The sequence below is a fragment of the Aedes albopictus genome, chromosome 1, assembly GCF_035046485.1.
Source record: "Aedes albopictus strain Foshan chromosome 1, AalbF5, whole genome shotgun sequence".
Classification (NCBI taxonomy): Eukaryota; Metazoa; Arthropoda; class Insecta; order Diptera; family Culicidae; genus Aedes; species Aedes albopictus.
The window spans coordinates 298299769-298588126 of NC_085136.1; the positions used below are offsets into that span (position 1 = coordinate 298299769).

The 288358-nt window shown below is 40.6% G+C and overlaps 5 protein-coding genes across 8 annotated transcripts; 3 read left to right on the plus strand and 2 right to left on the minus strand.

Annotated features, from left to right (window-relative positions):
* Window positions 1-24442: 24442 nt before the first annotated feature.
* On the plus strand, window positions 24443-209845 carry LOC109409083 (uncharacterized). Of its 3 annotated transcripts, none has more exons than XM_062847037.1 (9): window positions 24443-25439; window positions 71230-72239; window positions 119742-119984; window positions 137523-137776; window positions 145830-145984; window positions 155837-156067; window positions 157582-157753; window positions 186714-186994; window positions 208928-209845. In XM_062847037.1, exons 2-9 carry the CDS (start codon window positions 71603-71605, stop codon window positions 209076-209078), a joined length of 2124 nt encoding a protein of 707 aa, XP_062703021.1. In that variant the 5' UTR covers window positions 24443-25439; window positions 71230-71602; the 3' UTR covers window positions 209079-209845. The 3 variants fall into 3 exon arrangements, with proteins under 3 accessions (XP_062703021.1, XP_062703023.1, XP_062703022.1); XM_062847038.1 differs by lacking the exon at window positions 24443-25439 and adding an exon at window positions 70858-71143; XM_062847039.1 differs by lacking the exon at window positions 155837-156067 and having other exon boundaries at window positions 24445-25439.
* Window positions 62140-65355, minus strand: LOC134291997 (uncharacterized protein K02A2.6-like). Its single transcript, XM_062860593.1, has one exon. The coding sequence runs from the start codon at window positions 65080-65082 to the stop codon at window positions 62140-62142; it is 2943 nt and encodes a 980-aa protein (XP_062716577.1). The 5' UTR covers window positions 65083-65355.
* Window positions 209846-227017: 17172 nt separating the features above from the next.
* LOC109623022 (uncharacterized) lies at window positions 227018-228156 on the minus strand. The gene is made up of 2 exons (XM_020077483.3): window positions 227537-228156; window positions 227018-227467 (listed from the first exon to the last, which is right to left on the minus strand). Exons 1-2 carry the CDS (start codon window positions 227985-227987, stop codon window positions 227115-227117), a joined length of 804 nt encoding a protein of 267 aa, XP_019933042.3. The 5' UTR covers window positions 227988-228156; the 3' UTR covers window positions 227018-227114.
* An 18038-nt stretch (window positions 228157-246194) lies between these two features.
* On the plus strand, window positions 246195-247417 carry LOC109409089 (uncharacterized). Its single transcript, XM_019682495.4, has 3 exons — window positions 246195-246516; window positions 246579-246986; window positions 247054-247417. Exons 1-3 carry the CDS (start codon window positions 246304-246306, stop codon window positions 247180-247182), a joined length of 750 nt encoding a protein of 249 aa, XP_019538040.3. The 5' UTR covers window positions 246195-246303; the 3' UTR covers window positions 247183-247417.
* Window positions 247418-273589: 26172 nt separating this feature from the next.
* Window positions 273590-282231, plus strand: LOC109623017 (uncharacterized). Of its 2 annotated transcripts, none has more exons than XM_029857619.2 (2): window positions 273590-274422; window positions 281352-282231. In XM_029857619.2, the coding sequence occupies exons 1-2, from the start codon at window positions 274020-274022 to the stop codon at window positions 281831-281833; spliced, it is 885 nt and encodes a 294-aa protein (XP_029713479.2). In that variant the 5' UTR covers window positions 273590-274019; the 3' UTR covers window positions 281834-282231. The 2 variants fall into 2 exon arrangements, with proteins under 2 accessions (XP_029713479.2, XP_029713478.2); XM_029857618.2 differs by having other exon boundaries at window positions 273598-274422; window positions 281310-282231.
* The last annotated feature ends 6127 nt before the right edge of the window (window positions 282232-288358 follow it).

Here is a 288358-nt window from a genome sequence, read left to right on the forward strand (position 1 = left end):
CATCCACGCCTCCACAACCTTGATCGAGTGGTCGGTAGTCAACTTCACCTCCTCGATCGTTTCACCGTAGACTTCGTGTAGGATCGTAGTAGTCATAGATTTAAGTAGGTACTGATGTTTGTATAATAAAGAATCATTCCTATTCAAACCACCAATCTGGAAGGACGTTCTTACAACTGGCGACGACGGAGAAATTTCGGAAGGAAGAAAGAAGAAAGGAATCAATAGAAGTGCACGCGGCCTGAAGAGAGAATCGGAAGCGAAAATCTGGCGGAATTAGGAAGTGGCCTGGACCGGAAGCCTGAATCAGAAGTTGGAAACAATCTGAACAAAACCGAATATGGCTTGGTCGACGGTATGTAAATATTTCCATGGTTACAAAATAAAAAAAAAATCTTGAATTTCGGAAAATGTGATTTCACATATTTTGGCACCCGTTGGCAATTCTCGGGTTGGAAAATGATACATAGGAATCAAGGGCGATCCCTAGGATTCTGGCAGAACTCGAATTCTGAATGAGAGTTTGCTATACCACCCGGAGGCGATCCTCGGGTGTAAATAAAACCTAGAGGCGATCCTCAGGTTGAGAAAGAACACCTAGAGGCGATCCTCAGGTTGTAAATAATCTAGAGGCGATCCTCAGATTATATTGAAAAACCTAGAGGCGATCCTCAGGTTATAAAATAAATCTGTAGGCGATCCTCAGATTTTGAAGGAAACCTGGAGGCGATCCTCAGGTTATAGAATTGAATCTGGAGGCGATCCTCAGGTTGTATAACTAATCTGGAGGCGATCCTCAGATTATATAATTAAATCTAGAGGCGATCCTCAGATTACATATAAAGGAAAACCTCAGGTTGTCAAATTTTATGTAGAAAAGATCCTCAGATTATTGAAAATCTGGAGGTGATTTTCAGATTACATGTGTTTTGGAATGATTGGGTTTTTTATTCTCCAGGTCAATCAACTCATACCACCATTCGTCGAAAATGAGGAAGGCCCGGTGGGCGTACGATGGGAGAAATGGAGAGAGCAGTTCGACGCCTACCTGTCGTGGAAAGACATCGATAGTCACGAAGACAAGTTTATAACGCTGATGATGTTCGGAGGTCCTGATATACGGAGAATCGTTTCAAACGTTGCTGAAGTCGGAAGTGGAACAATCGACAATCGGTATCGTATAGCCGTGAACCTGCTGGACGAGTATTTTGTACCCCGAGTCTCCAAGACCTTCGAACGCCAAAAGTTCAGGCAAATGGTGCCAACATCGCAAGAGAAGCTGGACGCTTTCGTCGTACGTTTGAAACATCAAGCAATCAATTGTGACTTTGGGAATCAATCAGAAAACATGATAGTGGACCAAGTTGTAAGTACGACAAAGGATTTAAAGCTTAAACGGAGATGCCTGGAGAAAGACCTATCGTTGAAGGAAGTCCTCGATATAGCACGATCGCACGAATCTGTTGAATTGCAACTGCATAATTGGGAGGAGAAGAATACAACCAAGCTGGACCTAAATGCTGTTGAATCGAAACCAGCTGCTACCGAAACAAATGAAATATTGAAGATCACAAATTTCGCTGGAAAGAAATGTACCAGGTGTGACGGAAAACATGACGGTCGTGATCCCTCGTGCCCAGCTAAGACTCGTAAGTGCAACAACTGCGGCCAAACTGGACATTTCGCTCGATGCTGTTTCCGGAAGAGAAAACCTGAGGCCGAGTTCAGTACAATGAACAAATCCACTCGGCCTAAGTTCAAACGGTTCATTCGAGAGATCGAGGATGTCAAAAATGATGATGAAGGAACAGTGTTCAAATTATTCCACCTTGGATCTGGCAAACGGTCTGTCACCGTAGGCGTCGGCGGACACCCTCTGCAGCTAATGGTAGATACGGGCGCAGATGAAAATGTACTCACTGAGCGTGACTGGGAGCAGCTCAAACGAACTGGCTTCGAAGCATATGGAATCAGGAAAGGTAGCAAGAAGGTTTTCAACGCTTATGGATCAAACACTCCACTTGGTGTACTAGGAGAGGTTGATGTGGAAGTAAAGTTCAACGGGAAATCCATGGACACGACGTTCTATGTAATTGCCGGAGGTAAATGCTCATTACTTTCGGGTGATGCAGCAATCAATTTGGGAATCATCCAATTCACTTATGCTGTTGGCAAGCAAACATTTCCATCAATCAAAGGTAAGAAATAATTTTGATTTGCTAATGAATTAAAGAAACTTATCGATTGAAAAGTAAACAAATATGAACTTTAATACATTTTTACAAAATTAGGGATCGTTGCAAACGTTAAAATCGATAAAAATGTACCTCCTGTACGACAAAGTTTGCGTAGGATTCCCTTTCCTCTTGAAGAGTTAGCAATAGCTAAACTTAAAGAATTAGAGGAACAGGATATTATTGAGCGAGTTTTCGAAGCTTCTGAATGGGTTTCACCAATGATAGTTAAAAGGAAAAGTCAAACTGAAGTACGTATAATTGTTGATCTACGAGAAGCCAATAAAGCCGTTATTCGCGAAGTACATCCTCTACCAATGCTAGAACAAATGACTAGGAAAATAGGTGGGAATTTGATGAAAATTTTAAAATAATAGTTAACTTAAGGCTTAATCAATGATATAAATTTTAGGTGGAAATTCAATTTTTACCAAGCTTGATATCCGCCAAGCTTTTCATCAGGTTGTACTAAGCAAGAAATGCAGATATATAACAACTTTCATTTCCCCTCTTGGGTTAATGCGGTACAAAAGACTCATGTTTGGCCTCTCAGCGGCACCTGAGCTTTTCCAAAAAGTAATGGAAACAATATTCAATATTCGATTTTCCGTGGCTGATAATCTTCATAGACGATATTTTGATACCAGCCAAAAACAGCGAGGAGTTGCGATACAGAACAAATTTGGTACATCAACGGCTACAGCAATACAACATCTTGATCAACACAGACAAAACAGAATACGGAGTAACCGAGCTTGATTTCATTGGGTACCGTATAACCGCAAATGGTATATCAGTTGCAAGGAACAAATTAGAAGCGATAGAACTTCTCAACCCGCCCACATCCACGGAAGAAGTTCGTAGTTTCCTCGGATTACTGAATTTCGTAAACCGTTACATTCCGCACATGGCTACGATAACAAATCCTCTAAATCAACTTACGCACAAAGGGACAAAATTTCAATGGAATTCTGTTCATCAGCAGGCATTTGACGAAATCAAAAAGATTTTGAAGAGAGACGAAACTCTTGGATTTTACAATCCAGATTTCGAAACATATGTAATTGCTGACGGTAGTCCGGTAGGACTTGGTGCAGTTTTGGTTCAGAAGAACGAAGCAGGTCAATTCAAAATTATTCACTATGCTTCGAAGACTCTCACAGCCACTGAGAAGAAATATGCTCAGACGGAAAGAGAAGCATTAGCTCTGGTGTGGGGATGTGAAAAGTTTTATCATTATTTGTATGGTAAATCTTTTTACTTGATAACAGACCATAAACCACTCGTGGTGATTTTCGGAGATCGTATCAAACCATCTTCCCGCATAGAACGGTGGAAACTACGATTAATGTCATTCGACTATAAAATTATGTACAGACCAGGAAAAGGGAACATAGCTGACCCACTATCCCGACTATGTCAAACTGTACCTAATAACGGACCAAGTTTTGATGAGGAAACGGAGAGAATAATCAGATCAGAGGATACTTGTCCCATTGCTCTATCGTTACAAGAGATAGAACAAGCCACTTGTAATGATGAAGAACTCCAAGAACTCATAAAGTGGTTACCCTATCCTTCTAGAAGGTGGCCTAAAACATTATTAAGATATAAAAAACTTGCAAGTTGCCTAACCACTGACCAAAAGGTGATAATGAAAGATCAAAAGTTGGTTATTCCCAGGACATTACAAAAGCGAACATTGAGTCTGGGACATGATCCTCATCTCGGCATTTCATCAATGAAACGACGACTGCGAACAAAAGTTTGGTGGAGCGGAATGGACGCTATGATTGAAAGGTTTGTTACAAGTTGCTCAGGATGCGTTTTAGTCTCTATCCCAGATGCACAACCACTCACACGAACTGAACTACCCGAGAGACCATGGATAAAACTAGCTATGGATTTCATGGAAATTCCAGGAGGACACCACTTACTGGTTGTGACCGATTATTTTTCAAGATACTTCGAAGTTGTTATTCAAAATTCTATGACGGCTAAATTGACAACTACGAAACTAAGGGAAGTTTTCGCACGATTTGGATATCCTGAAGAGATAGTGTGCGACAATGGTCAACCGTTCTCCTCAGATGAATTTTCTTCGTTTTGTAAAACAAATGGAATCAAAATAAATCATTCAGTTCCTTATGCTGCATTCCAAAATGGTCAAGTGGAAAGACAAAACCGGACCTTGTTAAGATCGATCAAAATCAGCGTTGCATTGGGTCGCGATTGGAAATGCGACTTACAGGATTTTCTACACGCATATCGAGCAACACCTCATTCAGTAACCAATTTCTCTCCTGCTGAACTCATGTTCGGATGGAATTTGCGGGATAAGTTACCACGATCTACACGTGAAGTAAATATCGAGAAAGCCAAACAAAATGATGCTCGTTGCAAAGAAAAAGGAAAAACGTACATTGATGGAAAAAGGAAAGCTAAAGATTCCACTATTGATGTCGGAGATTTCGTAGTTGTGAAAAACTTCATCCGGAAGAACAAATTAACACCAAATTTCAATCCTCAACAACACAAGGTGGTTAAAAGAGATGGAACACGGCTACAATTGGAAAATGTTGAAACAGGTGTTATGTCCAGTCGACATGTAAACCATACCAAGAGAATTGTAAATAGAAATCCGTTTTTGTGCCCAGATGAAGGGGAAATAGGTATAATCCAATAGATACAGACTATTACTAATAAAATATCTCGATTTGAAAATGAAATGAATACTATATATATATAATTTTCAGAAACAACTTCAAGCATTCCTCAATCCAATAATGACGAGATGACATTGATGGTTCCAGAAACCGAAGAACGAAAGAAACGACAAACTGAATCCGAATCAAGTTTGATTGGAAGAAAACGACAAAAACGGCTCCCTAAGCATCTCCAAGATTTCAAACTATATAAACTAGAATAATATTGATTAATAGTCTATTAAATACTACATTAAATATTTCCTAGAATAAAATGTTACAATCAATGGAAAAGGGGAGGGATGTAGGATCGTAGTAGTCATAGATTTAAGTAGGTACTGACGTTTGTATAATAAAGAATCATTCCTATTCAAACCACCAATCTGGAAGGACGTTCTTACACTTCGAGCGTAATATCGTCGGCAAATCCGACAATCACCACTCCCACTGGGTACTCTAACCTCAACACCTCGTCATACATGACATTCCATAACACCGGACCCAGGATGGAACCTTGCGGGACTCCTGAGGTTATGTGAAAGCACTTCCGACCCAACTGGCGCTATTAGATGCATTCCTTACATCCAGAGTCACTCTAGAGATGGTCGGGTTTCGGGTTTTGAAACCCGAAACCCGACCCGAACCCGAACCCGACGGGTACGGGTCGGGTTCGGGCTTGGAAATTTTGAAAAACTCGGGTTCGGGTCGGGTCCGGGTTTTAACATTTTCAAAATTTTCGGGTACGGGTCGGGTCTGGGTTTGAATAACGTCGGGTTGAAGTCGGGTTTGGTACCAGTGTAAATAAATCAGTATTAGAAAATATGCTTTTTTTGTTATAACCGATACATTTAACAATTATTTTTGAACTCGTGTTTTGGTCGGGTTTATTGACAAATATTTACTCGGGTTCGGGTCGGGTTCGGGTTTGGTCATCGAAAAATTTTCGGGTTCGGGTCGGGTCCGGGTTTGACGGAAAAAAAAATTCTCGGGTTCGGGTCGGGTCCGGGTTTTGAAATTGAAAATTGTTCGGGTACGGGTCGGGTTCGGGTCTGTAAAATCTGAAACCCGACCATCTCTAGTCACCACCCCGCAGAAGCGAATATCCCTCCTCTTAGGCTCGAGTGCTTTCTCGGCGGTTTTTGTAACCGACAAGATAGCGTCTACGGTGGACCTCCCCTTCCGGAAGCCATACTGGTTGCTCGAGAGACCATTTACGCCCTCAGTGAACCTCAACATTCTATTGAGGATGATCTTTTCGAGCACCTTCCCCGCCGTGTCAATCAAGCATATTGGTCTATATGCCGACGGGTCTCCGGGTGGTTTCCTCGCCTTTGGCAATAGTACCAGGCTCTGCCTCTTCCAAGCTTCTGGGAAAACCCCCTCGTCCAGGCATTTCTGCATAGCAGACCTGAACATCTCGGGAGCTTCTGCAATAGCTACTTTTAAGGCCAGGTTCGGAACTCCGTCCGGACCTGGGGCCTTACCTACGCTAAGGGACTTAGCTATCCCCGCAAGTTCCACATCGGTGACCCTTTCCTCATCGCCAGCCCCAGTCCCCGGCTGTCCTACGAAAGGAGGCCAAGGACTAGGATCATGACGCGGAAAAAGTCCTCCAATGATCCCCTCCAACATCTCTGGAGATTGCTCTGTAGGAGCCATCACACCTCTCGTCTTGGCCATAACGATCCTGTAGGCGTCACCCCACGGGTTCGTATTGGCACTCTGACAGAGACTCTCAAAGCAGGCCTTTTTGCTTGCTCTTATCTCGGTCTTGAGCGCGGCTTTTTCAGCGGCGAACACCACCCGCCGTTCGTTTCGCTCTTCCTCTGATCGTGCTCGCTGCATCCGCCGCCTAGCCCGTAGGCAGGCGCGGCGCAGGGCCGCAATCGCGTCGGTCCACCAGTAAGCCGGTGGCCTCCCATTTCTAGGGTGGACTCGCCTAGGCATGGTCGCATCACACGCACGTGAGAGCACCGCTACCAGCTCGTCGCCGTCTAAACCGATTAAGTTTCGCTCACGGCGGAGCGCTTCCCTAAATACCTCTTCGTAAAAGTATGATGTCTTCCACCTACGAGGGCTTGGCCTTGGCCTAGCCGCCTCTTCTTCTATCCGCTGTCTGCTGTTGTTGTAGTCAATACTGTAGCGAACCGCCAGGTGGTCGCTGTGAGTGTAGCCATCATCTACTCTCCAGTTCGAACTACTTGTTAAGCCAGGACTACAAAAGGTCACGTCAATAATTGACTCCGCTCCGTTTCGACTATAGGTACTCTTGGTACCGACGTTAGCCAAGTCGACATCTAAGATGGCCAGTGTTTCTAGCAGGATCTGACCCCGCTGGTTCGTGAAACGGCTTCCCCATTCCACAGCCCAGGCATTAAAGTCACCCGCTATTACCACCGGCCTTCACCCTGTTAGCACGGTCGTTAAGCGGTCCAGCATTTGCGTGAACCGCTCGATCGGCCACCGCGGAGGCGCATAACAGCTACAGAAGAAGACCCCGTTTACTTTGGCGACCACGAAGCCCTCATAGGTAGTAGACACCAACTCCTGAACGGGGTATTTACTCGTCGTCCATATCGCCGCCATTTTCCTGGTCCCATCCGAGGCCCAGTTGCCGTTGCCGGCGGGTACTCGGTATGGGTCCGAAATGATGGCGATATCCGTCTCCCACTCAGAAACCGCCTGACAAAGCAGTTGCTGAGCCGCATCACAGTGGTTCAGGTTCAGCTGCGTTACCTGCACTGTGATTTGTTGTTCACTGCGGCTTTCTTAAAGGCCGGGCACCCTGGACCACCCATCGTATGTCTGTTTTTCGAGGTTTTCCCGGTCGAGGTTTTCGAGGTTTGAGGTGATGTCTGTGTGTGTGTATGTGTGTATGTGTGTGTGTATGTGTGTGTACAAAATAAACTCACATCACTTTTTGGTAGTAAACCTTAACCGATTTTAATGACCAACGGTTCATTCGACGCGGAATCTGGTCCCATTGTTTCCTATTGAAAATGGTCCGGACCGGTACCCCAGGAAGGGGCCAGATATGAAAATGCAACAAACCCATGCATGCGACCCATCAAACCACAGCTTTATCGATTATCTGATGAACGGGAAGAAGGAAAATATTCTCAGACTATATCTGAACCGGTAGTGTTGCGGAACCGGTTCCGGGTGTCCCGCCGGAACTGGCCAAATATAAAAGTGTACCAAACCAATGCATGCGACACATCAAATCGCGGCATTTTCGGTAATCTAATGAACGGTAGGCAGGAAAATAATCTCAGACCATATTTCAACCGGTAGTGTTCTGGATCCGGTTCCGGGTGTCCCAATGGAAGTGACCAAATATAAAAGTGTTCCAAACCCAAGCACGCGACACATCAAACTGCGTCATTTTCGATAACCTGATGAACGGTAAACAGGAAAATATTCTCAGTCTATATCTGAACCGGTAATGTTCCGGAACAGGTTCCGGATGTCCGGCCGGAACTGGTCAAATATGAAAGTGTACCAAACATATGCATGCGACACATCAAATCGCGGCATTTTCGGTAACCTGATGAACGGTAGGCAGGAAAATAGTCTTAGACCATATTCGAACCGGTAGTGTTCTGGAACCAGTTCCGGTTGTCCCTATGGAAGTGGCCAGATATAAAAGTGAGCCAAACACATGCATGCGACACATCAAATAGCGGCTGTTTTGATAACCTGATTAATGGTAATCAGAAAAATAGTCTCACACCATATCTGAACCGGTAGTGTTCCGGAACCGGTTCCGGGTGTTTCGCCGGAAGAGATCAAATATAAAAGTGAACCAAACCCATGCATGTAACACATCAAATCGCGGCTATTTATGTATGAAAAAGCCTCAGACCATATTTGGGAGAACTGGTATTGTTCCGGAACCGGTTTTGGTGTCTCGTCACAAGTAATTAATTGTAGAAGGAAACCATACCATGTGGCACTTTAAATAGCGGCTTTTTTTGATAATCTTATGAACGGTTAGCAAGAAAATAGTCTCAGGAAGTGGCCAAATCTAAAAGTGAAGCAAACTTATGCATTCGACCCAACAAATAGCGTTTTTTCAAAACCTGCCGAACGGTTTGCAAGAAAATAGCCTTAGATCCTAATTCGGAATAACCGGTAGTGATCCGGAACTAGTTCCAAATGTTAGAACACAGCATTTCACGGCTTTTTAGGTAACCTGATGAACAAAGAACAAGTAAATAAATAGTCTCCGATCATATTTAGGATAACCGGTAGTTTCATGGAATCGATTCCGGATGTCCCGCCGAAAGTGATCAAACGGAAAAAGAACAAAACCCATGCATGCGGCATATCAATAGCGGCTGATAACCTATTGATCGAAACGAAAGAAAATTGTTTCAGGCCACATTTAAGACTACCGATAGTGTTCGAGAATCGGTTCTTTGTATTCCGCCGGAAGTGTTAAAAAAAGTGAACCAAACCCATGGATACGACACATAAAACTGCAGCTTGTTGATAACCTGATGAACGACCAGCGAGAAAATAGGCTCAGGCCACATTGTAGACAAAATGAAAAATTTCCCTTTTTTGCATGTTTCTCATATAGAGGTCAAATTTTACATGAATCGTGTGACCAAGGAAAATAAAATATGTGATCCCATGATCTATGGGAATCCCTTTTAACATGGAACAACTATGCTGCACACGGCAGTAAAGTGTGCAGAAAAAACTGTCGAAATCCGCAAAGTGATCTGTGATTGAGAATAAGGTTATATCCTAGCATGTAATTACTGTCTTGATATTTGGACGGCCTCCAGTGCGTGATAGTGAAGGTGCTCAAGCAGTCAGTGATATTTTTCAGCTCTTTCTGAACGTTCAACATAACGTCGTAGTATGTGCTATCAATAAATTTCCCGATTCGATGATGGCTTTGTTGAATTTGTTACTTTTCTAAATTAAGTATTCTCAAGATTCAGGAACACTTCGCGTAACGTCGACGAAAAGATCATGAGTACATACGACGAGAAAGGCATTATCACCACTAGGTGGATTTATCTGGTTTTTTATTACTGTTCGGGTCTGCCACTACTACCAGTTTTAGATTCATTTTGTGACATTACCCGTATGACTATCATGACGCTTTACTTCATTGCGGTTCGAGAAAAATGCGTTAAAAAAACGTTTATACATAATTCAGAGTAATATTCCTCTTGAGATTCTCGCAGGATTTTCTTTTGGTATTCCTACAGGAGTACCTCTTGGTTCAGCTTCAGGCATTTTTCTCGTGATTTCATGCGGAATTTCTGCAGAGGTTGTTCTTAAATTCTTGCTGAAAATTCTCCTAGAATTCACGGTATGCCCTCACATACTCAATGAGTAATCAGTTCTTGAGGTCGAACAAAAAAGGATAACTACCAGTATGAGCGCCCTCGCAAAGAGGAATAACCAATATTTGTTTGTGCTTCTATGGATGCAAGAAAATAGCTTCTCAGTGAAATTCGGAATTGTTTCCGCCCTACTGGATATACGAAAATCGCCTAGATGACTTTTTCGATATTTTTGCACCCTCCAGGCCCGTACACAGAAAAGGCGACAGGGTTTTTTTTTTTGTAAATGGCGGAGGCGCGCTTACTTTGTGGAACTTGGGGATTTTTTCTCTGTTCGGGACATAACCACTGCGACCAATATTTGATCTATTGTGGTAAACCCCGTGTCCTTTGTAAAGTGCATGTCGTATTAGTTGGGTATTGGGAAAGATTTAACTTCTAAGACCCAGGCCCGTGCACAGAAGTGGCGCCAAGGGAGGGATTTCCCCAATTTTGGCAAAAGGCGGAGGGGTGCCTAGTGTATGAAGCGTCGGTAATGGGGGTGGGTTATCACCTCCAATCCCCTTGTGCAAGGGTTTGCTAAGACCCCTCTCTTGGGAGCTTGGCGCCCTCATATATGTACAAAAAATAAGATTTCCAATTGTTTTGCTCTCACATCCCTTTATTTATTTGTTTTTGTGATATTTCAAGTTTTACCTTGTATCAGATATAGAAAAACCGCCTATGTGATTTCAAGTTATGGTAGGGTGCGTGTACCAATTATGGCTCTACCTAAGGAAAGCTATTTATACAAAAATAACGAGAAGACCAACGAATGTCATCAATAAGTTAAAATACAGCTTAGTTTCCATACTTTACAGGAAAAAAATAGAAACGGAGCCAAAACTACTTTAAGTATTGATTACAGCCTGTGCCAATGATAGGAACCCTGTACCAGTTATGGTTACATTTTTTAACTTCGATTCCTTTTCGCACTATTTGCATGCATTCCTTATAGGGTTAGAAATAACTGGTACACTATGGCGAAAAAGGGTGCAAAAAAAGGGAAGCCGAAATTCTAAGGAAAATGATTTACTTCTACCATGATTTGAGGAAAATGTGGAAAATTAAATGAATGCGACTATCTTTTGTGAATGTGATATGTTGTTCACAATCTTTTTCGTGTTGATTTACTTCGTTAACCCTTAACCGCCCGGGACGATTCTTTCTGACTTCAAATGGCTCGTTCTCCGAAACTAGGGCACCAAATTGCATTCGGTTTGAAGCATCATCAAGGGGAAGAGTGTAGCTTTACAATGGTTTGGCGGGGATCCCCCTATGACCCTCCCCCCTTTTCTGCGGGGCGGATCTAGGTGTGGCATGATCCGTAATATTACCATATGATCATAATTTCGACTGGAAAACAGCATGTTATTGTCGTTGTTAGTGACAGATTATTCTAAACATGTAATTTCGGACCTGATTAGGTCAACCGGTCATCCGGTGACTTCGGAACAGGTTCTGGGGACCTTGGAATCTCCGGTAGAAATGGCCATTTTTCGATTCTAAGAGAATCCCATCATGTGACACTTCAAATTTCGCAGAATGCCGCGCGTAATCCAGTAAAACAAAGAAAAACTTTATTGATCGGTTCTGGTCACCCGGTGACCTCGGAACAGGTTCTGGGGACCTTGGAATCTCCAGTATAAATGGCCAATTTTCGATTGTAATAAAATCCCATCATGCGACACCTCATATTTCGCAGAATGCCGCGCGTAATCCAGTAAAACAAATAAAAACTTCATTGATCGATTCTGGTCACCCGGTGACGTCGGAACAGGTTCTGGGGACCTTGGAATCTCCAGTATAAATGGCCAATTTTCGATTCTAATAAAATCCCATCATGCGACACCTCATATTTCGCAGAATGCCGCGCGTAATCCAGTAAAACAAAGAAAAATAATTTTGATCGACTCTGGTCACCCGGTGACCTCGGCACAGGTTCTGGGGACCTTGGAATCTTCGATAGAAATGACCATTTTTCGAGTCTAAAAGAATCCCATCTGGATGAATTTCTGGATGAATTGATGAGGAATTTCTGAAGATGTTCATGGATGAATCCATGCAGGAATTCCTGAAGAAATTCCTGAAAAATAAATCCTGGAGAAATTCCTGGAGAAATGCCTAGAGCAATTTCTCGAGAAATTCCAAGAGAATTTCCTAGAAGACTTCCGGGATTTTTTAGGATTTTCTGGAGTAATCCATAGTCGAAATCTTGGAGGTTTTTTGGCCAAAACTACTATAGGATTTTTTATGGAGAATTATCTGGAGGAATTCCTGGAAGTATTTCTAGAGGAATTCCTGAAGGATTTTCAGGAGGAATATTTGGAGGAATTCCTTGATCAATTTCTGGAGGAATTACTGGAGAAATTTCTAGAGGCATTCTTTGAGGAATTTCTGGAGAAATATTTGAGGTTTCCTTGAGGAACTCCTTGAGGAATTTCTGAAGGAATTCCTAAAATAATATTTGTACGATTTTTTTTTGAGGAATCCTGAAGATATTCTTGAATGAGTTTCGGGAGAAAAGTCTTTAGAGTTTTCTGGAGGAATCCGTGGAGGAATTCCTGGAGGAATCCTCAAAGGAATCTGGGAGGAATTCTTGCAGAAATTTCTAGTGGATTTTCTGGAGAAATACCTGAAAAAAACCCTGGAGGAATTTATTGAGGAATTTCTAGAATAATATTGGAGGCTTTTTGAAGGAGTTTTTGGAGAAAACTCCAAAAAAGAAATTCCTGGAGAAATTTGTGGTGGAATTGCTGAAGAAATTCATGGATGAATCCCTGGAGGAATTCCTTTAGAAATTCCTGGAAAAAATCCTGGAGAAACTCTTGGAGGAATTTATAGAGGAATTCCTGTCAGAGTTCCGGGAGAAGCTCCTTCAGGATTTTCTGTAGGAATCCGTGGAGGGGTGGAAATCTTAGAAAAACTCTGGCTGGCAGAAATTTTTAGAAAATTTTCTGGATGAATCCCTGAAGGAATTCCTTTAGGTAATTCTGGAGGAATTTATCAAGGAATTTCTCCTGTAACCCTTCCTGAGGATTTATCTGGAGGAATTCGTGGAAGTATTTCTAGAGGAATTCCTGAAGGATCTTCAGTAGGAATTATCGGAGGAGTTCCTTGAACAATTTCTGGAGAAATTACTAGAGAAATTTCTAGAGGCATTCTTTGAGGAATTTCTGGAGAAATATTTTAGGTTTCCTTGAGGAATTTCTGAAGAAATTCCTAGAAGAATAGATAAACATTTTTTTGAGGAATCCTGAAGATATTCTTGAATGAGTTTCGGGAGAAAAGTCTTTGGGGTTTTCTGGGGGAATCCGTGGAGGAATTCCTGGAGGAATCCCTAGAGGGAATCTGGGAGGAATTCTTGCAGAAATTTCTAGTGGATTTTCTGGAGAAATACCTGAAAAAATCCCTGGAGAAATTCCTGGAGGTATTACGGGAGGAACTCCTTGAGGAATTTATTGAGAAATTTCCGGAATAATATTTGAGGCTTCTTGAAGGAGTTTTTGGAGAAAACTCCAAAAAAGAAATTCCTGGAGAAATTTGTGGTGGAATTTCTGAAGAAATTCATGGATAAATCCCTGGAGGAATTCCTTCAGAAATTCCTGGAAAAAATCCTGGAGAAATTCCTGGAGGAATTTATGGAGGAATTCCTGTCAGAGTTCCGGGAGAAGCTCCTTCAGGATTTTCTGTAGGAATCCGTGGAAGGGTGGAAATCTTGAAGGAACTCTTGCTCGCAGAAATTTCTAGAAAATTTTCTGGATGAATCCCTGGAGGAATTCCTGGAGGTAATTCCGGAGGAACTTATCAAGGAATTTCTCCTGTAACCCTTCCTGGATTTTTTTTTAGGAATTGCTCCAGGAATTCCTCGAGGAATTCCCCCAGAAATACCTCCAGTAATTCCTCGAAAACCTCCTACAGGAATTTATCAAGGAATTTCTCTATAAACTACTCCACAGGAATTCCTGCAGAAATACAACCAGGAACTCCTCCAGGGATTCCTCCAGAAAATTTTCTAAAAAAATCGTCTAGTAATTCGGGACCCTCCATAAACCGCTCCGAATGTTCCTTCAGAAACTCCTCCAGAAATTTTTCCAGGAATTCCTCCAGGTATTCCTCCAAAAAATCCTTCTACAATTTCTGCCAGAATTTCTCCAGAAAGCCTCTGAAGGATTTTTTGGAGGGGTTTATGGAGGGTCCCGAAGAAATTATTTAACAAAATTTTCTGGAGGAATCCCTGGAACCAACCCAGTTTTCTTTGTTTTATTAGAGGTATTCCTGGTATTTCTGCATCCATCATGGTATTTCATCATGCGACACCGCAAATTTCGCAAAATTACGAGAGTAATTCAGTAGAACCAATAGCTATACCACATGTGTCACATAAACACCTAGTCTAGTATACGAGATATTCAAATTTTGATTACTCTGGTCGTCCGGTGGCCAGTTTTTCTTTGTTTTACTGGATCACGCGCGGCATTCTGCGAAATTTGAGGTGTCGCATGATGGGATACTTTTAGAATCGAAAAATGGCCATTTCTGCCAGAGATTCCAAGGTCCCCAGAACCTGTTGCGAGGTCACCGGGTGACCAGAATCGATCAATAAAGTTTTTCTTTGTTTTACTGGATTACGCGCGGCATTCTGCGAAATTTGAGGTGTCGCATGATGGGATTCTTTTAGAATCGAAAAATGGCCATTTCTACCGGAGATTCCAAGGTCCCCAGAACCTGTTCCGAGGTCACCGGGTGACCAGAATCGATCAATAAAGTTTTTCTTTGTTTTACTGGATTACGCGCGGCATTCTACGAAATTTGAGGTGTCGCATGATGGGATTCTATTAGAATCGAAAAATGGCCATTTCAACCGGAGATTCCAAGGTCCCCAGAACCTGTTCCGAGGTCACCGGGTGACCAGAATCGATCAATAAAGTTTTTCTTTGTTTTACTGGATTACGCGCGGCATTCTGCGAAATTTGAGGTGTCGCATGATGGGATTCTATTAGAATCAAAAAATGGCCATTTCTACCGGAGATTCCAAGGTCCCCAGAACCTGTTCCGAGGTCACCGGGTGACCAGAATCGATCAATAAAGTTTTTCTTTGTTTTACTGGATTACGCGCGGCATTCTGCGAAATTTGAGGTGTCGCATGATGGGATTCTTTTAGAATCGAAAAATGGCCATTTCTACCGGAGATTCCAAGGTCCCCAGAACCTGTTCCGAGGTCACCGGGTGACCAGAATCGATCAATAAAGTTCTTCTTTGTTTTACTGGATTACGCGCGGCATTCTGCGAAATTTGAAGTGTCGCATGATGGGATTCTATTAGAATCGAAAAATGGCCATTTCTACCGGAGATTCCAAGGTCCCCAGAACCTGTTCCGAGGTCACCGGGTGACCAGAATCGATCAATAAAGTTTTTCTTTGTTTTACTGGATTACGCGTGGCATTCTGCGAAATTTGAAGTGTCACATGATGGGATTCTATTAGAATCGAAAAATGGCCATTTCTACCAGAGATTCCAAGGTCTCCAGAACCTGTTCCGAAGTCACCGGATGACCGGTTGACCTAATCAGGTCCGAAATTACATATTTAGAATAATCTGTCACTAACAACGACAATAACATGCTGTTTTCCAGTCGAAATTATGATCATATGGTAATATTACGGATCATGCCACACCTAGATCCGCCCCGCAGAAAAGGGGGGAGGGTCATAGGGGGATCCCCGCCAAACCATTGTAAAGCTACACTCTTCCCCTTGATGATGCTTCAAACCGAATGCAATTTGGTGCCCTAGTTTCGGAGAACGAGCCATTTGAAGTCAGAAAGAATCGTCCCGGGCGGTTAAGGGTTAAAGGGTGAAAATTAGCTATGGCGAATAATTGGTACTATAGCCGTAATTGGTACTCTTACCCTAGTTTTTCATATGCTTGCGGATGTTTGATTTTCAGAAAAAAAAATCTTTTGAATATTCCAAGCTCCCGTAGGTGTAAAATAACTCATATGTTAAATTGGGGATTTCTTACAATTTTCAAGGTACAAGAACTTCTTTAACCTTCTTCGTGCATTAGCTTGCGCTCACCTCGCTGACCTAGTACATGTTTAGGGGTCATAATGACCCCAATGCAAGAATAGGGTTAATTGTTTCGATATTGTTGCGCCCAGGAAAAAAAAAAGGATTTTCTAGTTTCTCCTCCTAAATATAAGAAATCGTGTACGAATCTTTTGTGGTCTGTCAAGCTACCTTTGTGGTATTTCCATCCAGGTTTTTACCTTTGTGATAGGTATTATATTTAAGAAATCACTACAAGTTAAAGATACATTTCGGGGGTTCTTTCACAAAATCTTCAATGGATTTCCAGAAATTCTTCTACGGGCACTTTAAAAACCTATCAAAATTTCATTCTATAATTTCTCCAGGGTTTCTTTTTGTAATATCTCATGATAATCTTCAAAAATTCTTCCGAAAATCATTAATTAAAAAGGAAAAAAATCGGGTATTTTCTAAGAAACTTCATCACGATTGCCTTCAGGGATTTCTCTTAGAAATCCTTCAGAAATTCTTCCATTAATTTCTTTAGGAAATTCTTAGTTTTCTTTTGAAATTTTCTCCAAAGTTATCAAGAGATTACCCTAGAAATTCATTTAGGAACTCTTTCTTAAAACCTTCCCAGAATATCATCCAATATTGCCCCATGAATTCTATTACAAACTCTCCCATGGATCGCTTCAGAATTTCGTCTAGAACTTCCTCCGCAATTTTCGTAAGAGGATCCCCCAGAAATTTCGTTAAAAATTCCCCTTGAAAAGCTTTCATGGGTTTCAAAAATGCACACGCGAATTTTTTTCAGGACATCATCCACGGATTCCTTCCTAAATTCTCTCAGCGAATCTTTAAGAAAATCAAATGTGTCAAGGATTTTTTCCAAGAAAATTTTCCAAGGATATCTTCAGAAAATCTTCCACAGACTCCTTCAGAAATTATTGCAAAGATTCTTTTAGAGATTCCAGGGATTCTTTTATATTTTTTCTAGGCATTTCTTTAAACAATCCTTATGAGATCCCTCCATAAATTTGTCCATGAAATTTTCTTTGGATTTCTTCCAAAGTTAATCCACTAGTTCTCCACTAGTAAATCACCCCAGGAATTACATTCCATCAAGGTTTGTTACAGAAACTCCTCTGTTTTTTTTTTCTAATAAATTATCCACAGGGATTATTTAACAAATTTCTAAAGGAAATCATTTAGATATTCCCTCATGAGTTTCTCTATGAATTCTTTTAGGTAGATTTCTGTGGGTTCCTTTTGAAATTCCACCAATTACTGTACAAGTTTTTCTAGTGATTCGTCTGAGAAATTTATTGAAAATTTCTCCAGGGATTCCTTCAAAATTTTCTACGGGGATTTCTTTTGAAGTTTTTTCAGATTCTTTTATGAATGCCTGCAGTGGTTTCTGCAGTAAATTTTCCAGATATTTCTACAGAAATTCGTACAGACTCCAGGAAGTTCACCAGAGATTTGTTCAGGGATTGCACTGGAAATCTCTTCATAATTGTGTCCAGATATTGCACCAGGGATGCAGAAAATTATGCTGGAATTCCTCCAGAGATTTAAGTGATTCAGGCAGGAATATCTCCGGAGATTCCAGCAAGAGTTCATACAGAGATTCCTCAAGGATTTGCTTCATATATTCTTCCATGTATCACCCCAGAAATATATCCAATATTTCCTTTAAGGATAATTTCACTCATTTCTCCACGGATTCTTTAAGAAATTTATTAAAAAATATCTCAAGAGTTTTTTTTTCTAGGGATTTTGCAGACGATTTTGTATGCGTTTCTCCAGATATTAGGATTTTTTTCAGAAATTCGTCCACAGATTTCTTCAAGAATATTTTCAAACAAGCCTACAAGAATTATATTAATAGATTTTTCCAGGACATTTCTTCTAAATGTCTCAATATTTTTTTTGTCTCTAAATTCTACCAAGGGTTTTCGGAGAAGTTACTCCAGGTATTTCTCCAGGAAGTTTTTAAGAAATTCCTACTAGGATTCCTTCAAGAATTTCTCCTGGATTTCTTTGAATGTTTCTCCAGAGATGCATTCAAAAGTACTTCCTAAGATTTTTACAAGAATTCTACTGAATATTGCTTTGTAAATTGCTTCAGGGTTTTTTAGCGGTTTCGACTGGGGATGCTTTTGAAATATCATTGAGGAGATATGTTTATCTCTACTTCAGAATTTCAGGGGTTGCTTCAGCCTGAGATTTCTTCAAAAGTAATTTCCCGATTGTTTTAGTCTTTACAAAGCAGCTAAAACGCCTTTTGCTTCAACCGATTTACGTTTCGGTGTATATTTCATTTTTTTTTTTGGAAGGTGAAATATATTAAAAACGAAACAAAAGGCATTTTGGCTGCTCTATAAAGGCTGAAAAAGTTGGAAAATAAGCGAAATATATGTTAATTGCAGTCGTAAGCAGCCAAGCAAAAACTCCTCCATGAAGTTTTTCAGAAATTCTTCTAAAAATGTCTTCAACACTACTTCGGAAATTCTATCAAAGGATTCTCAAAGATTTTTTTGAAAAATTTCCTTAGTGTTTTCTGCTCAAATTTTTACAATGATTTTTTTTAGACATTAGAGATCCCTGTAGAGTAATTGCACAAAAATTACCAAAGAATTCTGTCAGGAACTCCTGAAGGAATGAGGGCTGTCTCAATAAATCCCTTAAGATCTCCTGGCGATACCATTGAAAACTCGTAGAAGAAATTCATATTTTTTTTTTTTTGAAACACTGGACAAAAATTCTTCAAGCAATTTCTGAAGTTTTCTTATCTAAGCTATCAGAACATTTCCTGGATGAATGCCAAAGATAATACCTAGGAAAATACCTAAAGAAACACAAATAATTCATGAAAGACTTATGGAGGAACGCTGCAAGAATTTCCATGGAATAAAAAAGCTTGAGAAACATTTATAAGGGATTCCTAGTAAATCCTTAGAGGAATTTCTGAAGCATTCTTTTAAAAAATATCTAAAGAAATCACAGATAAAAGTACTTGTGGAATTTTTGAAAAAAAAAACCCAATACCCCCTAGAGTAATCTCTGCAAAAGTTTTTTAATGCATTATAATTAAAAGATTTGTTTCTGACATTATCGCTTGTAGGATGTTGGGGGTCAATATGACCCAGACAGGCTGGGTGAACGTATACCACGCCATCGTGATGCACTTAGTTAACATCTTTGAAGGGTAAAATGAGTATTGCAAGAATTATTCATAGAATTTCTAGGAAATTATCCAGGATTACCTCCAGGGACACCGGTAGAAGTTCCTTTGGGGATTTTTGAGAATTAAAAAAAAATCTGTAAGGAATGAATTTAGCAAGAATTTCTCTAAAGATGCCTCTTAATATCCCTTTCAAATGCATTTCTGTTCATAGATGTCTTTAATATTTCTCCAGGAATTTCTTCAGAGATTCTTTAAGAACTTCCCCTAGGAATTTTCCTTGGTACTTCTTCAGCAGTTTCTCAAGTAATTTATCAGATTCAGCTTGAAACTGGTCCACGGATTTCCTCAGAAATTTCTTCCGAAATTCCTCCTACCCAAGTAACCACTAAGCCGTAAAAATTGGCACCAAGTTGGTTCTATATCCACATGAAGAGCAATGTTAACAGAGCTCATTAGAACTACATCCTATAATAGATCTGCTTAAAAGCTAATTTTGGCGAAATATTCGGCTGATATACGGCCAGCTTCAATCTGCGTACCGAGTCTCTGGTGAAAGAGTTGTCAAAAATGGGTCAAGAAAAAAGAAAAAAAAAGTTATTTACTTTCTTTTTTTCTCTGAATGTTTTCCATCGAAGTCTATTTTTCTTCGATTTTTACAGCCTGATCCAGATTCGATCTGATGTCCTCGGGGTTGTTAGTCTTAAGTGGATGTCGTCACGTTTCCCATCTGCACCATCGATGCACCAAGAGATTGGTTTGCTCAGCACCGTATTTAAGGAAAAGAAGGCAACAAGTTGGGACAGCATTGATGTTCCGATCCGAATGTTCCGGATGATCCGATGTTCGGATCTGAAATCGGGCACAATGTGGCCGCATTGGAAATGTATAAAATGGTTTTATGGAGGGTGGAGAGAGATCTGCAGGAGATGCAGCTAGGGAAGTTTGGGAGGTTGACGAGGTTCCGTAACAAGAGGAATCAAAATGGGGCCCATCGATTAGTTTTGGTGTTCGTCTGTAGAACGATTGAAACTCCACAGATAAACATCCGATGCAATTAAATCATAATCGAGGAAGCAGGTATACATTTTCTGTTTAAATTTAATGCTTGAAGTTTCCAACGACAAGCTTCCACCGCCCTATCGATTGTACGAAATTTCCGAGGAGATTCTATCGCCTTGCTTCGGTTCAGTTTTGTTTTGCTTGAAATCAGCTTTGATTGATATAAACGTCATGCACGCCAAGCCTTTTAACAGCTCTGTCAGGCTTCTTATTTGGCTGATAGACACTGGGTTTACAAGCACTATAGCATAGCGTCATATACCAATATACGGCTTATTTCAGTGCTTAATGCCTGAGAGCATTTGAAAATTTCCTACTGAGCCTATTGACACGAAAAAGCTGCTGTATGACCTTTGGACCGCTTACGTTAGTGCTTAGTGGTTACTTGGGTTTCATAAAAAATGCAAGATTAGGTCAAACAGTTGGCTTATTTCATTCAATCTGAAGAATATATTATAAATGAGTCTGAGTTTTGAACCACATTCATATTTAACCTTATTTATTTGAAAAGAACGTCTAAATTATGAAACAAGTAGTTCATGCTAGAAATTTGAATACTTTCGGTGCCATTTCTCGAAATGTGAGCCGTCCAATGTATGTTATTTCAGCCAGAATACAGCCTAGAAGATATTGGGAGCTATTAGATGACGTAATAGTAGTAAACGCTGCGATTTATGCAAGTGAAATCATCATATTTCATCAAAATAATACTTTAATACGTGACTTTTCGATGGTTTGCGTTATTTTTTTCTGTTAAAAACATTGTTTTTCGTAATTTTCCAACCAGCACTCGCCATTAAACTATCATTAGATTCTTTTGAAACACTTTCGATAAAAATAACTACATCAAATCTCAATTTGGAATCATTTACAATATTATGAAATATTTATATGAGATGCATGTAAAATTAATATGGCAACACTTCCAAAAACAATCAAATTCAGTATTTACAAGTCGATCTATAATGCAGGTCACCATACAAAACGATTGTGTTAGACATTTTTTGAAATTTGATAGTTTTTATTATGGAATTCTAAAAATTGTACAATTCGGCTTAACGAATGTCTAGGTAAATTTTCAATTTTTCTTGTATTTTTCGACCAAAACAAAAATAATATATTGTTTCATCCCATTGAGTAATGCAAATTACCTAGAAGATCCTCCAAAAATTTAAAAAAGAACATGAAATTATTACAAGTGCGAAAAAAATAGAAAAAATATGCCTCGGCTAAACGAATGTCTACCACTGTACTAGGGTATGTGTACCATTCCTTGGCCTAATATGCCAGCCGCTTTGAAAATTTTGACTATAACTCGTGAATTAATAGCACTAGAAATGATGTGTTGACCCTATCAAGCACTCTAGGCAGTGCATTTTCCTCCAATTGGAAGTAAACTAGCATAAATATTCAAGAATTTACTTAATTACGTTGAAAAGATTCGATGCGATGGTATGCAACGTTGGTCTACGGTACAAAACTTGGCCTATTAGTGGATACAACGTTGGCCTATTGCTTTCCAAGCGCTAAAACCACTTTTCCTCTCATTTTTTAATATTTCTGCTGAAGAATTATCGCTGTTTGTTCGCCAATCTTTCTTTAAAATTACATTTTTGGAGCCAAATTTTCAAAAAAACTATAAATAAATCACTCAAACTAAAGTTCTTTCTTAATTTAGTAACGAAAACAACGCAACCCTATTGTTGTGTTATATTTTTACAATCTCCGCACACAAAATCTTTATTCCTGTTCGTTCTTTCTGGTTCATTCGCAAGCAATGTTGTTGACGTCTCTTTTTCGGTGTTGTTGACGTCACTTTGCTGATGGGCCAAGATTTGGGTAAATAGTGAAAAAATGTCCTCAATATTCGGCCCACATTTAATTTGTAAAATAGTTATTTTTCGTTGGAAACAAATATACAAGTTCAAAATAGTGTCTTTGACCGTCGCATAAAATGTTCAGTTATCGAAAAGTCAATTCGAAATGTTCCAGAATCATGCCATTTATGATCATGGGTATAGACTACCCACTAAGCCGAAGAATCATGGCGTCTACAAAAGCAATACAAAGTGACATTTTCATTCAATTTTGATGCTCCAAAGTGTTAAAATTGAAACGAAATGTTACAGTTGTTTGGCGCATAGCTTTTCCGATCTCCAGTTATGCGTGTTTGTTTGAGTTTTTGGTTACCGATAAGATAGGCCGAACGAGGGGACCATGCCAACGAAGCATCCCGATACCCTACTTGTATGAATGTATGTACAAGAATGTTTGCGGAATATAATCTACGCTACTCTCAGAGCGTCAGAGTGGAACTCTTGTAACGTAGCAACATTGACTTGGTAATCTAGATCATTCAAACTATTCTGGAGTTAAGACTTTCAAGCTCTGCAAGCTTTACTCTGATTCTTTGAAAATCTCTGGGGGAATTCCTGGAAAAAAATTACGAGAAATTTATGAAGAAGTTCCTTTAGGAATTCTTGAAGTATTTTCTGAAAGAATTGCTAGGAAAATTTCTTGTCGCATTCCTGGAGAAATATCTGGAAGAAATATCAGAGCCCTGAAGAAATTTTTAGAAGAGGGATTCTTGGAGTCATTTCGAGAGACTCTCAGGAACCCCGATAAGTGTGGAGCGGACCTGGGTCGATGGTTAGAACACGTGACTATCACGCCGAGGACCTGGGATCGAATCCCACTCCCGACAAACTCACAAAATGTGAGTTCTTCCTTCGGAAGGGAAGTAAAGCGTGGGTCCCGAGATGAACTAGCCCAGGGCGAGATAAAATGTCTCCAAAATCACACTGAAACAACCTGAAACGCTCCTGAGACCTGCTGAAACATCTTTGGAACCCCATGACACCCCTTAAAGCGCCTTTGAGGCCCTCGAGAACTCCCCTGAGACCCACTTAAGCGTACCTGAAACCTCCTGGAACCCCCTAAAGGCCCTGAGAGGATCCTGAAACCCCCTAAATGCTCCTTAGACCTCAAGGTACCACCTGAAATCTGCTGATGGGACTCCCTTGGAAAGGTCGTGAGATCTCCTGAAACGCTAAAACCTCTTGGAATCCTCGAAAAGGCCCCTGCAATTTATTTTTTCTTTCCCTTATAATCGCCCCCTGTTCGCCGTTGCCATAGTTACCTTCATATAATATATTTTCTTATGCACAATATTGGTTCTGAGGAGCTCTCCCTCTTTTTATGCAGGGCAAGAAAAAAGCTACATAAAGCAAGACTTCCATAAAAATAACCTGCATAAAAAGAGGTGTTTTGTATTAAAAGGAATCTTTAGAGAAATTATTGCTAAAATCATTGTAAGAAATCCTGCGACACTCTTCTTTGTGTAAACATTCCATAAAATGTTTGATAAATCCTCAAAGAATCCACAAAGAAATTTCTGGCAATCCCGATGATTTTTTTTTAATTTTAGGAGAATTTTTCAAAACTTATAAAAGGAGTTCCAGCAAGAATGTCCCTTCCATGGTAATAACAGAAAAAATATGAAATAATAATACACAGATGGGTTTTACCGGAATAACCGGAAATATATATTTTTTTTGCAGTAATTATCGTGACATTCTTGCTGAAATTCTTCCTATGTGTTTTGCAAAACTTCTTCCTCAATATCTCAAAAAAATATCCAGCATTACCTCCAGGGACACCGCAAGAAATTCCTCAAGAATTATTCTTAATGAGGCCTATTTGTCAAGTCATTTCATTGGGAGTGTCACAGTATAGGGGACGCTAAAATTTGATAACCTTGAGTAAACTGCTCTTATTTTACCGTAACAGCACTTTTTTTTATCCATTTTCATATAAATTTGTTACATTTTTTGGGTAAAACTCTCAAAAGACTTCAATGCATCCCAAGCAACGAACCTCCAAAAGCCCCAATGTCCCACTGGCGCCAAAACCCGTACTCACGTAGGCCATAATCTCACCAAAACATTGCCTACATCTCACCGCTTATCTTCTCACCAAAGACCTTCATCTGCTATCTCCGACGCAAGAAGGTCCTCGCACTTCTCACGTTCTCTCGCACGTGTGCATCTCACCTTTTACTCGGCGCAGTGCACATCGCACTCACTTGAGTCGGATCGAATCGGAACCTCCGTCAGTAAGTGCCAAAAATTGATAAAACCCCCAGCCACCAACCGGATCCGTTTCAGTCTAGTCGCAACAGCTTACCCCAACGGTAGGTAGGTAGTAGGACCACACGCATTTCTCCCCCGTACGCGAACATCTCCCCCACACACCACCACACAACACACGTGTGGTTTGGCTGTCAGTTAGCGAAGGCGACGGCGACGGCAACGGCTTCGGCGCGCGAGTGCTTTTGCGTGAAGCAGCAAGCAGTGTGATCGGAGCAAAAAACTTTCACTACTTTCTCGATCGGTGACGAGGCGAAGACGAATTCGGTCGGCCGAACGAACGTCGAACGGATTCGGCTAGTAGCAGAAGCAGCATCAGCGCGCGATCGAGCCGAGCGACCGACCGACCGGTTTGGCTTTGGGCTTGTGCAATTCGTGGCGGACGATCGAGGTGGACTTTTCGCTGCTTCCTTTAGCGGTAGTGTGGCGCTGATAGGCAACCGGACAGTAGTGTTGTTTAGAGCTGAGTGAGCGATCGTGAAGCGTGGACAAATTAAGTGGTTGTGAAATTTTGGTGAGAGATTAATGAAATTAGAGGTTTAATAGCGGTGCATTAGTTCCCTGTGTGTGTGACATTGAAGGGCAAATCTTATCGCGGGCGAACAATCGGTCGTATAGTCACAAAGTTCGTGAGTGGATGATAGCAGCGTGAGCTGAACGGAAGGGCGCTGAACCTGACGGAGCCGAGGGGCACACCGCCGCCATCAATCGCTGGACACTAAGGTGAATATTGCACGGGGTTATGCCGTTTCCGACGAGGTGAAAACGGAATTTATGAATATTTATTGAGTAGCAGTGTTTTCTTTTTTCGGGGATTGAGCGGTGATAACGAACGCTGGACGTCAGCAGGAGGCATAGCGGATCTTCTCGGCTGCGCTTGGCGTTTTCCGTTGTATGTTGTATGTTTTTTCGTTTAAAGCGGGGAGAATCGCTTTGGGTTTGGAGTGGAATGCCGCGAGCTCCGGCTGTGTTGTATGGCCATTCGATATTTGTTTTCGGAACGGTCACATAGATCTGAATGGAAGGCGGGGAGGGGGCGAATTGGGTGGTGTTGAACAAGTGTGTGTGATAATGACTGACCACCACAAGTGGGTAATGATAATGCACCTAATGGTGAGTTTGCGTGATAGGTCGGGAATTGAGAGCGGTTTGGGAGGGAGTGATCGTTCAGAATGGTGATGTCAATGCCAGGCTGATGGCTTTAATTTTTGGAATTCTGTGTCGCTGTTGGGAAGCCGGCCGATCGAGAAATTAATTCAATCTCATGATTGTTTGATGATGATATTTTATATTAAATGGATGCTTTCTCTGCCAAATAGGTCACCATAATGTTAATTCCTTCCAAATGTGACATCCCGTGAGAGTCAAGACGAACACCATACCTACTGATCCTTCTTATTATTGGATGGGTGTAAGAACATAGTCGGCACCGTTCATTATTCTTTAAAAAATCAGAATCTTTGAAAATTCCCATTTAGTTTAGTAAACCACCCTTTCATTGAACAATTTCGTTTGATCAATCACGTATAGTATTCAACATCGAATTGTACGGTGCATTGCTTAATCTCAGGTTTATGAATTAGGCAGTAAGCTAAGTGAAAGAGAAGTCAATGAATTATCTAACCATACCATTCGAGTATTCGGGCTCAATCGAACACCTTTACCATTTGTTTTTATATCTTCATGTGTATCAAAGAAAACTTTGGTTCTCTCTTGTTTTTGTTTCTTCCAGTTCCAGGAAAATTATCGAAAGCGTGTGTCAGCAACAAACTGTTTTTACATTAGAAAGGTCATCGAACCTTCGTTGCCACATACCTTCGAAGAACACTTTTTACTGCTATGGAATAGTAGACAAGTTTTTGCAACCTAGAACCATAAAACATGCAAACGATTAACTACCTATGGCGTGGTATCTGTTTGCTCTTTTACTTTTTTACGCAGTACGTATTAACATTTGCGTGAGATTTAATCGAAGCATCGTCTTCTGTTGTTTGACTTATGAATTCGTTCGTCATAAACAGAGTGTGTTTCTGCACCGCTGTAGATTGGAGGAAGCATCTAGTCTAAAGAAATCAATAAAATCCGCAACACAAGATCGGTATGATACGTCAGAATTGTTTCCAGCATTTCCTTCAGTACATCTTCCAGAGATTTTTTATAAATACAGCCAGGAATTTCTTCTGGGATTCCTCTCTGAGAAGTCCTTCAGGAATTCTTTCAGGGAATTATTTAAAAAAAAAATCCATAAATTTATTTTGGAAATTTTTCCGGGGTTTGGTAGAATTGGTCCATGGATTCTTTCAAAAAATTCTCCAGAAATTCCTTTAAGGAAATCTTCCACGAATTACTTCAACCATTTCTTTAAGAAACTCCCTGATATGACTTTTCAGCAACTTTCTTAAGAACTGCTCCTCCATGAATTCTTTAAGAAATTTATACAAGACTTCCATCAGATATTCATTAAAGAATTCAGATGTTTTATTCAAAGCTCTGAGATTTTTTCCATGAACTGCTTCTGATCCCGCGAAGAATTCTATCAGAAATTTCTTTAAAGATTTCTTCACATTTTCTCCAAAGATTCCTTCAGAAGTTCAGTCAGATTTTCTTTCAAAAGCTCCTCATTTTTTTTCAGGAGTTCTTTGGAGTGTTCCACTTTGGATTTTCTCAGAAATTACAGATTGCCACCAAGGATGGATGTCTATAGGAATTTTCCCCACGTATTAAAAAAAAAAATTCGGAAAGTCTTCCTAAAATGTTTTTTGGATTTTTACAGGAATTTCTTTGGAAATTACTCCAAAAAGCTTCCGATGGACCTTTGCAGAAGTGTATCCAGGTGTTTATCTTTCCTGCAGGGATTCCTCCATGAATATTTTCATAAAATCCTCCATTGTTTTTTTAATGTTTTCCCCAGGATTTCTTTTAAACATTAAAATTTACAATAACTTCTTCCAGAAATTTCACCAATGGTTTTGCAAGGAGTTTCTGCAGCTGTTTCTCTCGGAAATTCTTCAGAAAATTTTCCTGGGTTTTGTTTATACGTTTGTTTGGGATTTCTTTGGGAATTTCCCTGAGATTCCTTCAGAATCCTGGTGGAAGAATACCTGAAAAGATTTCTACGGTAATTTAACTGAAGATTTCTCAATGTTTTTCAGAAATTTCTGCACAGATATCTTCAGAGACGCCTTAACGATTTTTTTAGCAAGAGCTTTCTTAAAAAAAATGTTCCATACATGTCTCTAGGAATTCTTTGTAAAATCCTTAAGCGGTTTCTTCGGAATAATTTCCATGGATTCTTTCAAGATTGATTGATTGATTTGTCTTTATTTAAGAGAGTTTCAGCCCTTGGCTGGTTCGTCTCTCTCTCTCTTCCATTTTTTTTTAATTCATCAGGAATTTGCAGAAATTTCTCCAGCTATTCTTTAAGATATTCCTCCACGGATTTATCAGAATTTCAAAATTTCGAAAATTTCACGAAAATAACTAGAGGAATGAACGAAGATAAAATAATTCATGGAGGGTTTTGTAACGAAATCCCTAGAAAAAAAAATTTTCGAGTAAGCTCTGGAGAAAGTGATGGAAATTTTTTAGTAGGATTTCTGGGCTAAAATCCTTGACGAAATTTAAAAAGTAATTTGTGTAGGGAATGGTGGAGAAATGCCTTGGAAAACACCTAAAGGGTACCTCTGGAGTAATTGCTTGAAACATTTCATATCACATGTCTGAAGGAACTCTAGAAGTTATTCCAAGGAAAATTGCTGAAGGAATATCCAGAGGAATAGCTGGATAAATCCCTACAAGAAGGACTACGGTGGTCTTAGTCAGGAGAGAGAGAATGCTACTGCTGGTTGTTCGAATAGAATCGACATGATGGTAGGATAGTCTTCATTCATCAGCAGCAACGTTGACAATATTTTTGTTCCGGTTAAGGAACAATACCTAGATCGAACGTTGCATGTTGAACTCCCAGCACAACACAATACAATTCACTGTAGAGAAGGAAGTAGACGGAAGACTAAGATAGTTTGTTGAAATTCAGGATCTACCACAAGCCTACCTCTTAAGATAAGATACATTACCTCGGACTCCAATCACTTCGGTGCTCAGAAGCAAGCCACCTTCCACTCTATGGCACACCGGTTGTTCAACGTACCTATGGCGAATGAAGAGTATGAAGAACAGAGAGACCGTATTTATTCAACAGCCGAAGTGATTGGGTACGGCAGGTCTTTTGTGGATAAAATCATCTGAAAACACAAGCGCAAAATACATCGCGACGTCATACCTGTATAACTACCCTACAGCCGGACACCAGAGAAGTCAAAACAGTCAGCCTGAAAATAACGAACCCCATAAAAACCTCACTCCATCGACAAGGGTTACAAGTTGTTCACAAAATGGAGAACACTCTGCGTGACCTGCTTTGCAACCTCAAAGACAAGGTTCCACCTGACGAGCAGTCTGGCATATACCAGATTCCTTGCCTTGTGGCGGCTCATACGGTAGAAACATACCACGAAATAGATTGGGAAAGTGTGAAGCTCGTTAACATTATGAGGATAGCTCCCTCCCCACTTAAACCCACGGGAGTCAATGCCTAAGGATCGCGGATAAATGAAGAAGATCCTCCCATCATGTCGAGTCTATTCGTTCGCGTCGACACGAACCACCAGCAGTAGCATTCTCTCTCTCTCATGACTTGAACCATTGCAATCAGTTGGACATTGTCCCGTATGGGCTGCATCAAGCCGGAAACCGGTCGGCAATCAGGTATTTTTTAATTAACTTGACGATTCTAGGAGTGTTGTATCTTATCTCACGTCACGTTTCGTGATTGCGCTTTAGGATCTTCTGAAAGAATTTCATGAGGTACTGCTTACTTGCACTACAAAACGGTGAGTCGATAAGGAGAGCATTCAACATAGCTCTGATCCTCACAAGTCAGGGTTCAAACAGCGCCCCGAAAAGGGCACTTTTATAACGCATAAAGCGTAAAGAGAGCCTTTTACTTTTGACCACTGCGGGCTAGACTGCGGGTCAAGAACAACAGAACGTCCTGAAGATTCAGATTTCTGAAGTCAGTTTCACTTAACGAGTATTTACCGAGTACTCGGAAACGCAGTTGCGCAAAAACTGGACAGTTACATATCAAAGTTCCATAATCGGATTCACAGCTGTCACATACAAATGAATCAGTTTGCTCAATATTCACCAAGTGATAGCTGAGTCGGCAATAGCTAGTCAATGCTTTGATCACCATTCTGTGATTCCGCTTTGACAGATTTGTAAGATACCCCTAGAGAAGGCTCAGTACAATACAATTTGGTTTGACGACATGGCTCCAAACTATTCCAGTATTGTTTGTGCTGAGTGGCCGGCCAGGTATCAATCTGAAGCTTTATCCAACACTTGGATATCGGAATAGCTGGCTCAGGGCCAACGAAGTCATGTGATGCTCCAGTGCGAGCTAACTCATCAGCCAATTAATTTCCAGCGATGTTAGAATGACCAGGTACCCATACAAGGTGAACAGCGTTTGCTGAATTCAGCTCGCTCATCGATTTGAGTTCGACAAACGGTAACTAACTTCGACCTAGAGTTGGCGGAAGCAAGTGTTTTAATAGAAGCCTGGCTATCTGAACAGAAGTATATTACTTTGCCCATTACGTGCTGCTGAAGTGTCGATTGCACTCCGCACATTAGAGCAAAGATTTCGGCCTGAAAAACGGTGCAGTGTCTATCAAGTGAGTAAGACTGATACAGCCTTAGCTCACGAGAATAAACACCTGCCTGCTCGACCTTCGAGAAGGGAGCCATCAGTGTAGCATACGATGCCGTCTGAAATACTTCTTTCTAGATATTCAGATGTCCACTCTTCCCGGGAAGGGAATTTCGTGGAAAACGTCCTATATGGGAAAATACAAGCAATTATAAGATCACTTGGAGCAAGGACAATTTTGTCCCAATTCGCCAAAAGTGGAAACAACAAGGTGTGTGTAGATGTGCGGTATACATGAGTTTCCTCTAGTAGATCGCGTACCCGTAGACGGTAAGTGCAAGTAAGTGCTTCTTGTTTGAGAGGAATGAGTAGTGGGTCAACGTCAAAGAGAACTTTGAGCGCTGCCGTGGGAGTTGAAGAGAACGCTCCAGACACCGCCATTAAGCACAACCTTTGGAGATGGCCTTTTTGATTGGACCATTCTAACTTCACCCTTTTGCCACCACACAAGACATCCATAAGCCAATATTGGCCGAACCACAGTTGTGTAAATCCATTTGATATACTTGGGTTTTAGACCCCAAGTTGTACTAAAGGTTCGCCGGCATTGCACGAAGGCCATACAAGCTTTCTTGATTCTGAACTCAATATGAGGTGTCCAGGAAAGCTTGGAATCAAGAATGACTCCAACTTTCAGTCACATCAATTTCAGAATCAAAGAGACGCAAAGGTCGAACGCCATTATGGTTTCGGCTTTCCGTAAAAAGAACAATAGATGTTTTACTCGGATTAACCGAAAGGCCATATTGGCGACACCAACCCTCAACCACCTGAAAGGTGCTTTGCATCAGGTCGAAAAGGGTGGTGATACACATACCATCTAACAATGCTGGGTAGTCGTCGCAAAACAATAAGTAGGAAAACCGCTATTATCGAGTTGCCTCAATAGCGTATCTGCTACGAGATTCCACAAAAGTGGTGACAAGACTCCCCTTTGGGGGCATCCACAAACACTCAATTTCCTAATCGCCGCTTGACGCAATGTCGAGAAGATATATCGGTTTTTGAGCATATGATGAATCCAATTGGAAATCATTGGAGATATACCATGACTCCGTGCGGCTTACAATATGGCATCGAATGGCACATTGTCAAAGGCATCCTCGATATCTAAGAAAACACCTAAACAAGATTGGTTTTGAACGAAAACTTTCTCGATATCGTGAACAACCTTGTGTAAAAGAGTCATAGTGGACTTACCAGATTGGTGGGCATGTTGGTTTACATGAAGAGGCACGTTGGCCAGATGAACATCACGAATGTGATGATCGGCAATGCGTTCTAAGCATTTCAGAAGAAAAGAGGTCAAACTGATAGGTCTGAAACTCTTTGCTTCTTCATTCGACGCACTTTCGGAATAAAAATCGAAGTAATATCTCGTCAAGATTTGGGAATATACCCTGTAGCAAAGCAGCAAACAAGTATTTTTTTTCAAGACATGTTTGGAATAATCAAATTTCTTCTGAAGCAAAATAGGATAAATCCCATCTGCCCTAGGAGATTTGAAAGGAGTAAAGCTATTAAGTGCCCACTCAATCGATTCTATAGTTACAATATTCCAAGCCGAGACCAGGGAATCATAACTACAAGAAAAGACATCAGGTTCATCCGAAGATGTAATATCCACACATCCAGGAAAGTGTGTGCTGAATAAGCATTCCAGAACTTCCTCATCAGAGGAAGTCAGATCGTCATTTGGCAAACGAAATTCGTTCACTTCACCGACTGGCTTCACTCAGACTGGAAATATTTGTACAAAGGTTTTTTCAGCCGGATCGTTCAGCAAACCGAAGAGCTTTCTGGTAGGCCTTGCGAGCCGACCTGAAAGCCTCCGAACCAGCCGAACGTCGTCTGTTCCAACTCTTTCCATATACAGGGTGCGGCAGGAAAAAATGCGAAAAGTTCAAGGCACTATTACACGCTAAATATGGGATATATATGACTATTTTTTCATGACAGTGTATCAGTCAATGTCTATATTCTAGCACTGAAAAATAAAAATGAACATATTTGATGTTTAACATATGATAATGTAGGCCTAATAAGCGGATATCAATAAACTGCGCGCCCAATGGTCATTAAACAAAATAACTATAACAGTAACAAAATTAGCTCAAATTCGATGAACAACCAGACCACACTGATCCAGAGCCATGTAGTTTCACATACCAGATGAAATAAGTACATATATTTGATGATATTGTAGAGAAAATCAAATATTTTATTTTATCAGATGCTTAATTTAGCGACCTGTGTGATTTTCTGCGGTTTGAAAATTTTGGTTGTCTTCATCTTCAGGCGCCGCCCTGTAAAGGTTAGTGAACAAAATGGGAAATTTTTTAATTAACTTTTCAGAAAACTAGCCTATTATAGATCATGGAACGTTGAAACATAGATTGGTTATTGTCAAATGGACGAAAATGAGGGTTGAAGTTGAAAAACACTTTCGCATTTTTTCCTGCCGCATACTGTAGTTTCGCCAGATCAGAGTTCCACCAAGGGGTTCCTCTTGTGGTCTTCACATATGGCAGAGGGCAAGCTTCTTGGAAAGCTTCCATGATGACGGCCGTTTTAGTATCAACGGCATTATCTAATTCACTTGGAATGTCAATGATCCCAGGTTGAAGGTTTCCTGAAACGCAAAGCTTGCGAAGTATGTTCAAAAAAGATGTAGCGATGGTCAGATAAAGATTCTTCATCTGACACATGCCAATTGGTCAGCTCGTGACAAATTTCACTAACGTTATGTCTAACACTTCTGCTCTAGCAGATGCCATGAAGGTTGGAAGGTTGCCTCTGCTAAATAATCCAAGATCTGCACTACTTAAATATTCCATCAAACAGGAGCCTCTCAAACAAATCTCTGAGCTGCTCCAGATGATATGGTGGGCGTTCGCATCCACTACCAACAATCAGCGGAAGGCCTTTCGAAGTGCAGTGCACGAAGACTTCCTTGAAAGCATCTGTAGGGGATTGTTCATCACCCGACAAATAAACCAAACAATTATTGACATATTTCCTGTTGAAGTTTCCTACAGATACATCAATAATTATTACAGTAAAACCATAATTATGATTGCATATATATCTCTGGTGGTAAGTTCATAGAGGAGTGTAGCAACGATTGCGTTGTTGGTAAGCATACAGGCTCGAGGCATGGCACGCGAGCTTTCCATTACAATTTTACTTAAAATAGCAAACACTGGGTTCACAATGTTTCCTAGATAGATATTCCCCTTACAAAAGTGAGCTTCTTGGACTAAAGCCACTTGGACTGTATTATTTTGCGTAAGTTGATAAAGATTGATCGTTGCAGTTCTTTTATGCTGAAGTTTGATCTGAGCTATCCTAACCGTAGCAACTATCCAAACTAGGCAAGATTAAACTCTTTACAATCTCTTTTTGAATCATACAGCACAAAAAAGAACAGCAGCGATGAAATTAGATCGTTGTCGATTTGAAAACGCCAAAGGCACACTTAGAACACACTTTGTAAATCGCATTATGCAAAACCATAGGTGAAAATTCAAACTAATCAATGACATCTTTTAAATCCCGCCTTTATATAGCCTCAAGTTTGTGACTAAAGCTGATTGTCTCGGAGTAACACAAGGTCCACTGTGCTTTTTCTCCGGCTAGTACGGTAGGACAGCATACTGTGGAGGATGACTACGTTTGCGATTCAGTTTTTATTAGACCCCCTCTAACCATTCATTCTTAGCTACGGTAAGCATAAAGCTGCATAACACCATGAGTTAGGGGTCACCTGACTAGTGGACTTCTACGACTGGAACAGGCGGTCCGTCTGAATCAGTTGAGCCAACCGTTACCGACACTACACAGCTATGTAGGCTGATCTAGAAAACAAGTTAAAATTGATGATCAAGAAATTTAAAATTGTTCAAGAAATTAGGTTTCTGCTAGATTTCTCTCTTTGAACTATTACATACAAACCGAGCGCGTTTTTGTTTCCGTAAACAGAACAGCATGGCAGCAGGAACACAGTAATACGTTCTTATTACTGTAATTTACGCTCCAGTTTCTATGAACCTGATATCCATTTGCCGTGAATCGTTATTATTAGAGCTTGGTACACGTTTCGTGATAGTTGTTCCTTAAAGGCTTCCGCTTTTAGAGGTTACATGCATATTCCATATTCCATAACATAGCCCACGATTCTGAATGATACAAGGGAATTTCGACTATTCCGGAATATGTAGAATTGGATGTTGAAGATTCGGTTTTTGTTGCGTGTGGAAAAAAAAAAGTTATTGATGACACGAAAAACCAAGCTTTGGCAATCAATCTTTTCAATGCGAATTTGTTCAACTCTGATTTGGACGTCAAGCCCCGTCGAAGTAATTCCATTCGCAAAACGTTTTCGTCTTTATACAGCCAATTACTGTCTTGGCAAATCTGTAGGGAAAACCTTTTGTTTGTGCAATTACTTACGTCTTCAATTGGCGTTTATGAAGCTGGAAGTTTGAAATTAATGCAGAAGCATCATCGTAAACGATAACTTCCCAGTAGATAATCACAGTAAGACAGTTCAACAACCTATTTCGCGTACTTCAAATCGTTTTGCAATTGATTTCCTGGATTGTTGTTCGATGAAAAGCGTATTTGATGTTCTAGAGGTATACGTGCAGTGCTTATCTGAGGCATTTTTTTTTCTTACAAAACACAATTGATGATCTGCGTTCAATACTACGGAAGTATACTAAAATTATTTCAGGGAATCACACGCTAATACCGCTCAGCACCTAGAATGTGTAAGACCTACTCATAAGTGTATATTTTCCAGACTACACCAAAAATGTGTAACAGTAACACATTCACAAAAACAGCTCGTACACTCTTCTGAATGCGAAATGTGGATATTTTTTTGTTTACCAAGGTTACTAGTAAACATAGCTAGATCACCGTATAAATTCGTTTGCGAATTCCACGATTTTGTGGACGCAGGAGCTAATTTTGTGAATGTGCAAGGGTTACACAGTTTTGGTGTAGTTTGGAAATTATGCACTTTAGTGCTGATCGGTTTTAGGGTGCAGAAACTTTCAAGTATTCTATAGGCACTTTAATAGCAGCTTCGTATATAATCCAGCAGGCCAGCAAAACGGTACTGGATACCAGACAAAATCAATCGAGATATTGATCCCGACACCCTCAACATGATCTTTCTAAATACCGACCCGTTTACCAATTTCAATTTATAAATGGGTCATTATGTCATTATGTGTCTTAGCTCTTTGAATATCAATGGTCCAACATTCTAACGGTCTTGGTTATCCAATGGGTATTGCTATCATTTGTTCATATCACCAAAGTGTGCCTGACCATTACCAATCCGAACACCAAAGTGATCCCGACAGCCAATATCCGTACGGTACAGATGCAGTAAGATTTCAGAGTCTGACGTGGGCGAGTGAATGCTTTTATTGTCTTTATTTATGAGATTTTTAGCCAGGGGCTAGTTCATCACGGGACCCACGCTTTACTTCACTTCCGATGAAAGAAGTAACATTTTGTGAGTTTGTTGGGAGTGGGATCAGATCCCAGGTCCTCGTCGTGATAGTCACGTGTTTTAAACATCACATCAGGTTCACTCCAAAGAACGCATCCACAATTGCTGAACTTCCTAAACACATTTTAACTTTTTGTAATCAATTTTTAAGAGTTGATCACTTTGAATACAGTCAATATTGCATTTCTGAAATTATCATACTGAGAATCTCATAACCTTTCAGAGTGAAAACACCACAAATTTGAAAACGAAAATCGCAAACCTGTTTCCCAACAATGATTTGCACCAAACGAACATCAATGAAGGCAGCCACACGCAATACTCAGTCGAGTCAAGTTTGATCCGAAACATCACAAACAAAAATTTCACCTGTGCGTTCCTCGAATAGGGTGCGTGTACCAATTATGGCACTACCTAAGGAAAGCTATTTATACAAAAATAACGAGAAGACCAACGAATGTCATCAATAAGTTTAAAGACATCTTAGTTTTCATACTTTACAGGAAAAATATAGAAACGGAGCCATAACTACTTTTGGTATTGATTGCAGCGTGTGCCAATGAGAGGAACCCTGTACCAGTTATGGTTACATTTTCTAACTTCGGTTCCTTTTCGCACTATTTGCATGCATTCCTTATGGGGTTAGCCATAACTGGTACACTATGGCGAAAAAGGGTGCAAGGAAGCCGAAATTTTAAGGTAAATGATTTCTACCATGATTTGAGGAAAATGTGGAGTTTAAATGAGTGCGACTATCTTTTGTTTACGTGATCTGTTGTTCACAATTTTTTCTTGTTGATTTACATCGTAAAAGGGTGAAAATTAACTATGGCGAATAAATGGTACTACAGCCATAATTGGTACACTTACCCTAGCATCGTTTTGTTATGTCGACAAAAAGAAGCTCTCAAAAGACATGCATATTCCTTGGTTCAATTTCCCCTCTCCATCTGCTCGTTCCCTCTCTAGCGTGACGCCTATTTATCACAATATTGTGCGTTTTTTACCACCCATCGATATTGGTGTGCGTTTGCATATGGATGAACGCAGTTTTTACACAATCACCATTCCTTGAATGCAACCTGAATACCTCCGATGATGGCGGTGCGAGCCGCACTGTGCGGCCCGAGCGTTGGCGCAGTCGCAATGTCACCGAACGTCTTTCGTCGCCGTTGATGTCTTTCGAATCATCATCATCTTCTTGCTGCTTTTCTGTCGGTGCGATGCGATGGTAGTGGGATGCTCGACACGCAAAACTGTCACCAGCACCCGCCCGGCACCGGGCCCCGTGCAGGAGTGGATAGATATCGAAGATGCTAATTTTATGTCGCCTCTTGGGCGCGGTGGTTTCACTTTCTTTCATCCGGCCACCACAAGAAAATGAGCAAATACCTACCAAGGCGAAGATAGTGTCATTGCAAGTGCAGCGTCTCTTCTGCTCATTTGCATGCGAAAATTTCTTTTCTTTCTTTTTAATCGGATGGCAATTCTTAATGACTTGAATCATAGCACTATTGAATATATCGTTAATTAATCACAACTTTTCTTGGTATTTCTAAGAATGACTTATAATGAGTACGCCTAGAAAGCATCCAAACACTTTCAAGATGCAGACAACAGGAACCAAAACCGTTGAATCTACGCCAAATGATACAGTAGACACGCTCTTAAGTCCTCTTCAACCGCAAACAGCCATCTTGTGCGCGACCGCACACGGAGTCGCTGGCCACTCCGTGGTTCTTTACTGATTGTTGCCATCGCCTTTCGTTCTTTCAGCATCCTTCCGACATGACCAGGATAACTCAGCCAGCCGTGTTTTTTAGCTCTTGGTCCAATTCAGAGCTCCGTAGGGGAACAAATCGGCCACGGGAAATCATCGGCCAAGTGTTTCCAAGGAGATTGAGAAAGTTATGGAGACGCATGGTTGTTAATGCCTACTCACTCCCAGTGAATCAAAATTCAACCTTCACGCAACAATAATGACAATGTCGCAACCTGTATTTGTTGCGACAAACAAACCCATGCGACACAAGTTTGTCCCAACTTGAAAATAATGGGATTAACATTGTACGCCACGAGTATAGAGATTTTTAAGCCTTGCATTACGATTTTCGAACGGTAACTTCGAGTCGGTAAACACTGCAACTCTGGTGAAGCTCTATCATCAAACAGTTTCGACTTTGGGTTAGTAATAATTGATTATTCACGAGTTGAAAAGTACGCAACAAATTCAGCTTCCGTTTTGTCTGCAACAAAAAATTTCGAGATCATGTCATTATCTGTTACCAGTAGGGATAAAGAGTAATTGTCGCACCTTCTTTGTTGCTTGTTTTGTGCCTCTTTTGTCTGACAATTCTCTTCACTGCTCACTCCATTTTAGGGGTCTGTCACTATCGGCTTTTGAGGACATCGACGATGTCCTATATAGCAGGCGATGTATATAGCAGGCATCTATTGATGAAGACCTGCGGCCGTTAACTGTTCTTCACTGATACACACCAAGTTTCATTGGCGTACAGCAGCACAGATTTCACGTTAAAGTTGAAAATTCGGATTTTGCTGCGTCGACTAATCTGATTGTTTTTCCATACATTTCTAAAACTCGAGAGACAGCCCCTTCCTTGATCCGTGCACCTAGGTCGATCTTAGTACCGCCATCGACCGCCATTTGGCTACCAAGATATTGGATGCTTTTAACATTCTCCACTGCTTGCCCAGCTATCGTAAAGCTGGAAGAGTTGACCGTGTTTACATTTAACGATTTGGTTTTGTTGACGTTGATGGTAAGACCTGCCGCCAAGCAGCGATTGGCAAGATCATCGAGCTTGCTTTGCATATAAGAGCACAGTTGAGCTTACTTCTTACCGGTCAGGCTAAGGCCGGGGTGGCCTCTGCTGTACATAGTAGCCGCCTCCATTCCACTCGGTCCGTGGCTGTTTGCCTCCAGTTCCGCACTCTGCGTAGGGTCCGCAGATCGTCCTCCACTTGGTCGACCCACCTAGCTCGCTGCGCTCCACGTCTTCTTGTACCGGTCGGATGACTCTCGAGAACCATTTTAGTCGGGTTGTTATCCGACATCCTGATGACGTGACCCGCCCACCGTAGCCTCCCGATTTTCGCGGTATGGACGATGGTTGGTTCTCTCAGCAGCTGATGCAGCTCGTGGTTCATTCGCCTTCTCCAAGTCCCGTCTTCCATCTGCACTCCGCCGTAGATGGTACACAACACCTTCCGTTCGAAAACTCCAAGGGCGCGTTGGTCCTCTGCACGTAGGGTCCATGTTTCGTGCCCATAGAGGACGACCGGTCTAATCAACGTTTTGTAGATGGTTAACTTCGTGTTACGGCGAACTTTATTCGATCGTAGAGTTCTGCGGAGTCCAAAGTAGGCACGATTTCCTGCCACAATGCGCCTCTGAATTTCTCTGCTGGTGTCGTTGTCGTCGGTCACCAGTGAGCCCAAGTACACGAATTCTTCAACCGCCTCGATTTCATCACCGTCGATATGAATTCGGGGTGGCGGGCGCGGTGATTCCTCCCTGGAGCCCTTTGCCATCATGTACTTTGTCTTCGACACATTAATGACTAATCCGATTCGCCTGGCTTCACTCTTTAGTCGGATGTACGTTTCCGCCATCGTCTCAAATTTACGAGCAATAATATCAATATCATCGGCGAAACCAAGCAGCTGAACGGACTTCGTGAAAATCGTCCCACTCGTGTTTATCCCCGCTCTTCTTATTACACCCTCCAAAGCAATGTTCAACAGCAAGCACGAAAGACCATCACCTTGCCGTAACCCTCTGCGAGATTCGAAGGGACTCGAGAGTGTCCCTGATACTCGAACTACGCACATCACTCGATCCATCGTCGCCTTGATCAACCGTATCAGTTTATCCGGGAATCCGTATTCGTGCATAATCTGCCATAGCTGTTCTCGATCGATTGTATCATACGCCGATTTGAAATCGATGAACAAGTGATGTGTGGGCACGTTGTATTCGCGGCATTTCTGCAACACCTGGCGGATGGCGAACATCTGGTCCGTTGTAGCGCGTTCACCCATAAATCCAGCCTGATATTGCCCCACGAACTCTCTTGCAATCGGTGATAGACGGCGGCATAAAATTTGAGAGAGTATCTTGTAGGCAGCGCTCAGTAGTGTGATCGCGCGGTAGTTCCCGCAATCCAACTTGTCGCCCTTTTTGTAGATGGGACACACGATACCTGCCATCCATTCCTCCGGTAATACTTCCTCCTCCCAAATCTTGGTAATGACCCAGTGTAGTGCTCTCACCAGTGCTTCTCCACCGTATTTTAGAAGCTCGCTTGGTAGTTGATCTGCTCCAGCGGCTTTGTTGTTTTTCAACCGGCCAACCTCCTCCTCAATCTCTTGAAGGTCAGGGGCCGGAAGTCTTTCGTCCTGTGCACGCACATACTCCTAGATCTGTTACCACGCCACCTTCGGTACTTGCAACGTCGCCATTGAGGTGCTCCTCGTAATGCTGCCGCCACCTCTCGATCACCTCACGCTCGCTCGTGAGAATATTCCCGTGATTATCTCGGCACATGTCGGCTTGTGGCACAAAGCCTCTGCGCGAGCGGTTCAGCTTCTCGTAGAACTTTCGTGTGTCCTTAGCGCGGTACAGCTCTTCCATCGCTTCGCGATCTCGTTCTTCCTGCTGGCGCTTCTTCATCCGGAAGACTGAGTTCTGTCTGTTCCGCGCCTGTTTGTAACGTGCCTCATTCGCTCTCGTACGGTGTTGCAGCATTCTCGCCCATGCTGCATTCTTCTCGTTTTTCTACTGTTCACATTCGCCGTCGTACCAGTCGTTTCTGTGATTCGGAGTCGCGAAGCCTAGTGCTGTAGCCGAGGTACTACCTATGGCGGATCGGATGTCCCTCCAGCCATCTTCAAGTGTAGCTGCGCCAAGCTGCTCTTCCGTTGGTAGGGCCACTGCTAACTGCTGCGCGTAGTCTTGTGCCACTTCTACGTTACGAAGTTGCTCGATGTTGAGCCGCGGCGTTCGACTTCGACGCGTGGTGATAACTGTCGAAAGTTGAGCACAGTTGAGCTATCACTCTTAAAAAAATAGGAATTTACACGTGACGTAAACCATCAACGTACGTAAACATTTCATGATTGAATGGAAAATTTGCCTCAATTTTACATCCACCATGTAAGTTCGAGTTGGTTGCACAAGATATCAACAAACCTATCTGACCAGATTGGTAGAATCAGCTTTACATTTATTGTTTGTATCACAACTCGGTGATACAGCCGAGAGGTATAGTACGCGCCTCTCAATCAGCGGACCAGAGTTCGAATCCAGTTCATTATTTTACTTACATATGTTTTGTCTCTCGCTTCGGCTCTAGCGATTGCTAGCTCGACTTTATTTTTGATAGAAGATGTAAACTTGTGTCGAACGGGCCGCTCCTTTTATGTGCATCCAAGTGAACTTAAATTTACATGATTTTTTCTAAGAGTGTAGGAGAGCAACGTCATCGGTCAATTCGAAGTCATCCAGGTGCTCCATGGTAATGGACTGCCACAGCAATCCACGACTTGGTTAACGATCGATTGCACCAACCAGGATCTCGTCAATTACGATGTGGAACAGTAGTGGTAGTAATATACATCCTTGCCTCACTTCAGCAACGACCCGATTGAGATCGGACAAGACACCGTTGTGCAGTACTCTGCACGAAACTGCCCTGTTCTGTGCTTCAATAAGGCTGATAATTTTCTCAGGGACACTCTTGCGCCTGAGGGATTCCCACATGTTTTCGTGATTTAGACGATCGAAAGCTTTTCCGTAATCAGCGAACATCAGGTATAGAGACTCTTATATTTCATTGATTTGCTCCAGGATCATAAGGAGCGTGACAATATTGTCCACACAGGATCGTCCGGCACGGAATCCTGCTTGCTGCCGTCGGAGAGTTATGTCAATCTTTTCCTGTATCCGGTTCAAGATCACTTTGCAGAGGATTTCGTGATGATGCACAGCAACGTGGTGCCCCACCAATTATCGCAATAGTCACGGCATTCTTTTTGGGCACCTTTGCTAAGATGCATTGCATCAAGTCGGCCGGAAATGTCGCGGTTTCCCATATGTTGTCGGTTTTTCTGGTAGTTGTCGAAATGCTGCTTCTACCTTGCAATCACCGCACGTCCATCCGTCAAGAGGCTCCAATATTTATCTCTGCACATTTCGGCTCGGGGTACGAAGCCATCGCGGGATGCGTTGAGCGTCGAGCTTTTGATAGAACTTTCTTCAATCAGAACATTGTTGAATTGCGATTGCTTCTGCTGTGGTGATTTCAAGGTGTTACTATAAGCGAGGGACTACTAATGATTATGCTCACACCCACTACATAGTCTAGCTGAAAGTCGTTAAATCTTGAAACTTTTCCGTAATCCAAAGATATTACGGATAAGGATGAAATTTACTTTGTCATTATGCGCTAGTTCCCGTCATATCAGACGGAAAATAGTCAATAAATACAGTTATTCCAACTCAATGAGGTACAGATACAGATGGCGCAGATAAACATCACGTGCCACTAGTTGTCCCTTTTGTTCTACCGCTTATCTTATCCAACTCACATAGTGACGTCACTATTTGAGTTGCATAAGATCAGCGGTAGAGCAAGACAACTAGTTGCACGCAATGTTTGTTTGCGCCACCTGTACATGTACCTCATTGATTTCAACCTACCTTTGCGCCAATAATGGCCCATCAGATCGAAGCAAAAAGATGTACATAAACTATCAATAACCAGCCCCTCCATAGCACTGGGAAATTGATAAATTACGCAAAATCATCACTTCACTTACGAGTTGACATTTTTTCTCGTATTGCGTACGACGAAGCCAACTGCACTAAAGCAGCATCTAGCCGAATTATTCTTCATCACCGTTAAATTTTCTCTATGCCAGATTCATTTGTTGAACCAACCTTCAATTCACACCCCACGAAAGCTCCGCGGCACTTTAAAACCGTCGGTAAAATGTCGTCTAAGGAGGATGAAAGCAAACGTGGGCATAGATGTTGTGCATACAAAAAATCGTGTTTTACTACCACAGAGATTATTATCATTATCTTTATTAACAAGATTTTCAGCCCAGGGCTGGTTCATTTCGACCCACAGAGAAAGATTTCTTTGTCACACTAATAATGGCATATTGTGATCTGGTGGTCAAAAATATTAGTTAAAATATTTTGATCGTTATTTTAAAGCTAAATCAATATTCTGCCAATTCGCAGTTTGAACACATGATTTAATGCGGATTGCGGAGAATTTGAGCGACATTTCAAATAAACAAATGGCTTCTTTAACGGTGTTGAGATAATTCCGTATTCTGAATCTGTACGCTAAACTGAGCCTAAATCCAAATTGTCATGACTTTTGGTGCCCAGGAACCTATTTAAAAAACAATTTGAAGTGTGTATGGGAGCAATTTGTTGAATAACCCCTCGTCGGATTTTGCACTGGGAGGAACTGTCAAGCAGTTACCCAGCTGTCAAAAGATGATTTCGAAAAAAATGTCTTTGAAATTATTGTTAGGTACCTAAATGAAGTTCTAAAAATCTGACAAAAACATAGTGGCTCAGTAAAAGGTGCTCTTTCGCGTAAAGTTAAAAATTTAATAAATTTTACAAAATTTCAAAACCCAATTATGGTAAAATCCTAATTTTTGACCGTTTTAAGTAATATAATGTCACGTAGAAGGTAGGCCGGGAAATGAAATCAGGTAGTGCCTGAAATAGACGTGGACTAGACGGAAACAGGGATATTAGATTATTTAATTTTATTATTTTATGGAAATTGTAGTTCTTTTGAAATATATAGAAATTGTAAGGAAGCTAATTTATAAATAAGTAATTTATATCAAATTGGCCATGAGGCATTGGTCGGTGCTTAGATAGACGGGAATTAGATAAAAAAAACTATGTACATTATAATATCTTTTCTGCTGATAGCGTACAATCACGAAAGCGAAAGAACTGGATAGACTTTATGATAATCGTTATCTGGCTATTTAACTCTGATAACATTTAAAAGCATAAGAAAGTTATGCCCCATTCCTTACCCGTCTACAAATTTTCCATTTCCTATGTAATCAATAAGCATACAACAAAGCCATTGCATCACTTTCATTGGTTGTTCACCTATTACTTCGCTAGAAATCTTTCTGATTGCATGCTTCACGTGTATCCATAATTACTAGGAACTCGAAAATAAACCAACAAACTCTCCTCTGATTATGCATGTAAATCAATCTGTAAACATGAACTAGAAAAAAAAAGTGCATCAACCAGTATGGTCCTCTCTCTCCGGCTGGCGAAAAGTGCATTCAACTCAGCAAACCCAACACGTCAGTCTATCGCACTAGGAAAGTGGGCTAAACGACACCTCGCTATCAATCCTCGCGCTTGATTTAATCGATCTAAATCCATACAAATAAAAACAAAATCAGCGAAACCTGCCTTATCAGCCCGCGGAACAGTAGTTGTGTCCAGTTTCTAAAATCGCCGCCGCATGTGGCGGTAGGAATAATTTCTCCACCGATCGATCGATCATTGCACGCACCTGCCAGCCATGTTCGAAGCCATTTAAATACAAACACACGCCTCCTACATACAACAAGAGCCTTCGGCGCCAGCGAGGAAATGACGACGTCGTTGGCGCGAACTAGGAACATGCTCGTTGGAGAGTAGTGCACTCACTCGCTTGCTGCTATCAAATGCGCACTGGACCGTGGCAGTACTGGCGATCGACGCACCACTCCGACGCTGCGCAGTTTTGTTTGTGGATTAATCGAATTCCAAAATAGTTGGAGCTTTTGTTGACTCACACGCACGGATGTTTCCATCGAATGCGTGGTGGTATCACCCGGTGGTGCTGCTGCAGCTACATAGTTCGGCTAGGAGTCGTTAATCTTGGCGCTGACGGGCGCTGCCCGGTCTGGTAAGGTTGTTAAACGATCGAACGAAGGTAGGTACGTTCATCCTGAGGATGATAGGAGGATGCTTTCTAGTCGTAAAAATGATTCAATGAATGTGGAAACCTAACTAGGAAGTGGCGTCATCCGTAATCGTAGACTTTTGGTGCTGGATGATTTCGATACAACACGAAGCTTTTCGCGTGATTTGATGATATCTTCTTGACGTAATTTCTTCTTCTTCTTCACGTTGGTGATGCATCCCAATTAGAACAAAGCCTGCTTCTCAGTTTAGTGTTCTGGCACGAATCACTTGTTTTTATTCTTCAACCACTTCACTTAATTTACTGCTCTTTTGTCCACTGCGTGAGCGATTCCAATTGGCACACAGCAGCACTTACACTTTGTACAGCTCCTAAATGTATTCTTTTCTATTTCTACTATATCGAGCTGGTTGCCTTAGCGCTGCTGTCAATTTTCTACCCTATCTACGGTAAAATATTGAGCACGAGGATTTTGATGTGTGGCTCTTGTTCCTTTTCCAGTCCGATTGGGGGTCCATTATGAGTTGCCATTAGCCGATATCCAAGTTATGGGGTCCGTTAGAGCATATGCTCAGAAAAGGATCAAGTGTCAGCCGCTCTCCGTGAGGCTGGAGGCTGGGATCGAACCCATGACATCCACTCTAGAAGTAAACCCCCTCGGACCCCATGTCACGTACCTGTGACACTCTGAAACCCCCGAAAACTCTCCGTAACGCCTCTGAATCTCACCGGAAATGCTCTGAACCTTCCTGAAATGCCTCCAAAATCCCCCTTAATCCCCCTCGGACACCATGTAACGTATCTGAGACGCTTCGAAACCCCCGAAAACGCCCCCGTAAGGCCTCCCGTAAGGCCTTCCAAAAATGCCTCCAAAATCCCTCTAAAATCCCCTAGAACCCTATGTAGCGCATCTGAAACCCCAAAAACGCCTGCCTAACGCCCCCGAATTCCTCTAAGTCCCACTTCGGACCCTATGTAAGGTACGTGAGACTCTCGGAAACACCTGTAACCCCCCCAAACCCTGTCGAAAATCGTCTGAAACTCTCTGCAATACTTTCGAAAACTCCTTTCAGACCCCAGAAAACCCTCCTGAGCTTTCCTGGTACCCCGCTCCTTGGGACCCCCTGTAACTCCCTTGTGACTTACATTTGCTCATCTCTATGAACATCCCCTAGGGTCTCCAGTTAGCCTAATGGGTTAGGCTATGGATCGTCAGTCTTGTAAAGTGTTTTGTACGAGTAGGTTGCATCATTTGCATCCTTCCTCGTTAATGAAGAATTTCGGCCGGCGGAATCGATTGACCCGGATTGCCACGGTGTCCGTCCGGACACGACATGGAGATTTAGCATAATTCTGTGCCTAGTGAAGCAGGGATAGGCCGGCGGCGTCTACATGGTAGTCCACACATGAGATGGCTGTTTGCGGTTCAAGAGGACCTAAGAGCACTAAAAGTCAAGAAGGAATAGATAGAAGCGATTGGCCCACGACCGAGACCTGGAGTGGATAAGGATGCTTCATTCGGCGTAGATTCAACGTAGCAAATTATAGCCCAACTAAGTAATGACTATGCTTACAAATCACCCTGTTACGTTCAGTTACGGACTCTCCTTCCTCGTCTTTCTGTTTGATGAAAGTGAGAGAAGTCCGTCTGTAAGCATCGCGTGACGTAATATTTATCAGAGTATTTCGTCCCCTTAATGCTAGAACTAGGAAACACGAAAGTTCTACGAGAAGCTGAACCGTTCGCGCAGAGGCTTTGTGCCACAAGCCGACATGTGCCGAGATAATCACGGGAATATTCTCACGAGCGAGCGTGAGGTGGTCGATACGTAGCGGCAGCATTACGATGAACACCTCAATGGCGACGTTACAAGTACCGAAGGTGGCGTGGTAACAGATCTAGGAGTATGTGCACAGGACAACAGACTTCCGGCCCCTGACCTCCAAGAGATTGAGGAGGAGGTTGGCCGGTTGAAAAACAACAAAGCCGCTGGAGCAGATCAACTACCAAGCGAGCTTCTAAAATACGGTGGAGAAGCACTGGTGAGAGCACTACACTGGGTCATTACCAAGATTTGGGAGGAGGAAGTATTACCGGAGGAATGGATGGAAGGTATCGTGTGTCCCATCTACAAAAAGGGCGACAAGTTGGATTGCGGGAACTACCGCGCGATCACACTACTGAGCGCTGCCTACAAAATACTCTCTCAAATTTTATGCCGCCGTCTATCACCGATTGCAAGAGAGTTCGTGGGGCAATATCAGGCTGGATTTATGGGTGAACGCGCTACAACGGACCAGATGTTCGCCATCCGCCAGGTGTTGCAGAAATGTCGTGAATACAACGTGCCCACACATCACTTGTTCATCGATTTCAAATCGGCGTATGATACAATCGATCGAGAACAGCTATGGCAGATTATGCACGAGTACGGATTCCCGGATAAACTGATACGGTTGATCAAGGCGACGATGGATCGAGTGATGTGCGTAGTTCGAGTATCAGGGACACTCTCGAGTCCCTTCGAATCTCGCAGAGGGTTACGGCAAGGTGATGGTCTTTCGTGCTTGCTGTTCCACATTGCTTTGGAGGGTGTAATAAGAAGAGCGGGGATAAACACGAGTGGGACGATTTTCACAAAGTCCGTTCAGCTGCTTGGTTTCGCTGATGATATTGATATTATTGCTCGTAAATTTGAGACGATGGCGGAAACGTACATCCGACTAAAGAGTGAAGCCAGGCGAATCGGATTAGTCATTAATGTGTCGAAGACAAAGTACATGATGGCAAAGGGCTCCAGGGAGGAATCACCGCGCCCGCCACCCCGAATTCATATCGACGGTGATGAAATCGAGGCGGTTGAAGAATTCGTGTACTTGGGCTCACTGGTGACCGACGACAACGACACCAGCAGAGAAATTCAGAGGCGCATTGTGGCAGGAAATCGTGCCTACTTTGGACTCCGCAGAACTCTACGATCGAATAAAGTTCGCCGTAACACGAAGTTAACCATCTACAAAACGTTGATTAGACCGGTCGTCTTCTATGGGCACGAAACATGGACCCTACGTGCAGAGGACCAACGCGCCCTTGGAGTTTTCGAACGGAAGGTGTTGCGTACCATCTACGGCGGAGTGCAGATGGAAGACGGGACTTGGAGAAGGCGAATGAACCACGAGCTGCATCAGCTGCAGGGAGAACCAACCATCGTCCATACCGCGAAAATCTGGAGGCTACGGTGGGCGGGTCACGTCATCAGGATGTCGGATAGCAACCCGACTAAAATGGTTCTCGAGAGTCATCCGACCGGTACAAGAAGACGTGGAGCGCAGCGAGCTAGGTGGGTCGACCAAGTGGAGGACGATCTGCGGACCCTACTCAGAGTGCGGAACTGGAGACAAACAGCCATGGACCGAGTGGAATGGAGGCGGCTACTATGTACAGCAGAGGCCACCCCGGCCTTAACCTGACCGGTTAGGTAAGTACAGTCACTACAGTTCACCATGTTAATTAAATGGAAATGGTCCATTGGGTGACCCTTGATTGTGCTATAACTGTATATGAGCGAATACTGCACATTGCAGAATAAAAATCAATGTGATCGACGCGTCGAGTAATTATTGTTTCTTTAGAATACTCTGGAATAACAACGTAGTTGTAGGGAAGTGGAACCATCTCGGCAGGGGTCCTGTTTTGGGCACTTTTCTTTTATAACTCAACCAATTCTGAACCAATTGACACAATTTTTGGAACGCGATGAGATACGTATAGTATCTAGCCGTGAATTTCAGGTCAATTGGTTTGGAATTGACTGAGTTATAGCGAAGAGTACCCAAAATACCGGCCGCTGCCCAAGTGGTTGCCTACCCTACGTGTTGGTGTGGCGGTTCAACTGAATACCAAGGATCCTAATTGGAGATACCAGCGAATCAAATGCGAGAGTGATAACTGAGAAGTTGGACACGTTTTTTCCTAGACTAAAACCAGCTAACTGCAGTAGTTCCTGAAGTTCTGTTAAGCTCTTCTTCGTTCTCTTAGTCGTGTAGTTCACGTAAAAACGTCTAGACAGAAACGAGATTGCCGTGGAGCTAGCCAGGAATAGTTCCTCTGACAGATTCATTGGCCCTGAGCCTTTTTGCGGAAACTCAGACTGTTCTGCAAAAATGCAACTGAACAAATATATGGTCAGTCAAATCACATCAACCTGAAATGCACTTCCCCATACGAGCCAATCCAAAAGGCTTGTCATGGTGAACCTCAAGAAAATCCAACAACTATTAAGTCTCAACAAAAAGGATCTTAATATCTACATCGGTCTAATAATTGAAACTGCCCCTATAGATACCATTTGCAAAAGATTGGAGTAATACAAACCTCAAATTATCGCATCTTGACGAGGAGAAAGAATCATCAGAACACATCCTCTGTTGTTGCCGTTCACTCACCCATCGTAAGTTCAAAGTTCTCGGCAAGCCCTTATTATGGCCTGCTGACATATGAATCTTATCTCCCAGGGGCGTGGGCTTAATAATGCTAGTCTCTCCAGAATGGATGATTCACGAACTGTAACTCAGGATCTCTATTCATCAATAATAGGTGGTCTTGGTTTCAGTCAATACTAAGGTATCTCAGTGATACATGTTACTGATATACTTTGCGTTCTTCACAGCAAAATGGTATACACATCACAAAAGTCCTAAAATCCAGAAGCAGTGATCTTCACCCGACAAACGAGAGATGGCGAAGGGTCGTCCTGGAGTACAACACTCACCATCATCAATTCATCGCCAAAAACGACCCGCAATTTTATGGTTTCGCTGTAAGCTTTCTCGACTGCGCAGTGAGCTAAATAGTTCAATGGTGCTGCAAGTGAAGAAGTTGGAGAGCAGTCTACTTCCTTTATGCTACTCAGCTGGTAGTTTTTTTCGATGAAGGCGGTGTAGGCTTCTTTTGGGACTGTGATACCGAGGGTTAATTGGGCAAGAATGGACGGCTGCTTGGAAGAGTGACCACAAAAGTTTGATCAGCGGAATGATCTCCACTAGCAGTTTTCCCAATGGATTGTGTGCTAGTAGACCAGCTGCACTCGATTTTCCAAAAAACGTGAGATTGGTTCGTCGAGTGGTTGTTTACTGCATACAGGGGCTATCTTTGGAGTTCTACCAGGTACTTCAGAACCGAACTTTTCCCAGGCAGGATCGGCTTCTGAAGATCCAGGTAGGTGAGACCTTTGAGTAGCAAATCATAGTACTATTCCATACCAAGTAGTAAGATCAATAGGACCCGGCTCATGGAGCTTATGATCTGCTATGATAATATTCGATGGTAATATCTAGGCTAAAGTCTCCTCGGTAATCTGCCTTATTGTGTGACAACGTTGCTCAACAGAAAAATCCATGCAGTTAGATCCCATCTGGATGAGAACAGCATAAGATAACACGATTCGAGAGTTACCTACGCCACCGATTTCCTGGTGACGCTGAGCGATGTAACTTCAACCTTTGTACAAGACTCTCGGTGATGAGATTCAACTGCGACACTGGATGCAACAAGGCTCGTTAAAAAGAATTTGGTGATTGCCGTTTGCAGCAACACGATGGCAGGAGTGCTTCTTAAGGCTTCAATGACGGTGACGGTGGACACGAGACTGGTGCCAGAGTATGATGGCCTTGGGTTTCCAGACGAGGACGACGACGAGGTTGGATGCGATTGGTCATAACAATGTATCTAGAGAATGGTCCAACCTGGAAGAGGACTTTTGCTCGAGTGGCATAAACTGAGAACGGTCTGTGTCGGTGTTGGAAGGATACAGTGAACATGTAATATTGCAAGAAATACAGATAGTAACCCTACAAAGCTATTTGCTTCTTGTATGCTCAGCCAACACGAAGTCGCATATGGTGTAGAATAGGATGCTAAAGTGGAGGCCATATGCGTACATTAGGGTGGCTACTGAACGCTCATAGCGCCACCTAGCGGCAAAATTCGAAAACCTTAAATTTCTGCATACATTTGGCCAAGTTTTTCCATACAAATTTCAAGCGTTTTGAGCGCCCCCTTAGGCTTAATTGATTTTGCTCAAATTTTGAACGTAGCTTCTGGGAGTCCAAAACAACTGATTTAGGAGGTAAGATTTGGCATTTTTCGATTTTTTTGTTTTTCATATAAGTGTGGGCCACCTTAGCGTACATGCTTCCATTTAACCGCGTGTAAAGTGTGCGTATATCGCCTCCTATTTTGCATCCTATTCTACATATATCATATGCGATCGTGTGTTGGCTGGGTGATATGCACTAGAAGGCATGGAGCCAAGCATGGAGCACTTAGAGCACGGTGGACATAGCAAATTGAGAGGGATATTATGAGAAGTGGAATTGTTTAGAGTTTAACCTATGGAGGAGAATAGTACCCGCAAACCGGTCACATCGCTGACCTTGTTTTGTCAGAATTGGTTGTACATAGTATAAAATAACTGAAACTAAGGAAGGCTGCGTACATTTTTGCATTTTGCACGAATAAAAATATTCCGTAACGAACAAGGTAAGAACAGAAAAATATAATATATAAATAAGTAATGAGCAAATTCTAGAAAAAAAAATCTATACCTTAAATAAGCAAAATGGGGGTCAGCGGATCCCGTGAATTAGTGTCCGTTATCAGCACAAAAATCCAAAATACTCTTCGGAAAAAAAAATCGGAAGGAACAAAGCAAACAGAACAATCAACATCACTTACCGGCAGAAATCGCTTCCACCGACCATTGCCTAAAAGCATAACAAGAAAAATGCAAAAAAGAACATCTCACTCTTCAATTTGTTCCAAACTCCGCTCCTTTCTCTCCCCCAAAAGATAAACAGTGCGTGCAATCACTTGGGTGAAAATTATCTCACACCGACGATGCCGCGCGCGCATCACTATCAGCGAGTGGCCAATGCAATGTAATACCCCACCGACCGACGACCACAACCGCGCAGTCGACCATTATCACACTTGGAACCACGAGGTAGCTCCTATATAATTTCGAACCACTCATCCCAGCCCTCTCCCCCGCTCGCGCACCACGAAACCGCGAACGTTCCTAATCGCTTTCCAACTCTGACTAGAGCACACTGGCTGGGCATATTCCCATGATGGAACATCGCACACCAGTTGCTTGTATCTGTTGAGTTGAGTTGAGCCGGCTGGCGTTCGTCGCGCAACCTAATGGACAACAAACTCAACAATGAAAGCAGATCAACAACACCCCCTACACACGGCGAGGCGGCGATATGGTGATGTATCTAGCAGACTTGTGTCCAACAGTTCCGGAAAAAAGTGGAATAGCATCATCTGCACAAGGAAAAGTTGGGATCTGGATCAAGCAGATTCGGCAAGAGACGGGCAACAAAATTGGACAACGTGATGATGGAATTTAAAGCCCCCAAAGAAATTGGGTTTGGATAGGAAAATTTAAACACGGGAAGCTGGGTTAATATTTACGTAATCAGATGGATTGAGTGTGGGATGCTCCATTGATGGAAATGTGTTTTGGATTTCGACTTACTTTGAATCTGAGCACCCGACCAGAATTTATAATAAGCATTTCTACACAGTAATAAATACAACTGCTAGGGAAAGTCCATAGATTGCGTAGAGCTCTGTAGGGAGAGGGAGTTTTGGCAGTGTAGTTTGGCGACCCATACACAAATTGCACTCAAAAAGTGTGACATAAGGAAAATGACGGTTGAAAATTGATCATTTTTGCATGACGAAATAAATCGACGACCATTTCCACAGTTATTAGGTCAAGGGCATTATTTACCTTTCATTACATGAAGTTGTACACAGTCAAACCTCGATGAGTCTGATAAGATATCGTATAAGACTACAAATCAACTTTTATGATGTATGATCAAATCGTAGTAAACGATATTCTGATGCTTAACCGTCATAAACTTAACTTTTTCGCAAAAACGTGCCAGCGAACTCACAAAGTGTCAAATGAATTCGCATAATTGCGTACCGAGATGGATATACGACTTCACTTGGTACTTCTCATATTATGAAAGTTTAACTCGCATTGGTGTATGGATGAAATCGAATGTAAAAATAAACTCGCATAAGTTTGAATCGTTTGCGTTTTTAACTCCAGATAGTTTGCCAAACACTGAAGTGAGTTAGAATGTCATGCTAATTAATCAGCCATAACATGATATATTACGTCGCAATAGTGCATATCGTACATCGCATAAGGTATCGCTACAAGTCGTATGGCGTTTTTATTTTACCTATGCACGTGCAAACTGGTTATCTTGTAAGTTGGTAGCTTGTAGAGTAAGAGAAACGTTTGCTCGCAGTCATGCAGCTATAAATCTCCCGAGTCTACCAATAAGAGCTAGCTCAAAGAAAACCTTTTTGGCTCCCACTTTAGAACTTTAGATGGTTTATTCCAGTTGTCGGCATGCAAAAGTTAAATATGGTTTCTTGCGATAGGGCATGTCTGGAGAAATGCTAGATTTAACCCTGGAGCGATCGCGCAGCTGTATTTTGTACAACACGTTACCAAAAATCTCGCTTCTTGTACTCAGCATTAGCGTAGTGCTGGCGGTGGTGGTCAACCTCGCGAGCTACGGATGGTTAAAATAATGAGTTGCATTTTTGTATGATGATAAATTCTACGTTTCTCCCTAGCCAAGATCACAGGGTTTGACGGTATTAAAGTGAAGGCAGTTAATTATAATTCTTGTAATGAAAATATCACCTTTAACACTTGAATGCACCTCCAACGGTTCATTGCGAAGCGGCTGCTACAGATGGAGTATAGCTGATTTATCAGAAATGCTCGATAAACAGGAGGAACCTGCTAGGGCTTAGTAGTTTCTATACCCAGAAAACAGTTCCAGTCGGTTGAGTCTTGGAGGGTTTTGAGAGTCGTTGTGAATCATAATGGAAACATTTATGTTTTGTGACGAATCTTAGAATCTTTTTGGAGTCAGCAGACTTTGAATTGTTGTCTGGGCTTTCCACTATTCGGTTAATTTTAACAATCAATTCAAATATGCAACAATTAGTATATTGTATATTCAATTTGCTCATTCATAATTCACGACATTAGATTTACTTGTGATTTAATTTTCACTTTCATTATTTTTTATGTATGATAGTTTTGTCCTAATATATTTAGAATATCTAATAATAATATTTTTTTCTTGCAATATCAATTGAAAATAACTAGGAAACGAATAGTGTGAAAGTGCAGCATTTAATAATGCTTGCTTATAGATTCGAAGCTAACGGGTGATCAAGACTTAAGACGCATATTTGACGAAATTGACTACTTCGACTTTGACTAACGTGACCTATTTTTAACATATTAGGGATAAAAAGAAAATCGCGTTAAGTACTGTTCCTTTGAATTCCACTTAGAATTTGCATCCTTTGACAGATACGTATTTCGACCTCAACTGTAAGGTCGTCTTCAGTGTCTTGTACTTGACTCGACTCAAGTACTCGACTGAGTCGAGTCAAGTACAAGACACTGAAGACGACCTTACAGTTGAGGTCGAAATACGTATCTGTCAAAGGATGCAAATTCTTAGTGGGATTCAAAGGAACAGTACTTAACGCGATTTTCTTTTTATTTACAGATATTCCCCTAACAAGCCGAGGTTAATATCAACATATTAGAGATTTTTACGTTTTTCGATTGATTGTATGAAATCTTTTCTATAGTTTGGAGCTGTTTGGACCGATGCTGATAGTGCTAGGGATGTGGACGAAAGACAATTTTCAAAAATCGAAACAGTACTAAAATGAGGATCAACAAAAACGGACCATCGACCAACTAACAGATCATAGACACACCAAAGATTACTGAATTACAGGGCACTACAATTATCTGAACAATAACATGCTCTAAACCTTGACATGACAAAAGAACAAATACAGAATGAACCATACAACAAAACCAAAACTTTCACATCTTCTACCGTAACCTTCGTCAGTACGCAACAGTGTCTTACTGGACGACATGTTCCGTGCACGGCTGGTGAACTGCTTCCGAAGGATTACGTTCTCTATCGTATCCAAAGGCCTAGTGAACTGTCTTTTTCCGCACAAACACTTCATGCTCCTCCATATAGAAGCGAGACGATTGCGCGCACAGTGATGGGAGAGGTTTCTACGTCCCTCGGTGTGCCACTAGAAACCTTAGAAAAAAAAATATGAATTCTACGTTTCTGCAATGACATGGTGGATACAGCGTGAGTGCTAAGTTTTCCTGACTAATTTAATGCTGTTATCAGCAAAACTTTGGTCCACTGTGTTCTTGAAGACATCTCTTATGTTGAAGACAAAGTGAATATCCATGTATTGTTTAGGATATGCCTTAAGAGTTTTCTTCAGAAATTTCTCCAAGAGTTCCCCTTTCATGGATTTTTTTGAAAATTCCTCCTTACATTCTTTTGAAATCCCTTTGGGGTTCTTATAGAAAATTTTGAATATCCTCATTTAGAATCACTTCTACAGAAATCAAAAATTCAGAATTTCTTCGGGAAATTTCCATTTTTATTTAAATTTTTCCAATGATTATTTCTTTGGAAATTCTTCCAAAGTTTCTTCCAGGGATTCCATGCAGTTTCTCAGCGGATGCGACCAGGTTTTCCAGTGGAAATGCCTCCAAGGGATTCCTTAGAAATTCTACCAGAGATTCCTTCTGAAATTTCTGTGAGGCTTATTTGAGCAAATCTAAATTGGGTTGTTTCCAAAACAGCTTCATTGATTTGTTTAGAAATTCCTCCAGGGATTGATTCAGAAATTCCAGCACAAAATGCTTCATAAAATCATTCAAGTATGATTTCTTCAGTAGTTTCATCAGAAATTCAACTGAAAGTTCATTACTAAATTTCACCCAGGAGTCATCGAGATTTTTTTCCTTAAATTTCCCCATAAACTTTTACAAAGAATCCTTTAGAAGTCTTCCATAAATTCTTTCTCAAATGTCTCTAGATTTACTAAAAAAATGTGTAATTATAGAACCCAGAATGTTGATAGCTGACGAATTGGGAGATGAACTTGACTTAAAAAACGGACTTTGGCAGTTTCTTCAAAAATAAAAGAATCACTTTTTTTCAGAAATTTTTCCAATGATTCCTTCAGTTTCCAAAGATTATTGTAGACATTTTTCAGAAATTACTTTCAATGTTTCAAAAGTTGCCTTCCAGAGATTCTCAAAGACACATTCTTCTTCTGAAATTCTTCCACGAATTACTTTTAAAAATCTTCCAGGTTTCCTTGGCAAGATTTTTATGAAGGATTCCTTCATAAAATTAACCAAAGTTTTCTTCAGAAATTTTAGAAAATCTTCCCGAGATTCATTCGGAAATTTCTTCAAGAAGGCTTCTACAAAATCTTCTATAGAGTGCTTCAATTATTTTTTCATTAAAGTTTCGTGCAGCCAGTCTTTCAGAGATTCCTACAGCAATTTCCAGTAATTTCACTAAGAAAGTTCTCATATCCAAATCCATCAGAGACGGACCCCTTCAATAAACCCTTCAAAGATTTTTTCAGAAAATCTTCAAAGGATTGCCAGAGGCTTCTCCACAGTTTTTCCAAGAACTCGTCTAGAAAATATTTCATGGATGCCTTCTCAATGAGTTCCAATAATACATATAGAAAATTCTCCAATGGTTCTTTCCGACAATCTATTCATGGGTTGCCTGAGAAATTTTCTCATGAGTTCTTCAAAAATACCTTCGGAGTTTCAACCACGGCCAATAAAAACATCAAATCATGAGTTAATATGCACTTTTGGATTATATTTTGTGGTTCAAACCAAGAATCTAGATAGCACTTCCACAGTTATTAATTGAAGGGCTTTCTTTGCCTGCCATTGCATGAATTTGTATATTGTGAGGCAAGCACAATGATACACTATGTCCAGTGAGTCGAGAAAATTTTACCGACTGGAACGGGAATCGAACCCGCCGTCTCCGGATTGGCGATCCTTAGCCTTAACCACTAGGCTAACTGGAGACCCTGGCTGGGTTGGTGTCGATTTTTTTTATCCCTTATTAACTTTCAATTACAATTCTTATTTGTATTATCTCGCTAAAACAGATGTCAAAAGCCCTCTTATTCCCTACATTACATGTGGAACAAGCCGCTTTTCTTGCGTTTTTAAAACTCAAAGATGAAGTGGAATCAAACCGAGCTCCCATTAATTTACAATTATCAAATCGACGATTATGCTTGCCCAATTGTATACTTTACTCTGTAATCACTGTGCATTGCACAGCAAGTACCAAACCTTGCCTGATAAAGAAAAAAAAATCCTAACGGCACTAGCTTTCTCATAATGCTGGGGGTCTTACATTTTACCCGTCTGTTTTTATTCGTTGTTTGTTCTAGTCTCTCATCTCGATTTTATTTTATCAGATTTTTTCAGTCTACCGTTATCCAAAAATATGGATGCTGCTCAGTACAAACAGGTATCATTTCGGATATTGGAGGTTTCGACTCCCAAAAAATGACGATTCATGAATATTAATACGCACCAGACGCTTTGTGTTCCCATTCGAATGTTTGCCTAGGCTTAATCTGATTGTACAAAGATGGGAGTTCATTAAATTGAAGCTGTGGGACAACTAGTCTCTCATCAAAAAGTTAAGTTTGATTTACGTAAAGAAATCGACAAACACAGGTCTTTCTCCAATAGTCACCAAGATCGCCCTATCAGAAAAAGCTTTTAAAAAGACGATGGATGCTCGTAGCAGTTCATTAGCACCTCGCATGGCCAGACTACTTACCCAGCAGTCAGTGTGAGGTGATGATGAATTATTGAACGACGATGATGACGACGACAACGACGAATGAAAGTAAATTTCGACTTTCTAACAATAATAAAGGTTGGTAAGCAGCGGCAGCAGCATTATTGTTGTGATCGTGGTGGTCATTGCTGGCTAAACAACGCGTTTAAGTACCGGGTGTGTGGGGAAATTACAGCCCCATTGCATCTTAGCAGCGCAGCGCGGCCACAAATCAACCTGTCTAGGCGTGAGTGGCAGCTCTAAAGCTCTAGGTACGCCCAGCAATTGAACGCGATAGGAAATTGCCAAATTTCATACTTTTTTTTGGTGATTTGTAATTGTTCGCTTTCATTGCGCGCACCGCCGTTCGGGCGGTAAGCTATTGCTTGATTGATCTGATCGCTAGTTTTTTTTAATGTACCTATCAAAATCCATTTGGATTTTCTCGCGCCAAAGTAGCACGAATGACCGTTACATAACCAAGTGGATAGAATGCGGGAACCCATCTTCTTCGATGAGCCAGAAACGAATGCATTTGGCCGCTCTCGGAAGAACCACTTGAGGTAGGTTGGAATAAGGTCACTTTTTGCCGGATTGTTATAAAAAATAGTGCAATCCAGGAGCATTATGTGCATCCACAGAAATAGAACAGCGCTTGGGAAAATCCAAGGCACTCAACTAGATGTTCCAGTCCCGGTTGATCCAGGAACTTTTCGTGGTGGAAAATTCCTCGATTCCTTGGGTATTGAGTATATTCGTGTCTGTCATACGATATACACATGCAAATTGACCATTGGCTGAGGAAGTTCTCAGTTAATAACTGTAGATGTTCTCATGAAATAGTAAACTGAGAAGCAGGCTTTGTCTCAGTGGGGACGTACGGCTACAAAAAGAAGAAGCAAAACAACGGACAAGAATAAGCACAAGAAATGTACTAACCCCATCACAGCAAGGTAAACTGCCAACTAGCCAGAGAGGCATGTCGTATGAAGCTTGAGATCCTAGGGCTGACCGAAGTCCGTCGGCCGAACATTGGAGAACACAGCTTGGCATCCGATCAGACTTTGTTATAATCTGACCTTCTGATCAACGTGAAGTTGGTTTCCTGCTCAGCGTTCATTTCCACGCTGCGCTGAAGTGGAAAACTTTTAATGAGAGGATAATTGTGGCCAGATTCAGAACCTAACAATGTTCCAATCAGATGCACCAACTAATGTTGCTGAAATTTAAGACAAAGATATTTTATACATCCAAGTGAATACTGTAGTGCGTGGATAAGTTTTCCGAAGGTCAGGACCCTCATGGGCGACTTCAACGCAAAGGTTGGTTCCGACAACTAGGACTATGACCACGTTATGGGACGCCATGGTCTCGGAGAAATGAGCGAGAATGATGAGCAGTTTGCAGAGTTTTGTGGCAACAATGACATGGTAACTGAAGAATTGTTGTTTCTCCATCGACTAGAGTACAAAGAGACATGGGTGGTATATGGTGTGTCACGGAAAATCATATCGACCACAACTAGAACAGCGGAAAATAGAGAATGAGCCATCTTGATGTGCGGAACAAACGTAGCGCTGACATTGCGTCCGAGACATAATCTCTTAATCGGCTGCAAATTGCTTGGATCCATCGACAGGAGAAGAAAATCGGGCGCTGGTTAAACTAGAAGACACTGCTGTGAAAAGGTCCTTCGTCGAGGAGCTTCGGCAAGAATAATCTGGGTGAGCAACACACTCGGAGAAAGCCGTGCATGACAGATGACATCTGGACGAAGATAAAAGAGCAAAGGAATGTCCAAGGCGCGATAGAGCAAGCGAAAACACAGGGAGCCAAAGCGATAGCCCATGTTCCACAACGTTGGGTCGAGTATGGAACCATGAGGCACCCCGCCGTAACTTCAATCGACATGCTCGCTGATTTGTCTCAAGGACTAGGAAGTAGCTCTTCAGAACCTTGCACAGATAGTCAGGGACTTTCTGTTTTGAAGCTTTCTGCGCATTCGTAATGACCATCTGGATCACATCCTTAGTAGATTTCCCTTTCCAGAACTCAAACTGCCTATTGGACAGTCCGCTCTCATTTTCCTTGCACTTGACCAGTCTGTTCAGGATGATCTACTCCAGGAGTTTGTTAAGATCATCCAGCAGGCACATCATCGGTCGCAGGATCCCCTGACGGCTTGTCTGGTTTAGGCAGCAACGCAACGCTAGAGCTTCTGGATCTTCCTACCTATTGTAATGAAAGTAGTTAACCGCCAGTTATTTCATCAACACTGCTCTGAATACGTTTAGATACGCCGCAATAGCCACCCTTAATATCTTGTTAAGGAATCCGTCAGGATCGGGGGCTTTTTCACATTCGAGTCCTTTGGCTATTGCAAGGAGTTCACCTTTAGATTCCCGGTTTTCGTCGGCATCTACCTCCACCCCATAGACGTACGGTGTAGGTAGTATTGTGTCAAACTGTGCTTCGGAAAGATGCATTTCAGCTGGTGTCATCGGGCTTGCTCTTTAATCCGGGAGCGGTCGCGTCGTTTACTTAGTACTTAGCGACTGCTCGAGGGTTAATGTCGTCTTCTAGCTCTAAGACAGACAGCACGTCCGGTGCCCAAGTTCTTCATTCCACTAGTGTACTGGTCATCGGTGGCTTCCCGGCTCGAGTTTTTTCGGCATATCTGCATCACAGGATCTCCCATTGCTTCCGTTAACTCCTCAGCACTCAGATTGGGTGCGCTCCTGTCTACTCAAAGTGCCTCCTCGATCAAGAAAGTCCTTGTCATATTACTTGCTTACTCTCCAGTTCATGTTGTCCATGAGCGACCAATTGCAGAACCTCATGTCTATGATAGATTCCGGGCCTCCTTGACTAAAACTTGTCAATTGGAAAAGCAAAGCGACTATTTTAGATTTGTCCGGACAATTCGACTCTGCTTCGAGTCTTCTTCACCGAGTTTTCGTAGCACGCTTTTATGTTCAACTTCGCCTGGGCTTTCGATGGTTTCTCGGCATTTCGTGGATTTCAAACGTAGGTAGATCTTTTTACGGCTTTCGCCATAGCCTTTTCTGTAGTTTAAGCTCTCAACCTGAACGCCCTATGCACACATTCTTAGCTGCGGAATGTGTGCACGACCGACTTGATGTTCGTCACCATATGTTTTTTCTTCGGATGAACGTTATGCTTATCTTTTACGAACTCGTTAACTTTCTTCTCAATCTGCACCATGCTTGTCTTCCCATTTTTTTTCGATTCGGCATGAAAACAAGATTTTGGAGCCCCATGACTTCCTATTTCTAGCCAGCCAACACCGTTCGGAATAAGCTGTATGCTGCGTATTTCTGGTACTTGAAAGTTTCTTCCTTCGATTAATGAATAATTATAACTTACTGGTTTGGTAGTCGAACTGATAAGACAGTGCTCTATGTATTTGCTCAGGGTTTTATGTGGGTCAAAGTGCTATATAGTAGTTTTTTTTCTTTTTATGTCTATTCACTGTTGCCAATCCAGTTGAATCAGTTATCAAAGTTATTTTCAGAAATTCTTTTAGAAATCTCTACGGTTATCCTACAGGGACTCGTAAAGAATTTTGTCCAAAGTTTTTTTTAGAAGTTTTTGCACGAATTGCTTCAGAAATTTCCTCAGAGATTGCTCCATGATATTTCAAGGAATTCCTTTGAAAAAGCATCCATGGATTCCTTCGGAAATCGCTTCCAAAGGATTCAAAAATGATTCTAAGAATTCGTTCTTGAAGTCTTCCATTAATACTTTCAGAAATTTCTGCAGTGATTTTCCAGATATTCTACCAGGATGTTCTTTTTGAAGTCACCAGGGTTTTCTTCACATATTCAAATAAAAACTCAGGACATAATATTCTTTTGTGAAGTTTTCAATTGATTCCTTCTGAAACTCTGTCAGGAATAACTCTAAATTTGTTTAAAGGGATTCTTTGAGCAATTCTTTCGAAGATTCTTTCAGAAATTCTTCCAGCGATTTTTTTAGAAAAAGTTCCAGGATGTCATACATGTATTTCTGCACAAATTCCTCCCGAGATTGCTTTAGCAATGTCGTAACGTGACGAGGCGGTGAATAGACTTAAATAAATTAAGCATATAAATGCGTTACGATTTAATAAAATAATATATTTCGCGGGACACTTTAAAACATGTTCTTCAATGTCGAGAATTGGAACAATACAATGATATTATGACAATCTCATTCTAATTACAAAAGCGTAGTCGTGACACATGTGACGTCGATCCGGATGACAGTCGCCTGTCAACGGTGAGCCCTGTGGTAGGTTCTGGGTCAGAGTTGCCAGTGTTCCCAACATCTCCCTCCTTAGTATCTGCGGTACGCCTGGAACCATTGAGGCGGTCTTCGGTTGCGAGAAGAGCGCCTAGGTAGCCAGACCGCAGGAGACGAGTCGTTAGCAGATCGGAAATCCGCTGATGAAGACGAAGTTGAAGTTGAGCTTGAACTACTGGATGCTGGGGAGGCCACAGGCTGACCCACTATCGACGTTGGCGACGTCGGTTCGACATTTCCCAGCGGTGGTGATGTGGACGCCCACGCTACAGGCGTTGCAGCGGTGGACAGTTTCCATTCATTCAATAGGATGTTGATTGGCAGCTGTTGCTTTGACGATGGTGACTTCGCTATGTTTGAATTTGTCCCGGTCCTGGCCCTAAGCTGGTTTATGTGGGACCGAATCATCCTCCTGTCATTCAACCAGATGTTGTACATCACCTTGCCCACTTTCTCGACCACGGTGCCCGGCGTCCAAGTCCATTTGTTGCGTGAATAGACTTTGGCGTACACGAAATCCTTAGGTGCGAACGTTCTGGTTTGACTCGAGTTGGCTTGATCTGCTACCTGTTCGGGCGGTGCTCGAAGAAGATCCATGGTTGTTCGCAGTGGTCGATTGTACATTGCTTCTGCAGGTGATTTCTTGTCTGGCACGTTCGGATTGGGTGTAGTGCGGTAGGTCATCAGGAAAAGGTCGAGTGCTTCCTTGATAGTGCCTTCTACTTCCTGGATTTTTCGAACCGCTCGCTTGAAAGTGTCGACAAACCGTTCGGCTTGGCCGTTTGATTGTGGGTGAAACGGTGCCGTGGTGACGTATCGTACACCGTTTTCGCTGCAAAACTGGCTGAACTCCGTGCTCTTGAACTGGGTGCCGTTGTCTGTAACGAGGAGTTCCGGCATCCCTTTGTTGGCGAAGAGCGAGCGAAGCAGGTTGATGGTGGCTTTCGTCGTAATTTGGCGGGTCGGAAAAATTTCTGGCCATTTGCTATAAGCATCAACGACGATGAGGTAGAACTCTCCGTCCAATGGGCCCGCATAGTCAGCATGAACACGCTGCCATGGAGCGGTTGTAGTTGGCCACGGTTCCGGTCTAGCTTTTGGAGGAGACCGTGCTGCAGATGCACAGTGCTGACAAGCCTTAACGAAGCTGGATATTTCCTCATCCAATCCTGGCCAATACACATAGCTGCGTGCAATGGCTTTCATCCGCTGCACGCCCGGATGGCCCTTGTGGAGTTGATTCAAGCACCTCTTCCGGTAAACTGCGGGGATCACCAGTCTGTCCCCGAACATAATGCACTCTTGGACGATCGACAGCCCTTCTTGGCGGTCGTGGAATTGCCGTAGTTCGTTGTCCCGTAGATCGAGCTTCGATGTGGGCCAACCATCTCGGACGAAACGATACACTTTGCGAAGAACTGGATCGGTTTTGGTTGCTTGTTGGACTATGCTGAAACTGAGAGGCAAACAATTTACGCTATTGACCGCTAATGACCTCAAATCGTCCTCCAGGGTGGTGCAGGCCACGACGAAATCATCGTCTGGTTTGGCATGCTGGTTGATGAGCCTGGACAACACATCAGCATTCCCGAACTTGTCAGTCGAGACGTATTCCATGGAGAAGTCGTAGTTGAGTAGTGTTAGGGCCCAGCGCTGGAGCCGGTTGGCCGTGTAAACCGGGATGCCCTTCTTGGACCCGAAAATCCGTAGTAGCGGCGCATGGTCTGTTTGAAGCCGGAATCTTCTTCCAAAGATGAACTTATGGAATTTTGTTACTGCATATATTATCGCTAGACCCTCACGATCCGGCTGGGAGTATCCTGTTTCCGCCGCAGTCAGTGCCCGGGAAGCGTGCTGGATGACTTTGACTTTGCCGTCAGGGAACTTATGGCTTATAGTTGCCCCAACTCCAACTGATGACGCGTCAGCAGACACTATTATTTCCTGCTTTGGGTCATAATGGGTGAGCAGGAGGTCGGAGGACAGTATTTCCTTGAATTTGTCGAATGCCTGCTGGCATTCTGGGGTCCAGTTGAACGATGAGCTGCATTTGAGTAACTCGTCCAACGGATAGCGAAGAGTTCTCATATTTGGGACGAATTTCCCATAATAATTTATAGCGCCTAGAAAAGAGCGAACTCCGCTAATGTCCTTCGGTGGTGGCATGTTCTTAATTGCTGCGATCTTGACAGGATCCGGGCAGATTCCATGGCGATCCAGCAGAAGACCAAAGTACCCGAGCTGATGTTTCGCAAAGGAGCACTTTTCAGGACGTATGGTGAATCCGTACTCTTGGATCCGCTGCAAAACTGCGTGAAGATTGCGTTGGTGCTCCTCGGCGTTCTTGCCACCGACGATGACATCGTCCAAGTAGCCAGATGTACCCGGTAGTTCGGCCAGCATGGTATCTATCATTTGCTGGAATGCACCTGGAGCAGCTTTTACACCGGGAGGCAATCGATTATACTGATACAGGCCACGGTGTGTATTAATCGTGAGCATGCTACGGGAACTTTCATCGACCTCCATTTGAAGGAACGCGTCCGACAGATCGATCGTACTGAACACCGTGCAACCCGCCAACTTGGAAAAGATGTCCTGTGGCAGGGGGAGCGGGTATTGATGAGGTTGGAGTCGTTCGTTCAGTCCAGTGGAGTAATCTCCACAAATGCGAATGCTGCCATTCGCCTTCCTGACCACCACGATTGGCGCTGCCCATTCGGAATAGTCCACTGGTGAAATGATGTTCAACCGTTCCAGACGGTCCACCTCTTGATCCACTGGCACTGTTGGTAGCATGGCGTATGAAACCGGTCTGCGAGGGCGGTAGATCGGTCGGCAGGATTCCTTGAGAGCTAGCTTGATTTTGGCCTTGTTGCACAGGCCCAGCGTGTTGCTGAACAGCTTGGGGTACGCTTTCTGCAAAGAACTGGCATCAACAGGCACACCGCTTACCTGATTGCAAAAGTTGTCCATCGGTAGTGACCAAAGGTTGAACTTATCGATGAAGTCGATGCCCAGTAAGTTGAGCGAGCGCTTGGAGACGAAAATGCGGCCCTGCTGGGCCAACCCGTTGAAAGACACCTCACATGTGAATTCGTGTTCCAAATCGAGTTGTTCACCCGATGCTGATTTGGCAATCTGTGTTGCTGGAACCACAGTTGGTTGGCCTAGTTGCTTCCAGACCTGCTCGGACACAATGGTTATGTCCGACGCCGTATCCAGCTGAAGACGCACAGGTACGCCGTTGATTTCCACCTGCACGAATCGCCGCTTGCTCTGTACGTTACCGACGGTAAGTGCGATGGTCTTGGTGGAGAACTTTCCGCTACGTTGCTTCCTTGGCTTGGACGATCGCTTGGCACTTGAGCGGTAACCCTCTTTATGGCCAAACTGCCTGCATTCGGTGCATCGGTGATTCCAGAAACTGCAGTGGTTTGAGAAATGCATCGCACCGCAATTCCAGCACGGAGTGGCTGGTACCTTCTTCTGCTCATCTGGCGCTCGTGGAGCATTACGCCTTTCGTTTGACCGCTTCCGGAACTTACTCTGATGCTGTGGACCTCTTTGGATTGCTTGCACCTGTCCCGATGGGCCTTCGATCATCGCTGTGTCGTTCTTCAAATTAATGAGCCGCTGACATTCCTCGATCATCGCTTCCAGGGTGACGTCATCGTTGCTCTCGATCTTCGCCAACAACCTGGTTCGTACATCGGCGTCGCACTCTCCCTTCAATCCGCAGACGAACATCAAACACTTAAATTGCTGCTCGGGCATCTTCGTCAGCTCGAATTCTACGCACATTTTGTTCACCCGACACGCAAAAGTGACATAATCTTCAGTCGGGACTTTAGTGATGGTGAGCGTGCTGTAGCGTTTCTTCACCGTTGATTCCGTGGTCCCGAACAGCGCTGTGAGCTTCTGAACTGTGACGTCGAATGTGAAGTCCTTCGGCGTACTGGGAAGTATGTAGCTCACATACCTGTAGTGCTCGTTGGTTCCCAGGCGACGCAAAAGTAGCCTTACCTTCGCATCGTCATCGAGCCTCTGCGCATCCTTGGCGAAAAGATCTTCGTAGCGCGCAAACCAAGCAGCAAAGGTACAGTGGTTCTCAGGATCAAACTGGAACTCTTTGATGTTACCAGCTAAAGAGTCCAGAATCGCTTCTGGATTTGGCGGAACGCTGACATTGATAGAAGCCATGGCATTCCGGAAAAGCGCTTCCTGCTGCTGCAGAAACCCCTGTTGTTGCTGGGCGGATTCGCGCTGTTGTTGAAGAAGCTGGTTCGTGACTGCCTGCTGCTGCTGCAGTTGTTGCAAGATTTGCACGATGACATTGTCTGCCGACATCCCTGGAGGGTAAATCGGCTGCTGGCGGTACTGCGTATGCTGACCGGGTGGACTGTTTCCCGGATTGTGCCCTTGCGGAGCTTGAGGAGGCAGCTGCTGCTGCTGGAGGAGCTGTGGATGTCCGTTCGGATGCTGATTCCGACCAGGTGGAACGTTTCCCTGGCTCGGATCCACATGCTGCTGCCCGTCCATTGTACTGAAAGTGCGCTTTCTTTTGTTCGGCGGCGGCGTCGTGGTTAAGATTCGATCGCGCTTTTTCTACGCGAATTTCCCGGCGAAAATACGAATAACTCGCGTTCTCGTCGCCACTGTCGTAACGTGACGAGGCGGTGAATAGACTTAAATAAATTAAGCATATAAATGCGTTACGATTTAATAAAATAATATATTTCGCGGGACACTTTAAAACATGTTCTTCATTGTCGAGAATTGGAACAATACAATGATATTATGACAATCTCATTCTAATTACAAAAGCGTAGTCATGACACATGTGACGTCGATCCGGATGACAGTCGCCTGTCAACGGTGAGCCCTGTGGTAGGTTCTGGGTCAGAGTTGCCAGTGTTCCCAACAAGCAATTTGCGCAGGAGTTCTGTTGAAAATTTCCTCTGAAAAGTCTCCTAAGAGATTACTTTAGAAAATCCTCCGAGAACTCCAGCAGAGATTCTAACGTTGATTCTGACAGGAGCAGTTCCTACGTTTATTTTCCAAGATATTTCTCCAAGATGTGTTCCTAACATACCTCTAGGAATTTCTCAACGAATTTTTAAAGAAGTTCATTAAAAAAATCCCCAGAACTATTTTCTTGGAGATTTTTACAGAAACCTTTTCTTAAGTTTTTCTAGGTGTTTCTTCAGTTATTCTACAGGAATTCCTGCAGATAAACGTCCTCTCAAGGAACACTTTCAAAAAATCCTCCAGGAATTTTATACAAGGACCTCTCAAGGAAGTCTTTCAAAAAAATTTCAATGAATTCTTCTATGATTTCCACCAAACTAAAAGACATATCCAGATCAGATACCCCTTCATTTTTTTTAACTTCCCTGGGATTCATCAGATCAGAGCCTCCAAGATTTGTTTCAGCAATCTAAAGATTTCTTCAGAAATTTCCTCATAGATTCTTTTAGTATTTTTATAGATTCATTCTGAAATTTCTCCAGGAATTCAGTCAGAAATATCTCCAAAGTCTAATCCTGGATTTTGTGGAATTCTTCAGGAATTTCAACAACGGATTTTCTCAATAGTTTTTTTCCATTGTTTACATTTTTTCAGAAACACCTCTTGGCCTTCTTTTGGCAGTTCATCTAGAAATTACACAAAAACTACTGGAGGAATCAATGGTAGTTGCGACTGGAACTTGATATTGACTCTTGTTTGTGGCTGTCTCAGCCATATAATTTATTGGACGTTACTGTTTAAAAGGATTCGCAAGCAACTCGCAGTAGGGATTTCTAAAAGAATCTCTGGATAAATTCCAGAAGATATTCGATGGAATACGGATAAGAATGCCCGTTCTGAAATCATCCAAATAACGTGTATTAGGCGCAATATTGAAGTAATTTCCATGGGGTCGTACCAGTACAGTGGGGGTTGTAATTGGGAAACCTTGAGTAACCAGCTCTGATTTTACCATGACAGCGCTGGGTATATAAATAGGAGCACATGGACACTAGGCCAAGGAAAGGTAGTAAAACAGGTACCAATCATGAGAAGGGTGACATTCTTGCCATCCGTATTGAGTTAATATACTCGAAAGAGGAGGATCTTGGAGCCGACGTACGCAGTATTCGACGTACTCGTACTGCTGTAATGATCCTCGTGCTCAAGCGCGGTATAACTCGCAAGACCGCTACTTCTCACCGGAGGAAACGGCGCTAAAGGTCAAAGACCTGGACGAGATCACGGACGCGGAAGAGCTTATCACGGCACTGCGTCAACAGTGCGAGGTGCATGTGGCCCACAGCCGTTGAACTACCGAAAGGCCCAGTAGGGAAACAGGTTGCTCAAGGTGGGTCGGTCGATATGTTCGCTGGGCATACAAGAGCTTCCGCAGGTTTGTTCCAAGTGTATTTAACTGGGATGCAAGTCGAGGGGTCGAGGCTACACGAACCCTATAGAGTGCTTGATTTATGATTCTCTTGGATATTTCCGTACAGCAAGCACTCAATGGGTGATCTAAAGTGCCCGGGTATCAAGAGAGCCTCAGTTGGCAATCACAGTACAGGTAACGCAGTTGATCATGAACCATCGTGACGTAACCAGCTACTGCTGTATCAGGCAATCGGTAGGGGGCGGATATCGTCATCATTTCGGATCCATACCGAGCACCGGCGCGGAAACGGCAACTGGATCGTGGATAAGTCCAAAATGGCCATGATATGTACAATGGAGAAATACTCAGTCCAGGAGTAAGTGTCTACCTACACTCTATCAGGGCTTCGTGAACGCCATGGTCTACGGGGTGTTCTTTAGCAGCTGCTATGCGCCTCCGCGCTGCTCGATCGAGCAGTTTACGTAGATGCTGGACTGTATGCTGGCCGTGCTGACACGGCCAGGACGAAGGCCGGTGGTAATACCGAGTGACTTCAATACCTGGTGGAATAAGGAAGCCATTTCTTGAACCAGCGTTGTTAAATTCTGCTAGAGGTTCTGACCATGCTCGATGCGTATTTTGCTGAAGCAGCTACCAAAAGCACATTAAGCCGGAAAGGAGCGGAATCGGTTATAGACGACCATTATCGTGGTCCTGGCCTAACAAGTAGTTTGAACAGGATCAAACTGAAAGGTAGATGATGCTTACACTTCTACCGACCCCCTGATTGTATCGACTACAATACAGAGACTACAGTTGAAGTATTTATGGAGGTGCTCCGTCGTGAGCAAAACTCACTTGGTCAAAGCGTGCAATGGCTCCTCCGTTAATCGCAAGGCGTGCAATGGCTCCTAAGCGCTGTTCATAAATTACGTAAACTCTTTTTCGACCACACAGATAAAAATAATGAGATTTACACGTCATGTAAACTTAATTTTAGTTATATAAACTTAGTGTTATGATGTTTTACATAATATATCATGTAAATTTGTGTTATATGTCATGTAAACACTCATAGTCATGCTGAATTACATGACATATACTGTAAGTTTACATTATATTTTATGACATTTACATGATATATCATGTAAACTTCTGTGATATCCCACGCTCCAATCATGTGCATCATATGTCACACAATTTTGCATTCTTTTTTCGATCTGTGTAGACCATGTTTAGAACTCTCCTGAAGAGTCTACACAGCAAATAATTTTGTAATTTCCAGGCGCGTAATTTTTGGCGATGTATCCATTTTCGAGTGTAATCTCACCCGGATACATCGTTTTCCAACAATTATCACACTCACTATGTAAACCCTGGTTGGCACCGAAAAGTGTCAACAAACCCGTTTCATTGGATATTTAGAAGCAGTATCATATTTATCACCTTCCTTCTAACTCGGTAATTTGTACATCACTTTTACGACGCGACTGATGTGCAGCGAAAGCGATGTGATATCACAAGATTTTTTTTGCTGTGTGTGTAGTTTATGGACAGGTCCCTACAAAGCAGCTTCCAGCAGAGACACTGTTGAGGATCATTGCGGGGCTCTTTCCACGACAGCATATTACTTGAGTGTCTTCTTGAAAGAGGATGTCATGATATTCGTTGCTGCAACACTACGCAGGTTTCGTCGTTTCGTCGAGGGTGTGCCCATCTCCGAAGTAATGCCTTCTTGGTAGTTGCGGAGAAACGTAGAGCTTGGCGGCAATAGTAATGGTATAGTAACTTGTGGAGGTAGTTCTACCTCCTATGTTAGCTATTCAAGGTGGTCCACAACCCAACACTACCTGAGCCTCTCGCTTCCGTTCAGAAGAGAGGAAAAAACATCGAACCCGATGAACACATTCACAGCAATGGACTGAAAGCTTTCTTTTACAATTGATCAGTTTGGCATGAGCGATGTTACTTTATCCTCAAGGAAGTCAAAGACGTTTCCATTACGAAAAGTTCCTGGACCAACTCATGTTTACCGCTTCGTCTGTTGAATCAAGTGGATCGCATATAAAATCATGCTAGTGGTCTACAGTTTATTGAATTATCAATTTTGAAGTTTCACTTTGTTATACAGTCGCAGAAATAATAAGCTCTGAACAGATCTACAATGATCAATTGCATACGAACTACCGGAGGAAGTGCACTTTCTTCGTCATTCCGTCTAAAGTTCCCCGCCGCCAAGCTCGAAAAGAAATTGCGCAAAAATATTGCATGGGAGTGAGTAAACAGACGAGCGTTCCGAAAACAAATGACCACAAAAAATGTCGAAAACAAAATCGCAATAAATTACCCACGCCACCACTCTAGCCCGTTCGTTCCCCCGCCCATCCGAATGATGAATCCAACCAACGATGACCACACCGCAGCACCGTTCACTTTAGTTTTGTTTCGTCGTCGACTCGGCTCGATTTAAAGTTCCGTTTTGTCCGGTCCCAGCAGATGCATGTTCGGGCACATGAAGCCGGTAGTCTCAGGCGATTGCATCAACTACTCGCCACGCTGCTGATTCAATTCAATTCGTTTGAAATTTCAGTTCGGTAATCACTCATCACATCATGTTGCTGTAGCTCTTAAGGTCCATTGGTCTGAACGAATGTATGACTTTAGATTTGTCGACGCCACTATACGCATTACGCATTCAGTAACCTAATGTTTGTTTTTGTCTCTTTATTTGATTGCAGATCGACGACATGGACCATCATCCGCTGCCGGCCAAAGCGGAAACAGTCGTCTAAGCTGTTTGAACGTCAGGTTTCAAATTGCAGTATTGCGTGAATGTATGTAACGCGCGCGCGCGGGAACAAATGACTGAATTAGCCCCGACTGGATTGGTTTGCAAGTGGGATTTCGAAAGTGACACACGGCTCCGTGCTCCGTCCAACAAGTGAGAGTGAAAATTAATCGAAGAAAGTGGTGAACACACAGTGCACAGTTCTAATAATAAACCGAAAGTGATTTCTAAGTACAGCAAGACCCTTCCACGAGCATAGTGCGTACGTGGAGAATACCGAGCAAATAGTTGTGCACCAGCTCTAGGCTAGGATAGGAAAAAGTATGCAATCAAGTGCGTCCGATATGGAGTCGAGGCTTGTTGGGGATCTTCAGAGCGGCCATCATTGCGACAAAAACGTCGACACCCTTCGCCGGAGAAAGATGGTCAGTGGATCTTCATCGCGGCGATCCGGTCGGTGCCTTGCGGTAATCGTGTGTCTAAGTGCGTTGATGAGTTTGGCGCTGGCCGCCACCACTACCGAAGAAAGCACGACGCTGGCCCAGATCGAAGATGAACCCACCACCAATTACCATAATCAGACGGCCGTCGATGACAGTAGTGATAGCAGCAGTGATAACAGCATCACGGATCGGTTAAGTGAGGAAATCAGCAATCTAACCATCTCCACCGAACAACCCATTGAGGTCAGCACCGCCCGCAGTAGAAGGCCTCTGTTTTCGACCGGAAATCGTCTCTGGGACGCCTTGATCGCCGAATGCATCAAGAAGCCAACTTTCGCGTGCATTCAGAAAAACGTCTACAGCTTTCTCGGTGAATCCCTGGAAGTGGGAGATTTCAACGTGACCAACCGGGTGATATTCACGAAGAATCGCGTTGATTTCACCAAATATACCCGGGAGGCGAACGAGGACGATGAGCACCACGAGGCGGATAACGAGATTCCGGATGCCAGAGGAGGTAATATAGTTTTGCAGGTGGTGGTTTTAATTAGAATGCGTGATTTATAAATTAAGTGAAGTGGGTACAGAAGGTACTATGACATTTTGCGGGCGTAAAAATGCCATTAAAAAGATTATACGGAGGGAACACTAATTCAGATAATGTTCGTGGTTTTGATAGTGGAACTGGCAGTAACGTTGGGTCATTAAATCTGAAAGTGTTATTTGGTCCAAACTAGGTAAAATGAATACCAAAGAAAGAATTTGATTGATACTCACTTTTTTTGATTGTCGTTAGTTTGAAATTTTAACGATGATGTTTTCATTTATATGGGGCTTTCACCTTAGAGGGGCAGACTGAAACTTGACCACAGTCAGTCTGTTGCCAAGCCTTCAAAATGATCAGAGTCTGACTAAACACTGTGCTCACCAACATACCAAAACAATCTGGTGGTAGTACATCATTTTCACTGCACATTAGTCGCGTTCTAAAGGTGATGTACAAATGACATCCTTTTCACGCAGCAAAATAGCCGACGTAGTTTGAAAGTGTGGAGCGCAGAGAGCACGATGAGCGGACCAGGTGGAGCGTGATCTGGCGAGTGTTGGGCGTGACCGACGTTTTAGAGCTGCAACTGCAAATCGAGTATAATGGCGGCAAATTGTTGATTCAGTATTATCGTGAATTTGATGTTAACTAAATAAATGAAAATGAGTTTGAAAGTGTGTCCAGTAAAGTCCGTTGTCTTATTTTTGTGATGGTTCAATCAGTGAAACCTCTAGTTGAAGACGGTGTATTGTCTTTTTATAATTAGCTGTGAACACTACGCACTATATTATTAGGGCACAATTATGCCTTATTGATTATTCACACTTAGTCAATTGGTACGTCCTCATTGAAATTACTTCAATTGTGTGCCTCATGCTAGGCTCTCTGCATATTATTTAAGTTTTTCGAATCTTGACGATTTTTCTTTGGTAAAAAAATGGGTTTAATTTTTCATCGATAACCTCTAGGAAAACCACCACAAATTCCTTAAAAAGTTCCTTCAGCTTTAATAGATTTCTGGAATTGCTACAGAAAAAGATTTTTGTAAGAATTCCTTTAAATGATTTCAGCAAGATTGCCTCCAATGATTCCTCAAGGTATCCGTATAAAATGTATTTCTGTCTATGCATTTCTTTCAACATTTCTCCAGGAACTCCTCGCGGATATCTTTCAGGAATTGTACCAGGAAATTTACTTGTGATTATTCCAAGAGTTTCTCAAGAAATTGCTTCAAACATTACTTCATAAGTTTCTCCTGGGATTTTGCTAGGAGTTTCTTCAGAAGTTACTAATTGGATTTCTTCAGGAGATGCTCCAAGAATTGCTTTAGAAACTCGTAAATGCATTCCTTTAAGCATAGCTTCAGAAATTGCTCCAGGAATTCCTCCAGGAATTATTCTTGGGATTACCTCATGAGCTTCTCAAAAAACTACTCAGATGCTTCTAGGAACTAATCCAAGTTTAACAGGTATTCCTCCATAGATTCCTTCCTGGAATTCTAGCGGCAATTTCTTCAAAGTTAAGATGGGGCGCTCAGTTTTCTAGTATTTATTCAAAACTTCCTTCAGATATTCTTTCGGATTTTTTTTCCGGGGATCCTTCGAGAAACCTTCCTGAGATTATCTAAGAATTTCTTCAGGAATTACTCCAGGATTTATTATTTGGCATTAAAACGAATAAATTGTAACCTGTAAATTGTAAATGCTCATTTTATTTTCCGCATCGAGCCCCAAAAACAGAACATTTCAAATGCACAAAACACAAACATGTAACACAACATAAATTGTGCCCAGTTATCTAAACAGATAACGAAGTCTAATCCCAGGATGACAAGGTTTCATAATTGTTCTTGGTCCATCAGTCATCCTAGGATTGTATTTTGTTTGGCAGTTGGCCTTTTAATTCGCAGCATCTGTTGCTGCATTCATAGTTTGTTTTGGTCTAGGAATTTCTAATCCTAAGGGGGCATCTAGATTTGGGCAACAACACAAGACCGTCTACAATTTGGTGTCTGTGTTAGGGGACGGCTTGCGTGTTTTGTACTGGGTCGCTCCTGAAATTTTCAGGGACAGATGTACAAACCTTAGTATAACATACAAAAGAAACTGACAAAATGTTCACAACAGCGGAAGAATTTTTCAAGAATCGAAATCGCCACCAGGCTAACCTTAAACTAATTGCCACCAGGCTATCTTAAAACTAATAACGCCAGCGAGTTCTGGCAAAGGGTATGATCTAACGCCATTTACCAACGGCCAAAGAACTGCCATCAACCAAGCACTTAGCCTTTATCTATCATTACTGTTGCGGACACTCATATCTGATCTACTCTAAGTTTTCCTAACCTAAACCAGATGGATCAACAAAGAAACAATGAACTATAACATGAACGTGGGTTTTTTAGATGGGCGCCAATGTAACAAATAGTACATTGGAACCTTATAAATGCGTAACGCCCCACGTTGGGCGCCAATGTAACGAATAAATTGGAACTTCATAAATGCACATTTTAATTTCCGTATCGGGCCCACGTCTGGGAACTTAGATACGGAAACCTAAATGGAACATTACAAATGCACTTACCACAAGCATGCAACACATAACAGAAATTGTGCCCAGTTATCAAAATAGATAACGTAGTCCGATCCTAGGATGACGAGGTTTCATTATTTCCCTTGGTCCATCAGTCAATCCTGTAATCGTGTTTCTCCTGACAGATTGCTTTTTTGTTCGCAGCGTTGGTTGCTTACATAGCTTGCATTTGGTCTTCAACCAGCTGAAACTCAGACGTCAGTGAACCGAGTTCCTTTGTTTTAGTCTCATTTGAAAGATATTCTGGAATACTAAGACTATACAAAATTTCATATTTGAAACTTGTTCAGAACTTGAATAATTTCATAAAGGTTGATTTTCCGTGCAGTTACAACGCTTCAAAAACTTATACTTTGACCAACTATGCCTCATAGTTGTAAAGTATTACAATTAAAATTCTTTGTATGCTAAAAAATCTACATTCATTTATCTGTTAATCATGGAAGACTTTTGAAAAATCAGTGCGTTGGTGTTCAAAATACGGCAGCTTTGATGAACAGTGTGTCTAAATGCCTTTAAATCACGATTTTATTGTTAATCTTAACCGTCGTTCAATAAATATTTATTGTTACATTAATATCATGTTGAATACATTTTTGGACGACAAGAGTAGTGTAGAATGTTATAAAAATGTGAAATATGCCAAATTTCAACTTTGAAAAATGAGTACGGGGCCCGTAGAATGTGTCAACAGCATTTCTCCAGAAATTTTGCCAAAAAAATGTTTTAGGAGTTCTTATCAGTGTTGCGAAATGAGCGAGTACTCACACATCTAGTCAAACTCACTCATGAGTATGAGCAGTACACCTTAAACTCACCGTGAGTATTACTCACATTTGAGTAAGCGCTGTACAACTCACACTCACTCGTGAGTATTGACTTGCACATACTCACTCACGAGTATGCTTTACTCATATTCATACGGTAATCTAAAATTTATCTAAAGGCTTGGAATCCTATCACACATTAAAATGGTATGTTTTATTGTGGCGCTCCGTTAAGGGCGGTCCTGAAGAGGTCCCCTTTGAGCCCAACAGATCAATGTGAAGGCTTTTGATTGAACTTAAACCTCTTGTAGACAGAGATCAATCCCCTGAAATGGCTGTCATCCATATATAACTAACGTGAAGCCAAAAATTAGGTGCAGGACGTGGTGCTGATTTGAATGGGCGGTTGCATTAAGCTGAAAATAGTGTTTTTTTTTTTTTCTGTTAGTGCAGGCGTGATATTCACATATAATTGAGTTCAGCGTTGTTTTAAATGGACGAAATGTATTTTCATGCTTGTGCGAACACTAAACGCATTGAACAAATGTGTAAACGATCGTTTCTCAAATGCACGATCATTCGTACGACGAAGTTCGCTTCCGCACGTAGCAGATTGAAAGGCAGGCTGAAATTTCGTAAATGAGCCCGTTCGAGCCGGCTTCAAGAACTAATAACGCTTTCATCAGGGGGTTGGCAGAGATAGCAATTAAGAAAAAGTAATTTTACGGAATCGTAAGGTCTGAGGCTCATATAATTAGGGTGGTCCAACTTTATATGAAAAAAAAACTCAGTCTTGAAAAAGCTCATCGGATTCCTTCAGAATGTGTTCCTTGTATCACCCATAAGTTAAAATAAAGTTTTATTTCAATTCTATCAAGTCTAAGCACTTTTGTATAGAACATCCAGCAATTTGTGCTGATAGGGCACAAAGTTGTATCGGATTCTAGCAAAAAATTGCTTAAAAATCAACTATTCGTTTTGCTGGTTTTTGCTTTGCTGGATGCGATTAGTGTGTAACTTTCATGTTCGAAAGTTGAGCACTCAAGTAAATTTACTAATTTTTGTTAATTTTAAATTACAAACTGATCAAGTATTTAGTATGAGGAAAAACATTACTTTTCCTTACGGAATAATAGAACGGACTATTTTTCCGCGCAGAAAAAACTACAGCTCTTTTAGATTTGCCAGGGAGGCGTTACCAGTGTAAATTTTGTTTCCTTACTTGCCTGCTCAAATTATTTTGAAGCAAAACCACTATTTGGCCATTACATGCCCTATCTTTTTGCACAGTAATAGAAACTAGCCATATGAGAAAAAACGATCAAATGTATGCAGAAAAGAAAAGTTTTAAATGTTTGGACCTAGGAGATGCTGTAATTGATCCTACCATTTTTTATTTGAAGGTAGGTAAATATATGCCAAACATCTTTATTGAATACCGTAAAGTGACCCGACGTATGCGAAAAAAGTTATACACTTAACAAAGTGGTACGAAATATAGAGATTTCCTAATTGATGATATTACTTTGCATGCGTAGGTAAACAATAAGAGTTTTTAGCCTATGGTGTCAAAGCTCTTGAGCAGATCCCCATTTCCTCGAAAACTATGCCTAGTATATAAATAATCACCATTGCAGTACAGAACAAACGAAACATCATTTCAAACCAACAAAAATAACTTACTCACTAAACTCACCGTTAGTAAAATGAGTAACTCACAACGTGAGCATTACTCGCAAATGAGTAAGGTGAGTGAGTATTTTTTACTCGTGAGCATGAGTTTCGCAACACTGGTTCTTATAGGGATTTTTTCACAAAATCTTGCAAAGATCTCTTCAGAAACCTATTCAAGGATTTCTACAAAAGTCAAAATTGAGAGTTTTTAAAAATCGATCCTTCATACATTTTGACCGGGGACTTGGCCTTGGCTAGAAGCTTGAAACGTCAAAAAACGCAGTAGGCAAGACAAAGTTTGCCGGGTACAGCTAGTTTCTTCTAAAAATCTCCAAGAGTTCTTCCAGCAGAGGTTCCTCAGAAATTATTTCTTCAAGAATTCAACTAGGGTAAGTGTACCAATTATGGCTATAGTACCAATTATTCGCCATAGTTGATTTTCACCCTTTAACGATATAAATCAACAAGAAAAAAATGTGAACAACAGATCATGTTCACACAGGTCGCTTGCACTCATTTAAACTCCACATTTTGCTCAAACTATGGTAGAAATAAATCATTTTCCTTAAAATTTCGGCTTACTTGCACCCTTTTTTGCCATAGTGTACCAGTTATGGTTAGTCCCATAAGGAATGCACACAAATGATGCGAAAAGGAACCGATGTTAAAGAATGTAACCATAAATGGTATACGGTTCCTATCATTGGCACACGCTGTAATAAATACTAAAAGTAGTTTTGGCTCCGTTTCTTTATTTTTCCTGTAAAGTATGGAAACTAAGCTATCTTTTAACATATTTTTTTTTTTACTTAATCATTTATTTAAAGGCTCATGCGCCATTAGGCATAACGGAGCCAAGTTCATTTGAAATTCTTATTTTTACAATTTCGTGTTGTTTTCTTATACATTATGTTAGTTTTGGGGAACCGTAAAACTCGCGGTTTGGTCGAGGTTAGGGGTAACAAAAATTGTTTTGGAAGGGATGGGATTATAGGGATTCCGTTGACATTCAGCAGCGTAGAGTTTAGGCGTTCGCTGCTGGTCAAAGGAAGAGTGGACAAACGACCTGTAACGATACAAACAAACGGGTTTCGAGGGGGGAACGAGGTGGACAACCAAAGCGATGACAAGGGATCAAACAACTACATCAATTCTCCTTAAATACTCGTAAACGAGCTTCATGTATTCTAGGTCCAGCTTACCCAAAACATCTCTAATGTCTTCCTTTTCTGGTTTTCCTTGGGCCCTTAGGGATGCATATAAATCGGATCTGGCAATACCGTATTCGGGACATTCCCACACAACATGGTTGATATCCTGATAGCCTGCACCACAGCTACAACGATTGCTATCTGTGAACCCTATTCGATAGAAATGCGAGCCAAGAGAGTAGTGGTTGGACATAAGCCGACACATTACCTTGATAAAATCTCGACCTATGTCCAAACCCTTAAACCACGGTTTCTTCGACACCTGCGGGAGAATGGAATGTAACCACCTGCCCAAATCTCCACCATCCCATTTTTGTTGCCAACTGATCAAGGCTTGTTGACGAGCAATAGAGAAAAATTCTTCAAAGGCGATTTGTCGGTCATAAATATCGCCTTCCATAGCGCCCACCTTGGCAAGCGAGTCCGCCTTCTCATTGCCCGGAATCGAGCAATGCGAAGGGACCCAAACCAAGGTGATATTATATGATTGATTCGATAAAGCACTCAGAATTGATCGTATTTCATTTAGGAAATACGGGGAGTGCTTCACCGGCCTCATTGAACGAATAGCCTCTATGGAGCTGAGGCTATCCGTAAAAATGAAGTATTGATCAGAGGGAAGAGAGGCAATTCGCTCTAATGCATAGTGTATAGCCGCCAATTCTGCGACATATACTGAGCAAGGACTTTGAAGTTTATGGGCGGCGCTATGAAACTCATTAAATACACCAAATCCAGTGGAATCATTTGTTTTTGACCCGTCCGTGAAAAACCTTTTGTCGCAACTGACCTGGCCAAACTTGCTTGCAAAAATTTTTGGAATGTGCTCTGATCGGAGCTGATCTGGGATTCCACGGATTTCGTGCTTCATGGACAGATCAAAAACTATAGTGGAATTGGAGAAGTCGTGGAAGCAACTATGATTGGGAATATTCAAAGAAGGGTTAACCTCCAGAGTCATATACGAGTAGTACAGTGTCATAAATTTGGTTTGATGAATTCGTTCGATTAGCTTTTCAAAATTTGCTATTACCAATGGGTTTAGCACCTCACAGCGGATGAGGAACCTTAACGACAATTCCGCGAAGCGATCTGATAAAGGCAATACTCCTGCTAGTACCTCCAAACTCATTGTGTGAGTCGAGTTCATGCAGCCTAACGCGATCCGAATACAGCGATACTGGATACGCTCTAGCTTTAGTATGTGTGTTTTCGCGGCGGACTGAAAGCAAAAGCTACCGTATTCGAGAACCGATAATATTGTTGTTCGATATAGCTTTAACAGATCTTCCGGGTGGGCTCCCCACCATGTTCCGGTGAGTGTGCGCATGAAGTTGATTCGTTGTTGGCACTTCTGATACAGATAGTTAATGTGCTTTCCCCAGGTGCCTTTAGAGTCGAACCAGACCCCTAGATACATATGTGAAAGAGCTTGAGTTAGTTCCTTACCCAAGAATTGAAGCTCTAGATCAGCTGGATCACGCTTCCTAGAAAAGACAACTAACTCAGTTTTCTCCGGAGAGAATTCGATACCCAGCTTTACAGCCCAAGCAGACAAATTGTCTAAGGTATCTTGCAGTGGTCCTTGCAGATCTTCCGCCTCTGGTCCGGTGATAGAGACCACGGCGTCGTCCGCAAGCTGTCGTAGCGAGCAATTTTCCATGAGACATTCGTCGATGTCTCTGACGTAAACATTGTAAAGAAGGGGGCTTAAGCATGAGCCCTGGGGGAGACCCATGTAACTAATTCGTGAAGTTGCCGAGGTTCCATGAGAGAAAAACATGTGCTTCTCAGACAACAAATTGTACAAGTAGTTGTTTAAAATCGGAGAGAGCCCACACTCGTGGAGTTTGTCTGAAAGGACATCAACGCAAACTGCATCAAAAGCCCCCTTAATATCCAAAAATACTGAGCCCATTTGCTCTTTTTGAGCGTAGGCCAGTTGAATCTCTGTAGAAAGCAGCGCCAGACAATCGCTCGTTCCCTTGCCTCTGCGGAAACCGAATTGCGTATCTGAAAGAAGGCCATTCGATTCAACCCATGTGTCGAGCCGATGGAGAATCATCTTCTCTAGCAGCTTCCGTAAGCACGACAACATCGCAATTGGACGGTACGAGTTGTGATCCGACGCGGGCTTCCCGGGCTTTTGGATGGCAATAACCCTCACTCGTCTCCAGTCATCCGGAACAGTGTTGCTCTCCAAGAATAGATTAAACAAATTCAACAAGCGCCTCTTCGCGACGTCTGGGAGGCTTTTGAGCAAGTTAAACTTTATTCTATCCATTCCTGGGGCAGAGTTGTTACATGACAGAAGCGCGAGTGAGAATTCTAGCATCGAAAAGGGTGCATCCATCGCATTCCTTTCGGGAGGATATCGACGAATATTCGCTTGTACTTGGACCGAATCCGGACAGACTTTCTTTGCGAAATCGAAAATCCATCGAGGCGAGCTTTCTCGATCCTCATTAACCGATACCGCGTTGCGCATTCTTCTTCCGACCGTCCAAAGAGTCCGCATTGACGTATCCCGCGATAAACCGTTGACGAAATTCCTCCAATAACCACGTTTCTTCGCCTTCACGAGGTTTGTGAATTTGTCGTGAAGAGAGGAATACCGCTCGTAATTCTCCCGTGTACCACGCTTCCGGTATTTTTTAAACGCGGCGGATCTTTCGCGATAAGCTCCGGTACATTCTTCATCCCACCACAGTGTGGGAGGTCTTCGCCGTATCGAAGTTCCCGGAACCGGTCGACGCTGCGCTTGAAGAGCACTTTCGACGATTAACCCGGATAAGAATTTATATTCTTCCTGCGGCGGAAGAACGTCGACTGACTGTTCGCCTTCGGTGACCAACTCAGCATATTTACCCCAGTCAATATGCTTCGTGAGGTCATACGCGACGTCGATCTGGCGAGCCTGACACGAATCATTGGTAACTGAAATTTTGATCGGCAGATGATCACTACCATGGGGATCCTGAATTACATTCCACGTGCAATCCAATGATAGTGAATTCGAACATATTGAGAGGTCTAACATGCTTGGAGGATCTGGAGGTTTAATTCGCGTTGCTTCCCCGGAGTTCAAAATTGTCAAATTGAAATAGTCGCAGAAGTCATATATCAGGGTTGCGCGATTGTCGTCCTTGGAAGACCCCCAGGCTGTTCCGTGTGCATTAAAATCTCCCAGGATCAACCATGGCGCTGGCATAGCACAGCATATAGCCGCAAGGTCTCTTCGAGATACTTTTGTACTGGGCGGTATATATACACTGGCTATGCTGAAACTTTTACCTTGTATAGTAACATGACATGCAACTATTTCAGTGCCGTTCATCGGGGGGAAATCAATTCTATAAAAGGAATGGAGCTTATTGATCCCCAAGATCACCCCTCCATATCCATCCCCTCGATCACGACGAATAATATTAAAATCATGGAAAGGGACATCTTTATCGGAAGTTAACCATGTTTCACTAAGTGCAAATATGTCACAGCGTGTGCTGTGAACCAAAAATTTTGAACGCATCCATATTCTTAATAAGACTTCTGCAATTCCACTGTAGAACTTCAATCATATCTCCGACCTCATTGGACAAATTAGCCATCGAAAGATATGAAAGAATCAAGGATCGGCCATTTTGAAGCCAGTTGCTTCAGAAAAGGTTTTACAAAAGGAAGTGCCATGTGTATCAAACTTCTTATTGCGGGTGAGACATCCAACGTTTCGAAGATGAAATCCACTAACCCAGAAAGAGTCAATTTCCCGGAATGATCGGCTGGATTCTGTCGACGTTCCTGTTGACTCGTTTGTTGGATTTCTAAGCGAAAAACTGGGGCAACTGGGGTTTTAGATGCTCCCGGAAGTGACGGAAAATCTTCAGCTGAAAATTTAAAGCCTGGAGGTGATACCTTTTTGGTGTTTCCGCCACTTCTTGATTTTACCAAAGGGCGTCGAAGGGTAGACTGACTAACAGGAACGTTTTGTGAAGCGCGCTGTTGCATGTGCCGTTTTGCAACTGCTCGCTTCCTTTTCGTTCCTGTCTCAATTATATTGTACTCTTCGCCACCCTCAGAGTCAGAACCTTGATCATCATCCGGCAGGGAAGCAAAGATGTTATTACTACTAGCAGGTTGGGCTGATGGAACAGCACCCGAAGCGATCTTTTTCACCATTTCTGCATAAGATCGCCTCGAACGCTGTTTTAAAGAGTTGATATTTTTTTTCTCCCGCTCTACGTACTTCGGGCATGCACTGAGCTCGTGGGGAGGAGATTCGCCACAAGTGGCGCATTTTGGCTCCATATTGCAGGAGCCCTCCGCATGTTGTTCACCGCACATACTGCAACGTGGTTTATTGCTACAGTAAAGTGCGGTGTGGCCCAACTGCTGGCATTTTGCGCAGTGCATTACCTTTGGTTCGTAGAGACGAACAGGTAGTCGAAGAAGCCCAATCTTGAGAACGCTTGGAAGAGCGGAGCCGGAGAAGGTCACCCGGAAAGAGTTGGAAGGCTGTTTTGAGCCGTCCGGCTGTACTTTGTTCATTTGGATGGCTTCAAGTACTGGAACCAGTGGGACGGCACGATTTTTAAACCCACCAGCTCCAGACATGATCGCAGCAGAAGTTAAATCATCGTCGGAGACCACTCCGTAGCACTCTACCTCAAGACTAGGCAGGTAGACTTTATATTCCCGCAAAAAGAGTTCAAAGTTAGCAATCTTGTTTGCTTGGTCGCGGTCACTTACCGTAACACGTAGTTTGTCGCGGCTGGGCGAGTCTATCTCCAGAACCCCTCGAAACGATTTTGCTAGATCTTTTTCGATTTGTAACTTGTTTAGTTTTTTTCCATTCGGTTTGGGCCGAAAGAAAACCAGAAAGGGACCCTTAGATCCGGGTGGATAAGCTTTCGGGCGGGGGGTCGCCGAGATGGGAGAAGAACCTGAGGTAGATGGGAGTACAGGGGGTTGGATGGAATTGCCAGGCAGATCAAATTTAGAATTCAACGTGTTTTGCGCCAAGGATCGTGTTTCGCTCACCGGAGAAATAATTGGCAATTTTCCAGGAGGGACGGTGCTTGACGGTACTTGAGGAACCACTGGTGTAAGAGAAGTAGGATTATTTTCGTTCTCACCAGTATCCATGGCATCAGCATTCTGAATTTGTACTATTTGGTCAGAGGAGTGCCCTAGCGCTGGCTCATCATCAGAAGAAAAAACAAATTCCGGCGACTCCCCGCCGGTATCGTTCGGCTCCATTGCTTAACCAAGTTATCATACACAAACGACACAGACAAACTGTAATAATTGTTGCGTGACCAATTTGCTCACTTCTACACGCAACGCACACTACGTAATTCAATGTCACTTTTAATTATTTACAGGGAAAATAAGGGGGAAAATATTTACAAAAAAAATATATATACAATAATACTACTAATTCAGGTGAAAAAGTGGGAAAAAAAATCAACAAAATATAGTTTATAAAGTACTCCTATGCAACAATTTTGCTAGAGAATCACTTTGAGAGGAAATGCTAATAATTGGGAACCACTAGCCTATCAAAAGAAGAGACCGAAAAGATAGCGAAACCAATCAATTTGCATACCTACAGCACCAACTCGATGCAGCCTTTGTTGCGTCGTTGAACTGCTTCAGTTAGCGAGCCCGAAACAATGGTCGTCTGGATGGCTTGTGTTGTAGGTATAAAACAGCAGCCGCACGCCGGCGGCCTGATGGTGTGGCTATATGTGTAGCTATAGCAGCTCTTGCCGTTCGTCCACGACGACGACGACGACGACGACGACGACGACGACGACGATATTGGTGCCGGTTGTTTGATGGGAAGCCGGCTCGCGTGATTAAAGATGCACAGTCCTACCGGTGTGGGGAAATGATCTTCTACTGGTCCGCCTCCACCAGTAAGCTGCTTCCTTCGAAATTCGCGGTCATCTGAGCACAATCACTGCGCGATTCAGCGATAAATAATCGGTTAAAAACCCTCCGCGGGAGAAAAAATACTCGACTACGTGCCGTATGACGGAGATAGGGAACTTTTCGACCTACTCGTGTAAGCGCACAACAAGGAATGATCTTTTAACATATTGATGACATTCGTTGGTCTTCTTCTTATTTTTGTACGAATAGTTTTTCTTAGGTAGTGCCATAATTGGTACAGCCACCCTAGTGTGTTTTTATGCAATTTCTGCAAGAATTCTCAAAAAAAAATCCAGAATATATCTTTGCAGGAGTCCCAGGAGACGTTTCTGACGTTTCTGACGTCAGATGTTTCTGACGGAACCACAGCAGCTATTTGAAAGTGAATCCTTGTTGGAATTTCTATGGAAATCTCTGAAAGATTATTTAACGAAAACATCCAAGCACTATTGAAGGTATCCCTTACTGATATACAGAAGGAGTCTCTTGGGATATTTCTGAATGAAATCCTGAAGAAATTTTGGAAGGAATTCGTGGGTAAATCTTTAGAAGACTTGCTGAGAGAATTACCGAAAAAAAAATCTCCTGCCAAATCTCTTTAGAAACCTGGCTGAAAATTCTGAAATAATCCCTTAGAAATCCCCAAGACATTCCTGCAGGAACGCGTGGAGGAATACACGAAAAAAACTCTTAAAGGAAACTCTAAATAATTTTCTGCAGATGTATCTGGAGAAATTCATGCTTGAATTACTGAAAGCAATAATGCAACAAGAAACTCTTACAGGTAGAAATTCTCGAATTCTCTGGGAATTTCAACAGGAATTTCTTCCAAAATTTCTAAAGAAAGGGATCTCAACAGAAGTTTTTTTTATGTGTTTCTTCAGATATTGCGGAAGGTCCTTCAGAAAACATCTACTTTTGGTGCTACAAAAAACGAGTAATTTGAGGAAATCCTCCAACAACTTTGTTTTATCTCTCAACGAATCTTTCGAAAAATACACCAAGGGTAAATGCAGTCAGGAATTTTTCGGGAATTTCTTCAAGAATTTCTTTAAAAACTACTCCTGTGTTTATTTCAGAAATTCCGCTTAGATACCTCCAGTTTTTTTTTTTCGTTTATTCTTTCAAGAAAACCTCCAGGGATTTCTCAAACATTTCAAAACAATTCGACAGGAACTTCCTTCAGAAATTTCTATAGGAATTCTTTCTGAAATTTAACCACCGATCCTTCAGAACTTTCTTCAGGAATTCCTTCATAAACAACTGTATTTCAAGGAAATCCCATGACGAATTTCTTAACCAATTCCTGGAATATTTCTTTTACCTGGAGGGATATCTGAAGGAATCCTTGGAATCAGTCCCAACATCGCAGAGACCCTTCGGAGCCGGATTATTTTGCCGATGCTGTAAATGCCACACTGACCTCGAACATGTTTGTTATGCTCGGTTCTTTCTTGAATCGCCAGTTGGAATTTTAAAACACTATTAATGCTTCACTTTTTCAAAACAAAAACTAGTTAGGAAAACTTGAAAAAGGTTATCAAATTTCTTTTAATACCACTACTTGGCTTATCTTCAGACAGATAGGCCTATTTCGTCTGCGACTTACACACTTCTTTAGTGTCGAGTGCTGGACTCATCGCCAGGACATCTTAATTCCTCTGGCTCCCAAGAGTTACGTACGGTAACGTTTTTGATATTTAGGAGTCAGCATTAACTTTAGTGAAACGGTAAATCTATCTTGACGGATCCAACCTCACGCTGATGAAAGAGGAAATTCCCGATGAGCTGGGTTTGCACGGTAACGTAAGATCATCATGCATGGACCGGTAGCGTAACAAGGAAATCGCCGACCTCAAGACAAGTTGAGCTGCGCACCGCAGTATACCATGTCGGAAGTCCAACTGGAAGTGGAACTGGCAGTCCAATTCCGAGGACGTTATTCGACGGGTTTGGACCGACATCAACGAAGCGGCGAAGTCCTTGTCAGTGGAAAAAAACGATTACCAAAGGAGTCCTAGGAATGAGGACGATTTCTACGTGTTTGATACACAATTTCGTGAAGATCTTCTACCGTTGCTCACAGGAGTCATCATCCTTACTAAACGAAGAGTTCTTCGCGTGGTTATGAGCCATTTTGATCCTCTGGGCATCATAGCTACCTACACTGTGCACGGGAAAACCTTTAGGAAGCGTCCATACATTTTTGTATGCGTTGACACACTATTGATCACCACCGCTGAATAGCGCTGGTGGGCTACGGCTTTGGCTCCTCGTGTTTTCGCTCGCTCTCTCGCGGCTGTAGCGTTCCTTCGCTCCTCTAGCTTCCTCCAGGTATCATCTGTGATACACTGCTTTCTCTGGGTGCGTAGATTACTCAAATTATTCTCGCCAGTGGCGATGAAGGTGTTCTTGATGGCGCTCCATTGAACTTCTACGCTTCCATCTTCCGAAATATCCGCAGCACGGTTATCTAGCTCCTCGACAAAAGACCTTTTCATCGATCGTCTTCCAGTAGGCGTCTGTTGAACCGGTGGCGCCCGATTTTCTCCTCCTGTCGATGGATCCTAGCAATGCGCAGTCGGATCTTGCCGATTAGGCGATGATTGTCGGCCGCAATGTCAGCGCTACGTTTGCTCCGTACATCAAAAAGGTTCCGTCTCCATTTCCAGCTGATGTAGATATGGTTGATTTGATTTTCCATGATGCCATCACGGGAAACCCATGTCACTTTGTGCACTGGTCGATGGGGAAAGAGCGATCCCCCAGCTCTCCGTTTTCGCACATTTCTCCGAGACCATGGCGTTCCATGACGTGCTTATAGTCAGAGTTGTCGGAACCAACCTTTGCGTTGAAGTTGCCTTTTGGAATCTTATCCACGACAGCATTCAGTTGAAGGTAAAAGTTCTCTGTGTCTTGCAATTCGGCAGCATCAGTTGGCATGTAACATTGGATCATGGTAAGGTTTCGAACCCGTGTTCTGAATCTGGCTACAATTATTCTCTCATTAATAGGTTCCCAACTCGTGAGCGCTGAGCAGGAAACCAATTCCACGGTGGCGAGGAGCGTGTTCACCTCGTAGGCCAGAGTATAGCAGAATTTGAGCCGACACCCATCTGTGTTCTCCAAAGTTCGGCCAGCGGACTTCGCTCAGTCTTAGGATCTCTAGCTTCGTACGGAATGTTTCATTGGCTAGTTGTGCCAGTTTACGCTGCTGGGTTAGGGTTAATACATTCCAAGTTCCAACTCTTGTCGGTTGTTTTGCACTAAACGGTTTTTGGACGCTGGTTGCTGTAACGGTTATTGGGTTCTGAGCATAGAGGTTGTTAGCCTAAGGTCCTCTATCAATCGTGATGGGGCCGCCATCTTAGATATTACTTCCGGTGGAGGAGCATTCCATACTCAGCCACTGGATACCAGAACAGACGCTGTTTGAGCCGCACCTCCTTGATGAACAGACGTTCGAGACGTACCTCCTCAATCTAGCTGAAGTTAAAAGGACAACAGTGCCCATGTTGCACTACCAGCTAAGCACACAACTCTTAGCTGGCGGTCTTCTGTGGAAACATGAGGTAGGAACTTGTTAGGACCAGAGCTATGCTGGACTCTCTTCTTTTCGACTCATCGTTTTCCATGAATATCAACTGCCACTTAGCTTAGTATTCTGTGAACACTTCTGCGCGTATTAACTGATAAAAAAATTAAACTATTAAGAGCCAGTTCGCGAGAGCCGCAACCCCTTCTTGTATTGATGTGCTCCGATTGAGCTGAACTTTTCAGGGTATGGTTTTCCATATAAAAGATGATATCTGGCCGATTTTCAGATTTTTCCGTTAGGGGGAAGTGGGGTAAAATAGCCCTCAAAGATTTCATGTCTAAAAATAGGTAAAATCACTAAAGTCGCAATAACTTCCGCAAAAGTTAACGGATTCAGCTGAAATTTTGCATGGACACTCTACTCCTATGGCACTTCCATTTAAGCCAAGCGTTGGATATTCTTTGATATTTAATTTGAAGAAATAGGTTATTTTCATAAGTTTTTTGACGATTTTCAGGGCGCCTGTTTTCGTACCAACAGAACTAGGATGAAAAACTGAGTACTACGTTTTGAAGGATTACCCAAGAGCTTTCATTTGATATGTGACCCAGAGGCGCCAACTTAAAAACTTTCGAAAAAAAAATTTTTTTCTCGGGGTATGCATTTTACCCCATATTTTTAGCTGTCTAAAGAAGTGTTGTCGCAAATTATGGCAACGTTATTTAACTTTCAAGGGTTTTTCTTCAATATTAATTCAACAGAAAAATGATGGCTAAGAAATGCAATTACATATTAGATTTTTTCATTTGGGGAAAGGAGGGTAAAACGGACTAACTCAACCTACTTTCGAAATAACGTTGCTACGATGTTCTCTGATCAGACTCGAATTTTCAGAGTTCTTTATTCTACTCAAGAATAGATACTTTATCACGTATTATTTTTTTATTCTTGAGAGGATAACGGGGTAAAACAATGCTCAGAAAAAAATGTTGAAAATAATCAAAATTTCAAAACCTACAAATGCTTTGGTAAAACTTGGCGAAATTTCACGAAATTAGAAAAAAAAATCTTAATTTTTTTTGCTTATTCAAATGAGCAAGTCTGACAACATTTTGACGTCAAGAAATGTCACAGATTAGCACGTGGTGTATGATTTACCGGATTCTTTCTCAATTTTTCTTTTGACATGCATCTCCGGTTCAATTTTCTGTTTTTTCTCGTGAAAGTTGCTGCAGTGCACAATGGTCCACGAAAAAGATTTACTAGGAAAGATGCATTCAGCGCCTTCAAATGATTTTTTGGACAAATATGGTCTACCACAAAGTTGTTCCCAAAAATAAGGCCCTCTTTTCAATGTACATAAAAATTAGGGTAGTCCATATATTCAAAGAAATTGTGAACCAAACTTTTTTATTTGCTAGAATGACTGTATACATTCTTCGAGAAAGTTGTAGATCTATCAATTTTGAGCAAGTTTCCTGAAGACACTTTTTATGTAGCTTTGAAATTGACCGATTTAGAGATATTTTTCTGAATAAGCTTAGGGGGGTTCAAGAAAAACCGGTTTTCTGGCGTTAACTTTTTCAGTTTCGATTTTTCATCAAAGTCGCCCAAGAAACACTTGTAGAGCATTTGAAGACGCGTCGTTTCATGCGCTGAAATGGTCTTTATCTCTTTTGGTTCAATAGTTACAGGTGTTTTTCCTAAAAAATCATTTTTTTTTTGAAAAGGTGATAGGGTGCGTGTACCAATTATAGCACTACCTAAGGGAAGCTATTTATACAAAAATAACGAGAGGATCAACGAATGTCACCAATATGTTAAAAGATAGCTGAGCTAGTATACTTTACAGGAAAAATATAGAAACGGAGCCAAAACTACTTTTAGTATTTATTAAAGCGTGTGCCAATGATAGGAACCCTGTGCCAGTTATGGCTACATTTGTTAACTTCGGTTCCTTTTCGCACTATTTGCATGCGTTCCTTATGGGATTAGCCATAATTGGTACACTATGGCGAAAAAGGGTGCAAGGAAGCCGAAATTTTAAGGAAAATTATTTATTTCTACCATGATTTGAGCAAAATGTGGAGTTTAAATGAGTGCGACCATCTTTTGTGAACGTGATCTGTTGTTCACAAATTTTTTTTTGTTGATTTACGTCGTTAAATGGTGAAAATCAACTATGGCGAATAATTGGTACTATAGCCATATTTGGTACACTTACCCTATGATCGATTGGTGTGTGTAAATACTGAAAAGCGCCTATTTTTTATAGAAAATCATCAATATATTTTGAACGGAATGACGAAGCAACATTCCTAACGCGTGCGTTATTTTTGTCTTCTAAAAATGGTTCTTAGACAACTTTGACGTGAAATTTGAAACAAAAAAGATAAAGATAAAGGGGGCGCTAGAACAAATCGTTTTATTGCTTTATTTTTTTTGTTTAAAACTTCTCGTCTAAGTCGCGTAAGAACCACTTTTACAGCTTCCAAAAAAGCGCATTTTCGTCCGCTGAGAATGTTGCTACGACATTTCGTTCAAAAGTTATTGATGATGTTTTTCTTGAACCACCCTAAGCTTCTTCAGAAAAATATCTCTAGATCGGTAAATTTTAAAGCAACATAAAAAGTGTCTTCAGGAAATTTGCTCAAAGTTGATAGATCTACAACTTTCCCGAAGAATGTATACAGTTATTCTTGCAAATAAAAAAGTTTGGTTCCCAATTTCTTTGAAAATATGGACCACCCTAATTTTTATGTACATTGAAAAGAGGGCCTGATCCTTGGGAACAACTTTGTAGAAGACCATATTTTTTCCAAAAATCATTTGAAGGCGCTGAATGCATTTTTCCTCGTAAATCTTTTTCGTGGACCGTTGTGCACTGCTGCAACTTTCACGAGAAAAAAAGAGAGAAAATTGAACCGGAGATGCATGTCAAAAGAAAAATCGAGAAAGAATCCGATAAATCACACACCACGTGCTAATCTGTGACATTTCTTGACGTCAAAATGTTGTCAGACTTGCTCATTTGAATAAGCAATAAAAATTAAGATTTTTTTTTCTAATTTCGTGAAATTTCGCCAAGTTTTACCAAAGCATTTGTAGGTTTTGAAATTTTGATCATTTTCAACCTTTTTTTCTGAGAATTGTTTTACCCCGTTATCCTCTCAAGATTAAAAAAATAATATGTGATAAAGCATCTATTCTTGAGTAGAATAAAGAACTCTGAAAATTCGAGTCTGATCAGAGAACATCGTAGCAACGTTATTTCGAAAGTAGGTTGAGTTGGTCCGTTTTACCCTCCTTTCCCCAAATGAAAAAATCTAATAATTGCATTTCTTAGTAATCATTTTTCTGTTGAATTAATATTGAAGAAAAACCCTTAAAAGTTAAATAACGTTGCCATAATTTGCGACAACACTTCTTTAGACAGCTAAAAATATGGGGTAAAATGCATACCCCGAGAAAAAAAATTTTTTTTTCGAAAGTTTTTAAGTTGGCGCCTCTGGGTCACATATCAAATGAAAGCTCTTGGGTAATCCTTCAAAACGTAGTACTCAGTTTTTCATCCTAGTTCTGTTGGTACGAAAACAGGCGCCCTGAAAATCGTCAAAAAACTTATGAAAATAACCCATTTCTTCAAATTAAATATCAAAGAATATCCAACGCTTGGCTTAAATGGAAGTGCCATAGGAGTAGAGTGTCCATGCAAAATTTCAGCTGAATCCGTTAACTTTTGCGGAAGTTATTGTGACTTTAGTGATTTTACCTATTTTTAGACATGAATTCTTTGAGGGCTATTTTACCCCACTTCCCCCTAACGGAAAAATCTGAAAATCGGCCAGATATCATCTTTTATATGGAAAACCATACCCTGAAAATTTCAGCTCAATCGGAGCACATCGATTCCACTTCCTTTGGAAAGGGGGTCGCGGTTCTCGCGAACTGGCTCTTAATTGAAAAGTCAACTTTCGTCGTACTTACCATTAAAAACAAATTAAATTGATGCCTTCAGATGTACGAGACCGTGAAACCGTGCCAGTAAAATGTATCATATGGATGCATTATTGTCCATTTGTTTATTGGGTCAAAATAAAAAGCATCCTCTTTGCCCAATTACCCATCATGCTCAACGACGTAAATCATAATTCACCAATCGAACCGCGTGAAAGTCTTCGATTCACACAGGCCTATAATTCCAGCCAATCAACTTCAACGGCTCGTTCCTGAAACCCAATTAAAATGTACAGCTAGGCACTTATCCACCCAACATTGACAATCATCCCCCAAGAGAATCGACCCAAAACAAAACTCAAAACCAAAATAAAAACAAGTATTTTTCGGCGGAGATGCCGATCACACTACTGACCTACATCCGTTAGAATTCCCCCGCTGAGTCAGACGCATCCGGCCAGCAGCATCCCGCGATCCCGCCCCACCAATTACGCGCGCTCCACACGTCATTATATGTGAGGCACCTTCCCGAATTGCCTCCTCTTTAGCGCATGCATTCCCACTTCATTATTCCTGATTTCGGTAGCTCGTACACAGAAATAGAATGGGATCCGCTACTCTTCAACAGCATACATTGTTGGAGTATGCCCTCCCCACAGTTGATTGCTTACCTTCTTCACACAAACGTGTTGAAAAGCACGTGCCAAAAATCCGACTCGCTGCTTGTCTATCATCCTCAGTCAGAGCCGTGTAAGGTAGGTATGTGAAACGAACGGCACACTCCACGGAGCAAACAGCGAACAACAGTTGTTGCTCTGTAGGCTTTCATCGTGGCCGATCAGGTGAAGTTAGCCCCACATGTCTTCTTTGGCCGCCGTGCCAACCACTATGAACAACGTGGCTGTGAACTTTACTAGGTACGCACATGTTTTATTGCACGATGTTTTGACTTCACAGCATAACACTATAAATCCCGTCCCGAAAAAGGTGCAATTACCGCTTTTTCGGTCTACGCAGCATTTCTTCTGTTGCTGTCTGTGTTCGGCTGAAATAACTTCGTTATCTACAAGGGGCAGTGGCCACCGACATCGGCATTACCACCTCCCACCGCCCGCATGGACATCACCATTCGGGTTGGAATCAAATTAGCGCGCCAATTATGCCATAATCAAACTGATTTCACTCGCCGCCCCGACTCGACTCGTTTCGTTTCGAGGAATGTTCGAGGGATCACTGACTCTCCAAAGTGTTGGGAGACGAATACAGCACTGGTGTGGAGATTGTTTATTTTTTTCATTGCTTTGTTGGGAATAGACAAGACACGTCCGATACTAAATGGATTCGATTTCACAACAATCGGGCTCCCCGCATGCATGGCTCTGGCTGAAGGCGATGTGGGTGGGTTGGATGTTTGAAAATTCCTCGGAAGTGATAGTAAGGCCATTGGGTTGGATAATGCAGAGATTTTGCGTGGAATTTAAATTCGTATGTTTGTTGGAATTGGCAGTTGTAGCGGTTCACCCAAAGCCATCAACATCAGCTAATCGATAGTGAGTTGGTTAATATGGAATACGAGACTGACTCATTTGGAACAAACACTTAAAATGGCTCCCGAATGCACGCAAAGATGCAAAAGCTATTGAGCAATGAATGTGGAAGTATGCATTTTTGACCCATTCTCACCCCCAACGATGGTACTAAAAATAATATCTCAATTACACTCCTGGAACATCATCTAGCTCTTCGTAAGACCTAACCAATAACAGCGAGCTATTTGATTAACACTGCATTAACATTCAGTGCATTGACATTGCAAATACATCAAAAAATCCTCCAGGTATATTAGAAGTTTCTCCAGCAATTCCTTCAGAAAATTTATTTATTTATTCAACGTCTTCAACTATAATTGTTGTACAGACTGATGTATTATATCTAACTTAAATTGCTAATAAAACATTCAAATTGTGCATTTTACAACATTCGAACCAACAAATAACAAGAAACTAATATTATACTACTGATTCACAAATATTCTCAAAAGATTACAAAACAATTTTACGGTTTCCAAACGTTGTATGCTCGGTGACGGAACTCACGGAACTTAATAGCTGGCCAGGTCGATGCACACAGAACCATATTCTTCCATCTCCATTTCAATCCTACCTTAAATGAAATGTAATCTAAACAACTACTCTAAAAAATTGATTCGACACTAGTTTCGTAATCTTCATGCAGTCTCCTCTAGGCGTACCCAGGCATCGAACCAACGTTTCAATATCGTTCTCACAGGTAGCATTGTCGATATTTGTCAACAGCAATGAGAAATTACGATCGAGAATTCTGTTCGGTGCGATCACGGTCTGCAGCATCGTCGAATCCAGCGTTCGTTTTTCGTCGCGTCTCTGCAGACACATTGGGAGTAGAATGACGAAAATCTTCCAGGGATTTTTTTAGAAATTCTGCCATGATTGCCTTTGGTGATTTTTCCGATAAATCTTCAGGAATACTTCCATTGATTTCTTTAGTATAATTTAGTTTCGTTCAGAATTTTCTCCAAAGTTCTTTAGAGAATACCCAAGAAATTATTCTAGGAACTTCTTTTTAAATCCTTTCCTTGATTCCTTTCGATATTACCACAGGGGTTTCATTAGAAAATCCTCCAGGAATTCCTCCCGGAGAAAATTCCACGGAGCTTTGTTTTGCAAATTCTGTAGAATATCTTCCATAGATTTTTGTGAGAGAAGCCTCAAGATGTTTTTTCAAAAATTCCTCTAAAAAAGTTTGGGATTCTTTAAATATCCCCCCATAGTTTTTTTTTCAGCAATCCGTACGAGATTTATTTCATCAGGATATCATCTATGAATTCTTTCATAAACACTCTTACTGATTCTTTAAGAAAATCAAAGGTTCTTCCAGAAATTTCACCATGATTCTTTAGAAAATAACACTATGGTTATCTCTAGAACTGACTCCAAGAATTCATTCATTAAATCCTTCAGGATATTTTCCAATATTCTTCAAGGGAATTTCCAGATATCACTTTGAAAATTTTTCTTTAGAAATTTAACCAAAAATTTGTTTGAAAAATTCTTCCAAGGTTTTCAGCTTCAAAAATCCTTCTGAAGAAATCAGAAGTTTCTTCATGGGTTCATTCATGATTTTCTCCAGGGGTCCAGAAGTTTGACATTTCTTTACTACTGAAGTGTTCGGGCCTAGACGGAATGAAGAAGTTCTTTCAAACATTGTTCCATCAGTTATTATAGCCAGCGAATTTTTTCTTCAGATTCCAGTGGTTTTTTAATGATACGAATTCATCAGGATTTTCTTCACGAACTTTTCCAAAGATTTCCTTGGAAAATTCTCTAGGGGTTCCATTGGAAATATGTATCCACATGCATGTTTCCAGGAATTATTTCAAGGATTTGTCCTGAAAATACAACAAGAATTCCACTTGGAATTGTTCAGATTTCTCCTGAAATTCCTTCTATGATTCCTTCAGAGATTTCCTTGGATCTCTTGGATTCCTACTTAATTTTTTTTTAAGATTTTTCAGAAATATCTCAAGGAACTCTTGCAGCACTTCGGAATTTCAGCATGGGATTCCTTCTAGAGTTTTTCGATGATTTTTTTTCATGAAACTCCACTTAAAAAACCTACGAAAATACCTCCAAGAGTTGCTCCAGGAATTCCTAAATAGATTCCTTCAGGGATTGCTGCAGAAATTCCCACAACGCATAATTTTAAAATTGCTTCTACATTTCCATCAGAAATATCTCCCGGGATTCCTTCAAAGATTTTTCCAGAGATTTTTTCAACAGTTTTTCGAAAAATTGCACAAAACATTACTGGAAGATTTTTAGAATTTCTGGATAATCCCTGGAAGAACTCCAAAGATAGCTGTGAAGATTACTAGAAGAAATTCTTGAAATATTTTTGGGTGGTGCTTGGAATTCAGTTTGACTTCCTATTTCACAGAGTTGTAACTTGTTCTATGGCTTAGTTGGTTAAAGCGCTGGACTAGCGATAACGGAGTCGTGGGTTCGAGTCCCATCAAAACAAGTGGTATTTTTTTCAATTTGTCAATTAAACAATTGTGGTTCGATTCCCGCCGCAGCTGCCAGGAAAAGTTTTCGGCTGTGCCACTGCACAGTGGGAAAAATCGACCCAAAAAACGGATCTTTTAACGCCGCTGATTTCGGTACGTGAAGTTGACCATTTCTGACGTAAAAAATTACGAGAAATCGATTGGTGCTAAATTCATTCACCGCACGGCACGGGAAGTGGCCCATTTTGCTCCATTTTGCCCTTTTTTCATACAAAAAGTGAATCAAAATGTACTTTCCAACAACTAACACGACTGTAGATCGTTGAAATTTGCTGCAGGTGTAATTAGAGGTTAATATTAATCATAAACACATATGAAAGATCCTTTTAAATGCTTATTTTGCCCAATATGCCCCAACAACTGCTGGAAATTGTGATTTTTACATAATAATGAATGGATTTTTAAGGTAACTGATTTAAATTTCATTTTTTTTTGCATGAACAAAAAGCGCTAGATCTGTTATTACCAGAATCATCTTCAGTAGTTGTCCAGTTTACCCCATATTGCCCTATTGTCATAGAAAAATGATTTAAATTGCATTTATAAGAAACAGATACTGCTATGGGACGTTGAAATTAGTTTTAGGTCCAATTGGAAGCTAGCAGAGATCATACGCATATATGAAAGATATTTTCCCTATTTTACCCTACATGCCCCTAAATCTGCTAGATGATAACATTTTTTGTATTGTTTTGTTATGCCACTGGTTGCAATACTTGAAGTCCTGGATCATTTTTATATATTCAAATACGGTTTATCGATTGGCTTTAGAATCATTCTTGGGAGGGTACAAAAAGCTGTTCATTTTACCCCAGTTTGCCCCGATTTGTTGTCGCCTCATGTATGAATTGATTTCCCGCATTTGCTTATGTGCGAATTGATGGACTTTTGGTACTGAAAGGACGGTAAAAAATCAGGGCAAATTAGTTTATTCATCACATGACAAAAAATCAGGGCCAATTGGGGTGAAATGGACAGCTGTTCATACCATTCCCGAGAATGGTTCTAGTATAAATCGATAAACCGTATTTGTATATATCAAAAATTATCCATGACTTCATGTTTTGCATCCAGTAACATATCAAAACCATATAAAATATGTTATTATCTGGCAGTTTTAGGGGAATGTTGGGTAAAATAGGGGCAATATCTTTCATATATGCGCATGATAACTGTTAGCTTCCAATTGCACCTAAAACTAATTTGAACGTTCCATAGCAGTATTTATTATTTCATAAATACATTTTAAATCTCATTTTTTCATAAAAATAGGGCAAAATGGGGCAAATCGGACAACTCCCGAAGGTGATTCTGGTGATAATAGATCTAGCGCTTTTTGTGTATGCCTAACAAATAAACTTCATATCAGTAACATTTAATATCCACTCATAATTAGGAAAAATTGTGAATATCCAGCAGTTGTTGGGGCGTATGGGGCAAAATAAGCATTAAAAAGGATCTCTTATGTATTCTTATAAATGCTACTAACTTCCAATTACACATGCAGCTATTTTCAACGATCTACAGTCGTGTTAGTTGTTTGAAAGTACATTTTGATTCTCTTTTTGTATGAAAAAAGGGCAAAATGGGGTAAAATGGACCACTTCCCGTGCCGTGCGGTGAATGAATTTAGCACCAATCGATTTCTCGTAATTTTTTACGTCAGAAATGGTCAACTTCACGTATTGAAACCAGCGGCGTTAAAAGATCCGTTTTTTGGGTCGATTTTTCCCACTGTGCACTGGGCGTTGCATGCTAGTCCGTTGTCTAGTGTCGTGCTTCCTTCAAAGAGCGAAGAGCTCACTGGAAGTATCGAACGTGTCCGTGTCTTTTAACACACACTGTGTCTTCGAAAAAGTTTGAGTTTTTTCGTCTATTTCAGACATACCAGCCGACTGGTATAGCCGGTAAATGGCAATAAAATTATCTGCCAACTCCTGGAGCTACCTCAGAAGAAAATTTTTGAAGAATATCTCGTTCAATTTCTCAATATATTTATGAGAATAAGTTACGCTGAAATGTTCAAAAATCACAGTCTTGGAGGATTTCTTCAAGGAATAAAGATCTCAAGAAGTTTCTTGAGCATAGGATTTTGTTGAAGGAATCTCAGAAGAATTCTGAAGAAGAAGATATTTTATGCATCAATCGATCACCACCGGTGATCGATTAATGCATAAAATATCTGATGATGGCTGAAGTTGAGTAAGCCGAAACGTTATGTATAATCGAGTTTTAGTGTGTGTTTTCACCGAAAATAGTCAACAATCGGAATATATATATATATTAGTGTGGATCATCGGAACCGTTTTCTCAGATCAAAGCTTTTTTGGTTCCGTTTCGGGTCCTGAGTATCTGTGCAAAATTTGAGCACAATCGGTTGCGTCTACACTTTGCGCATTGCAATAGAAATTTGTATGGGATTTTGTATGGGAAAACATACTTTTTTGTATTTTTGTCATAAGTTGAAAAAGTTTGTCTGAAACTATTTAACCGATACTATTAAATGATAACCTAGGATGTTTTGAAAAACTTTATTGAAGACCGCAAAGCGATCCGATGCTTGTAAAATTAGTTTTAACCAACGAACCGCATGCATGTATTTATGTTTTAACATGTAAAGGAATAACAATAGCAACAAAATCATGCTGTTTCGGCAAGCAATGCCAACGCTATAACTTTTTTTATGAGCATCAGATCACTTCGCGGTCTTCGACAAAGTTTTTCAGGACACCCTAGGCTATGTTTTCACTTTATCGGTTACATGTTTTTAGAAAAAATTGAACTTGTTATGAAAGAAATGCAAAAAAGTGTGTTTTCCTATGTAAAACCCCATACAAACTTCAAACGCGATGCGCAAAACGTAGACATAACCGATCGTGCCCAAATTTTGCACACTTATTTGAGTCCTGAAATGGGATCAAAAAAGCTTTGATCTGATGGGATACCATTGAATTTTTCATTTTTCCATATAAACGATGACCCACTCTAATATATATCCTTAAGAAGTGCCAAGGTGTAAATCTCTTGAAAACAAACAACTCACGAAAGATCAACAGTTAGATGTCCGAAATGAATTTCTGAATTAATTATTTAATGACCATAGAGGAACTTTCTGAGAAAACCCTGAAAGATCTTCTAGAAGAATCTTTTGAGCATTTTTCAAAGGATTTTTTGAAGAAATGCCAAATAATTCGTGAAGGAATTTTAGAAGTTGTATAGAATGATAAAGATGTTAGAAAGACCAAGGCTCGTGCAGCCTCTGTTGGATAGTCCAATGACAACAAGTATTTATACCAGCGATTGGCTATTAGGTAGGCGTTTGCAGGCTAGGTAACGTTTTTGGAGTGCTACAATCTGACTGTAGACACAATATGAATAAATGCCTGAGAAAATCTCTAGAATTTTTGGTATCGCTGCAGAATATATGGTAGAATACCTACAAGAACACCTGGAGAAATTCCTTGTAGAATTTTAAGATTTAGAGAAAATTCTGCAATGTACGACATTTTTTAGGGAATATCTGGAAGAACACCTGGAGGAGTTCCATGGGAAGTTCGTAGAGTAACTTCGCCATGAATTTCTCGAAAAATTTGTAGAGGAATTCTTTGAGAAATTCCCTGGAATAATTCCTTTAGAAGTTTCTGAAGATTAATGTACGAATTTCCAATTCAATCTGCGAAGGAATATTTCAATAATCCCTGAAAGTATGCTTGAAAGAATATCTGGAAACATTTTTGAAGAAACCCGTGGACTAGTCTTAATAATAATCTTTTGATAAACATTTGAAGAAATCCCAAGGAAATTTCTTGGTTGAATCCCTTAAAGAATCCATTCGAGAATTCTTTGATAAATTTATTGAGCAACATACGAACAGTGAGTCTGTCCACATTTGTAGATTTTTTCGTTGCATTGTTATGGCGTTTTATGATCTGATGGTAAAATTATTATCAACAAAACAAAAATATCAACCGAAAGGTTTTTGTTGTTCTTCTAAAACTACATCCATCTCAATTTAAAAGCTTTCTGCTCAATCGTACTTTGAACACATAATGTGATTTGGGTTGCGAAGAATTTGATCGGCTTTTTGAATGAACACCTACGGCCAAATCGTTTTTTTTTTTACCATTTCCCGGGGATTGGATTCAGGTTGTGTCCGAAATATACGTGCACTAGACCACACTGGGGCAGGATTGAAAATACACGGAAAAAACCTCTAGCTCATCGAGATGTCGAGATCCACACTTGGTGTCTTCTGAGAAAATATTTCTATGAACAAGGTCGATATTCTGAACGGTAGCATATTTTTCTTACGTTATTCGCATAAAAGTCCTATAAGTCATTTTGACCATCTTTCATTTTAGCGGTATTATGTCTTCGGCAAAGTTATTCGGCTATTTATGCTTAAAAAGTTTGCCGAAGACGTCAAAATTCCAAAGCCTACTGTTCTTGAGATATTAGCCGTTTTATAAAATACCCATCTAAAATCGAGTTTTTTTCATTAAATAACGTTTTTAAACAAATTTAATGTTCGTTTTCGAGTTATAGGGGTATTAGGGGCATAATGGACACCCGGGGCGAAATGGACACTCCTGTTTTTGCCGAAACCGTTGAATTTTATGTAAAACTTTTAATGCATAAGTGTGAAAGAACAATTCATAGTTATATTTTTTCAAAAGTACCATTTATATTGCTCCAAAATTACCAAAATATCATTGAAATTGAAATATGTTCTCCATATGGTGAAATTCTTATAATTTCGAAGCAATATCACATAAGGTACGACGAGTTTTGGAGTGAGTCCACCATAAAAACAAGTGAATACAGGGGATAGACAAAATGATCGGGACAGGCAAAATTTTCACTTTTCAAAAGATGTTCAACTAGCTGTAACTTTTCGTAATGTTCATCAAATATTCTAAAATTTTTACTGTAAGTTCATCAACTAGTTGTGTATCAGTGGTCAAAATTTGGGAACGATCGGACCATTCTCCACGAAGTTATTACAATTCTTGGAAAAGGTTAAATTATCCGATAGCCAAATTTGAGCTGTTATATCTCCGGATTCAATGAACCGAATGCAATGAAATTTTGACCATTTATGACTTATATAATGAGCTATGAAAAACCGTTAACTTAACTTGCAATTCTTAACACAGAAGAAAATTATAACGATTGGATTATTTTTCTAATAAAACACCAAATTATCAAAAACTTCAACATCGTTTCAAAATTCAAGATGCAAATTATAGTTCATTTAATTTCCCTCTAACTGACTAATATATAAACGTGTTTTAAGGAAAGTAACAACATAGCCGCCAACAATTTGAAAAAGTAATGGAATACATATTAAAAACAGACCAATTTGCTAAAAAATCGTGAAAAAAATAAAATCGCTACAATTTTTTCTCTTGTTGAAAATGTCAAGTTTAGTCAAAAGTTTTCTAGAGTTCATTATATAAGTCATGTATGGTCAAAATTTCATTGCAATCGGTTTATTAAATCCGGAGATATAATAGCTCAAAGTTGACTATCGGATGATTTTACCTTTTTCAAGATTTTTTAAAACTTCGTGGAAAATGGCCCGATCTTCCCCAAATTTTGACCACTGATACACAACTAGTTGATGAACTTACAGTAAAAATTTGAGAATATTTGATACACTTTACGGAAAGTTACAGCTAGTTGAACATTTTTTTAAAAGTGAAAATTTTGCCTGTCCCGATCATTTTGTCTATCCCCTGTAGTTACCATATCTACATGTATACGAAGATTTAGCAATGGATAAAGTATTTTATTTTTGATCAGAATTTACTTAAAATAGCAATTTTTAAGATGTTGTATTATATCTGTGGTATTGATCTCCGTAGGCAAATTACTTAACTGGTCGATGTAACCAAAGAATCAGCATAAAATATGCAGGGATGTCCATTATGCCCCGATGGGTGTCCATTTCGCCCCGTACTGTTCCTGTCAGCCCTGAAAAACATACCGTTTACAATTAATTATTTCTTCACAATAAAGATATTCTACCTGCTGTAAATGATTGAAAGACGTAGAAAACAAGTTAAAGCTGTAAGTCAACTGATAATATGTTAAGTTTTACTCTGTTATAGATGCCCAAAGTACTCATTTGCTTAGGGTGTCCATTATGCCCCTAATCCCCCTAATAATGAAAAATACTAAAATAAAACATATATCAAAGAAATTAGTTGGAAAAAACAAAATATGCATTGATTTTTTTATAGAAAGTTCCTGAAAATCACGCAAAATGTATATAGGACGCTCTTGCAGTCGGGCAAGTTCGGGCAAGTTTTTTCATCAGCGATCACCTAAAAAATACATAAGCTTTCATGTGAATTTTTTTCACCGACATGATATTTGATGATTTTTTTTAAATAGCGTTCAAAGTTTACTATTTTGTGTGAATTAGTACAACATTTTTGCAGATATATTAGCATTTTTTATGATGCCAAGTGAACCATGAGAAGTATAAACTTTGAACGCTATTTAAAAAAAATCATCAAATATCATGTCGGTGAAAAAAAATACATGAAAGCTTATGTATTTTTTAGGTGATCGCTGATGAAAAAACTTGCCCGAACTTGCCCGACTGCAAGAGCGTCCTATATACATTTTGCGTGATTTTCAGGAACTTTCTATAAAAAATCAATGCATATTTTGTTTTTTTCCAACTAATTTCTTTGATATGTGTTTTCTTTTAGTATTTTTCATTATTATAACTCGAAAACGAACATTAAATTTGTTTACAAACGTAATTTAATGAAAAAAACTCGATTTTAGGCAGGTATTTTATAAAACGGCTAATATCTCAAGAACAGTAGGCTTTGGAATTTTGACGTCTTCGGCAAACTTTTTGAGCATAAATAGCCGAACAACTTTGCCGAAGACACCATACCGCTAAAATTAAAGATGGCCAAAATGACTTATAGGACTTTTATGCGAATAACGTAAGAAAAATATGCTACCGTTCAGAATATCGACCTTGTTCATAGAAATATTTTCTCAGAAGACACCAAGTGTGGATCTCGACATCTCGACGAGCTAGAGGTTTTTTCCGTGTATTTTCAATCCTGCCCCAGTGTGAGACGGATACAGAATTCGAGGAACAATTATTCAATCTTATTATTTAAAGGAAATTGCAGTTGTTTTCCAATGATTTTCACATGATATCGAAGCTAATTTCTAATTTGGTAATTGATACTATGGCCATGAGGCGTTAGGCGAGTCGTTATTAGTCGAGGATAGACGGGAATTAGACGAAAACCCAATATCAGGGTTTCCCAATCTGTGTATCGCGATCTCCCAAGGGGGTCGCTGGGCTTTTTCCAGGGAGTCACGAGGGACTGTCGAGTATTTTAACTATAACAGATAACAAATGGGGAAATTTCTATGGTGGGTCGCGAAAAGAGCATTTGCTGGCAAAAGGGAGTCGCACACCTGAAAGTTTGGGAGCATATGCCCTATATTCTATCTCTCTCTCTTCTTGGCGTAACGTCCTCATTGGGACAAAGCCTGCTACTCAGCTTAGTGTTTTATGAGCACTTCCACAGTTATTAACTGAGAGCTTCCTCTGCCAATGACCATTTTGCATGCGTATATCGTGTGGCAGGCACGAAGATACTCTATGCCCAAGGAAGTCAAGGAAATTTCCTTTACGAATAGATCCTGGACCGACCGGGAATCGAACCCGTCACCCTCAGCATGGTCATGCTGAATACCCGTGCGTTTACCGCCTCGGCTATATGGGCCCTACATTGGAACTTCCAAAATTCATAGTCAAACAAAAGTGTATCGCAAAGTTTTTTAACACGAATTGGTAGACATACTTGTCTTCCATAAGGTTTCCGAACAACGCACATCGATAAAGTTTAATTCAATGCGTAAAACAATCACATATGTATCCGAAGTAATTAAATACGTTGAATTTTTGATAATTTTCGTTGTAGAGTGTACTTTTCTTCTTACATTATTACTTTACAGTTTTGAGAACAATAAAAGTGGATAATCGGTCTTAGTTTTTACTAAAAACAAAAACCGATTGCCCACTATTTAACCAATACTTGCATTTGAGAGAAATAAGTTTTACTGGGCGGTTTTTTTTCCAAAGAACTATTGTCCAGATTAGGAAAAATCTTCCAAATAATGTGCATAACGCTCATCATTCAAATCATTTCCATGAGAACTTAACAGTACAGAGAGCACTGGAATTTAAAAACCACGAGCTTTGATTTTACCATGACATCACTGCGGAGCAGGAATCGAATCAACTCTAGAAGAAAAAGGAAACTCCCATACAACTGATACTACTAGCTGACACAGCCACGAAGCTCGCAACAGCACCAACACTCTGAGAAGACTATGCTCCATGAATCATATACTGCAATTTTGCACAAGAATGGTTTATCTAGAATCTGCAATTCCACAGAACATATTGGAACATTTCATTTAGTTTTGAAAATACCGAGTGAATTTCAACATCATATCGATCTACCGAAATATTTTTTTGAAATTCGTATTGTATCGTTTCGTTTGATCAATTTTGAACATTGTTTCGTTTCGTTTCGCTGTGGAAAAGTCCCATACTGCATACCTTTAGAGAAACCAAAAGCTCTGCTTCCGATGACAAAATCTACTTTTGAGCTGTACCAAATTCAGATAAAGTTCCCAATAGAACTTTCTGACTGCTTAAAATGCTACCAATGAGCCTTGCTGGAGATTCGCACACACAAGTTCCAAATAGGCTCATTGCTAGACCTTTTAAGCAGCTTATTAGTGGCCGAATACCGTTTGGCTGAAAAGCAAATGATGAACTTGAGTGATCATGCCGCTGTTATTAGTACCGATAAACCTGCAAAAGATCCTTCTCAGCTATAGTGACACTCTGAAACTGCCCCTGATGGATGATCTAAAACAGTACTGCGGTTTTATCGCAAGGAACGACGAAAAACGTTTTGTTCGAGGTCTGTGTGGTGGCCAAGTGGAAAGAATTTGCTGGATTTGGAACAGAGTCAGCTGGCTTCAAATTGTGTGAGGAAGTGAAAAAAAGAACGCAAAATAAGTGAGCGTGTCCTGTGTGAGTGTAGAACCGCAGACAGACGTTCAAGTTTGACTCAGCAGCTTGTGTAAAAAACATGGCCGCAACAAATTGCCAAGCGGCAATCAGCGAACAGCGACGTTCATATAATCGCTGCCTCACATGTGCGTTGCGACCAACAACTGTCACCACGGTCGTCTTCCAGCCAGATGGCGGGAAAAGATCGCACGTGTTGCACGCTAATAATATTTCCACATAATTTGTGCAGAGTAAATGACTTTTATTTAATGGCTAAAATCTTTTGCACAAATTAGCGCAGGACTCTTGTAAACAATTTTACACATTATAATTTTTATATTACATAGATTTGCTTGAATAGAACTGCATTTGGATGAACTTCACTCGCATTGGAAAATCTTTGTGAATGTGACGCAAATGAAGAATGATTTTGACAGTGTTTGTTTTGATTTTATTTCTCGGTGGGTGGTGAATTGGGTGGTAAGTAAGCGGCTGGAAGCACATGGTTTTTCAAACTGTCAACTGCACTGTGGCAATCGGTTGCCTAGGTGTCGCTAGTGAAAATTTATATAGAAAATTTGAATAAATTTGTTCGAGCTAGAACGTCTGTCTGCGGTAGCACGTAACACTTTAAATTTTGTTGGTGGAATATCACAGCAGAAACGTGCTTGGTACTTCAAATAGACTGAGTAAACCAGTTGCCAGTTTTTTTTTCTTCCCTTATGTTTGGGGAAATTAAGATGAAACATCAAAGAATACAAATAGACTGCTACAATGACCGATTTGAACCCCTACTCACGTTTTCAAGAGCACTTAAGGACTGTATCGTTAATTATGAGTACACTAGAAAATTGCTGCATTTGAAAATGTTTTATTTATTTTGTAAATTAAATTCAATTACATTGTTTATGGAGCATCAGAAAAGCCCATGACATGATTGTATATTTAATTTTTCGTGGATATTGCCACCTCTCGCACTTTCTTCTTGGCGTGCTTCATAAGGTTTTGGACAACCGTTCCGGCGATGGTTTTGCTTACGTTGACCCAGTTTTTCTTCAATTTTGTGGCGTCCTCTGCTCCTCTATACTTTTTCCGTAGTTTCCCTTTCATCAATGTTAATTATTTCTCAACGGGCCTTATTTGCGGGCAATTTAGAGGATTCATTGCCTTTTCCACAAATTGAATATTGTTTTCTTCATACCAGTCAAAGGTGTCACGCGCATAGTGGCAGGATGCCAAATCCGGTCAAAGTAATGTAGGACCTTTGTGCTTTCAGATGAGTGGCAGATTAAGTTTCTGGAGACATTCCATCCGGTACGTTCATACTTGGGACGGTGAAGAAACGTGACGATTTCATACCAGATTGACAAATTGCTTGCCAAACCAACACATTTTCCCAATTTATTCGCAAAGAAAACGATTTCTCCTAATTCGGAACATCCGTACCATGCTTCACAGTGAAAAACTGTGCCCCTGGAAGTGCCTTGTAGACCAATATGACATACGTTTCATCATCCATGATTAAGCACATGCAATTTTTGCTCCAAACATCGTCGTACAGTTTCCGAGCCCGAGTTTTCACATAATCCGCCAGAATTTGACTACGTTTTGGACATTTTTGTTTTGGGTAGGTCTTCAGGGAATTACGCTCCTTGGCGCGCTGAACCATACCAACAGTCGTTCCACACTTTTTTGCGTAATCTTTGATGGATAGCTCCTATTTTCCTTTAACGATTTTGCAAATTTTGCTGTCCAAATTTCACTTGGACGCACCTGTTTTTTTTGCCGCGTCCGGGTAAGTCTTTCAGTTTGTTATGCATACTGAATCGTTTGATAGCATTTTGAACAACAAAAACCCTAACACATTCAACTTTTGCTAATTTTCTTATCGATAATCATTTTTCATTGCAGTGCCTGGTCACAATCGATTTTCGCTTCTCTTTCGTAAACCCTCGTATTGTTCCGCTTGGTGAAAAACTTTAACTTTTAATGAAGGTTATCGCTTGTTTACAACGTTAGCGACACATAGCAGTTGTCAAAATAAGGCATAGTCTTTTTAATACAGAGCCTCAAAGGTGTAAATGCGTAAACAAATGCGTCTGATTTGTCTCTTTTTGCAAATAATAAAGCCAGGGTTAATAAAAGTAATGTGGTTCGACGCTGAATTGAAATAGACTTGCTGTTTCACCTACGGCCACAGCGTCCAATAAGCTGAACTTTTGGAACGTCCGTTAGAAAATGATACTATGTAACACGTACCTGAAACTTGGAATACTTTAATACTGTGATCTTCAACGTACATCAGCACCAACATCGGTTTCAAACAATAAACATTCCTCCCTGCTTACTTAAGACATACTTAAGACGATTTACATGACCAACTTCAATTAGATGGATATGTGTAAACCCCAGGACGCACATGTTTGAAGGTCGAATCCACTTTACCACTGACTGTGTCGTTGTCGCCGCATTATTATTAAATCAGTAATTTCCCTTTTTTTCTTGTTTTCACTGCCACTCGTCACGACGATAAGAGTCCTCTTGGCAAACACAGCCTCCACTCCGAGTGGTTTTCCCTTTCGATCGTATGCCGAGCAACTAGGTAAACGCCTTCTAATGTCTCCGATTCCTACAACAGCTGGATGTCGAAACCGCTTTCAGCAGCGATAGGGGCTTCCATACATGTTGTGATACACATGTAAAGCGGAGGCAAATTACCCAACTTGGATGCCGGGCGGCGCGGAATGATTGTTGTCGTCTTGCGTTTGGATTGCTACACTTTACCGGTTTTATGACCTACACAGACTGGAAGACGCTGCCTGACTTACTGGATGAATGAGAGAAGTGCGATTGCAAGAGCGGATGTCTGCCACCGGTGCTTGTCGCAGCCGCCTGAAAGTGTAAGTGATCCTATCTCTGCCCGCCCGTTTCAGTTGAATTCGAAGAAGCTACGACGCGGCTCGGAGAAGAGTTATTACTTTCACTATCGAAGACACGGGAGGCTGACCAGTTGTCGTGGAGGGTTCGCATTCTGGGTTTTGGGTAATTAGCGATAAGGTGTGATTTATAAGGTGTATATCGGGAGGGCGATATATACCATGGTGTTTATCAATATGATTTAAGCTGGTAACAAACTGAAATTTCTTCATTGACATTAAGACTTATCGAAAGCTTTATAAACGTTCGAGTCTTAAGCCTCAAAGTATACCAATGATGTTTAAATGTTTTACATATGTAGAAGTGACGCGACACAAGATGTGAAATAAACTTTTACATTTCAAAAAGATTTAAGTCATAAAAGACTAAACAATCTGATAATCATCTAGTAAATGCTCAAAATCATTCCAAAATGAATGCTACCATACAAGTGTTAATGTTAGCTGGTGCCAGTTCACGGCATTGTAACACATTGCCCAGACTGTCGAACATCCGGAGACAGACAAGAACCAGTTTATCTGCAACTCGTCACGTACCATGGAAAGATAGTGAAAGTAATGACTACATACTCCTCCTCATCCTCACGCCAACCACCCGGCATCGATTACAACCCCATTCAGCGAAACTCGATAGGGACCACTTACACTTTCAACCAAGTGGACAAATAGACCTGACGTCCTCCACCCAGTAGCAGATAGCCACAGCATCCACCATGAGCTCCGTTCGTCCACCCATCTCTTGGAACCGGATTGCCAACTCGGTCACAGTGTCGATGCTCTTCTATAGGCAGGGATTCCACGAGAAGAGCATCTTCAGCCGGTTGGGTAATTTGCTCTCGTGTTTGCCTTTGGGTTTCACGATGACTCCAATGAGATTGGACGAGATGTGCTTAGCAACTATCTACACTTGGATTAGTGTATTCGAAGAGGGAAATTTCTATATTATCTTCATTGGAAGAAAAAGGGAAATTATTGCGATTAAATAAGTCATTGCAATAGTAGCATTGCTGTTTGAATAATTAGGTATTCACTAGCTTGCATCTTATGAGTATCGCGGGTATCGCAGTGTTTATAGCTGGTGCTAATGGGTAGATTGTTGACTGAACATGAGGAATCTCATTTCAGTCAGCTTACCATGGCAGTGATAAAATTCAATGACACAATTCAAACATAAACTTAGGTTGGAACTGTTGGAAATGCTTTGACATCCATGTGCACAACAGAACATGTGCTCGATGAACAAATTGAGATATGAATTATGAAAAGAAATCCACGTACTCCGGTGAGACTCGAACTCACGACACCCAATTCGCTAGACGGGCGCTTCTATTCCTTCAAGCTACGGAGTTACTCGACTATCTCCGTCGCCAGCAGGCCTAGAGCTGAACTCGATTCAGTTCCAACCGAAGGAGATTTGGATTGTGAAAAGATGATAACCATGTGCGACTGTAGAATCGAGTTTAGTTCTAGGCCTACTGGCGACGGAGATAGTCGAGTGACTCCGTAGCTTGAAGGAATAGAAGCGCCCGTCTAGCGAATTGGGAGTCGTGAGTTCGAGTCTCACCGGAGTACGTGGATTTTTTTTCATAATTCAAATCTCAATTTATTCATCGGGCACATGTTTTGTTGTGCACATGAATGTCAAAGCATTTTCAACAGTGTAATTTCCCACATGGCTTGGTCAGCTAAAGCAAAATCAAGAAATAGACATAAACTTAGGTTTAGGTTTAGTCCAAGAGACAAATAAGGAACGGTACTAACTTGATTATTGGATATTGCCGGAAAATCCTGTTTGGACCATATTGTCACACTCCGTATCATCTTGGAGCAAATCAATGAATTCTAAGAGTCTCTCTGCATTGATTACGAAAAAGCTTTCGACCGTCTCAATCACGGAAACATGTGTGAAGCCTTCAGCCGCAAGGGTCCCCCTGAGAAAAACATCGGCCTCATTGAAGCAACAGTACAGGGCATTTTCGTGCAGAGTACTGCACAACGGTGTTTTGTCCGATCCCAAAGATGTACACTATCACCGCTATTGTTCCTCATCGTAATCGACGAGATCCTGGTAGGTGCGATTGACCGTGAACCAAATTGTGTATTGCTGTGGCAGCCCATTACCATTAGGCCTGTCCAGCTTTTCAAAAATGTTCTCTGATTCTCAAGTCCACCCCCATATTTTGATTGGCATCCTAAAAGAAGTATCTGGTCAAAATTTCAGCCAAATCCATTGAAATTAAGAGGTGCATCAAATCAATTTTGTGTTTTTCGACTATGTTTGAACTTCAAAAAATCATAACTACACTAAAACATGTCAAAACTTAATTCTTTCGTCAGAAGTTGAAAGCTATACTTGTTTGCTACAACTTCTCCGAACAACGTGTGCCAATAAAATTGAAGGAAACATGTGTAATTATTACTTTTGTAATCAGAAAATCCTTAAAAAGTTGAATTTTTGATAGATTTCGTTCTGGAACACCCTAATATACTTAATAAGTTGGATTTTTCAAAACGGCATCATATTCTCCAATGTTTTTTGGTTATTTGCTTCTTTGACACCAATGCTGTGGGAGTTGAGCAAAAATTACTAAAATTCGTGAAAGCCAAATGTGGCCTAAAAACTAGCTTTTCGGGTGCAATCACGCTTTGGCGCGCAAAAAGTGGCATCGCGTCAGCACTATATGATAGCCAACACCTGTCATCGCGCTTGTTTGTTATCACCCGTGGTAGGGGGTAGCCAAGGCAAACTACAAGGAAGCAAAGCTACTACGTTCAGTACAATTTCGCGCCACAATGTGATTGCCTCCAAAAAGCTAGTTTTTAGGCCACATTTGGCTTTCATGAATTTTAGTAATTTTTGCTCAACTCCCACAGCATTGGTGTCAAAGAAGCAAATAACCAAAAAACATTGGAGAATATGATGCCGTTTTGAAAAATCCGACTTATTAAGTATATTAGGGTGTTCCAGAACGAAATCTATCAAAAATTCAACTTTTTAAGGTTTTTCTGATTACTAAAGTAATAATTACACATGTTTCCTTCAATTTTATTAACACACGTTGTTCGGAGAAGTTGTAGCAAACAAGTATAGCTTTCAATTTCTGCCGAAAGAATTAAGTTTTGACATGTTTTAGTGTAGTTATGATTTTTTGAAGTTCAAAAATAGTCGAAAAACACAAAATTGATTTGATGCACCTCTTAATTTCAATGGATTTGGCTGAAATTTTGACCAGATACTTCTTTTAGGATGCCAATCAAAATATGGGGTGGACTTGAGAATCAGAGAACATTTTTGAAAAGCTGGACAGGCCTAATTACCATGGGACACCTAAATGACTTCGAACTGGCAGATGACGTTGCTCTCCTAGCCCAACGGCGCTCTAATACGCAGAGCAAGCTCGGTGATCTTGCCAATCGCTCCTCAGTGGCAGGTCTTACCATCAACGTCAACAAGACCAAATCGTTGGATGTAAGCACGGTCAACCTTTCCAGCTTTACAGAAGCTGGGCCATTAGTGGAGAATGTTGAAAGCCTCCAATATCTTGGTAGTCAGATGGTGGCCGATGGTGGCACCAAAGGTGCACGGATCAAGAAGGCGATTGCTACCTTTGCGAGTTTAAGAAATTTGGAAAAACAATCAGATTAGTTGACGCCCCAAAATCCGATTTGAACTCGAACGCGAAATCTGTTCTGGTGTACACCAGTGAAACTTGGTGTGTATCAGCAGAGAACGCTCAAAGGTTGCAGGCATCAAAAGATGCCTACGGTATATAGTTCGTGCATGGTGGCCTCAAAATTGGATCTTCAACGTGGAGCTCCATGGTCGATGTCGGGAGCGAAAGTGAAGGTGGGTCGGCCACACTCTACGCAGGGGCGTAAACGAAATTTGCAAGCAAGCGATAGCCCGTGCACAAGGGGGATTTTTGTGTTAAATCCCCCCATTACCGACCCCTTTTGCAGAAATTGGAAAAAACCTCTCCCTTGGCGCCACTTCTGCGTACGGGCCTGAGCAGGACATCGCAGCAGAGGCTCATGACGACGCAGTCTTATCAACGAAATCAAGCAAGTCGACAGAAATTTGACTTGGCCACAGGTCAAGGCGATGGCTGGCAACCGCCCAGGATGGAGATCTTTCAATTCGGCACTCTGCACCACCGTGGGTGTCCAGGACTGAAAGTAAATAAGAGAATCTTGAGAATCTTCCAGGATTCCCGAATTCCTTCCGATTTCTCCTGAAGCGTTTTAACGAGGATCTTACAGATTTTTCTTACAAAGGTTTAAAAAAGTGGGATTTTTCCCGTGATTTCTCCTGAGTTTTTGTTGGGATTTCTTGTAGGATTCATTCCGAGATCTCCACAAGTACAAGAGTTTTTCTCAGGATATATTGCAGGCTTTGTCACAGACTTTCTAGAGTTTCGCTTGGCATTCATCTTGAAGATTTTCCGCGATTCATTCCGGTGTTCCTCATGTGACACTCCCAAGAAATTCTCCCAGGATTCCTCCCAGAGTTAGGAGTTGTTCATGGGATTTCCACTAGATTTTATAACCAGTATTACATGATTCTTTTGCAGGAGATCTTCTCGGCATCTCTTCCGAGGTTTCTTCAGTAATTTCAACAAGAAATTCTCGTGAGCTTGCTAGTATCTCCCTAAATTTATACACGAGTTTCAGCAGGTATATTGCCAAAAGGTTCCCGCTGTTTAATTTTTTTTAGTTTCACCTGAGATTTCTCTCGGGGTTTTTTCGCGGAACTAGTTTCAGAATTCTGCAGGCACGTTTGCTGTTATTTCTCATGGAGTTTTTCTCGTGATTTATTCCAGAGCATTTTTCTGACTTTTCCGCGTAGTTGATTTCTTGCAGTCATCCACCGGAGATTATTCTTCTATAGATTTTCTCGGAATTGTTCCCATAGATTGTTTCGAAACCCCAATGGGAAATCGTTCCAAAATTATGGATGCTCTTTTTTGGGATTTATTTTATAGCTGTTCCCGGGAGTTTTACTGAGATGTTTCAGGAGTTTTTCTCGAAATGTCACCCGGGATAAAATATTCCTTGTGATAAATTCCCGGGAAAATATCGGAAGGAAGCCAAGTGAAATCTTGCTAGCAGATCCACAAAGAAAAACTAGGACCTCTCGGATAAAAAGTGCTAAAAGTAATCCCTGAAGGAAATATTAACGAAATTCAAGGAGGAACTCCGAAAACCTTTTAAGTTTATCCTGGGAGAAACTATGGGCAAAATCCCGTTAGGAAATCAAAGAGAAATAGTGGAAAACTCTATGTAAAAAAATCATGGGTGAGCTTCTGCAAGAACCTGTCAAAAATCCATAGAGAAACTGTTGGAAAACCACCAGAAGAAATTGCTGAAGGAGCTTGGATAAATTTTGGCAGGATCTCCGGGAGGAATCCAACTAGAAGCTCTGGAAGCATATAGGGAAAACTTTTGAAAAAAATCCCGATAAAAAACTAGATATATATACAGTCATTCCATAGAAAAACGATATAGTGCATCTCCGATTGTCGTGAAACTTAGTGGGCTTGTAGTTCTTCGGAAATAATTAGACCCGTATTTTTTTTATTTCGTCATTAGGGTGACCAATTTTCATATAAGGTGGTCCAAAAAATTAGGGTTTTTCAAAACTAAAAATTTTCAAAAAATCGTAACTTTTGAACCATTTGACCAATTTTGAACTTTTTTTTTTGTTTGAAAGCTATTGAATTGTAGTTTTCAGGAAAAATACGTTAAAGGGGCTGAAATGTAAAGAGTACTATAAAATATGCAAATACATTAGTTTTTTCACGTTTTCATGGTCTCGGGACCAAAGAGGTACCCTGGTTTTATATTTTTATCAGAAAATTCAGGAAATTTGGCGTAACATATCAAAAAATCAGAAATGTATGTTGTTTTGTTTTTGAGATATGATTTTTTGAATATAGAGAGTCATATATTTTAGTACTAGCTACTCTAAAATTGCTTGAAATTGCAAATTCTCATAAAACTATGCATAGTATTGCTTTTTTAAGTGATTCCTGGTGGTTTTGGTATCCATAATATTATAAGGAATCAAAATATAATCAAATTTAAAAAAGTGTCTTGTATGGGAAAATTTGACCTTTTATTTTCAAAAAATCATATCTCAAAATTTAAAAAACATACATCTCTGACTTTTTGATATGTTACGCCAAATTTCCTGAATTTTCTGATGATAATATAATACCAGGGTACCTCTTTGGTCCCGAGACCATAAAAACGTGAAAAAACTAATATGTTTGCATATTTTATAGTACTCTTTACATTTAAGCCCCTTTAACGTATTTTTCCTGAAAACTACAACTCAATAGCTTTCAAACAAAAAAAGAAGTTTAAAATCGGTCAACTGGTTCAAAAGTTACGATTTTTTGAAAATTTTTAGTTTTGAAAAACCTTAATTTTTTGGACCACCCTATATGAAAATTGGTCACCCTAATGACGAAATAAAAAAATACGGGTCAATTTATTTGCGAAGAACTACAAGCCCATCAAGTTTCACGACAATCGGAGATGCACTATAACGTTTTTCTATGGAATGGCTGTATATAGAAATTCTTACTAAATCTGTTGAATTTAAAAAAGCAATTGTGAAAGAAATCCATGGTGGGATCCCGGAAGGAATTCAAAAAAGAATCATAGATAGAATGTTGAAAGAAATTTTCAAAGGAATTCTGAAACGAATTCGGGAGAGGCTTTAATAAAAATGTTTGAACAAATCTCTGAAAGAACTCCTCATTTTTAAGTGTTCTTTGTTATTCACCTGAATAGGCAATGTAATCAGAACCCTCAGAATCCCTGAACGTTTCTTATTTTTAGAGTGTTTGCATGTCATTTCTTGCAGTTGACCAAAAAGAACTGTGGAAAACTCTAGCAATATTTCTTAACCGATCTTTATTCTATTTCCGAAGGAGTTAAGCAAAATAGTATGTACTTGGTAGAATTTCGCTATCTGGTGGAATTTCAAGGGTGGAATTATGCGTATTTCGAATTCACATATCACCTTACGAACACTATAAATAACCCCCTATCCAAGGATCGCATCACCAACCCAACGGTGACTCCCAGATATCCCACCCTTTCCGTTTAACAAATACCCCAGTCCGTGCTGGTTGTGGGGATGTAGAGGTGATCTCGGTCTTTAGTAGCAACAACCAGCACAATCTAACTTTCCTTTCCCTTCCCAACTAACTGACTATTAGGACATGGCCGGCGCCTTTATTGATCCAAAATGTATGAGGTACTTAAATTGCACTGTGAGAATAAGTGGAGTGTCCCAGCCCTTATTCATTTGGATCTCAGTACAATTGGTACCAGCTCAGATCAATCACGGAGGAGCAACCATTGACATGTATAGTCAGATTTGATCGTGATCATGATCGATGGAATTATGCGCATTTCGAATTGATTTTTTTGAGGATATTTCTCTATAATTTTTAAAAAATACATAAATTTAAAAATGTGGATAAATTTTCTACATATTTTTTGAAGTTAAGTGCCAAACCTAACCTAATTCATCATACACATCTCGTCAGAAGTTTCTTCAAAGATTCATTCAGGAAGATTTAGAGATGTCTCAAGGAGTTTCAACGAGGAATCTTTTCAGAAAATCTCTCAGAAATTCCGAAAGGAGTTCCTTCAGTGATTACTCCAGGAGTTCAAGCAGTGAACCTTTCAGGAGGATTCAGGAATGCCTCCTGGAGATCCATCAGTGATTGATTCAGAAGATCCTTCAGGGATTTTCATAGGAGGTTCTTCAGAGATTAGTCAAGGGGCTTCTTTAGGGATGCCTTCTGAAGTTCCAAGAGGGATTATATTAAGAACTAGTTTAGAAATTCCTTCAGATATTCCTCCAGTAGTTTTTTCGGGAATTTCTCTAGATTTCCAATCAGAGATTTCTCCTAGCGTTGCTTTACGGATCTCTCTTCAAGAATAACTAAATGTGTTCTATCAAGGGTTCCTGCCGGAATTCCTTGTGGGATTCCTCTTGGAATTTCTTCAGCGATTCCCATAGGAGGTTCTTCCGAAATTAGTTAAGGAGTATCTTTAGGCATCCCTTCTAAAGTACCTAGAACGTTTTTTTTTAAAGAATTAGTTCAAGAGTTCTTTCAGAGATTCCCCCGGGAGTTCCTTCAGGAATTTCACTAGATTTCCAATCAGAAATTTCTCCTGACGTTCCTTTCGAATCTACCTAGGAGTTCTTTCATGGATCGCTACAGGAAATGAAGAATTCCTCCAGGAGTTCCATCAAGGGAGGCTGAAGGAGTTTCTTCAAGGATTCCTCCAGGCAATAAATAATGACTACTTATTATTGGGGTTTTCAACCCGAGGAAATTCAATCCCCACAGTTCAAGAATTCTTTCAAAAATTTCTCCAGAAGTTCCTCCTGGAATTTATTCAAGGATCCATCTTAAAATACATTTTTGGAATTCATCTTGGAACTCCTTCAGAATGCCTCATGGACATTTTCCAGAGATTCCTTCGGAAGTTCTTCTAGGGATTCCTCTAAGAGTTCCTTCAAGTATTCCTAAAGAAGTCCCTCCAGAGAGTAATGCAGGAGTCCCTTCGATGATTCCTACAGTATAGTTTTTTTTTTCTGGAATTGCTTCAGAAGTTCTCTCAGTGACCTATCCAAGAGTTTTTTTCAGAGATCTTCGCAGTAGTTCCAGGAGGATTCAGCAATGCCTCCTAGTATTTCATTAGGGATTTCTTCAGAAGTTCCCTCAGCTATTCTAACAAATCTTTCAGGTATTCTTCCAGAACTTCCTTCAGAGATTCTTCCAGGAGGATTCAGGAAAGCCTTCTGGAGATCCATCAGGAATTCCTCCACTCCAGAAGTTCCTTCAGAAGCTCCTGCAGGAGGTCCTTTGAACTTAAATCTAGAAGCTTTTCAGGAACTCCTTCAGTGCTTTCATAAATTCCTCCAGGAGTTTCAGGTATTACTGAATTACTTCATGCATTCCTCCAGAAGTTCTGTGATACTTTCAGCAGATCCTTCCGGAATTTCTCGGGGATTTGCTACGGAGATTCTTACAGGAGAATCTAAGGATACCTCCAGGAGAATTCAGGGGTTCCCCCAGAATTTCTTTAGGAATTCCTTCAAAAAATCATTCAGGGATTAGTCCAGCAATTCCTTTTAAGAATCCTCCAGGAGTTCCTTAGGGGAGTCCTCGAGCAGTTCTTCCCAGAGTTCTTCTAGGAATCGCTCCTGGGTTTTTTTCGGAGATTTTCCAGAAAAATTCACAGATTCTTCTTGAGAATCCTTCGGTGATCTCGCTTGAAAAATCTCCGGAGATTTCATATGGAATTCCTACGGGGATTCCTCCTGCCTTTTTTTTTGGCGATTCCTCCAGGATTACCTTCGAGAACTTCTCCTGGACTTCCTTTGGGAATTCCTCCTGAAGTTCCTTTCGGGGATTCCTCCAGAACTTCGTTTGGAGATCCCTCCTGGAATTGCTTCGAGAATTCCTCCTGATTATTCTTCGATGATTCCTCCTTGAAATCCTTTGGAAATTTCCGTTAGATTTCTTTTCGGTATTCATGCAGGCATTCCTTTAGAGATTTCTGCTGAAAATCTTTCGGGGATTTCTCCTGGATTTCCTCCGAAGGTTCTCACTGGAACTCCTTCGAGGATTCTAGAATTCCTTAAGAGATTTTTCAGGGATTTCCTTTGGAGATTCCTATTGGAATTCCTTCGGAGATTCGAAATGGAACTTCTCTCAAATTGCAATCAAGGATTTTTTTCGAAAAATTTTGCGGGGATCTCTGAAAAGAGACGACAAGGGATTCCTGCAGAAGTTCCTTTCAGAATTTCCAGAAGTTCCAGAAGTTCCAGAAGTTCCAGAATTTCGAACAGAAGTTCCTGCAGGTATTCGTTCAGGCCTTCCTTCACGAGTTCTTTCAGATATTCCTCCAGGAGTTTTCTGGGATTCCTTCTGAAGTTCGTTCAAGGTTTCTCCTGGAATTCCATCGGTTCTAAATAGTGCGACTTTATTACATATCAAATTTAGTAGCTTCTGAAATTTCTTAGAAAACAAACAAAGACTGTATCGAAAGCGATGTTTTATTGCTCGCAGGGATGGACCCGAATAGGAGTAAAACAGGGTATTCCATGAGGTCGATGAGCATGGGACTCCCTTGCATTACATATCGCCCAACGATTTCCCTTATTGTTTCGCAATCATTACAGTACCTACGCTTACAATTACATTTCCGAAAATAAAGAGGCGACAGCAACACTAGTGTAATTGCGGTCATCGACTCACCAAAAAAAACCCCAGTTCCACCCTACAGAAAGTGAACGGACGAGCTTTCTTCTCCGGAGGATATGACACTCGACTGACTTGTTCACCCGATTAATTGCAGAGTAGGACCTTTATTGATGTACGCACACGTACCTATGTAGATATGTATGACGTTGCCATCGATTCCCTCCCGCTGCTGATCGCGCTGTTGAAGCACAAATCGCAAAGAGTTTACTGCCGTCACTGCTTCGTGCAATGCGTACGCAGCTACGTGCTCAAGCGTTGAATGACCCCAAAATACCGGATCGTAATCATGCATTACATACTCTGTCCGTCCGTGTTTCTTTATCCACCGGCATAGCACCGCCCCTTCCAATCGTACCCAAATGGATGATAAGCTGGTCGGTCAGCCAGTGCCACTTGATGGCGATATGATCATCATCGGGTGAACAAGATTTAGTGAATGTGAACAAAATCTTACAACTTGAGTAGGGAGGAGCAGTATTCATTCTACTATGTACAACCAACTTCGAAGATTATCAAAAGAAAAAAAAAGTTTACTTGAACAAAAATTTAACTACAAGTTGGTCACTTACCATTATTACAAAGCAGATCTGAAATGCAGTAAATTGAGGGTGCACTTCACCTCACTGCATTCAACCCACTACCACCCTACCACAAGTTGAAACGAAAGCGAAACTTGTAGCGGGCAGATGGTGCCGTTTCTGCGCGGAAAGGTAAAAAAGGCCAAAACAAACGATTAAAGTAACCGATCAAATCGATTTGCGATGGGTTCTCCCAGACAATCAGCCATCGCATCGCGAGGCGGCCCGGCGGCGGCACAGCGCGAACACGCTGATCGGTGATGAATGGGTGCCGGTTTGGGCTTTCAAGTGCTATTAGCTCTCATTAGACGAGCGGCTCTCGAGCAAATAGGTGTTTTCACTCTCAGTTGAAGTGTTTTGCTGTTTGCTCGCAAAGCAACTTTGGATTGGTAAATGGCTTTCGCAAATAACGGACGAAAAGCATTAAAGCTCAATCAAAGTAAGGGATTTACGGAAATCTTCCAATTTGTATGACAGGTTGCCAAAGTAGCGGATCTTCGTCACGAATATCCGAAAAATTCAATGAACTAAACGTTGGAACTCCGTCAGAAACAACTGGTTTGCGCGCGCGCAAAATTCAGCTTTCTCTTTCGGAATGGCAATAAACCGACCGACACGCAAGGATGATGTGAAATTTGTTAATATTTATGGCACATCTTCCCCCGTTCATCCGAGTTAATAAAAGGCGTGTTCCTTCGGTGACTTCAGGCTTGAAGCAAGGTCATATCTCACATTTTTATTATAGCACCCCGCACAGTTGAATTACTCTCTCATTTTATCGTATTCTTCTCGCACGTCTCCCTTTGCAGATTTTGAACCGACGTCGCCCATCGAAGAGGTTACGACGGCGCTGCACGACAAAACGCTGAAGTTTATGCTGACCCACGATGTCAACATCAAGATGCCGGAAATCATGTTCGATGGGGCCATTTTCCGCATCGAACCCCGGGCCATCGAAGGCAACGGAATGCTGGCCAAGTTGGAGTTTGTACCGCGGACGACGATCGTGGCGCGTGGGGCGTCGGAGCCGAGGATTCTGTTCAAAAAGATTAGTGAGTATACCATACATATTTTTTCTTCGCCATCACAACGCTACATCACGTTTCACCTGGTCCACCCATTCTGCTCTCTGCGCCCCACGGCTACTTGTGCCAACCGGATCAGTGGAGAACACCAACACTTTGCAAGGTTGATGTCCGGCCACCGTATCCTTCCGGCGTTGGCATCCTTTTGGATGCTGGATTCGCCATAGAGTGCAGCTAGGTTCATCCTTCTCCGCCACACACCGTTCTCCTGCACACCGCCGAAGATTGTCCTTAGCACGCGTCGTTCGAAAGCGCCGAGTGCTTGCAGGTTCTGCTCGGGCATGGTCCATGTTTCGTGTCCGTAGAGGACTACCGGTCTTATTTATTAGCGTTTTGTACATCGTACATTTGGTGCGTGTGCACGATCTTTTTAAGAACCGCAAATTCTTTTTGAACCGCAGCTTCTTCTGGAGTTTGTAATAGGCACGACTTCCACTGATGATGCGCCTTCGCATTTCACGGCTCTTGTGTTATCAGTCGTCTCGTCATTGGTGAACGAATTCTTCCACTACTTCGAAGGTATCGTCATTTATCGTGACATTACTTCCTAGATGAATCCTGTTATATTCGGTTCCGCCTACTAGCTTGTAGGACTTCGTTTTTGACGCATTGATCGCCAGTCGCTGTTCCGCGTTCCAGACGACAGCTCTTGACTGATTTGCACGGTATGGACAATCAACAACCAAACTATTTCTGTCATACACAAGGATCAACCAGCAACTGGGAAACGCGACGAATACGAAAGATTTTCTCATTAAATGCCGAAGGTCGGGACTAACACCTCCATACGCAGTACAATCTCTCAAGTGCGTTCGAGAACTCTCCGCAGTCCAATAATGGGAAAAATAACACGAATAGTGGGCAAGTTTCAAAAATCAATACTCAACATTGGAATCAAGGATACCTTCTATCGTTTTAAACGCTTTCATAAGTAACTAAACCACCTCAAACAACAAATCATCGAGCGGACTGAAGTCATACTTCTTCTACACTCAAGATTTAGCGTACCACAGCCATTTCCAGCGGAGACAGGATGACATCGGGAGGAAGTACAAACGGTTACTCAATAACAGCTCTAACGATCATGTAAACACGCTACTTTCAATCAACGATAAGGCAATACTCAACGCAACACAGAAGACTGTCCCACCCAAAACGATTGTACATACTACTAAGTCTCGGACCCAAGTTCTCCCTTCCGTATACATCTACCAAGAAGTACTGCTTTTCAACCTAATAGCTGACGTGGAAAACATTCTATCGTCGATACAAGAGCGAGAAACCGGCGCTAGAATCAGGGCGCAGATTGTCAACATGACGTAGAACTACATCAATCGATCAAGAGCGAATGGCGACACCAGCCGGTGAGCGCAATTCTACAACAAGGCAACTTTCTTCACAGGGCAGTTCATCAAAAACAACCCGGATGTTATAATCATTGGTGCGTTATTGGGAGATACGTCTATTTATGAAAAATTAAAAGGCGATCCCGCAACAAGATACCAAAGGACCAAAAACAATTCTGCCAAAAGACTGTTCGATCTCAAACTCATTCACTACAAGACGAAATGCAGCCTAACCAACCATGCAGCATACTGTTCTAGGATGTATGAGCAACCATAGGCGCACAAACCCAATCTACCCTGTTACCCCCAACGTAACAGCTCCAACGCTCGTACTATTGAAGTTCGTAACCAGAATACTGCAGAATGCATTCACCAGCAGTTTCATCGTGAATGACTCCTACAAGTTTTGTGAATACGTCAATAATCAAAGGGTACCACAAGATCGTATTATCGTATCCTTTGGCGTGGTGTCGTTATTCACGAACGCTACCGTCGACCTAGTGCACTAGGTCGACGGTAGCGTTCGGGAATAACGACACCACGACGACACCCATGGGACACGGAATTATCGCTATGTAGGGTGAAATAAAACAACATACTGCTATGAATCTAGATCTCTTCTTAGAGATTGTAGAATTTTGCATCGACGCAAGTTATTTTTGCTTCCACGGAAAATACTACCATCAAAATGTTCAGGAGTCTGTTGAAAAAAGCGCAGTAGGCGTTGCCGCGTGCAGTCGCGTTTTAAGCTGCTCGTCACATTTCATTCGCGTTCGCCCTAGCGTTCGCCAGTTTTTTTTTTGTCTTTTTCGCGATTCGGCCGGTGCTACGCCAACCGGATAGTTCTTCCGCGGGTGAAAAAGTGTTTGTTCTGATTTGATTTTAATGGAAAGTTAATGGAAAGTGGTTTATTGAAATTAAAGAGAATTGTGAAGGATTATAAAATTAGTCCCACGTTGCTAGCTGTTCAGCTGGGTACGCTACATACTACCCCATCCGGAGGGTACGTGATTGCATGCCACTGCTCGCAAACGGTGCCGAAAATCGGTTCGAAAGTGTCGAAATTTGTCGTCGTATCAGCGTTTGCCATCCGGTAGTTTGTCGGTTGTGAGATGATTGTGGTGTGACTTTGAATGACTCCTGATTTTTTGTGTTTTTGTTCACGTGTGGTTGATGTGACACACCATAAGTGATGCGCGATTGGTACCAGAAAACAGTGTTGTCTCATGTCCGATTCTATGAGCGATGTTGCGACGTTTGTTCTACGATTGATGACGGATGCTTGCGTGACGGAAGCACGGCGAGGAGCAATCCTGACTGCGCTGTTACGACGTTTCCATGGAGATAGCAGCGCTACCTTGGATGGTTTTCGGCAGAGATGGCATGCTCCTCAGTGCGAAACGTGAGAAGAGAAAACATACACTCTACACACGACTGTCACCGAGAGCGAGGGTGAACTACGCAACTTTTTTCACACACAAACCACCCGCTCACTCTCTGGCATCCATCGCGGCACCCTCGAAATGAGTGCTCAAACAAATGTTAGAACAAACATGTTTTTTCAGTTTCTGCGTGCACATTTCGTGCGCGCAGAAAATGTGCACACACAAAATCGTGTTGAGAGCGCACTCAGTCGTGCTTCCAGTGCAATACTGTGTGTACCACAGGAGTATGAAAGTACTTGCTTGTCTAAGATATCACATAAATCACAGATAAATAGATGTGACACTAACGAAATTTCAATCTCATATATCTCATGATCCTGATTACTTAGAGAGTTGGTGTCTTCGGCAAAGTTGTTTGGCTGGTCAAGGACTAACCGATAATAAGATTTAAGATTCAAAATTCCACCGCTAGGCGGTGCTAGTGAGCTAACAAATTTTGTTTTTAATAAATATCAGGAAAATTTGCAAAAAAATGCAACTAGCGCCGCCTAGCTGCAGAAACTTTAACCAAGCGGTAATTATTCTGAAAGCCCTTGATATACCAAACAATATTGCCACACCATCTTTCGACAAAATGAGCATGCTGAGATATGCGAAATTTAAAATTTGTTTGCTCTCTAGCGCCGCCTAGCGGTAGAATTTTGAATCTTAAGTCTTCTTATCGGTTAGTCCTTGACCAGCCAAACAGCTTTGCCGAAGACACCAACTCTCTAAGTAATCAGGTTCCTGAGATATATGAGATTGAAATTTCGCTAGTGTCACATTTACTTGTCTGTGATTTATGTGATATCTTAGACAAGCAGATGCAACACTGACAAAATTTCCATCCCATATATCTCAGGAACCTGATTACTTAGAGAGTTGGTTTCTTCGGCAAAGTTGTTCAGCTGGTCAAGGGCTTTCAGAATATGGGCCGAATACGGCGCTAGATAGCGTACATATTTTACATTTCACATATCTCAGCATTCTGATTCTTTAGAAAGATGGTGTCTTCGGCAAAATTGTTTGGTAGATCAAGGGCTTTCAGAATAATTATCGTTTGGTTCGAGTTTCTGCAGCTAGGTGGCGCTAGTTGCAATTTTTTTGCAAATTTTCCTGATATATATGGAATATAAAATTTGTTAGCTCACTAGCACCACCAACAGAATTTGGAACCAAAATATTCATCAACTGTAAGTCCTTGACCAGCTTAAGACGTCTGCTTGTCTCTGATATCACAGGGTTGGATACCCCTTAGCGGATTTTGGACTCACTGGCATGCTTTCGGTTCACCAAATGCTCAAACAACACTGACCCCTTTAAACACACTGAGTGTGCACTGAGTTCTGTTTTTTTCTGCGTGCGCGCAGAAATTGCGCACTGGGATTATGATCTGCGGGCTCTCATTGCTCTCACGCAGCACTCTAATCACACGCACAAAAACTCTGCGTGAGAGAAATTATGTACATTTTATTGAGCGTTTTTTTTTCTCTTTCTCTTTTGTAAGGTAAACTAGCTGTCCCGGCAGACGTTGTACTGCCATTTTGGTTGTGATTGTTTGACAACTGCTGTGCGCTAATTTTGGCACCGCACTCTAGATTGGTTTTATTGCAATCGCTTCGAATTTCTTCCCCGCCCATAAGAATTTCAGTAATTTTACAATTTCTCTTCTTCTAATTTAATTTTCATAACTTTTTCTACTTATAAACACAGCCACCATGAATACGAATCGAACCGTGCAAGGGTCATGCTAATCGGTTCATCCGTTCTTGAGTTTTGTTGCCTCAAAGGGACTTCAAACTCATTTATATATATATATATATATATAGATGAAACTGAGAAGTTCAGTGGAAGATGAGCGTAAATGGGCACAATTTCTGCGTGACATGCCATCTCTGGTTTTCGGTGAGATTGTTCTGATCATTACTACTACGAATGGAACTAAATACGTGCCAGTTTCGAAGATTACCTTTGAAGCAGGAAGTGTGTTTGCAATATCATTATCCATTTGATAACGGTAATGCACACGTGCGGGGCTTGTTGTAAGTGAAAGTGACCTCGGAATGGACGTGAGTAACCAGACATTCTGAAACGGGTCACCGGATCCCAATAGAGCTATCACTTTTCAACTCCCGGGCTAAAGATGATTTCAGATTGTAGTGTGAAATTCAGAAAAAATCATACATACAACTGCAGACATCTTTCTTCCATAATACCACTGCCGGACAGTGGGAGTTGAATTGTACACACACACACACACACACACACACACACACACACACACACACACACACACACACACACACACAAACGGAAAATACTACCATCAAAAGTTCAGCACTGCTATAACTATAAGGAGTCAACTCTCACCAATTCTAACAGATATAGTCCTGGAAGGCCTGTTTCTATGGGCTGCTAGAAACACAAATATTCCACCGGAATTCATCATAAAGTATATGGACGATACATTCATCATTCTGCATCAAAATCTGGCTGAATGAACTCTACAAACGTTCAACCAATACAACAAACACCTACAATTCACATGCGAAGTCGAAGAAGATAGAGAGCTGCCATTCCTCGACTTGCTGGTAATTAGGACAGGTGAAAGCACTCTCCGGAAAGATTGGTACTTCGTAGACAGAGTACGCAAATTCAGCACCATGAAATCCAAACCAGAACAGGACCAGTACATATTCCGTCGACTACCTAATAGCAAACAACTACCCAAAACAGCTGATAAACAGAATGCCTCATCGTCCCACACCCCAACAACCACCAACAACCTCGTCTCAGCCAACACCAACGGACACCAAAACGATACAGTACTGATCGATTCCCCATATCAACCCACTTTCACCGCTGATAATCAAAATACTCCAAAGCAATATCCCATTGACCAGAGTGATGACTCGAAGTACAAACGACACCAAAAAACTGTATCCCTCTTCAAAATACCCGGTTCAACTGCTACACAAATACAACGCAGTGGACAAGATACTATGCCTCAACTGTCAATCATCAGTAGGTCGGCTCCAGAGGCACGTTCTCCTCCATTTGGGAAATTTGTGCCAACTGTCAATCATACTACGTAAAAATGACCACCAACAGTTTGAAGATTAGGATGTATTGTCATCAAAGCACGATACCCAAGGAGCAAAAGTAGCTGAACAATAGTTTCTGAAGCTGAAGTTTGCTTAAGAGTTGTTTGTTCCACTCTTGTACAGCAAAATTGTTTGTTGAGTGAACACGTTAGAAAACTAATGTCGTTGTCGTTTATTCATGGAGCGAACCAAGTTTCGCTCTGGATCCGCCCTAACTACTGTCAAAACGTTCGTTTATTCGATCGAGTCGGATCCGGATCCGCCCCAAATCCAACCTAAACATGGCGAGGTTCGCTCTGCTGATTTTTTCCGATCCAACCCGAATGAGGTCCATCTGTCAAAATGGATGTAGGGGCAGGTGGGGTAATATGCACCCCCTAAGCAAACGTGGCCCTATAGCTAAGATTAAGATGATTTTATGGGTGTTTTGCGTTTTGAAAGTTTGTTTAATTATTTGACTATGAGACGCCAACTTTTGGTCCGCGTGATATCAATTTTACCGAATCAAATTAACAATTCAAAAAAGTGTTACGCTTTCGGTGCTGAAAAACTATTGGGGGCAAAACGCACCTTGAGGTGGGGCAATACGACCTCTGGCATTTTCCGCTTTGAATTCTAATAAAATACCAGGCGGCTCCATCTTACTATTAACGGCAGCAAATGGAGGGAGTAAGAGGCGAATGGTTGTTAATAGGTTGATTCCATATAATCAGCGCTCAAATGCTTAAATTGCGTGTGCTTCAAATTTGACAATCTTTCCAAATGTGGAAAATCATCTTTTTCCATACTTTTCATTCGAATATTCTTTGCATTCTTGGGCTTTTCTGGCTCAATTTTACGTCTAATTTGCTTGCATCGAATGGAACTTCACATATATAATGTAATAGCGTGAGGGCGTTTGCCCCGGGGGTACGTATTACCCCAGCTTACCCTAAACAATCCATCAAAACAAAACCAGAAAATCAAAATTTTCGACTATTCAAGCAAATTAGAGATAAAGGACTCGCTTGAATGTGATCTGTATTTATAAATGAATGTGCCAACTAACATTTCCACGTGAGTATAATCTCTAAAAGAAAGATTTTTTTCAAAATGTGCAACTGACAGTTCAGTTGATTTGCACAAGGTTTACATCGTTTTTTGATTGTTCAGTTCACACAGTTTTGGTAGCCACAATATAGCTCGTGTGCAATGGAAGTATTTTCAAACACGTTACAGTTTCGGTTCCCCACGGGGTCTTTGTCGCCATCGTGGATGGAAATTGTGGAGTTTACAAAGCGGATACACACGAATGTTTTGCAGGTGGAAGTTGTGTATAAATTTCCACCGCAAAGATCTCTTTGTGTGAAATACAAATCGCGGGAAGCGATGGAAGAAACATTAGGCCGGAATGGAGGAGCAATAAAATTCCATTATACTGATGGAAGAATAGTAGACGTGGATGTCTCTGTTGCGGGCAGCAATGTTGTTTACACCCGGCTGTTCGATCTTCCTCCGGAGGTACATGACGACGTTCTGGTTGCAGCTCCTTCTGAGTACAGGAAAAGTTGTCCATGAAAAATTCCCCGCCGGTCTGGGCCTCGACCACCTATACACTGGTAGTCGTGGAGTGTATGTGAAATTAGAGATCGGGAAAGAGATTCCTCCCTCTTTGGAAGTGCAACAAGGCCCTCCTTGTCTCTACATTTCAAAGCAAATCGTCCAATGCGGAAAACGAAAACGCCGAAGCAGAAGAAGAAACAGCAGTCAGTTTCCTATGCTGGGATCGTAGAATCGGGTACTGCAGCACTGTCGGACGATGTTGTTATCATCGAGGATGAAATCATTCTACCAGAAGCTCAACGCATCCCGCAAAGGCTACGTGCCGCAAGCCGAAATCTGCAGGAATAAGGACGGGAGCCTCCTGACGGACAAACGTGAGGTGATCGAAAGGTGGAAGCAGCACTTCGACGAGCACCTGAATGGCGAAGAGAATGTAGGCACGGAGGACCAAGGCAGCGGAGGAAATGACTATGTTGGTGCAGCAGAGGACGGGAACGAACCAACTCCCACGCTGAGGGAAGTTAAGGATTCCATCCACCAGCTCAAAAACAACAAAGCGGCTGGTAAGGACGGTATCGCAGCGGAACTCATCAAGATGGGCCCGGAAAAGTTGGCCACCTGTCTGCACCAGTTAGTAGTCAAGATCTGGGAAACCGAACAGCTACCGGAGGAGTGGAAGGAAGGGATAATCTGTCCCATCCACAAGAAAGGCGACAAGTTAATGTGTGAGAACTTTCGAGCGATCACCATTTTGAATGCCGCCTATAAAGTGCTATCCCAGATCATCTTCCGTCGTCTTTCACCTAAAGTAAATGAGTTCGTGGGAAGTTACCAAGCCGGTTTCATCGACGGCCGGTCGACAACGGACCAGATCTTCACCGTACGGCAAATCCTCCAGAAATGCCGTGAATACCAGGTCCCAACGCATCACCTGTTCATCGACTTCAAAGCGGCATACGACAGTATCGACCGCACAGAGCTATGGAAAATTATGGACGAGAACAGCTTTCCCGGGAAGCTGACTAGACTGATAAGAGCAACGATGGACGGTGTGCAGAACAGCGTAAGGATTTCGGGTGAACTATCCAGTTCATTTGAATCTCGACGGGGACTACGACAAGGTGATGGACTTTCCTGCCTACTATTCAACATCGCCCTGGAAGGTGTTATGCGACGAGCCGGGCTCAACAGCCGGGGTACGATCTTCACGAAATCCAGCCAATTTGTATGTTTTGCGGATGACATGGATATTATTGCTAGGACATTTGGAACGGTGGCAGAACAGTACACCCGCCTGAAACGTGAAGCAGCAAAGGTCGGACTGGTGGTGAATGCGGCTAAGACAAAGTACATGCTGGTAGGTGGGACTGAGCGAGACAGGACAAGCCTTGGCAGCAATGTTACGATAGATGGGGATATTTTCGAGGTGGTAGAAGAATTAGTCTACCTCGGTTCCTTGCTAACGGCTGACAATAACGTGAGCCGTGAAATACGAAGGCGCATCATCAGTGGAAGTCGTGCCTATTATGGGCTCCAGAAGAAACTGCGGTCAAAAAAGATTCACCCCCGCACCAAATGTACCATGTACAAGACGTTAATAAGGCCGGTGGTTCTCTACGGGCACGAGACGTGGACGATGCTCGAGGAGGACATGCAAGCACTCGGAGTTTTCGAGCGACGGGTGCTAAGGACGATCTTCGGCGGCGTGCAGGAGAACGGTGTGTGGCGGAGAAGGATGAACCACGAGCTCGCTGCACTTTATGGCGAACCCAGCATCCAGAAGGTAGCCAAAGCCGGAAGGATACGGTGGGCAGGGCATGTTGCAAGAATGCCGGACAACAACCCTGCAAAGTTGGTGTTTGCTAACCATCCGGTTGGTACAAGAAGGCGTGGAGCGCAGAGAGCACGATGGGCGGACCAGGTGGAGCGTGATCTGGCGAGTGTTTAGCGTGACCGACGTTGGAGAGCTGCAGCTGCAAATCGAGTATTATGGCGGCAAATTGTTGATTCAGTATTATCATGAATTTGATGTTACCTAAATAAATGAAAATGATGAAATCATCTCGGAGGAAGCTATACAACAAACGAAACGAAATGGAAAAGCAAAGAAAGATACGGGACGAAGCGGAAGAAAAACGGAAAAGGCAAGAAAACACCCAGGCTGAATTGATCAAATGGACAACCTCAGTGATAGAAGCGGTCAACAAACAAGAAGCGACCGAACGCCGTGCCCAGTTTGCTGCTGCGGGTTCGACATCAACGGAGATGCTACGTCCGAAGAAGACAGCGCGTAAAAGATAATTGTGTTAGTTTTTAGTTGTAAAAATAGTATTCTTACAATTATGTAGTTTGGCTCCGTTAAGTGCTAGGCACGCATGAGCCTTTCAAATAAATGGATTAAAAAAAATGTTTACATGTTGACTCGATTTGGGTCGGATCCGGATCCAATTTTGTTCGGTTATTGCGAGTCAAGGTCAGCTCTGACCCAGGTTTAAAACCGAAAATGGCATAACTGAACCAAGGCTACCGATACGACAACAACCGATAATTTAATGGGATAACTCCTCTTATGGAGCACTGTATCGAATACCACCACCGCTTTGATCTGCAAAACCCAAAAATATTGGACCACGCACTTAAAAGATCTACTCTTCCAACCAATCCTTGAAATGTGCTATATTGCCACAATCCGGCCCAATGTAAACTGACGCACTGACACACATAATTTAGATGGATTATACATAAATAACACTAGTTTACAGCATTTTTGAACTCGGTAAGCTGATGATCATTTTTGGTGTAGAATCATGCCCTGAGTTCGAAAGCGTGAAGGAAAAAAATTACAGTAGAGCGGAATTTTTTTCGATTTTCCATACAAGATTGATGATTTGAAAACTTTTTTTGTTCTATTTTTAAGCAAAGTCGCTCACTTCACACATCTTATTCTCCGTAATCAATGCTCCGATTGAGCTGAATTTTTTACTGTAACTCGCCTACATATGTTGTAACAAATAAACGTTGAGAAAGAATTTTTCAATTGTTTTTTCTTATTGAACAAAATACATTTCTTCATATATTTTTGGAAATATTGCTAAAATTTAAGGAGATTGTCCCAAAAACTCGCCAATATCTTGAATTTCATCAATCTGACGCAAAACCTGCATTCAGATGATCGAATGGTATTGTATTCAACTTTGAATTTATGGAAAAAGATTTGGAACTGGTTAAACAAAACGCAAGATATTTGAATTTTAGTAAATTCCATATTTTTAAAAATTGTAAAACTCGATATTGAGCTAAAACTCAAAAACTGCTCTACTTAAAAATTTTTGAAGCGCGGTTTCGAAATCAGCACTAAATTGTACTTCAAAAATTTTGGTCGTTGACAGAAGTTCACGACTTTCATTTTATTTTGTAAACTAGTGTAATATATGCAACACACAAAATGGATGAAATACTCTGTCACATTCCATCATTACATTAATCCATTGGTTCATTCAAAATTCGTTGGAACAGTTCATGCACTAGTTGTGAAAGTGTTCAGCCAACCCCCAAGACCTCTTGCCAAATTCAGTGACCAAACCGTTTTTTTTTTGTCCGATCAAACACATTGACCACGATCTAATCTAATGACCATATACGATATGCGTAAGTTAAAAATTATCCCCTTAAATTCAACCGCCAGTACTGACTATGTTATATGATGTAGGCCACCATAAGAGCTGTAACCCTTTCAGACGTGACTTCCCAAAAATCAATAGTTTTTTATGAATTGACCAGTTGATTATTATCGAGTAAGAGACGAACCAGCCATGAGCTGAAAGTCTCTATAATAAACAGTAATCAATCAATCAACCAATATTAGTTGTTTTAGGTTTAAAAAAAGTTTGAAATTGTGTAAATGTTCAAATGTTAATTGTTTATACTAATAGTATAATATATTCAATAAAATATAGGCCCTGAAGAAGGTTCGATCCGAGGGCCGAAACGTCGGCAAAGATAACAAACTACTAACGCTAAAAGCAAAGACTGCCTAAGCCGAGAGCATAAACTGCAAATTACTACAAACAGTCGAACCTAGCAAAATAGAAAAATTGCGTCATTACAAGTACGAGATGTGTAGTGGAAAAAGTGAAGTTTGTAAAGTGGTAGATTTCCAAAAGTATTCAACGATAACTATTGAATGATAAATCATATGTAAACTTACAGCATGTACCAAAAAAATAAACAACCCGACAGATATAGTTAGATCGAACATAAGGAAAATAACGTCACAAGTACTGTAAGTCACAAAAACTAAAATTCCCATACCGTCGATGGGGGTGACAATGGGTCTGGGGGGTGAGATTGGGTCAAAACGGAGAAACATAAAAATTGAAATAGCTCATCAATTATCGCTAATTTATATTGAAAACTTTATGTTATTTCAAAGAGGAGATGTTTTTACACGTACTGATGCAGAATAAGATGTTTATCAATAATCGTTTTTTATTAAATTTGTGGCTAAACTTATATGATGAAACTACTATTAAATCACTCTGAAAAAATTTCTCCTCCGTAATGTTTCACACAAGTACCTAACCATAAATTTTCTTATAAGTAGTTTACTGTGGGTATTACCTGGTTGATGTAACGAAAAAAGCGGGCTGTCATTGCTTTTTTTATTCAAAAAATCTATATTTTCGACCTTATGTCTAAATATTAAGAATGGGGGTGAGATTGGGTCAAGCAAATTATCGAGTGCACATAACTTTAACTAAAAATTCAACTTGTTATCCAGTCCCCATTTGACGTTAGAGTGGTGCCATGTTTACCGTATCTTCATAAAAGCACGTTTTTTTTCGAAAATATATCGAAGAAGTGTCAAGCGAGTGTGTTCATACGTTTTGTGGCTAAAATCATTTATAACAATAAACCCATGCGTTTGACAGTTCCTCTAATCATCAGCTAATCTTTAGCGTACTGCAAAATCGTAAGCTCACAAAACTGACTTAATAGCGTTCTTCTTCTCCACTCATATTTTAAATTTTAGGGAAATATCATGAAACTACCAGACGGTAGTGAAATCCAGGAAATGCCGGGGCTATACAATCGGTAACATAGCACAATGTCAGAAAGCGAACGAACGTCGAATTGCGGCATACGAGATTGCTTATTGAGTATTTAACTTGAACTTTATGAATTCAGAGTTACATATACTCCCCTATTCGCATAACAGTCCCATGTTTGCTGGGTTTCCTATTCACATGGGACTGTTGTGCGAATGGGGAAGAAAGAAGAATAACTCTACCGTTGTACTAGGGCTCATAAAAAATTATTAAAAAATCCTTTTAAATGTTATTGCGGGAGAGGATCTAATAATGCGAAATGTTGTGTAACATAATAGTTGAACGACCCTCTATCTTGAGATGGAGTGATTTGCTCTGGCAATATAGAGGCCAATGATCATGTACATAAGAGGTTATAACGAAGGGTTTGGTTAAAAATTTCTTATGCAGTATACTAAAAATATCTGTTTTTAATGAATCTTTCAATACGCCCCTCCCTCCTTGTAATCCCTTCTTTTCTCATGGAGGTTGAAACTTTAAATGAGGATGATTATGGTGGCTAAAAATGGAGATACTGCATACAAACGATATTTTATCAAAGTTATTTTATCAAATTTCAAATTTTTTCGGTTGTATTTGCCATTTTAGGTGGATTAATCATCTTTTAAAACTACATAAGTTTTTTTTCGTCATGGTTACATTGTATTTTAAGTAGATTTACTAGATATGATCAATAAAATTAACTTATGTTCTTGGATAGGCGATTTCGAATACTTTGACCCATTCTCACCCCCTCTAAGGGGTGAGATTGGGTCAATTTTCAATCATTTGTAGTTTAGTAAACAATTCATATAATGTGGTACTTTCTTGCCAAACTATCGTTACCACATAGGAGAGTATACATACCAAATAAAAAGTTATTCCGACTTCAATTGCATTTGTTATTTAATAAACAATCTTTGAGTATCCTTTTTTGACCCATTCTCACCCCCAACGACGGTACACAATTAAATCAAACAACTATTAACTCTCGAGTGATCGCGCTGTTGTATTTTGTACAACACGTTGAAAAAATCTCGCTTTTTGAACTCAGCATTTACGGGGTGCTGACGGTGGTGGCCAACCGCGTGGCTGACGGAATGTTAAATTAAAATTTAAGTACCCCCTGGGGAAGACACACACCACGTGTCGAAACGTCGGGAAAATATAGAACATCGTTAGTTCAATAAAGGCTGCGTAGCCGAAAACTATTAGTTGCAAAAAAAAGTTTGAGAACGGCTAGTGGCTAACAGATGCAAAGAGGAGGGAGGCCACGGCCTCCAGATGTACAGGGGAGAGGGTCAGGTGGATTTCAAGGGAATTTTAGGGAAAGGGGGTCAGCACAGTTTCCAGGCGTCTCGAGGCGTTTCGAGAAGTTTCAGATGGCTTTTAGGGCACTCTCAGGTGAACTTAAGGGGGGGTTTCAAAGTGTTTAAAGATGTTTCACAAGGTTTCAGAGGAGTTTAAGGGGGCTTTATTGGTTCTCATTTCAGAGAGGTTTCAGAAATGTTTATAGCTTTTCAGGGCGTTTCACTACGTTAGAGAGGTGTTTTAGGGGGCGTCGGAGGCTCTCGGGCTAGTTATACAGAGGTTTTATGGGGGTTTCAGAGGCGTTTCAAAGCGTTTTAAGGTGTTTCAGGGCGTTTCAGGAGATTTGGGGATTTTATTGGGCTTCAGAGGCTCTCAGATCAATTCGCATAGATTTATTGGGGTTTCAGAGGCATGTTTCCTGGCATTTCAGAAGGTTTCAGAGAGGTTTTAGAGGGCTTCAGAGGCTCTCAGGTGAGTTTCACGGACGTTTTTTGGGGGAATTCAGAGTTGTTTCAAGATGTTTCAGAGCGTTACTGAGGCGTTTTAGGTGACTTCTGACCCCCTTGAATTTCAAGGCGTTTCAAAGTATTTCAAAGCGGTTCAGAGCGTTTCAGGAGGTTCAGGGGCAATTTAGGGGGCTTCATAGACTCTCAGGTGAATTTCAAGCAAGTTTCGTGGCGGTTGAAAAACAGTTTTAAAGGGTTTCAAGGAATTTCAATGCGTTTCAGAGCATTTCAGGATGTTTTAGAAAGATTTTAGGGGGCTTCATAGGCTCTTGGATGAAGTTCATGAAGGTTTCATGGGAGTTTCAGAGGCGTCTCAGGGCTAAATTCGTTTCAGGGCATTTCAGGTGGCTTCAGGAGGCTTTTAGAAAACTTCAGAGGCTCTCAGTTGAATTTTTATACAGGTTTCATATGGGTTTCAATGCGTTTCAGTGCGTTTTTATGTGTTTCAATGCGTTTCAGTGGTTTCAATGTGTTTCAGTGAAAAGAGGCATTTCAAAGCGTTCCAAGGCGTTTCAGGAGGTTTCAGAGTGTTTTGGGGAGATTTATAGGCTCAGTACCCCAACTGTAAAAACGTGAGCAAAAAGTAAATAATCCATTTTTACTGTATTCAGCTGTTCTATTTTCGTCAAAAATTTACCGTTCTTGGTATTCAAAATTAAGTGTGTTGGAATTATTTGCAGAACTTCTCTAAGAGTTTTACATGAATGTCTTTTATGAATTCCTTAAGATTTTTCCTTTAGATCAGATATTCCCCCAAAGATTATTTCAGAAATGAAAGCAGTAATTGCTTCAGAGATTTTAGTCTAAGAATTCTTCTGAAATATTTCAAGAATTTTTAATAGGAATCTCCTAGAGTTCTTTCTGTGATTCCTTCAGAATATATTTAAGAAATTTTTTCAAAACTACATAACCTTTTCCAGTTTTTTGAAAAAATAAAAATACTCAAGGAATCTTTGAAGAAATCCCAGCAGATAATTCTGACGGAATTGCAGGATCAATTCCAAAAAGCACATTTGCAGGGATTCCTGAAGAAATTTCTTGGAGGAACTTCTGCAGGATTTCTTAAAGAGGAATTCTGAAAAAGCATGGATGATCTTCAGAAATTCCCAAACAAAACTTAAAAACAAAGAATGATTCCCTAGGGATATTTATGAAGAAAGCCCTGAAAAATTCAGAAAGAATCCATGGGGGAATTACAAAAAGATTTACTGAAAGATTTTTTGAAGAAATTAACAGTCTTAGTCCTATTATAAACCCTGACAATATTTTTGAAGAACTGCCAAGGAAATTCCTAAAGGAATTCAGCAGGAATTTCCGAAAATAAAAATCCTGAAGCAATCAAAGGTTCTTGAGATACGCTCAGTGGAACTTCCTGAGAATTTATTGAGAAACTTTAGAAGAGTTCCTGGACAAACCCTTCAAAGGAGTACCTGTGGGATTTTCTTTAAAAAAATCTGGAGGAATCCGAAAAAGCTTTTTAGAAATTTTCAATGGAATTTCTGTAGCAATTCTTGAAAATATTTCCGGAGGAATATCTGAATCCATGTAAAAAAGTCTAAAGGTATCCTGGGATGAAATTCTGGTGGACTTTCTGAGGAACTATACGGAGGAATATTTCTGGCACTTCTTAAAGAATCTTTTCATATTTTTTTCAGGAATTGCTAGAGGAATTTCTGATAGAATCACCATAAGTTGTAACGCAAGAAGCTCTGAAGTAATTTCTGGAGATATTTCTGCGGATATTTCCGGTAATATTCCCAAGGATATCTCTAGAGAAGTTCGTGAAGAAACACCTGTACGAACTCCTAAAGGAATCATCGAATTTTTTTCCATAAAAAAATAACACTAGCTCAAAGTATTTAATATCAATCTCTTAGAGAGCTTCTGATTGCGGAGATCTACCAGCGTAGGGCTGAAAATCTGAATAACAAAAAAATAAAAAAAAACTCCTCGATTCATGGAAAAAAATATGAATAAATCCCTGGAGAAAATTCGGATTCCTTTAGAACACCCCATAAAAATTTCTGAAGTAATCCCGGGAGAAATTTCAAAACGAATCCATGGAAGTTTTCAACTAATTCTTGGCGAAATTTCTGAAGAAATTCCTAAGGATTCCCTGGAAGTTTTTTTTAACATTTTTTTTTTTTGAAAAAAGTAATAACTGAATTCCTGAAGTTATTTCTGAAATGTTGTGTAGTTTTGGAAGGAATCCATAGAAGATTTTTGAAGAAATCACTGGAGATATTTCTGAAGTAATCGTTAGACAAATTTAAAAGGAAACTTTGGCTTTTTTTTTTGTTGATTCCTGGAAGATTATCTAAACGAAACCCTGAACTTTGAAAGATGTTGGAAACTTTGGACTTTGAACTTTGGAAGATGTTAGAGAAATCCCTTCACGAGTTATCTGCAGTTATTTAAAATTTTCGATTTTCTAAAAGAAAACACAGGAAAACATCTCTTAAAGTATCTCAGGAGAGATTTATGAAAAAATCCATGGATCAATTTCTGAGGAAAATCACGGAACTCTGGTGTTTTTTTTGTGAAAATCTTTGAATGATTTTTTTTCTTAAGAAATCCAAGAAAAATTTTGGAAGGATTTATAAGAGGTCTTAATTTTTTATGTAGTTCTCAGTTTCTGGATGAATCGTTAGAGAACTTCATAGGAATTTATGAATGATTCTATAGATTTTCCAAAGAAATCTGTTGAAGAAATTCTTAAAGTAATTCCTGGAGAAACCTTAAGGATTTCTGATGAAATTCATAAAAAGAATTTTGGAAGCAATCCTGAGAGATTTTCTGAAATGAACTTTTGGGATATTTTTTAAGGAATGTCTAATGGAATTTCCGAAGAAATTTCCCAAACACGTAAAGAAATTCTTGGGTAAGAAATCTCCAGAGAAATTTCTAAAGAAATATCTAGAAGAATTTCTGAATACATTGCAGGATGAATTTCTTAATGGATCCCTAAAAAAGTTGTTATTCAGAGGAATGTCAGATAAAATCCCTGTCCCTAAATTTTGCTCGTCTGAGGGTACAAAAAGTCGTAGTAATTTTTCTAATATTCATAGGAGCATTTTCCACTATCAGTGACATAAAAGTCAGCTTTTGAGACGGACCAATTGTTCATTTTTGCTTCACCGTGTTATCAAACAAACATTGACATATTTTTTTCCTATCCATTTCAGAAAAATTCTTCCAAAGTAAACTGCTGCTCGCCTTCCTGGGTGTCATCCTAGTCATCAAGATCATCAAAATCAAAATCATGTGGTTGCTGCCGCTGCTGGTCGGCGTCGGAACGGCCAAGAAGCTCGTTCTCAAGTTCCTGCTGTTCCTCTTCCCGGCGCTGTCGCACATCTTCAAGCTGTGCTCGTACTACCACGCGTCGTACCACAAGCCAAACTTCCACCACCATCAGCATCACATCAACCATCTGCACTCGGTAAGTACCTAGGTAGTTGGAGGTTTTTTCCCGTCTTGTTTATGACCCCGTGCATTTTAAGCGGTGGTAACCCACATCCACCGAAACTGAATGGTGCCAAATTTGCAGCCCAAAACTGTGACCCACTTGCGAGAGCATTATATTTACGGATGAAATTGAGGTGCCCAATGAGAGAGAAAGCCTTTTCGCGGATGTTAAAAATCGGTCATCCCAGATGTTGCAAAAACTCAACAAGGGGTGTATTTATCTGCATCTAAGCCGAGGATCAATTATTGTGTTTGTATGGCTTGAAATTGGTTCAGCCATCATCAATCATCAATAAGGTTCGGAAGCCGGTCGTGACCATCAATCTGACAGGCGGTCATTATCACATGTTAGTTTTCGGGTTGGTGCTTCCTCTAATAATGCCCTCTGGCACATATGGACGTATTTAGGACGGCACCTAGATGGGGTCATAAAAATGGTCCAAGTCAATTGCAATCATTTCACACTTCTATCCGTCAGGCATGGATGTAGCCAGAGGGGGGCAGGGGGGGGGACCGTGGCGCCCCTTGGCCGCCAGATTTTTTTTTAAATCGAGCCAATTCAAAGATTATCAATAATTTAGAGTTCCAGAAAAAATATCTCAAAAAAAAAATATTCTAATAATTAAGGTTTTTATTCACAATTATCAAACCTTTTTACTAGAGAACCACAGAAAATTTCGCTTAATATTTCTCCAAGAGAACCACTTCACTTTCGCTTGGTTGAATGGCTAAATTCTGTGATGTTTATTCATGGAATACAAAAACATCATGCCAAATTTTTCAGATATGCTGGAACCGGTTGCGGTAGATTGTTTCAGGGTTTGTCCTAAGAAATGCATCAAGAATTCATTCCGCAATTCCCCCAGAAATTGTTACAGATGCTTCTGCAAGCAAGCATCGACGAATTCCTCCAGGATTTTTTCCATAGCTTCCTTCAGTGATTCCATCATGGATTGCTCTAGAGATTTTTTCAAGAATTCTTCAATGGGTTTCACCAGCCATTCCTCCGGGAATTTATCCGGGGATATCTATAGAGGTTCCTCCAGTGAATGTTCCAGTGCTTTTTTCGACTATTCCTCCAAGAATTTCTCCAGGGATTATCAAAAGTATGTCAACAGAAATTATTTTAGGTATTTCTGCAAATGTTTCTTTAGAGATTTCTCTATATTTTTCTTCAAGAATTTCACTAGAGATTGTTCCAATAATTCAATCTGAAATGATTCGAAGTATTTCAGCAGGAATATCTTGCAGAAACCCGTACAGGAAACTTTACCAGAAATTAGCTTAAAATTCATCCAGGAATTTCTTAAAACATTGTACAAACCATTTTTTTGGAAGTCCATCCAAAGATTCCAACAATAATTCGTCCAAAAATTATTGCAGACATGGATTCCTTCGTATTTTTTCCCACAGATTTTATACCGGGAATTTATTAAGAAAGCTTTCCTGGGATTTCCTAAGGAATTCCACATGGGATTGCTTCTAGGATTCCTCATGGGATTTCTTCAGGAATTCCTCCTGGTTTTCCTTCAATAACTCCTCCAGGGATTCAGCCGGGAATTTTTTTTCTGTGTTTCTCTCAGGAGCAACTCCAGGGATTATTTGAGGGGCCCAGAATCAAAGGAGTGTAAGTGACCATTTTGTTGATTTTGAGTTGAGCATATCATAAAATTCTTCAGATTTCAAGCTTTCAGGAACTTTTTTAAGAATGTTTCAACGGTGTTTGGAAAAATTACAATAAATCATAGAAAATTGGGTTGTTTTTGAAACTCCATACATTTTGTATGGGATTAAAAATTGGTCAAAAACTTTAAACCTCATTTACTCGAAAGTCGTTTTTTGTCACTTACACCCCTTTGCTTCTAACCCCCTCATTTCATAAATTCCTCCAAGGATTTCTCCAGGAACACTTTTTAAGCAGTTCCTCTTAGAATTCTTTCAGGAGCTCCTCCAGGAATTAATCCAGTACTCCAGGAACTGTTTAGGGATTCCCTTAAAAATTGCTTCCGGGATTCCTCTTAAATTTAAGCAAATCTCCTTCCTGCAGGGATTCCTTCAGAAACTGCTGCAGGGATTCCCCAAGGAGTTCCTCCACGAACTTTTCTTAGAATTCCTTCAGGATTTCTACAAGGATTCCATATGCAGTTTCTTCGGGAATTCTTCCTGGGATTCCTCCAGGAATTTGTTAAGGGATTCCTCCACGAATTTCTTCAAAGATTCCTCAAGAAATTATTCTCGAGATTCCTCTGGGATTTGCTGCAGGGACTTCCCTAAAAATTTATCCAGAGATTCCTTCAGAAATGCCCCTAGAGTTTCCTCCAGGAATTCTTCTAGAGATTCCTTCAGGAGTATTTTTAGAGATTCTCCGTTAATCCCTACATGCATTTCTGCAGGATATCCTCCAGGGATGCCTACATGATTTCCTCCAAAAATTCATGTAGGGCTTAACTCGGAAATTCCTTAGGTGAATCTTTCTGCAACAAATTATTTTTAAAAATCCTCCAAAAATTCTCTCAGGAATTCTTCTTAGGATTCCTTGAAAAATCATCTTTGTACTCTTTAAGGAACTCCTCCAGCAACTAATTCAGTACTTCCTGCAGGAACTGTTTAGGGATTCCCTTAGACATTCCTCTTGAAATGGCTTCCGGGATTCCTTCTGGAATTTCTTCAGGAACTCTTCTAAGAATTCCTCCAGAATGTCTCCAAGAATTCTGTCTGCGATTTCTTCAGGAATTTCTCCTGATATTCCGCTACGAATTTCTAAGGAGATTCAAATTATTCAGGAATTCCTCTAGGAATTCCTCCAGGGATTCCTCTGGGAGTTCGTGCAGGAATTTCTCTAAAAATTCCTCCACGAATTCATCTGGAGATTCCTCCAGAAATTTCACCTGAAATTCCTCTAGAGATTTCTTCAGGAGTTCTGCTGTAGATTCCTCTAGGACATCCTCCAGGGATCCCTCCCACTCTTCTAACAAGATTTTTTTTTTCTGGAGCTTCCTCCAAGAAACCCTCCAGGGTTTCCTCAATGCATTCCTTCAGGGCTTCCTCCAGAGATTCCTCCTGTAATTGCTTCCGGGATTTTTCCAAGAATTCCATCAGAAATTTCTACAGAAATTTATCCAGGAAATCGTCAAGGGCTTCCTCCAAGGAGTTTTTCCAGAGAATACTACAGAAATTCATCCAAAGATTTCTCCAGGAATTCTTTCAGGGAATCCTCCAAGAATTCCACCAGGAATTCTCCTAGGCATTCTACCAAGAAATTTTCCTCACATTCCTTCAAGAATTCCACTAGATATTCCTCCAGGAATTGCTTCAGGGTCTCCTCCAGAAATTTCTCCAGGGATCCCCCAGGAGTTCTTGCAGGAGTTTCTCCTGAGATTGCTTTAGGAATTCTTCCTGGGATTCCTTCAGAAATCCATGCAGGCATTCCTCCAGGATTTCTTAAAGGGGATTTCTCCAGAGATTTCTCCAGAATTATAACCAGAAAATAAGGCGAAACTGGAAGCATTTCCTCATTTTTTTGGTTTTTGATTTTTTATTGAATAACGCAGCAATATTTTTAAAATCGGTTTTCGTGCACATGTAGAGGGTATCTTCTCATTTTTTACGCGGTAGAAAATGTTTTTGGTTTTTGCTGAAACCATTTTTTGGTGAAATTTTGTTCAAAAATGGTTTCTGCAAAAACGAAAAACATTTTCTACCACGTAAAAAATTCAGAAGATACCCTGATCCATACTCTACATGTGCACGAAAACCGATTTTGAAAATATTGCTTCGTTATTTAATAAAAAATCCAAAACCAAAAAATGAGGAAATCCTTCCGGTTTCGCCTTAATCAAGGAATTCTATCATGAATTATGTCAGCAAATCATCCAGTAATTTTTCTAGGAAATCCTTCAGGGGTTTCTTCAGAAATTCTTCCAGGATTTTCTCAAGGAATACCTTCTTGAATTTTTTCAGGAATTTCTCCAAGAATTCTTAAAGATTTTCCTCTAGGACTTGCTGCAAAGATTCCTCTAGGAATTCCGCTTTAAATTCCTGCAGTATCTTCTTCAGGGATTTTCCCTGAGATTTCTCAACGAATTTCTCCAAGTTTTCCCCAGGAGTTTCTGGAGATATTCCTGAGGCTTTCTTCAGGAATTTCTCCAAAATTTTTCCTACAAATTCTTCCAGAAATTTCTCAAGGGATTTTTCAGAAACTTCGTCCAGTTCCTCTAGAGGTTCCCCCAGAAATTCATTCAGCAATTGTTGCAAGTTGCCTCCAAAGATTCTTCCAGGAATTCCTTCAAGAATTTCTCCAGAATTTAATCCAGGAATTTGTCCAGGAACTCCTTCATGAAATTTTCCATCAATTACCCCAAGAATTTCTTCAGGAACTCCTTCAGTAGTTTCTCTAGGAATTGATCCAGGAATTGCTCCTGAACATTCTTCAGACATTATGTCAGCAATTTCTACAGAATTTTTGTTCAGAAAATCTTCTGTGGATTTTTTCAGAAATCCTTCCGGAAAATTCTCCAGGAACACCATCAGGAAGTTTTCAGGGACTCCTCCTGAAATTTTTCCATGATTTTTTCCTGAGATTTCTTCATGAATTGCTCCAGGGATTCTTCCAGGAATTTCTCCTGAGATTCCATCTGGAATTATTTCAGGATTTTATCAAGAGATTTTCCAGAGATTTCTCCACGAATTTCTCCAAGCATTCTCGAATGGATTCCTCTCTGAAATCTTCCAGAAGTTTCTCCAAGGATTCTTCCATGAAATCCTCTAGAGATTCCTTAAGAAACACTTCCAGGATGTTCCAAGAATTTTTTAGGAATTTCCCCAGATATTCCTCCAGGAATTCCTCCAGAAATTCCGCTAGAATTTCCCCCCAGGAATTTCTGAAGGGTTTTTTTCAGAAAAATAAAAGTTACAGAAATAGAAAAAGAAATCCTCTGAAGATTTCTCTAGAAATTCATCGAGTAGTTCTTTAAAGAATTCCTCTAGCGATTTCTACAGGTATTCCCACAGGAATACCTCTAGGAATTCCTCCAGGATTTTATCCAGGAATTTCTCCAGTAAATACCCCAAGAATTTCTTTAGGAATTCCTTTAGGAATTGCTTCATGAATTTATCTAAGATTTGTTCTGGGGTTTCCTCATAAGATCTTTTCAGATATTTCTCTTGGTATTCCTCCACCAACTCATACAGAAACTCCTCCACGTATACTTTCACAAATTCTTCCAGTGATTCCTCCGGAAATTCCTCTAGGGATTCTACAGAATTCGGGGAGTTGTCCAGGAAGTCTTCCAGGAATTGCTTCGGAAATTCTTCCAGGGATTGCTCCAGGAATTTCTAAAATGATTTCTTCAGACATTCCTCTCAGGTTCTCTTCAAAAATTCATTCAGGAGTTCTTTCGGAAATTTCAGAAATCCTTCAATCATCTTTACAGGACTCATACAGGAACCAGGAAATTCTAGGATAGTCCTCAAAAGAGTTTGTAATTTCCAAAAAAGTGCAGCTATAATTTCTTATTAATATTTTGTAGACATTAACATAAAAACTAGAGCAAAATAATGCACGAATAAACAAAAATCCTTTATCTTCCAGAAAAATGATTTATGTAGATCAGGCGAGCAGTTTATAACGTATTGTACAAAATACAACAGCGTGACTATGGGTAAATCATGCTTTTAGAATATAATGTTATTATATACAATTTCATCGTATTGTGTATAGTTATAAAATATAGTAGGTACAAATTTGTTAAGGGGGCTTGCCCCCCCCCCCTCCTTCTGACCGAAAAACTGGCTACGCCCTTGGAAATGTTTATTTTGTTCTTCAAGGAGCTTTAAGGACAGACTTGTTAGAATCCCAATATGGCCGCCACAATGGCCGACTTTGGCACCTACTCACGATTTTGAGGGCACAAATCTCTTTGTAAACAAAACTAGCGCACCTGAGCTTCCTATTTTAAGCTTAATACAAGTGAGCAAAAACAGAATAATAAAATGCACTGTTGTTTGAAGCTTGCTTCTTGAGATTTGTGCGTCTGAAGTTTTGATGCATTGTTGGAGCGGGATTTCAAGACGTTTGTCCTTAATAAACATAGTAGACCATGACCCATGACTGTTTGACCCGATGTTCCGAACTTTACAATAGTTTCATTGATCTAGAATAACCCAAAAGTATCACTTATGATTCCAAAGGAGGTAAAGTTTATAAGAAGTTTTGAAATTTTACAGTTTATGGCGAAAACAGGTACTTGTAGATTGTAGGGATTACATTCCAGGACAGTTTGGATAACCTTGTCGAGAACACTTGAAGAAAATGCTTATCAATTTCAATTGGTCTTAAAATGAGCTCTCTAAACATGTTTGGTAACGCAAGGATACTTAATAATGACTACTGGCACAAGTGTAAACCTGAAGTTCTGAACTTCAACATGCTTTAGCTAATTTCTATCATCCTAAATGTATCTCGGAATGGTTAGATTTTAAGGGATCCGCGGTTTATTGTAGGTAATCAATGTTAAAGTTTATAACAAACACAGCTACTGAAGAAGAACGTACCTCTGGAACCGACGTACTGATTCTGTAACGACATAATTCCAGGGCAGTTTAGATGGTATATGGACAGCCCCTTATAGAAAGTGACTGGCTGGGAGATTTTAAGGTGAAGTCATGTGGGGTTTAACCCTCCTAAGATGGGCTAACCGCATTACGTTCAGTGAGCCTGTCTGGGTCATCTTGAGCCCAATATTCAAGGGTTTACATGGCTGTAAGGGAGAATCAGGGGGATTTCAGGACGAATTTCAGAGGGACATCAGAGACGGTTTTAGCTGTGTCAGAAGGTTTCTGAGATGTTCTCGTGGACTTCAGTGGATTTCAGGAGAGCTCAAAGGAAGGGTTTCATATCGATTTGAAAAAAGTTTCACATTGTTGCAGTAGGAGAGTTTAAGGAGTCTTCAGGTGGTTGCAAAGGGGTAAAAGGAGACTTGAAGCATTTTAATGCGTTTAAGAGGGATTTCAAGGTATTCCCCGTAGATTTAAGGACTTCACTAGTGCTAGTGGGGAGTATGGTGGAGTTTCGGATGGGTTTCAAGACGTTTCAGGACGTATTCGTATTTCTCAAGGGGTTTAGAGGCTTTGAGGAGAGCACTTCTAGAGAGATCTAGCGTAGTGTAAGCTAGATGTCAAAATAGAATTTTGGGAGGCTTAAAGGTGGTTTCAGAGGCGTTGTAGCGAACTTGTTTCAGGGAGGTTTCAAATGGCTTCTATGGGTTTTACTCGTTACGTGTTAGCTGGGGTGTTAGGGGGTTTTGGAGGCTTTCAGGCGAGCTTCAGGGTAATTTCATGAGGGTTTCAAAGATGTTTGTGGTGTTTCAGGTGGTTTCAGTGAGGTTCCCGAGAGTTTTAGGAAACGTCTCGTTTGCTTCACTGTCGTGACTCGCATATCAGTCTCATGTTTACTGGATTTCCTTTGCAAACGGGACAAATATACGATCCACAGCAGTGCATAGGGATTTATGAGAGTTTCATGGAGTTTAATAGGGCTTTATAAGAAATTTTAGACCTTTTACGCTTATAGATGCTATGACCTCTACTCGAGGGAGCTATTGAAGACTTTTGAAGTCATTGATCTCACCACTAGATAGGTCACAAAACCGATCAAGATCACGTCGAGATTGAGAAATATCGAGATAATGAGATATCGACATGTAGAGAGTGAGAAAATGAATGCAGATTGAATGGACCTAGCGAACCACCGAGTTAGGGAGACATATATAAATATAGAACATCGAGACATGGAGAGTCGACTGGACTTCGTTAACGCATCTTCAGCATCTCAAAGTTGTCAATTTTATATGATACCCATCGTTTGTCCGATGAATTTTACACAACTGTGTATTGAGCTGTTTGTGGTTGAAGTACATTCAAAATATTTATTCGCATTTTTTCAGAGTCTTAGTGTTCATCATTAATTTATCCATACCCAGCTGCCTATTTGCTAAACTAATAGCTCTCATTCTTCCCCATCCCTCTAGTTCTACCAGCACGACAAGGAACTCCCGGAGTTGATCTTCACCAAACCCCCACGAGGACACCCCTCGGAGTACATCCACGGAGCACCGGTTCCACCACATGCCCACTTCCAGCCGGAACTCCACTACGAATCGTCCGGACCCGGCCTTGGTTCAGAGTGAGTATCGTTTAGAGAGAGTAAGCCCCGCGCCGATCCATGATCGATGGTGACCGCATAACAGTGAGTGACGACGAAGACGACGCAGACCAACACAAGCTAGGAATTACCTATACACAACAACACACAGCATCGCTTTACGCAGGTCCACCACGGAATGTTAGGCTTACGCTATAGTTGCTACTGCTAGTTGCTGTTAACCCATTGCATCCCAGATTCAATGAGAATTTGATTCAATAACATAAAATTTTAATTGTGTCGAACTACAAAATCAAAGTTGTGTAAAAATAATGGATTTATTAGTACCGTGGTTAATCAGCTTCTACACATCAGCAGCTGGGATGCAATGGGTTAAGAGAAATTTGGCGTTTTTGCACGTTCCTCACACTGACTGCCGCCGCTGCTGGGCGCTAAAACATACTCTACATAGAGGCGCTGTGCAGAGAGCTGGTGAATGTTTTATGTTCAGTTTTGTTTTCCAGTAACTCCTTTATGTTGCTCGTTCTCTCGTTTGATTCATGTGTTTAAATGCTCGTCTATTCGTTTCTTTATTATGTTTTGTTATGTTATGATTCTTGTTTGGTTACAGTTTTGATTATTACAGCTCAGCATGACACACTGACCGTGGAGAATGAGACAGGTGCAGAGATAGACAGGGAGATAGAAAGAAGGATGAGAGTGAGGGACCCGGGGCTTCTGACGCAAACAGATTTGATACAGATTGGCTTTTAGCAGGCAGAGTTCGATGCAAGATTACTTAAGAGGATGGGTTTGGGGATAAATAAAAGTTTAGTTAATTTGGTTGTGGTAATTGTTTTTCTAAAGTAAACCAGAGTTTTACTCATTTTTTCACTATCTGTAACATTTCTGATGGGCAGCTTTTGATAAGAAATCTCATCTGTTGCTATAGTGATGATCGGATTGGGGAATGTTACACTATTCAAACTTATAGAAACAATCAAAACGTGTGATCGGATATTCTTTTTTCTTCTAGGGATTTTTTTAGAAATTCTTTCTGGGATTCGATCTAAAAAATTCACCATGGATTTCTCAGAAATCTCCGGCAGGGATTCCTTCAGAAATTCCTATGTGTATTCCTCCAGGAATTCTTCTAACGAATCTTCCAAAAATTAAATCAAGTTTCACCCCAACAATTTCTTCAGAAATTACTCTAGGAACTCATCCAGAAACTCCTTCAGGAACTTCTTCAGAGGAATTCCTACTTAAACACCTACACTCCTGCAGGAATTCATCCAAGCATTCCTCCAGGAATTCCTCAAAGGATATCTCTAGAAATGCCTCCTGGGATTCCTCCAGGAATTCTTCAAGGAATATCTCTAGAGATACCTCCAAGAATTCCACTAGGGATTCCTCTAGGTAATTGCTTCAAAAATTTCTCCTGATATTTCTTCAGCAATTCCTCCAAGGATTTCTTCAGAAATTTCATCAGATCTTCCTCTAGGAATTCCTCCAGAAATTGCTTTAGGAATTTTTCCAGCAATTTCTTTGGGAATTTCTTACGAAATATCTCCAAGTATACCTCCCAGAATTCCTCCAGGAATTCTTTCAGGAGCTCCTCCAAGAATTACTCAAGGGATTTCTCTAGGGATTCCTCCAGGCATTTCTCCAGCATTTCAGCCAGGAATTTCTACAGGCACTCCCAAGAATTCCTCCTAGAGTTCCTCCAGAAATTACACCTATCAGTATATCCTACAGCAATTTCCCCAGGAATTTCTGCACGAAATCCTCCATGGGTTCCTTCGGAAATTCTTCTAGACATTTCTCCTCGAATTCCTCCTGGATTTTTTCCAGGAATATTCAAGGAATTTATCCTGGAACTTCTCCTCTATGGTCCTCAATGATTTCGCCTAGGATTCCTCCACGGATTCCTCTAGGAATACCTCTAAGCATTCCTCATGGGAATGCACCATTCATTCCTCCAGAAATTTCTCCAAGGATTCCAACAAAAGTTCCTTCAGAAATTCCTATAGGAATTCTTCCAGAAATTTATCAAGGAAATTCTTCAACAATTTCTTCAGGGAGCGCTCCAAGAATTTCTCCAGAGTTTTCCCCAAGAATTCCTCCAGGGTTTCCAACAGGAGATTATCCAGCGATTCTGACAGGGATTTAACCAGAAGTTCATCCAAGCATTCCTCCGAAGATTCTCCCACGAATTGCTTTAGTGAATCTTGTTGGAATTCCTCCAAAAATTACTACAGAAATTCCTCCAAGGTGTCCTCCTTGAAATTCTTCAGAGATTCCTCTCAGAATTTCTCCAGGTATACTTTCAGGAATTCCTCCAGAAATTCCCGTGAGAATTTTTAAAGGATTCCTCCAGGGTTTCATACCGGCATTCCTGCAGAAATTCCCCTAGGAATTATTTCAGGAACTCCTCCAAGGATTCAGCCAGGAATTCTACCAGGGATTACTCTGAGAATAATTTTTCCAGAGATTCCTCCCAGAAGTCCTCCAAGAGCTCTTCCAGGGATTGCTCCAGGATTTTATTCAGCAATTTCTTGGTTCTTGGTTTAGGAGAGTTCTTCAATTTTTGAGTTATACTTAACTTTCCTTCAGAAACTTTATCAGCAGTTTCTTCAGAAATTCTTCCAGGTATTCTTTAGAAAATTTCTTAAAGGTTCTTTTCATAAATTTCTATAGAAATTCCCCCAATAATTCTTGGTTTCGGCAGAATATATGGGAATTTATCTATCCTGTATAAGTTCCTAGGAAAAAAATATGTTTAAAATTACAATCGGAAATTTCTCCAGGACTTCCTTCAGAGTTTTCTACTGAAATTCCTTCTGCAATTTTAATGAAGATTAGCTCGTAAATTGACGCATGAATGTGCCCAGAAACTTTTTCAGGTATTCATATATGCAAGATCTCCACCTGAGAGGCTTGAATTCAGTAGTTCAGAGTGAAAATAAATCTAAAAATCTCTCAACGGATTCTATAGGGATTTAGGAAACATTTCCCAGAAATGTATACAGCAATTCTATTAGAAATATCTCAAGAGTTTTTTTTTCTGAGGATCTTCACAGAAGTTCAGCAATGCGTTACAGCAGGTTTCCACAAGAAAATCTCTCAGAAAATAATCCAAGAATTTTAATGGGGATTTCCCTGAGATTTCTTCATTTAAGGACAAACTCCTTAACATCCCGCTTTAACAGTGCATCAAAACTTCAAACGCACGAATCTCAAGAAGCAAGCTTCACACAACAAAGTATTCTATTATTCTGTTCTTGCTCACTTGTAATAAGTCTAAAATAAAAAGATCAGGTGCGCTGGTTTTGTTTACGAAGAGATTTGTGCCCTCGAAATCGTGAGTAGGTGCCAAAGTCGGCCATTGTGGCGGCCATGTTGGGATTCTAACAAGTCTGTCCTTAATACTATAGAGATTCATTCAACAGTTCATCTTAAGACTTCTACAGGGATTCTACTGGAGATCTTTTCAGATTTTTTTCAGAGATTCTTTCAAAAATAACTCCAGAGACTTCTCTGGAGTTTCAGAATTTTCTTCAGGAATTTCAGCAAAGGATTTCTTCGAAAGTTCTTCCTGGAGTTTTTTAGAATCTCTAAACACATCTTAAAAAATCCTACAGAGATTTATTCGGGAATTCTTCCAAGTGCTCCTCTAAGAATTTCTTCTGAAGATTACTGCGGGAACTGTTTTGTTTTTTTTCAGAAGTTCCTCCATAATTGGAAGTTAAAAAAAAAACTAGAATAATTCTTATAGGAATCTCTGGTGGAACTTCTGAAGGTAAAACTGGAAGCATTTCCTCACATTTTGGTTTTTGATTTTTTTTTTTATAAAATAACGAAACAATATTTTCAAAATCGGTTTTCGTACGCCTGTAGAGTATGAATCAAGGTATCTCCTATATTTTTTCCAGGTGGAAAATGTTTTTAGTTTTTGCAGAAACCATTTTTAAACAAAATTTCACAAAAAAATGGTTTCTACAAAAACGAAAAACATTTTCCACCTGGAAAAAAATCAGGAGATACCTTGATCCATACTCTACATGCGTAAGAAAACCGATTTTGAAAATATTACTTCGTTATTTTATAAAATATCAAAAACCAAAAAAAAAAATGATAAAATGCTTCCAGTTTCGCCTTAATCAATTCTTGAGAATTGTCTGAAGGAATCCCTCGAAAAACTCCTGGAGATTTTCAAAAAAAAGTTTTGAAAAAATATTCTGGAGGGATTCTTGAACCAAAGTTCCTGGAGCGGTTTCCTGGACGCCTGGAAGAATATCTGAAGAATCTCTTCAAGACGCGTGCGAAATTCTGAGAGAATTCCAGAAGAAATCCGTAGAGGAACTATTGCAGCAGTCTCTGAAAAAATGTCGGCAGAAATTGCAGACCAAGGATCAAATTTCTCAATAAATTTCTGTAAGATTACTGGCAGATTTTGTGAAGAAATCCCTAGAAGAATTTCCGGCAATACCTCTAGCGGAATTTTAAGAAGAATTTCTTATACAATTTCTGTAAGGATTAGTACAAAAAAAAACAATTTCTGAAGGGATTAGTACAAAAGAAATCCACCTTTCTCGTCGAATATGTTCTCACGATCTTTCCGTCGACGTAAGTCTAAGTGTTCCTGAATCCTGATATTTTTTTAAGAAAAGCAAGCATTTTATCAAAGCCATCATTGAATTGAAAACTTATGATGGCACATAGTGCGACGTTATGTTCAACGTATAAGCAGAGCTAAATATTGACTGAAAATTCTGATTTTTTTTATGAATCTTTAAAAAATATCCCAGAGAACTAGAAAGCTCTCTACAAGTATGCATGGAAAAATTTCTTGAAATATATTTTGAAAGTGTCATGGAATAGATTCTTCTTCTTTTTTTCTGGCCAACTAGCCCCGTTTGGCGCCAGTTGTGTTCCACGTCGGCTGGGTCTAGGAGCTAAGCCTTAAATTTCGACGCCCAGGGAGCCAGCCACCACACCTGGGACCCTACATATCGAACCCATCAACACATGGGTCGGGACCTTTACGGCTTTACTTCCTATCCGAGAGAAATATCTGAGAAAATCTCATCGGCGTCGAAGGGAATTGAACCCCGACTGACTGGGGTGAGAGGCAACCACGCTTACCACTGCACCACCGACGCCGACAGGTACAGATTGTGGAATAATTTCTGCAGGAATTGATCTTTAAAGAAATTTGTGAAGAAGCATCTCTGGGTTTTTTTAAGAATCGCTGAAGAAAGGTCTGAATAAACCCTAGGCGATTCCTGGAGGAATACCTGAGGAAATTTTGGAGAAACCCCTGAAGGAACATTCCAGAAGAAATGCTTTAGAGCTTTCTAGAGATAAATTTAAATAAATGCTTGAGAGAACCCCTGAATAAATGGAGTCATGCTTAAAATAAGCTCTTGAGAGTTTCCAACAAACAATCTCAGAATCATGATGATTTTTTTTCCTAGAACTGCATAATTTGAGAAAAAATTGAAGGAATTGCTGAGAAAATCCCAGGAGAATTTCTCGAACAATTCTAGAAGAAACCCCAAAGAAAAACTCCTGAAGGATTACTTTCAGAAATGTTTGAAGAAGAAGGAATACATGCACAAACTTCTGTGGCAATCCTTGAAGGAATTCCTTAGAGAATACCTAAAGAACTCTTTGGAAAAATTTCTGAAGGAACTCGAAGGCTAGTTTGAAGATAAATCCTCTGAGAAATTTCTTATAAAATTCTTAAAAAAACAAATGAAATTCTTGGAAGAATCTCAGGTGAAATACACTAAGGTCTTTTTTTACACGTATCCTCCGTACCGTGTTAAAAAATCGTGTTAAAAAACGTGGTAATTCGCCAAACCGTGAAAAAAACCCGTGTTAATTTTAGAAACCGTTTAACAAAATACCCTGCCAATTCGAGAACCCATGTAAAAAAAACTGAGGGAAATCTGAAAATATTTAAAATGTTCTCACCTTCAGATATCCGAGAATTGTTTAAGAAAGTTAACAAGAAAATGGAGGGGGTAGGGGACAGGGGACAAGGGATGGGCTATGGGGAGCAGAGTGCATACTGTTTCCAAGGAAGATCGCACAGGATGCTTTGGGGTGTTAAGGACTGCTTAGACTGACGAAGCGAAGGATCAAGGAGACTGTCAACACCCCACAGGTCGATGGAGCAAGGTGGTGTAGAGAGGAATGTTCCCAAGAACTTTCGCGAGTAAAAAATCACTCGCCCGAAAATAACGTTTCCCGCACAAAAAATCTCTAAAGGCATTGTTGCAATACTACATTTGGAATTGCGGTCCAATTGCTTACCATAATGCAAATGTTTGAATATTCTATCCCAAAGCCAGCATATCGTGCAATGATAAGCCGTGATTTGAAAATAATGTTCATTACATACTTCACAAGCGTGATGTTACCGTCGATACTTGTTTGTTAAAGCATGTATTCGCAAGAGTACTTGGAAGACCTAGAGTATCTTTGGGAATCAAGACCCTACAGAACTGGCTTCCATGGACCTGTAGGTTGTTGTACCGCATCAGTAATGCAACAAAAGTCCATTGATTATGCTTATTAATCTTAAGGCCTTAACTCGCGAAAGATCTTGGATTACCTATTACATCTTTAAAAATAACTTCTCTATAGAACCGTCCATTGATATCGCTTATAGCTTTTGAGGCCTTTACTCGCGGAAGTTCTTAGATGCACTTGAACATCTTTGGAAATAACTTCTCTGCAGATCTATTCTCCATGGACCTCTGGGATGCTACACCGTATTAGTAATAAAAAAATCCATTGATTTCGCTTGTAGATTTTAAACTCTGTACTCGTGTAAATTTTGGATAACCCAGAACATCTTTCGAAAGTAGAAACAAGCTCCAAGGGTTTGCAGGATGTACCAACGCATCAGTAATGTTACAATAACCTATTGGTTATGTTTGATTATGATCTTAAGGATTTTACTCGCGGAAGTTCTTGGACGACCTAGAATATCTTTGCAAATTACATCTCCGTGCTCCATAAAACCTATATGATTTTACACCGTATCAGTAATGTAACAAAAATTAATTGAATATGCAAGTAGATCTTCAGGCCTATACTTGCGGAAGTTCTTGGATGATTTAGAACACGCTTGTAGGATGTTAGACCGTATCAGTTATGTAACAAAAAACCATTTGTTACACTTGTAGATTTTCAGGCCTTAACTCACGAAGTTGTTGTTAGAATATCCTTGAAAACTACGTATCTACAGAACTGTGCTCTAAGGACCTGTAGGATGTTGCACCTGTAATCTAACTACAATCCATCGATTACGCTTGTAGATCTTATAGCCTTTACTCGCGGTAGTTCTTGGATGCCCTAGAATATCCTTGAAAATAACTTCTCTTCAGAACTATGCTGCATGGACCTGTAGGATATTAGACCGTATCAGTAATGTAACAAAAATCCATTTACTGCGCTAGTAGATCTTAAATTATTTATTCGCGCAAATTCTTGGATGACCTAGATCATTTTTGGAAAGTAGTTTTCAACAGAACTATGATCCATGGCCTCCACACATCCCTTTCCTACAGACCTCTTACATCATCATTCGCCCCCACCCCATACCACTCTTCAAACCCCTTGCAACCCTTTCCCATAAATCCCTTTTAATCTTTTAGTAAGAGTTCCCTTCTGGACACTTAGCACGAGAAGTTGAAAATCCCGTGTTAATTCGCGCAAGAGTTCTGGAAGAAACTCTACCAGAGTTCTGGGAGAAATTCTACCAGAGTTCTGGGAGAAACATTACAAAAGTTCTGGGAAAAACTCTATCAGAGTCCTGGAAAAAACTCTACCAGAGTTCTGTGTAAAACTCTACCAGAAAAACTTTACCATAATTTTGGTAGAAACTCTACCAGAGCTCAGGGAGATACTCTACCAGAGTTCTGGGAGACACTATCAGAGTTCTGGGAGGAATTCTACAAGAGTTCTGGGAAAAACTTTACCATAATTCTTTTAGAAACTCTACCAGAGCTCAGGGAGATTCTCTACCAGAGTTCTGGGAGAAACTGAATCAGAGCTCTGGGAGAAACTCCACCAGAGTTTTGGGAGAAACTCTACCAGAGTTTTGGGAGAAACTCTACCAGAGTTCTGATAGAAACTCTATTAGAGCTCTGGGAGAAACTCTACCAGAGTTCTAGAAGGAACTCTACGATAATTCTTGGAGAAACTCTACCAGAGTTCTGGGAGAAAATTTACCAGACTTCTAGGAGAAACTCTACCAGAGTTCTGGGAGAAGCTACCAGAGCTCTGGGAGAAACTCTACCAGAGTTCTGGGAGAAACTCTACCAGAGTTCTGGGAGAAACTCTAGCAGAGTTCTGGGAGAAACTACCAGAGTTCTGGAAGAAACTCTACCAGAGTTCTGGGAGAAACATTACAAAAGTTCTGGGAAACACTCTATCAGTCCTGGGAAAAACTCTACCAGCGTTCTAGGAGATACTCTACCAGACCTCTGGGAGAAACTCTATCAGAGTTCTGGGAGAAACTACCAGAGCTCTGGGAGAAACTCTAGCAGAGTTCTGGGAGAAACTCTACGAGAGTTCTGGGAGAAATTCTACGAGAGTTCTGGGAGAAACGCTAGCAGAGTTCTGGGAGTAACTACCAGAGTTCTGGGAGAAACTCTACCAGAGTTCTGGGAGAAACTCTACCAGAGTTCTGGGAGAAACATTACGAAAGTTCTGGGAAAAACGCTGTCAGTCCTGGGAAAAACTCTACCAGAGCTCTGGGAGAAACTCTACCAGAGCTCGGGAGAAACTCTGCCACAGTTCTGTAAGAAACTCTACCAGAGTTCTGGGAGAAATTCTACCAGAGTTCTGGGACAAACTCTACCAGAGTTCTGGGGGGTATTCTACCAGAGTTCTGAAAGAACTCTACAAGATTTCTGGGATTAACTCTACCAGAGTTCTGGGAGAAATTCTACCACAGTTCTGGGACAAACTCTACCAGAATTGTGGGAGATACTCTACCAGAGTACTGAAAGAACTCTACCAGAGTACTGAAAGAACTCTACCAGAGTTCTGGAAGAACTCTACCAGAGTTCTGGAAGAGCTCTACAAGATTTCTGGGAAAACTCTACCAGAGTTCTGGGAGAAACTCTACCGCAGTTTTGGGAGAAACTCTATTAGAGTTCTGGGCGACACTCTACCAGAGTTCTGGGAGAAATTCTACCAGAGTTCTGAGAGAAACTTCACGAAAGTTTTGGGAAAAACTCTATGTATCATAGTATGAGTCGGTATTACATGACATATAACTTAAAGTTACGGAATCTATCAAGTAAATTTATATGAATGTAAGTTTGCATTACTTGAACACTGCTAGGTGAATTTATTTGTTTTTTAATTGTGTAATCTTGCTTCAACTCTGCCAGACACCAGTTAGGAATAGGTTTTGTAGTTAAATTACCATCATGTATGCATGCTTTCGTTTCCATATGTTCGGTAGATTGATTCTTTATTTCGTTTTTGTTTTCGTTTCTTTGTAGTTCCATTTGGTTCAATAATTATTTTGACGCACTGTAGAAGCTCAACGCGTAATCGACAACGCCCATAACACGCACACAAACACATACACAACCACCTCAAGCCAATTTGTATCAATAGAAAAACAAAACAAAAAATGCCAATCCAGAAGCCATTATGTATGTTAACTGTATGTCGAATGCATCGCTAACCGCTCGTCACTACTACCTTGAGTTCACTGTCTAGTTTGTAAGATCTCAACGGAACGAACGTACTACAAAATCTACCTCCGCCACCAAATATTATAAAAACAAAAAAAAACAATCAATCTATAAGAGTGAGAAACTATCAATCGCCTCCCGTTTCCCACCTCCGCACCAACAGGTTCATTAGCGATAGAAACTCTTACGTAGACACCTCGTTCAAGCCACGGTACGAGGACTTGAACGATATCAATGCATGGGGTTTGGGCACTGGCACCACAGCAGCACTGCCTCAGCAACCCTCATCATCATCATCATCATCATCTGCATTCTCTTCACCATCTTCCTCCGGTATTAACACTAGCCACCACCGGAGCAGCAATGTAAATCCACTCACGCATCAACAGTCCAGGTAGGTCCAGGATCGAGTGCAGCGTTCAGAAGTTTTATGGGTGAACTTTATGCCAATGAATTGTCCCCTTGCCGCCCCTCCCTAAACGGTTAAAGTGGCTGCTGTGTGCGCTTGTGCGTGTTGTTTTTGACGAGTGACCTCGGATGAAATGGCGGCACAACACATTTTCACCCTCACCCCCACCCACACCCAAAATACCTTCGCTTGCTTCAACGGGTACCCCTTCGCAGTAACTGTCCTTTTGGAGTTTAAGCAGTGGAATGTCTGGAATTAAAATTGAAACCTTAGTCAGATGTCCGAGAGGCATTTTGATACTTATAGTCAACGTGGCAAACGCTGTTCAACAAAACTTTGATATCTGGGTTCGATTCCCAGTCAGTCTAGGATCTTTTTGTAATGGAAAGTTCCTTGACTCTTCTAGGCAGAGTACCTTCCACACGATATATAAATGCAATTATAGTCAAAATCAGAAAAGTCAGGTTTCACCAACAAAATATTGATCTATCTCTTGACAACTGTTCCGAAGCTACGAACAATCATCGACGACCCAAGACAGCTGTCCGTTCGTTAGGACATGATCGCTCTCAACTATCGCGACTTTCTGTGCACTAATCGTCCATCCATGACTAACACCTACATCATGAACGGAAGCAAGGAAGCAAAATCTCACCGTGTGTCTCACCCCTCATAACTAACTAGCTGGGAAGTTGGTGTTTACTAACACGCACAGTCAGTCGGTGGAAAGTTTTCATCCGAATCACTCATTTGGAAACGACACCTCTCTCATACGAGACGAGACGAGACGACCGATGGTCGAATCGTAGTCGGAAGGTCCAACATCAACCTGATGTGCGGGGAGATTGAGGGTACACTATTATTGATACGCCGGTGGCAGTCTGATGCACTATTTTTATTAGCACCGATCACAATTATAACCGATCTTGATCATCATCCTCATTACAGCTCAGGTGAGATGCGTGTTCGTTTCCCTTCTCCTCTCTCGTGCGGGGAGGTGATGGGCCGCTTACAAGACATTGCATTATTGGGTGCCGACGAGGGGCAGGGAGATGGACGGCACACTTCTCGTTACACACATTGCTGTTTCTGTTTGGTTTGATTTTCCTAGCTTTTTAATCCAATCTATATAATTATGACCCGCTTCCATGTCCACCGCGACGAAGAAAGCCACTCTCGAGGTTTGTTTTCTGTCTATTTTAATGAGGCAGTTTGGTGCGATCTCGTTTAAAAACTAGGCAATTTTATTATAAGGCAAATAGACTTTTCGGAAAATGGCATGATACTTCGGTCATGTCACATGACTTATTTTCATCTGGATTACTAAAGCCCAAATGATGCTGTCGAAATTATCAACAAACTTTTAGAAATTCGCATTCCCTCACAAAAGAACGGCTTTCTTCGTTCAAGAGTTCATCTATCTCATCCGGAAGCAACTGAAATCCTCACCGGAACAAACTCTAATTCTATTGTTTCTATCACCCCCTCGTCCAACCTAGAATCGTTATTCCCAAACCCGTTTACGGGCCACCACCATCCGCATACGGACCATCGGCGCACAGCTTTGCCTCGCAGGCGCTAAAACGGACGCCATCCGGAGCGGCCAGTTCCATTGCGGCCGCGTACGTTTCAGCCCCATCCGGATCAACGGCAGCGGTAGAAGAACAGCTGGTAAGTACCGAGCAATGTTGCAGTTGAATATGTTTTTAACCCTTGAGTATTTTACTGCTTAGTAGCTAGCAATACCACATGACGTTGAAAAAAGTAAAAGAAATGATAACTTACAAATAAATATAGAAACAGACTGTCAGATGTCTTTACGACTTAGGGTTTCTATCTTATTCCCATCATACTTAATCCATTTCATGATACCAGAAATTATATCGTTTATCTGGCTTTTGATGTTTTTGCCTTAAACTGTTAAAAAAGCCGCAATCTTGAATTTTCAGCCGCCATTCTGGATTTAATTCCGCCATCTTGGATATTATGGTTGCCATTTTGGACTCCAGACTTTTTCCCCATATTGAAACCCATATTGAAAGGTTCTTAAGTCTAAAACTCCTTTAAACTGTCGCTATTTTGGATATTCCTGTCACCATATTTGAACTCCGGACTCCGGAATATGTAGAAAATATTATCAAATATTGCAGCCTTAACCTTCAGCCATCTTGGATATTCTGGTCGCCATTTTTGAAATCCAGACATTTTTCCAATACCAAACATACCCCTGTTGCATGGTTTTGGAATCTAAAACACCATTAAACAGCCGCCTTTTTTAATTTTGAGCGGACATCTTGGATTTTAGACCGCCATCTTGGAGGTGTTGGTCGGCATTTTTGGTCTCTAGACATCCTCCCCATACCAAATATACCCATATTGCATGGCTTAAGAGGCTAAACACTATTAAACAACCGCTATCTTGAATTGGGAGCATATTGGATTTCAGACTACCATCTTGGATATTTTGGATACCATGTTTGGACTCCGGGCAGCTTCCGTATACCAAGTATACCCATATTGCATGGTTTTAGAGCTTTAAACACCATTAAACAGTCGCCATATTGAATTTAAGTAGCCATCTTGGATTTTATACCGCTATATTTAACATTTTTGTCGTTTTTTTGGACTTCAGACATCTACCCCATATACGCATATTGCATGGTTTTAGGACCTAAACACTGTTAAACAGCCGCAATATTGAAGTTGGAGCAGCCATCTTGGATTTTTGACCGCTATCTTGGATATTCTGGCGATCATTTTTAGACTTAGAACATACCTACATACCCCACACCAAACATACTGATATTGCATGGTTTTAGGGCTAAAAATTCTATTAGACAGTCACCATCTTCAATTTAAAGTAGCCATTTTGGATTTTAGACCGCCATCTTGAATATTTGACATTTATCCGCCATTTCTGTACTCCAGGCATCTTCCCCATACCAAACATACCCGTATTGCATGGTTTTAGGGCCTAAACACCATTAAACAGCCGCCATCTTGAGTTTGGAGCCGCCATCTTGGATTTTAGGCCGCCATCTTGAATATTTTGGTTGTCATCTCTGTACTCCAGGCATCTTCACCATACCAAACATACCAATATTACATGGTTTTAAAGCTAAAACTCTATTAAATAGTCGCCATCTTGAATGTTGAGCCACAATTTTGAATATTAGGCTGCCATCTTAAATTTTGGGCCGACATCGTGAAATTTCTGATCTTCAGCGTTGATTTCCGCACAAAATGTGTCAACCATGCTAAAGACTACAAAAATCTCCGCAGTTTGATGTGTCGCACGATGGGGCTTGGATCAGTTTTATATACGGCCAGTTCTACCGGTGCTGGTCCCGATCACTGAGATGGCCATAACTCCGTAACGCCTTGACCGATCCAGACCATTTTTAATAGCAAACAATGCGGTAAAATTCTGGTTCGATTGGAGCTATAATCCGAAAAATCTGCCTTAAAAGTGAGTGAACTTATTTTGCGCACAGACATACATACATACACACACACATAGAGACATCTTCTCAATTCGTCGAACTGAGTTGATTGGTATATGTGACTTGAACCTCCGAGCGTTCTAACGAAAATTCGTTTTTTGAGTGAACATATAGCCTTTTAGCACACTTTGATGAACGTGATAGGCAAAAATGAGACACTTCGGAAAAAGTTCTAAGCGTAATCCCGGGAAGAAATTTTAAGGCCATTCAAGAAAGAAACTCTGAAAACCTCAGAAAAATCTCGGAAGGAACTTCGTGTGGAAATTCTTGAAAAATGTCTAGACAAATATCGGAAAACTGATTTGGAGGAATCCCTGGAACTTCTGCAAGAATCTCGCAAAAACCCAAGAAAAACTCTTGGAAAGATATCCCAAGAAAACCAATAAGATAAATTTGTGCAGGAACTTTTGATATTTTTGCGTGGATCTTCTGGATGAATCTGGCGAGAAACCCTGGATGCATGTCGGAAAAACCTCTGAAAGAAATATTGGGAGGTATTCCAACAGGTACTCCGTAAGAAACCTCTTGTAGAAATCTTGAAAGGAATTCTGAAATCCCAGGAATAACTCTCAGAAGTCTTAAGAATACTTTTGTAAAGTTTTTGAAGAGTATTCAAATTTCATAAAATTTGAACAAGTTTTTCAAAAATTAACTTTCTTAGTTTCCCAAAAAAATAGTAACCTTAGAGAATTAAAATTTAGATTTTGAGTAGATACCTTGCAAAATGAATCCCGAAGGGAGTCCATGGAAGAAGCTTGGATAACATCTCCCTAAGAAATTCCAGGAGGAATCTATCGAGAGATTCTGAGAGGAACCCATGGAAGAATCTTAGAAAATCCATTATAGAATCTTGTGAGGAATCTTGGAAAAATCCTGCAAAAAATTCTTGAAGGAATAATCACAGGAGTAATTTTTGGAGGAAACCCAGGAGGAGTCCCTGAAAAAATCACTCCCGGGAAGAATCATTGAATTAATTGCGATAGGAATCTAAGGCAAGTTCTTGACGAAATCTGGGAGAAATTTCTATAGAATCGCATAAGTAATACTTAAAGTGAAGATATGACGAAGCCCCACCTTGAATTTTCCAGAGCACAAATCTGAAGAACCGAATGTTTGTTTTCGCAAAAAAGTTAATCGATTGGTCATTACCAGCGGTTAACCAATCGATCAACTTTCCAGCGCAAACTGACATTCGGTTCATCAGATTTGTGCACTTGAAAATTCGTGGCTCGTTATGTATTCACCATAACAGAATGACGGGAAAATCCCTGAGTGAATTCCAGGAAAAAATCCTAGGAGGGATCAATAGAGGGATTTCGGGATGAATCTCCGAAGAAATTTCGGGAGAAATCCCTTAAGAATTCCCAAAAAGAATCCCGAGAGGAACTCCTGTAGAAATCCCGGGAGGAATCAACGAAATAATCGCAAACATAGTTTGGAAAATAAAAATCTGAAAAAAATATCTGAAGAAATCCCTAAAATCCCTAAACCGATCTCGAGAGGGATCTAAGATGAAAAGCAAGAGATCCTGCAAGAAAATTCCAGGGAGAATCCATAAAGTAAACTCGGGAGAATCTCGGGAGGAGTCCCTGGCGGAAACCTGGGAGATTTTTTTAAATCCCAGAACTAATCCTTAAACGAATCTTGAAAAACATTCTGAAGGAATCCCTGGGAAAATCAAAGAAGGAATACTCGAAAAATCCTGAGAAAAACCCTCGAAGAAATTTTGGAAGCAATCCCTGGAATATTCAAGGATAAGTGTCTTCACAAACCCTGGGAAAATCTCGAAAGAATCTCCAAACATATCCTGCAAGAAATCCCCGGAAGAATTCCGGAACTGACCCCAGGAGGAATCCCTGAGAAATTTCCAAATAAATCCCGGAAGATATCCCTGAAAGAATCCTAATTATCTCGCAAAATTAATCCTGGGAACCACGTCAGAGGCGTATCAAGACGTTTCATGGCATTTCAGAGAAGTTTTAAGACGTATTTTAGACGCATCCAAGGGGCTGTCCATAAACCACGTGGTCATTTTTTTGGGACTTTTCAACCCCCCCCCCCCCCCCCCGCGTTGTCAGTAGTCCATACAAAAATTTTTATTTGTTCATACAAATAGGTTATTGGCAGAACGCCCCCCCCCCCCCTCATGACCACGTGGTTTATGGACAGCCCCCAAAAGCGTTTTGTGGGCGCTTCAGGTGGCTTCACAAGGGTTTCGAGACATTTCAGTCTGATTAGGCTTGTAGATTTCATTAACTTTACTAAAGGGAAATCCTTAACCATACACTTGACAGCGAATAGTAGCATGAGGCTGTGTAAGCATGAATTTGAATTATAATTCTTCAGCAGATCATTGATTACTTTTGTTAAGTAATGCAATTGAGAGCTATTTGACAGATATTACATTGTATTACTGCTTTCATACAAGATAAAAAAGAAAAAATCTCGTAAATCATGTCTGAAGTATCTTGGACTTATTGACTTTTGACTAAGGTTTGTGCGTTACCGAAATATTTGCACGTGCAATTTATTCAAGCACTTCCCCTAGAATTTCTCTAAAAATACCTCTATCGAATCTTCCAGGGATTTCTTTAGCAATTCCTTAATGGATTCCTCGAGTCATTTCTGCAGAGATTCTTCCAGTAATTTATCGTAGGATTCCTTGCTACGATACTTCTCGGCAATGATGCAAATTATCACCTCACGAATGCTCAATCAACTTATCAGTTGTATTTTTATCGCTTGCGATTGAACTGTACACTGCTCAGCGATGACCAGAAGCAAAGAGATGGAAAAACGAACATGATGTAACTCACAAACGATTTTGCAAACATCTGTCAGTGCCGCCACATGCTCACCCGAACAGCCGAACAACACCGAATGGGTTGGTTTTAGAAGCTCCAGCACGAACGCTCGACACGCACACAGTAGCAACATTCGCATGTACCGACACCACACCAATAACGTTTCCAGCCTACGATGCTTCGCGATAAGCTGATCGAAAAGCATCGAAAGCGATGAAAAGACTGGATGGGCTGGAACGCAACAGCTCATCGGCGAAAATGAGCAGCCACCAATGCTGATCAGCGTCGAGTCTGTTCGTGTGCTATTCGTACGGGAGGTTAGTTTGATAAAGCGAGGAAGGGTGAAAACGTATTCGTTGTCGAAAGCGAATCGTATCATTTCGCGAATGCTTTCACCAAATAGCAAGCTTGCTTCTCGGAATTCTTCTAGGGATTCTTCTCTAGAGATTTCTTTGGTGGATTCTTTCAGAAATTCCTGGTGGGATTATCAAGACCATCTTTCTGGAACCCTTCCAGAAGTTTCTCCGGTGATTTTTGCTGGAATTCCTCCAGAAGCTCCTATTGGTCTTCCTCTGAGAATTTAAGCTGGGATTCCTCAAGTAACTCCTGTTGCGATTCTTCCTGCGATTTCTCCTAGAACTCCTCCAGAAGTTCTAACTGTGGTATCTTCAGGAATTCTACTAGGGATTCCTGTAGAGATTTCTTCAAGTATTCTTGCTGCGACTCTTCCGGGCAGTCTTCCTGGGATTTTTTCAAAAAAAATCATCTGGAGATACTTCAAAGGTTCATGCAGGGCTTTCTTCATAGATTTTATTCATGTGTTATTCCAGAAATTTCGATTGGGATTTCTCTAGGAACTCCCATATCGACCTTCCTCTATGAATTCTGGATGGGTTTCCTCAAGCAATTCCTATTTGCACTTGTCAAGAAATTCTAACTATGGTACATCCGGGAATACTTCTAGGGATTTCTCCTGGCATACTTACCTGCTGCAATACTTTCGGGATATCTTCCTGACATTCCTCCAGAAATGCCTTCTGTGATACTATCAGTGACTCTTCCATGGATTCCTTCAATCTGGAGGAATTCTTACTAGGAACTGTACGACTCTTCCAGAAATTCTTATTGTAATACCTTCAAGAATTCAAGAATTCTAGGGATTTCTCAAGAGACTTTTCGTAGGATTTTTTTCAGGGTTTTTTTTTTGCTAAGATTGTTCATTGTAATATTTCAAATATTCTTCCAGAAGTTCCTCTGGTGATCTCCTCTTGGAACTCCTTCAGAGATTTTATCCAGGGATTGCTCCAGTAATTTCTCATGTGATTTCTCCAGGAGCCCCTCGTGACCTTTCTCCAGAAATTCCAGCTGGGATTCCTCGAGCAATTCTTTCTGGAATTCTTCCAGCTGTTCTTGCTAGGACTCCTCCATAAATTCTGTTATACTTCAAAAAATCTTCAAGAGATTCATCTAAAGTTTTCTCCTGCTGGGATCCTTCCAGACAATTTTCCTGGAATCAAGGGTTTTTTTTCCAAGAGCTCATCCAGGAAATCCACAGAGATTTTATCCTCCAGAAATTCCTCATAGAGTTCCTGTAGAAACTCCTCTTGGCCATCCTCCAAGGATTTGTTTAACAATTCCTCCTGTGGTTCATCCAGCAATTCTTACAGCTATTCTAACTCTGGTACTGGGATGCCATATATACTGATTTATCTTTATTATACATACAGATTTTTGAGCATCCGTACAATTTCGTTTTATATGAAATACAGATTTTTGGGCATGAGAGGTTGTTTTATTTTTGTGTAAGATACAGATTTTTCTCTCAAATTGTGTATGGGATACAAATTTTTGAAAAGAGTGATACCGTCAAACGGGGTTACTTGCAACAGCTTGCAACACGATAACATACACTAAATGTGAAGCATTTTCTAATAATAATGAAAACAAGTATGCCCTACTATTTCGGTTATAGAGATTATGTGTATCAAAGATCGATTTAGTATAAAAATAGCTTTGTTTTTTTGTTTATTGTTTAGCTACACTGTTAAAACGGATTGCTCATTTTATGCCATAAAAACAAGTACGAAAATCGTGCTTGACCTCTCCCTTATGGTAAGTGCGATAAGTCTGTTGACCTTGCTTGCAGTTAGGTTATCTAATAGTAAGCTTAGCTAAACGATAAAAGTTTGATAAACTTATCGACTAAGTAATGCAAAAAATCATTATTACATTCGACAACCACTATGGGGTAACTTGCAACAGTTGAATTCGACGAAACCTTCTATTATTTATCTTCATTTCACGATATATTTGACAGATATAACCGAAATGGATCATTTATTGAAAACGTAACGAGTTCATTTTCAAATGACATTTCATTTTTTACATTTTTTTTGCACATGACCTTCAAACATTGTTAGGAAATAACACATTTTGAAGTTTTATTCATGTTTCATCATGTTAAAAGTTCAATTTTTATTTATGAACGCTGTAAAGCAATCACCAACATCAATTCTGAACCTAGATGGAGTAAATTATGTCAGTTTAATATCCAAATTAACGAGTTTGACATTTACAAAGTAGAATAGGTGTGTTTCAATCATGTTAATTCAGCTGAAATTTCCAACACCACTTCAAACTGAAAACTAATTGAAGATGACTCACTCTACCTTTTCAAGAAATGACAATAATCATTGTTGACATTTTGTAATGAGTGCTAAGTCACGAGAATCATATATATATTTTGTGTTTGAGGGACGTGAGACCTGTTGCTAAACGATATACTCTCGCTTGCAATAACTATCAATCCTTTCATGAAAAATTATATGTCAATTGGTTAGTGTACATATTTTCATGGTATGTTTCATGCATAACATCAAATATTTACAATACGACTAAATACTAGAATGTTAGTGCTGTTCAATGATAGCTAACTTAGCTTCATGTCCTATGTTGCAAGTTACCCCACAGATGGGGAAACTTGCAACAAGCATGTATTTCGCACCTCCTGATTAGGTGGCAACGTATTTTGGTAAACCAAGTGCTGCATAGTATTCTACTCGGGGTAATTAGCGTACACGATGCTTCACAGGATATTTCAAATGTTTAGATTTTTAATGACATTGCTTCAAAGTCGAAAAGTGTTGCAAGTTACCCCATTTGACGGTACAGATTTTCCAAAAAAATCATCTGGCATCCCTGCTCTGGTATCTCCAGGAATTTTTGTAGTAGTGATTCCCTTAGGAATTTATCCTGGAATTCTGGCTGGAATTCTTCCTTAGATTCTTTCAGAAGGTGTCGCATGATGGTATTGAAGTATATTCAAAAATTGGCCCCGGAACTGGTTCCGCGGAAACTTCCGTAAAACTGGTTCCAAGGCCCTTAGTGACCGGGATACACTACACTAGTTTACAAAATAAAACGAAAGTCGTGAACTTCTGTCAACGACCAAAACTTTTGAAGCATAATTTAGCGCTGATTTCGAAACCGTGCTTCAAAAAATTCAATGTAGAACAGTTTTTGAGTTATAGCTCAATTTCGAGTTTTACAACTTTTTAAAATATGAAATTTAATAAAATTCAAATATCTTGCGTTTTGTTCAACCAATTTTAAATCTTTTTCCATATATTGAAAGCTGAATATAATACCATTCGATCATCTGAATGCAGATTTTGCGTCAGATTGATAAAATTCAAAATATTGGCGAGTTTTGGGAACGATCTCTTTAAATTTTAGCAAAATTTCCAAAAATATATGGAGAAATGTATTTTTTTTTATTAAGAAAAAAATAATTTAAAAAATTCTTTCTCAACTTTTTTCTGACATATCATATGTAGGCGAGATACAGTAAAAAATTCAGCTCAATCGGAGCAATAAATACGGAGAATGAGATGTGTGAAGTGAGCATTTTTGCTTAAAAATAGAACAAAAATCGATTTCAAATCATCAACCTTGTATGGAAAGTCGAAAAAAATTCTGCTCTACTGTAATTTTTTTCCTTCACGTTTTCGAACTCAGGGCATGATTCTACACCAAAAACGATCATCAGCTTACCGAGTTCAAAAATGCTGTAAACTAGTGCTATCAGACATATATTTCTATCAAACTGTGCTTATATCAAAAAGTCATTGGAGACCACTTTTTCTAATATGGCCAACTCCAATGACACATTTTGATTCTGGAACCAGGTGGCCATTCCAACAATCCCCATTAAATCCTTAAATTCGAAGGATATGCGCTTCTCGTGTCAAAATTACTTTGAAAAATATTGAAAAATAAAAAAGTTATAGCGAACAGAGCTCTTTTTCGCCCTCTCGTTAGGGGGGTTGGTAACGGAAGGGTTAAGTTGGCAAGCAATGCCAATCCACCATTATGCGGAGCCATAATTAAGTAAAAAGAACACAATCAATAGAAAACATATTGAAAGTGACAGTTTGCTCAGTTCGGAGCACACTCCACGATCCGGGGAAAGGCAAATAGGCGTTAATCACGTGCCAGGTGCCGGTAGTGCACCTTGGTCATGGTCACACCGAACAAGAAACCGTCACCTAACCAAGCAAATTATATGCCATTATCCAAGGTTAATTAAAGCTCGTAACCCATCATTGTGGTTGCTGCTTCTGCTCGGCACCTCCTAACGATATTGCTGGTCATTAACTCAAACTCTCGGCCTCCCGTGCCGCCACCGCCGTTGTTGTTTGGAAGATGGATCGAAAAACTAATAAAACCAGCAGATGGGTACCTTACCTCTGTTGCCCGTCATAATGAAAGAAAGCTCTGACTGACTGCCCACCGTCGGTTCGTCAGACAGACGGACTTACACCCAAATGTACAAGAATGGGTTAGTGGGTTCCACCACCCGGCGGCGGACCTTGCTCCATATCGAGAAAACGACGCACCATAATCACGCAGCTCATAACCCTGAAAACAATGGGAGTGAGTTTTATTGCCCGGTCCGAACCTCAATGGGAAGTGTGTAAACATGGGAAGTGAATGTGTGTGGTAATAAATTATTGGTGTTGCGATCGCCGCTGTTTGCTTACTGATAGAAAGGTTGTTATAATGAAACTATAATCATATTCTGCTTTCATCAATATGATAGGCTGAATGCTCTTTCTTCTCCAAACAAGTATCGGAAGCTGTCGATTAAGTAATGTTAACACAAATTGGATAAACTGGAACAATTTTTTTCGAGCATGAAGAAAAGAGTATTGCTTTTTTGTCTGGGGTGTTAATGGTTACAGGAAAAACTACGAGAGAAAATACCAGTAATATGTTTTTGCTATAAGCTATGCAGGGCAGATTCTGAGCCAATCAGCGTTGCATGTGACAGTACCAACCTAATCAGTTTCGCCGGAAAGCCATCTTTAGACATAATCTTCCACAGATCGTTATCCTCCGAAATTTATACACAGCCATGATATCACCACACTTAGTTGAGCATGGTGTGGCACAGTATTACATCTGTTTCATACTGCTAGGAAGAAACTAATTCCAAATTAGACATCCCCAATATATGCAACACGACTGGTACCGTCACCTCCGGCCATAACTGACCTTGGACTTTTCACATTCGCCCTTCTCGCACGGTTCCTCGCCGATGATGATAGAAAGTGAAACCTAATCTCGTGGTATAAGGATGATGGTTTCAGGTTCCCTCTTCCACTGAATTACCTTCCCATTGATGGAGGAAGCGAGTTCTTATGACTACAAGTTTGTCCGCTCGCTTGAAAAACTCCAATGGGCAAATGGAATTTTTTTCGTCAACACTGCCAAGCAATAGGATTTTACCGGCAAATCGGTGGGGCGAGACCGTCGAGACGACGTGACCATCTCTCTTCGTTTATTCATCGCCACTAACTTGCGACTCTCGAGCATCTAGCTAATCACGAATGCATGCAAACGCATGCGAGCGCAGAAATATGCGAGAGAGACAAACACGGCAAAAAATCTCAGAAAACTATTGCCGGTGAGATGAATGCAGATGGTTGAGGTGCTGTCTTCCGCTCTTGGACGGAGATGGTACTGTGGATGCTTTCCTTGAACAGAAACTTTGTTTAAACCTGACACCGTAAAGCAAAGTTATATTGGTTAGCTCGTTTTGGTACTTGATATTTACTTTTCAGAGTAATGTACCCGGACAGAAAAAAAATGATACATATTTGTTGGGTTAGCGTTGTAACGTTAAAGCTTAAGGTGAAGGTTGCTCGAGATCATAATAATAAGCTTGGCTGCCGCTCTAATAACCCTCTCAACCACCCAATCAAAACAAACAAATCAGACGGCGCACAGTGTAGTGTGACTTGGTCAAATAAACTAACAAAAACGTTCCAAAATGAGCTGTATTAAAATAGCAGTTGTACCTTTGAATTTTGGCACACATATGATTTATTGCATATGCCCACCAACACAATTTGTTCTTATAAAATATTTTTAAATTTATTGAAATCCCTATTTTGCCCAATATTTTCACCTATAATCCCATTGTGCACCACTTTATTTACGTTTTTGTTGACAACTCTCTCCTCTCTTCTCTCGTACTTTTTCTCTCTGACCGTAGAAAACTACCGTGTTATGGGGTGACATTAATTGATGTAATTTCAACTCATAAACAGCGAACAATTGTTCTGTTATCTATTGAAATCACATTGGCAGTATGATATTTAAAATAGTTAAAAAGATTAACAAAATAACAGCCTTGTTTCGTGATATACATGAACTGCGGTTTAATCAATTTCACCGTACGTTGAACAAAACCACTCAGTTTAACGGTACGCTTTTCCGTTTTAGCGAACCGCGATGTATTGTGCCTTGCAAGATAAACCCGCAAAACGCGTTAGTCTTCTTCTTTTCCATCAAGTTGCAAAAATATGACCGCACCACTATGAGCGACCTGATGGTCAGAAATTCTACATGCGGCGCTTATATCAAATCCACATGAGGCTGCGGCGATATGGCCGCGAGGAGATGTGCGCGATACAGACGCAATGTGGAAATGAAAAAGATGAAGCCGTATCCCCCTGCAGCATCACTAAATAATTTAGTCCCGATTATTAAACACAAAGTCGACGAGGTGATGCGTATGCATATAAAGGAATCAATGTCGCGATAAATATTATTACGATTTCTGGCCACCTGAGTTGCCATTGTGTTAGCTTTTGTTTTGACATGAACGGCCTGAAGGCTGCTGCGATGCTGCTGGGTGGGTGACAGTATCTGTTCGATTTTGACATTTATTTATTTATTTATTTACAGTCTTCGATTATGGAATCGTACAGACTAAAACTTAATTACTAATTCTGGTCTTAAACACATTTTTGGACAAATTAAAATCATACAAATGATACACTACATTAAAGGACTGACAGCACACATCGAGCGGGTTATGCTGGCCGTATAGCGTGCGATTTGTCCCGCGCCTGAAGAAAACAATACGCCGCGTTCTTCTCACTGGAGCATTGATGCGAAGTCTTGCTAGGAGCTCGGCACAGTCAATGTTGTTCTCTAGCAGGTCGAAAACAAAGAGTCTTTGTAGATACGTTCTCCTTGTTGCCAACGTCGGGAGGTCGATTAGTGCACATCGATTTTCGTATGGCGGAAGGTTCATCCTGTCTCTCCACGGTAGTCTTCGAAGTGCAAATCTGACAAACGCCTTCTGGACACGTTCAATCCGATTGATGTGTGTAGCATGATATGGACTCCAAACAATTACGCTGTATTCCAAAATGCTGCGAATCAGGCTGACGTATATGGCTTTCAGGCAGTAAACATCGTTGAAATCCCGAGTGTTTCGCTTGACTAGACCGAGGATTGCGTATGCCTTGGCTACTACCAAGGATATGTGCTCCGTAAATCGCAGCTTAGTGTCCAGAGTAATACCAAGATCTTTGACGCTCGATACTCTTTCCAGCGCACAGTTCCGCAACGTGTACGAGAAGACTATAGGAGAGAAAAGTCGAGTAAAGGTGATAACGCTGCATTTTTGCACATTCACCTCCATCCCATTTCTGTGACACCAGTCCACCACTTGTTCGACGTCCGCTTGCAGTGCGCAGCAATCAAGTGCTGATGACACTACTCGAAAGATTTTGAGATTGTGTCTGTATCGCGGGAATCTCCTCGCGGGCATATCGCCGCCGCACAATGTGGATTTATTATGAGCGCCGCAATAAATTGATCCGGGTTTTCGGCCACAAAAGTGGAAAACGCGTAAGTTTTTCGCGATAAACAGTAGGTCAGGCGAAAGTGCGGACAATTTCACGTAATCGATCAACTTATTACAGTGCTGTGTTGTGTAGAAGACTGTTAAAAAGTGATTTGAAAATAAGGGTGACGCGCTTGTCGAAGAAAAAAAAGTGCAGTGTGTGCTACATTTTGGCACGAAATTGTGAAAATATTGTGAAAACTGCAAAGCAGTACTTCCTGACGGATGAAAAATATAGTTGTCTACCACAAGTAGCAACCTGAGTGCAATTTGAGAAGGTAAACAAGTATAATTTTGAGAAATTGTTCGCTAACTTCCGCGCTTCTCGATGACAATGGTGAGGGGAGGGAGGTATAAGGGAGAGAGTGGCGGCCATACTGGCTGCCATTTTGTAACCCCTGCAACTATGTCCTTAAAATCCCGTAAATGATTGTTATTCTACTTGAACACCGATTAAGAAAAAAAAACCTCACAGCAGCAACCAATAAAAGTAAGGTTAAATAAAGTGTGGCTTCGTGGTCGTGCGGCTAGTGTCACCAAGCATTTAGTCGCATCGTGCTAGGAGCGCGGGTTCGATTCCCGCCGCAGCTGTCAGGAAAAGTTTTCGGCTGTGCCACTGGGCGTTGCATGCTAGTCCGTTGTCTAGTGTCGTGCTTCCTTCAAAGAGCGAATAGCTCACTGGAAGTACTAAACGTGTAAGTGTCTTTTTAAAAAAAAAAGGTTACATCTTTAAATTTGCTACTTCTTTTCGAAAAAAGTGAATGCTGAAAAACGTATCAGAATTAAATGATAGCAAGAACATTCAGTTTGGTCGCTTTGTTACCCTAGCAAGTCACTCCGTACTTCTCACTACTCACTTATCACTCCCCACTGCTTCACACTTCGCATTATTCAGCTTCACTGCTTACTCCTCACTTGTTGTTTCTTTCTGCTCACTTCTTACTCTCCACTCCCTGCTCACCACTAATTCACATTTTTCAATCTTCACGCTTCTCTTTCCAATACTCACTGCTCATTGACTACTTCCTACGCCCTTCTCATCTCTCACGTTTCATTGCTCACTCTTCATCACTCGCTCTTAATTTCTTACTTCTATGTTTTTCTTTACCCATTCCATTACAGTCCAATTTTCACTATTCACTGCTTACTTCTCACTTCTCCCTTCTCTCTCGTCCCTTCTATTCACTTCTCACTAATTCAATCTCGTTACTGCTCATTCCTGACTCATCACTTCTTTCTTCTCATTCCAAACTAATACCGTTTCTCTATGCACTTTTTACTGCTCATTTCTCACTTCTAACTCCTTATTATTCATTACTTACTTCTCACTTCGCACTGCTATTTTCTCACTCGTCACTCTTCACTGCTCATCCCTACTACTTAGTCTCAAGTAAGGACTCACTTCTCACTCCTCGCCATCCCACACTTTTCGCTCTTCACTCCACACTAAATGATTATTCCTTACCTCTTATTGTGAGTTAGAGAAAATTTAACTGTTTTAGAATGGATTTATTTTGACTGCTGTGAAAGACACTTTTTTCCATTTTTTCGACACAGGTTCAAGTTGGAACAAATTCTCATTTCTCACTCCTCACTCATCACCATTTTTGGATCAACATGTGATAAGGGCGGAACAACTATTGCGCCATTTCTAGGTATATTTCCATGGAATTCCCGAAGACGTTTTCGGTCTTTTCACATGTTGGTCTAGGATTGTGGGGAAAGTTTTTATGCTTTTTCAAATATACCACGAACCGTTTCTTGAAATACATGTTAAATAGATGAATTGGTTGTGAAAATTGTCGAAAAATAACATGGTACTGGGACAATCATACTGCACACGACAGTGTTGCTCCTCAAAACTGAAGAATAACCGATTCTCAAGAAAAAAAAAACCCTAATTAATCCACCTAGCGGTGATGGCGCCTTTCTCGTGCCTTCAAAACCCCATTTCAATAAAACTCAAGTGAAATGTTGATGTAATCGCACTTTCATACAATTAACAGAAATCCATTTCATGATACCAGAAATCATATCGTTTATCTGGCTTTTTATGTTTGAGCATCAAACTCTTAAGAAAAAGACGCTATCTTGAATTAGAAGCCACCATCTTAGATTTCAGACCGCCATCTTAATTATTCTAGTCGCCATTTTAGGAGTCCAGACATCTTCCACATATCAAATATTTCCATATAGCATGCTCTCAGAGCCTAAATCTCTATTAAACAGCCACCATATTAAATTTTGAGCAGCCACCTTGAACATTTGGCTGCCATCTTGAATCTCCAGAGTTGATTTCCGCACAAAACTCGTCAACCATGCTAAAGGTTACAAAAATCGCCGTAGTTTGATGTATCGCATGATGGGGCTAGTTCAGTTTTATACACGGCCAGTTCTACCGGTGCTGGTCCGGATCACTGAAATGGCCATAACTCCGGAACGCCTTGGTCGATCTGGACCATTTTTGATAGCAAACAATTCCGGTTAGATTCAAGCTATAATACGAAAAATCGGCCAATGGGAAGTGCCATAAAAGTGAGTGAACTTATTTTGCGCACATACATACATACATACAGACATAATCTTAACTCGTTGAACTGAGTTGATTGGTATATGCGACTCGATCCTCCGAGCCTTTTTTTTCGAAAAATCGTTTTTTAAGTGAACATATAGTTTTTTAGTACACTAAGTGTACGAGAAAGTCAAAACACTTCTTTCGAGCTTTTTTGCTTTAGTTATCTAACTAAACCAATAGATTCCAAGATCTTTTTTGATAGCAAATTTAATAATCTTTCAAATGCGATAAGTTTGACGATTTTCAAGTTATAGCCAGTTTGAGACAAGCAAAGTCAAAAACATGTAAAGTTCAATTTCTACGTAACGGTTCAGCTTTGACCATATGCGTAAAACATTGTTTTCACCGGTCTGAACCTGTTTGCTTGCTAACATAATGTTCATGAGGTTATCAAAAAATCCTAGCTTTGCTGTGTCGCATACATATGTAGGTTCAGTTCAATTTTATATTTAGCCGCTTTCGGAGGGACACCCGTAACTGGTAACGGCACTACCGGCTGTCCCTAATGTGGTCCTAACCTATTTATTTGATAACCAGTCATCAGGATATCAGAAAAGCCGTTATTTGTTGTATCGCATGCATGGGTTAAGTACTCTATTATATTTGGCCACATCCTTCGGGACTGAAACTGTTTTCCTGCTAATCGTTCATCAGGTTATCAAAAATGCCGCTGTTTGATGTGTCGCATGCATGGGTTTGGTACTCTTTTATATTTGGCCACTTCCGGTGGGACAACCGGAACCGGTTCCGGAACACTACCGGTTCAGATATGGTCTGATACTGTTTTCCTGCTTACCGTTCATAAGATTATCGAAAATGCCGTTGTTTGATGTGTCGCATGCATCGGTTTGGTACTCGTTTATATTTGGCCACTTCCGGCGGAACATCCGGAAGCGGTCCCGGAACACTACCGGTTCAGATGTGGTCTGATACTGTTTTCTTGCTAACCGTTCATCAGATTATCGAAAAAGCCGCTGTTTGATGTGTCGCATGTATTGAGATATGTTCAGTTTGATATTTGGCCACTTCCGGCGGGACACCCAGAACCGGTTCCGGAACACCACCGGTTCAGTTATAGTCTGAGACTATTTTCCTGCTCACCGTCCATCAGATAATCGTAAATGCCGTGGTTTGATGGGTCGCATGCATGGGTTTGGTGCATGTTCATGTCTGGCCCCTACCAGGGGTACCGATCCGGAACACCTAAATGGCCATAACTCCGGAACGGCTGGACCGATTCGAACCATTTTCAATTGGAAACAATGGGACCAGATTCTGCGTCGAATGAGCCGTTGATCGTTAAAATCGGTTGATATTTACTATCTAAAAGTGAGGTGACCTTTTTTTGTACACATACACACACACATACATACACACACACACACACACACACACACACACACACACACAGACATCATCTCTGTCTGCAACCTACGGGTGCATCTGATAGGGCCTGAAGGGTAGTGATACCCTTCCTTACGGGCAGGTCAGATCGGGTTGCACGTGGGCATCAGTTCTTGATGTCCGCTCAGCAGTAGGGCGCGGGCGGGGTTGACCCTGCCCGCCTTCCGAGGACAAAGGGAGTGGCGAGGACCACTCGGGAAACTGGCTAAGCGCCAGCATGCTACCGTGATGGACTCTCCAAAGCGAGTCATCGATGTTCGTTGCTGCAGGCTACGCAGCTAACCTTGTGGGTGCGATGTGCACTAGCCCCTCTCTGAAGCAATACCTTCTTGGTGGTTCCGGAGAGACGTAGGGTTTGGCCACCGACGAACCGACGTGACAGCTAGAACAAATAAATTCAAATTTGTTGTCCGCGACGCCATGATGAAAAATAGCCGAACACTATCGCCACCTCTATAGAGGCTCGCGATGATTTGATAGCGCGACACCAAACCCCCGTGTGTTCATATAGGAGACGGTTCGCGCCTACGCTGATTTGACAGAAGCGATCGCTCGCTTCGCTGGTCGACCGTTAAATTAGGGGGGGACAGTTTTGGATCGCCACTGTCACGTCGGTTCGTCGGTGGTTTGGCGACCATAGGAATGGTTTAGTGGGTACGAGGAGAGAGTAGTCCTGGATTTTACTTTTGTTGTAGAAGACGGCCTGTCAGACCTACACTACCCTAACCTTCTGTTAGGGTGTCTGTTGAGCAGATTATCCCCCTATGGTTTAGAAGGAAAAAAAAAAGACATCATCTCAACTCGTCGAGCTGAGTCGATTGGTATATGAAACTTGCCCCTCCGGGGGCTCTATCAAAATTTCATTTTTGGAGTGAACATATAGCCTTTCGGTACACCTTGGTGTACAAGAAAGGCAAAAGTAAGCTCATAATAACCCAAAGATTTCATTACACAATTCTCATTAAAACAAATCAATGGAGGCTTTCTGGTAGAAAATTGCGCTCACCACAATTGAAACTTTTTGTGGCAATTTTTCTGATCCCAAACAAAGGAAAAAACAGCATCAAATGAAGAAACTCCGATCGTCAATAAAACTGTGACGGAAACTTCTAAAATATCCTGAAGGAATGTACTAACGAAGGTTTTTTTTTGTAGAAATTCCTTTAACAAGTTTTGAAAAAAAGAAATCTTAAATTTCTCAAAAAAAAAACATGGAATACTTAGAGAGTTTGTAGAGGTATTTATAAAGAATTTCTGGATAAATTTCAGAAGGAATCCCTAGCGAAGTTTCTACACGACATCATGAAGGAGTTGTGTGGAGAAATACCAAATGGAATCCAAAAAAATCCTGAAGAAATCAAAGTAGGATTACCTGAAGAAACTCCAGAGGAAACCCATGGTGAAGTTTTTATAATAGATTTTTGGGATGTTTTTGAAAGAATTTCTAATAAAAACCCTTGAACATTTTTCTGAAGAAATTCCAGAAGGAATCTCTGGAGGAATAACTGGAGAAAAGAAGAATAAACCTCTTTCTTGAAAAATTTCTTTAGAAGTTTCCATAGAATGTCTTGTAAGGAATTCCAAGGAAACCTTTTTTGAAAAATGTTTCAAGGTAATTCGAAAATAAATTGAAGATAAATTGGTAGAGGTATTCTCGGAAGAAATCCTGCGGGCATTTTTGAGGTAATACATAGAGGGAAACGAAGAGTTTATTTTTTCTTTTTGAAGGAGGAGTCTGGAGGAATTTCTGCTGGAACCACAGACAGTAACATACAAGAATCTTTGTGAGAATACCCGAATAAATTCCTGGGAACAATTATTCTGGAATTTCCTGAGCAATCAATGATGAACGGTAAACAGGAAACTCGGACCTTATCTGAGCCAGAAGTGTTCGGGAACTGGTTCCGGGTGTCCCACAGGTAGTGGCCAAATTAATAGTAAACCAAACCTATGAATGCGACACATCAAATAGCGGCTTTCTCGATAATCTGATGAACGGCAAGCAGAAAATTAGTCTCAGAACATATCTGAACCGTTCCGGAACCGGTTCCGGGTGTCCCGCTGAAAGGCGCCAATTGTAAAAGTGAACGAAACCCATGCATGGGGCACATCAAATAACGGCTTTTTCTCATGAACGGTAAGCAGGAAAATAGTCTCAGACCATATATGATCCGGTAGTGTTCAGGAATCGTTTCCGGATGTCCCACCAGAATTGACTAAATATGAAAGTGAACCAAAATTATGCACGCACACCAAATAGCGGCTTTCTCGATAACTTGATGGACGGTTAGCAGGAAAACAATTTAAGACCATATCCGAGCCATTCCGGAATCGATTCCGGATGTCCCACTAAAAGTGATCAAATATACCGTCTATCTCCGTTGGTTTGAACAACGCCTCATGCAAACCAACGGGGTTCATTTTATGTTTGAGCTTCTAGTAACGTTTTGGTTATGTGCAGAATGACGTTTGAACCATTTTTAGTTTGAACGATGTGCATGTTAGCAGGATTCAAACTAAAAAGTTTTCAGATTAGATACGGTAAAACCAACGGTGGTAGACGGTAAAAGTGAACAAAACCCATGCAAGCGTCTCATTAAATCGCGGTGTTTTTCGATAATCTGATGAACGATAAGAAGGGAAATAGTCGCAAACCGTATCTGAACCGACAGTGTTCCAGAACCAGTTCCGGGTGTCCCGCCGAAAGTGGCCGAAAGTGAACCAAACCTATGCATGTGACACATCAAATCGCAGTTTTTTCGATAACCTGTATGGTTTAGCATTGTATGGAAAATTTTCAATTACTGCGCAAAAAAATGGTGTGATTAATGCGTGTGATTATAAAGTGGATGAAATTGTAATAACTAATGATTAAATAAGGCCAAAAAAAAAAACGCAGAAACAACCAACTTCGACAAGGTTTTGATCTGAGATTGTAAAAAGTTATCTTACAGCTTGTAATTATTACCTTGGTATTTTTTTCCCTCACCGCTGTTGGGGAAATTAAGCCACTGTGGGATTGGCCTCTAGTGATAGTGGAGATGGCCAAGCAGTCAACTGAGAGGTCTGATATGATTCAGCTCTGCCTATACGTTGAACATAACGTCGGAATATGTGCAATTTATAAGTTTCCCAATTCGATGATGGTTTTGATAAAATTCTTGCATTTCTAAATAAAATAATTCATGATTAAGAAACAACTTGGCGTACGTCGACGCCCGAGCAGAAGAGAATATCAACAGCACATTTAAATATGTTATTTTGGCATGATAACTGTATAATGAAATCAGTTATTTTTATGTTATTTACATATCTTATTATGTTATAAACTTGTCTGACATAAGCGGCAAAATAACAATAACACTGTTCGACAAAAAAAATTTTTGCCGTGATCAGCGACGCCATTAATAGGGCATGAGAGCGCATGGAAAATGTAGAAAAATGCCATTTTCAAATCTGTTGGAGCACCCCTAGAAACTTTTTGAGATGAGTTTGAATTTTAATCATTTTTGAAGGTTCGACACAGGCTTTAGAAATCATCATAAGCACTTTTGAAATAGAATATCTTTGAAATGCAATTTTGTGCACCGCTGAAATTTTCACAGATCCGAGAAGTAACTTTGATAAATAACTAGTCAAAATTTCAGTCTATTACGACATTCCATTTCATTGATACATATCCGGGAAGAATCAAATATGACTTATATAATACAAAACATGAAGTTTTCTCCTAATTCAATCACAAAAATCAAGCCCCTATGCTTATCTAATCATAACAAAATAACTATTTTACTGTGATTTGACTTCGAAATGCTACACTTATGATCTAAATAATTGAATTCAAATTTTCGGGAAGAAAATCCGGTCGATTTTTTCAAATTACTAACGTGGTAAGCCTGTGTGAAAATAAAAATAAAATCTAATACATTTATGTTTTGCGATCAGTACAAAAAAAAACGTTTCTAGTGTTTTCGTGGGTTGTCTATATTCACTTAATGTTTCGAATAACCTCCTAGCCATACCAAGGTGGTAAAATTGATAACTTTATTGAGTAAAACAAACCTATTTCAATACAATGAATTGAAGCTGGCATTGCGCAGAAAACATGGTTTAAGTTCACGACTGTTCAAAACAATACAACCCTAAAAAAAAATAGAAGCCAAAAAAGAGAACATCCTCCATTTACTATTAGTAATCGTACAAGCACTGTTGTTTTTATCACATTTGAGTTAGTTTTACAATACATAGGGTATCGGGATGCTTCGTTGGCATAGTCCCCTCGTTCGGCCTATCTCAGCGAAAACCAAAAACTCAAACAAATACGCATAACTGGATATCGGAAAAGCTATGTGCCAAACAACTGTAACATTTCGTTTCAATTTTAGCATTTTGGAGCATAAAAAATTGAATGAAAATGTCACTTTGTTTAGCTTTTGTAGACGCCATGATTCTTCGGCTTAGTGGGTAGTCTATACACATAATCTTAAATAGCATGATTCTGACACATTTCGAACTGACTTTTCGATAACTGAACATTTGTTGCAACGTACAAAGACGCTATTTTGAACTTGTATATTTGTTTTCAACGAATAATAACTATTTGACAAATTAAATGTGGGCCGAATATTGAGGACATTTTTTTTACTATGTACCCAAATCTTGGCCCATCAGTAAAGTGACGTCAACAACACCGAAAAAGTGACGTCAACAACATTGCTTGCGTAAGAATCAGAAAGAACGATCAGGAAGAAAGATTTTGTGTGCGGTGACTGTAAAAATATAACACAATAATAGGGTTTCGTTGTTTTCGTTACCAAATTAAGAAAGAACTTTAGTTTAAACGATTTAATTATAGTTTTTTGAAAATTTGGCTCCGAAAATGTAATTTAAAAGTAAGATTGGTGAACAAACAGGTATAATACTTCAGCAGAAATATTGAAAAAATGAGATAATAAGTGGTACTACAGCATGGAAAGCAATAGGCCAACGTTACATCCACTAATAGGCCAATTTGTGTACCATAGACCAGCGTTGCATACCATCGCATCGAATCTTTTCAACTTAATTAAGTAAATTCTTGAATATTTACGTTAGTTTACTTCCAATTGGTGAAACATGCATTGCTTACAGTGCGTTATATCGTCAACATATTATTTCTAGTGCTAATAATTCATGAGTTATGGTCAAAATTGTCAAGGCGGCTTGCAAATTAGGCCAAGGAACGGTACATATACCCTAATGTGTATGTTGGAGCATTACCATTGAAGACACTTTTATGAAATTTATTGAATTTGTCATGTAGTAAAATCTTTTCAAGCTCAATAATGTCCTCCACGATTGTAAAATTGCTTTATAAGTTCCAGCGGCATAGGGTCTGGAACCATTTGGGCAGGATCACCTATATTGGGCACTTGTTTCTATGACTCAGTCAATTTAGCACCGATTGACTTGATTTTTGAGACACGATCAGATACGCATAGCATCTAGCTATGTGCAAGAATTCAAGTCAATCGGTTTCGAATTGACTTAGTTATAGCAGCAAGTTCCCAAAATAGGTGCTGCTGCCTAAATGGTCCTAGACCATTTTTGTTAATATAGTGTTAAACACTATCTATCCAGAACCACTAAGGGGCTGTCCATTAATTACGTAAGGGAATTTTAGCGATTTTCTGATACCCCCTCCCCCCCTTGTAAGATTTTTTGTATGAGAACCCAAAAACTTTTGTATGGCGCATAAGATTTCTCAAACCCCCCCTCTTTCCACATAAACCCTTACGTAATTAATGGACAGCCCCTAAGGCGAGTTAATATAATTTATTTAGTCCAAATAGTCCAAATTTGGTCGTTTGAATATATTTTCCGCGTTGTATTTATATTTTTAAGAACATGGAACTGCTTGATATCCACCAGGTCAAGCAATATGGAACGGTTACCTACTTAGGTGCACACCAAATCATTCAAAAGCATTCACATCCATATGCGATATATGGATATTTAAATTTGGGCACGACTCGAAATTCGATCAAAACAAAATACTTCCTTGAATTTAGTGGACGAAATGTATTTTGCCTGAATTGTTATTCTAATCCATCGCATTCAAAATCGCAGTTTATTGGTATTTAAACATGATTATGAAAGTAACATTTAATGTCAAATGTTACAATAAACTTTGTTCATTTTCATAAGCGACAGTTTTTGAAAACTGCAATTAGAACATTAAATTTATTTGTCGAAGTTTTTCTTTAAAACACTCATGCTAACCTCAATAAATTAATCTAACTTTCTTCCGGTGGACCCTTTGTAATCATATCCTAAAATTTCTCGTATAGCTTTCCAGAATCATGCTTAGTTAAACCAGATGTTTGAAATACAATTTTCATTTTCTTCTGTCAGAGTCTGAAAAATACATAAACACTAGAAAATGGACGTCACATCTAGTGACGTGACTAGACCTAGTGGAGAACTTGTGAAGAAACGTTCTCTCTAACTGGAGTGGAAATCCATCCAATATTTCGAGGCGTTCGAAGTATTCGAAAGACTGACGCTGCACGGCATTAACACATAGAAGTTTTTAAATGGATATGAATATGGAATATAGATTACAAAAAAAACTTAAAAGATTTTCACTATATAAGTCAGAGTTAAGCCTTCGCGGATATGTATCAAAGAAACGGAATGTCGTAATAGGTAGAAATTTTGACTAGTTATTTATCAAAGTTGCTTCACGGATCTGTGAAAATTTGAGCGGTGCACAAAACTGCATTTCAAAGATATTGTATTTCAAATGTGTGTATGATGATTCCTAAAGCTCTTGTCGAACCTTCAAAAATGAATAAAATTCAAACTCATCTCAAAAAGTTTCTAGGGGTGCTCCAACAGATTTGAAAATGGCATTTTTCTACATTTTCCATGCGCTTTTATGCCCTACTAATGAGGTCTCTGATCACGGCAAAAGTTTTTTTTTTTGTCGAACAGTGTAATCATACCAAGAAAATGTTCCTGGAAGACCAATTTAACCCTAAAAGGGATACCTTCATGGCCTCAGTTTCGTCACCTCGCTGAGTGTGTTCCATCAAAGACGAGCTCTGAAAGGCGCCTGGGGTCCAATGGACCCCAGGTATCCCTTTTAGGGTTAATAAGATGTTTTGTTAGGTTCAATAACAACTTAATAACAATGAAATTTGCAGTGAATTTGAAAACTTGTTATTGTAGTGTTATAGTTCATCACATATTTGTACATTTTCAATAGTAGAAAAATAACAAAACTTGGTCTACAACAAAGTATATTATTGAAATGTTATTTAGTGGATGAATCTCAATAACTTGATCATAACAAAATAAGATTTCCCAACAGAACATGTTATAAAAAAGTTATACTTTGATAAATTAATAATAACAAATTATGATACTAAAACAGGCTATGTGATTCTGTTGTTATGGATTTGATATTCTCCTCTGCTCGGGCGGAAACATCATGAGTAAATATTCTACGAGAAAGGCACTATCACCACTAGGTGGATTAATTTGGGTTTTTATGAAAATTCTCTAAAATTCATGTTTTTGTAATATGTCTGACTTTTTTTTCACTATTTTTTGATTTTTCTATGGACCCCTAGGCATTCTTGAAAGGAACAGATTTTTAAAATTAAATGTTAATATTGACGGCAGAATCTTTTTGTGTTGCTAAAAGGACTATTTTTGGAGCATTTTTCAAATATCTCATCTAGAAGATGAGATATAACGTTCTTAGTGAATGGAAAATATTTGAAATATTGGCCTTTGTGTACGTATATGTAAAGGAATTAGGCTTAAAATAAAAGCTTTACTTGTTGGATGGTGAAGCTAGTTCAAACTTTTTTTTATCTTGGGATGCTTGGTAGTAGATTCATGAAAAGAGCACTTATCTTGCAACCCCGTAAACAAATATGCCCATAAATATTTCTGATTTGGATAATTAGTTTTTTTTTTTGCAAGTCAGCAGAACCAAAAATTGAAAGTGGATTTCTTGATTTTTTCATCTTCCTTCCACTTTCTTCAAGAATGCATGGTGAAATTTGGAAGGAAAACAAGAATTTCGTGGAAGATTTTTGGAAAATATGTTTACAAGATGTTTGAATACAAAAATTTCTGACAAAATCTATGAAAGAATTCCTTAAGGATTCACTGGAGTATTTTTAAAGAAATCACAGGGAGAATGTCTGAAGGAATTCTAAGTAGGGCAACCCATGGGATATATTTTAAGGAATCCCTCGATAAATTTCTGAGCAGTTTCAGTAGAAATTTCAGAACAAGTATCTGAATAGAAGTTTACGAGTGAATCTTAGCAAAAAATTGAAATTAATCCTGGAAACATTTCTGGAGAGTCCCTGTGAGATTAAAAAAAAAAGCTTGGAAAAATTCTGGAGAAATCTTTAGATAAATTTCTGAAAGAATTCCATGAGGTATTTCTACAGAAATTCTATTAATTTCTGAAGCAATCCATTCAAAATTAGTACAGAATTTATTGAAAATTTCTGGAGCGATCCTTTGTTAAATTTCTGAAGGACACATTTACGAAGTTTCGGAAGCATCCCAGGCAAAAAAATCTAAATGTATTCCTGGCTTGATCCCTGGAGGATAGCTTGAAAGAATCCGAGGAGGTATTTCTGGAAGAATTTCAACAGGATCCTTAGTGTTGATTCCGCTACGTCGACACTCCGTCGAGCCCCCAATGCCCCAGTTTCGACCACACCCGACGGCCATCAAAGGGATTGTTTCGTGCACGATAGACGTCAGACCCCGTAGGTAGAAACAATAGGGACACAGAACAAGCAAGTGAATGTGATGACATGCAGATCACTCTAGAAGCTAAAATTAAAATAATTTGGATTAAGTGAATTACTTATGCTCTAATGAAATGAATTCCAAGTGCTACTTATTATCTAACTGTTTAGATACCATGCAAGTAATTTAAACATCTAAATGGTGAAACTCGTGATCTATATGCTAGTTGTTTCTTATTGCAGTTTTTGAAGTAGCTTACTGGAATTGTACTACACATGAATTCGTAGATATATATAAAATTACAGATAAGGGTGAGGCAGATTATTTGGCAAAATGCTTTGATTATATCTACATATATTTATTCTTTAATAGTATAAATTTAAGGAAGTGCATTCAAAACTAGTAACTAGGATACATACACTTAAACACTAAATTGAACTACGACACTTGTCACAGGGTGAGCAACTTAACTATGCTTTATCAAAAACCATTATTTAACCGTTATATAACACGAATTATTGCAGGAAGAATTTATAAGTTGAAGAATCAACGCATCAACTAGAACGGTTGAGCGGTAACGAATTACTACAAGTAAAACGAAACATATTTATTATTGTCACCTACTAAAATTATGCTTTCTTGTAGGAATTTTGTAATTTATTCTTCGTATCATCTCACCAATAAATTCACATAATTGACTATTCGTCTATTACCGCCCAACACTTAGAAACTTAAGAAAAATTCCTTGAGGCCTTTCTCATTTATCCTTGTACGACTTTCTAAAAAAAATGTCTGGAAAAAATATGTAAAGAAATTCGGGAGAAAATCACCGAGAAGATTCATGAAAAAAAAACATCTTAGTGGAACTTCTGGAAAAATTGCTTATGAAACATTTTTTCGAAAAAAATCCAAACCAATTTCAGAAAAAAAAAATTGGAAGAATCTCTAGCGAAGTTTATGAAGAATTTTATAGAAAAGTTCCGAAAAAAATGTAGAGGCATCTGTAGGAACCGCTAGGTGAACTTCAAGAAAAATTCATGAAGGAATTTATATAATACAAAGCCTTGCAAATTTTACGAATAAAACTCGGAAAAGCGTTGGAAACAAATCAGAACAAAAGGAATCTCTGAAAGCATTTCCAAGTGAATGTTTCGAAGAGATTCAAAAAAATTCCCTTTGAAGAGTTTCTGTAAAAAAATATAAAAAAAAAATCGAATAAATATAAAGTTCCTGCAGAAATCAAAGTAGGATTTTTTTTGGAGGCGATAAACGGCAAAACCTGCACGGCAACTCCGTGAGAAACTCCTGGAGGAATTCATAAAATAATTTCCTGCGATTTTTTAGAAGAATTCCTGGTGAAGTATCTTAATAAAAATTAAGAACAATTTTCTGAAGCAACTTCCGAAGGAATCCCTTAGGTAATAACTGGAGAAAAAAAACTCTTCAAATAGTCCTTGAAAAATCACATAGGAAGTTTCCATTGAAATTTTTGTAGAAATTCTCAAGATTTTTTTGGAGAAATTTCTGACAGAATTTAAGTTTAAGATCCTAAAGAAATCCTTGAAGAAAATCCTGGAAGCATATCCAAGGTAATAAATAGAGGAAAACCTGGAGGATTATTTTCTGAAGGAATCTTTTAGGGAATTCCTGCTGGAGCTTTTGAAAGTAATCATGTAAGAATCTTTGGAAGAATCTCTGAATAAATTCTTGGAGAAAATCCTTGAGGAATTTCCTACGGAGAAAAAGGCATAGATTTAAGGAATCTCAGGAGAAATTTATGAGAGCATATGCAATGCAATGAGAATTTCAAAAGTAATCCTAGCAAAAATTACTGAGAAAACATATGAAGAAATTTCAGAAAGAATCCCGGGTGGATTCAGAACACCCCAATGGTCAAAATTTCAAATTGTTTGTTACAAATTTGTCAGATTTTTATTTTCAGAAAGATGTTTCAGAGGAACTTCAACGCGTTTCGAAGCTTTTTTAAAAACCCTCTGGGTTTGCTGAAACAGCTTTGGAACGCTCCTGAAACACCCTGGATCACACCTGCATTTCATTGAAACTCTCTGGATCGTCTTTAAAAACCCTAGAAAACCCCTGAAACGCTCCTGAAGCACCCCTGGAATGCTTTTAAAACTCCCAAAGACCCACTGGAACCTCCTCGAACTTAATGAAACACCTCGGAGGCCATATGGAACGCTCCTGGAATGGGTCTGAAACCCTCTGAAAGCACATGGAATGATCCTGAAACACCTTGAGACTCCCTGGAACACGTGTATCCGGTGAAAGTGGAATCGTTTTGTTTTGTTTTTGTAATGGACCAGTTTAACCCTCCTTTGGCATTAGGGTAATTTTTTTTCCAAACCGTACAGTACGTCAGCGAGCTGCTGCCAACTTTTGATGCAAAAGGAAAGTTAAAACATTTACTAGTGTTCCTGAGCGCCTCAGGTGGATTTAAGTTTCATGGAAGTCCCCGGAGAGTCTTGAGATGTTTCAAGAGTGCTCCAGGGGTTTTCAAAGGGAACCAGGAGCACTCGAGGGGTGTTCAAAGGTGTTTCAGAAGTTTCCAGGGAGTCCCAGGGGAGTTTCAAAGGTGTTTTAGGGAGTCTCAGGAGCGTTCCATGGGGCTTTAAAGGGGTTTAAGAGGTGTTCCAAAGGTTTTCAGTGGTTATCCAAAGCGCTCCAATGGCTTCAGGGAGTTTGAGAAACGTTCCCGGAGTTTTACGCAGGGCTAAAGATTAGGTAAAGAACCATTACGTTTTTTGCTCCCCCTTTACATCGTTTGAAGTGGCTGTTACGCGTAGAAACCATTACAACGGCTTCGCAGAGTACCATCTCCAGATCAGTCAATATCACCTCGTGCTACGGTACCATCACTCTCTCAGTATCGACAATTTACCGGCTCGCACGTCCGTCGTCCGCAAGTATGACTCGAAGTCAACCGACAATGCTCGGCAATGGCTCGTCGAAAGGAAAGTGTGTCATATGGCCACCGAAGTTTGGTTTGAGGTGAGAGAGAGGGGAACCATATTGGATTTGTTGATCGGCTACGTGCGTGTTTTGTTTTTGGTTGGGACGAGTCTCCCCCTGGTTATGGTTATGCTCGGATGAAAGCCTACTATTCATTTAAACATCGATCGAAAGTTTGTTGAACCACGTCTTGGTGGATTGTTAGACGAGTTATGCTCCGGGTAATTCGAAGCAGTCCTAGGGCTCTTATTGTGTTTGACAAAAGGGTAATTTCCTGAAGCACAATAGGAAGTTGATGACTGTACGTGCAGACATTTATTTTCTGGTCAAAGGTGGAATTGTATGCTTCACTTGAAATTCTTCAGAAATGAATCATTACCTAATGGCGCCATTTCCTTCTTTTTTACAGATCCGTGAAGCTCAACGGCAAGAAGCCTACAGGATAGCTCAGGAGCAGAAGCTAATCGCCAAGCAGCAACAGATCGTCAATCACCAAGCGTTCGTGCAGGAGGGCGTCACTCCGCGGCCCGTCGATCCATTCTACAGTCCCATTCTGCAGCGGTTGGACAAGGTGTTCAATCTGCTCGGCGTGGTGGACGAAAACTGCCGGGAACGGCTCGTTTGCGCCATGTATAAGGCACCGATCAAGTACAGTCCGCACAGTAACTACGTCTCGGCGGAACTGAGCAGGTGAGTCGTTGATGTGTGCGGTTGGGGAAATGATGATAAGCAAGATTGTATGCAAATGCGGAGACGTTTCCTCCCAGCAGTGGGTGATACGATTCCACAGTGATAGTCGTGGTGGGTGGTTCAATGGTGGGAGTAATGTGATGACCCCACGCTAATTTCATAATCTCTGAGGGCAAATCACGTCACAAGCATAATAATATGGCATGCTCAGCAGTTATATAATTGTAGTGATATACACACACCATCGCATCGTAACAAAGTTTATGGGAGCTTTCAAAACAGGTCCATATTATAAATAGCTAAACTTTCTTTATCCAATCATCCTCCTTGAGGATCAGAAATCATCTGCTTCTAATTAGCATACCAAATTTAAAGATCATCGTCTAAGGAATCTTTAAGCTGTGAATGTTTAATTTTGAAAGACAAAACACCGCACGAACGAAATGACCTCGATCATGCCGAGAAGCTATCATTCCCACCCATCTGCATTGCGGCACGTTGTTGTCTGGAGGCAGTTGCCAGATCTTCCATTGTTGGTATCTAACAATCTCCGTTCAACCAGATTGACCAAATTGCTTGGAATTCGTTTAAAAGTTAAAAATTTCACCAAAACTAGCCTTTTATCTCGTTTTAACCAAGCTCTAATTAACGGGTGACGTCAGAGCGTTTGCTTATGATGACGATTAAGATGAAAGTTTGTCAATCCCGGCGCGAAGGGGTGGTTGTGGAAACAAGGAGGCGACAGTAGTGATGTACCTAATAAACAAGAGTAATGACCACTACTTGGGTTGCACGTATCGTGGAAGCTGTGAGCAGACCGAACGGAAGCAGGTCGCAAATATTGTGTACACAAGAAGAGTGGCGTGAGTTGCACCATCACGATACCAAGGTTAATGTTGCAGTAATTGGGGTGGGTTTCGGTTTTTATACCGACCAATGGTCGTCATATGACTGGTAACGAAAAAAAACTGGTGAAATTTTAATTGTTGTCTGCATGATTACATAGCGTAATATATTGAAGTGGATTCGATATGAAGATTTATACTTGTTTTCATATGAATTTTGTGGAAATAACACAGAACAAATAATGAACTGTTTTTTTGATCAACTCCATCCTGCCTCATAATATTTTGGCTAAAGCAGTGACAATTATCCTGAAGAGGAGAGTACACCAAAACCTCCATTTAGGTAATGGGTCGGGACTGCCTAAATAGAATTTTTACCTAAATGGATTCATTACCTAAATGGATTCAGTTCATTACCTAAATGAAGTACAAGGTTGCAAAGAAGTTTAACTAAGGAGAGTAACTCGAATAGGAGATTTAAAGATGGTCATGCGGAGTTTCAGAGAACTTTCAAGGGAGTTTCTGTAGGGAAGGGGCTTCAGGGGCGTTTTGGGGGGTTTTGAAGGGTCTCAGGTGAGAATTGTCATGCAAAAGACTAGCTGGGCGCGGAACACAAAAAAAACCTGAAAAATTCCGCCAGACTGAAAAATTGTTGAATGTCGGGTCAATGTCGGGTAAATTTTTATCGTATGTTGGGCCACTGTTGGACCAACATCGAACAACTGTTGGGTCTATGTTGGGTTTGGAGGCCAAAATAAAAACAGGTGAATGATAGGTTAATGTCGGGTATGACGTCATCAATCATAAGTTCTCCAACTGTTCTGAACACAACCAAATTCTATTTAGGTAACGTTACCTAAATGGAGGGACCTAAATAGATTTTACCTAAATGGATCCTACCTAAATGGAGGTTTGAGTGTATTGGAAAATTATCTCTTGTATGTGTTTTTTGGCTAGTGTGCTTTGTTCACAGAGCAATCGATGGATTCATGTGAATTGGTGAGCTCGTTCCAAGCTTCTCTGTAAGCTTTCTCGACAAATGTTTTGCAGTCTTCCATAACAAGCATCGAATTAGAAATTTTTCTTTGCGAAACACTATTATATATTATAATTTGTACTCATGAACCCCCTTCAAATAATTCTTCAATTCTTGAATCCCTGTTGAATCCTGTGGAATGTCACAATTTTTAATAGTTATTTATGTAACGAGTTGCAAAAAGTTGATTTTTTCAGCACGAGTCGTTCATTTATCCAACGAGGCTTGCCGAGTTGGATAAATGCGAAGAGTGCTGAAAAAATCGAACTTTGCAACGAGTTCCATACTAGTTATTTATGTAATGAGTTGCAAAAAATTGATTTTTTCAGCATTAGTCGTAAATTCGTACGAAGAGTGCTGAAAAAATCGAGTTTTGCAACGAGTTCCATACAAAATTTTATGCAATGATTTTTTCATAATGCAACCAATTTGGGTTGCATAATGTTCATAATGCAACTCAAATGAGTTGCATTATGAACATTATACAACTATTTTTCATTATGCAACTCATTTCAGCTGCATAATGAGCCAGTTCGGAAAAATTGGCCATTATGATACCAAAATGAGTTATATAAAATGTGAATTATGATACTGAATTGCATAAACAAATTTATGCAATTCAGTATCATAATTTCTATTTTATACTACTCATTTCAGTATCATAATGACCAACTTTTCCGTACCAGTTCATTATGCAACTGAAATGAGTTGCATAATGAAAAATAGTTGCATAATGTTCATTATGCAACTCATTTGAGTTGCATTATGAACATTATGCAACTCAAATGAGTTGCATAATGAAAAAATCATTGCATAAAATTTTGTATGGAACTCGTTGCAAAACTCGATTTTTTCAGCACTCTTCGTATTTATCCAACTCGGCAAGCCTCGTTGGATAAATGTACGACTCGTACTGAAAAAATCAACTTTTTCAAACTCGTTACATAAATAACTATTATGCAATGATTTTTTCATAATGCAGCTCAATTGAGTTGCATAATGTTTATAATGCAACTCAAATGAGTTGCATTATGGTCATTATACAACTATTTTTCATTATGCAACTCATTTCAGTTGCATAATGAACCAGTTCGGAAAAATTGGCCATTATGATACCAAAATGAGTAAGATAAAATATAAATTATGATACTGAATTGCATAAAATACTTTACAGCATCCAATTCGTGGCTTTGTATATCAAGACGAATACCAAAACTAATCCATACTCACTTACCCAAACTCTTAGTATTTACTCGTAGGTGTGCACTGCACACTGTGCAGAGAACTCAATAGCTTCTACCAAAGCGAGTAACACGTCATCATTCCCTTCTTATCTATAAATAGACCTGCATACGGCCGCTTCCGGAGCCTATATTGCTCCCTTATTCTTTTTGAATAGATTTTTGGCTATCGGAGAATGACAATTTCTTAATTTTACTTAGGCTTACCAAGCCAAGTGGAAATATTTTGGCATACATGTACATAAAATAAGTGCGTTTAGATGTTCATTCAATTCCATCCGAAGATGATTAAGATTGTGAAAATAAGCAAACCATGTGTGATAGTGGAAAAGCTGTGATCGGCTCATTTCCGGTTACCTGCATACCCAGAAACTATCATTGTTATTTAAGGTGGCGTGAACCTGGCATATTCGAGCGTCTTCAAAGACACAAATTTAGAGGTCAAAACATGTAAATTTACGTCTTCCAGGACACCTTTTCCTGGGAATTTGTTCCAGAGGCCATCCTTAAGGCGAAACTGGATCCAATCCCTCACTTTTTGGTAATAGAGTTTTAAAAAAATAACGAAGCAATATTTTCAAAATCGAGTTTCGTGCACATGTAGAGTATGGATCAAGGTATCTCCTGATTTTTTTTTAGATAGAAAATGTTTTTAGTTGTTGCAAAAACCATTTTTAAACAAAATTTCACAAAAAAATGGTTTCTGCAAAAACGAAAAACATTTTCCACCTGGAAAAAATTCAGGAGATACCTTCATCCATACTCTACATGTGTACAAAAACCGATTTTGAAAATATTGCTTCGTTATTTTATAAAAAATCAAAAACCAAAAAAATGAGGAAATGCTTCCAGTTTTGCCTTAAATCTCCGCTGATCTTCCTCTAAAAGGTCGTCCTGATATTCCTCATGGAGTTCTTTCTGGAGTTACTCCTGGACTTCTTTTTGGTATTCCTCGTGCAGTTCCTTTTGGAATATTTCAGGATATTCCTTCTAATTTTTTTCCGAAATTTCTGCTAACATTCCTCAAAAGGGTAATTTTTAGCTTCTTTAAGAAGTTTCCTCTGAGACATACGTGTGAAAATTTGGCGACATTTTGAAGTTTCAGAATTAATTGCTTAGTGCATATTTTTTTCTGTCATACCCAGTTTTTAAACAATTTTCCCAATCTCATCAGAAATCATTTTATTTCTCAAAAACCATTTTTTTTTTCAACACAGATTACTAAAACAAATTAAAATTGATGTAGTGCATTCATCGAAAGTTATATTTTATCATTTTTGCATGTATTTTTCACTAGAAACTGTAATCACTATATGGTGGATCTTTTTTTGTGCCTTCGTCGAACAGTAACTTCTAAGGTTCCTAAAGGAATTATTCCCTGGCAAGGATGTTTAATTTATGGGATGGATCCCATTGAATCCTCTTGTACCGTTTTCTTTATCTGAGCCATTCAGTACCAGTATAGTACAACGTTAACAGGGGGCGTGTCTCAGTTGGTTTCAGGAGTGTTTCTCTCCTACAGAGTGCTAGAGCGCTTAACAAGATTTCAGAGAAGTTTCAGAGATAATCATAGGAGTTTCAGGGGATTTTAGAAGAATCTGCAGGGACGTTTCAGGGGGGGGGGGGGGGGTGTTAGGGGCATTTCGAAAGCACGTGCTTTCCTAGGAGTTTAAAGCACATTTCAAAGATCTTTAGGGACGCTTAAGGGGTTTCAGGAGTATTTCCGTGAGTCTCAAGAAATTTCATAATAGTTTTAGGGGTTCAGGCCGAACTTCAAACACACAAATCTCAAGAAGCAAGCTTCAAACAACTGTGCATAATAATATTCTGGTCTTGCTTACTTGTAATAAGCTCAAAATAAGGAGATCAGGTGCGCTGGTTTTGTTTACGAAAAGATGTGTGCCCTCAAAATCGTGATTCGTGAGTAGCTGCCAAAGTCGGCCATTGTGGCGGCCATTTTGGAATTATTACAAGTCTGTCCTTAAGGGACATATTACAGTGGATTTTCAAAGTCTCGATATTGAAGGGACCATCGGGATAGGGAGAGATCGAATTGCAGAACCATTGAAAATAGGCATCCGTAGCTGGGAAAACCCGACAACAAAAAATGTGACTTTGCCGTCTCAGAATGTTTCACACCTAAGAAACGAGTGAAAATGTTCATATCGACATATAGATAGAATGAATGAATGAATTTTCATATGTGGAGAGGAGTAATGCAGATGGAAGAGGCCGATCAAACCATCGAGATGTAGAACATCGAGACATAGAGTCGACTGTAGTGGGTTTCAGGCAAGGTTTCAGAGGATTATCCATTGGCGTTCCATGGCGTTCATGGTGGTTGTAAGCGTTTCCGGAAATCTTAGACAGTTGATTCAGAAAGGTTTAAGGAGCATTTCAGGAGGTTTTAGGGAGTTTTGTTTCAAAAAGGTGCTGTCGAAAGGTTTTAGAGGGGTTTTTAGATGTGTTTCCTGAAATTTCAGTGATATGAGGGGATTTCGATATTATCTTTAGGGACATTTTAGTGCATTTCTGGTAGTGCATTTCATGGAGTTTCTGAAAATTCAGATGGGTTTCAAGGGACCCCAGGGCCTAAACCACCGGTGAACCAAAATGACAGTTGTATTTCAAAACTGTTCCTCCAAATTTAACGGTTGATCAGCGAAACGAGCGATCGTTTCTGTCAAACCAGCGCAGAAACGAGCACACGGGGGTTTGGGTTCAAGCTAGTATATCAACGCGAATCAACATAGTGGTGGCGGTAGGGCCGGCTATTTTTTATCATTGCGTCGCAGACATTCCTTGAAACCATCTGATATCCTGCTGGTGCTCTAATGAAGCCCGTCTTCGGAAATCTGAATTACAACTGAAGCCGCTTGAAATGCCCTTCTGACACATTCTTAAACTCCTGGAAACGTCTTTTTAAACACCCTCAAATCCCCTAAAATACGAATTTCCCCAAAACGCCCATAAAAATGTGGAATTCTCAGATACATTCGTAAAAATCTCCTGAAACCCTGGTTCGTTGATAATTGTCAATAAAAACAACAGTATGCTGTACTGTGGTCCAAGTGGTAGCTTCAAACAAATATAAAGATACGTTTCTTTGTGACTCAATATTCTTCTAAAGAATTCTTCCAGGTGTTTCTTATGAGATCAATGCAGAAGTTCTTTCTGAAATAGTTCAAGAAGTTCCTTCGTAATTATAGCGGGCAAAATATGCCAAATACGATTTCCGTCAACAGTATTTAGTCAAAAAATCAAACGTAGACGGCAGGCACCACATTTTTCCCCCACCCACGCGAGTAACGATCTATGACACCGCGATATTATCCGGATAAAGCACCCATGGACGATTCAAAAGGCTCTCACTCCAGTTCTTATGCGTGATAAAAGTATGCTCTTTCCAACAAGCGCTCACTCACAAATCGTTTGCTCTCGCAGGTGAAAATCTGCACCAATCCACGTTTTCACTCGGTTGATGTTTGAGCGGTGCTGTGTTATCTAGATGGCCATGCAAACAAGGACAATTTTTAAAATGCTTTGACATCCATGTGCAAAACAGAAACATGTGTTCGATGAACAAATTGAGATTTGAATTATGAAAGTGTGAAAAGAGTGAGTTCGAGTCTCACCGGAGCCCCACTACGGTGGACCAACAACCTACTATTGTCGAAACCACAGATGCCAGATGATTTTCTGTACCACTTGTTCAAAAATCTGTATCCCATACAAAATTTGGGTGAAAAATCTGTATCCTATATAGAAGAAAATCTGTATTTCATATAAAACGGAATCTGTACAGGTGCTCAAAAATCTGTATAATACAGGTAAATCTGTATATATGGCATCCCTGGTCGAAACCCAAAAACCGTTACGGAAACCGAAAGTACAGCCAGATAATATCAGGTTGCGAAAACAAGATCGACATAGAAGCATGGACGGTCTGCTTTTGTGAGTTAACTATTAGATCAGATAAGTTAATACGCACAAAACAAGAATTTTCAATTTTAACGTGAAGTCTTAGCTGTTGTAAACCAGCGGAACGTGCTGCAAAGACCACACAGAAAATGCAGGTTTTCATGAACCCATGTTCAGTGTCTCTGGTATCGACAATCGACGATCGACGATGCCCTCAGAAATTCGAAATTGTAAATGGAGATGGGTCGGTCACACACTACGAAAGGGTGGAGACGAAAACTGCGAGCAGGCGCTAGATTGAAATCCGGCAGGATTTTGTAGCAGAGGCAGACCCAAGAGCTCGTGACGTGGAAACAAAGCATGCCGTTAGAAATCAAGTCTGGTCAGATATCAAGTCCGATGCAAGCAGCCGCCCAGAAAGGAGATCTTTTACGTTGGCCTCACACTGAAAATATATGTTGTTTCTGTTGGGTACTCAATTGCTTTGATGGTATTTTCGTTGGATCTAACTCTGATAGCAGCACCGGAAGGAATTTGACACCACGGAGAGCTGTCAGACCTTCACGAGTTCACGATGATCCTTACAAATTATTGTCAGGTCCTCGAAAGGTGCGAAGTTGACAAAATACCCCAAGCAACGAACGTTTCACAGAAGAGTTATGGCAGTGTAGGTTTTGATTGCGCTGAAGTCATTGTGACTTACTTCTAATAAATAACTACTCATTTGCTAAAAGTACCCAAGTCACAGTGAGTTCTGCGCAACCAAATTCTGCGCTGCCGTAGGTAACTCTTCTCTGACATGTGTGTTGCTTGAATCTTTTTTACAGCTGGCAGCGGTTTGGCAAACCTTCTGCAATGACGAAAACCAGCTTCTAGCCCAAGTCCTTGCCCTTCCTGTAATACGCAACCCAACGGAAAATGTGTGTGAGATTTGTGCAAGCAACTATAAGTCCGACCGTCTTGAGCATGAATATCGATCAGCGTGTTAACAAAGTGCATCACTCGATGCTGCATTTTGAATAAGTGTACAGCCCGAGTCAAAGCAGCAATGTTTTAGCGCGTTGTCCAAACAGCTAGAAGAGGAAACAGCGAAAGCAAACACATGCCATAGAAGAGTGGGTGTAGCAGCGTCTACAGTGCGTGAAAAGCTTCTATCTACAACGTGTTCCGGCCTTAATCATCGAACAAGCTAAGAGTTTCTAATGAGAGCGTTGGTGAATGTTGCCTTCAAAAGTAGGAAAATCGTCAAGATCCTTGCACTATTCAATCAGGGTCTCAAGCTAACCTGGTATTCGAATCTGCCATGAAGTTGCTTGGACTGCCAAGATATCCGGCGAACCTTTTGGTTGTAGGTATGGGTAATGCCAGATCCAGATTCGGCATCATATGATATTGAAGCTGTCTCCACACTACACAAATTTCTAGAGTAACTTGGTGACCACGAAAATAACAGGAAGGATCCAATCCTTTCCGGTTTACATTTCCGACTAGAAATACCCTACCGGAATAGTTCTAGCCGATCCAAGTTTCAAACAACCGAGAAATTTTGCTCTGCTAATCGATTCCGAGCACTTCTTTGAAATCTTCAAGCAAGCTCCAGATGAACCTTTCCAAAGCACTATCTGCATTACTTGAGATACAAATGGGGTGGGTAATCGCGAGTGGCATGGAGGATTCTACATAATAAAATCAGTAAACGTCATGTGTGGTTCTAATGAGGATTTGATTGCTGAAGAATATCCAGAGATTTTTCGCGCAAAAAGAGTTTCCGTCGATAAGGTGTAGATCAGTTTGGTTTCTGCTTTCGGCAAGTGCAGACGCACGCAGATGTGCTCTCGTATCGCCGCACCGGTTTATCTTTTTCAATAGCTCTTGCAAATTAATTGCGCGCGCTTTGTTCCACGGTTGTGCACTCTTTGTTGTTCGTTTTCGGTGCTTGCTGTGACGATGGCAATGGATGGAAATGATGAAATTGTGAACACGGTACAATTTCGTTTTCCCGTGGCCAGTCCCAGACCATCATGGGCTGAAATTGCTTGTTTCGTTAAACAGCTGGACGGGAATGTACTGGACATTGAATCCACGTACAGAACGGCACAGGAGCGCTCCCTTTTCATTAAATTTGTTTCTCGGGAGGCAATGACGGAATCGCTCAAGAAGAACTCGGAACGGAGAGTATTCCAGTACACAAACGGAAAGAACGTGGAGGTGCAAATGACGATCGCGGGCAGTAACATGCACTATGTTCGTGTGTTTGACCTTCCGCCGGAGGTCAATGACGAAAAATTGTCCCTCGCTCTGGGCGAATACGGAAAAGTGGAACGGTTGGTCCGAGAGAAATTTCCTGCGGATCTAGGATTGGGCCATGTGTATACTGGGGTGCGCGGGGCGTACATGGATGTCAAAAAGGAAATCCCGCCTGCGGTATTTGTCGGTAATCGAAAGGGGCATGTCTTCTACGACGGGCTCAAAGATACTTGCTTTCTTTGCAAAGCCGTAGGACATCGGAAGGATTCCTGTCCACTGCGACAATCCCGGTATAACCAGAAGCGGCCCGGATCGTATGCAGATATAGTTGCCGGTCCGCCAATCGTGTCTGGAGAGCAGGAATTATTCGAAGTTCCAGAGGTCATCGAAATCATTGAGGAGGATATCATCGAAGAAACAGCAGAAACAACGGACGCGGAAGAGCAAGAGGAACCAATCGAAACTAAAAACGAACGAGAGCGGGAAGAACGTCGAAAGGAAGGCATCGAAACATTGAAAGAGGTTGCAACTGCGATTTCCGAAGCGATTGGAAAACAACAGGCATCTCAACGTCGAGCTCAGTTTGCTTCATCAGGTTCGAAGGAACACTCGCGCCCAAAGAAGTTATGTGCTCGAAAGAGCCTATATTGATATTCTTGTTTGTAATTTGAATGTAACTTTTATTGTATTACTATTCATCAGCAATCGGCTCAGTGAAGTTTTTCATTAAACAAGCGAGCCTACAAATAAACAATATGGAAAAAAAGATAAGGTGTAGATGTAGATGAAAGAAAGAAGCGATCGAAAAGTATTTCTGCAAAACATATCGTCGTGAAGACCGATTCGTAGTTCAGTTACCGTTTCTCGAGTACATCAATCAGCTGTGAGACTCCCAGCCGTTAGCAATGAAGAGATTCCTTGCAAACGAGAAACCAACATGAGATGAAGGAGATGTGCCAGGTGATCCTAAGCGAGTACGAAGCTCTTGGTTATTGGCACGATACCCGGGAGGTAAACCCCAAGTAACACACTTGTCACCGAAGAGTCACGGCGGCGCAGGTTTTTGTTGCGCAGAAGTCACTGTGACTTACTTCTAACAAATAACCACATACTTGCTAGAAGTATAAGTCACAGTGACTTCTGTGCAACAAAAACCTGCGCCGCCGTGACTCTTCGGTGACAAGTGTGTTACTTGGGACGATGCACCCAACCAACAGAACTACTATTTCTCACGTCATGTTATTCTCCAACCCTCAAGTATGAACACAAAAACTACGTGCTGTGTTCGAGGAAAAACTAAGTTCGTCGGATTATCCCACAATGACGTTTTGATGGTCGACTTCAGAATCCAGAGTAGCCTTTTTTTTTCCTTCTGTTATGCTTCTAAAAGCACAACTCTGCATTTTCGGCTGACATTGAGATAACGTATAGACAGGTGAACATCGATACTAGAGTATCTTCTGGAGCGTGACAATCCAATAGAACCAGTGCAAATGATTAAAATATCAACGGAATTTCTCCTGCGGAACTTCACCTGCATAATTTCTGGCTGTGACGTCCCCGGTCGTTCAACTAGCATGTGATTGAAAGTGTCAATTTTCCTGAAGCTGCGGAGGCCATACTGGAAGAATTTTACATAGATGGTATACTGAGCGGTGCTACAACGATAACGACCGCAACACAACTGCCAAGGACATTGAAGAAGTTATGGGGAAGGGGAAGTACGTATGACACATTCTACCGTGACGTTACATTGTTTTGACGCCGTTTTGATCCGAATTTTCACTATAACTCGTAAATTCGACCGTAAACCCTCAAATATTTTTCCAGTTTATGCGGTATCTAGAGGATCATTGAGCCACTCCGAAATATGGTGGGATTACCCACCGTTTTTGTAAGTTGCCGACTATGACATTCAAGAGGCTCTGGTGATCAAGACGAAGAGTTACCGAAGATTAGTGAAGTGTAACCGGTGCACCAGCATACCTAAGTTGTGTTGATCCTTCGACTGCTGCGTATGAAAAGAGAGGAACGCAGTAATATCCGCTTCGTCTTCGAACATTCCGGTTTAAAAAAAAGCGCATCTTGATCGACTACAAAATTCTATGTTACCATTCGACACCGAACACCATTTGCTTCTTTCCCGCAATCATCGAGTGACCAAGATGTTGATTCGTCAATATCACGAGAACAAACTCCTAGATCCCCAATCTTTGGGGGATTATGAGAAGCACATGTCAAGGTTGTCAATTCTCATCTGCATCGATTTCTGGGAAATGCGGAAAGACCTCATTAATGAACTATGCAAACTATATACTCTTGCTTTGATTAGCAAGACCAAGATCCACGCTTGTCTACACTGTTTCCCATAAACTCAGGGAAGTCATCAAACAGTATTCCCATCGAGCACAATAAACTCGAATACCTCAGTCACAGATCGCATTATCACACCGTCTGATGTCACAACCCTATCCGGCCGGCCCACTCACGCAACAGCGACGTACATTTTCTTTTCCCCGTGGAAGTTGCGGTCCGTGTTCGCAATGGATCATCAGCTCCGCGTTTGAAACGACTGTGGTGGTGGTGTTATCATCCACACGACGCGACGAGACGGAGTCAAACAAGCAAACCACATTAGAGCACGACCGGCCATCCCATCACCCACTCACACATGCCCTCCATAAGCACAAGCATGTCGTAATTTTACTGCGATCCGATCCCAGCCAGCCCGAAAGCGAAAGCATCACAATAATGCAAAAACGTGTGCCCCCACGACAAATTGCATTCGCTGTGCCCCCGTTGTCGTCATCGGCGTCTTGCTCGGACGGAATCGCGTGCTCCCAAGCTTATGGGGCAGAGGCGCCCTCGATGATACCCATCTAACTAATGCTGTTCGTGTTGGTTTGGGTGCGGTGCGGTGTTGATCGTGAAAGTGTTCAGCAAGTTCATTGGCAGCCAGCCACCTTCGCTGCTCGGTGCGGTGTGGGATGTATGTAGGTATGCTTGGGTGATAGGAGTAGGTCTGGGCAAGTACTCTATGACGTAGCCGAGCGGTGTGTGATCATCCAGCGTTGATGCAGCTGATCTAATAAAATTATAAAAACTCTCAGAGACTGCCCTGCCAGGAGGCATTAGCAATGCTTTGCCGGTATGCATAGTGCATAATCATAATCTTTCTCCGCAATTTTATATTAGCTCTAATCGCAGGTTAAAGGTTATTTTAGGCGGCCTCCTGATGGGTGTCATTTCCATATTTCTCCCATACAGTATGTAATTTTTGAGCCAAGACGGAGGTTACAGAGCGCGAGAAGACAGCCAATCCGTTGGATGTGGATTGAATTTACTTGATGTTGACAGAATAGCCGAAGGGGTAAATGCAAAGATATTCACAAGGACCATACTGGGGTGACGATTGCCTATCGGTCCAGGAACATTTTGTCCTAGAAATTACATGGCCTTCCCGGCATAGAGTTTATCGGTCCTGCTCCTTCTTCTTCTTCCACTTCACTTTTGCATTTATTAATTGAAGGGGTTTCTTTGCCTGCCACTGAATAACTTTGTACATTGTGAGACAAGCTCACAATGCCGAAAAAGTCGAGAAAATTGTATAAAATTTATTGTATTTTTTATAAAAGCCCGCGGCCGCGTAAAAAAGACCTGACTGTATGTAGTCAAATAATGTATAATTTAAATTGAAGACTCGAACTGAAACCCATTTCAAATGCTGAAACTAAGAGCTCTCCAGGAGTTCCTTCAAACATTTTTTACCAAGTTAATCAACGACTACTCCATTATTTCTGAGATTTCCTACCGAACTTCCTCCAAATCAAGTTAAACTGTACCCTACAAATTTCTGTAAGGATTTTCGATTTTTTCAGGGATTCCTAGTTGGAACTGTTGCAACTATTCAAGTATTTCATCAAAGAATTCCTTCAAGGGCCTATCTTAAAATTCTGCAAGGAATTCATTGTATCTTCAAAAATTTCTTATAAAGTTTCTCTACGAATTTCTCTAAATATTTTCCTGGAAGATAACCTTAAAATTACTGGAGAAACTCCCAAAGAAGTTTTGTTCTAATTTGTAGAACGCACGAATCCCCCAAAATTTTCTTGAAAATTAATTTGTGTATTGTATTTTTAAATTCTTTTAAAAGTTGTTTCCTGAGTAACTAAAAAATCTTTAAGGCACTTTTCTAAGAGCCATTCCTGAAATTCTCCTAGGATTACCTTAAGAAAATCATCTAGGAATTAATGCATGAATGCCTCTTGGAAAGTTCAGCAGGGCTGCCTTCAAAATTACGTCGAAAAGCTCCTTTAGAAATTGGTACAAACCATTCTTCTGAAATTCCTGTTGGAGTCTTTTCCAGTGTTTCTTCCTTGTGTTGATAGTTGTCCACAAGCCTTTTCATCTTTAAAAATTATTCGAGAGGCACCTTAAGGAATTCAAGTATTTTCACAATAATCTCTCAAGGAATTTATTTGGGATTTGATCAAAAAGTTTTTTTCAGGAAACTAGGATGTAAAGAAATTCTTGAAGGAACTGAAAAAACGAAGGAAATAAATTAGAAAATAACTAAAGGAACTAAAGCTTAAAGGTTCTTACAGAATTTTTTCAAGGAGTCACTTCAGGATTTTCTTCTAAGTTCGTTCTATAATTTCTCTAGGCACTCCTCAAAGAATTTATTTTGGAGGTCCTTCAAGAGATTCTGTATATGCTACTTTAAAAAACCTTAATTTCCTTAGAAATTTTATAAGGAATTTTTGCAATTTTGTGATTATGGAATCCTTCAATTGCTCATTTTTCAATTCCTCAACGGAATTCTTCCCCTGAAGAAACTGCTGTATGAACGCATGGCAAAATGTCTTTCTAAGAAAGAGTTTATGAAAACTCTTAGGTGACTTATTTCAAGAGTTTTTGGAACTTCTATGGATCTACTGGATGGGATTCCTGAAATAAATAAAAAAAAATCAGGAAAAATAGCTACAAAAACCCCTAGAAAATCTCTGGAGGAATTTCCGATAAATTCCCGAAGGAACTATTGGAGGAGTTTTTGAAAGAAATCTTGAGGGAATTGTTGGAGTAATTACTTGCTTACTTACTACTTACTACTTACTACTTACTTTGAAAATTTTCATCTAACTCATCCCCCTAAAAGTGCGATAGAAATTTACTTTTTCACATAAATGAATATTGAATATTGATGACTTCTGCAAAAGTTACAGGAAAGTGTATTGTTAGAAAGTTTTCTGAAGAAACTGTTATCTTATTTGCTCATCTTTTAGAGTTATGACCCCTTAAAATGCTTTTTTTTACATTTTTATGAGATTTTTGGGAATTTTCGTATGTTTTACATAACTGTTCTTTGTGTTGAAATACACCTTCTTCTGATTTTTTCTAATTGTAAAAAAGCTTCAAGTTGAACAGGTCTTGCATCCCAACTTGAAAAACTTAAACACGATTTCCTGATAGAGTCCTTATAGAAGTTCTTGGAGAAATGACAGGGAGAAACTTTGGATAAATTCTTGGAGGGAATATAGGATTCCGGCAGGAATCATTGCTAGAATTCCCCATGCAATTACAGCTGAGATTCCTACAAAAAATCGTTTCTTCAAAATTTCATGCTGTGGTTCCTTTAGGGATTTCTACAATGGCTCTTCCAGGTTGTTTTATAATTAACCCAGTCATTTCCGCTTGACAATTCTTCAGGAATTTTAGCGAAGATTGCTCTTTGAATGCTGCAGGTATGCATTCGGGAATTTCTGGTGGAATGCGCCAAGAAGTCTTACTGTGATTCTTAAGGAAGTTTTCATTTTGGGCATCCTCCTGAGAGCAATGACTAAAAAAAACAAGCTTTAATTTTTGGATACCTAAATCCCACAAATAATAATTGAAGGAATCTTAGAAGGAATTTCTCAAGAAATCTAAGCAGAAAACTTATGCTGGTATTACAAGAGAAATTCCCTAAGAGAGAATTCAATGGAAATCCTTGAATGGGTATCAAGAATTTCCCATCAAGCATTTGTGGAGAAATTCCAAGGGTTTTTTTTTTTAACATTTCCCCTATGAATTCCTCCAAAAGTTCTTCATGTTATTCTTCCACAAGTTCCTCTTATCTCCAAGAATGCCTGCTGGGTTTGCTTCAAAAAAAAACCCCATGTGGTTTCTTCAGAGATCTTCTCAAAGACTCCTCCAGAAGTTCCTTTTGGAATTTATCCTAGAATACCTCTGGTATAACCGCTATTTTTAACTGGGATTCATCCAATTATTTTTGATGGGATTTATCCCTGCTGTAACTTACCTATAAACTCCTACAGAAATTCACACATCGATTTTTTTTTTCAGGAATTCCTTCAGTTTTCCCTCAGGATCTTCTAAGAATTTCTTTTCGCATTCTTACTGAAAATTGCTTTTGAATGCTGGTGGGATTTCTCCAGGCTTTCGTTATGGGAATCCTCCAAGAAGTATTGCTATAATTATTGAAATTATTCCTCGTGGATGTACTCCAGAAATTCCTGGAGGACTCCTAAAAGCAATAACTGCAAAAATATTACCTGGAAATGCTTGAGAAACCCAGGAAAAATGCTTGGAGAAATCCTTGCAGGAGTTCATGAAATAATCTCAGAAAAAAATATGGGGGTATTTCGAGAGGAATTTCCTGCAGAATCTCATTGGGCATTCCTGGAAGGATTTAAAGAGGATTTCTCGAAAGATTCCTCTGGATATTTCTTTTAGAATGCCTCTAGGGATGCCAAAAAATCCTCCTAGGCTTCCTCCAGTATTTTCTCCTGGAATTCTTCAAGAGAGTGCTCTTGAAGTTTTTCCAGAGTTTCCTGCTATGACTCCTTCAGAAATGTCTTCGTTTCTCTATGAATTACTCTTTGTTTTCCAATAATTACTGCTGGGGCTCCTTCAGGAGGCCTTACTAAAATTTCATCGTCAAAGGTTCTTAACTATTTTCAGCAGTAATGTCTTCAACTATTACTCCTAAGATTTCCCCAAGAAAATGTAATAAATGATTTCTGCGCGAGTCCAGAGTCTAGCAGTAGTTCCTAAAAAATAATGTTAAGGGGAAGCACCAAGACTACATTTGTGAAAATAAATTACAGCAGTAATTTCTGGAGGAATCTAGTAAAAGAAGAATAATTTCTAGTGGTAATGCGTTGTGTTGCCTGATGACGGTGTAACTTGTAGATTGCATACTGAATGTTGTCATGTTGAAACTTTAATACTCCTATTCTAATTACGTACGGAATGCTGTTTGGGAAGGGTCAGCTATCCAATCAGAGTTAGAAGTAAAAAAGAGATGAAAACTTTCATTGCCGGCCACGCCGATCCTCTCGTTTACGAGGATAGGAAAGGATGTGATGATACGATACCTACTGACAGCGACTCACCGATTTAGGATTCACTATAAGCAACTGTTGCAACAAGATTAGGATTGTGTAAATGTAATAGAGTACATCAAGTAGATGTGTTGGTGTGAGTGTAAGTGTTCTACCAATATTGGGAGCGACGTAGCTAAGAAATTGAGGCACTCCATGGGTCATTTTGTTTCAGGGATGGGACATAGACATCTAACAGTGTCCAGGCTAATTAGCATAAGCTTAAGCGCCATTGAATGCTCTCTGAAACGAAAAGAAGGTAAGGGATAGTAGGAATGGGCTGACATCTATTTATCGAGAGTCCAGCGACTCTCCGACGCCCTCGTAAATAGCAATGGGTTAGGTTTTGGGAAAGGAATGGTCTAGAATTCACTAAACGTAGGCAATGCGCATGGGCGAAACTACGGATTTTTGTCAGGGGGTGCACTATAAACAAATATTCATTAGTTTATCCATTCATCTCTCATCGCCCCATATCATACAGCAATGTATTCAAATTCTAGGGGGTGCCTGGCACCCCCGGCACCCCCAGTAGTTTCGCCTATGGCAATGCGACTGCATTATTATTGTTGGGGTTGATGGTTCCAAAGAAAACTCCATGATCATGATTAACAGATCAAATTAGAACAAACTCACCAAATTTATTGTTTCATATGATGTTTCCTTTGGCGAGCTAAGTGACCGAGAAGTGCGACACACTACGCTCGTCCGATTCCTCCAGCTCGGTAGGCTTACGTTTGGCGGTGGTATGCTGCGCTGTATACGATGCGCTCCCGATCGGGCCGCACTGGTGCCGGAGGACGTCTGGAAGATGATTGTCTGGCTTCCTCGTACGGCAGCAGCTTGTTCAGCGAGATCTTAATGTTTATCAAGCCCTGGTATTCCTGAAGCTGCTGGGAGATCTGATATTGGAGGCACTCGATTTCGTGCAGTAGTTTATTCTTTTTCTTGGCATGGCGCTGCCGTTCAGCATACAGTTATAGTTTCAAATTAGACTTCTTCAGTTATAACACACTTTGCTTCAACTTTTACTAAAACACAACTTAAAAGTAAAAAAAAACTTTGAATCAAATTTGTCAATTGAAGCTCAAAAATAATGTAAAATCTGTCGGATTCCAGAAGAATTTCTAGTGGTGATACCAGAAGACCACTTAGATGAACCCTTGCAAAAAAATTCCTGCGAATCCTTGGAAAAACCACAGAAAATCTGAAATTATCAAAAAATACAATCTGGAGGAACTTTAGGTGCACTCACTGGAGAAATCCCAGGAGAAACTCCTGGAAAAATCCTCAAGGCCTTAAATGAGAATCGCATATTATCAAAAACTGAAAAAGTACTTATCTCCAGAATGAAGCGAAACAAAATCAGCGTGTCTGATTGTCATAATTAAACTAAATAAACAATCGGACGTTCTTATTTTCTTTGATTCGTGGATCATTGTGGGAAAAAGTGCTTTTTTAGTGCTGGAACATTTGCCTTTCTCAATTGAGTCATAAAAGTATATTGTCAGCATTCCTGCAGGAATTAGTAGAAAACCTAATCAGGCGTTACTGGAGGCAGTTCTGGAAAATATTAAGGAAATCCTTTCACAATTCCTTTGAAAAAGCGTGATGTGATTCCGTTAGAGGAACTAAACATTCATGGCCGGTCAGTTAATGCATTGTTCAGCGCAGGCTGAGGTTCGCAGTTAATTTGCAATCAACCAGGGACGTAGCTTTGGGGGGATGTTTCTACTTCACAACATTCTCACCCACCCAGGAATTGCTGCAATTTCTGAAAGAAAAGAACATGTCCTCTTCGACGGGAATGGGAAGGGAAGGGTTGGCTAAATCATGGATTTTCTTGACTGGACGTTGGCTCCGGAAATGGTAGAAGGCAGAGTTTCTCAACAGCACGCCTTAAAGTCCCAGAAGCGGTTTTCAGGGTGACCACCCTTACTACCCCGTCAATTCCAGGATGAATCTCCGCAATCCTTCCTATTTTCCATCGCATGGGTGGCTGGTTGTCCTCTCGGATGACGACGAGTTTACCGACCTCGATTTGCACTGGTGGCTTCCAGCGTTTATTTCTTCCCTGAGGCTGACACAAATATTCGCGCCTCCATCTCTTCCAGAAGTCTTGGAGAATTTTCTGTACTAGTTGAAAACGGTCGAGACGATTCATCTGAACGCCTTCCAAATCTGGGTCCGGAAGGGTTTGAAGGCTTGATCCAATCAAAAAATGAGAAGGTGTTAACGGCTCCAAATCGTTGGGATCGTCTGACATAGGTGTCAATGGGCGGGAATTTAGGCAACCCTCTATCTGCGCGAAAGTGACCGACAAGTGTAGGAGGTAAAACAAAACCCAATATAAGTGAACCGGTAGATTTAAAAATTGCACCAACGATCGAACTCAACCACGTGAGCGACGATATACCTCCTCCACAAACTGGTTTCCGAATATAATCTTGTATCTCGTTATAGTGAATGGATGACGTGCGACTATGTTCAACACATTATAACTCACGATTGAACGGAGTGATTATCTGTAAGATTTTGTAAACTATGTTGTTAAATGTTGTACTAAATTGTCCATTTGTAGATCCTTCGAAAAAGGCTCAATACATGTAGCCGAAACGTCAGGTGTAGAGCATAAATCCGTTTATGATTACGCGAAGACTGAAAGCCGAAAATACCCGTAACATATAGTAATTCCTCTTGCGATTCCTCCCCTCCGATTCCTACGATTACTGCAATCCCTTGGATTTTTTAGAGTATCAGCAGATATTCCCACTATGATTTCTCTAGGAAGTCTTTTTAGGGTTTTTAATCTTCTCCAGCTGGGATTTCTTTGGTAATTACTGTTGGGAGTCCTCTAAAAATTTCAAGTGCGATGCCAGCAAAGCTTCCTGGTAGAATTTATCAGAAATTTCTAAATAAATCTCTGCAGTAGGTTTTTCTGGAGCAATATATCAGCGACAATTGCCAACTTTCAAGGTGGACATATAACAGGAATTACTAGCGACATTCTAAGACAATTTTTGTAGTAATCCTTGTTGAAATCCCGAAAACGAATTGCATCAGAAATTTGTTTCTCAGGGGCGCTTTAATGAGTCTCAGGAGGTTTCGAAGGACTTCAAGAGAGTCTTAGGATCATTTCAGGTGGTTTCAGGGGAGTTCCAGGGGATTTTAGTGAGATTCCGGGGTTCTCAAGGGCGTTCCTGGACTCTCAGGAGGTTTTCAAGGGGAGGCAGGGACATTTCGCAGAGATCTAACAGGGTACCGGGAGGTCTCAAAGGCGTTTCAAAGGAACTCAAGGGGTTCCAGATGGCATCAAGTACCTTTCAAAAAGCCTTAGGGGGCCCTAGGGAGTTTCAGGGGGTTCCAAGGACAGGTACTACGTGGTCTCAGGGGATTCCATGGGCGCTACAGTCGGCTCAAGTGCGTTCAGGGGATCTCGGGAGTTCCATGGGTGTTCCAGGGGGTCTCAGGGCATTTCAGGGGTACTCACGGAACTACAGTAGTGTTTCAGGGGATCACAGGCAGTGTTGTAAAGTTCACCTCTTCCATTGTAACAACTTTCAATGAACAGTAAAATCTTTCCAGTCATTTTTGCTTCTAGTCATGTTTAAACGATTTCAGTCAACCGGAGGACTCTTTAAATGAAAAGCGATTCCTTGTCATTTGCATGAATTGTTGCTTAAATGACTGGATCGGCACGAAACATGAAAAATTATCGGATGTCGGGTAAAATTTCATAGAATGTCAGACTTCAGTTGGACCAACATCAAATAAGTGTTTGGTCTATGTTGGGCTTGGTGGCATCACGTTGAGTTTGGCCTAAAAAACTTAAGATCACAGTACATAGGGTCAAATATTTGTCCAAAAAGAAACCAATGCTCAAACATCTCGTCTGATTCGATCGAATTTTCGTTAGTGCCAAACAGGTATTGTTTCTTGAGTTTTTTCCTAGTCAAACATTTGACCCTGTGTTCTTGTAACTTTAGACACCACAATTTATGCTTGCTAACAGGAGCTCAATTGAATGATATATAACGGCCATCAATCGTCGGAGAGCCTTGACTGATGCTCGGATTGGTGGTAATTTCACGATGGTGAATGCAAAAGAAATGATGGTTGCCTATATCTCAATTTCAGCTAGAAATGTCGGTTGATATTGAAACTTCAGGGGCGTTTCAGTGGATTCAAAGGGTATCAGAGGGGTACTGATGCTTCTATTGGAAAGCCCTCGGCGCCTGAAACTCTCGAAGCTTCTTGGAAACGCCATTGGTCTCGACTCAAACACACTAGAGCAGTACCTACTCTCGCGAACTAAGCGTTCTTATTGAAGTCCTAATTTAATTTATGGAAACAATTGCCTCTTATTATGTTGTTTATAATTTATGCCACTGACATAAAAATATGTTCCAGTTTCAAAAACAACGCAACTGAAAATGCTCAAACCAGAAGCTCTCCTGATCAAAAGAAAATTTTCTGACCAACTACTGACACTGCTGATAAATAGTTTTCAAGAGTTTTGAATCCGGTTCAAAAACAGGTTGTAGCTTAGTGGAAATTGTATCAATCATAGAACTCGTTGAACCGTCCCAAAATGAAGTATGTAGATCGACAAGTGTATCCCATTGTCAATCGACCAATGTCGAGTTGAAAAAAAAACCTCCTGCAAACTGCAATTCTTTCGGTGGCTTAGAAAATGAGTTAACTTATTATTTCTGGGTAGTCGGTGGTACCTCCAGACAGCTCCAGACAACGTTTTTCATAGTATGAAAGAATCGCTGGATACTAGATTTACTGGAAACGATAAAAAACGATTCATTTTTCGATTATTTCAAACAATTTTACAAGACAAAAACAAATCCTGTTACTCAACCTGCATACCGACTGAAGCACAATCAGAACACAACAAAGTGTATCATTTGCAAGTATCAAAGAACATCAATGCGCCATCGCTTCGCAAGCGACGAACCGCTACAATTGTCCACAAACTTATTCCGCTTGGATACCTTCTTTCACTTGCTATCGGTCGGTGTGTAGTTAGCGCTGATGGATGAATGTAATCTTACTCACTTCATTTCGCTAATGAAACTATCAATCAACCCAGTTGATAAATGCAACGAAGCGCAGATGGGTTTACTGAAGCGTTGCAATATTTTATCGCCATTCCATACCCGACATTCGCCTACCACTAGGCAACCCTCGTCACATCGCCATACGTTGACTAACGCTTCTTATTTCCTCTCATTTCTCACCACACACAACAGGGACGCCTCGGAGCTGCAGAAACCCACCTCGACGAACGCGGCCGTGATTCGGTTCTACCGGTACGTGCAGGCGGCCCGCGACGGCCAGGACCAGCGGGACTGCCGGCAGACTTACTCGCTCTGTACAATCAACATTGACAAGAAGAAGTAGTAATCATGCAACACAATAGTAGAGACATCCCCCCAGCTAAGACAAGACAACCCCAACCACAATAGAACGGAACTTAGAAGGCAATCATCAAAACTCAAACGGAAAACGGAAACAGAACCAGTTGCTCAAATTTAGGGAATGGCGATGAAAGGCGCAGATGCGTGGAATATTTCAGTGTGCATAAATGTGTTTGATAAAAGTAAAAATTTAGAATAATATCATTGCACTATATGATGCAAACTAGTTGAACTTATAACTGATCGTAAACAATCGCAAATGTTATTCGGACGTTGAAAACATCATTTGCTCTCGTGTACATAATAAGCATCCAGAAAGAGTGTGAAAAGCGCACTGCTCATTAGTTGGTAAGAAATCTCCCAGTAGCAGAATGTCTGATGTAGTCAGCTTAGCATAGAACACTAGTAGATTAATAAGGGTATTCAGGTGTTGGAACATGTAGTAACAACAACAGCAATTGATAGATACGAATTTCATAAAAAAAAACACTAGGAAAACGATCTATCAAATGGCACACTATTAGAATAGTAGCTTTCTAGGGGTCAACTTTTGTTTTGGCCGTGCGTTTTCTAACGGAGATAAATAACAGAAAAACTATGAGGTTCCAGTAGTGTACCAAATCGTTTCAGGTTATAGCTATAGTATATTCATTCAGAAGCGTTTCGATAATGAAGTGACGCTGACCTATTGTTAGTAACTTATTTGTTTATGTTTAGCGTTTTTCATATTTATTTATTTATTTATTTATTTATTTATTTTTGTACTGTAAAAATTGGAACTAATAAAACATAGAATAATAAACATTTGTTAAAAGTGAAAGACATATCCTCACAAATATCCTTAGCATACGTATATTTAAGGTAACATGATCAGTATTTCCAAGTACGCCCAAGTATCCAAGTACAATATTCGGTTAGAGGCAACCGCTTTTCATCCTCGATCACACCCAATGCTCGTCAGATTAGGATCTCTGATTTCACGTACGGTTAGGAAGCCCGCAGTGTTAACTTCCAAACAATCGATTTCCCATTGGCCCCGATATTCGTCGAAAGGTGCATCAGCGCCCACGTAGAGCCTGGAAGAGGGATCCGTAATGTTATCCTGACCCGCATGAATTCGACCTCGTAGTCATAAAGGCTCAGCCTTAGCGCCCAGCCATCGGCTCTGGTAAGAGCGCGCTTCGAGCTTTCTTGGGTTCTCTTCAGGATAAACGCTACACCCTCAGCATCGGTTCGCAGCGGGAAATGCCTTCCAAGGAGGAAGAATGAAATTGCCCAAACTGTGCCTAGCGCTTCGCATTGGTTTTGGGCGTACTTCTGCTCTGTTATCGTTAAGGACTTAGAGGCAAAACTGATAATCCTCGGAGGGTCGCGTTTGTTTTGTTGCACAAGTACCGCACTAAGGGCTACAGGAGAGGCGTTCGCATACCAAGCCCTGCTCGGAGAAATATTCCAACGTGGTTGTGCAGTTGGTGATTTTGTCGTTCACGGCCTCGAACGCTTTTGCCTGGTCTGGATCCCAGAACCAAATCTGAGCCGTGGACACAGCCCAGAGCGGGCTTGTTTTATCCGCGTAGTTTTTTGATATATGAGCTCATGAACGACGCCAACCCCAAGAAACTACGGAGCTCTGGTACCGTATTGGTACCGTAGTAGGCTGTCGAAATTTCCGGACGTCTTTGACCTTTGCCTCGTCTACAAGGAATCCGTTTTCGTTGGGCTCGTGTTCCAAGAATTTTATGTGCGTTTTTTCGTACTCGCATTTGGCCACGTTCAGTGTTAACATATTTTCCCTTAGTATTTTCAAAACTTTTGGGGTTGTCAGGCGCACTGCCTCTAGAGTCTTGAGTGTCGGCAAAGATGAGAATATCATCTATGTAGACGATAACATTCTCAACTCCTTCAAGCAAGCTACGCATTTTCCGCTGAAAAAAAATCGGCCGCGCAATGAACGTCAAACATCAGACGGGTGAAATGGTACATGCCAATTTCCAAAAGAAAGGTGGTTGGTTACGTCTCGAGATTCCTTGGCTAGCTCAATAAAAATACACTAGAATCTCAATGGCGCTGTAGTCACTTTTCTCATTTAATTATTTTAATAACTTTAATTGCAATAACTTACTATTTTAAGAGGCCATCTTGTAGAGGACCTTTTGTTTTGGTAAACAAACTTAACTTGACACTTCTAGTACCACTGCTGACGCTGTAAGGGCGTGGCAAACTAGATGTTAGTCACATGAATAGTCGCGACGTCGCGACATTGGACTTCTGTGGCTAGTTATTCTACTGCTAGCTCAAAGTGGTAGAAAGCGTTACTCAGGTCCAATTTTGTGAAGAATCGAGAACCATGTAATCTGATCTTCATCTCATCCAGCAAAGGAAGCCGGAAGTATTTACGCTTGAAGGCTTTATTCGGCGAGCGCATATTCACCACAAGCGGAAATCGTTTTTACCTTTCGGTACGGCCGACATACCGCTGATCCACTCGGGTGTGGAATCGACCCGCTCTTTAATACCACGAGCTTCCATCTCCTCTAAACGCAATTTGGCTTCTTCTCGGTACGCAGTCGGAACGTTAAAATAGGCATTTTTCTCCGGCGGTACCGATTTATCTACGCTGAACTTCACCTTTATACCTGGCAGTTTTGGGAAAACTTCTTTAGGGGCTGAATTCACACAGTTGTAGACCCCCTAGAAGTGATCTGCGGCCTTTGATCACAAGAAATTCCGCTGAGACGATTGGTTTCATTCCCTCAGCCACTTCAACCTAAGCTCGGAAAGCGTGACCAACTAGGTACCATTGGGGTCCTAGCAGCATATGCACGAATCTCTTGGCTTTCAGGGAGCTCTAGTGCCTCAAGATTGGTCAATCCCTTCTACAACTAATCACGTAGATGAGCCCAGTCTGAACCACCTGGTTCACGGCAGACCCTTAGCCGATCAAGAAGGGTTCCGGGTCATTTGGCCGAACGCCATTTGGTCGAATGCCGTTTGGCCGAACACCATTTGGCCGAAAGGGTCATTTGGCCGAATGCCGTTTGGCCGAAAGACGACTGATGAACTTAAGTGACCATGGCACTGTTCCTCGCATCAGTATAACTCGAACGGACAGCCTATGATTTAAAGAAGGAAAACTCTTTGATAAAATTTTGGCAGTTTCAATGCCAACAAAACCATGAATGTCAAAATTAGAAAGAATAGCCTATGATTTGAAGAAGGAAATATTTCTGAGGAAGTTTTGGCAACACTGCTGCTCTGCTACTATGTGTTGTGAATAGCGGTTAAACAAATTCGCGATAGTGGAATGTAATCGTTTTCGTTTATACCTCGAAGCAATCCCAGTTAGATCCTGAGTACAATCCGCGACCCTATACGCGTTATCTAGTTCCGTTGAAGTGTCCCTGGAGTGTAATTGCTTTTGCAAAATCTGTGCATTTCATTGCTTCCGAGAAGACATTGCTACCGACAAACGATAAGTGTGCTATCTTGCTCATACCTACGAATACGCACTGCATTGTCAAACATACTTCGAAACCAAAATGTCGCTTCATCGTACTCCGCCAAAACAAGTAACAACAATTCGAAGCGCGTACGATCGGATGAAGTTGTTGATGAAAACCCTGAGCCTCTGACTTTGGAGGCTGTTATGGAGGCTATGAATCATCATTTCGCCCAAACTCGAGCACGGATTGAAGAAATCAATGTCAACATCAGCGGGAAAATAGACACCGTCAGAGCTGAGCTGGATGGAAAACTCGAAGCTGTGTTACACGACATCAACACCTTCAAGGCAGACTGCAGTTCGAAGCTTAACAGTCATGAAGAAGCACTGTGTGTTTTGAACGAGAGAGTGGATGAAATTTCGCACACTATCGGTGGCCTCGATAATAGGAATGAGTTAATTGTGAGTGGAATCCCGTACCTGCAAGACGAAAATTTGAGATCCTATTTCAACGCTATGTGGAAGCATGTAGGGCTGCCTGAAATTATTACCCCGTCGGTAGACGTCCGGCGACTGAGATCGAGCAACCAAAACGATGGCCTTGTAGTACTGCAGTTTGCGCTCCGGAACAATCGTGATGACTTCTACAGCAGCTACCTTCGTAAACGAGATTTGAAACTGTGTCATCTGGGCATAGACTCACCTCGCCGTGTTTACGTGAACGAGAACTTGACGGTCACAGCACGCAAGATAAAGGCATCGGCTTTGCGTCTAAAGAAAGCTGGGAAGTTATCGTCAGTTTACACAAAGCTGGGGACTGTCATGGTGCGCCGCTCCGCCGATCAGCTTCCTGTACCTGTACGTTCTGATGAAGTGCTGGACCAGTTTCTTAGTTAAGTACCTAGTTTTTTGTAATCGTCCACTTGTCGCTATTTGTTAATGTGATTTTAATATTGTAATATTGTGATTGACGAAGATTGTTCAAAAATAGAATGTCACTTAGTGTAGTTTATTTACAGCCCCATAAAAACTGTTTCCCCTTCTTTACTTAATGCCACCATTACAAAACCACACCTCAATGAACATTCCTGGCGCGGTTATGAATGCCGCTCTTCCTTGCGGAAAAATGAACATATGCCATGGGAACGCCCAGAGTCTATGTGCACGGAAATCATCCAAGTTTGAAGAAGTGAAAGATCTACTGCGGAACTCCAAAGTTTCGGTTGCTTGTTTTACTGAATCCTGGCTTTCGTCGAGGAATAGCAATCGTAGTATCTCCATCCCGGGGTTTTCTGTTGTTCGTAACGACCGTAGTTATCGCCGTGGAGGTGGAATTGTGGTGTATTACAAGGATCACCTGTCTTGCTCTACGATCTTCAACACACAGTTGTCATCTGATGCAGAAGATAAAACCGAGTGCCTGGCGCTGGAATTTCGTTTGGATAGGGAAAAGATTCTGATTATGGTAGTTTACAATCCTCCAGAAAATAACTGTTCGGATTTTCTTGCCGATAAATTGTCGGATTTTGCCATGCGTTATGAAAATATTCTGTTAATTGGTGATTTTAACACTGATCTGTCCAAGTTAAGCAGTAAACAAGTACAGTTTGAATCCATGCTAGAGAGCTTCTCCATGTCGTCGATTGGCGATGAACCCACGTTTTATCACAGAGATGGGTGCTCACAACTGGACCTGTTTATTACTAGTTGCAGAGATAAAGTGCTGTGTTTTAACCAGGTGGATTTTCCTGGACTGTCTCAGCATGATTTGATCTTTGGTTCTCTGGACTTTGACGCGAAGCCTGTCCCAAGGAACAGTACGTATCGAGATTATGTCAACTTTAATACAGGAACACTGCAGAATGCCATTCTCTCCGTTCCGTGGGGTCTGTTCTACGAAATGCACGATCCAAATGAGCTGGTCAGTTTCTTCAATTCTCACGTGAAGCGCATCCACGATAATTGCATTCCGCTTCGTACATGCAAGTGTCGTAAATCGTCAAACTTGTGGTTCAGTAGCGAAATTCGGAAGGCTATGCTGGAACGTGACCTTGCTTATAAAGATTGGGTCAGGGCATCGAGCACAGCTAGAGATCAAGCGCGGCGCCGTTATAACATCTTGAGGAACAGAACAAATTCTATGGTTGCGGCTGAAAAAACCCGATATTTAAATCGTTTCCTGGACAGCCAGGTTTCAGCAAAGGTTCTCTGGAAGCGTTTAAAGGGGATCGGGGTTGGAAAAGAGAAATCGTCAACTGCGTGTGAGTTTCATCCTGATGCTGTTAATCGTACATTTTTGTCAAGTTGTGTCCAAAGCAACGACCACTGTGGACCGATACGATCATCTCCAGCTTCAACTTCGCCCTACAGTTTTTCGTTCCGGCCAGTGCAGTACTGGGAAGTGGTTAATGCCATCTGTAGTATAAATTCGAATGCAACCGGTATGGATAGCTTGCCGATTAAATTTATTAAGATAATTCTCCCATTAGTTGCGCAACAAATTACCCATATGTTCAACAGCATTATTGAAACTTCTGTTTTTCCATCATGCTGGAAGCATGCGAAGGTTCTGCCATTGCGGAAAAAAACGCACGTGAATGCTTTGACAAATCTCAGACCGATCAGCATCTTGTGCGCATTATCTAAAGCATTCGAGAAGCTTCTCAAACAACAGATGGCATCTTTCATCGCTGAGCACAATTTGCTAACAGAGTATCAAGCTGGTTTTTGTAAAGGGCAAAGCATCCAAACTGCAACGGTTCGCGTGTACGACGATATGGCGAAAACTATTGACAAGAGAGGAACTGCCATATTATTGCTGCTTGACTTTTCCAAGGCTTTCGACACGATTCCTCATAAAAAACTCTGTACCAAATTAGAAACGCAATTCAACTTTGGTGCTTCAGCTGTTAATTTGATAGAATCGTATTTAAAAGAGCGAACCCAGACTGTGTACTGCGGAAACCAACAATCTGAGCGTGGTTTGTTAACCTCCGGCGTTCCCCAGGGATCTGTGCTAGGTCCTCTATTGTTTTGCTGCCACGTCAATGATTTGCCTACCGTTCTCAAATATTGCTCGATACAAATGTATGCGGACGACGTTCAACTGTTCATCTGCCGCCTTGGACCATGTTCCCGACAGCTAATCAGGATGATTAATGAAGACTTGGAGAGGATTATGGAGTGGTCTCGACGCAACCAGCTGTTTGTTAACCAATCGAAGAGCAAGGCAATGTTCGTGAAGGGACGTCGAAGAAATGCTGTTCAACTCGGTTCACTACCTTCCATCATTATCGATGGACAGATCATTGAGTGGACGGAAAGTGCTACGAATCTTGGTTTCGTGTTTCAAACGGACCTAGAGTGGGATAGTCTTGTAAACCAGCAATGTGGAAAAATTTATGCAAGCCTCCGATCGCTGTACTGTTGCACTGCTGCTGCTCCTGTAGGAACTAGACTGAAACTGTTTAAGGCTCTAATTCTTCCTCATTTCTTGTTCGGCGAACTATTACACGTTAGACCAAGTGCCAGTGCCATGAGCAGACTGCGTGTCGCTCTGAACTCTTGTGTACGATATGTTTATGGACTAAGCCGATACGCACACGTAAGTCAACTCCAGAAAAATTTGATTGGATGTCCAATCGAGAACTTCTACGCATACCGCTCATGTTTATTCCTGCGCAAGTTAATTAAAACGAGTTCCCCACCAGCACTCCATCAGAAGCTGTTACCGTTCCAAGGACGTCGCTTGCAGAATCTGATAATCCCACCAAACAGCTCGATGTGCTACTCCAACTCTTTGTTCGTTCGAGGTGTGGTAAATTACAACATGTTACCTCCTGTGGTAAAGCGTGCAGTATCGGAAACAGTTTTTAAAAGGGGCTGTCTAGAGTTTTGGAACCATGACTAATGTATAAGAATTTATAGTATATGTATTTTATGTAATTGATAAGTTTTTATTGTGTATCACCCGATTGAACCGCAGGTAGCAATCAAAAAAAGGTTCACCTTTACGCTACTGGTAAATAAACAAATAAATAAATAAATAAATAAATAAATCATATTGGTAGTTAAACTTTCAAAAACTTCCTCTGAATTCTTTTGATCAGAATTCGGCCAAACGGCATTCGGCCAAACGACCTATTCGGCCAAACGGCATTCGGCCAAATGGCCGGACACCATCAAGAAGGTTATTGGGCCAGACAAACCTATGCGGCAGTCCACTAGGACATCTTTGATCGTGATTGCGTTTATGTCTTTTCAGAACATGCGAGTTTCAGATATCATGAAATCATTCATTTGTTATGGACATGTCTGCTTTATTCATTAAAGCCCTCGTAATATTTATCATACCTGCTTATCCGGAATGGGACAACCGGGTTACATCTCGAGTATCGCGAGCGCCACCCATGGCCATGTCGTCCTGACTTTTGGTTGATCACCTTCAGCTCCTGCCGATCTCGTGACTTCGGAGTGTACTTCCTGAAGCGTTTGTCGTTATCGTCGTCTCTGTTTGTTACAGCGTAGGCAGGCTGGTCACGGTTATCGTTCTGTTTGTTATCTTCTTCAAAAGCTTCATCTCTAGTTGCGCACTGCACGATGTGCCTCGTTTCGTACGCGGACGTTCGGGCGGTCTTGGCCAAGCTTTTGTTAAGGCCGGACGGGACGGTGGTTGAATCGTCCGCCATTGCTCTGTTGCTAGTAAGATGCAAATCTCAACTTCTACTTCATATTATTGACTAAAAATTTGATCGTTCATTTGCTCACTTGTGGTGCACAATCGACTAAAGTTTCAGCTACGTCAGTGCAGTGGAAATTGATATTTGCTTCTTCAAAATCGCGAGGCAAATTGTTAGAAAGAGAGGGAAGATAGGAAAAATTACACGTCGTCCCGTGCGGCCTTAAGCATGCCTTTTATCAACTGAGTGCGGACGAAACGCTCTTCGTCATCCGGGCTGTACCCACACAACCTCACCTTTTCTGTGAGCTGCTAATGAATGGAAACCACAGATTCGCCTTTTCTTTGTGCGTAATACAGTAAAAGCTTCGTGTTCGGATGACGCGTCCGTCATCTACTTCAGGTGTGCGTCCACGTTGTTCTTGAATCTGGTGTAACACATAGAATTGTCAAAATTCGGCCTTAGCTTGGCAGCCCTGACAATACCTTGCAAGTCTGGACCCATTGCACTAAGGGGATTCAGGTGGCCAAAAATTGAAAATCAAGACCAACAATTGAAAAGGCCGCAACAACATTTTGTAAACAAACTGTTTCTATCGACTTGAGGCCTTTTGAACTTCACCCACACACCTCACCACCACTAACAGAAAGCGCAAACAACAAGCTTTCTGATAGTTTTGGTGAGATGCGTGGGTGGATCTCAGAAGACCTCAAGTCGACAGAAACGTGTTTGTTTACGCAAATGATGCGGCCTTTTCAATTTTTGGTCTGGAAATTGACTTTATGCAATTTGAGATTTAGGTTTGGTAGTTGCAATTAGACCACTTGGACCAGTAAACCCTAGAATATTAGTTTGCTAATCCATATACTTATCGAGATATTGGCAGCAGAATGAGACCATTGGCAATTTTTGGTAAAAGGCTCGACTGACGGGATCGAAAGGGCAGGATAGCGATACTGCTGTATGCCGATTATCGGACCTTGTCTCCTGCTTGTTGGTGGACCTTTCAGACGATTCCAACGGCCGTGCGAGGCGTGCGATGACCTTTTCAAGGTTGGTGACCCTGTCGTGCATATTCGAATTCAATACCGGTGCAGGTGGAGTTTCATCCATTTGCTTCTCTGTCGCACGTACTTCAACGGAGGTGCCGATTCTTCTACGACGTCAGCCGTTCCTACAGGTTCCATTCCATTTGTCTCGACTACTTCTATAGCGCCGAGCCCCGAGGAAAACAAGTCATCAGAGAAGAACGAATCGCCGAAATTCCGGTCTGCTTGCACGTCCTGCAATCCGGCTGGAGCTTGAACATACTTTCCGTGGGTGAACATTTCAGTAGCTATGGGAGTAGAAAACATTGATGTTAGTCCTACATGAGCCCTCCGAGCAAATCATAGCTCTATTCGGTTAATTCTCATCGCTGGCATCGGCACAGTACCCCACAGGCCTACATAACCTCAATCATGTGCTAATCATCCGACCTACTCAACGTGGTAGAGTTTTCGTTCGGAAAATCTCCACGGTTGTCTCAAGCCGTCAAACATATTTTATCGCATCCAGTGTACGCAGAATATGCCACCGCAAGCGAAAAATATTCAACAAAGAAGGCACAGCAACAACGCTTTGTTTTTTTTTTCGTTAGCAGATACCTAATGATAAAGATTGCTCCCGAGTTTGTTGACAACATGAACGGTAAGAATATTTGTCTCGTTCTATCCACATCGTGACTTTCGCATTGTTTTACAACTGAAACTCGACTCTGAGGTTTGCAAGAGTCTAAATTCGTCCTAATGTTTATGAATTCGATGATGTGGATCGAAAATTTCAACAGAAAAGCCGGATCATCGGCACGGCAAGCGATGTTTGTTACCAACATGCACCGCGTTTGTTTTTCAGCGTGTTCCGGTTTTCGTACCTACCCTGATCCATCCATTTTTTTTCGGCGTTCGGGTCCACACGCTTCTTATCACATTCTCGGGCTACGAGACAGCGTAATAAGCACATTCCTAGTGGATATCCCTCTCCAACCTAGCCAATCGTCGCGGTAGTCTCAATCCGCTCACTGGCTTGAATGCATTTGTAAAATAGGTACATATTCCAGTTCCTAGTTTTGTTTGCCATTTTATATAGCAAATCTGGCAGGATCGCCAAATGTTTAGTTCCGCCGTTGCCTCCGGCAGAAATAGTTATCCGGGCCTTCGGCAGAGTTGGTCAGCCTAATTGGCCGGCCGAATTGGCGGGCCGTTTGTGTGGAGAGCTTACCCGTACGTCTGAGCGTGGTGACAATCGAAAGAGGACAATCGTTGCAGTGTCGAGCTGTCAACCACTTAGGCAACGCTTGAAAGGACCAAATTCAAAATTCCATTGCGAAAGCACTGTCGGAATCCTACAATTTGGTTTTTAAATTTTGAGAAATTTATTGATTCTTCAATTTTATATTTTTCTGAGCCACTACGATTTTTTTTTTCAGATTTTTAGAAATTTATTTTGATACCTAAAATCAATTTCAAAGAGATTTTTTGAAATTACCTTTTGACAGCTGAGTAGCTGCTTGACAGCTACGTCCAGTACAAAATCCGGATGGAGGATGGAGACGGACATGTCCGGCAGCCCTGGAAATGTTCAACGAGAGATTCCCTCGCTTTGCAAACCAGCTTGACTTGAACAAGTTGTACACACACGACAGCGAGCAATTATGTCTCATAATATAATATAATATTCCTGATCGACTCAGGTAAACAAACCAGTTGTTGTTTTGTTTTGTTCTGTACTAATTTGTGTTTTTTCTACGTTTTTATCACTGATTTATTGACTTAATCAATCTCATCAAACGCATCGTCACCTGCGGCACCGGAAAACCTTGGAGTTTCATCGTATAAGCTAAAGTTTGACGCCAGATTTTGTGAATTTCCATTTGAGCTGTACGGATTCAACATGGATGCTAACAATATCTGTTTTTCGTGCACCTGTGAACTGCTGGATGCTGATACAATCATCTGCAAAGGCTTTTGTAGATCTTCGTTTCATATGAAATGCGTCAACTAAGACTCCGATATCCGGGACCTGGTTAAAAGCACTTCCCAGCTGTTCTGGATGTGCGAAGGGTGCACCGAAATGATGTTGAATGCCAATTTCCGGCAAACCATTGTATCTACCAATACAGTAATACAACTCGTCAGAGAGGAGTATAATCAAGTATTGGAAGAACTACGAAATGGAATCAAGCAGAACTCGGACAAGATTAACTCGCTACTACAGGTCAACACTATGACGGATAGCTCATCACAGAGCAACAATACTAGCGCAGACAGACGTTCAAGTTTGACTCAGCAGCTTGTGTAAAAAACATGGCCGCAACAAATTGCCAAGCGGCAATCAGCGAACAGATGGCGTTAGCGACGTTCATATTTAATCGCTGCCTCACATGTGCGTTGCGACCAACAACTGTCACCACGGTCGTCTTCCAGCCGGATGGCGGGAAAAGATCGCACGTGTTGCACGCTAATAATATTTCCACATAATTTGTGCAGAGTAAATGACTTTTATTTAATGGCTAAAATCTTTTGCACAAATTAGCGCAGGACTCTTGTAAACAATTTTACACATTATAATTTTTATATTACATAGATTTGCTACAATAGAACTGCATTTGGATGAACTTCACTCGCATTGGAAAATCTTTGTGAATGTGACGCAAATGAAGAATGATTTTGACAGTGTTTGTTTTGATTTTATTTCTCGTTGGGTGGTGAATTGGGTGGTAAGTAAGCGGCTGGAAGCACATGGTTTTTCAAACTGTCAACTGCACTGTGGCAATCGGTTGCCTAGGTGTCGCTAGTGAAAATTTATATAGAAAATTTGAATAAATTTGTTCGAGCTAGAACGTCTGTCTGCGATACTAGTTTTGCTGCGCCACAAATCACACGGAAACGTCGTCGTTTACAAGAAGCTGAAGATACCACTTCCAATCATGACGCTGTGTCTGTAAACAAGGCCGAGGGCACGAGAGAAGAAGATGCAGCTGTAGTTGTTTCACTGGCTGCTCCACGAGAGAAAAAAATCTATTTGTATTTATCTGGATTTGCTCCCGAAGCAACAGTGAACGAAATTTCCGACCTTGTGATGAAAAATCTCAACTGTACTAATGAGACGGTTGACGTTGCGAAGCTGGTTCCAAAGGGTAAAAATCTTTGCGTACTCACCTTTGTTTCGTTCAAAGTCGGCATTGGTCTACACTTGAAGGATTTAGCTCTTCAAAGCTCGTCATGGCAGAAAGGAATAGTCTTCCGTGAGTTCGACTCCAATCAATCGGCAAAGCGAACTGGATTTCGACCTCCAACCATCCCTGCAAGTGATTCACTCCGGCAGTGATGACACTACTTCGAATGCGCCATCATACGAACAAACACGTAACTCTGAACCGCTCGTAGCTGACTGCCAACCAAACGTATTACCCACATCACGATCACTGACGGTATACTACCAAAATGTGAGAGGGTTGCGAACTAAAACTAATGACATGTACATCGCTCTCGCTTCGTGTGATTATGACGTAATTTGTTTTGCTGAGACTTGGTTGAAGAGCGACATTCTCGATGCGGAGCTAACCAACAGCTACAAAATCCATCGTTGTGATCGAAACCCTAACACGAGTCAACATCGTCGAGGTGGTGGTGTACTGATCGCGGTGAGAAACGAACTAAAGAGTACATCTGTTTCGCTCGGCAGCGACTCGCTGGAACAAATAGTTGTCTGTATTGAACTCGATTGAACTCGAGTTTATGTCTGCACTGTTTACCTACCACCACGATCAGACCCTGCACTTTACGAGGCACACTCGTTCGCCACCCAACAACTCTATTTGTTGGCTGAAGATCGCGATAAAATCCTTGTAATGGGCGAATACAACCTCCCAAACCTCTGCTGGCACATGGATGATGACACGAACTGTTTTTTGCCCATCAATGCATCATCAGAGTCTGAACTAGCAATAGTAGAATGTTTATTGCTCACTGGATTACAGCAGCAGAATCATTTTGTAAACCACAATGGAAATCTTCTCGATTTGGTCTTCACCAACACCGCAGCTTGCGCTGATATATTTGAATCGCCTATGCCGTTGCTGACTGTGGACGTGCACCACAAACCAATCGTGTTGAAGCTTGGATGTTGAGCATAATCTTATTGAAGAAGAGTTTGCGCGTTTTGATTTTTATCGGTGCGATCTAAATGCATTGAACGAACGGTTTCTGGAAGTTGAATGGAATCAATTAATGAATACAGACACAGTAGACGAGGCGGTTGTACGTTTTTACGACATACTGTTTGAAATTGTTCAAGCGTGTGTACCGATAAGGAAAAGTACACGGAAATTTCCCAAAAGTCAACCGTGGTGGAACGCGGAACTTCGTAACCTTCGAAATCGTCTTCGCAGAGCTAGGAAACGTTTCTTCAAGTGCAGGAGTGAAGCACGAAATGCTGAAATGCGGAATATAGAGGCCCAATACAACTCATTGAACGCAATATGCTTTCGTGACTACATTCATCGCATCGAAGATAACGTCAAAACTGATCCCAAATCCTTCTGGAGCTACATAAACGACCGTAAATCGACAAAGGGTATACCGCCCAACATGCGTTTTCGTGGAACGACTGCCAGTTCACCGTTGGAATCTGCGAACATGTTCTCGTCTTTCTTTCAAAGCGTGTTAAGTAACAACTCACCACCTTTGTCTGAAACGTACTTGAGCAGTATCCCGCAACACGACGTGAATGTACCTCGGATGACTTTTTCTACCCAAGATGTCCAGCTGAAGCTACAATCCATTGATGTCTCGAATGGACCTGGCCCCGATCAACTGCCTCCGTTTCTAGTTCAACATTGTGCGAGTTCACTCGCTTCTCCTGCGACAATTTTGTTCAACCGATCGATCAACGAAAAATGTTTCCCCACGGCTTGGAAATTGGCATCCATTTCACCAATCCATAAATCTGGCTCACGCAACGATATTGAGAACTATCGTTGGATCTCCATTCTCAGCTGCTTACCGAAGATTTTCGAAAGTTTAGTGCACGATGTACTTTACCAGTCCGTCAAGAGTATCATTTCCGTTGATCAACACGATTTTATGAAAAAGCGATCGACTACAACCAATCTGGTGAATTACGTCTCAACCCTTGTTGATAAGATGGAGAAAGGGCAGCAAATCGACGCTGTGTATGTTGATTTTGCTAAAGCCTTTGATAAGGTACCGCACGTCCTTGCAGTAGAAAAATTCAAAAGAATCGGACTTCCTGATTGGTTGACACAATGGATCCTATCGTACCTTTCTGGACGCATGTCGTTTGTCAAAATTGGAGATGTATGCTCCACACCATTCCGGATAAATTCTGGAGTACCACAAGGCAGTATCCTGGGACCTCTGCTGTTTGTTATGTTCATCAACGACCTTTGTTTGGTGCTTAAATCTCAGAAATCCCTGTATGCTGATGACCTGAAGATTTTCCGTATAATCGCCTCTTTAGTTGACTGTTGCGTACTTCAATCGGATATCGATGCGCTGTTAAAATGGTGCAACTTGAATGGAATGGAAGTCAACATCAAGAAGTGTTGCGTGATTTCTTTTGGACGTATGCGCACTCCGACGACGTATGATTATATGATGGCAACAACAACCCTGAACCGTGTGACTACTGTGAAGGATTTGGGGATAATCATCGACTGCAAACTACGGTTTTCAGAACACATCGCTGCTGTGACTGCCAAAGCATTCTCTATGCTGGGGTTTGTAAAACGTAACTCCAAGGTGTTTTATGACGTATACTGTCTAAAGGCACTGTATTGTTCGTTTGTGCGCAGTGTTTTGGAATATTGCGTACAAGTATGGGCCCCATACCATGAAGTCCAGGTTAATCGAATTGAACGGGTTCAAAAACATTTTGTTCGGTACGCTCTAAGGTCGCTAAACTGGAGAGATAGGATGAATCTGCCGCCCTATGAAAATCGATGCATGCTAATGCTAATAAGGGCCCATATAGCCGAGGCGGTAAACGCACGGGTATCACTAGTTTACAGCATTTTTAAACTCGGTAAGCTGATGATCGTTTTCGGTGTAGAATCATGCCCTGAGTTCGAAAACGCGAAGGAAAAAAAATTACAGTAGAGCGGATTTTTTTTCCACTTTTCATACAAGGTTGATGATTTAAAATCGATTTTTGTTCTATTTTTAAGTAAAGTCGCACACTTCACACATCTCATTCTCCATAATCAATGCTCCGATTGAGCTGAAATTTTTACTGTAACTCGCCTACATATGATATGTCAAATAAAAGATAAGAAAGAATTTTTAAATTGTTTTTGTCTTATTGAAAAAAATACATTTCTTCATATATTTTTGGAAAATTTGCTAAAATTTAAGGAGATCGTCCCCAAAAATTGCCAATATCTTGATTTAAATCAATCTGACGCAAAACCTGTATTCAGATGATTGAATGGTATTATATTCAGCTTTTAATTTATGGAAAAAGATTTAAAATTGGTTGAACAAAACGCAAGATTTTTGAATTTTATCATATTTCATATTTTAAAAAGTTGTAAAACTCGATATTGAGCTAAAACTCAAAAACTGTTCTACTTGAAATTTTTTGAAGCACGGTTTCGAAATCAGCGCTAAATTATGCTTCAAAAATTATGGTCGTTGACAGAAGTTCACGACTTTCGTTTTATTTTGTAAACTAGTGTACTAGTGACCATACTGAGGGTGACGGGTTCGATTCCCGGTCGGTCCAGGATCTTTTCGTAAAGGAAATTTCCTTGACTTCCTTGGGCATAGAGTATCTTCGTGCCTGCCACACGATATACACATGCAAAATGGTCATTGGCAGAGGAAGCTCTCAGTTAAAAACTGTGGAAGTGCTCATAGAACACTAAGCTGAGAAGCAGGCTTTGTCCCAGTGAGGACGTTACGCCAAGAAGAGAGGAGGAGGAGCTAATGGATCTTCCAACATTGTCAAGAAGACGTGCATTTCTACAGCGAATGTTTGTGTTTGATGTCCTGTCGGGCCACGTCGACTGCGCAGACATACTTGAGAAGCTTCGATTCAATGCCCCGTCCCGAAAAACTCGTCAGCCAGATTTTTTTCGCCGTTCGTTTCATCGCACTACATACGGAATGAACAACCCTCTAGACGTTTGTTGTACACGCTTCAATGAAGTAGCCTCAATGTTTGACTTTGGAATTTCGAAGAATGTTTTTAAGTTAAGAATTAGTAGATAAGTTAATTTTGTCTGTGCGATATTTTTATTATGTCGAAGATAAATAAATAAATAAATAAATAAATAAATTTTGAAAAAAATATACTCACAGCAACAGAAGTGGAGTGCATAAATCTGGAAGCGCAGAGGGAATTGGGAAAGGGGAGGACAAGATCGAGTGATACGTCGAGAAGGAGTTCTGATGGGCTGGATGCATCGAACGCGAGTGAGAGTCGTGATTCGACTGCACCCAGTGTTCCAGGACCAAAAGCGGATATACAACGACAGCAACTACGAGACGAACTAGCGCTCTACATGGCCACAGCAGTCACGCTGTTCCATGGGACAGACCCCATGTCCCGGCACCTAATACCAAAGCTGCGGAATTCCTATCGGTTAACAAGTGCAGTAAGCATCCTAAACCAGGATATTCTGCCACAGTACTTGGAGGCCTTACAGAACCTCGAGGATCTTCAATTTACGGTGTATTCAGCTGCGGTGGCTGTTGTCAAGACGCTGGGATTACGAACGCGCCCGCAAGGAGACGGTGAAGGTTGCACACGCCCCAGCACACAAAAACCCGCGTCGATGTGACGTTTGGAGAACCGGATCGCTACATTGCGGACCAAGATTTTTTTTATCTTTATTATCGAGACTTTCAGCCCGAGGCTGGTTCGTCTCCGCGGATCAAGATTGGTCGATTAACACAGTACAAGCAGGAGAATCGATCAACGAGGCTAGTTCGTTATGTTGCTGAAATTGTGAAGCCCGCAGAACTCCGAGATCTCACAGAAGTCAACATTACGGAGATCCTCGACACTCATGTACAGCGATTGAGTGCTCTTGCGAAACGATTGCGGCGTTATGGAGAATGTTCGAAGCGGAAAGAACAAAACCGAATGTTCAACATTAACGATAGGGAGTTCTACAACTGCATCCGAAACGACAAGCCTGATTATGAACAAGGCCTTCCGGAGGTTGGCGACGTCACACAGTTCTGGACCAATCTATGGGAGAACCCTGTCCAGCACAGCGACGATGGGATGTGGTTAGCAGAAAAAGAGCGACAGTGTAACTGAGTTGGAGACATGACCGCGGTTGTAGTAACCGCCCAGGATATACGTCTGACCTTTAAAGTCAGTATTGCAGAAGCTCCCGGGGTGTTCAGTTCTGCTATGCAGAAATGCCTGGACAATGGAGTTTTCTCAGAGGTTTGGAACCGGCAGGGCCTAGTTTTTTTTGCCAAGGCGAAGAAGGTGCTCAAGAAGATCATCCTCAATGAACTGTCGCTCGAGTAACCAGTTCGGCTTCCGGAAAGGAAGGTCTACCCTAGACACTATCTAGTTGGTTACAAAGACCACTGACTCTGGATGTCAACGTGTATCGTGTCACACGATGCTATTTGTGTCATAACCGGCATGTTGTCTATCGGCATCTTTATCGGGAAAAGAGTACTTTACAATGCGCGACACCAGGGACAGCATTTGGATTTCTTGAACGACATCAACAAGATGAATTAAAATCATTAGATTAATACACCGCATCTCAGATTCGTACAAAAATAAATAATTTATTCGACCGGTTCAACTCTCGTTCATAAATAAATAATTTACAGCTTTGGGTTCGAGCGACGACGCACTCCTCCGCCTACAGATGGGCGCCGTAGGCTTGCTCCTGGGCGGCATCCAGCGATCGTTTCTTCCAGGCCGGTGGAGCTTCCCAGTGCACGTGCGGGTGCGAGATGTGATGATGATCGATGTGGTGGTCCACGTGGTGGGTGTGCGGTGGTGGGTAGTGGACCACCTCGTAGTTGACGATCTTTGGCTTGGCGAACTTGAAGATGACCATGGCGGCCGACAGGACCATCGACAGCAGACCCAGAGTCATGGCCTTCCAGGTCTTGAGGGCGATCAGGGCCAGGGCGAGGGGAACCAGCACGGTCGATTTGAACTTGATGCCCAGCAGGAAGGGAATCATGACTTTCTTAACAAAGCCACGGCCTGTAAAGGGATGAGACATGAAAGGAATCATCGCAAAGTTGCACAAGAATCAAGATGTGGGACACTCACCTTCAGCGACATTTCCTTCAGTCAATGGAACAACCAGTTCTTCGGCAAGACCTCCCTGCTTGAGGGAGTCTGGGATGTAAGCGCGGGCTTCCTCGGATTGCAGAACCTCCGGAACTCCCATCTTCAGAGCGTGGGTGGCCAGAAAGCTATCGATTTTGTTCAGCAGGCTGACAACTTTGTTGCCACGCTGCTGCTCCTGGACCTCTGGAGCCTCCTCATCGTCGACTCCAGTTCGGATGATGGTCAGGGTGTCGGTGATTTTGATTTCATCCTGATCGGACACGGTGCTCAGCCAGGACAGTGCCTTCGATTTCACGCACTTCATGTTGACATCGGCCAAGCAGGACTTGTAGATGTCGGTGGCAACTTCAGCCGCAGTTCGGGGCTGCTGCTGGGCGGCAACCATCCCGATGACGGCTGCCGAAAGGATCAACACCGCGAACGAGCGCATCTCTCTAACCGCTAACTAGCTAACTGAAACGGATTCGAAACAAAAATACCACCGCTCTGCACTCTGTCCAGTTGATGTGTACTGAACGATTAGTTAAATCAATATGAATTGTTTGATACTCATTACATTGAATTATATATCGCGCTTCCGAGCGGGGGGCCAACCGACCCGAAGAGTGAGTCGATTACGACAGGTCGGATTTTCATCATGGGGGTGGCAGCTTTGGTGGTGTTCAAGCGCCATTTTGCTGTTTTTGGCTCCCGTAATCTGGGGGATATGCTGCATGCCAAAAATTCAAATCCACCACCGACCGGCACTAACTAACCCGCTGCTGCTGACAGTTATGGGTTGCCCCAAGCCAAGAGTTTTAATTTTTACTTCGTCCTCATATGTCGTGTGGACTGGTCGTCACCGCCATCGTCGCAATCGTTCGTTTTCGTGATAACAACCAGGTGGGGAAATCAAATCTACGCTACACACATGGCGGAAGCTACGTGGTCCGCATGGAGGTAGTGCGATTGGAAATGGATTTCACTGACTGGCTGCTCTTGGGGACGACGACAGGTGGACGATTAAAATTCTTGACCATACGTTACCGATCCGCTCTTGCGTGCTTGTGGCCAATGTGCCTGCTCGAGATGGGCAACGAAAGTGAGAGTTGCTCAGTCGAATGGTGAATTTTTGGGATAGTTTGGGGGGATATTTTGGGTTTTATAATCACCATGTTATGTCGGGGATTTAAATTAAAGTGGGTCAAATGGCTCCAGCAAATAACTTATTTCATGCCATTTTTGTTGATCAGAAAAAATCGACTCGAAATGATCAGGAATTTAAATGGTACACTAAAATTTGATTGAACCATTTTTACGCACGTTATTTTATGCACTGCATGAATTAAAATGCATTAAGGCCTGCAAAAAGGAGGGAGAGCTGTTCAGAACCAATATAATGCATAAGAAAACGTTATACACTAAATTCTGTTTTTACGCGAAGTTTTCAAAACATTTTTAATCGGATCGTCTTCAAATTTTGACAGGGTATCAAGCATGATGAAACAGATATCTGGTAGAAATTTAAGTCCCGTCGGAAAGAAATAGCGGCCAGGTGAGAAGAAAGATTCCAAATGCATATCTCATAATTACGAGAAAAGCGTTTAAAAAAATCATGTAAAATAAAATCGCGAAAAAAAGTAGTGTAAAAAAAATATCACAAGTCATAAAATTTCATTATATGTCATGCATTACTCTGTGTGTTTACATAACATAAAACAAAAATTTACATGATGTATCATATCAACTATCACAACACTAAGTTTAAATACATGACAAAAATAAAGTTTAAATAACGTGTACATCTCATTATATTTACATATCTGTATACTTTTTCAGCATTTCTAGATTAACGTATCGAAAGGGTGTATATTATTGATGACTGAAAATAAATTAGAAACTATAACGATCCATACTTCGATTTGGAATCAATTATGTTTTATTTTTCAACTTTAAAAGGAATTGTACATATACCACTGGGAAAAAATATGAAAGTGATACAATTGCTATTGTTATACATGAGGATTTTTTTTACTATCGTACAAATTTGTACGAAGTTTCTCAGAATTCATTGAAATTTTTATCACAGATAGGGTTCATATATCTATATATGAACAAAAACTAAATTGAAAAAAAAATATCAGGGTTGCTCAATTATCCGGCAAATTTCAATGAAAAACAAAAATTTCCCACAGACACCATCTACTTTGAAAAATCATAACTCAAGAACGAAGCATGGTAGACACAATATTGTTTTGTGAAATCATAAGCAAATTTTCTCAGTAACTAAAAAAAATGGAAAAATGTTTTCCACAAAATTTTCCACTTATGAGGAAAATTAGTTGGAAAAGTCGAAAAAACTAATTAGGAGGTCGGCGTCATCGATGATTTTTCATTCATTCAAGATATACTAGAAAATAGCGTCGGTAAATTCAGAAACCTGCATGCGGTCAATCTGAAACCTCATAAAGTAACTATACCTTCAATCTATATTCCTCCCAATGTTAACCTCCGATATGACGATCTTAAAAATATTATTAATCTACTTCCTCAACCTCTGATACTCTTAGGAGATTTTAACTCAAAAGGATGTGCCTGGGGAGAACCTACAGACGACAGTGGAGCAAAAACTCTGTACGAAATAAGCGATGAATTTGATCTTGTGTATTTGAACACTGGTGAGATCACTAGAATAGCTTGCCTTGACCAACAATGCAGTAGATTGTCACTTTGCTCGTCAAGATTGGGTTTAGACTGCTCATGGAAAGTGATCGATGATCCATCCGGAAGCGACCATCTTCCAATATTCATTTCTCTCCAAGCTTGTGGAACAGCATCAGACTCCATGACGAACTACGATTAAACAAAACACATTGACTGGGATAGATATAAGCGGGAGATGAGTGCAATAGTTAGCGGTTTAGAACCCTCTGGAGACCCTCTTGAGACTCACAAAGTTCTGTGATTCAATCTATTAAACAAACTTTGTTTGCATGAAAGCCAAACAAAGCCCATCCCCACTAACTGTCGCACTCGGAATAATCCCACAGTATGGTGGGATTGGAAATGTTTCAAAATGCTGTTCAAACGCTCAAAATGCATTCAAAAAGTTTAGATCATCTGGGAGTACTGAAGACTTTCTAAACTACAAAAAAGTGAAAGCCAAGTCTAAAAGACTGTTTAAGATTTTTAAGACTGTTTAAGACGTCTCAGAGGGTTCCAGAGGTCACTGGGGCACTCCAGTGATTCCCACGGGATTTCAAGGGGTACCAGGAGGTCTCAGGGGTGTTTAGGCGTTAGGGGACTTCAAAGGCGTCTCAGATATGCTCCAGGGGTTCTCAGGAGCGCATCATGGGATATCAGCGGCGTTTCAGGGGTTCTCAGGACGTCTTAGGCGTTTCTAGGGGTCTCTGAAGCGCTTCGATGGGTCTCGCGGGGTTTTCGGGGAGTACCATGAGGTCTCATGGGCGTTTAAGAGGTCTCATGGACGATTAAAAGGACTCAGGAGCATGCGAAGGGGCCCTAGGGTATCTCTGGGGCATTTAGTGGGTCACGGGGGCGTTTCAAGGATTCTCATGAGGGCTCCAATAAGTCTCTGAGTTGCTACAGGAGGTCCCAGAGGCACTTGAAGATGTGTCAGGGGCGTTTTAAAAGGCAAGTGCTTTAGGAAACTCGAGGGGTGTTTTAGGTGGTCCCAAGGGGTATCAGAGGATTTAAGGGGCGTTAGTCTAGGAGGGAGTCGCAGATGATCCTATGGAAGAAAACATGAAAAATCAAAGGCTCATACATACATATATGCATATTGTTTAATTAACCCTAAAAGGGATACCAGGCGCCTTTCAGAGCTCGTATTTGATGGAACACACTCAGCGAGGTGATGAAACTGAGGCCATGAAGGTATCCCTTTTAGGGTTAATTACCTGATTAGAAACATCCGCTTAGAAACGCCTTGAATCTCATCTTAAACCCCTTGCTCGTTTCCTGAAACACACAATAACCTTTAGAAATCCTTTGATACGCCTTTGAACCACCAAAAACCCCCTGAAACTACCTGAAACGTCTTAAAACCTCCTTCCTGAGCAAAGGAGAATATCTAAATCAAATCTGAAATCGAATAATTTCTGCTGTCATAGCTCGATGTGTTACATGTTCAGAAAATCAATGAACATCGCAGCAATAACTCAAAGTGATATGATATCAGTTTTTGTTCTTGTCGAAATATCTAAAAGTTTTTACATAAGAACAAATTTAGCTTTTCTGCACGAAATGGCACACATACACCCATTGAGATAGCTCAATGTTAGTGAAATGACATTTGCTCCTTTCTTAGTTAGGGAAACGGAGAACCTCATGCTTTTGTTGCCATGATATTCACAACAGTTAGCCATAGTTAATTGGTAGGTATCGCCACCTGTGAATCCTAAGTTCGTTGGTTCGATGCTGGATGTTGGTAACTTTTTTTTTTATTTTTTCTAGAAAAAGGATGACAAATCTTGTCTGCTTTTGTTTTGATCTTGTATTGTCTTAAAGAGATATTATTGAGCACTCCTCCATACTAGATTTCGATATTTTGATATTATTTCTGATGTTTTTTCTCTTATCTCAATCAAACCAATATCAGTTTTTGTTCTTAAGTAATTCAATTACACTGGATCCTCTTTTTATGCACATGGCTGGGACTGCATAAATTAAAAATGTGCATAAATTTAAAAAAATACATAAAAAGAGGGAAATTTGGAGAATCTAGTTCGCGAGAATAGGTCTTGCTCCTGGGCAGTTGAGGTGGGGCTAGGGGATTTCCAGAAAGATCCCAGAGAGCCCGAAAAGGGTGTTCTAAGGGGCTTCAGGGGTGTTTTAGGGTGAAGATATGACGAAGCCACACCTCGAATTTTCAAGAGCACAAATCGGATGAACCGAATGTCGGTTTTCGCTGAAAAGTTGATCGTTTGATCACCACCAGCGGGTAACCAATCGATCAACTTTTCAGCGAAAACCGACATTCGGTTCTTCAGATTTGTTCTCTTGAAAAATCGAGGTGTGGCTTCGTTATATATTCACCTTAAGGGGTTGTTTCGGGGGAGTTGAGAAGCCTTTTAAGGGTGTTCTGTCAAGATTTGTTGGTGTTTTCATCGTATTACGGGGAATTCTGGGGTATTTCAATTGCATTAAGTGGGTTTCAGGGGCGTTCCAAGGGGCTTTAGGGGCAGTTCAAGGGATCTCAGGAGCCGTTAAAGGGCGTTGCAAGAGGTTTGAGGGGCGTTTTAAGGTATTTCAGAGTCAGCTCTGAAACTTCCTGAAATGCCTCAAAAATCCCCCTTAAACCTCCCGGGGACCCCAGGTAACGCACCTAAGAGGCTTCGAAACCCCTGAGAACTCCTCCATAACGCTTCCGTAACGCATCTGAATCCTCCGAAAATGCTCTGATACGTCTTGAAATGCCTCCAAAATCCCCTTAAGCCCCCTCGGACCCCATGTAACGTACCTGAGACGCTCCGAACCCCCCGAAAATTCCTCCGTAACGCTACCGTAACGCCTCTGAATCCTTCCGAAGAGGTTCTGAAAGGTCCTGAAATACCTCCAAAATCCTCCTTAGACCACCATGTAACGCACCTGAGGGGATTTAAACCCCCGAAAACTCCTCCGTAACGCTTTCGTAACGCCTTTTAATCCCGCAAAAAATGCTCTGAATCCCCCTTATGGGGTTATACATGTTGAGGTCGAGCAAAAAATCGATTCCTTTTTGTTCTTTTATCTTAAACGGGGACGATTTTTCCCAAAAGAATCACTTTTTTCATGCAAAAAATGTATGAAAAAAATCATAACACTCTTGTACCGACTTTTCGAACCCTCTTAGCAGAATACCCTCTTTGAATGAGTGTAATCAGTTTCGTACCTTTTAATTCCGCCCTATGTTGCTTATCCTTTGACAGATACGCGTATTTCGGATTATAGAATTTATAGGATATATAGAATATACAGATTCTATATAGATATATAAAATTTATAGGATTATAGAAAACATGCTCGCGCGGTTGACTACCTGCGTCATCACCACACTAATGCAGAGTACAAAAAGCGAGATTTTTCCAACGTGTTGTACAAAATACAACAGCGCGATCGCTCGAGGGTTAAACATCGACTTAATTTTACAGAATTATTGGTATTTAAATGGACTCTATGGCAAAATTGCTAGAAAAAAACTGCTACACGTATTTCTGAACGGTCTCTGGGATTCTAGATATCTAAAAAGTATACTTGGAAACTCCTTTAACGAACACTTGGGATCGTGATTATTTTTTGTCAAAATTATGAAAAGAACAGTTTTTTTGCAAATTGATAAGTAAAATTGGGTTTCAACGCGTAGGTGGATTTCTACATGGAATTTTCAATCAAAAATATAAGGTCCAAACGAATTTCAGAAGACTTTTTTGATGAAATTCGTAACACAGTGTTCACAAACAGTGTTTGAAAATATTTCAGAGAAGCTTCTCGGAGGAATTACAAACTTTACTGGAAGTTAATTTGAAAACATTCCAAAAATTCTGTGTATAATTCCGTACAAATCTAGGATTTTTTTAATCTGTATTAATGAGATTTTTAGCTCTAGGCTAGGACCCACGCTTTACTTACCTTCTGAAGGAAGAACTCACATTTTGCGAGTTTATCGGGAGTGGGGTTCGATCCCAGGTCCTCGGCGTGATAGTCAAGTGTTCTAACCATCACACCAGGTCCGCTCCACTTCAAATCTAGTCATGAATCCTGCATATTTACTTATGTTTGACGATTTGTTTAAAACACAGTAAGTATTCAAATTTATACGAAGGTCGTTGATTTGGATCTGGGTTTGGATTTGGAGAAAATTCACTACATTTATCACATTTGAAAATACATCGATATTTTTCTGAGCTGCACTTTTAAGCATAACATATTTTTGTTATTGTTTTTAAATTCTCCACCAGTCTTATATGATTACTTGTGAACAAACATCGACTCTCGGTTGTTGAAAAGCTCTCTTTAAGGACAATGAAATAAATAAATAAAACATCTGGTTGGGAATGTCGAGTGTTCATAGATGTTCACTGTCCGTTCTATTTCGAATAATTAATGCTCAATCAATAAAGATTTGAGAAGTAGGCACTAACGCCATTTCAATATTTACGTAAGCACGATTAAAATTTAGTATATTTTTTTCAAATGCGGGAAATTAACGCATTTACTAAACAATTTAATGAGTGACATAGATTTAGATACATTAAATAGCAGTACTAGCTTTCACACAGTAGCAAAGGTTTTAACTAAACACAGTTTCAGTCTTCTACCATAGAAGAATAAAATCGAGCGAAAATATTTTTTGGAAGCTCTAAATCTCCTAAAAGTTTGGGAAACATTGAGTTAGACGGTAGAGGTACGGCCATTTTGAAAACGTGTCCTAGAGTTCACACGCCACGCCAAAATACGTGACTCGTACTGCATGGAACGGCCGTCCAACCCAACGAAAGGCGACAGCAAAGGAGGACACCGAAGGAAGGACGAAGGAGAAGGTGTAGTAGCGGAGCAAGAGTTGGAAGAAAGTAGTCAATAAAGGTACCTGTAGTGTGAAAGTTATAATAAAGTGGGTTTGTGTTTAACGTAAAGTGTTTAAGTGTTTTCTTGGCCGCGATAGTCAAGCGCGTACGCCGACCCTGAGGCAGTTGAAGGAGGGGGGTCTCACCAGTGCTGGGCAGGGATCGCCCACAAGTTACAATATTTAACCCCTTAAACCTCCTCGGACCCCATGTAATGCACCTGAGAAGCTCCAAACACCCCGAAAGCGCCTCCGTAAAGCCTTCGTAACGCTTTGAATCACGCCAAAAATGGTCTGAAACATCCTGAAATGCCTCCAAACCAAAACCCCTAAAAACGCCTCCGTAACGCCTCTGAAACCAGCCTAAAATACTCTGAGACTTCCTCAAATGACACCGAAACCCCTCTCGGACCCCATGTAACGCACATGAGACCTTCGGAACACCCAAAAACGAACCTGTAACCTTCCTCTCTTCTTTAAACACCCCTTGGCCGCGCTTGCAATAGTTCCCGTCATTATTAAAATTCTTATGCACAATATTGGTTCTGAGTAGCTTTCCCACTTTTTATGCAGGGCATGAATAAAGATGCATAAATTAAAAGTGCATAAAAATAACATGCATAATAAGAGGTTTTAGTGTATTAATAACTGAATGTGCTATTCGTTAGATTTTCTCACCTACTCGGGTAAGCTCCTGAAAGTCATTGAAAGCCCTCTAACCCACTTATTGTTTCATTTATTATGTTTGTTTAACCCTTTGGAGACGGCATTTTCGTCTTTCTGGATGCAACCTCGCTGGTCTAGAACACGTTTGTAATAGTCAGTTTTCTCGGCTGGGCTAATGTGACCTATCCGTCTCCAAAGGGTTAAATAATCTTATGGTCATAGATTGTTAATAACTCTCAGGCAAATAGCCACATTCAAAAAATGTTTGCCAAGAATGTGTTTATATAAAAAGTGATTTGAGAAGCGGCAGAAATCAGTTCTCGCAACTAGAACGGATCGTTCCAATGTAAAATTCTTGAACTTTTTAGGCAATAATTAAAAATTCTGTCTTGTCAAAGAATTTCCCAAAAGAGTAGATGATCAATTTTGTAAAGAAATTACTGAAGTAGTTTTGATAACGCTCTAAAGTCAACCTTGAATCAATATTTTTTTTTGCATTTACCCCAACTCGTCACGTCAAGTGTCGGCCAAACTTTCCGAGTGCCTGTTTGTTATTTTTTTTCTCAATCTATTAAATTATTTAATTGGTTCGTCATCTTCGGTGTTTACTTGTGTTATATTTTGGTAAAAATGAACGTAATTGTTGCATGAATCACATCACTTACCAAAGTGAATCCAGAGCATGTGACTTTTTTCCCTTCCCCAATAACTAAAATTCCTTTCCGTGATAATCGTGAAGAAGTAGAGGTGATCTTGGTCTCTAGTGGCAACGCACATCATACTAACATTCCTTCCCTTCCTCGATGACTGTAAGGACGTCACCGGTGCCGTTAATAAAGTTAGGAATTCTTGCACTTTGAGAACGGTAAGCTACTCTCAAGCTCAGTTTGTTGGTTCTCTGTGCAATTTTGATTGTTCTGGTCAATCACGGAGTAGCAACTACGAGTTGTACGGTCATCTATGTGTGTTGAATTAGCTAATGTTAAAATACACATTGATGAAAACAAAAAAAAAGTTCATCTAAGCTCACGCTCTTGCTATTCAGAGGAAACTAAATAGTAAATATTCCATTCGGATGCTCCCGTGTTTCAAGAGATTATTTGTGTAAAATTAATGTTAAATCGACGTTCTCAACTTTCGGCCTTGAAAGTGTTAAAAACCTCTTTTCAGTCTAAAATAATACCTAAAATATATTCCCAAATTAGTCGCAATTATACACAATTAATTTGCACGTAATCAGATTACATGCAGAAATCATGCTTCAGTTTTTCGTGCATTGATTACTTCATGCAGTATGCTCCATATTCCAAACGGATACCAACGATGACCCGGTTTGCGCAGCCAAATTTACAGGTCAAACGCGTTACGTCAATAAACCCATCAATTTACGTAATCGTTTTAACGACATTTCCACACAATAACATTCCTCACGGCTGACATATTTACAACATCGAAAGCATTAAAAAGGTTCAGGAAGTTGGTGTGGCTTTCAATTTGATTGAATTTTCAACTGTTTAAAACGGCTGTTTCAAGAAAACCACGCACAGATAGGGGATCTACGCCTGCCTGCAATAATGCACTGACAGTAGATGGGTACACATGTGCGCAAACGAATGGACGACATTATTGGAAACTAATTCGCCGTCTTTACGAAATTTTATGTGTATCACGATCATGCATCGCAATTGTTTTCATCGGCGGCTTCAACTATCCGTCGCGCCGCCGTTGTGGTTGTTGTCATTCGTCGCATCGGTCAATTACGATTCCTCGTTTGTAAATTTCCGTTGGTATGCTCGGAACCGTTTGTATGCCAGGCCAAATAGCCAGGCTCTCGTACTCGTAGCGTAACTCGTCAATGAACTGAGGGAGAGCTTGGAGCTAGACGAGGTTTTTGGGGTAAACTAATTATATCAATTTCAGCGGAATGCATTGGTAAATGCAAGTGGAGTCCCTAGAGTTATTCCTAGAGTAATTACCAGGGGAATGCCCAGAGAAACTCCCGAAGGAATTCCTAGAAGAATTCCAAGACGAATTTTCGGAGAAATTTCCTGATAAATCCCAGAAAAAGTAACTTCTTTTTACATGAGAATTTTTCAAAGAGATTGCCAGATAAATTTTCAGTGAAAATCATTAAGAGATTTCCAGAGGAATTCCTAGAATAATCCCCACAATAAAAAAAAATTCCAAGAAAAAGTATCTACGTATTTCCCTAGCGATATTCTCAGAGAAAATTCTAGAAAAATTCCTAGACAAACTCCCAGATGAATTTTCAGCGAAATTTCTTGTGGAATGCTTGGACAAATTCCAGAAGAATTCCTAGGACAGTTCTCAAAGTACTACCAGATGAATCTCAGAGGAACGCTCAGAGAATGTCTAGAACAATTCTCAGAGAAATTCCCAGGAAAATCCTAAAGAGGGATCCCCAGAGAAATGCTTGGAGGAAATCTTAGAGAAATTTCTAGAGAAAATGTTAGACTATTTCTCAGACGATTTTCTATGGGAATTCTAAAAGAAACTCCAAAACAAATTCCCTGAGAAATTTTCAGAGAAACTTGTAAAACAATTCCCAAAGGAATTTATTGAGGGATTCCTTGAGCAATTTCTCGAGGAATTCCCAGAGGAATTCCTTCAGGAATTCTCAAAGAAATTCCTTTATGAATTCCCAGAGAAATTCCTACAGATTTCCTAAAGTAATTCATAGAGTGATAACTAAAAGAATTCCCAGAAAAAATGTCAGAGGAATACCTATCCGATAAATAAAGGAGTGTTTTTCATAAAAAACTAACCACGGAAGAAGTTTCGATTTTTTTTTTCAAAATTCCTAGAGAAATTCTTGGATTTATTCCAGGGGATTTCAGAAGCCACATTTCACCCCACTTCCCTCTACCAAGCTGCAAATTGTTTCGGTTTCCATGTAGTACGTATGGCACCACTTAGTCAATTACACAAGTAGTGGGTGGGTCCGGCCCAAGTGGATGTGCTGCAGATAAGCTATCCGATCCTTGTGCAGAGCGTGCGCATTTCACTCCTTTTAATACAAGGAACTAAGTTTTCGGTGATGGATGGTTGGCAGCTTGGCAACTCCGATGATGGCATACAAAATGCCAAAAGCAATGCATCCGGTTGTGGGTGTGGAGTTCAGGTGGGAGGTCTACGAATGGCTTGATTATGGTGGCACGGCGGGTCATGTAAGACGTTATGTGACAGCCTGTAAGTGACGACGCATTGAGAATTCAGGTATGGTAGTGAACGAGCCTTGATTCGACGGTTGGCAATGCTATTTCGCTATATTTAAATTTTGAAACTTATGTTGGCAAAGTGGTGGGTAAGCGAACTGCAATTCCCAGAATAGCATCGAAATGGATTAGGTAAATGATTTTTTTTAATTACTATATGGACAACATGTCTTTCACAAAAAAAACATTAGGATAAATAGAGCACATTTCGAATTCTCAAAAAATCACGTTCTTAAACATTTCTATGAATCCCTTTACAATTGTTTTGTAAAAATAATGTTTTTGATATTATGAACTATTGATGTCATCGACCAAAATGGTGGGATCATTTCCCGTATCAGCCAAACATTTTGGCAACATCATATGCGATCGTTTGTTGACTGGACCAACCGCGGCAACCGAATCAAAGGTAGTGAAACTTGTCGAATGTTTGCAAGACTTGTCAGGAAAGGGTTAGGAGGGAAACTAAATTATATGACTGCCTATACATCTTTAAATTTGGTCAACCTAATTTGCAGCGACACTAACTCAAGAGGTTTGAACAATTTAGAAATTCATACAACTTATTTTTTTCATTCTGAGGTTTTTGGAGAAGATCCAATTAAGTCATGCCTAAAGCTTCGTTGAATTCCTTTAGGAAGTCCTGGAGAAATTTCTAGAGATATTGTCAACGGAACTATTCCAGAGAAATTCCTGGGGGAATTCCCAGAGGAATTTACAGAAAAATTCTTAGGGAAATCAATGAAGAAACTTCTGGAGGAATTATCAGAGGAATTAGAACAAACGTAATAGGAACTCCCAGAGGAGTTCCTAGAGAAAATCCAAAAGGAACTCACGGCGGAATTCACGGAGGAATTCCTGGAGGAATTCCAAAAGGTTTTTCCGGAGGAATTTCCAGAGGAGTTCCTAGAGGAATTCCCAATAAAATATCTAGAGGAATGCCTGGAGAAAATACCAAAGGAATTCACTATGGGATTCCATGAGGAATTTTTGGAGGAATTTACAAAGGAATTCCTGGAGGAATCGCGGAGGAATTCATAGGGTAATTTCTAGAAGATTTTCTGGAGCGATTTCCTGGAGGAATTCACAGAGAAGTTCCTGAGAAGTTACCAGAAGAATTCCTGGAGGAATTGCCGGAAAATTGGCTGAAGGAATAACCAGAGAAATTCCTGTAGAAATTCCCAGAGGATTCCATGACGGAATCCCCAGAGAAATTCCTGGAGGAATTCTCAGAAAATTTCCAGTAGAAATTATCAGTAGAGTTCCTGGAGGAATTCCTGGAGACATTCCCAGTGGAATACCCTGAGGAATTCCCAGAGAAATTCCCAGACAAATTTCAGGTGAAATTCCCGATAGAATTCTTGGAGGAATTCTCTGATAAATTCCAGGATGAACTCCCAGAGGAATTCCAGGAGGAATTCTCGAAGGAATTGCGGGTGGACTTTCCAGAGGAATTACAGGAGAAACTCCTGAAAGAATTCTTGAAGAAATTTCAAGAGAAATTGCAGGAGGAATTCTTAGAGGACTTCCCGGAAGAATTCTCGAAAGGAATTCCGGGTGGACTTTCCAGAGGAATTACAGGAGAAACTCCTGAAAGAATTCTTGAAGAAATTTCAAGAGAAATTGCAGGAGGAATTCTTAGAGGACTTCCCAGAGGAATTCCCAGACAAATTTCAGGTGAAATTCCCGATAGAATTCTTGGAGGAATTCTCTGAGGAATTCCAGGATGAATTCCCAGAGGAATTCTAGGATGAGTTCTCGAAGGAATTGCGGGTGGACTTTCCAGAGGAATTTCAAGGAGAAACTCCTGAAAGAATCTTGAAGAAATTTCAAGAGAAATTGCAGGAGGAATTCTTAGAGGACTTCCCGGAGGAATTCCAGGGGAATTTCAGAAGGAATTCCCAGAGAAATTCTAGAAGGAAATCCAAGAGGAATTTCAGAAGAAATTCCCAGTGGAATTCCAGGAAAAATTCTCAGAGGAATTTTAAGAGGAATTCCCAGAGAAATTCCAAGTGGAATTCCCAGAGCAATTCCAGAATAACATTTCCAGAATTTCAGGCGGAATTCCCAGAGAAATTTCAGGATGAATTCGCAGAGGAACTTCAGACAGAATCCTCAGAGGAATTCCATGAGGAACTCCCAGAGGAAGACCGGGAGGAAGGTCCAGAGGAATTCCAGGAGGAAATCTCAGAGGATGCATTCCAGGAGGAATTCCCAGAAGAATTCCAGAAGGAATTCTCAGAGGAATTCCAAGCAAAATGCTCAGAGGAATTCCAGGAGGAATTCCCAGAGGAATTCCAAGAGGAATTCCCACAAGACTTCCAATAGGGATTTCCAGAGGCATAACTAGAGGTATTTCTGGGAGAATTCCCAGACAAATTCCTGAAAGAATTCCCATGAAAAATTATGAATATATCCCAGAGGAACCGCTGGAGGAATTCCCTCAGGAACTGCCGTAAGATCTCCAGAAGATATTTTCAAAGAAATTTGTGGAAGTATTTCCACAGAAATTTCTGCAGGATTTCTCATAAGGATTTCTGGAAGAACTTTTAGAGGAATTCCACAGGGAATTCCAAAAGGGCCTCTAGAAAGTATTCTCAGACGAACTCCTGGAGTAATTTGCAAATAAATGCGTGGAGAAATTTCCAGAGGAGTTTTGAAAGAATTCCTAGTGAAATTCTTGGAGGATTTTTTAGAGGACTTCCTTGAGGAATTCTCAGACGAAGTTTTGGAGGATTGCCCAGATGAATTACTGAAGGAATTATCAGAAGAATTCCTTGAAGTATTCATGTAAGGACTCCCAGAGAAATTCTTAGAGGCTGTCCCAGATCGATTCCTGGAAAAAATCTTAAAGCATCCCTGGAGGAATTCTCTGAGAAATTCAAAAGGAATTTCCAGATAATTTCTGCGAAAAATTTCTTAAGGAATTTCCAGACATTCTTCAAGAAATTTTTGGAGGGATTCCTAGAAGCATTTCTGCAAGAATTTCCATAGCCATTTCTGGAGAAATTTCCGAAGGAATTCCCGGGGAAATCCCTGGACGAATTCCCAGAGCAATGTATTTTCCATGCATCAAGGTACATCAAGGTACAGAAGAAAATTCCGAAAAAAAATCCAAGAGGAATTCATTGAAAAATTGTCACAGAAATACCCAGAGGAATTCCAGGAGGAGTTTCCAGAACAATTCTTAGGAGACTTCCCAGAAGAGTTCTTGGGAAAAATCCCAGAGGAATTCCAGGAAGAATTCTCAGAGTTATTTCAGAAAGAATTCCCAGAGTAATTTCAGAAGGAATACTCAAATGAATTCTAGGAGGAATTCCCAGAGAAACTTACAAAGCAATTTCCAGAAGAATGCCAGGAGAAATTCTTAAAGGAATTCCCAGAAAATTCCAGGAGGAACTCCCAGATGAAATTCTGGGAGGAATTCCAAGAGCAATTCCAGAACGAATTCCAAGAGGGATTCCAGGAGGAATTCCCAGAGGAAGTTCTGAGAGAATTCCCGGAGCAAATCCAGGAGTAACTTCCAGGGTAATTTCAGAATGAGCTCCCAGTTGAATTCCAAGAGGCTTTTCCAGGGGAATTCCAGGAGGAATTTCCAGAGGCACTCCCTGAGGCTATTACAGAGGAATTTCTGAAAGAACTCCCAGAGAAATGTTTTAAAGAATTTCTAGGGAAACTTCTGGAGGGATACCCAGAGAAATTCCAGATAGAATTTCAGAAGGAATTCTTAGAGGAAGCCCAGGAGGAATTCACAGTGGAATACCAAGAGGAATTCGCAGTGGTATTTTAGGAAAAATTCTTAGAGGAATTATCGTAGGAATTCCAGGAGGAATTCTAGGAAGAATTCTCACAGGAATTTCTGGCAGAAATCCCAGAGGAATTCTTGAATGAGTTCCCAGACGGATTTCTTGGAGAATTTCCAGAGGATTTCTAGTGAAAATTCCCATAGAGGAATTCCAGGAAGAATTCCCAGAGGAAGTGCAAAGAGAATTTCCAGAACAAATCCAGAAGAAATCCAGGAGAAACTCCCAGAAATTATCAGAGACACTCCTGGACGCTTTACCAGAGGCACTTCATGCGGATTTCCCTGAAGAATTCCAAAAAGACTTCCCAGAGGAATTCCAGAAGGACTTCCTAGAGGAATTCCAGGAGGAATTCCCAGAGGAAGTCTAGAGGGAATACCCTGAGGAATTTTAGGAGGAATTCTAAGAGAAATTGCCAGAGGATTAACAGGAGGAATTTTCAGAGGAATACTAGGAAGAATTCCATGACGAATTCTTGGGAGAATCCCCAGAGGAATTCCGGGAGAAATTCCAGAAGGAATAACAGGAGGAATTCCGGGAGAAATTTCCAGAGGAATTCTTGGGGGAATTCCCAGAAGAGTTTTTGGTACAATTTCCACAACAATTCTTGGGAGACTTCCTAGAGAAGTTCCAGCGATCATTTGTTCAGAAGACTTTCAGGGAGGAGGAATCCCAGAGGAATTTCAGAATAAGTACCCAGAGGAATTCCAGGAGAAACTCCAGAGGAATTTCAAAGAGAATTCCCAGTGGAATTTTAGAAGGAATACCCAGAGGAATTCCAGGAGGAATTCTCAGAAAAATTCTGGGAAGAATTCCCAGACGAATTCTTGGGAGAATCCCCAGAGGGATTCCGGGAGAAATTCCAGAAGGAATTACTGGAGCAATTCCGGGAGGAATTCCCAGAGGAATTCTTGGGAAAATTCCCAGAAGAATTTTTGGGATAATTCCCACAAGAATTCTTGGGAGACTTCCCAGAGGAATTCCAGCGAGAATTTGTTCAGAAGAGTTCCAGAGCGGACGAATTCCAGGGAGGATTCCCAGTGGAATTCCAGGGTAAATTCCCAGAGCAAATCCAGGAGCAACTCCCAGAGAAATTCCAGGAGGAATTCTCAGAGGCACTCCTGGAGGTTTTTCCAGAGGAATTTCTGAAAGAACTCCCAGAAAAATTCCTGAAAGAATTAGCAGAGGAACTCTTGGAGGGGTTCCCAGAGGAATTTCATTAGGAATTCCCAGAGGAAGCCCAGGAGGAATTCAACAAAATTTTGAAAATTGTTTCGTGGGAACTGATTATCCCGGGAGCGGACGCGTCGTGTAATGAGTACACGCACCATGAAAAAACACGCTTGTGATACACAGCGTGAGCGTGAAGGTGGTCAAAGACGCGACTGCTGGAGGCTTAACATTATCACAAGGAAAAAAATCCGGAGTTTACTTTGTCCTTCTTCTTACTGCGTATGAAAACCGGTTTTGAATATATTTCTTCGTCATTTGATAAATAATCAAAAACTAAAAAATGAGGAAATGCATCCAGTTTCGTCTTGAACTAGCTCTCTCTAATGTTGACCGGTCCTCACTATTGTTTTCAACGGTTCATTTAGGTAGTCAAAGTTTCAAATTCTCTGTTGGGTAATTTTTAAGTTTCATGGGTGTTTTAGACGGGAGTCCCAGAGTTCTTTTGAGCTTCTTAAGGGGGCCCAAGAGTATTCCGGTGGAGTTCCCAAGGGATTCAAATTTCGGGGGTTTTCAAAGGCGGTTAAAGTCATTTCAGGGTTTCAGGTGACAAGGTACGCGCATGAAACCTCAAGAAACCCATTGTACCTCTGGAATGCTTATAAGACCCCTAAAGCCCTCTAGAAAGCCACTTGGTTCCGTTCCGCACTGGAAGCCTATTTACCGTCCATGGGTTGCCCCTCGGACTTCTGAAATCCCTGGAACACATCTGAAACTTCCTAGAACACCTCTGGAACGCGTCCCTGCAATTCCTTGAAAATTCATAGAACACTCTTATAACCACTGAAACGTCCTCGAAACCCCTTGAATCCCCATGGAATCTCCTAAAATACCTCTGAAAACCCTTGAAAACACCTGGAAACTCCTTGAAAATCTTGAAGCATTCTGAAACGATCCTTGGGCCCCACGAAAGCCCCTTGAACCTCTCTAGAACCCCCTGAAATCATATGGAACGCTCATGAAACCCTCTGGAACACCCCTGTGACGCCACTGGTACTCGCTGTAACATTGTGTAACATTTGTGGATAGCCTTTAAACCCCCTGACACAGAATGTAACCCCTGAAGTCTTGTGGGTTACCCTGAAACCCCCGGACCGTACATAGGACCCTCTGAAACCTCCTGGAATACCACAAGAACACCCCCGGCACGACTGAAGCTAAAGAAAAATATGGCAATAATGTTAATATTTTAGTTTATGCAACTATACAACAATTGAGTCATGGATACAAAAAAAATCCAATAAAATAAAAATTTTAAAGCAATTTTAAACAATGCAAAAGCGTTAAGGACATTCCCGCAGTTGTTATTACTATAACTAGTGTGACTTTGACATTGATGGTCGGTTTGTCAGCCTAGCTTAGAGATAGAGCGTAATATTGAACAATCATCTCGGCAATCACTCTACTAGAGGAAAACGCCATCAATGTACAGCCTCAAAACACCAAGCGTCTCCATGCATACCCAAACGAATGTTATACTAAAAGTGGAAAATGGCAAAGCACATTGAAGACGGTCGATAAAGGTTAAAAATATATCAAAATAGGTTAACTAACTATACCCAATCGATCCTATTTATAAATCATACACTACTGAAATACTTCAACTCGTTCAACTGTTTCTAAACAAATCCACATATGTGAGGCTTTTCGGTCTATATGCACCGTTTTACGTTAAAGCTGGAACCAGCAGCATAACAGCAACGCTGAGGCCCGTGCTGGTAAGTAAAAGCAGAAGAAAATAAAACTTCCTACGTGACGAGAATCCTTAAAGTCAATTTCCCTTAGACTTGATCGCTCGGTGTTAATTTACCTACCTATTACGAGCAAAGTTTCGGAGCACATGTTCGTATTTTCTTCTTCCTCCCACCAAAACGTGTATGGAACGCGGTTGCATCGCAATCCACTTGACGAAACCAACCCACGGCAACCACGACAATGACAACGGCGCCAAATTTTACCATCGCGACGTCTTAGCTAACCACGGTGGCAGCCGTAGAGTAGAGCAAGTGCGTATGATGGCGGTAGTTGCTACACATCCGATCCGAGCAGGGGGCCGAACTTTTCCGAATCTGTCTCGAGGCAAATCCGTTGCCCCGTGCTGGCGAGTCCTACCCCCCGCGGATGTCACACTACCGGAAGGTCGTATATAAACTGTTGTGATTAAATTATCCACCATCAAAGCATCATTTTCATCCATTGTGAGCACATCGGGCCCGTGAGCTGAGCTGAGTTTAGAACGCGTAGAGATTAGGGAGCTTTGCTGTCGAGATGGCATTCAAAATTGTGATTTTGTCCGTTGCCCTCGTTGGGCTGGCTGCGGCCAATCCTGCCAGTCAACCTGCTTTCTGGAAGGGAACTCCCATGGATGGGATGGTCGAGGAGATGCGATCCATGTGCAGCTCGGATAACGACTCCGGCGCTTGCTTGAAGTACAAAATCATGAACTTCTTGGATACGGTGTTCAAAAAGGATAACTTCCAGGTAGGATTGTGCAATTATTTTCTTATGTTTGATACATAATTTAATCGATTGATCTCTTGCAGCTCACCGATGACGTCGAAGTGCACGGAAATGGATATGCTGGATTGGGAGCCCGCAGCAGTAACGGAGTCTTGGACAATGTCGAACAGTACCTGAAGAGCCACGATGTCACCTTCAAGCTGCCAGTTGCCGACGCCAAGGTCACCGTGTCGCCCCGCAACATCGACAACGAAGAACTGAGCCTAACCGTCAGCTTCCCAAAAACCTCCGGACGTAGCGCCGTCGAAGCCCGCAAGTCCAAGCTGAAGAAGATCGTCATCCCAATCATGGTGTTCGTCCTTCTGAAGGCCATGACTCTGATCCCAATGGCTCTCGGTATCTTGGGACTGAAGGCCTGGAACTCCCTGCAGCTGTCCTTCTTCTCGTTCATTGTCTCCGTTGGACTGGCCATCTTCCAGCTGTGCAAGAAGGTACATTTTGACATGATTCCATCAAGACTACTTTAAACTAATTATCCATTTTCCCCTACCTCCCCAGCTCGCCGTTGACAACCACCACCCGCACATCGCCGCCCACGGCCCATGGGATGCTGGCCGATCGTTTGCCGCTGCTCCAGCCGTGCCCGAGTACGTCGGACAGGATCTGGCCTACAATGCGTACGCCTAAGCGGCGGGACAACAGTGTAGTCATCAGCGGCGCATCAGCAGGAGAATCGAAATCAATAAGACTCAATGGCGTTGCTCGGATCGGATGGATTCGAGCAGTGCCGGAAGCGACACCCAAAGTGTTTTAGTGCGTGTAGTATCGAACTAATTTATTTATTTATTCTAACCTTCACTGTGAAATGAAGGATGCTTTGTTGATACGAATATGTTGAAGTGCAATAAAATCTACGAACGAATGTGAACTGGTTTTTTCAGTGGTGATTGGTGTTTGGTCATTTTGAAAGAAATAGTGCTCCTGAAATGCGATCAATCGAGTCAATATGTTAACACTAAAACTTGTTTCATACTTTCCACAATGGTTAATAGAAATAATTATATTTCTGTTAATTTGAATACAGTTTATTTAATCCAGAAATTCTACAAAAAAATATCTCATGAAATTCTTTCGGGAATTTTTACAAGGATTTCTTCAGTAATTATTCCAAATGCTTTTTCAAAATTTGCAATTCCATGAGAACTTTTTTTACATATATTCCGAGATTTTATCAGGAATACTTCTAAGGTTTTTAAATGTAAATTCAAATGTCAAAGGGATTCTTTCAGGCATTATTTGATTTGAAAATTTTTGAAAAAAAAAACTCCAGAGACTCTTTAGAAAGTCCCTCCAGAAATTATTCAACGTATTTCAGACATTGCTTAGGATTATTTCAGATCTTTCTTCAGGGATTCTTCAAAAAAATCCCATGATGATGATTTAGGAATTTCTTCAAAAATTCTCTCAGCAATTCCTGCAGAAATTACTCTACAATTGACATTAATCTAGAAATTCTTCTATGAAATCCTGCAGAGGGTTCTTCGATTCTTCCATGTATTCTTTCGAAGATTCCTTAAAAGATACACCTTCTTTTTCTTCTTCTTTATGGCTCTACGTCCCCACTGAGGCTTGGCCTGCCTCGCTTCAATTTTGTGTTCTTTGAGAACTTCCACAGTTATTAATTGAAGAACTTTCTTTGCCTACCATTGCATGAATTTGTATTGTTTGAGTCGAGAAAAATTTCCCGACCGGAACAGGAATCGAACCCGTCGTCGATTGGTGGTATGGATTGGTGATCCATATCCTTAACCACTAGGCTAACTGGAGAAAAATATAATATTTTGAAAGAGATTTCTTCATTGGATTTCCTTAAAAAAAATCTCCTGAAAGTACTTCAAGGTGTTTGTGTACTAATACTTTCAGAAGTTGTATACGCATTTATTTTAAAACGTTTCTCTTGGGTTATCTCCAGGAGTTCTTCCAAGAATTCCTTCAGCAAATCCTCCAGAGAATCCATTCTTGAATAATTTCACCAGTACCGAAAAAAAAAAATACAAGATTTCTTGTATTTTGAAGTTTCTCATGAATTTTATCTAGCAATTGGGAGTATCTTGAGGAATTTTTCCAGGCAATTTTCCAGGCCATTATTCAAAAATTCCTCCAGAGTTAACTTCGTCAATATCTTCTGCATATTTTGTCTACAAAACCCACCAGACTAGGTATCACTGGAAGGTTTTTAAAGAATTTCTTTAAACTATTCTCTTAGGTTTTAAAATAATTATTCCAGCAATAGCAGCTTTGTGTGCTATTGCTGGAAAAAAACTTCTGATGAAATCCCTGGCGAAATATCTAAAACAATTCCAGCAGGAATTCTGGCAGAAATCCCAAGAGATGTTTCTGACGGAATCGCAGAAGCAACTTCCTAATAAAATTCCTTGTTGGAAATTCTGCAGAAATCCCTGAAAAACTTGTCAAGAAATTTTTAGAGGAACTCAAGTAATTGAAAAAAAAGATAAATTTTTAAAATACTTCAACTGCACTTTTGAAAAAAAATCCCTTGATCCCTGAAGAAATCCTCAGATTATTAGGAATTTTTCAAAGATGTTTTTGAAGGAATCCCGGAAACAGCTTCTGAAGGAATCCGAGCAGGAGCTTCTGAAAGAATCCCTGAAGGCATTTTTGAAGAAACCTCCAGTAGAATCAGTTTAGAAATATGAGGAAGAGAAATATTCCTACAAAATAATTTGCATGCATAAAGCCCAGGCTGAGTTTTTGTAGAACTTCCTGGAGAAACGTTTCATGAAACTCTTTATCGAATTCATAAAAAAGTTAATTGAAGATTTTTTTTAGGAAAACTCACAAAGAAATCCTTTTGTAAAAATCTCGAAGAGTTCTCTGAAATTATTCCTAATGCAATCAGTGAAGGTATTTCTGATAAAATTCCAGTAAGTCTATATGAAGAAACGCCCAGATGAGCTTTGGTAAAGAGCCTTAGAAAATCTCTTAGGATATTTCCTTGAGATTCCTGTGAAACTTCTTAGGAAACATTTTTGAATAAATTCCCCAAAGAATCCGTGGAGAAATACTTAGATTTGTTCTTGGAGGAAATGTCGAAGAAATTTCCGGGAAAATACATGGAAGACTATCTGGAGAAAATCCCGAAGGAATAATAATGTAATAATGTAAGAATATCAAGGAGAATTCCTGCACACATTCTTGCGGGAATTTCCAATTGAATCTATTGAGTTATTCCTAAATAAATATCTGCTGGATTTTTTGAAGAAATACTAGTACGAAGGGCCCATATAGCCGAGGCGGTAAACGCACGGGTATTCAGCATGACCATGCTGAGGATGACGGGTTCGATTCTCGGTCGGTCCAGGATCTTTTCGTGAAGGAAATTTCCTTGACTTCCTTGGGCATAGAGTATCTTCGTGCCTGCCACACGATATACACATGCAAAATGGTCATTGGCAGAGGAAGCTCTCAGTTAAAAACTGTGGAAGTGCTCATAGAACACTAAGCTGAGAAGCAGGCTTTGTCCCAGTGAGGACGTTACGCCAAGGAGAGGAGGAGGAGTACGAATATTTGAGGGAATCTCTGAATTATTTTCAGTAAAAACCAGTTGAAGAAACTTTGAAAGAATTTTTGAAGGAGCCCCAGTATAAAATTCTAAAGAAATCCCTAGAGAAATTTCCGAAGGATTTTCGAAATGAATCCATAGAAGAATTTCTAAAGTAATTCCCACGGAGAGTTTCAGAAGCAACCCATTAAAAATCTAACTAAAAATTTCATAAAGGACTTCATGAGGCCATATCTGAAGCCAAGGAGCATTTTCTCAAATAATCCCTGGAACCTCTGGTAAGATGGAGAAACTGCTGGAATAGTTTCTGGCACAAACCTTGGTAGATTCAGGACCAATTTTTTGGAGTGATTTGTGAAGAAATGGACCCATTTCTGATGGAATTCATTGCAGACTAATTAACCTTATTAAACTAATCATTGGAAGATTTTATGATTTTGGAAAAATGTCCGAAAGGGGCTGTTCATGAACCACGTAGACCAAAATTTGGCCATCTCAGACCTCCCCCCGCTCCCCCCTCGTAGACTTTTGTTCATACAAACATTTTGAAATTTGTATGGAGCGTAGACTTTGGTCAGACCCCCCTCCCCCCAAAAAGTTTACGTGGTTTATGAACAACCCCAAAGCGTTTGTGAAAGATTTCTAAAGAAAACTTTGGACGAAAATTTGGAGGAATTCTGAACGCTTCAAAATATTACTGAACGAATCTGCGAATGGTTTCCTGCAAGAATTCCTGTAAAGATATCTTTAAGAATTTATGAACCTATGGATGCTTATCTAACGGGATTCTTAAGGAAATTGCCGGAGGATCCTCTAAAATAAATCCTGAGAGACAGCCAAGAGTCATTCTTGAAGCAATCCTTGAAAGATGTTCTAAAAACTTCAAAAGAATTCATGGAAGACTTTGTTTAATGACTTCCTTTCTGGGGTAGCATGTAGAAAACATTAAAGAAAATTAGCTATGATTTTTTTTAAGGAATCCCTGGAAAAGTTCCTGATAGAATTTTCAGAGAAATGTTTCGCAGAAAATTGGATAAAAAATCCTAAAAGCTTGGAATATTCACAAGGGCATTTTTTTTTCTTAAAATCGTGAATGCGCAAACATATCAAAACATACATTTGGAAGAGCGTAGCAAAAGTTTACTTACCTTACTTACCGGTCAGAGAGTCCTCTGATGTACATAGGAGCGTCTCCGTTCTACTCAGTCCATGGCTGTATGTCTCCAGTTCCGCATTCTGCGAAGGTTCCGAAAATCGTCCTCCACTTGATCGATCCACCTTGCTAGCTGCGCACCTCCTCTCCTCTTCTTGGCGTAACGTCCTCACTGGGACAAAGCCTGCTTCTCAGCTTAGTGTTCTATGAGCACTTCCACAGTTTTTAACTGAGAGCTTCCTCTGCCAATGACTATTTTGCATGTGTATATCGTGTGGCAGGCACGAAGATACTCCCCAGCCAACACAAAGTCGTAAATAATGTTGAATAGGATGCTAAAGTGGAGGCCATATGCGTACCTGCTTCCATTTAACCGCGTGTAAAGTGTACGCATACCGCCTCCACTTTAGCATCCTATTCAACATCATATGCGACCGTGTGTTGACCGGGTCTATGCCCAAGGAAGTCAAGGAAATTTCCTTTACGAAAAGATCCTGGACCGACCAGGAATCGAACCCGTCACCCTCAGCATGGTCATGCTGAATACCCGTGCGTTTACCGCCTCGGCTATATGGGTCCTGTGCACCACGTCTTCTTGTACCGGTCGCATGACTCTCGAGAACCATTTTAGTCGGGTTGTTATCCGACATCCTGATGACGTAACCCGCCCATCGAAGCCTCCGATGTGCCCATAGAGGGCTACTGGTCTTATCAACGTTTTGTCAATACTTTACTTTGTGTGATGGCGAACTTTGTTCGATCGTAGAGTTCTGCGGAGTCCAAAGTTAGCTCGATTTCCCGCCACAATGCGTCTCTGAGTTTCTAAGCTGGTGTCGTTGTCGGTGGTCACCAGTGAGTTCAAGTGCACAAATTCTTCAACCGTCTCGATATCATCACCATCGATATATAGCCTTCTGCCATTATGTACTTTGTCTTCGAAACATTGATGGCTAATCCGATTCGCCTGGTTTCATTCTTTAGTCGGATGTACGTCTCAGCCATTGTCTTAAATTTTCGAGCAATAATATCAAAATCATCAATAAAACCAAGCAGCTGAACGGACTTCGTGAAAATCATTCCACTCGTGTTTATCCCCGCTCTCCTAATTACACCCTCTAAAGCAATGTTGAACAGCAAGCCCGAAAGACCATCACTTTGCCATAACCCTCTGCGAGATTCGAAAGGACTCGAGAGTGTCTCTGATACTCGAACTACACACATCACTCTATCCATCGTCGCCTTGGTCAAGCGTATCAGTTTATCCGGGAATCCGTATTCGTGCATAATCTGCCATAGCTGTTCTCGATCGATTGTATCATACGCCAATTTAAAATCGATGAACAAGTGATGTGTGGGCACGTTGTATTCGCGGCATTTCTGCAACACCTGAATGGCGAACATCCGGTCCGTTGTAGCGCGTTTACCCATGAATCCAGCCTGATATTGCTCCACGAACTCTCTTGCAAGTGGTGATAGACGGTGGCATAAAATTTGAGAGACTAGGCAGCGCTCAGTAGTGTGATCGCGCGATAGTTCCCGCAATTCAACTTGTTGCCCATTTTGTAGATGGAACACACGGTACCTTCCATCCATTCCTTCGGTAATACTTCTTCCTCTCAAATCTTGGTAATGACCCAGTGTAGTGATCTCACCAGTGCTTCTCCACCGAATTTTAGAAGCTTGCTTAGTAGTTGATCTGCTCCAGCGGCTTTGTTGATTTTCAACCGGCCAACCTCCTCCTCAATGTCTTGGAGGTCAGGGGCCGGAAGTCTTTCGTCCTGTGCACATACTCTTAGATCTGTTACCACGCCACCTTCGGTACTTGCAACGTCGCCATTGAGGTGCTCATCATAATCTCACGCTCGCTCGTGAGAATATTTCCGTGATTATCTCGGCACATGTAGGCTTGTGGCTCGAAGCCTCTGCGGAGCGGTTCAGCTTCACGTAGAACTTTCGTGTGTCCTAAGCGCGGTAAAGCTCTTCCATCGCTTCGCGATCTCGTTCTTCTTGCTGGCGCTTCTTCATCCGGAAGACTGAGTTCTGCCTGTTCCGCGCCTGTCTGTAACGTGCCTCATTCGCTCTCATACGGTGTTGCAGCATTCTGCCCATGCTGCATTCTTCTCGTTTTTCAACTGTTCACATTCGCCGCCGTACCAGTCGTTTCTGTGATTCGGAGTCGCAAAGCCTAGTGCTGTAGCCGAGGTACTACCTATGGCGGATCGGATGTTCCTCCAGCCATCTTCAAGTGTAGCTGCGCCAAGCTGCTCTTCCGTTGGTAGGTCCACTGTTAACTGCTGCGCGTAGTCTTGAGCCACTTCTACGTTACGCAGCTGCTCGATGTTGAGCCGCGGCGTTCGACTTCGACGCGTGGTGATAAATGTCGAAAGTTTTGAGCGCATGTATACAGCGACTAAGTAGTGATCCGAATCTATATTCGCACTGCGGTATGTGCGGACGTTGGTTATATCCGAGAAGAATTTACCGTCGATTAGAACGTGGTCGATTTGGTTTTCTGTTTGATGGTCGGGTGATCTCCAGGTGTCTTTGTGGATACCTTTGCAGGGGAAGAAGGTGCTTCGGACTACCATACCACGGGAGGCTGCAAAGTTTACGCATCGCTGGCCGTTATCATTCGATACGGTGTGTAGGCTGTTTCGCCCGATTACCGGTCTGTACATTTCCTCCCTTCCTACCTGCGCGATCATGTTGCCTTGTTGTCATTGTTGTTCTGTCCAGTCCAACAAAGCTCCTGCAACGCCACGATGTCGAAGTTGCGGGGATGTATTCGTCGTAGATTATCCTGTGACATCCTGCGAAACCTAGTGACTTGTAATTCTATGTTCCATATTTCCAATCGTATTCCTTATTTCGTCGCGTGGGTCTTTGCCGATTGTATCGAGTCGTATTCCCAGACAACCAGGAATCGCATAATAATGCACGCTGTACATCGTATAAAGTATTATTTTATGTCACTATCGCATATATGTACGGCTGAGGGACAATTTTCATCGCATATGATGTTATTTTTTTGAACTTATTGCGATGTATTTGGGAAAATCGTATAAGAGTGCAAATTAAGTTTTATCTTGTATGACTACAACGTAGTAGACGATATTCTGATGTTTTATTGCGACGAACTTTGCTCATTCGCAAAAGCGTTCGAGTGAACTCGCAAAGTGTCAATTGAATTGTCAATAATTGCGTACAGTCAGGTTTTTTTTACGCGAGGGATACATACCGCGTAAAAAAAAACCGCGGCCGCGTAAATGAAAACCGCGTAAAAAAAGACCTGACTGTACTGCGATGATTATACGACTTCGTTTGGTGCTCTTCTTATTATGTCAGTTTATCTCGCATCGGCGTACAAACTGAATCGCATAAAAGTAAAAATAAACTCGTTAAAATGTGCATACAAACTCGCATAAGCTAGAATCGTTAACGTTGGCATATTGCGATGTGATACGTGATAACAATCAAAGAGGTGCTCTTGAAGTGCCAAAAAGCTACAAGAAACTGAGTAGTCATCATTAGGTTGACAAAACAAGTTACAAAGTCATTTTTGTTTTGTTGACCTGAAAAAAAAGGAGTTGTGTTCTAGCAAGAAAGGGATAGTGATATCTGTGCCGGAAATCACGTTTCGTCATTTTGAGCTCCATAGCCTGCCGAATACGTACAACGCAGGTAAACCAAGTGCATTCCAGCAAACACTGAGGTGAGTTAGAATGTCATGATAATTAGCCAGTGTGTTTCATAAGTAGTGTTTGGTGTAAAGTGTGCAGTGTGGCTTGATAACACTGGTTTACAGCATTTTTGAACTCGGTAAGCTGATGATCGTTTTTTGATGTAGAATCATGCCCTGAGTTCGAAAACGCGAAGGAAAAAAATTACAGTAGAGCGGAAATTTTTTCGACTTTCCATACAAGGTCGGTGATTTGAAATCGATTTTTGTTCTATTTTTAAGCAACGTCGCTCACTTCACACATCTCATTCTCTGTAATCAATGCTCCGATTGAGCTGATTTTTTTACCGTAACTCGCCTACATATTATATATCAAATTAACGTTGAGAAAGAATTTTTAGATTGTTTTTTTCTTATTGAAAAAAATACATTTCTCAAATATTTTTGGAAATTTGGTTAAAATTTAAGAAGGTCGTCCCTAAAACTCGCCAATATCTTGAATTTCATCAATCTGACGCAAAACCTGCATTCAGTTGATCGAATGCTATTGTATTCAGCTTTTAATTTATGGAAAAAGATTTGAAATTGGTTGAATAAAACGCAAGATATTTGAATTTTGGTAAATTTCATATTTTTAAAAGTTGTAAAACTAAATATTGAGCTAAAACTCAAAAACTGCTCTACTTAAATTTTTTTGAAGCACGGTTTCGAAATCAGTGCTAAATTATACTTCAAAAATTTTGGTCGTCGACAGAAGTTCACGACTTTCGTTTTATTTTGTAAACTAGTGTAATCCAAAGGTTATTAGTTCGATACTGAGGTGACAAGGATTTTTTTTTGAATATTATTAAGTCGCATAAGATGCAATATTACGTCGCAATAGCGCGCACCGTGCATCGCATAAAATATCGCTTCAAGTCATATAGCGTTATTATTTTTCCGTCAATGTACGTATAGCGCCTCCACTCTTGTACGCATAAGGCACTTTTACTGCATCTTATGCGATGTAACTTTACCGCATAAAAGTACGTATAAATGAACATAAACTTCATTATATGTGCAAATTGGTTGTCTGGGTTTTCTCCTATGCTATTCGCAATGGGGATTTTTACGAGTGCCTTATTGGGCCTACGCCAACACCTGTTTCGCCGGAGGACCATCGTGCCAGTTCTGTTTAACGTCCCAACCAACACTGAAAAGACCACGCTGATGGGGCTACCACCTTGGATCTAGCTGGGCGTGGTGCAGCGTTTCTTACTTAGGCGCTGGATGCCAGAACAGACGCTGTTTGAGCCTTGGTGAACAGACGCTCGGGTCGTACCTCCTTAATCTAGCTGAAGTCAGAAGGACAACAGTGCCCAGGATGCACTACCAGCTAAGCACACAACTCTTAGCTGGCGGTCTTTGTCATCGCTTGACCCGTGGAAGCATGAGGTAGGACCTTGTGAGGACAAGAGATATGTTGAACGCTCTCCTTATCGACTCACCGTTTTGCAGCCCGTCTTGTTCAACCTTTAATCAAATAATTTTTGACAGCTAATCCAAACAAGTTTTTGTGTAGAGCCCACATCGCTTCTTTAGCCTCAATACATGCTTAGCTAAACGCATTTCTTGATAATTCGGACACAACAAGTAATGCTTTCGTGTTCGAGGATATGTATACAATTATGTGTGGTGAGGTACTAAGGTGAGTGACTATAAATCAGGGATCCGAGTTCAATTCTCAGTTTTCCTTTAGATTAATTTATACATTCCTAAACATCTCCTTTGGAAATAAAAAGCCGCAAATGGTAAATAAAATATAACGAAAGTGTTTTATTTTTATTTTTTTCACAATAAATAATTTTGATTGATTACTGATTAAGCGCATATTAAGCCTTAAAAAAGCCTTTCAATAAACCTGGAATCAACTAAAGGTCGAATAAAATCATCAAAATTAAATGTGTAGGAGCTGAGTAAATGATTATAATAGAGCATACAATATTTATTTTTACAAACGTTGTACTGCTCTTGTTTTTAATGTTCAGTTTCATAGAGAAATTCTCAAGGTTTGTTCGTAGTTTTCAGAAAGTATTGTCAGTGATCCATTAACTAGAAGATGGACGAAAACCAAGAACGACGAGCACAAAAATACAAGAGAGCTCTAATTATTTGTTTCATGTAAAAAAATAGTTTTGTTAAGATACCTAACTAGAAAATTTTTCAATTAAGGTGGCACAATAAATATCGACTCACCCTTTATGCCACTCTAGTCGGTTCGCGGCCGACGCTCTCCATCCTCGATCATGTCCAATGCTCGCCAGATCACGCTCTACCTGGTCCGTCCACCATGCTCTTTGCGCTCCTCACATTCTGGTGCCAATCGGATCAACAGCGAACACCAACTTTACAGAGTGTTTGCTCACCATTCTTTCAACATGCCTTGTCCCTTTCCACTGTATTCTTCCGGTCGCGGCTTTTTCTGGACGCTGGGTTTGCAGTTTGAGTGCGGCGAGCTTGTGGTGCATCATTCTCTGGGGTTCATTCAAACATTACGTAACGCAAAATTTTACAATTTTATCCCCTCTCCCTCCCCCACGTAACAACTTTTGTATGGGTAATTTCGATTTTTGTATGAAGCGTAACGCAGTGCTAGACCCCCTATCTCTCCCTTAGCGTTACGTAATATTTGAACGAACCCCTGCCACACACCACCAAAGGTCGTCCTTAGCACTTGTCACTCGAAAATTCCGAATGCCTGGAAGTCCTTTTCAAGCATGGTCCATGTCTCGTGTTCGTAGAGTACTACAGTTAGTACTGGTCCAGTCTTGTAAACATACGACACTTTTCACTACCTTCATTTTAGTGCCACAGTCGGGTGTCAGCTTGCTTTGTTACGTTCATGCGCTACCGTTACCTTTCACACACAACACGAGCGGAAGGACGAATATCAATAAACATAAACAAGGGTCAAATAAATGTCGTCTGACACGATGACATTTGTCCAATTCTAGCGTTTCGCGTGAATTTCAGCCAATTCCGATTATGAATGTTAATATTCGTTAATTCATGCTTGTTGAATTGAATACGACACACATATGGCCAACACAGCTGTCATTGTGGAAGAAGACAGGAATAACAAAAGCCGAACCGTCTCCCGAAGGCGCAATCGTGGTCAAGTGCATTCGTTTGACATTTTTGTTTCGTACGGTAGTTTGATTGCGTGTGAATGTGAATGTCGGAGACAAAGGCAGCCGAATATCGACGAAAATGTGTCAATGACTGTGATCTCTAACAAGACTGAACTTAGAAATCCTCTACATAGAGATGAGCGGAAGTTACATGTGTCGATTCGGCAACGCTGTTTGTTTTGTTTACAACAGCTGCCAACACTTGCTACAAAGCTAGATGTTCAAACTTTGTGCGTGACTTCGTTGTGGTTCAAGTTGTTTTGTTTACATTTTCTAACCATGGTAGAATTTTTTTTCCAAAATTTTGTTGAAATAGCGGAGCAATCGAAGAAATCTGAAATTCATTGCAAAAGTGTTACGCTAATCATATCGGCAGAAGTGAAGCAAGAAGCAGTAATGGAAGTTTCTTCGACAAGTTCAGCAACAAAAGTGTCGTCATAAGCATGAGATTTGAAAGCAGAATTAATAAATTTTTATCTTTTTACTAAACATACATATGCCGCCAATTTCTCAATATTCAAAATAAATAATTTTTATTTATTTAGTTCCGATTGCAATACCATTCAAACGACGCCTTCCTACGAACGATAAACATGTTCATTTAGCTCACACTTTGACAGTTCTCTCTGCACGATTGGCTCACAATGGCCGCCTCCGCAGATCTCTATAATGTAGGATTACTAACTGAACTGGTCTTAGCGTTTTGTACATGATCCGCGGGGTGACTTTTTTTGTGCACTTTTGTGATGCTTATGTATATTTTTGTGTTAAGTTTTCTGCTAATCAACATTTTATTTCAGCAGGTTTCAGGTAAATGTATCGTATGATACACATAATATGGTAAACATTGTAACTGTGACGAGCGTATCACTAATATGTTGCTTATTCGACGTCAATGTTAATATTATCTCATATTTCAGATTCTCAACCTAAAAATCAAGTAATTCAAATTAATGCCATTAAGATGATGAGGAAACCAGGATGGATTGGGCAGATCCATTACACCCCATCCAATTTCCAACTCCAGATATCTATGAAGTGGGCCAAGTTCTTGGACATATTCTGAGTAGATATCTAATCAGCATTTCCTCCCCATCACCGCTGATCGTAAGAACCTGGCCAGGTGTCGAGAGTTCATTAAATTAAACGTCTTTATCGACAGCCACACCCGGATGTGTACGGTCGGTTATGCTATGCTATGCTATGCTATGCTAGGAGCTGAGTAAATGATTATACCTCTTGTGCTCAGCTTTTTTTCAACTGAAGGCCTAAAATAGTTGGAAAAACGTTTGTATAGCATTAAATGTGACCTGGGATAGCCCAACCGAGAATACCGACCCTTACAAACATGTTCTGGACCAGCGAGGTTGCATCCAGGAAAGCGAAAAAACCATGTCCAAAGGGTTAATCTAATTTACCAAGATTTTTTGAATATTTTTTCCACAGAGTTCTTAGAATTACTTTAGGAATTGTTATCGTAACTTATTGGATTTTAGGGTTCAATTTTACTTCTTGATCTGTTGAAATATTTTAAGGCAAGAATTTGAGGCTGATTGTTTAGAGCGATTTAATTCAAATTTCTTTAGAAAAATATGATAGAATTCTTGTAATTTTATTCCTAATTTGAATATGTGAGTATATGGCGAACCCCGACACAATCCATAGAAGAGATTTGTGGAAATCCTAATAGATCTTGAGATAATTTGAAAGGTTTTGCGAAGATTTTCTATAACAATCGACTTGAATTTGAGGAAATTTTTCCCAGAAATACTGTAAGGTATTTATCATGAATAACCCCTAAAATCTCTTAAGCAATGTTCATTTGATTTTTTGCTATAAACAAAGGGGAATTATCTTTACTACATGAAGATTTGGCAGAAGGTTTGTCGAAAATTCGAGGGCTCTTCAGATATTTCCCTAGCAGTCACATAATAACTTTATTGCTTGATTTCCATAAAAAAAAACCTTCGAAATCAATCACTTTTTCTTGCAATGACTGCATTCTCTTTGGAGCATTTGTAAATGTCAATAGGCCTTACACAGCTCCCATACCCCTATGAAGTAATGGTTTGATTTTGCTGGAAAGAGCAGTAGTTCCAATTTCAAGCAACTTAAGAGTTTTAAGCTGTTTTTCGGCGCTAAATTTTTTATTACTGTCACATAATCCAAACAATGATTTAGTATCTCACCCGGATCCAACTTACAAACACACCCTCTCCTAACGAGGACAAATAGCAGTCGCGTGCCATGCTCGCGACCGTCGGTCGTCGGTCGTCGGCTAACTCGGCTTCTCTAACGCTAGTCTTAGATAGACCCACACACATTTCCCAAGCTACGCACTTTCCAGCGAGCAGAAGCGCCTCTTTCTTACCAGTTGCTTCCAGTTCAGTAGCAGTATAGCTTATCCATTTATTGATGTTTTGTTTTGGCGAGTGGGCGGTGGGTTGGTTTTTACCTCCCATCGCCGCCGTCGATGGACTGAACGTTCGGTTTGACTAGACGTGCAACCATGCTGTTTGGTTTCCGAGGCTTTCGCGTGGAAAGTTATCGAGCTCAATTTGCTTTCAGAAATTTTTGGATAACAATGTCTCGTGTCTGGGCTCAGACGCTAGCCGGGAGTAATTGGAATTCATGAGCTGATTAATTGAATGGTCAAATTTATAGCCCATCAGCTCGTACCGAAGCGAAGGGTTAAACGATGAAGTAAGCTGTCAAGAATTTGGGAAGTTGTTACATCGAAAATTGAGGGGTTGAAGTAACTGCTCGATCATGTATCGATGCCAGTAGTGCTGACACGGATGCGCTACTGCAGGTGTAATTTAAATGGCCGGAAATGAAATCGGGGCTTTATTGGGTGCTATTTGAACGAAAAGAAAAGTGAAACCGAAAGTTGATTGACAAAGTTGGCGAATGAGAGAGTTATTAGCACATATATTTTACTACTTTGTTGAGCTTGAAATGGAAAATTGTGATTAAAGCACCGATTCGAAAGTTTCCTTGAACTTATGGAGTCGAGACATTATGCTACAGATTAACTTCAATACTAATAATTCTGAAAGCTTGAGCATTTACAATACAGAAATAGCGGAACACGACAGCGTCTGTTCCCCATCGAAACGTCGGATGGAGGAGAAAATCTGATCGATTGATTGCAATTGCGACTGGCACGCCGAAAAATCATCAAGATTCCTCAGTCGATAGCTGCCTCCAGATTAAGACGAATTGATGGCCGAATTTTCGAAATTGTTTCAATGATGTGAAAGCAACTATCAAATGGATTTCGTTACACTTAAAAACGATATTGACGAGCCCGGTCCTGTCCTTCCACTACCGTCTGACAATATTGCATTTTGATAAGGCACCTGATGCGATTGCAAATTTCACCCACATTCATTACCTTCTTTTGTTTTCGGCAGACATTATAAGCCGCCACCAAGCCACGCATAACGGCTGTGTTCGACAGTATTGCTCAAATTTATGCCCACACTCATAAACGTCAGCCCCAATTTCAACTCATTAAAAAAGTACGTGAACTAGCGTCAACTGCTGGTGGGCAGCCAGTGCAACTGCAGCAGGATTTCCGCGTGTTACGTAACGGAGGACCTCGGTGCAATATGCCCAACCCAAAACAAAACGCCAACACTTTCCTGTGGAGACATTCCAACGATGTTGGTCAAACACACTGTTTCACACTGTCTTTGACAAAACCTACGGGAGAAAGTGATTCTTGCAAATGCGGTCGAAATTCTTTCATACCGTAAGTGGGCACCGCGTTCAGTCCAGTGCACCACATAACGCAAGTCATATCCAATGTTCAATGGAACGCGTGGGTGAGAGGAGCAGGAGGACGAGGCTAGAGGCAATGTCATCAATAGAATACTAATCAGACTAATAAAATGGAACGCTTCTGTTTGGTTCGGCTTTATGTTGAGCAGCTGAGTAAGTTGACGATGTTCACCCACAGAAGCACGCACACTTAGACAGTTGCACCGAGCAAGTGAAAGAAAAACCTCGAAAGATATTAAAACCAAGGGTGTTATCTTTGAGCCAATAGGTCAAAATTGCTAACCATAAAGTTGTTCAAGAAGATCGATCATTTTATAGCCTTCAACACAGACTGGTTGCAATCTTTTTTCTAGGGTTAATGTATCAAACACTTTGAAAAAAAAAATCGAAGCTATACTTGTTTATTTTACTTACATAGGGTATGTGTGCCATCAGAAATCTCATGCTCCCATATTCATCCTATTCGAAAACAAGCGATTACGGCACCGATTGACTCCGTTCTTTTTGTTTTCATGGGTGCTCACTTCTAACAAAAAATACAAAAATAAGAAACAAAACAAACAGCGCTTCAATCATTTGTTTCTCGTGGGATGAAAATGGGAGCCACATGCCTAATAAGGGAACCAATACCCTACTATTTGGGCCACATAAGCCGACGGATGAAAAATCGATTTCCTGAACATTGACGGCTGTAAGGGCCCATTGCGAATTTGGTTATCAATATGAACTTTCTTTCCAAATCATCACAGGCACCTTTTACGTCAGTAGCGGTTGTCTCAATTAGCGTACAATAACAATAAGGCAAGAATCCACTAAGCAGGTGACCCCTAACTCATGATGTGATATTAGGCCTGTCCAGCTTTTCAAAAATGTTCTCTGACTCTGAAGTCCACTCCCATATTTGGATTGGCATCCTGAAAGAAGTAACTGGTCAAAGTTTTAGCCAAATCCGTTGAAATAAAGAGGTGCATCAAATAAATTTTGTGTTTTTCGACTATTTTCGAACTTTAAAAAATCCTAACTACACTAAAATTTGTCAAAACTTAATTCTATCGACAGAAATTGAAAGATATATTTGTTTGCTACAAGCTCCTAGAACAACGCATGTCGATAAAATTGAAGTCGAAACATATGTAATTATAACATTTGTAATCAGAACTCTAGCGTGCGCAGCTTTTTCTTTTTTCTCACTCACTCTCGTAAACAAGCACGCGAAAGAAACAGATAATAGAGGGGGCACTAAAAAAAATAAAAGTGTGGGGATGTTCAAAAATAAAAATTGAAAAAATCAAAAACTGAAATTCGCGAAATCGAGAATTAAAAAGAATCATCTTCCAAAACATGTTTAAATCGATTTTAGATGACGATTAGAGGGTTAATTTCAATGGGTTTGGCTGAAATTTTGACCAGTTACTTCTTTCAGGATACGAATCAAATTGACTTGAAAATCAGAGAACATTTTTGAAAAGCTGGACAGGCTTCTGTGATATGGCTGCATTCTTACCGTACCTGGAAATAAATGGTTAGGGGGCGAGAGGCTTCTAATGATGGAGCCTGTAGATCCCCAGTGTCCCCGTCACAGTATTCTGCCAAAATATCTTCTGATTTTTTTCCTGGTGGAAAATGTTTTTCATTTTTCCAGAAACAGTTTTTTCCAAAACTTTTGAAAAAAAAAATGGTTTTTGGGGAATTTTTTGAGGAATTTTTTGAGAATTTTTTTGTGTAAATATTCAGAGAACTCTTCTATAATTAATCTTTTCTTTTCAATATTAGATAAAACTTAGGAAATTATTGGGAGGCTTGTTCTCTTCGTCATGGGGGGTTTTAGACGGGGAAATTGCTTAAAACTTGGTCATGCAATTCAGATCGATTGGGAAGGATTAGAGGCCAACTCTGAGTTAACAACTTTCAAAAAAAAACATGACAACGAGAACAAAACTGTCGAAAATAGATTATTCCCTTATTTAAAGTGACTTCAATGTTAAAATTTTCGATGGTGTTTTTTTTCTCGTTCATTATGGTATGATGATGTCACATAAATTCTTTAACAAATTCTGCCAAAGATTTCTATAGAAATTCCTGTGATAATTCATTCTGAAATTCTTTCAAAGATTTATTTTTAAAAGCTTCTATTGTTTCCATTAGCAATTTCATCGAAGTTCTATTAAGTAATTCTCCCAGGGATTTTTCATACAAAAAATATCCAAAAATACTTTGAAAAGTAATTACTGCAAGAACCCATTTATAAAATGTTCTACAGATTCCTTCTTAAGGCGAAACTGGAAGCATTTTCTCAGTTTTTCGGTTTTTGATTTTTTATTAAATAACGAAGCAATATTTTCAAAATCGGTTTTCATACACATGTAGAGTATAGATCAAGGTATCTTCTGAATTTTTTTGAGGTCGAAAATGATTTCCATTTTTTCAGAAACCATTTTTTTGTGAAATTTTGTTCAAAAATGGTTTCTGTAAAAACGAAAAACATTTTCCACTACTAAAAAAAATCAGAAGATACCTTGATCCATACTCTACATGTGCACGAAAACCGATTTTGAAAATATTGCTTCGTTATTTAATAAAAAATCAAAAACCAAAAAATGAGGAAATGCTTCCAGTTTCGCCTTAAATCGCTTCATAGATGCTCCTCACAAATACCTTTGAGAAAATCTCCTTTGAATTCCTGCATGCATTTTTTGTTTTTTTTTGGAAAATGTTTCAGGGACTAATAAATTAATTGTTCCACATTTTCTTCGGGGATTTCGCAAGAGTTAGGGATTCTTTGGGAAATTTTCAAAAAAAACTCCAAAAATAATAAATTCAAAATCTATTCAGAATGTTTTGCATGCGTGTGTGTGAGAAAATCAACCCAAGATTCCTTTTGAAATGTTTCAAGAATTTATTTTAGAAATTTTTCAGGAATTTCTTAAGAATTATCTTAAGAAATACTTTCTGCGATTCCTTTGGAGGTTTTTCATGAATTCCTTGAGCATTTTATCCAGGAGTTCTATTAGAAAAAATTTCAGACAAGGTCTCTTTGTTTTAGAAATTCCTCCCGCGATTCCTCAGGAAATTCTCCAACGGTTTTCTTTAGAAATTTGTAAGTTTTTTTTTTTAATTTTCCATGCATTACCTCAAAATTCCTCCAAGAATTTCTTTAAAAATCCTCCGAAGATTCTTTCAGAAATTCGTCCAGAGATAGTTTTGGAACGTCGTCCACCAATTGCTTCAGAGTTTTTGCAAGAATTGATTGCATAGGTTCCCTCAGTCAGTTATCAGAGAATTCCTTCAGAATCTCTTTCAGGAATAATTTCACCAAATGTTCCATAGATTATTTTAGAAATGATTCAAAAGTTTCGTTTAAAAAATTCTACAAAGATCCCTCGCAAAATCACTCAAGGGATTATGAAAAAAAACCTTTTAAGGATTGAGTTTCCTCCAGCAATCGCCCATAAGTTCCTTTCAAAATTGCTCCATGGATGCCTTAAAAAATCCTGCAGAGATTTTTTTTAAATCGTTCTTGGTTTTCTTTAAAAATTAATGAAGCGACTCATTTTGTAAACATTCTTATGATTACGTATAAAATTCATCCATGTTTTTTTTTCTTTCAAAAACTGCTCTAGAGTTTATTTTTTAACTTTCCCCTGAGTTTCTTTAAGCATTTCTTCCAGAGATATCTCCTGAGGTTCTTTCAGAAATTCCTCTAGGGATTCTTTCGAAAATCTTCCACGGATTCTTACGGAGATTCATCTAGCGGTTCGTTTCGAAAATTGGAAGATAAGAATCCATTTTGAAAGGTATTCCTTTAGAAACTATATCAAAAAAAAAAACATTCAGAAATTCGTTTGAAAATTTGCTTCAGAAATTCTTGGGATTGCTTGTGGAAATTTCCCAAGGATTCATTGAGATATTCCTCTAGAGATTCCTCCAAAATTTTCTCCTAAACTTTCTTAAGAAATTCTTCCATGGAAACCGTTTCATGGACTCGTGTAAAAATTTACCCATGTTTTTTTCTCGGATTCCTTCAGCTATTCTTCCTTGAAGTCTTGCAAGGATACTTCCCAAGTAGCACCTGCAACTAAAATGGAAATGATCATCGTTCCAAACATGTTGCAACTGAGTTTTCATGAAACAAACAAAATGAAAACCTATTAAAATCCCGGTGTTAATGCCAAACTGAGGTGTAACAGTTTTATAACAACTAGCAAAATGAAAACAAACGTCATCATTAGTCGAAACTTACGAAACCAATTTGTAACTGAAGTATATTCTGATTGTTGCAACGAATCTTAGTTACAACCGTTTACAAACCAAATCAACCAAAACATTGATTCTGATTGTTATAAATATGTTGCACCTGGAACTTATTTAGAACATAACGAACAATTTTGACAGGAGAGGTAGAAGTTCCAAAATGTGCGGCAAAATGTTTTTTGTGATCCTGAAAAATATAAAATAGTGCATGCAAAAAACCAAAATGTATAAAAAATAACGAAATCATGTACAAATAAAATGTAAATTTTTATTCATAAATCTATCGACATATTCCAAATTAAATAAAATTAAAGTGGTAAAAAAGAAAAAAAATCTGATTGGAAGTATAATATTGACCCAACAACAAAAATTCTCCCTTATTTTCGCAGTACTGAACGACTGATACCTACCACTGAAAAGATTTGAATATATGTATGAGGTTTTGATAAATCTTACGTAACGTACAAAAATATTAGGAGTTTCCCACGAAACATTTTACAATGGGTTTACATTTTTTACAAAAAACGTGAAATTTTCGTTACGTAATAAATGGACAGCCTCTTGTCGACGTAAATGGGAAGTACACGTCCAAGTGTCTGCTTTTTTGGTTGTTTATGTCCTGCACGGAAAATTCAAACTACCTTATTTTGGGTCGATTTTACCCTAAAATGAGTATATCAAATTGATTAGTTACCCATAATAAGGTTGTTTTTCCTCTCTCCCCCATAGATGTTGTCGTAAATAAACAGAGATGCGTCTATCCAACGGGGGTCCTTGGGGCCAATAAGCCAATTTTGGGTAAATGTAGATTTACCCAAATTTGGATTGAATCACTGGCGTAGCCATGGGGGGGGGTTTTAGGGTTAAAACCCCCCCAGAGCCAAAATTTGTGGAACAAAATTTCAGTATAAAGTGCTTTGCGACGAAAAAATTTTTCGGCTGCGCCGCTATTTTCAAACTACGAATACAATTACTCATTACTGTTGACAAAATGAAAATGTCAAATCAAAAATGGTATCATTGACCGTTGAAAACCCCTCCCAGAGACAATTTCTGGCTACGCCACTGGATTGAATGAAGGGGGTCTTGGGTTGAATTTACTTGCTCTTGAGTATATTTTTAGCTGGAGGTAAAGGCAATTTACCTTGTGTTGACTTATTGGGCCGGGATTGCGTCAAAAGCATTTAATTTTGGGTAGTTTGGCGGTGCCGTGTGCCGCGTGCAGCATTGTTGTACTTTGTCAATACGGATTTCCATAGACATGATTTAGCAAATAGTCATTCTAAATTCTAAAGTTAATTTTCAGCATTTTACGGGCGCATTAAATAAGCTGCTGAAATGCACTCCGTCAAAGCAATACGGCGAGTTAACTTTTACCACAAATGCCTAAATTTTCACTCGCAAAATGATAGGTAGACTAAGGCGCGTTGAGAATACGGAGCTAAAATGCGTAACTTACCGATAAATTTGGAACGGCACACAAATTGGCGTTCTCGGTCAGCCTTATTTGCGGTATATTTAAGCACACAATTTATCAATTACATGAAAGAAATTGTTGATGCATTATTTATTGGCAGTGACGAATGTGGTGGCTAGCTGACTAGTTGTCGAATCGGTCACCATTTTTTAAGTCGACTATAAGTTGTATCTTGGTTATAAATCGATTGCGTATTAAAACCGTTCATATCACGAATGGATGTTTTATATTGGCTCCACCTCTTGCGCTTTTTTGGTTGCAATTTAGTCGTGAATATGACGATTGGTTCAAATAGCATAACTTTCAATATAGTTGCATACACATTACAGGAACTTATTAATGTCCAAGTGTGTTGCTTGGGCTCCAGAAACATCTCCAGTGATTCTTAGATAAAATTATGCCCAGGTTTCTTTAAGAATTGTTTCCAGTCTATTGATTAGAATATTTTCAGAATTTGTACAGGAAATTCTCCAAGCAATCCTCAAGAAAGTCTTTCATAGATTTCTTTAGAAAATTCATCAAGGATTCCGTCAGAAATTTCTCCAAGCATTTATTCAGAATTTTTTCCACGGACTTTTTAGGAAGAGCTTTTTTGGAATTCCTTCAGTTATGATCAACAAATAGATGTAGGAAGTTTTTCAAAAAATGTCGATTTTATCGTTACGTAATAATTGAATGCTGCCTTACAGGCAACTGTACTCTGAGAGTACTTCTAGACGTCACTCCGAAATCCTTACCGAAATTGTGTACCAGAAATATTGGAGGAATTTCACTCAGCATTTGATGAGGGAGTAATTTCTAAGATTACCGCTTGAGTTCTACCCAGCATATTCTCACGGATGCACATTGGTTGGGCTCCATACAAAGGGGCGGCCAAAACTCCCAAAAAACGAATTTGAAATTTTTAAGCTTTATTTCACTTTATTACAAAGATTACATATTGTACTACTGTATCACAAGAATCATGATTGAAATTGAATGTCAATGACATTTCCACTGCCAAAGTGACCTGTCATAAAATTGAAAAATGAACCCCCCGAAAAAAGAAGTAAAATTTTTATATTTTGAGAATGGAATATATGGGTATTTTTGTTTTATTATCGTATAAATTGGGCCGAAGGGTCTCAGATTTTCATGAAACTTTTTCCACAGGCAGGGCTCATGGATATATAAACAAAAAAAATGAGAAAAAATCAGGGTCGCCTGTTTTTCCGGAAAACTAAGGTGGATTTTTTTTTGTTTCCCTTGACACTACTTTCTTTGAAAAATCATAGCTCAAGAATGAAGCATCGTAGAAACAACTGGAAAGTTTTCCGAGAATGCAGTTTTTTTCTTTCATGGGTTACACAGCGCAACATTTTTTTGTCTCAAGAGCAAGCTTATGTGTCTCCGAAGGATTTTGGGCCGCTGAATCAGAATCCGGGCTCAGATTTGCTCTAACACATCACAATTTTGAGCTATACCTCAATTTATAGGGCAAAATATGCGATTTTGGGCTTTTTGACTGTAAGCCACTAAGCAAGGAAATATTTTTTTTAAGCAATCAAAAGGTTAATTGGTCAATTTACATCTAAATTAACGACTCATGCAAAATATTTCGTTTTACCTAATCAAATTTGATAGATTTAAGCATTTTATGTTAGTATGAAAACTTGCATGCAACTTTTGGAGGGTGACTTGTATGGGAAATATCGTACCTAACATAAATCGCTTAAAACTATCAAATTCGATTTGGTAAAACGAAATATTTTGCATAAGTCGTTAATTCGGATTCGGATTCGGATTCAGCGGCCCAAAATCCTTCGGAGACACATAAGTTTGCTCTTGAGACAGACAAAATGTTAATTTTTGTTACGCTGTGTTATGGTCAACTTTGTGAAAAATGACCATGTACGCATATATTATATGATCATTTTTCACAAAATTGGCCATAAAAAGTGCATTCCAAAAATTTCAGCGATCAAAGCTTATGGAATTACCTACTCAAAAATATTTTTTTTTAACTTTCGCGAGTTTGGGCATAGTTTTTTGGAAAGCTTTTTCCACGTCATATTTTTATTTGGATTCCTGAAAATTTGCTTTCATTTTCGTCAAAAAACTTTGATTCTACGATGCTTCGTTCTTGAGTTATGATTTTTCAAAGAAAAGGCTTATATGGCACGTTTGGACGTTTGTTAACAAAAATTGGCCATAAACAAAAACGAAAAAAATACATCCCAAAAATTTCAGCGATTAAAGCTTATAAAATAACCTTCTCAAAAATATTTTTTTGAAAACTTTCCTCGAGCTTGGGCATAGTTTTTCATGCTTTCTTACGAACTTTCTCAACTGTGAAAAATTGTGTGGAAAACATTTTCCATGTAATTTTTTTTTTTGGATTTCTGAGAAAATTTTCTTTTATGTTCTTCGTTTCTACGATGTTTTGTTCTTGAGATATGATTTTCGAAGTAAGTAGTGTCAAGGGAAACCTAAAAAATTCCACCTGGGTTTTCTGGTAAAATAGGCGACCTTGTTTTTTTTCAGTTTTATTTTTGTTCATATATTCATGAGCCCTGCCTGTGGAAAAAGTTTCATGAATACCTTACACCCTTCGGCCCAAACCAGTACGGTAATAAAAAAAAATGCCCATGTTATTTATGTTATCCAGCATATGAAAGCTTAGTGTTGGACAGTTTGAATGCACGTATGGCACAAATTTAATATGTCAGAAAACTTTTTAAATTTTCATATATTGTACCTAAGGAATTTTGGTAATTTTGAAGTTAAAAAATGGTTCGTGTCGTCACGTGTCGCCGCAATTTCGAAAAGTACATTTAAAAAAAAAAAAACTTTAGGTTTTTTCGTATATTTTATGTTATTTTACCAATTTTAACTGAGTTCGAATTATTTTTCCCACATTTTCAACACGTTTTGAGCAAACATGATCCAGTTTGATGGAAAGTTTATCATTTAATTGAATTTAAATCAAATTTCTAACAAAAATTGCAAAGAATGTGGGGTTCACTGACTTATACAGTTTTTGAAATTATAGAAGTTACGTAATTTTAGACAACCTATAACTTCGATTGAACACATAAAAATAAATGTCAATTTCTTGATTTTGCTTTGGCTGACCAAGCCATGTGGGAAATTACACTGTTGAATGGATGTCAAAGCATTTTCAACATAAAAATAGTTTTGGTCGAAATTCATTTTTTTCGACCATTGTGGGATGTTATGCAGAAGTTTCACCCGGATTTTTTTCCAGTAGTAATATCCCGGTATAGCTCCCGAAGTCCCTTACCGGTTCTTCTTTAATTTCTTCAGGAAAGTCCCATAAGCTTTCTTCTAAAGTTCCTACCGTGATCCCTCTTACAAGATTTCTTTCGATATCGTTCATCCAGAAGATCTACTTAGAACACAAAAAAAAACAGGTTCAGATATTTTTGCGGGCTTTTCTCGTAGTGGTTTCTGGGATACCCTCCGATACACCTTCTAAGTATGCCTCTATGGGGTTTCCCTTAAATAACTTCTACAGCTTTTCCAAGAGTTCCTATCGAATATTTTTCCCAGAATTCTAGTTTTGAAAAAAAAAAACTAGACGAGTAATACCCAAAAAACACAATAAAAAAAAGAAAATAACATAAAAAAAACTGCAGACAAATTGAGGAACAACTGGTGGTAGTACTAGTTTCTGCTTACAGGTCACTGTACTCTGGGAAAAGTCTTAGAGATCTTCCCGGAGGTACATTTTTCGGAAAACGTACCTGGGGAAACTCTACAAAATATCTCGCAAGAAATTTTCAGCGGAACATCTGAAGGAATACTGGTGGAATCGCGCGAGGATAAATCCCAAAAGGAAATTTTAGTGAAATTCCTGGATGAACTCAAAAACCTCTAAGAGAAACCTCGGGAGAAATTACTACGAACTCCAGGCAAAATTGCATAGAAGAACTTCTGCAGAAGTCTCGCAAAACCCTGGAGAAAGTTTTAGTAAATAAGTCCTATGAACCTTTCTGAACAGACTTTGAAGAAACTTCAACAAAATTGTATGGAAGGAACCATGAAACTTTAGAAGCAATACTCTGGAAGAAATACTGAGTAGAACTCTTGGAGAAACTGCGGAAAGAGTTTCTCTTTTTCAGAAATTGTGGTAGTAGCTCTGGAAGCAATCCAAGGATGTTTTCGATCATCTGGCAACTCGATTGACTCATTAGCCCATAAGTCAGTTCAGAAATCTAATATTAAAATGTGGTGTTCGGCAAACTTGTAGATTAGTGAATTTCCTACAATGATCACCAAGAACGCTATATTCTAACTCTAATATTTACGGCGTTAAAGTGTTAGTACCACCTACTGTTACTAAACGATTGGATTTTTCGATCGTTTAGTATGAGTAGGTGATACTAGCGCTCTCAAGCCGTATACATGAGATTTAGAGTATTGCGTCTTTGGTGATAATTGTAGGAAAAACAATAATCTATAAGTTTGCCGAACATCACATTTTAATATCATGCTTCTGTACTGAGTTAAAAACAAATGATTCAAATGATTGCCAGGTGATCGAAAACATCCTTGAAGAAATCCCAAGGTAAATTCTCAGAAATCCCAGAAGAAACTCTGAAAGCAAATCTGGGGAAACCCCCGATGGCATCTACGGAGAACCTTTTGAAGAATTCCAAAAACAGGTCAAAAAAATTCTCGAAAATTCCTTAGATAAATTCTAGCAGGAGCTTTAGCCCAGATCGTGGGAAAAACTTCGGAAGGATTTAAGCTTGAGCTTGAGATTGATTGATCACCCATAGATGCTACTCCAGTATCGCCAGACCAGATAAACTCACTCACGCAAGGAACCAATGAGAAATTTATCGAAGACTCGCAGGCATTTTCAGTGTGTGAGCGTTGGTTATCGTTTATTTTTAGGTGATAATGGCACCTGCCACGTCAGGTTGTATGTCAAAGCAGGAAAAGGGAACGAAGTGATAATTGCAATCGTTTGAATCCACAGCAGACCGCATATACCTCTGCGTCTGCACAAATTCGTGCGGATGTCAAACTGTTGGTAGGATATAGTTGGCAAAGGGTTCACACATTGGTGCGTGGATGCCAGGAGTATCACCTTACTCCTTTGTGTGATTATTAGTACGAAGCTAATGCGGCACAGTTTGCTTTATTGTATAATTCGAAGGCGTTTATCTGATTTAGTAACAAGGTGCTGTGAAACTTGGATGGAAGAGTAACGGCTTTTCAACCGTTTCTGGTTCTAGCTATGGCCATGGACATATGAATCTACACGAGTTGTATATGAAAAGAGAAGACGAAGGTACACAGAACGATACAAAGTAGATCGAGAGGGGCGGGCTAGGGATTGATTTCAGGACCTTCTGCATTCCCTGCATAGCCCGTTTGTCTATGAAAATTTCGAAAGGATTTAAAAATTGCCAAAATGGAATCCGGCAACTAATTCAAGGAAGCATCCATGATAAAATTCGGGAGAAATCCTCAGAGGGATTTCTGAAGGAAGTCTGAGTAGGTTTTCAAGCAAATTCTTGAACAAAGCTCTGGAGGGAAGCCTAATCTCTGAGATCCTGAGATCACAGTTATTCACCAGAGTTTACTAGAATATACATACATTTATTCGCACAACATCACACGTGGAACTTTCAGGAAACGTGAGTTATTTGTTAATATTGTCACTTACTTATGTAATTTCTTGAACAAATGAGCTTATACCAGTTAGTCATACGAATCTTTGCGTTACTCTATGCAAAAACCATCTTTCAGTCACAACAGCATATGCAATGTACCTCAAATAAAGTCAACCATGGAGAAAGCCATTCAAGCCTTTCTCCCATTCTACGTTAGCCACCCACAATCCCATAGTGCGATAGTGAAAAAAAGCACCCGCCAATTGGTCAAAGAGCACAAATAAATCGGATACAATCACTCTAACAGTGCTCCAGCTCTAATGTTTGCTCCAACTTTACCAGTGACGGACGACGACGACGATGCGATGTTACGACGACGCAACTGATTTGCGCGCCGATCCGATTGGATTGGAACAAAAGCTTGACCAAAAACGGCCCATCGCGCTTATTTGGCGTTTCGCTTTTCCGTGGTCCGGTAGTGTCACCCGCGCGCGAGGACGGCTGTTTTTGGAGTCGCGGGTCACACATTTCCACACAGCTGCTTTTTGGTAGTGCTTCTTCGGCGGCACCTTGGAGTGAGCGGCGGTATAAAATACTCGCACAGTCGCAAATACACTATCATTAGCTTGCTGTCATTTGTTTAATCAACACGCACTGAATTAATTTCGAATCCGAGTCCTCCTGGCCAGAGGTCCGATCGGCGACAACGAAGAAAGGAAGAAGAAGTCAACGGTGAAGAAGTAGAGCTTCGGTGGGGGAGTTAAAGGAAAGTGTAGAAAGTGAAAAGTGAAGAGCGAGATGAAATCGACAACTACGTGCTTGGCGGTGTTGAGTGCCGCCGCCCTGTTTGGTGTGGTGTCCTGTGCGTCGATCGGTTCCAATCTGGTGGTTGATGCCACGCCAAGGATCGCCACCAGCGAGCAGCTGCTGTCCTCGATTGTGAACGAGTGCTTCGAGGATGATTCGGTGATGAACTGCCTCAAGGGCAAGGTGTTGGTCTACCTGGACGGAGTGTTGGGACTACGCGAGGAACAGGCCCGTGCCTTCGAGGAGCAGAATGTAGATAAGGTTATCTTTGATCGCGTGGCCCGCATCCTGGCCACCCATGAGTTCAAGGTTCAACTGCCGGAGGATACCGTTGTGAGCTACCGTGCCGATAAGGGTGTTAACCTGGATGTGGTCCCCGCTGGACTGGCCACCGGTGGGTATTTCGGGTGGGATGCGGTGATACATATTGGGTTAAGGTGCGGTGTTTGTGGATTTTAAGCAATGACTAGTGGGCTAGTTTGCTAAGACATTATCATTTGATGCATGCTAGGTGATCGGACAGAAATACATGTGAAGTACAAAGTAAAGTAAGTAAACAGTGGAACATCAAGTGAAGTGATTAATAATTCTGTTGGCAATTGAAAAATTGCCTAAGAATGGAAAAAAATAAAATTATTCAATGTTTTACATCTTGATTGCTGTCTTGCAGTAGGGGTATTAGGGGCATAATGGACACCCTAAGCAAATGAGAATGTTAGGCCTGTGTAACAGACAAAAACTTAACATATTATCAGTTGGCTTACAACTTTAACTTGTTTGCTACGTATTTCAATCATTCACAGCTGCTAGAATGTCATTATTGTGAAGAAATAATGAATTGAAAACTGTGTGTTTTTTGAGGCTGGCAGGAAAGGTACGGGGCGAAATGGACACCCAACGGGGCATAATGGACACCCCTGCATATTTTATGCTGTATCTTAGAGAATATCGACCAGTTAAGTAATTTACCTACGGAGATCAATACCACAGATATAATACTCCATCTTAGACGAGTTTACATAACTTCAAAGTTAATTAAATAAATTTTAGGCTAAAATAACCGGATTGATTTTTTTCAAACTCTCTAAAACGCCTAACAGTATGCAACGCACGTACATCCATTCATAATTGCCGGTGTTCATTTCGCCCCGAATCGACTACAACATTAAAATTGCTATTTTCAGTAAGTTCTGATCAAAAATATAATACTTCATCCATTGGTAAATCTGCGTATACATGTAGATAAGCTAACAATTCACTTGTTTGTATGGTGGACACACTCAAACACTCGTAATACCTTATTTGCTGCTGCTTCGAAATTATAAGAAATCTACCATATGAAAAACATACTTCAATTTCAATGATATTTTGTTTATTTAGAAGGAATATAAGTGGTACTTTTGAAAAATATAACAATGACTTGTTCCTTTACACTTATGAATTAAAAGTTTTACATAAAAGTCAAAGGTTTCCGCAAAAACAGGGGTGTCCATTTCGCCCCGGGTGTCCATTATGCCCCTAATCCCCCTAATATTCGACGACGACCGTAATGATTTCTGATACCAGTTGCCACTCTATTTAAATCGCAGGAATGCAATAGTCGGTGAGGCTTTTCTGAGCTTGGGACTATAGTCAGTTGGATGCCTAGAGGTCAACTAATTATCAACATTAGAAGTTTCCAAGCTGAATTTTCTAAAGTAAACTTCGCAAAACTGTCCAATGTCTGTATATTATCTAAAGATATCCAAAGGTGTATCCTTTTTGATTCGTTTAAAAGTTTTTCAAAATTCAGTTAAATTGAACATGATACTCAATTTTCATTCAAACTTAAGCATCTCAACCCAAGACTAAATCAACAAACAACAAGGCTAAACTAACACCTACTATTTCAAAACAATGCTGCTGTTCAGTACACGATGTCTACAACAATTTCAACCGAATGCCAATGTCAATTTCTTTCTCTAAATTAATCATATATTTTCATATGCACCCATGCTTAATAAAAAACAGCTCAGAGATAAGCTAAATATATTACATTAGTAATACACACTCGAAGTATTTTAAACCAATTTTTAATGAATTTCAAATTCCAAATAAAACGGCACAGTTAAAAAATGTTACATCATATAACCTGCAATTTTTCACCGATTACTTTCATTGAAGCTCATCATTTGACTTTTAATCACGTGCGATTATGCCGTGCTCTGATCATCGATGAGCAGGAGTAAAGATATGGGAAGAAAAACATTAAGAAAAGCGTAAACGATTGTGTGAGCATCTGCTTGTGTCTCAGTGCACTCGTTCGTTCGGCTCGGCCATACCGAATGGATTGGATAGGCACGGTTCGGCCCGAACGTTTGCGGTGCACACATATAAAGCATTTGAATATACCGACATAAACGTGCACGCATACCAAGCCAACTACGTCTCGTGATGAGCATATTCAGCGATGAAGACGAGCTTGGTGGTCTAGTGGCTACCGCTTCTGATTTATTTGCAGAAGGTCCTGGGTTCAATCCCTGGCTTGTCCCTTTCCTCCTACTTTGTATCTTTCTATCTACTTTCTCTCTCACTCTCTCTCTCCTACATATACATCTCATGTATATTCGTATGTTCGTAGCAATCGCTAGAACCAGAAACGCATTAAAAAAATCGTTTCCATTCCTTCCAACTTTCATCACAGCACAGTATCATATAACGCCTACAAGTTATGCAATCAAGCGGACTGTGCCACTACACAGTAATCTTCACACAATCTATCGCTTTACGCCTGGCATCCTTGCACCAATGAATGATCCATGTGCCAAAAATAAACATTTCCCACCAACATCCGCATGACCTTGTGCAGGCGCAGAGGATTCAACGGCCTGATGTGGGCAAGCGATTGCAATCATCACTTCCCTCCCCTTCCCCATTGACCAGCAACCTGACGCAGCAGGCACGATTGTCGCCTAAAAATACAAGACCACCAACGCTCACACACTAATGATGCCTGTTAGTCCCAAGCAGTTATCTCATTGGTTCCTTGTGTGAGTGTAGCTGATCTGGCGATACTGGAGTAGCAACTGCGGGCGGTCAATCAAGCTCAAGCTCAAGCTGATGAGCATATTCAGCGATGAAACGGTTTGACCGCAAGGCGTCCGCTCAGCGGCCAAAGATAATTACCAACATCGCTGATCGGTGTCGAATCCAATCGTGTGCTATTCGTACAGGCGGCTGCACAGATGCTGCGGGGGAAAGAGACTTATTGCTCGCTGTTGACAACGATTCAAGACTACTCGCCTATGTATTCACAAACTAGCAAGATTGATAACCTGTAATAAAAGGGTCCCGTCATATTGCACACATTTTTCCATCAGTTTTTAAATTTACAGTTTGTTCTCAGTATGAAGCTTGCGTTCAACATTCCGTACAAGAAAATTTTTACTGTAAAATTCAGTAGAATGGAATAGAAATGTATGTGTCAAACTTGTTGACGTCGGGTGTAATTTTCAGACATTTTTGATGTGTAAGGTACATCAAAATGTACCTCAAAATCATTCCACAATTACTTCAAAGCAAAACTCAAAACTTTTTACCATCAACATGAAACTAATCCATAAACAAAGAATATTAGGTTTAACTATAATTACATGTTAATTACATTTCAGAGCCTAACCAATTATCAGTTTTCAGAATCTATTTTATTCCTAATCCACAATTCATTCAAATTCATGTTCTTGAAATCTATACAGAAAGAAATTTTGAAAACCACACGTGACGTAAATATTGGAACGTTTAAATTTCCAATTTATTTCTTTCGATCTTACATAAAAGAATCTCATGCACGAAAAATTGTAAGCAAGCTCCATACTGCAGATAATCTGTAATTTTACAATCCGATGGAAAATTGTATTGAAAGCGATGGAGGTCAATTTGCTACAACGAATTCGATGTAATAATTTTAATCTGTGTACGGTAATTATTTTAATAAGCTATTCGAAACCAAATCCAGCACTTCACATAGCTCAACAAAAATAAAATATCTTTTATGTATTTAAAAAGTCAATTGGTTTGAACAATTAAAAGCATATGAAGCGAGCGAGCTTGGTGGCTCCATGACCACTATTCCTGCTTCATATGCAGAAGGCTTAGGCGCCAACTTGTGAAGTAAAACAAAATTAAACAAAATGTAACTTTTTTCTGTCAAATGCATTAGTTTCCATGTGAATATGCCTAACTTGGATGAACAGCATTGATTTTGATAGGTTTTGAGCGGCCATGCCCTTCGAACTACGTCACAAGTTGGCGCGCATAGCAGGTCTTGTACAGTACGAAAAAAATCTGTAAAATTATGACGAATTGAATGCTACAAAGTACCTCGTCATAACCATTTTTGAGCATGCTACCAAAGAATAAGAATATCAAGAATGCCCACTCCGCTTATGTTCGGGGGACACTACCGCAGCGCTATCTGCGGATGAAAGTTCAACCTTCATACTGTAGTGTGCGTTACTGATTGTATTCGGATTATAAACATACGCACACCACCTTCTCTGATGACAAATCACGAACACTGTTACAGAGAGCTTCCACCTTGATACGCTTAGAGAGCGCCACTTGTCTTGTCGCTTGATGTTTACATAGAAAAAGGCAAGTCAGGGCATTCTTTCTATTTTTATTCTTTGATGCTACGCACAGTTCAGATTTGTTGCATCGAGTTCGCTGTTACAAAATGACCTCCATCGCTGCAGCGATGGTACGGACAATTGCTAAATGTGTGCACAAACGTGTAAGGCGCTAAAGGCCAAAGTATCTAAATACCAAGGTAAGAGATTCCCGCTAAAATTCGTGGATTAGTGAAAAAAGGAAAAAAGCAAAAAAATAGTTATGAAGTTTGCGCTGATTTGTATGGGCGCATCACTATTTGGCAAACTTTCTTAAGAAATTAGGCACTACCATCATAGAAGCAATTATTTAATTGCATCTCACTGGATTAAAAATGACCTCGATGATATAAAACAAAAAACATCGCCATTTGAAAATCGGTGACAATTTTTTTTTAATTTGTCCTAAACATATTTTTTCAGCATTTAGAAACATCCAAACAAATTAAACTTCACAAACTTTGCTGAAATAATGACATTTTAGTGTAAAAACGCCAACTTTTCATAACTAACGCAGATGTGTTGGTGAGTCTCGTTATTGACATTTGCGGGAATCTCTTACCTTGGTATTTAGATACTTTGGCTAAAAGCTAGCAACACGCTGCCCAGTTTGACTGCTACAATAGTCATCTGGCTGCTTGCTGCTAGCAGTGCAGTGTAATGAAAGGAACGCAAAACAGAAATTGAATGTACCACTGCGCTGCTGCTTCTACTGAGGGCGCCTAGATAACGCCGTTCGTATGCTGCTTCCCATTTGGATTCAATTTGACTAAATAAGACTCTTGCATACCTCATAGTCGAGTTTCAGTTGTAAAACAGTACGAAAATTAAGATGTGAACTTATGCCACAAAAGTTCAGCTTATTGGACGCAGTGGCTTAATTTCCCCAACAGGGGAGGAAAAAAAAAAGATGTGAAGAGTGCGAGAAAAATATTCCTGCTGGTTTTGTTGTGAACAAATTTGGGAGCGATCTTTGTCATAATCTGCTTACGAAAAACAAAGCGTTGTTGACGTGCCTTCTTTGTTGCTTGTTTTTCGCTTGCAGTACCATATTCTTCACACACCAATGCCAGTTGTTCATTTGGCCTATCGTGTTTATGTCTATCGTACTTCTGCCTAACGTCATGTTCTCTACTTAAAGAAGTATCAATGGATTTCTGGTGGTTTCAGGGGATCTCAAGTGGTTTCAAGGACTGTTTTCTGGGGTATCAGGGGACTTCGAAAGGATTTTGGGAGGGCTTCGGGAATGCTTCGGTGGCGTTTTAGAGCGTTTTAGAGGCTTTCAGGACGTTTCGTGGAGGTTAAGGGGAGTTTCAAACTTCCTGAGATCCTTAAATACCCTGCAATGCCTCTGATCCCAGAAACTCCCGCAAAACCCCCAAATAGTATACAATTCCTGTGAAGCTCTCCTGAAACTTCAGGAAATCACCTGAAACCCCTTGGAATGCACTAGTAAATTCCCTGTATCCCTGCAAAAATCCCCCGATACCCATTTCAAATTCTCCCTGAAACCCCTGTTTCTCGTCTGTCAGACCTGTTGGCCCATGTACCTCTCCGTTCAGTGGATCTTCCAGGCATTGAGACTTGCTTGTGCTCTCTGTCTGAAACGTTAGAATCATTCACTACCACAATCGTATATTCTGTGACAAGAGGAAATGGTGGTGAAAACCAACTTCTTTTCTCTCCAGGACCTATTGGCGATCGAATGTGAGGTTAAGTAACGCAAAATTTTCAACTTTGGAAGCAAAAATAACATATTTCTGGCCAATACATTGCATGAAAGTTAGGAGATTCTGCAATATTTTCACTTTTCTTCCATTTGTAGCATTAGTAATTCAGTCTAGGGTTCGTAATTTACTGTTTTAGAAAAGCGCCACCTGCGCAATTTAGCTTTGCGTTTGATGGTCAATTGCATATCTTCTGTGGCCAAAGTACAAAGCATCCAGAGATACATCCGGTTCTAGATGCATGAGAGGAAATTTACAACACTTTTTGTAGAGAATCAGATCCATACGAAGAATAAAAGCATCGAACATTAAAATAATGAGAGTCAGTTCCACCGAACTACAATATTTTGCCTTTCCCTACCCAGCCAATCGAGCGAAATCTACTGCTGTCCTTTTGTTGCTTAGAGTATGCAGAACTCTCTTCTGCAGTACACTATCTTGCCTTTCCTGGTAGTGTACTGGCGTTTTATCTGCATTCGGAACTGAGGTACAATACCTGCATTTTATGCTCATACTGTGCCATAATTCAGTTCTTACGTGGGCATTTGTCTGAAACTCCAAAAAAATATAACGACTGCGGATTATACTTACAGTCCTGGAAAACTAAGGCCAATCCCAACAAAATGCATTCAGAAATAATTTAGGAATACACTCTTCAAAAATAACCCCAAACTACCACGAAACTAGTCTTAATTCAATTCATAAGCATGACTTGGGGTAGCATAGACCATGAGGAACAATACGATATCAACATTTCTAATATTTAAAACCCTTCTCATTTCCATAGATTCTTCCCAAAAACGAACCAACCAAAAAGCCAATTCTCACCTAACTTACTAATCCGCAACCCTTCATTATATCTTTCTTTTTCGCATCGCCCTACCCTGCATCTCCCACCATCACACCAGAATCGCGCGGTCATTTACTGAAGAAGAAACTCCTGCTTCCAGTGCTGCTGCTGCTGAAGCTCAAGATGAAAGCCCTGATGCCGATCTTCGTCGCCCTGATCGGCCTCAAGGCCATGAAGGCCCTGATCCTGTCCAAGCTGGCCATCACCCTGGTGCTCGGATTCCTCGTAGCCCAGCTGGTTAAGAAGTCCGGCCTCGGAATGCCCATGATGTCGATGATGCCAATGATGCCCCCGGCAGCCGAATACGGTGCCCCTGCTCCGGCCACCACCGAGCCACCATCGTCCAGCTACGGTGCTCCCTCCTGGGAGTCGCAATCCGGTGGACCGTACTCCCGCGTCTGGGAACCATCCACCTCGTCCTCGTCCCACAATTTGGCCTACAGCTCGTACTACCCCAGTGGATCCAGCAGCTCGTACAGCTCCACCGCCTACAACTCGGGTTCCAGCACCAGCGCTAGCTCGTCGCCATCCTCGTCCTCCTCCTCTTCCTCTTCCTCCTCAAGCTCGGCTCACGCTTACTAAGCGAACCCCCACCCAAAACGTACCAAAAAATGCAAAACGCAAGCACCTTCCCCCAGTAGTCAATTGAACAAATGTACAGATAAAGGAAAGAAAGTCTCATGCCAAAAATTCATCAAAGTAAAAAAAAACAGGAAACAACTTTTTCTCAAAACAAGAACTGAAAAATCTCAACGACATCTCAAAAAGATACAAAAAAAAAAACAACCGGAACACGGTAGAGTTAACCTTGCCGATTGGTGACGGATCCCAATCGAAGTCGAGGGATGACTAAACACATCACGAATTTTAGAGAGTGAACACGATTCTTGTTAATGTTATTTATTTATTTTGCTCAGCTCACGCGCTATTTATTTGTCTCGTTCGAGAGTGTATTTAAATAAACGAAATATTTCAAACGATTCGAATCTAGGTGGTGTACTATCCGAAAGCCAAACACTTAGTTCACTTCAAAATTCAAACGTACTGTGAAAATTATTGAATATAGTAAAAAGTAAATATAGTAAAAATAGTCACCATCATCCGAAGATCTTTTGAAAACTCTTTTAGAGGTTTCTATGGGAATTCATTCCGATTTTTCTTATGGAGTTTCTCTGCACAGCTTTTCAAGTGCTTTTTCGGGTTTATTCCTAAAGTCAGGGATTTTTTCCGAAGCCTCTTCAGGAACCTTCCTGTGATCATCCGGAAATTCCTTCCCGAGTTCATCCGGAAATGCCTTTGGTAATATTTCTCAGATTTCCTTCCAGTAATGATGTTGGAGAGAGCTCCGTCCTTCAAAACATCTAGGTACCAGAATTACTTCAAACATAATTTGCTTTCTGCGTTCATCCAGATTTTTTCCCGGAGTTGCATCGAAAATTTTCCCTCCTTCTGAAATTCGTCTTGACTTTCTTCCAGGAATTCTGTTAGAAGTTCAACCGAAAAAATGTCAGCATACCTTTCTGAAATTCTTCCCGCAGTGCCATCAATTTTCTTTTTAGTTTCAATAGGAATTTTCTCCGTACCGGATCGCGTACCTGAAAGTTTGGGTACCTATGTTCTAGGGAATCATTTCCGGAGTTCATCAAGGAATTCTTTCGAAATTTCCCCGAGAATTGTTTCTCTGTGAAAACCTTCCGAAGTTTCTCCAAGAATTCTTTTTTCCTAAGTTATTCTTGAAATTACTTCTGAAGTTCCTGCAGGAATTCCTTCCGGGCTTGCCATGAAACCTCCATTTAGAAATCCTCTAGATATATTTCAGAAGTTTTTTTCTGGATTTTTTTCCAAATTTCCTCCGGAAGTTCTTTCCAAACCCACCCAACACAAAGTCTTATATGATGTTGAATAGGATGCTCAAGTGGAGGCCATATACGTACCTGCTTTCACTTAACCGTGTGGAAAGTGTGCGTATATCGCTTCCACTTTTACATCCTATTCAACATCATATACGATCGTGTGTTGACTGGGAAGTTTTTCTAACGAAGTTGCTTCAGCAATTTCTTTCGAAGATCCTCTACGAAATCCTTCAGGTGTTCTTCCTGGAGTTTGTACCGAAGTTTTCCAGAGAACTTTTATCGGGGCGAAACCATCCGGAGTTCATCTGAGAATTCTTTTTAAAACTTCTCTGTGAATTTCTTCCAGGGTTCTGAAAGTTCAGAAGCTCTTTTCGAAGCTCCACTTGCAATTGCTTTAAATGTTTCTTTAGATGTTACTCCAAGATATCCTTCAGATCTTCCTCCTGGAGTTCTTTCCACAGCTTTTTTTTTTTTTCCAAAAAATCATTCTAAAAATCACAGTTCCTTCGGAAAATCCTTCAAAAGTAAACTCACCCGGGTACTTCTCCGAACAAATTTTCGAAGAATTCGTTTTACAGTTCTTCTGTGAATTCCTTTTGGAAACTCTCCTCAAGGAGTTTCTCCGTGAACTCCTTTCTGAATTCCTCTAAGCTTTATTTTCGCAGTTCCTCCAAGAGTTCCTTTCTGAATTCCACCGGGATTGTAGGTAGGGTACATCAGAAATTATTTTTAGAGTATACTTGTTTTTCCGATATTTTGGACGGATCAGCGTATATACAGGGTGTTAGGTTCGTGAGTGCAAACTTTTTAAAGTGTGATAGAGGACCATGAATGGTGAAAAAATTGTTCTACGCATATGGTCAAATCCCTACCGTTACGTAGTTATTGAACTTCCCATGTTTTTGACTCTTATTACCTTAACTGGCCTTATCTTGAAAATGGTCAAACTTATCGTAGTTTTTTGACCCCTATTCGAAAGATTATTGAATTTTCTATCAAATGGCATCTTTGAATCGATTGGTTTAGTTAAATAACTAAGTTTTCTAGAGCAAAATAGCTAAAAATAGTGTGTTTTAATTTGTTTTTGTCAATTATCTATGAAACATGCGTAACAAATTAAAATTCTTTCTTAGGCAAAGTTGTGGCTCCTGTTACACTCTACAATTCGTTCTTTGACATGAAACTTCTAGCTCTTACCGTTTTCTTGCAATTTTGATTTAAATGTGCGGCTTAGTGCGGAAAAAAAGTGCTTACCATGACAGTTGCAATTTTGTGATCTGAAATGCGATGTTTGAATCGCAATTGCATGAAAACGATAAGAGAAAGAAGTTTGATGTCAAAGAACGAATTGTAGAGTGGAACAGGAGCCACAACTTTGCCTAAGATAGAATTTTAATTTATTACGCATTTTTCAAAGATAATTGACAAAAACAAATTAAAACACGCTACTTTTGAGCTATTTGCTCTTGAAAACTTAGTTATTTAACTAAACCAATCGATTCAAAGATGCCATTTGATAGAAAATTCAATAATCTTTCGAATAAGGGTAAAAAAAAACTGCGATAAGATTGATCATTTTCAAGTTATAGCCAGTTAAGGCAATAAGAGTCAAAAACATGGGAAGTTCAATAATTACGTAACGGTTGAGATTTGACCATATGCGTAGAACAATTTTTTCCACCATTTTTGGTCCTCTATCACCCTTTAAAAAGTTTGCACTCAGGAACCTAACACCCTGTATTTCAGACATTTTCGTTTGATTTTTACGGAGTTGGTCTAGAAATTATTTCTGGAGGGTCTTCCGGAAATGCCATGTAATAAGTAGTTACTGAATATTCTAATATTATTTCGAAGCATTCATGTAGGACTTTCTATAGGAGTTTTTAAGAATTTTTGCATTGGTACATATTTTTTGTTGAGTTGCATTAGAAATTGTTCAAAGAGGATATTGAAAATAATGAAGAGAACTTTTTAAATATATTTTCAGATTAAATACGCAACATATTTCAGACTGGATCCAGCGATGTTGCGATTTTCCGAACCCCCCCTTGTAAGATTTGTTGTAACCCCAAATATTTTTGTATGGCGTAAGTTTTCTTAAAGCTACCGCCTTAAGTTGTTCACTCTACCCTGGAGGCTCGGATCCTGGCTAGTAAAGCCTGTATCCGCAATAATCGGGACAGAGAAATACAGCTGTAACTCTGCAAAAGATACAATAAAAAAGTTTAAATTTGGCCTAACAACGTCTTTGGATGTGTTCATTTTACCTACAAAATTTCGTGTAAAACGGTGCAGTACTTTTTGTTATAACAATGAAGGAGTAGAATGTGCGCCATCGAAATTTGTACAGCCCCTGGTTTTGCTTGTCAGCACTGTAACTTTTGAATTTGGCAAAGGAAATGACTGAAATTTTGAACACAAACCTCCCAATCAACATTTGTTGCATAAGCAAAATTTCAAACAAATCGATGTTCTATCAACAATTTCATAGTCGAAACATGTATTGGGACTGAACGTAATTTTAGCCCCTCAGACGGAAATTAGTAAGCACGCTTTGTTGTTTCGATTGTACTATTGAAAGTACTACACCAATAATCATCAAATTTTTCAGACATGATATACACATAATTAACTACCTTCTGTGAAAATTTCATGAAAATTGGCAGCGAAATTCAAGAGTTATGAATAGGCAAATATCGCACATGAAAAACACGAAAGAATTTCACTAACAATCACCCCTATCAACACTTGTAACTTTCAAACGAATTGATCAAAGTTGATGAAATTTTGCAAGAAAGTGTCTCTATAAGTATCATAACTGCTAACGAAATTTCATAATTATCATCACAATACTTTGAACTGTAGCACAAAAGAACCATCTATTATGCGAATGAAAATTGGTCATGATTGTACAAAATGCTTAAAACCACGTCTGTTTGTTTTTCATCCACAGTTAAAAGTAATGCATCGATGTTTATGAAATTTTGCACAAATAATAAACATACACTAAAGAGTTCTCAGTCAATTATTTGGCTAATTTTACTGATTCATTACAGAGCTACAGTCGTACTTCTGTGTCCCGATTATTGCGGATACAGGCTTTACTTAGACTACCCGTTGAACTCAAGCTCATTGATGGGGAAAGGGGCCAACTCAACTAGCTGTTGTTCGGCTCGCCATTTTCTCTGTAGTTCAAGTACTATTCGAGAAACAGTGGACGAAACGGAATCCCACTTGTCCACCCCCGTACGTATCCTCTCAACAATGTTGTCAGGCGTGATATCTCTACTGCATACCTCCTGCATACTCGACCTTTGCTCCACGAAACGTGGACATTCAAAGAGCATATGCTCCGCGGTCTCGTCGCAGTCTGCACACTCCCGACAGTCTGCCACTTCAGCATAGACGAGGTTCTGGTGATTCGCCTCGCGCCTCTTATGCCGCGTCGCTCGTAGCACCCTTCATCCTCTGCCACCACTGAAGCTATGGGCATCATGCCCGCCAGCACACGTACCGCGTCCTTTGAGACCGTGCGGTATGCGCTCATCACCCTAAAGAGAGTTTTGAAAGCATGAAATGTTTCAACGGTAATGGGTGTGTGATCCGTTCTTTAGAAGGACAGCTTCGACCATATTTTATTGTAGATTCTGATTTGAAATAATAATTGTTGTACAGTGCTGTGCTCGAGTAAACTATCGCGCTTACAAATTACACCGGCATTTGCTTACTCCTATCTTTAACTGGAGTATGAAGGCAATCACGTTAAATGGCAACTACAGAACAGCGCCTTTGCTTATGCAATGCAGCATACACGCTACATCGGTGTAACAATAATCGCCTGATAGATAGGCAATCGGTTAGGCACCATGCTTGTTCGATGTTTTTCTTGCTCTTCATTTGAATCTAATACCATTTTATAACTTTACATCTAGGTAAGTCTTCGTTTGAACGATCGGCTCAAGAAGCGAGAAAGCATTGTTCATACATTTTGTCAGTCATGCGCTGATTGTAGGAAGAGAATAGGCAAAAACTTGGCCAACAATCAGGATATAGAATAAGTAAGATTTCTTAATTGCACATTTTTTTTAACCCGTAGGCTACGGGGCTTACAACAAAATTTCAAACCGCTGCCAAAGACGCAAACATCAATATTTTTCAATGGAATTTTGAGGTTCCCTTCACTATTAGTTGTATTTTTAATTATACTGGGAGCCACAAAAATTGAAGCCACGAGGACAGCTTTATTCCGGTGGACGTCTGGGTCAGGAGGGGTAAAAATTGCATAACCTTCCTTTTAGCAAGGCCCCATTAGTTGGAATTCAAATGAATTCATCCGAAAAGTTGTTAGTTCCATGTATTATTGTATATTACGTCAGGCCTGGGGGTTAAAAAGCATATAGGTGGTGTAGAACTTTTTCCAAGCCTTCAAAATATTTTCAATTTTGAGTCTAATTTCTATGCGCATGTAGAAGATTTTGAGGCACGCAAGAAGTAGATTTTTCTGTCCTAAGGCAGGTCTTAAGCATATTGAATTTATCTATAAGCAAAATTTGATGATAACACGCTGTTTTTGTTAGAAGAATCATGTTTTCCACGAAAGTTAGACGATTTTACAAGAAATTGACTACTTTTAGGCGATAAATGCGGTACCTTTTCTGAAACATTAAACGCCTAGAAGTAGGCAATATCTTGTAAAATCGTGTTACTTTCGTGAAAAACATGATTTTTCTAACGAAAACAGTATGTTACCATCAAGTTTTACTTATAGTTAAATTCAATATGCTTAAGACCTAGCTTAGGACAGAAAAATCTACTTCTTGCGTGCCTCAAAATCTTTTACAAGCGCATAGAAATTAGACTCAAAATTGAAAATATTTTGGAGGCCTGGAAAAAGTTCTACACCACCTATATATTTCTTAACCGCCAGGCCTGACGTAATATACAATATTACATAGAACGAACAACTTTTCAGATGAATTAATTTTAATTCCAACTAATGGGGCCTTGCTAAAAGGAAGGTTATGCAATTTTTACCCCTCCTGACCCAGACGTCCACCGGAATAAAGCTGTCCTCGTGGCTTCAATTTTTGTGGCTCCCAGCATAATTGAAAATACAACTAATAGTGAAGTGAACCTCAAAATTTCATTGAAAAATATTGATGTTTGCGTCTTTGGCAGCGGTTTGAAATTTTGTTGTAAGCCCCGTAGCCTACGGGTTAATCAATTTCAAAAATAAAATGTGCAAGAGTAGTAA

What these genes read in the sequence shown, in the direction of transcription:
- LOC134291997 (XM_062860593.1), bottom strand. Translation starts at nt 65,082, where the DNA reads ATGGACAACTTTTGCAATCAGGTAAGCGGTGTGCCTGTTGATGCCAGT.
- LOC109409083 (XM_062847037.1), top strand. Translation starts at nt 71,603, where the DNA reads ATGCAATCAAGTGCGTCCGATATGGAGTCGAGGCTTGTTGGGGATCTT. An exon ending in GATTCCGGATGCCAGAGGAG is followed by an intron (nt 72,240 to 119,741) that starts GTAATATAGTTT and finishes CTCCCTTTGCAG; the next exon opens with ATTTTGAACCGACGTCGCCC. An exon ending in CAGCGGTAGAAGAACAGCTG is followed by an intron (nt 157,754 to 186,713) that starts GTAAGTACCGAG and finishes TCTTTTTTACAG; the next exon opens with ATCCGTGAAGCTCAACGGCA.
- LOC109623022 (XM_020077483.3), bottom strand. Translation starts at nt 227,987, where the DNA reads ATGCGCTCGTTCGCGGTGTTGATCCTTTCGGCAGCCGTCATCGGGATG. An exon ending in TGAAGGAAATGTCGCTGAAG is followed by an intron (nt 227,468 to 227,536) that starts GTGAGTGTCCCA and finishes ATCCCTTTACAG; the next exon opens with GCCGTGGCTTTGTTAAGAAA.
- LOC109409089 (XM_019682495.4), top strand. Translation starts at nt 246,304, where the DNA reads ATGGCATTCAAAATTGTGATTTTGTCCGTTGCCCTCGTTGGGCTGGCT. An exon ending in TCAAAAAGGATAACTTCCAG is followed by an intron (nt 246,517 to 246,578) that starts GTAGGATTGTGC and finishes GATCTCTTGCAG; the next exon opens with CTCACCGATGACGTCGAAGT. An exon ending in TCTTCCAGCTGTGCAAGAAG is followed by an intron (nt 246,987 to 247,053) that starts GTACATTTTGAC and finishes CTACCTCCCCAG; the next exon opens with CTCGCCGTTGACAACCACCA.
- LOC109623017 (XM_029857618.2), top strand. Translation starts at nt 274,020, where the DNA reads ATGAAATCGACAACTACGTGCTTGGCGGTGTTGAGTGCCGCCGCCCTG. An exon ending in CCCCGCTGGACTGGCCACCG is followed by an intron (nt 274,423 to 281,309) that starts GTGGGTATTTCG and finishes CCATCACACCAG; the next exon opens with AATCGCGCGGTCATTTACTG.